Raw genomic sequence first — 204,783 nt, 5'->3', positions numbered from 1 at the left:
TCAAATTTATTTTCATTTTCCAGAGACTACAGTGAAAAAAAAGGGTTTCCTCAGTGGAACAGTTTTAAATGACAAAGCTGTCTGATATGTCGATGAACAGAATTTGTCTTTTTTTTTTTTACTTCATTTTTATCTCTTGTTCTATGATCCAATTTGATATTATCGTAATAACATCTATGTAAAGGTGGAAGACCAAGGAACAATGGAGGCCCAATGCCCTTGCTGCTCAAGGTCATTTGGCACGCCCCCTGTGACCGCAGCAATATAAGTCGCACAACCATTAACAGATTGTTTGACTGAATGTCGGAATATTATGCTGTAAATCAGGCTTGTGTCTCCTACACGATCGAGACAATGCAATGCAACTATCCAATGTGTCATCTTTTCCTGGGTCTGAGAAAAAAAAAAAAAAAAAAAAAAAACTTGGATGGAGGTCAAATGGTTCAATTGTGACGACAACATTTGTATTGTGGCTATGGATCATGAGCCAATTGCATTCAGTGTCAACAAAGTGTGTGTGTGGGGTGGTGGTGTGCGTGTGTGTTTTAAAGGATCTCACTAGCCTGCCCTTCACCAGCCATGTTGACCTCCAAACCTGCACCGTGGCGAGTCTGGCGACCATCGCTTAGACAGCAGAAATCAGCAGGTTTCCCTTTTTTTTTTTTTTTTTTTTTTTTTTTTTTTTTGCCTTCAACACATTCCAATTGATGTGCCAGCCCATTAAAATCCCTCCTAACAACTCAGTTGCTAGAATAGAAAGTAGTACTTGTATGTTGAAAGTGTAGATTTCCTACTGAGTTTTTCCACCACGAAGAATCGAAAAAAATAGCATTGTTTCTCATAGGTCGTCGCATGGATGCATCATAGGCGACGATCATGTGTACATGACGCACGTTTTTGAGTTGCGTCCAAAAGAGGAGTCACTTTGCCCTTGCGGGAGCTCTGCACCATTTCCTGTCTTGCCACATTGTCCAACCCCCTTACTTCTGACTACTTCCTGCTTCCAGCCGCACGACCTTGTCCTCATTGCCCCCACCTGCAATGGTCTTTTGATGGGGGCCGAGGCCCTCAATAACCTCTGCGGCAGACATTGGTCATGTTCCCACAGTAATGCAGCTTCCTCTTTGCAATTACTGTACAGTACATCCTCTCCCTCCCAAAAGAGGAGCTGCAATAAACTCCGCCTCCTCCTCTTCTCTGTGGATCACCTGAGTAGTGAACCAGGAAATAGAGACGCTGCGGCAAGTGCAACGTCCTTCAAGGGAATCTCCTTCAACAGAACTCAAGATTTTTTTTTTTGCAGGCTCATTGTTACAATCTTATGTCCTTAACGCATACACACACACACACACACTTTTGTCTGCACGTCTGGCGAAATGTGTTATCAGTTGCAACAAAATAATTTCACATACAGTGCGAGACAGAATGTACAGAGAGATAGAGAGAGGAAAAAGAAAGTGGGAGAGGGCATAGCGAGTCAGATTTCGGGGAGTTCTTTCTTCGAAAGCAGACTGTGTCCTCCAGATGTCACCAATGACGGAAAAGTGCTGTCCCACCCAAAGGACTTTCTCCTTCAGTTGGGGATTAAACGATTACCTACTTCTTTCAACTTTCCCTCGTCCTCAGAGCTAGAGTCGACATGATTGAAAAAAAATGGACAAAATGTGTCAGTACTGCACGTTCTTTATCTTAGTCTGCCGTACGGTCGCTTTGTAAAGGCAAAGCGGTCTTGGCGTATCTCGTTACATGTGGCTGCAGGAGTGCAGTATCGGTATATTCTTACACAATCGCTTCTTATTTAAAATTAACCAGATTATGGTACCGCAGAACCACTCGGCTAGTCGTCGAGAGCATGGGTAACCCGTGGGCACCAGGTTGCCCACAAGTACCACATGATTTTTTTTACAATGAATTATTATATACTTATACATATAATGAATGGTGTGTGTGTGTGTGTGTGTGTACCAAACTAGTTGTCCTAATCCGGACAATTCATTGACATTGACAGTGTGGGGCTGTTTGATGCGTTAGACATTGTTCTGATACGTTTGAGCACAATAGTAAGGTTAGCACCTCGTAACATGGCAATGGCAAGTCCTTGTGTATGTTTCCAAAACAAGTATATGTACAGTAATGACTGAACATGCCGAGGAGCATCAGAGGGATGAAAATGGAGATAGCGTGTCTGCTACATACCGGACATACAGTAAAGTATAGTGGAAAAACGGTTGGATTTTGCTGCTTAAGTCATATTCCACAAACGCAATATTAATCAGAATGCCTTGTTTCAACTAGTGGGCCTGCTGGGAACATATTTTTGAAAAAAATATGTTTGGGTTGACTTCCACTTTTAGGCTAGAACCGATTAATAGCATTTCAATTCATTTTAATGGGGAAACATCATTTGCGATAGGATACGAGTGTGGTCATGGAACAAATGAATCTAGTTTCTGAAAACATGACTGTATTTAATAGAAATAAACACAAAAATGAATGTTTATTTAATACAGTCTAGAATTTAAATAAATCACTCAGATCAACGAATCGTTTCATGAGATATTTAAAAAAAATGAATCTATGCATTTCATTAAATCATTTAACGGGAAACTAGACCAATTAATCCAACAAATACTACAGGACTCCAGAGATTGGAAATGCTCATTGGGCTGGATTTAAGAATGAAGCAGGGGACCTTGAATAAAATGTTGGTAACGCGGCTGCATTTTCTTCACAACACGCCTGCTACCCTCTTTCTGAGTCAAGTCTGCATATGTCCAATAAGAAAATGGAGTAGTCCATAGCATGAGAAGGGAGAGGGAGCACTCAATACCAACATGATAGATTAAGTATTTTCATGTGCAAGTATACGTGTGAATTAAAACAAAATGAAAAATCAGGAAGGAAGGAAAACTTTATGAAACCTTTTTTTTCTTGAACTCTTATGGCCCCAGGCAGTTTCTTCGGTTTGCCTAATGGTAAGTCGACTGACCCACGTGTGCAAAATAATTATATTTTTCAATAGTTTGTGGCACTTTAAGACTTGAACTCATCAAATTTCAGGGTAAATGAATGACATTTAGGGTATTTTTATTTCTGTCGAATGTCAAAACGGGTCCGATGTGACCAAAAAGTAAACTAATAAGTAAATAGATAGCCTAATTACAGTGTTTAGCCTATTTATATGGCCTTTTTATTGTTTATTGTTTGTTGTTTTGTAAAGTGCTTTGTTCCAGCTCGAGCTGTTATGAAATGCGCTATATAAATACAATTGTATTGTATTGTATTATATTGTATTACAATTACAGCCCGTGCACCGCGTCATCACGACGTCGTCATTCGCCATGTTAGGCGCTACGGTGAATGTGCGTACATTAAAGAATGTGAATTTGTCGATTCAAAAACATGTTAAAATGCAAGAAATTGGCGGGGCTTAACAAGGACAAATTAGACAGTGAAGCCAGAGACTGATGTCTTGCAAAAATAGACATTATAAATGTTTTGGATCTCTACAGAATTCCCAATACTGAGAGGAGCTACGAAACGGACCTACCGTACTTCCTCCTTTGTGTGCGCCGGATATTTTCGCTTACCTTGTGTGTGGTGTGAGTGCTACACACTTCGGAGCAATTTAAAAATGATAAATCTGTAGCCTCTCATGTGCAATTTACAAACGGGTAGGTGCAGGACCTGCAGATAATGAAGGTGGCGAACAATAACAACACCGTCATTTTGACTAAGGTACGTGCTTGTGTGTTTACTTGTGAACCGTCCACTTAAGATGCATAAACGAACGTACTTGTTTCCCTTTTAACTCTTCATGTTGATCATTCCTTCTTTCTTTTTACCTCACTCACTGAGTGGATGCACGTATGTGAGTAAAAGAGAGAAAGCAAGAGGATTCTAAACTTTATTTTTAACTTACCGCCATGAAAATGTACGGAACATGCTCTCGCTCAAGACGGCAGGTAGTTTATGGTAGTCACGTTGCCTCCAGTGCGCTCCCAATATGGCGGCTACCCATATTAGCAACGTCAGCAATGACGCTCCGTGCATGGGCTCTAATCATGGGACAAACTGTGTTCGTACTCCAAACCAATAGGGGGTAGTTACGAGCTCCAAAGTGTTAAATGAGCAACAGTAAAACGACAACGAAGTAGAAAAACAGCTCAGCTGTTGACGTATCAAAAGCCTCATGAGGATTCTCATGCACACATATTTATGATACAAGTTAGTTAACACGTTAAACGTGTGTGTGAAACGGTCATGGATATCGTATTGTACTTGATAGCTGCTGCTATCCTCGCCGTGCTGCTGTTGTTTGCTGTGAAGTTGCGGAATAGGACGCAGCAAGGTAAATTGGAGCTAACCAACGAGCTAACCATTAGCATAACTCAGCACAAGATTTGTTTGACGTTTTGTGCCGCTAAGCCTTCGACACGTTTAAACAGAAGACGCCGGGACATGTGTACTTTTAATCTACAATTTATGTTGTCGTTACGAACATAAGGCAATCGACGTCAGCAGCAAAACAATGTCAACAGCATGTAGACTCACTCACTCACTACATAACCTAAATTACAGGTGCTTGCCTAATATTACACAAAGGGAAAAATATAAGTATTTACCCGACGCATGCACTCAAAAGTAATACATTAGGTACACGACAATAACATTTAAATCTTTTTACTTTTAAATAATGTCACCAGAAAGTGTTGGAATAAAGGAACATAAATGTGTTCAAATTTTGGCGATATGTTTAGAATTAAGGTCATTGGGACATTTTTTAAAAATTCAAAAAGCGGGCAAAAATGTTGTCATGTTTCATATTCAAAACAAGGCAATGGCCTGTGAGCAGTTTTTTAAAAAAATAATTGACTTCACAAAATGAGTAATCATATTTATAGTTAAGTCAACCGCCAAATATCTTAAAAACTATTTATATACATAATATTCTATGCACCCCCACTAGTGTACAGCATTCTGATTAATGTTGCAATCGTAGAATATAACCTAAGCAGAATGAAAATCATCAAATTGAAAGCGAGGCAACAGATGAGAATCCACTGTACATCATACCTACAAATAGAAGCGGAAAACACATCTTTAACAAGCCAGAGCAAATTCTTCCCGACAGGAGCGCAAAACAGACCTGCGCGACGTGATCACACAAAAATGGCGTCACGAAAAATGGCAGAAACGAGTCTCAATTGTCACATACCTAAATAAGTAAATACTACACACCCTTAAATATACTTAAGTAATACCGTAAAAACATGACTGTCAATCATGCAGTACCTGTTTTGATAACTTGGAGCAACTTTTATGCTGTCAAAACACCTTACTTATGTGTTTATTCAGACTACACTACGACACAATTTGCGAAAATCAGTGCTGGCACAAGACGCAACATTTGCCACAAATCTTTTTTTCCCAACGCCATCAAACAATTCTCTTAAGTCATCTTCTACATCTTTATTTATCATCATCATTGTAGTTTAATGTCACAACGCTGCATCAAACTTGTTAACACAGTACAGCATTTTGTTTGACCTATTTGCCTCAAGTCATCTTTATTACTGTAATATGTGATGTAAATCTAATCCATGATGAAAAGGATTAAGAATCGAGGTAACATTTTTTTCTTTTATTCATCGTTATGGGCCAACTCTTATGTACAGCTGACAGAGAGCATGAGCGAGCTGTTGTCCGAGCGGCGGGCGTCCGCCAACGGCCTGCCGTGGAGGAGCGAGGAGCAGGCATGCCGCGTAGGAGGAGAAATCTTGCAGGGGCCATGGCCAACAGAAGAACACAGAGAGAGGCAGCGGATCTTGGTAAACGGATGTTTGAGCCAGTGTAGTTGATGACTCATTTATTCACTGAGGAATCAGGCAACATGTAGAAAAATACCCCAAACCTTGCAATGTTAACAAAAGTGTATAGTGTATTTTTATTATTTTTTTCAAATAAATTCAATTCAGGAGCATATAATGTGTTATCCGTGGTAACTTCCCCACCCCTCTACAAAACTTTTTTTTAAATTCCTTGATCCTGCCGTCCAAAACGAAAACATATGAAAACAAGGAACAAAAACTTTGTTCATTTCAGAAGAAGAGCGAGTGCAGCAGCAGCAGCAGCATGAGGAAGATGATGATGATGATGAGGCAGAAGAGCAGAGCTTCCAGCCAACTGCAAAAATTGGAGCCAAAAAGCAAAGGAAGCTGGAAGAGAAACAGGCCAAGAAAGCCCAGCGAGAGGTGAGAGGCCCAGAATACAAAGGACACCCACCAAATTCACCTGTTAGTGTTCTTTTCTGTGGAACCTCTCCTCATCGGTTTGCTGAAAAAAAAAAAAATCATTATTCTTGGCAGGCTGGGTTTTTCCTGTTCTTTTTGTGATGCCACAAAATGACGGCAAAAGCCATAGCTAATAGGAAAGGAAAGATTGGAAAGTATTGTAATATCTTGTTGATGAAATGGAGATAAAAGGGGTAGGAATATAATAGTATATATATACTGCTTCTTACTTCTTTTCGAACATGTAATGTATGTCTGCCTTTTTTGTATGCACTTAAATGACACTCCTTTTTTTTTTTTAAATTTTTTAAAAATTTATTATTTTCTTATATGTTCGAAATAAAGCAAAAAAAAAAAACTGGATTGCAGCTGTTTTGAAAGCAGAGACCCCCCCATATTGTCAGCCCTTTTAAAACATTTGGATTGATCTTTCAAGATGCACAAAATGTGTTCTGTGTAGGCGAAATGAAGCTTCACGAAGCATCGAAGTATTCCAGCCAATTGGTTCGCTCATGGTTCAAAGCTTCGTGGTGCTTCATTTAGTCTATGGCGCCATCAAGTGGTCAAGAAGACCAAGCAGTCGACAGTGTTGACAGTGTTGTCGCGCTAGTAAGGGGGCACTTGGTTGAAAAAAATATTTCACAGGGGGTACATCAATGAAAAAAGGTTGAGAACCCCTGGCCTAAAATATCCACAATCACATGGCAAACTTGAACGAACAAACAAAGAAACGAACTTAAAGCGGAAGTCAACGCAAACTTTTTTTTCCAAGAATATGTTCTATGCAAGCCCACTAGTTGAAACAACACAAAAATATTGCGTTTGTGGAATGAGTGTTAATCCACTCGTTTTTAGCCATCGCTGGGGGCGGCCATTTTGTCTTCTGTTGACTGAAAATGACATCACAATTGCTCACAGCCAATCACGGCTCAAATTCAGAAAACAGGTCAGCCGTGATTGGTGGTTGTGAGCAGTTGTGATGTCATTTTCAGTCGACAGAAGACAAAATGGCCGCCCCCAGAGATGGCTAAAAAGGAGTGCATTTTGCTGCTGAATTTATATTCCACAAACGAAAAATTAATCAGAATGCCGTGTTTCAACTAGCGGGCCTGCTGGGAACATACTCTTGAAAAAAATGTTTGGGTTGACTTCCGCTTTAAAGTATTAGTTGTCCACTGTTACTACTCTGATGGTTTAAAAACTCTACTTTTCAGGCTGAGCTCGAGGAACGTGAAGAAAGGAAGAAGATGCAGGAGCTCAGAGATGAGGAGAGACGGCAGGAGGAGGAGAAAGAACGCCTACTGGAAAAGCAACAGGTCTCTTTTTATTTTCCCCAATTCCTTTTCCTCCCCCATGCGTGCAGGTGGGCCGACGACTTTTACCCGTTCGTTGCTCTTGCGTCAGGAAGAGGACGAGCGTCGAGCCAAAGAGGAGAAGGAGAAACGGGAGGAGGAGGAGTACCTCCGGCTCAAAGCTTCCTTTGTTGTAGAAGACCAGGGCGAGCAGGAGCAGCTCACTGAAGACCAGGTCGGCTCACTTCTCGTATGACTGCAAACCCAACATCTTTGGCGGCTATTCAAATCTTGAACATTTGCCTTTCAGTCACGTAACCTGCTCCAAGAATTCATCGATTACATAGAGGTGAGGTCACACACTCCCAATTTGTTTTTCTCTCCAGAAAAATCAAGCTGAAGTGCGTTTGTGTTAAACGCTGCATTCTACCCCCCCACCAGAGCTCGAAAGTTGTTCTGCTGGAGGACTTGGGCTCTCATTTTGGAATGAGAACCAAGGATGCTATTGCCAGACTGCAGGACCTGCTAGCGGAAGGCTCCCTTACAGGTTTGTGTCAACCAGGGCTTTGCTAACTTTCACTAACATTATCTATAGCTGTCACTGTCAAATTATTTTTAGAGTTCATTACTCCCATCGATTAATCAAATAATCGGATAATGTTTTTATTTAGCATTTTTCCAAATGACTGTGTATTAGCCAATTATTGTTGTTTATTTGGTATTGTTTAGTGGTTTAAAAAAAAAAGAAGTACAAATAGTTCATTACTGTACTTAAGTAGTTTTTTCTAGTATTTTTTTATTTTTTAGGATACTTTTTACTTTTATCAGTTACATTTTATCGCCATTATCTGTAGTTTTTACGCGATACAATTTTCAAAACAGGGTCGTTACTTTTGTTTTGCATGTCGATTTAAAAAAAGAAATTAGACGAATGTTCGTGGCGCCGCCAATCATATGAAGGGTTACAGCCGGTCCCGGACATCCCAGCTTGTGAGTGGCTCCATCTCAAGCTATGACATGACACCCGAGAAGACGCTCTGCTACCGGCTATAGAAGATAATTTAATTGGAAGGTGAAAAGAAGTCAAACGATCGGCGACGTCGAAACTGTCAACAATATGGGCTCGTCTCAGAACGAGCCAGCGCCAGCAGCTGGCTGACGCCCAGCCATGGCCTTATCTGAGAAAACAGATAAAAATGATTACCCTTTTGTTAGCTTGGCCCTGGTTAATGATGTTAATTTTATACTGTATGAGTGAAACAGCAGTTCATTAATAAAAACTTGATTTCAAGAGGGAGGGGGGGGGTCTATCTGCATGGTGGGTTAAGTGACAACCTTATAAATTTAATAGCCTTCAAATTATGACATGAAGAGGAAACATCCGGTAAAAACACTTTTTAATTTTACTCACAAAGTACATTTCAGAGCCTGTACTTTTTTTTTTTACTTTTACTTGAGTATTTGAATAAGTACTTTTACCAAAGTCAATTTCCAGAGAAGTAATTGCACTTCTACTCAAGTACAGAATGCCTACTTTTCCCATCTCTTGATTCCTTTGAACCTTCCTTCTCCAAAACATAGAAAAGTTTCAGGTGTATTTTTTTTGTTGAGCAGCAATAAGGAGTCAAAGTATTCATACACTCAGACCTGAATGAATATTCATATTTCCAATGAATAATATATTATTCATTGAAATATGAATGAATATATATACAATATATATATATATATGGGCTACAATGAATATTCAACTTTCAATGAAATATTCATTGCAAATCTGAGGGTACGGATACTTCGACTCCTTTTTGCTTCTAAATGAAAAAAAAAAAACAGCTCTGAAAGTTTTATGTTTTAGACAACCTGTGAGAAATTACATTTCCTGAAATTTTGTGAATCAGGTGGGAAACATCTAAAACATGCAGGACAGTGGCCCTCAAAAGCCAGAGTTTGACACCTGTGTCTCTGTGTGCTTGAGACCATTTGAATTCCAAACCTTTGACGGTACTGTTGATTAGAAATCATTATGCACCAAAAGCACTTCTGTTGGGAGTACAAGTACTTACATTTGAGTACTCGTCTATAGCAACTACCGGCACTTGATATTGCCAATACGTCTTGCAATTGTAAAGAAAATGTCTTATTTTAATCAAATATTGTTCCAAAACACCAACTCTCCATGAACAAATTATCACACAAATATAACACACAGTCTTGCCCAACATTTCAACTAAATAACATAAGACAGTTCCTGTTGTCTCAAATGGTCCACGGGCTGGACTTTTTAAAACTCCAGTTTTAGAGGGTTGTCAACTTTTTTGCATCCACTTTCAATAACTAATTGATGTGAAGCCAATTTAAAATGGATTTATTGTGCATATTTAAGCTACAGACAAATGAGCGTAGCTAGTTATCTATATTCATGAAATAATCTTTGTTTTTTAATGTATATTTTTTCCCCAGGGGTCATTGATGACAGGGGCAAGTTTATCTCCATCACTCAAGCAGAAATGGACGCAGTGGCTCAGTTCATCAAACAAAGAGGTCGAGTTTCTATCACAGAGTTGGCCCAGGCCAGTAATTCTCTGATCAATTTGAAACCAGTGAACCGCAACACTGCCTGATGGACATGACGTAACTTGCTGCTGAATAATTGTCCACAAGTCATCCCGCGTCTTCACGCAGGACTTTATTAGACACCGGCCAAACCTCGGATTGTTTCCACTGAATGCAGCCATGGATCTCAACTTTCTAACGATGGACCTTCCAAATCTTCTCCAAGTCATACAAACAAACCCTAAAAAAAAAGGGGGGAGTCCCAACCACTACTGTGAGAGCTCACCAGGTGTGCTATGGGAAATTGTCAGAAAATTATTTGACTACAAATAATGCATCTTTGTTCATCTATCTATGCCAGCGACATATAGTGACCGGTACACCAATTACACTGCTCTACTAAAAAAAAAAAAAAAAAAAAAGACGTAACATCTATTAAAATTATTTCTGTAATCACTTTCATTCATTTATTCAAGAACTGTTTTCTCTATGCTAGGTTTCGCGCTGCCTGTAATTTCCGACGCTCTTTTCGTTAGCTCCCACGTGGAGGCGGCGCCTCGATCCTGCGTAAAACACAAGACCAGAATGTCAGTCTGATGCTTCATGATACAAACGTGTAAAATACTTAATCCTCACTTTTATAAGCACCCCAAGAGGCGCCAGGTTTTTTCTCAGTTTGTCACTTGCTTTAAGGAGCGGGATTCTGTCTGGATAAAGCGCTTCTTGGAGCTTCCCGGGAGTTGCCGACTGACGGGCGAGAGCAAACGCTCTGACATCACTTCGGAATTGAGTCAGCTGCTCGACCACAGCCTGGAGGCTTCCCGACTGGCTCGTTGCCTCCACCTGATGCACACAGAAAAAAAACATTTGCGATCTGGACCGAACCTTTTTATAGAGCAGTTTCTCAGACTTTTGGGTTCCAGGGAACCCTTAGTTCCTCAATCTAGGCGGCTACGTTGTTAGTGGAAGCAGCGCATGTCAGACAGCCATGACGGATAAATACCAGAGCCACGTTTGAGAACCACTGTGTTACAGCAGACAAGACGGCGTATGAATTAATTGCGACTTGCAGGTTCCACACCCATCCTGACCTTGTTATGCAGCGGGTCGATACCAAACATGTCCAAGGTGTCTCTTATATAAGCCATCATGGCACCAAACACTGCTGGACTTCTGCTTGCTCCTGCAGCCTGATCCAACACAATAAGATGATGCGTTGTGATGTCAAAACACTCCGTGGTGAAAAAGGACGATACTGGGGGGGGGAGAATGAAGAGCCTGAGCTTGTTACCGTGGAAACAGGCTGCAGCTGGCAGTTTCCCTGGTAAACCAAATCCATGATGGCGTTCACGGCTCTCGGGGTGTCGAAGTCATCGGCCAGAGCTGCCATCACGTTTGCTTTCGTCCGAGCTAACCTGGAGACGGCGATGGTGTGGTGGCACCCGTTAGCGCTTGGGAAGCTCTTCAACAGGCCGAAAATAACCCAAAGTGGGATCAAACCTCTCCCAGAGCAACGCGTCTTGCACCGGCAAACACTGCAGCTGGCCCTTGACGTAGGCCCGAGCGTCATTGTGGAAGGTCGAGATGCTTGCCAGGGAGACCCGAGCCTCCGACATGCTGCTGTCGCTGTAGTCTATAGCTGCAGACATCACAGACCAGTCACTTAGCTGCACAAATGAAAAGCACGTAAGAGGATGTTGAAGTGCTGCGCCTTGAATTCGAGACAAGCTTTGTGTATCGGGGAGGAACGACATTTAGCCTGGGTTGTTGGTGGAAGTTATGGAGAGTCTTTGCGGTACGTATAATGCGGTACGTGTAAATGTACTATTTAGGAATAAAACTCTTATTTTTGATGAACGCAATAGTTCTGCTACACTACTGCACGTAAGGTCGGTCACGACGCTAGTACTTGGCTAGCCAAGTATTCTTTTGGATGGTACTAAATATCGACAATTTTACATTATCATAGTCTTCTGTTTTCACCTTTCGCCGCACCTCGGCAGGGCTCGATATTTGCAAAAGGATGACTGGGGGGCTTTTCTATAAAGTTGTCACTACCTGATCTGTATTTGGTCAAGAGGCAGAACATACGGAACTCATTGGCAGAGTGAGACTGCAGGAAGTCCTGATGATGAAGAAAAAAAAACAAATGTATGTATTAGGCAGCTTTAGCATTTTGGCATGTGACGGCATCTATCAGCATTTGTCTTGTTTAAAGCGGAAGTCAACACAAACATTTTTTTTTTCAAGAATATGTTTTATGCAAGCCCACTAGTTGAAACAGGGCGTTCTGATAAATATCGCGTTTGTGCAATAAGTGTTAATCCACTCGTTTTTAGCCATCTCCGGGGGCGGCCATTTTGTCTTCTGTCGACTGAAAATGACATCACAACTGCTCACAACGACCAATCACGGCTCGGATTCAGAAAACAGGTCAGCTGTGATTGGTCGTTGTAACGGCTAAACGGTAATGGCTAAAAACAAGTGCATTTTGCTACTAAACTTATATTCCACAAACGCAAAATTAATCAGAATGCTGTGTTTCAACGAGTGGGCCTGCTGGGAACATATTCTTGAAAAAATTATGCTTGGGTTGACTTCCGCTTTAAAGGTGAGCTACCTTAATGGTGATGTAGTTCTTCAGAGATTTGGACATTTTCTCTGCACTGCCTTTGAGGTGTAAATGTCCTAAGGGTGAATATTAGAAAAGGATTGTTGAGACATTTCATTTTTAAACCAGTCATATAACTAGCAGCTAGAAATAATCTCCATCCCTCTATAAATAGCTGGATCCTGACTTTCTGGATTATTATTATGATCCGTTTGGTGCATGGCTTACCTGAGTGCAGGAAGTAATTGGCCCATTGGTCACACTGATGATAGGCTTCGCTCTGCGCCACCTCATTCTCATGGTGAGGGAAGGCCAGATCCACGCCACCCGAGTGGATATCCAGCCGACTCCCAAACACTGAGCTGAACCCACCACAGAGGTGACAACACAGATTACGGAGACAACCAAATGCGGCGCAGAGCCACGGCAACGTTGGAGATGCAAACCTTGCGATCGTGGAACACTCGATATGCCACCCTGGTCTTCCTGGGCCCCAAGGAGATTCCCAGTGGGGTTCTTGAGGTTTTGATCGCTTCCACAGTGCAAAATCCCTCGCATCTTTTTTACTGGCGCTACCTGCAAAACCAAACGCGAGATTCCACTTCCTCTTTCTTCTATTTATTTTTAGACTCGATTTTTTTTTTTCTTATAAAAATTCGGCAGGGTTGTTAGCAGTCATATTTAAAAGCAGAGCTGGGCATTTTACTAAAAATTCACGGTTCGTTAAATCGCCTTCCGCCTACAGCCGGGGTACGCTTCTGCCGTACGTTTATCCGCCATTTTGTCCGGCTGGACTACATAGTAATCGCCTATACGCCGGTCTGACAATCATTTTAAACAGCATTCCGTTTCCGACTAACAAATTTGACAAACTACCACTAGCAATCTAATGTGAACACGTTTTGATAGCATAAAATCCTGAGCCAACGCTATTTAGCTCTTTCTTTCAAAACCATTTTGCCCTTTAGTGACAGCAAGTTTTTGAAGATTTAAGAATGAATATAATTGACTGTAAAAAAAAACAACAACAACAAAACAGTTTTAAAGATGATGTCAAAAATGTGAATATGTTCTATGCGGCCCCATTAATCTAAACACGGCATTCTGAATAATAGTGGAATGTGAAATAAGCAGAAAAATACGGCCATTTTTATCCCTCTCACAGGGTGCGTCCATTTTGAAACTTGCTGTCGACTGCAAATGACATCACAGTTGCTCAGGGCTCAACGCTCATTAGTTACGACCAATCAGGACTCGGCTTGTGAACGTCACATGACCAAACTCAGAAAACAAGTGATCACTGTACATTATCACAACAACACCACACAACAAATTGATGCATAACTAGTTTTGAAATCAGAAGCCAGTAAAAAAAAAAAAAAGGTTTATTCTACTACTTTTCAAATTATTTTAAAAGGGGGTTGGCAATAAAAAAATGGTTGCAATATGACAAAGAAACATGAAATTGACGCACATGCTTTGCCTTGGCGGGCCACATAAAATGATGTGGCGGGCCGGATCTGGCCCCTGAGCCTTAGTTGGATCCGTGACTTAAGGAGGCAAATGAAAATCAGACCTCCCAATAGTCTTCTTTTTTTTTTTTTTCTAACAAGTAATCATACTGCTACTTTTAGAATACAGTACAAGTGCTTCTGACACCTCTGACTGAGACTAAAGAGAGGTACTAATACGAAAATGTTCATTATCCGAGATTTGGTGGCATTTTAGGACTCACTACTTAAATACCACAAATTGAAACTACTACTTCCTACATCTCCTTAGAATCTTACTACGCTCCGGTTTATTATTGTGGTCTTAGATCCAATTGGTGCAGAACCACAGTGCATGAAAGGTGTTGGTAATATTAGCCTTCTCGCGCAGCTAAGTAAGGCAACCAAAACCGTAGATGCAATTGTGCAACTCTTCAAAATGTTACATAATGAAGTGGTTGACGAGTGTAAATGGATATATGGCTTATAGTCACAGTTTTCGTGGGTCTTATTTTTGATTTGAACTTGTTTTTAAATTTTTTTTTTTTTCTTTACATATCCTGTCCAATTCTTACCAACTCCTTCTTGAGAATCTCCAGCTGCCCCAAACTTGCCGTATCTATCCCCGATGGACTGGATATCAAAATACACATCACCTGCAGGTGAAATGAGTTAGTGGATTTTGATGATTTGTTGTGGGATGTTCAAACTACGCCGTGCGGAACAGCCAAAGTGCTCACCTTCTTTTGTGGGATAGGCATTTCTGTTCTCGATGATCCTTTGAATGAAGGCCACAATTTGGGGTACGTTTTCAGTCACTCTTACATACGCTGCTGGAGGAATCACCTAGATTTTTTTAAAGGCACATTTATATTAAAAACATTTGTCAGACATTTTTGATACTATTCAAATTTCTAATGCTAACATTATTCCTCTTGCTTCCGTTTTTTTGTTACTACTGTGTGTTTTTATTAGGACTGTCAAAGTTATAGCATTCACGATGGAAATTAATTTGAAATTTGATAATGCGCTAAAAAAAGAACTCTGTTAACTCAGTTTTATTTACTTCCTGTTGTAGCTGACCTCTGCTCACTGCGCAGCCAAATTTAGAGGAGAGTCACTGTCGCAAAGATGGACTTTTACGTAGTTTTACTTAAAAAAAAGTTGCTCGACGGCTCATTGGAGAAATCCAAATTATTATTATTATATTTTGCACACTTTGCAAAGTCAAATTCAAATACCATATTAATTGTACATTTTTGGTTGCTCAACTGCTGTATTTTACAGGAAAAAAATCGTATTCAAGAATCAAAGAAAGCTATTAGAACAGTCTTTGGATCGAAATATACTTTGTTTTTTTCCCCCACATTAATTCCAAGATTTTACTCAAGTGAATATTGGTTCCAAGCTTCGTAAAAAAATGGAGTTGAAAAATGCGATTAATCGCCATCAATTATGGAAACTTTTGCAATTCGTTAAAAAATGTTAATCGCTTGACAGCACTAGTTTTTATACATTGCCATACTGTACAGTGCGATTTTTTCTTCTTAAAATGATGTTAAAATATTGTTGGAACGGATTACGATAATCAGTCATTTTATAAAATCTTTGGCACTGTCCACATACCGGTGGAACTAGCCAACACGGACGGCCACACACACCTTCAATGACAGCATATCCTTCTTAAATTCCTCTTCATACATTCTGGCTATGATGATGGGCGAGACGTTCTCCTAGGACAAAGAGACAAAACATTTCTTATAATATCATACAGACAACAATGCTCGCAGATACCGTCGTCATAGCAACTGGTGTCTCACCTGCCAACCTCTTTGAATGATTTTGTCGTCAATGTCTGTGATGACCATGGCGTGGATTACCGTGATACCGAATAACCTGGACAAGATTCTCTGCAGCATATCAAACCTGACGTATGAACTTGAAGAGAAAAGATGGTCAAAAGTCTATCGGGCTGAAAGTTGATTCACTTTATTGTGTGCCGTCATTATTACCATGCATGGCCCAAGTGGGCGTGGTCGTACACGGTGGGCCCGCAGCTGTACCTGATGCACAAAAACAAGTATAGTGGGATCATAGTAGCATGTCGCTATAAATACAGGGGGTCCTCGGTTTACCACGGAATACCTTGACATTTGACATCGGAACGTGCCGTCGTCTTTTAATTCTATTCTCAGAAACCACTTTCCTTGGAGAATAAGAGTGAATTTCTAATAAATTGGGATTTTACATTATAGTTTTCATATTACTTTTACGTTGTTTTTAAATTCAGTTTGTTTTAGGCAAGTTTTTAGAGTGGGCTTGTCAGTTTTTTGCAATTTTTTAATGTATTTGTTGAGTGCAACATTTACCAAAAAAACTATGCTACGTATTGTGTAATAAAGTAAATTAAACTACAATTAAGAGTGGTCATTGGGAAATGTGGGGGTTTCCCGAACGGCCGATCGATTGCATGTTGAACGCCGCCGCCAAGGACCCTACCGCCCCACCTCCCGACCCGTCAACAAATATTCCCGGGCCAGATTTTGGTGCCAGTACATACATACCTGACCACAATTCCTGAAAGACTGTTCAACGTACCTTCTTCTGTACAGCCAAACACTATATTGAAATGCATACATTTATAATAAATCCTGTAAGATCCTATATGAAATTAATTGACAGAGACAAAAACGAAGGACATTTTCAATATAATTATAGTTACTTTAATTTAACTGTATAAATAAATTAGCTTGTTTATTTCTAAAAGCACTCCCCTTTTTATTTTATTTTATTTTGTTAACAAAAAGTGTTTTTTAATTTTAGCTTTAATTTTTTTTTTTTTGTTTCCGTTAACTGTAATCACCTTGCGAACAAAATCCTGTTTGAATACTGTCACTTGTTAAGTGTCTTCTTGGTCTCATGATGTCCAAATGTAAACTATTAAGAGAACTGTTTAAATTCCAGTTCTAAATTAACCTATAATGAATCAAACCTGCACAGTGAAGTGGATAGCACGTCTGCCTCACAGTTTTGAGGTTCCAAGTTTGTCTCTGTGTGTACTTTTCATGTTCTCTCCAATGCTTGCGTGGGGTTTCGTCAGGAACTCCGGCTTCCTCCCACATTCCAAAAACATGCATGTTAAGTTCAAATTGACCAAAGGTATGAATGTGAAATAGGTGACTTATGATTGGCTATAAGCCTTTGTCCCCTGTAATTGGCTGGCGACCAGTCCAGTGTGTAAATTGATGGATTTAAATGGGAAAAGCTTAAGAGCAACTTCACTTACACTTAAGGCCACAAATACGAAACAAATCAGTAAGTACGGCGGTAACTGAGCGTACCCTCTCGTGCCGCGTATTCTTCCACTCTCTTTGTAAGGTCAACAGCGCATGTCGGGGCCGTCGTAAAGCGAGGACTCTATCAATTGAACATGTGCAGTACCAAGTGGCTACTCCCTCTCGAGCCAGAATCAGAGGCTCTTTCCGTTTGGCGAGGCTGTTGAAAGTCTTTAAACCGGTGTCAAATCCCGTGGGCAAGACCCACTTCTTCTCGCTTCTGCTGCATGATCCTCGGATTTTTGCTCTTACATTAAGTCCTTTGAATCGCCGTAGAAACAATTTGACTGTGTTTCGCCACATGCTGTGACCTCGCAAAGCCCTGCTATTAGCAGCTAATTTAGCAATCCCGATATGACGCTTAAGGTTCTTTAGGCGATTCGATTTATACGTATACAACAAAAGATTAGAATAAAATGAAATACATGCGTTTTATACTGCAGACACGCCATTAACTAGTAGACTCTGTCAGGCTCATAGACGTTACACTTACATAAATTCCGCCTTGAGCGCCAAACAGTACGTCGACGTAGCCACCATATTGGATGTGGAAAAGTGGAGCATTAAAATAAAAATGTCTAAATAATTTGCTACTTGGAGATGTTCTATACCTAAGTAAAAGTACAGATACTTGTATGGAATAAGACTCATGTGGAAGTACTGATTCAACTCCAGCAATTAAGTTTAAAAAAAAAAAAAAATACAGACAAGGTTCATAAATAGTACAAAAGTCCAAAATGAAAAAGAATATTTCTGGACCTTACATACAATACCAGTTTTGATAACTTTGTACATAAAAAAAACTTCTCTGCACATTTTTTCTCTGTACAATTTTTCCCCTCTATTTTTAAAAAATGTACATAGTGCTACCCTTTGTATGAAAAAAAAAAAAGTAAAATGTAAATGTAAAATGTAAAATTCGTACACTGGCTAATTTGACAGCCAAAATACTACTGTGCACTTTCAGCTTGTTTTGTTTTGATTCCAGACTGGTAGGTAGAAATTTAAAAAATCTTTGACAGAGGCGAAAGCAGGTAGAACGTCCTGTCAATTGAGTATGGTATACATACGCTGCGTAATGAATGTGGTCATCAGATCAACACTATATGCTCAAAAGCTACTACACCAAAAAACAATGCTTAATTAGGGACGCAATGCTTAGTTATGTCGGAAAACACACGCCAAAAGTATTTTTGAGGCAATGAAGAAGTCTAGGACTCAACAAAAACCAAAATACTAACGACTCACCACTTTTAACCAAACGTACAACAGGCAGGACAAAAAGGTTACAAAATTCCCACAAAAACATTTATCCGTGTTGTGCGCATGCGTGCGCAAGCGCACAGGGCATTGGTCGGACGTCTCGACAGGTAGGAAGGAATCAGAACACTGGTTCTGTTGAAAAATGCTGTTGTTAAAAAACGTTTAAAAAAATGTTTGTTATTAATGTTGTGTTGTCATCCATAGAGCTTGCAAACAGCAACGAGTCAATTTTGACAAAGTAGAAAGGGTACTTATGTGATTTCAAAGGTAGGGAGTAAAGTACAGAGTCGTTGGAAAAATAAATACTCAAGTAAAGTACAGTTATCCGAAAAATATGCACGGAACATAGGAAACATTTGCCATTAACTTAACGTATACTGTATTGGTTTCTGAGCAGATCTGACACATCCAATATGCCGGATACGCTGGACAACCAGCTCGTGAACGCTATCATCTCGCGAGACCGTCATGCCCGGAAGTGTTCCGAGTGGTCATGTGATTTACGAATGTTGCTGCTGCACCCTCAGTTCTGAAACTACTATATGTCGAGTTAGCTCCGTGTTTCTCTGTATGCTTCTAGGGAGAATCCCTTTATTTGAGCCCCCAAGATGCAGAACGTCATTAACACGGTAAAAGGAACAGCTCTCGGAGTGGCCGAGTTTCTCACGCCAGTGCTCAAGGTAAACTTAATTGTACTTCACAAGCTACCTCGATGCTTGTTGGCTAGCATGTAATGTTTATATTCACCCGTAAAAAGAGCAATAATTGTTACAAGCATAGTTGCCGTTGTTGTTGTTTTTTCCAAAAATAATGTTAAAGTAGGGACATAGACATTTTTTTCAAAGTGATTAAATTATGGTTTCATCAAATGAGCCACAATTGAACAGATAAAATTATACCTGCATTTATGAAATGTGATCAAGCCAGTCCAGAGATATGCAAATGTGAAATTCACTAAAATCGCCCCACCCACACCGGTTTTTAATGCAATTACCTATGTCAAAGGGAAAATATCGTGATCAAGCTATATGGTCTATTAACTTCATTATGCAATATCTCTGTAACGGCGAAAGATTTTTGTTTCAAATTTTCAGAATACAGCACCAGAGCCACAAGGCATAATGTGCAAATAGTGCTGCCAAAATTTGCCTCAAAGTCACATGATGACACAAAATGCTGCCACAGGAGAATCTGGATGCTGCATTTCATTTGAACTCATTGTATATTACACACTTGATTTGGTTGCACACTAAGACCCAATGGTAGGGGTGCCAAAGTCCGGTCCTCAGCAAGATCTGAGAAGCCTGATAACAAGCCTGATCATTTGAATCAGGCACTGACAATTATGGAAACAAATGGACACTCTTTCTGCATCGACCCAAATATGTTTATGGTTCATTAAAATTGTAAACTGATTTGTTGTTGCTAAATTTCCACAGGAATCAAAATTTAAAGAAACTGGAGTCATCACACCAGAAGAGGTGAGGTTGATCCATACATGCCGACTTTTGTTTTGTCTTTTATCTGCTCGAGTGTTTCCCAACATTTATTGAGCCAAGGCACACATTTTACACTAGGAAAAGCACAATGATAATAATAATCTAATAATAAATCTTAAATAATCATATTTGGACCAGTTAGTTGAAATGTGGTAATTTCCTGTGGCGCAATGGTTGGTACTCACTAAAATAATAAGATCCTACATGTATAATCAATGCTGACTGTTGCATTTTTCTTTTTGTTTGTCAGTTTGCAGCCGCTGGGGATCACTTGGTTCATCACTGCCCCACTTGGAAATGGTCAGTATAATTTCTTCCAAATTAAGGCTGAAACGAATCCTTGAATAATTCGGGTACCTCAATTTATAAAAAAATCTAAAAATTTAAATGAAATTTAAATTCTTCCTCGAGTACCCACTTATTTATGTTCAGACTGCCAAGAAGAAATCTAGCTAACCGCCACAGCTGGGCACTTTACACTATTTTGCTGCTCCGTCCTCCGTCCACGACCTGGGCAGCTTTTCGTCATCATCCCTCCGTCATAAAAATAATCGTCCTCTGGCCATCCTTGTTCTTTTAAAGGACTTACATTTCATCAATTAAAATAATTAATTGCAAAATAACTCAATGTTATTTTGGAAGGAGAATGAGAGATTTTTATGCTCTAGAGATGTCCCAGACAAGGACATACTTCGCATGTAACTGGGTAAGGTATGTACTAAATGTTAATAAAACAAAATTGCTGTCCACCTTTTTCTTACGCCCCATACATTCCTTTTCCCAGATTTCACATGCAAAACAATCTAGCTGTGTTTCAGTCAGTCGTCAGTGAAATGGGCCTATGGCGTAATCCATGGTACATGCGTTCAACCCCTAGAGGGCAGACTATGCCTGTGAGTACAATGTTAATGCAGGGAACCCACATGAAAAAGAAAAAAAAGGCTGCCAACGCGATAATAAGGCCAACTTCAAAATAAATTGTGCCACAAACTGTTGCTACCGACTTAGCTACAGCACTCGGCCGCCCTGAAACAACGTTCGATCCCCAGTTAAGGGCGCTAAAGAAACGTAGTGTAAGGCACCTGTCGCCCGCATTTAGCACGCGGCTCCAGCGCTAGCAAGCGAGCTCTAGCTAGCAAGCGCTCCATGTAGGGTGGCGAAAGCGGTCGGATTACTTTTCAAAGGCAGTAGACTTCAATGACTCTGCACGCTTTGATGTAGAGGGTGACACAGGAGTGGATTTTCGCTCCTGTCGCATCCCACTCCCACAGAAAAAATCCAGTCCCGTCCCAGTCCTGGATCATAGTCAAAATAAAACAAAACAAAAAAATACCCTGTCCCATCCTGCTCCCATTTGAAATGTGTCCCACTCCTTTACTGCTCCCATTTTGGAGGTCAGCTACATTTAAAAATGGCTGCGAATCTGTCCAAGTTTTTTTTTCTTTCTTCCTATTGGATAATCCTGTTCCCATCTGCTCCCGTTAATTTTTTTTTTAACTTGTTCTATCCCAATCCCGTGATTAAAGGTAAAATTGAGCCCCATCCCGTGGGAATCCCACAGGATTCCCCTGATCCGTGGGATTACTGAAAAAAAGTCACCCTCTACTTTAATGCTGACAGTTGCCGTTTTAATTGATCACTTTTTGACAAACCCGGTTCTACTCAAGTGTGTCGTTTTAGCTGGCAAAATCACGACGGTGCTTCTGACGTCACTTCGTCTCATGGACCAAAAATTATGGGGGGAAACTAAAATCTCACAGTTGTTTCTAGAGAGCAAAATGGTGTGCTGCTGTGCACAGTTTAAATTTAAGTATAAAATGTTGATCATATAAAATTGAGCTGGACATTCATTACTAAGTGGATTTTTTTTGTCTTTACTACTACTTTCCAAATGAATTGTGCTTTTAAATATGTGTAAATGAAGTTATTGTGTCTTGCTAGCAGGGTGAATGTATATCCTGTGACTGTAAGAGAAGGAATAAGGCAGTGTTTACCAGCGTGACTCAGGAATGTGCAATACGTTGTGCCGTTCTTGTTAGATTTCACAGAACGGTGCAATTCTCTTCTGGGGAAACCCAATTTGTCGAACTGAAACTATTTTGCTTGGCACTCTTATTTTTTTCATGATTATATGATCTATTTAGACTTATATGACAAATGACAAATAAATTGCCATGTTTGCATAATAGGATTGTGCCTTAGCGCACGAGTTTAATTTGTTCTGTGATGATGCTCATATTGCAAAAAACAAGAGCCAGGGCACTTGACCTTTTTTTGCCGGTCCGTCCTCCGTCCTTATTCCTAAAAATTATCGTCGTCCGTCCTTTTAAAGCGGTACCGTCCTTACGTCTGCCTCGAAGCACCCAAAAAAAAAAAAAAAAGTGTCCGCCGCGGGAGGGATGCTAACGCCAGAGGTTTGTTTAAAGCTCATTAGCTGGCTAATTTACTAATGCGCGCCCACTTCTGGGTTAACGGTTTGACAAACCGCTCGCCATTCCACGTTGTATGTGTGTAATCAGACGAAGTGAGCCAGTCGAGACTTGTAATGTAACTGCTTTATTTGACAGCGGTCACTGTTTACATGTCAATGTTGCCGATTCGCTCGCTGTTTGGAGCGGTGGGACGCGGAGCGAAAGCGCCGGAAACTTTTTTTTTTTTTTTTCCCCCTTCGCCTCGCGGCAGCCAGTCAGTATCGGGGAGTACTGCGTCACACACAGCGTCCTGTACACTTGGCGGGTCTTGTGTGGCGAGCGCAAAATGAAGGAAAACATTATCTTTGTGGTTTGTGGACATAACGAGCTATATGACGCGGCCAGCTACCAGTACCGGGACAAGAAAAAAAAGAGACCAGGCTTGGAGAACCGTGAGCAAGGAGCTTGTTATACCTGGTATATTTTTGCTTTCTTTTGTTTTTTACAGCTGTTGAACTTTACCAAGATGGCAATATTTGTTTGCATTAGCTTTAGCACAACTAAAGCTATGTACTCCTCCAGCAGCGGACAGTCAAGTGACATGCTGGCGTCACTTGCCGGTGTGCTTGGCCGGACTAAAATCCACTTCTGCCCATGCTTAGTCCGTCCCTTTTTTAAAACTCGTCACCCCTGTCCTCCGTCCCAAAAATGGACGTCCGTCTTGGACGGACTGCCCAGCTCTGCAAAAGACTAATATTTCAAACCTACTTTCTCCATTGAAATGAAGGGAAATATCAATCTTCCCCGCCCCCCCCAAAAAACACAAAACTGTTTTTTATAAATAAGTGATCAGTAGGAACGGCAACTTTGTCAGGCTTTCAGCATCAAAGTGTGCACAGTCATTTAGGTCTATTAGCTTGAGTTGAGCTGGCAAGTCGAGGCACAAAATCGAGGGAACGACAGCTCGTTGACGTCAGTTCACATCTCAGCACACCACCGTATGACGTCTGAGAGTGGTAGTCGTAATTCGCCGAGTACGATGAGATGGTTGTATAGTAAAGTGCTGATTTTTGTTTTCATTTTCACTCAGGGCCACTGGGGAGGAAGTGAAAGTAAAGCCATATTTGCCCCCTGATAAACAATTTCTCCTGACACGCAATGGTAAGAGCAATGTCTTCTCAAAATCAATTAGCTCACGGACTACTTAAAAAAAATAAAAAAAATAAATAAATAAATTATCCACACATCCCAAATATTAGGCCTGCTATCCACATCAACAATGTCTTGCAGGTTTGAGCCAAATATTGACAACTTTTTAGTCTAGTTTACTCGCTCATTAATTAAATGTAAATTAGAGAGAGAATCATATAGAGCGGTGATATTTGTGTTATACAAAGAAATACTGCCCGATTACAGTTCAGATGTATTTAAATCTTTACATTTAAGGTTTAGGAACGATCCTTTAAACTTATATTTTCTCTTTTTGACTTGTAACTTGCAATACATTTCAATCATTATTTACCATAAATACATTTTTGTTCCTACATTTAAATAAGCGCATTGTTAGTACAATGTTTCCATCTCCAGCATTACCGTTCAGTAGCTGAATAGGAATGCGGGGTATGCACAACACACAGCACTGGATGTAACATAAAAAAAATTTTTAAAAAATGCCTTTCTGATTGTGGGAATTTTTTTTTTCGGTGTGTTTTTTTTTTTTTTCCAGTTCCCTGTTACAAGCGTTGTAAACAGATGGAGTACTCAGACGAGTTGGAGGCCATCATCGAGGAGGACGATGGAGACGGGGGATGGGTAGACACTTATCATAATGCAGGCATGGCAACATTTCCCAGCACTGGCTTTTATTTATTAAGCAAAGCTATATGATATGCAATGTTAGCTTCAAGGAAAACCAGTATCATATTCACAAATATTTCCTGAAATGTTGTCCATGAAAAAAAAAATCCAAGTTAGCATTTTTTTTTTTTTATTTATTTTTTTTTTATTGAATTGCCTTTAAAGGTGGGTTGCTCAACCGGTACATAGAGCAGGACTGCCATCTCCTCGTGTGTCATCCATTGTGCACTGATGACATACGTCGCTGGCATAGATAGATGGCGAAAGTAGCATCATTTGTAGTAAATGAATAACTTTCGATTAGGGCTTGAAAATTTCAATTGCACGTACCATACAGTGTAAAAATAAAAATTAAAAAAAAGTTGGCGTGATTGCAGCGAACCAGGAGCAAAGAGAGCATAAAAGGGCGAGAATGTCCATAAATTAGGATCACTTTTCACTTAAAACAAATGCCGACATCGAGAACATTCAAATGTGAATCACTGTACTGGAGTGTATGGCATTTGTAACAATGCTCTGATTTTTTTTTTTTTTTTTTTCTAGGTTTATTGGGTGTCACTGATGCTGTTGCTGAAATTTCACTGGACAATAACAAGGTATTTGTTGTTGTTTGGTATTGAGCCATTTGTCAGTTAATATCAGAGCTGGGCATCGCCCAACCGTCACTGAGTTCCCGTCTGCATATTTCAACGACCCACGTGGTCCCAGCCCGTCCCTCGTCAGCGACATCCAGTCGAGAACGTAACCTTCACGTCACATGCGAGGCGCCGCACTTTAAATATGCACACGGGAACTCGTGTCGGTCATACTCACACTCGGCCGTTCAAACCATACTTGGTCCCGCCCGCTGCCGCCCCCCGCTGGCCAGCTTTGGTATTTCACTTTAAGCACTCAGTCTCAAGACGCTGCATCGTATTTACCATGACATATAAATTGCGCGCCGCATCTACCTGTTAAGATCTAAAATACAGAAACAAACTATTTGCGATCGGTGACTTCCCACCACTGCATGACGCTTGTCCGATATGTTGCGCATGCATGACCAATTGCGCCGGACCTGACTCGCACTAAAAAGTCACACCGGCCTTGAGATGTCAAGTGGACCCAAGTGCAGGGCAAAATTGCCCGGTGTGAGTATGTGCTTAGCGTCCTAGTGCTCTAGCCATATTTGAGCTGTGTATTGACTTGATTCAAGGACAAGAATATGAATAGCACATCTGCAGCATGTTGTGACGATGGTGAAGACGAGGAAGATGGCGAGGCAGCAGATATGGAAGGTACTTGAAAGTGCGGCGAGCTCGGTCTCATGGCTGGCTGCACAGTCGTTACACTTGTTTGCTCCTTTCAGAATATGAGGAAAGCGGCTTACTGGAAACGGATGAGGTAAGCTGGCCCATTTCAACGTGTGTGTGTGTATGTGTGTGTGTGAGTGTGAGCTTCCGCTAGCCAAGGTGCACCCGTCTTCTCTCACGGTTTCCTCCCTAGGCAACCCTGGACACCAGTAAAATGGTGCAAGCCAAAGCGAAAGCGGATCCCGGGAACGAAGACGCCATCCTTCAGACAAGAACATATGACCTTTACATCACGTACGATAAATACTACCAGACGCCTCGACTCTGGCTGTTTGGATATGATGAAGTATGTACCCGGCTGCTGTCATCCAACACCTCATTGTAGTGTACAGTATTGCATCATCATCATTTACTTTAAAAGATCCCAGCTCTTATCCATTTATTGCTTAATAGCACTGCATTTCTCAACAGTTTCAATTCCTCTTCGTGTGTGTGAATTGGTTTCTTTGGTGGCTTGTTGCCAAAGTCTTTTGGCCGTGAGAATTGCTATTTTAGCAATGCAAAAAAAAACAGGGACGGAGGCTGCGAATTTGAGAAAACCTGTGTAATTAGCAACCAATGTCAGTAAATACGGTTCAGCACTACGTCCGTAAGTGCAACTTAAAACTCCACTTTGCAAAGCAAAGCCGTTTATCAATGACGTCCAGAAACGCCGCCAGCTTCTCAGGGCCTGAGCTAATCTAAGATGGACTGATGCAAAGTGGAAAAGTGGTCTGACGAGTCCCCGTTTCAAATTGTTTTGGGAAATTGCGGAAGTCGTGTTCTCAGGGCCGAAGAGGAAAAGAACCAAGTCCGTTACGGACACAAAAGTTCAAAAGCCAGCAACTTTGATGGTATGGGGCTGTGTTAGTGCCAGCGGCACGAGTAACTTACACGTCGGCGAAGGCAGCTTTAATGATGAAAAGGTATATACAGGTTTTGGAGAAACGTGCTGCCATCCTAGCAACATTTTTTTCATGGACGCCCCTGCTTATTTTCAGCAAGACAATGCCAGACCACATTCTGCAAGTGTTACAACAGTGTGGCTAGTAAAAAAAAAAAAAAAAAAAACGTCCTCAGTTGCCAAACGTTTATTGGATTGTTGTTAAAAGAAAACATGATGCAACACAGTGGTAATAAACATGACCCTGTCCCAATTTTTTGGAAGGTGTGGCAGACATAAAATTCAAAGTTAATGATTATTTGTTATTTTACTCATTTAGTAACGAGGCTTTTTCAGACCCTCTTTTACCCTACAACGTTTGGGGGAAAAAAAGTAGAAAAAAAGTTCCTGAGATTGAATGGCTGGACTGTGAAAAGACATATACAAATTGGGATTGAATGAGTTAAAAAACAATAAATTTGGTGAGTTTGAACATTAACTTTTCTTTGACATTCAATTAGCTATAGGTTGAACATGGTTTGCAAATCATATTGTATTCTGTTTTTATGTTTAACACAATGTCCCAACTTCATTGCAATTATGTTTGTAAATACATTTCGAAAAAATAACATTACAGCTTTAATTTTTTTTTAAATATGAGCTGGAACACAAGTGTTTTTTTTTTTTTTTTTGTTTTTTTTTTTTAATTCCAATGGCATTAAGGGGTACACGTTAGTTTAATTAGTAACTGTTATGAAATGTTCTCCCCTGGAAGGGGTCCAAAATTGTTTGACAACCACTGATGTACAGTCCAACTTGTCATTCCCGGGAACTTGAGGTTTGTGGTTTGTTCAAGTTGTGGTGACGTCTTCCAGGACAGGCAGCCTCTGACTGTGGAACAAATGTACGAGGACATCAGCCAGGACCACGTGAAGAAGACGGTCACCATTGAGAACCATCCAAACCTTCCTCCGCCCGCCATGTGCTCCGTCCACCCCTGCCGGTGAGCAAAATTGCATACATTATTGTCGCATAATGACACATTGTTTTAAGTTGCGTGTAGTAGCAAGTATTAATTAAAACATAGCACTGTGTGTCCATCCGTGTTGGTGTACTTAAATATATTTCGTGCCACAACTGTTTTTTTTTTTTCTCATGTTGAGAATCAATAACCTGGAAATGAAATACTTTTTTTTTTCGAGGCAATTCATTATGGGATGGATTTGATATTATAGTGAATGTGGTTGTTCACCACTATAAATAATATACATAAATAAATATAATTATAAATCATTTCCACTTAATTAGGTATTTTTCTGTAGGGGATGTCTTCAATGCCTTTCTTTACCCGAGGACATTTATCCTTTTTCTTTTTCTAGACATGCTGAAGTGATGAAAAAGATCATCGAGACTGTGGCTGAAGGTGGTGGTGAACTTGGAGTGCATATGTATCCTTTCTTTTTCTTCATTACACCCAAAAAAAATCAAGTGGTCAAAATTGGATATGTTTTGTGATCCACCCATGAATGCATGTTTGATTTTTTTTTTTTTTTTTCCCCCTTAACTTTGGTTTACAGGTACCTTCTCATTTTTCTCAAGTTTGTCCAGGCTGTCATTCCCACAATAGAATACGACTACACAAGACACTTCACTATGTAGAAATGTGGATTATGGAAAATCGGTTATTCTGCCTCTGTGATTACGTATGATCTGGTTTGGTGACGAGAGGATGTTTGTCTCACTCTGAAACACTTGCACAGGTGTAACCGACAGAAATGTGCATCCTAAATGGGGAATCAGGTTTCAATGAGGTCGGATAAAATCACGGCGTTCTCAAATGTGATGTTTTGCCTCAAGGTGGAAAAGTTGAAGCAGTGCACATAAAGTAAATATAACTTGATCAATATCATAACAGTGCAAAAAGACTTTCAACAGTTATCCAGGAGTCTGTCATAAGTAAGGCTAGGCTAACTAGATCCGTAATGCTTTACGAGAAGTGTTTGTCCTTCCTGACCGCTTACAAATTCACATTCCGTCATGGTGTTGTACCTCTAATTTAAACGTGATCCATACTCTAATACTTTCAATTTAGCGCCGTTCGCCACCAGACTCCTTGGGGAGTGTCTGGCATTCATGCTAAAGGCTCCTCCATTTAGCCTATATGTCAAGTTTACATTAGCACTGAGGCTGAACCAAAAAAGGACCGCAAAACCAGAAGAAATCAAAGCCAATATGATGACAAAATGGTTGGTAACCTTTTGTTAACAAAGAAATAGCTATAATGGTGACTGAAATATCTTGCAACTGATGAAACAATAATACATAAATGAGGAAAAAAAAGTACGAATAATATATTGGCGCTAAAACACGTGGATGGTTTTGCAACAGTATTTTAAATTAAATGTTCCATATTTTTCCCCCCCAAGTTAGTTTTACTGGTTTGTTTTTAAAATATTTCTCCTTTGAACATGAAAATAAAGCAAGGCTGGATTTTTAGGAGTTAATTTTCAGTCCATGATTGTACTTTTACAAGTTTAGTTATTTCAATGACCTTTTTTGGGGATTTAGTTAGACACTGAAGTCTGTTGATGATTTGTCATTTTCATGTGATGCAGCTTGCACTATCCTACTGCTATGGGAATTCAAGTAAGATCAGAGTTGAACTCAAAGCAAGCTGGTCTTATTTCAAATGAGTGACAATACACAACTTTAGACTAACTGAAGGTTTCATAAAGATTTGGACTTGGACAAATCTCTGGCTTTCTGTGCAATTAAGTGGATCACTATCATGCTTCACTGGGGTCGAGCTGATTATACAGTATTTACAGTTATAACGAGAGATGCCCCTAATAATAATAAATTATTATTATTATTATTATAAAAGGCCATTTTGTCTTAATACTCTGAATGTGGCGATGGTCCTTTAGCAGTAGGCCGAAATGTATGTGTGTATTGTTTATATAACATCGTGCATCCTCTCACCCAGCAGCTTGTGTGGTTAACTTGGCAACAAACAAAATCTTTGTGGCACAATGTGTACAATATTAAATAATATATACAGTACCTGGCTCTCCTGAGTTACATTTGTTTAAATGAATGCAATATTCAGTGCTTCAGTGACCTCTCACTGTGCTCACATAATTGTCCTGTATTTTTCAGTGATGGGAAGTAACAAAATACCTCTATACTGTGCTTAAGTAAATTTACTATTATTCAGTTGACAATATTAGCCAACCTATGAGAATTTTTTTGATAACGTTAAAAGTCGAGCTAATGCTAGACAGCTCCTGGTTAAAGCAACATAAAAACATGCGACATTTAACGTGACTTTGTTTTTTTTGTTTGTTTGTCTTTTGCAAGTCGATGGAAGAGGTACATTTGTGTGCAGATAAGTTTTTCCTTTTGTGCCAATCAAAAGAAACAGTAACATAATGCTGCATTCGAGAAAGGTTGAAGTCGGATTTATCCCACTCCGATTGTCCCAGTTCCGACCTCAAAGCGTTTGAAGCGAATGTAAACAACAAAGATGGCTGATTCCGATTAATTGTTTGTTGCTCTGGCTCATCATAACACATTTTGACCAACAGCAAACCTTCATAATTTCCTTAATAAATGACATGTAATTTTTAAGATTGTCAACATATATTGAGCTTTAATTTAGTTATTTTACGTAACTTAACACAACGTGATTTGTACTTACTACGTCAAGATATGCCGTTAAATGAATGAAATGCTTTGAAGATAAGATAGTTCTTTATTTATAGAATTTAAGTAAATTATGAAGAAGGTCTGCTGGAGGTCAAAATATGTTGTGATGAACCAGAGCAAAAAAGGTAGTCAGCCATTTTTATTGTTTAAATTTGCCTCGAACACTTTCAGATAGGAACTGCGACAATCCGAGTGGGATACATCTGATTTAACACTTTCCTCGAATCCTAGATGTCTTTTTTTAAGTGATACTTTCAAACATTTACAAATATAATTGTTGTATAACAAAGTGAAAATATCAATGTAATGCAATATGTACACAAATGCTGCATGTGTCTTCGTGTGGCCCCCGACTTCGCACCTCGGACCTCCCAATTCAGACGGACGTTCTAATGCGCTTTTCGTAGTTGTCGTAGTCGGAAAATCTCGGAAAACCCGAGTTCCCACTTTCCTCGAACGCAGCATTAAGGTGGCGTGATCACTCATAGCATTTGAAGATTTAATGTATGTGTACAGTACGTGTAAAGGGACACCACAGAGCTGGAGGACAATTTGTCCAACATATTTGAAAAACGGACCATGTATTCATATTTGATGTTTTCAAAAACAAGAGGTAATACACCAAAACACATATAATTAATTTTTTCCAACTGAGTTACAAGGAACGTATCAAAATCTTACTAAAAGAAGGCGATTTAATACCTCGGTTATACTGTAATTCATAATTTGTTCTCCGTGCAACTCTATACTTTGACCACCGCGTGGCGGTCGTGTGCTAAAACAAATCGGTAAATGACGAACGAAGAAGTCTCGCAACCGGTGTGTGTGTGTTTGTGGAGTCGAAGTTGATGTGGATGTGGAGGTCAAGTAACTTGAGTACAACATGTCTGTGTTGTACCCAACCCTGTGCCTGTGTGCGTATGGCTTATTTTCCAACCTGAGGCCGTCCGAACCTTTTCTTACCGCTTACTTGATGGGACCAGATAAGAACCTGACCAAGGCGCAGGTGAGCAAGGGTACCCGTGCTAAGGGCTCTGTACAGTAATGCACGGTAGACGGATACCACGCGACGCTACAATTACTGGTATCTAAATAACGTATCGCGATTGCCAGTAGTTTTAGATAATTATCGACCAATGTGTTACTTAATTTCAGAAACGTAGTCAGGAACCATGTTCGGCCGACGCGTGATGTAACATAATGCACAGCGTACTGCGTAATTCTAACTTCCGCCATCAGTCAGTGGTAGGTATAAACTCTTCACTTTTCCCACATTTTCCCTCCATTGTATGGCCATATTCTGAAATGGTTACATTGATTTCTCAACCTCAAAATTCTACACACAAGTAGGGTTGCAAAGGGATAGGGAATTACACTTAAAAGCATGATATTTAAATGTATTTATTTGTAAGTACAGTACAACATGATCAAATTGTAAATATTTTAGTAAACAATCACATATCTCATACGGGTACAAATCATTAATGCCGAGTTAAACATCACTCATGGCCTTGACCCAACCCATTCGAAAATGAATAAAAATGCACACTCTCATCCTAAAATACCAACAATGTCCCATTCAAAGTGTTAAGTGTTAAGATCCCCTCTCCCGCCACTGCAGTCGATTAAAAAAAAACATCTTCCCACAAGTTTCTCAAGCTTCTGCATTTTTACAAAACATTTGAGGCAATGGGCTCTTTACATTCAATACCAGTCAAGCACAGAACTGTGCAATGTTATACTAAGACCCCATATCAAAGACACATTTAAGTTTTTTGGGTGCAAATGTATCACAAAATATAATTTAAAAATGCCCCTCCAAGTCTGAGGGCATGGTCCGGGTGAACATTTATTAAGATAAAATGCACTGCATGCTTCACAGGTGAGTTTAATTTGACCTTCTCTAAACTTTGGAATGGATACTTACAGTATGTCCAACATTGGGTGTTTGTGTGTAGACCGGGCTAATATACAGTATAACAAAAGTTAAAAAAAAAAAAAAAAAAAAGTTAAAAACAACTTAAAATCATCTTTCCTTAACCCCTCTCACAGTAGACAAATTACAATTTTGTTATCTTTTTTGTCCTGGACAAGTTAGTAAACATGGTTTTAGACTATAATCCCGACTGAAAACAAATGCTAAATCCTTTGGAATTCGTGGTTAATCTCAAATTATTTTTTTCCCCACCCATCTTGTTAAAGAAAGCTTTTGTGATGCAGTGCCCGGACAAACAGTCTCACACGGAAAGAATTTACAGACAAGGCAAATGCATAGTACAAGGTGCAAAGAAATAATGATTTAAAACAAGATGACATTTAAAAAAAATGACGCAAGTAGGCTAAATGAAAAAAATAAAACAAAATAGTAAAAAGACAAAACCGATAACAAAGTTAAAATCACAACGGTAGGTAGGTCTGAACGATCTAATTGCGATTATAAAATAAAAGCCTACCGACAGACCGAAATGAAGCATTTTATTTTTTTGTTGGTTAATTGTTCAGCCCTAACTAACTGTAGGTATTTTTCTTCTTTTTTTTTTAATATGAAAATCAGTCAAATGTCATTCTGTCTTTTTGCTTTGTGCAGGTGGTCAGCGATATCTACCCAATCTGGACATATTCCTATCTGGCGCTGCTGTTCCCCGTCTTCCTGGCCACGGACTACCTCTGTTATAAGCCTGTGTTGGTGTTGCAAGCAACGAGCTTTGTGGTCACTTATCTGATGCTGGCCAAAGCGCAGGGCCTTGGCGCCATGCAACTTCTGGAGTTTTTCTTCGGCCTCGCCACAGCCTCGGAGGTGGGCTACTACTCGTACCTCTACAGCGTGGTCGAGCCCGCGCACTACCGGAGGGTGACGGCTTACTGCCGCAGCGTCGCTCTTTTTGGCTCGGCCGCCGGCTCGCTGACCGGCCAGCTCCTCCTCACCGTGGCCAAAGTCCAGTTGGTGCACCTCGTGTGGGCCACGCTCGCGTCGGCCGCCCTAGCCTTCATCCCGCCTTGGTTTCTGCCCATGCCCAAGAGGAGTTTGTTTTTTCACAAGAAAACCGAGGCTGCGGCGGCGGCGGAGGAGAGGCAGTGTGACTACAGCAGTGCCCTAATCGAGAAGGTTGACAACAAGGTGCCTCTGGACCATGAGGACGTCTCAACTGTGAGTCTGATGCTACATTGGCGGGGAAGAGCGATTGAGCCCTGCTGTGAATAGCTAAAAAAAAAAAAAAACACTATAAATGTCCATAACTGCCTATATTAATAATTATAACTATCAATATACCACAAGCCATGATCCCCAAATGCTCTACTATACTGTAACTTCACACTCATCCTAAATAGTTTACAGATTTGAGTTTGGCAAAAGGCACCAGAAGTACACGTGTTGTGTACATGCCACATGGGGAACTATCTGCTGTTATTTGCTAAAAGTCTCAGCAGTTTTTGTTTCTGTGCTTAGGCCAAAGATATGTCGACTATAAAGGTATTGCTTTGGGGCCATCTTGTGGCATTTTGCTGCTATTGAATGTATCCTACTGAAAATTCTATTGAATTTTATATACTGTATATATGCATGTATATATTAGTGCTGTCAAATTTACCGTGTTATCGGGCGGTAATTACATTTTCTAATTGATCGCGTCAAAATATTTGGCGCATTTAACGCATGCGCAGAATGCCACTCAGAAGTGCACAGTGAGCAGCAGAGCGGACGCGTGTCAGCCCGCGGGAGTATAAAGAAGCATTTAGAGAGAAGAGTGCAGCTTTAAATCTCAGAAATGTGAATAAATTGGCTTGCCTCAGCGACTGAGGATGAGTAGAGAAGAGGGCTGTCTTGTTTTGTGTTAATAGAGTCAGTTTAAAGGAGGAACACGCGACATGCTGATACCACCTACAGCACAGCACAGCATAGCATAGCATAGCATAACATACTGTATGAGCCAATCACATTCGTGTGCACTTCAGGGACCACTCGGAAAACAAACTAAGAATATTACAAGGGCCATACATAAATGTGTACATTACACATATATACACACTAGAGATAGACCGATATGCTTTTTTTCAGGGCAGATACCGATACAGATTATTAGTAGTCAAGGAGGCCGATATTAATTTTCAGCGAAAAGGAAAATAGTGCATCTAAATCTAAAGAAAAATGTACTCTTAACTTTGTTGCAACGTCTTTAAGCATGTTTATTGAACAATGTTTCAGGTTTGCATAATGGTGATTTTTCTTTTTAAATCATTATTACAAGACATTTTTGACAGTATACATCTCTGTTATAAAATTCTAACAAAAAGCTCAGGGAGCGCCCAGGACTGTCAGCATGTCTTAAAAAGGAGAAAGGAAAATGTAAACAATAGCTCCATGTAGTTTACTACAGTAAATGAAAATTTCAAAATGACAGACATGTTAAACTTTCACATATCTTGGTTTTGATTGCCACAGTTTTACATTGAGCCAGAGTTTTAAAAAAAGGCAGCTGCCGATAATATCGGTCTATCCCTAAGACACACTCACGCACACTTTTTTTGCACACATTTGTAATACTTCTGTCACTGTTCTGAGGCCCTTTTGCGTGTTTTTGTAGTGAATATAAATACTGTACTACAGAAAGAATGTTAATTTTAATTTAAAAATGTTAATCCCCCCCATCGCCCTCCCCCCCACACGCAATAAATTGGGGTTTCACTGTACTGAACGTCTTCCCGAACACTATACAGCGCAACAATTTGTCCGTTGTGTCCATTAGGACTCCCCGTCATCCGAGGAGACAAACGGAAGCTGCGCTTTATCGGCGGTCTTGAAGATGCTTTTGGCTGACTTGCTGCACTGTTACAGACGAGGCCCCCTGCTAGCGTGGTCACTGTGGTGGGCGCTGGCAACATGTGGTCACTTTCAGGTGGTCAACTATTCCCAAGCGCTGTGGGAGAACATCCGCCCCTCCGGCGAATACGCCATCTACAACGGCTACGTGGAGACCTTCTCCACACTGCTGGGTACTGCGAGATTCTTATCCCTTTTTAATGCAAACGCTGGCAACCATCTCCTCTAAGATGACTGCTTGGGGCGTGTCTTTAGGGGCGATGGCTGCCCTCCTGGTGGGCCACCTGCCTGTGCGCTGGACTGTGTGGGGAGAGCTGACCTTGTGCGCCCTTTCGATGCTCACGGCAGCCTGCGTGCTCGTCATGGCAACGCTGAGGAGCATCTGGCTGTGTTACGGCGCCTATGTCCTTTTCAGAGCGACCTACATGCTGCTCATCACGGTTGCCACGTAAGTACCAAGAGGGGCGGTCACGTCACGCCACGCCACGCCACTCAGTTAGTTGACCATGTGGCTGTGTCAAGTGAAACATGGCTGACGGACGATGGCTGTTGTGCTATCCTGAAATTAGCTTCATGAACAAATCGCGTATTGGCAAGACAACGCGGGGGGGGGGAAGTTGCTGCCATTTTTAAATCATTATTTCAGTGCAAAGAAACTTTGTTGGGTGTCAAGTTCACACCAAGTGAGACATTAGTAAACAATGCACACAAAGAGGGGAGAAGACACTCGACAACAATATTGTCTTTTTACTTGCAAGGAGAGCGCAGGGAAGTGCACGATTACAGTTCCTAAAACCCTCTGCCCGGCTCCCGCGCCTCCTCGCTTTTTATTTTCTTCGGAGTCCCTGATTACAAAGGTGTTCCAGCTCTAAGGGAAAGGGGAGCGAAAGCAGCTGGAACGCTATGAACTTGTTTTGTCTATGTGTGTGCGTGCGCCGTTAGCATCCACATGTGGAAGCGAAGCACATCAAGCAAGTTGGGCGTAGATTTGGAAAAAGCGAATGCTAAACCCACAAGCTAACAAAGCTAACAGGCCTTGTCCACAAGAATCCAACACATGAATAATAAACTACATTATTCTTCTTACATTGGGTGACTTCAACTCTTTTGAATGTCTCCGTTTCTCTGAAGGTTATTGTGGGAATCATTTATAGACAAAACGGAAAATGAATACATTTATGGAAGAGTTTGGAGAAACGCCGTCAGTTGTCTGGACATAAGTGGAGACTTTAGCATTCGTGTTGACAACAACTTGGATACGTATGCCAATACAATTACTTTTGGTGAATAGTCCAACACACACTCAAGGTCACGTTCTTGACCTCGTGATCTCTAAAGATGTTGACATTTGACTAACCCTCATCCAATAGAAGTGAAGGAATATTTACCACTTGCAGCTTTTACGCATTTAACTTTCTTTCCTCTCCCAGATATGAAATAGCTTCCAGTCTTGACATGCAGCGCTACGCCTTGGTGTTTGGCGTCAACACCTTTATGGCTCTGCTGCTGCAGTCTCTGCTCACTCTGGTGGTGGTGGACTCGGCTGGCCTGGGTTTGGACATCTTCACCCAGGTGAAACATTGTGATTTGCTCTCACACTTGCTCAGGCACTCGCACAGCTTTGGGTACACCTTAACCATGTAATGAGTTGTAATTTGCTGTGGTTGCAAAACTGCACTGCAAGTACGGTGAGCTCCCGCATGTCACATTTCGGCATTAGAAAAAAATTCACCTATAGACTGATTTTTTTGTTTTTGTTTTTTGTTTGTTTGTTCAACCTGTCCCGTTACTCACTGAAAAAATCAATTTGCTGTTTTATGTGTAGGCCAGGCTGAAAGCAATAAAATTATTACAGTACTTTGGCAGCATGTTGGCACAAAGTAACTAATCCATGAAGGTGCCTAAGTGACACACTTCAGCCGATGGGAGAATCGGCGCAGCCCAAAAAAGTGCGCAGCAGCATACCTGTTCTGTTTCAAGCACCCTGCAGAATATTCCTTAAGTGAATTGAGGATCTTCATTTTGCCAACATGTACAGAAGAGTGTTCTGCCGCCATCTAATTGGCAAGGGTTCACTAGCCGCCTATCCCCAGGGACATACTGGGCCCGAATATTTTGGTTATGTCTCTTAAACCCTAGATAGACCAAAAAGACGCTGGCCAACAGTGACAGACGCTTACCCCCCCCGTGGCGTCCGGCCGGCTGTCGGCACGTTACGCTGGAGGAATACACCGCAACGACAGACAGCGACGCTGACCATAAAAGTACCTTCTGCACATGTGTGAGATGTAATACCCTTCCATACCATCGGCGGCGGTAGTCAACATTTCTCTCGGTTAGAAAACTCCAACCGGAAAGCTGTTGGCCGGGGGCGGATTATAAAAAACGTAAACAATGCATTCGGCTCTATTCTTCGCTCACGATGAACTCCCACGCGAAGTAAACCATCACGTTGTGAAATACTTACCTTGTCAACGCTCGCTCTTGTACTGGTAAGAAGATGAAGGCAGCGGAGGCGTGCTCACTTTTTTTCCCGCATTTGTCACTTCCCGTTGGCGCTGCGAGCGCTGATTTGCTAGCTAACAGCCAGTCAGAGTGACCAAATGTCACGATTCAACATACGTAACCGCCCCCAAGACGCTTGCAAACGGGTTACGACACTACGACGGTGGCCACTACACTAAACAGACGGCGCATTCACAACGCTTCACGACCTCCGACGTCGGTTTGGTCAATCAGGGCCTTTATACTCTCATTACCAGGGTGTACTTAATGCAGTCTTCATGGATAATGGGGTTAGAAGATTGTATTCACAATGATCCATGCTTATACCGGTTTATATGTCTCCTGACATCAGTTCTACGTGTACGGTGGCTACTTTGCTGTCATCTCTGCTGTGTTCCTCTTCGCCGGGCTTTACAAACTGGCCACCAGGCGGCACTCTGACCAAGAGGTCCTGTCCAGAAGTCCGACAGACACACACAGCACGTAATATTGAAGCGATGATGGGAGAACTCCAAAGTGTCTATTCACAAACACAGGAAACTATCTTATGGAGGTTTTTTTTTTTTTTTTTTTTGGTTGTTTACATCCGACTAAGCACTTCTGCCAATAACGAAACACAATCAGAAGTTTTAGTATTAAACTGACTGCACTGATACATAAAACATGTTGTTTGTAAGTATAATTTTGTTTGAATCAATTTGAGGCCTTAGACTTGAAAGCAATATTGTATGCGTACTTTCTCATGTTCTCCCACACCCTCTTTTTTTAACACGGTAAATGTATATTTGTGTGCCTGAAATCACAAGTCACAGCAAAGATCATATAGAATGTACTACTACTACTATATTTGGTTACTGGTGAACTATTGATTTGTTAGTGAATTGTGAACCAAACAAATGGGTGCAACGATTGTATGGCTACGAGTGGTTGAGAGATTGTGTGTCTGTCTGTGTCACTAGTATGGATTCTGAAAGTTAAGATTGTCACATTTTTTATTGTCACTATTTTCTTACTTGCTTTGGTTACAAATAAATGTAATTTAATTCCACCTCAATACCGCCTTTGTATTTTTGGGTTGTTTCTATAATTAATTCATTCACTGCCATTGACTACTTTGTCTTTTCACAGTCCAGCCATTCAATCCCAAGAATTGAGATTTTTTTTTCCAAATGTTACCATAACAGGGTCTGAAAATGTTGGGCAGTGAATGAGTTAATATGCATTGAATTTCTTCTCTGACATACTACAAAATAACTTAATTACATGCTGTAGTGAATGATGTAGTGAGGTAACGATGCTAAAATATATATTTTTTTACATTTTTACTTTGTATTCAATTTTTGACATGGATGAAAGAACATTGTCAAAAAAAATTGTCAAATTGAATAGTTCATTGAATGGGCATCACTGTAGTTAATGGACGCAAACATCCGACAAAATCATGTCAGGCTCCAGATGACCGTAAACGTTGCCATGGTGCCATTGAGGAGAGCGACACCATAATCCAAGAGGAAATCTCTGTTGGGTTTGTCTCTGGAACTTAAAAGTTAAAAAAAAAAAAAAAAAACAGGACGACACTTAAGTCTGTATATTTACATTTGTTTAAAAATATATGTATACATTTTAAATACCTGCACAGTGTTAGCAGTGTTGGAAGCGGCAGGCCTGGTTTGTAGGAGTTGAGGTAGGTCAGAGTCCATGAGAAGACACAGCAACTGAATCCTGCTAATACCGATAGAACCAGGACGCTCCAGAAACCTACACGCAAAAAGACACATCTTATGAGCAAGGGTGACAAAAATCAACAAAAAATAATAATGTAGTGGGCCCAAGCTTTTACTTCCCCCTCACCACCATAAATCCATGATGGCAAACTTTGTTTTTGAGTGACATTATTGACTTCAAAAGTCAAGGTAAGTGACAGGGTTTCCAATACTCACCCAACATCCTCACTTGTGCCCCATCCTCTTCCTTTACTCTGCCTGCCCGCAACTCTGAAACAATTACACATGAATGGAGTTAAGACTGCAGTTTTACTCGCTCACACGCACATTCATTCTCTCTCGCTCTTTGTTCCCTAATTCTATTCAGACGTTCAATCCAACGCAAAGGCTCGTGTTTACCTTGCAGTATAGGGTCCAGAAGTGCGCAGAAAGCGCCAACGGCAACTACAACTACAGCAGAAATAACTCCACACATCGCCATTACAGTCCACGGTTTAAGGCCGTTACGATGTTTCGCGGAGCTTCCTCCTACCATTGGCCCAGTGTGTGGCATATGCTCCATTTTTAAAGGCACACTTGAGCAATTAGAACATTTTTTTTAACAAGTACAATGTATAATTCACCAGCTTCGCGTTTGTACTTACACTTCCGTAAAGTGCGCCTCCTCCTCCGCCTCTTCTTCTTCTTCTTCATATTTCCGGGCAGACAGCTGGGCCACGATTTGGTACGTTTTTCCCCGTGTGTAAGTGTTATTGACAATAAATTAATCAACATATTAATTAATTCGAGGTATGTCATTTTTTCATCAGATGAATATAAATTGCATACTCTAACTTTGTTTTTTTTTTCGTGAAAAAAAAACGACCTTTCCCTATGAATTCAAAAACTTTACTCTTGAAAAAGAAGAAATTCTTCAAATGTGATTCCATACCAACCACAAAAATATGAACTTATCATAAAGTGATTAAAAAAAATAAGGCCAACGAGTGGTTCTCAATACCACCTGACTGTTCTGAGGCTCCAGCCTTCTTATACCCTTTTTCCTGAAACAAATAAGCTCTTCGAGAAATAGAACTTTACTTTTAAAACAATCCAAAAAATCCAGGAGAAACCCACGCAAACACAGAGAGAACATGCAAACCCCACACAGGAAGGTATTGAGCCTAGATACGAGCCCACAAGCCCTGAATTGAGACATACTGTATGTGCTAACGAGTTGACCAATGCGCCGCTATGTCTAAATTTACAATATTTTAATTCCCTTTTGTTCTACGTGAGGCTGCTCCATGCATTACTGTTTATAAAAACGGATTTAATTTGAGTGCCATTTATGCTAACTTACTGTAGCCCGTTTTACATTACATGTGAGCAGTAAGCTAGAAGGTTCGGTTGAACATTTCGGCATTTAGATATACAATTCTTTTCGGGTTTACATATCAGCAATTCACAGTAAGTCAACTTCAGCCGTGAGGGGAATAAACAGCTTGAAGCAAGCACGCTTCGTTTCTTATTTAGACGATACTTTAAAAAGTGTTTGTGGTGTGTGCGTGTGTGGGGGAGGGGTGAAACTTTTCACCGACAAGGTAATGTTCTCCCGCTATCGCGGTGTTATCCTTTGCGATTGCACAGTACGCCGGAATCAGTTACCCCTGATCTCGAATCCCAGACATGCTAAGATTTTATCCAAGCATCCAGATATTTACCAGCCCAAAGTGGAGCAATAACAAGGGCAGAGTCGCCGGCACCAGTTCTTCTTGCTCGTCCCTTGTGCTGAAGTGCCTAAAGGGCAACCCTGTGAAGCGGGTGCCTCGGTTCTCCGGTGCCTGTCTGGTCCGGGCAGGCTTTGCGTGCGGGTCGAGTCACCGTCTGTGACGCAAGAGACACTCTTTCGGGCCTCGCGTGCGTCTTGCATCCTGAGTAAAGCCGCTTTCACAGCTTGGAGCTTCTCCTCCATTTCTGGCACAATCGTGTGCTCTTCGTGGGGCCCGATTGAAGGAATGCTGGGGACTTGCCTGAGCTTTTTCATCATCCGAACCTCCCGAAGTTGCTGCCTCAGCTGGCAACTGAGGTCCTGAATGGCCCTCTCTGCGGCCGCCGCGTTCTCTTTCTCCTTCCTCTGACTTTGGCGAAGCTGCATTCTCAGGTCGTCGATTACCTTCCAGTTGGCACGCAGCTTGTCGGCGTTGTGCCTCTCCTGGTTTTCGGATGTCTTTATCTTCGATTTCAGCGTGTGAATCTCGATCCACAGCTGAATCTTGCTGTTTTTTGTCCGGTTCCCCTGAAGGTATTCCAGGACAGCGAACTGGCTCTTGATTTTGCATTTGATGTGCGCCCTTTCCGTCGGGTGACATGATAGGAGACGAACTTTGTTGGCATTGAGGTCTTTGGTGACATCAGTCACAAGCTTGTCAATGTAGGACATGACGTTATAGTCCTCGCCCGAAGCGTATGCATCCGCCATGTTGCTTTTTTTCCCGCCCCCCATTTAAAAAAAAAAAAAAAAAAAAAAAAAATACCACTTCTTGATAGAAACCTCCTGCCTTGCGTAAAAATCAAGAATGAATGCCTTTGTGCATCATAAAGTATTTGGTGACATCATAAAAGAATCAGTCTGTCACAGTGTCAGCACTCGGTCGGTGTTTCCCAAACCTTTTCGTGAGCCAAGCTGCCAAGGGCATATGGTTTCAATTTAAAAGTAATATTGGCATACCATCAAACAAAAATGCCACAAAAATCAAACGACATCCCCACCGCCATATTGTGGAAAAACATTGAATTGTTCTGCCTGTCACTATATGTCACTGCCGTAGATAGGTGAAAAAGGATTACTGTACTGTAATGTATTGTGTAATCTGAGTAAACGGTTCTAAATGAATGCATTTATAATGTATTGAGGTCAGGTGGGGAGAGTTTCTAAAGGCGTGGGGCAGAGAGGCTGGAGACTGAAGATGGAGGGAAGGAAGAGGGTCTCATGATGTGGAGGGCAGTAGGCGGGGGACACCCTGAATTGGTTGCCGGCCATTCGCAGGGCACACAGAGACAAACGTCCGCACTCACAATCACACTTAGGGGCAATTTAGAGAGTCCAATCAACTTACGATGCATGTTTTTGGAATGTGGGAGGAAACCGATTGTTCTGTGACAAAATTAAATTGACTGGCATTTTGAGTTCAAAGAAAGAAAAATGAAGTTTAAATAAAAGACATTCAAAATATTTTATTTTTCATCATTTGTATTTTACAAAGAAACCGTTATCGGAAAATCGGGTTTGAGAGAAAATAATCGGGATTTTCTTGTTAGGCAAAATCGAACAGCCCAAATTGTAGTGTAGAAGTTTTTATTCATCCTCAAATACTCAAACTCACCTGTCTCTTCTTTAATGCCCCACATAGCTATTAGGGGTGTAACGGTTCACAAAAGTCACGGTTCAGATCGGTCACGGATTTTGAGTCACGGATCGAATTGTGTTTTGAATCAGAAAAAAAAAATAAAAAATACCGGTTCATTTATTTTTAACTCCTAAATGGCTATATTAGACATTAGTAGTTTTTTTTTTTTTTTAATGGGCAAAAGTGTTTTATAATATATATATATATATATATATATATATATATATATATATATATATATATATATATATATATATACTGTAATATTTCTGAAATATACAGTACATAGGCTACTCAAAGTACAGATACTATACTTGCCACTACTAGTTACCAATAGTGTAGTATTGGCAAGGAATACACAATTAAATTCTGCTAAAAATCACAAGATTTAGGTGTGCTCGTAGCCAAATGGGAAAAAAATGTACAAATACATCATGGTTATCATCTTGAGGTGAGAAAAGAAATCTCTGCAGCACTACAGTGAGATGAGAACACAGTGCTGCTCCGATTGCAGGATTACGATGTGTCCGATGTCATCATGAAGGCCTTCATCATCGAGTATTTGCATGATGTCACCTTTTTACAAAAAAAAAAAAAAAAAAAAAAAATGGATGAGTCATACATAATTGTCAGGATTGGACTGTTGTGGTCAATGATGTCACGCGCCTGCTTTCTTTCAAAGGTGCTGCAAAAACGAATTACATTAGTTCGTCTACAATATGCCCATACATCAAAATTGGAATATAAAACACATAGGATGGACTACTTAGTTAAGGCTTAACATTTCTGATAGCTGACATCAAATTGCCAAAATGGAGCATAAAACCAAATTCCATATTAGCAAGACTAACTCCAAACACAAACACAATTTTAATTCAAAGAAGGGGGAACCAGAAAACTTCGATCGCTACCTTGAACAAAAGAAGGCCCAACGCGATGAAGCCATGACGGTCAAGAGGGCCGAAAATCTGAGGTTGATGGAGGCCATTTCAGCCCAGGAGCAGAGGGTGAAAGGCCTGGAACTGGTCCTTGAGAGACAGAAACTAATCAACGAAAACTTTCGGGAGATGGCGGACAAGAAATTGGCCGAGGAAGGGACGCGCTTTGGAAAAATGAACAGGTACAAACTCATCAAAAACGCGGAAATTAGTAAGATTAACGAGCAAATCTTGGAAATGAAAAAGGAAATACCCGAGATTGAGGACACGCTGAGCAAATACGAGCGCTACAAACGCAGCATTTTCAAACTGGCCGCCTCGAACCAGCAAGACAGTCAGGCTCTACCCGAGCACGAGCAGGTGCTGGAGCGGATGGAAAACCTGAGAGAGCAGAACCAGTTCCTGCTGCCTTACGCCGTTAAGAACAACTACGCGCTCCTCGGGGAGCAGCAAAAATTTGAAAACACCAGGAAAAAGAACGAAGAGAACCTGGAGAATCTGCGAACGGAGATCAGCAGCGTGAAGGCCAAAATTGAGGAGGAGATAAACACGTCCTTAAAAATTTCTCAGATGGTGAAGCTCTACAAAGAAAACCGCAATGCGGAGCTGGAAAAGGAGTTGGACTCGCTGACCGCCAGGGTGACCAAAGTGTATCGCTCTTGTTCATCGTCCAGTCATTTCTTAAACCCATTAAAGAAGATGAAACACGTGGAGGAACAGGTGTTTATGCTCATGGGGAAAATCGAGTCCATCCCCAAGGACCTCTTGAAGAAAATGCAAACCAACTTCTACCGGAAGAGATTGCAGGAAGAAGAGCAGCGGCTTCAGAGGGAACGGGAGGACAAAAGGTTAAGGAGGTCCGAGCAGAGGTCCGAACAGAAAACCAAGGGCAACCAAAAAGACGCCCGTCCCAAGCGTGTCATGGTACGCTATAAAATGGCCGCTCGGCCCAAGGCGGCCAGCAAGAAGGTTCAGGCCGCCGAAAAAAAATGCAAAACATTCGAGGACGAGATCTGGGAAGACGTGGTGCAGGCCGGGGACGGGGCGTGCGTCCTTCTGCCGCGGCTCAACGCAGAAAAGACCAAAACGGCCAAGAAGACCAAGGAGCAAACCGCCCCGGCCGCCGACGTGAAGCCACCGCGCAAAAAGAGCGCCAAGGCCGACCTGGAGCCGACGCACTTGCCGCCCATTTCGGCACGGGAGAAACCTGCGGAAGAACTCGTGCCGCCGCCCTTCCCCATCACGCCACCTGCCTACACCGACCCCCTCGGGCTCCTCCGTGCAGCCAAACGGGACGCGCCCTTGTTCCGTTCTCAGGGCATCAGCAAATCTTTGCTCCTCCAACTGGGACAGAAAAAAACGGGGCCCACTTGGGCGTAAACAGAGACTTCTGAGAAAGGAGCAGGGGCGCAATGGCCATTGGGAGCACTGGGAGTTTTCTGACATGTCCCATGACCCGCACGCTCTAGCGGTCACCCTCTTTTGGGTCTGACGAGTGCAGTAAGTGGGCAATTACTTTTTTGCAACAAATGTACGCCCAAGGCCTTGTTGAATTCTGCTCCCCCTTCAGTTTGCGCGCGCCCATTTTTGGCCGCATGCCGACGTGACAACGACCAATGGTGTCAAACTCAATTTTTGGTCGCTGGCCACATGTGGTTTCCCTTTAGCGGATCGTTATGACAGTGAAAACCATATCAATGTTTCATCACCTCATCCATCACATTATTCCACAAACAGTTTCCACCTGCATTCCAGTGTTTATTAGAGATATTTCCAACAACAAATTCAATTTGAAATCAGAAGTCATGGGACATAGCGGCGAGCAAATTTAGAAAACACTCAAACTTGACATACAAGGTGACTCAACCAGCGTCACAAGATGTTTGGCAGAGAGAATTGGCGAATATCCTTTGAAAGGAGGTCGTCTAACTGTTTGTTGCCACTCTCAGCCGAAGTTTACCGTCAAACTAACATACCTGTCAACTTATACGTTTTCCCCGTATTTTTATACGTTTTTTTGAGCATTTCAAATTGCGTGCGAAGTATAACAATTTTTGTACGGAAAAAAAAAAAAAATGTTAGACCGATCTCGTCTTGCCCATTTCGGCTCTAATCCGGATCATCTCGGTCACTGGTATGAATGGACAGGTACGAACTAACAGACTTTTACAAGTTTTAACTAGTGCAACCACTTCTTCTGCTACCTGAATGCAAACAATGGAAAACTCCATGGGCACAGGGGCTAACAATTAGCATCTAAGTGGCCTTCCTGCTACATTTGAAGCAATGGATATCTGAACACAAACAGTGCCGCAACACATGTAGACAGACCATCTAACTATTCACAAGCATAGATTCTATATCCTGTGCCATTCTGAGTAGCTAAGAGAGGAGAGGAGACTCCAGAGCAGTATGTGCGTATGTCTAGTACTACCCCAGGTGATCAAGACAAGCACACCAGAAAGGACAGCACAATTAAAGTTGAAAGTATGACAAAAAACAGTTCAATTCTTTGTAATTGTATTTAATTGTACTAAAAGTTCTTTTGTCATTTTAATTTTTCTCAAAAAACATTGCATTTTTTGTGTCTTTTTTTTTGGAGGCTGGAACGGATTAATGTCATTTCCATTCATTTTAATAGGGAAAGATGATTTGAGTGTGATGAAGTAATTCAATTTCCAGTTTGCAAATGTCTAGGTTGAAAAACAAACTCAAAAAGTAAGTGCTTATATATCCTCAGTACGATGTGTCAAAAAAAAAAGCTCCAGGACTGGTGTGACATCTTCAAACCCAAGCTAAGAGTCCCCCCCCCCCCCTCTCAAAATGTGGGCCAGATGTTGAATAGCACTTCTATAAAGTGACCCTATAACATTAGCTTGATTCAGTGCGCGAGAAGAGGCGAGAACTGGAGCAGGACAACTCGTGGCCGCTTTACAATGACAATGCTCAAAATGCCCAGAGCATCATACAGTTCCTGACCGAGAAGAACTTCAAGTGTTTTGTATACATAAAATGAATTGCTGTACTAGACATGACAATGTTTGCTTGGCCAGGAACTGTCCGATGCTCCGGGCATAGTGAACGGTGAGTTGTCCTGCCACAACGCTCACCTTTTTCTCGCACTGCTGGATTCCTTTGTAGATGTGCTGGATGAATGGCCATCATTGAAGCGGAATACTAGTCTTTTCTTTAATTTTTTTTTTTTTAAATTTGGGTTTGAAATCTAGCTTTTCAACTCTTTTCAATAACTTGTATGGAAAAAGTTCTGTAGGCTGTTACTTGACCGCTATAAATGTATCCTTCTAAACTGTGTTCCACTCCTGTGTGCACTTGAATGCACCATTGTTGACACTAATAAAAGAAAAAGTAACTTCAAATGTCCACAAAAATGGCAAAGCCTCTTCTTTGTTCAGGTTTCTTTATTATTCCGCCACATAATTACATCATCATCATCATCATCATCATCATACACATCCAAAAGTAAATATCAAAAGGACGAAAAAAAAAAAAAATTGAGAAAATAATCTTGAATATATCAGCCTGGAAAACCAAATCATTTCTCCCAGAGAGAAAACAAACTACTGTCACCAGGACAACGAATTACAGTACAAAGATCACAAGACCATACACAGATGCGATTGGTCGGCAAGTGTGAAACTTCAATGGCACTTGTTTTGAGATTCTCTCCTCCACTCACAGGAACCCTGTTGGTTAAACCGTATATATATATATATATATATATATATATATATATATATATATATACATATATATACACATACATACATACGTATAGTATATATATATATATATGTATATATACACATACATACATACATATAGTGTATATATATATGTATATATATATATAAAATGTCGGCCCCAGGCATATTTTGTGATTTTTATCCTTTTTTACAATGCATTCAGACACACACAAAGTATTTACGTATATAGTATGGTATACACGGTAGCACTCTCTTATAAATGATACAGTATACAGCATGGCAACAATTACACTCAACATTACACCATCGGTAAAGCAAATGTATTTCATTTAATGGGGTCTCAACATTATACGCTTCATGTTAGTGTTTGAAGACTTTAGAACATGAATTTGAAGGTTTATCATTGTGTCTCACGTCGAGGAAGCGCGCTGACTATACGATTGAATGCTAAAAGCTTTGGACAGATTCCCCCCTGAAAGATTGTGTACCAAGGCGGACTTTTTCCAAATTTAATCCTGCAGCTTCACCTATTTATTCTTTTTTTTTTTTTTTTTCCTTCAGGCTTTTGATCCCGGAGGAACAAAAACACCATCACATCTGCACTAACTCCATTAATGGCACACACGCAACTCAACAAAAGGCCAGCACAGGTACAAACAGAATCCACACACATCAACCAACGAATCCAATTAAATGACACGGTTCAGAGGAAGGGAGAGCACACGCGTGCATGAAAGCTCAAAAGCACAGACGTTTGGGGGGTTAAGACAACATACAGCTCATCGTTTGCTTTTTTTTTTTTTTTTAATACAGCGAGATTGTCCACAACATTTGGTACCATTATTCAAAATGAACCTGAGGGTTTTTCACACAAACCACTTCTTCATGGGGATTTTTTTTTTTTGTTTGTTTTGTTTTTTGTTTTTGCATGACAGCTACAGCAGAGACCAACCACGGCGACACGTTGAATAAGTAAACACATTTTTTTTTTCAATTTCAATTCCACTTGACAATAATCGTACGCATGCGGTTGTAGCTGGAATGTCTTTTTCAAGGAAAACCTATTTTGTTGCAAATGTTTTTGTCCGCCGTGCGTTCAATTTCGCACTTGCGCGGGTTGTTCTCTCATGAAAAAGTCTACCAGGAGACACTTTTTGAGCACTAACCGCACTGCTATGGGCCCCGATTAGAATCGCAGGTGACAAAAGACACAACTGAAATCGTCCAGAGATTATTATTATATATCTATTTTTTTTGTTTATTTTTAAATGTGCATTTTTGAACATGGCTGTGTTGGTCCAAGTGCTATTTGATGGCTCACTCACTATCAATGTCGAGTAGCCTCCAGTGGCGAGTCAGACAACAGGGGACCAAATTTAGGCAAAGACCAAGTGCTGCTGGTCCAGCAGGCATCGGGTGAAATTGTTGATTGGTCCAATAGCGCTGAGTGACATGGCGTTGTCCCGCCCCCACAGCAGGTTTGGCCCGAACACCACAGCCAGGTTGCTGTTGGTCATCTTATTGACGTCACTGTTGGCTGTGACCTGCACACAGCAGCACAGCAATTCGTCAAATACTGCATCAACGGTGGACACTTTCACGATTATTACAAATGGATTCAAGGATGTTATTTGGGATAAAATTGTGTGTGGGGGGAAGGGCATGTTTTGAAACTAAAAACTTCAAAAAGGTATGCGATGTTAACTTCACAGTTTAGCTAACCGAAAGCTTGTGAAAAATGGACCAAAGCCTGTTTTTTAAGCCCGATTTTGGCCCCGAATCTCCCCTCCCGACAATCGTAAGGACGCTACGATTACCGTACTGGCTGAAAAAGATCAACTTAACAGACATTCCTGCCGTGTGTGGTGTGTTCCGACTCATCTGGGCCATCGATGTCAAGGAACAGTTGAGAGTTGAGGAGCTTCATTTAGATAAAGGTAGGCCTTAGCTGCTACCTGGTGGCATCTACAGGTCATTACGGTACAGTATCGGTTTTCCTAGGGTTTGACAATTACTCGCCGATTTTTCGTTATTCTCGGCAGGGTTCGGTTACAATCCCTGTGAACAGTGGTGCTAACTCGTGATTTGCTCGACTATGAGTTTAAAACTTGACACTTACACCTTGCACATAGACTCACACAAAAAGTTAAGGATATTTGGACTGGGAGAGTCACAGAAAGGATAGATATCATCCATGGATCAAACGCCGGTTGTAAATTGTTACCATTCAGCTCCTGTTTTAGAGAACAGCAAGTTGTACTGAAAGCACTTACACCGTCGTACGTCCAAAATTTTAGAGAGGCTCAAATAAAGGTTTCATTGAAGAAAAGGTTATCAGTACGATACCTGTGCCAGAAATGTGATTAGGTATCTGAGCGTGGCGTAGTTCTCCTCTGGCAGCGACTCCACCAGCGTCTTCATGACGGTCACCTGACTGTCACTGGGCACGGCTTGACGTAAAAAAAAAAAAAAAGAAAAAGAAAAAAGAAAAAAACAGCGCAGATCGTTAGTGGCAACTCCACGCAGCCACCCGGCGACATTTCGAACGGCGCGCGGCAAACCCACAGGCAAAGTTGACAATGTCATTATAGAGCTGGTAGGTCAGCAGCGGCTCGGGCAGTTCTCTCAGGAACGTCTTCAAGATGACGGCCGCCAAATGGACGTCTTCCATCTCTTGGAAGTTCACCGCTTCGCCTGCAACGACGGCCAACGCATTAAAGGAGCGCTACGGGATAGCAACACACAAGTCCCGCCGCAACACATATAACCCGATTCGTTCCAATATGCTGTTGAACATTCAAAGATTTCTATGCCTAAAAAAGTGTATACAATTTCATAAAGACTTTTTAAAATGTTTTCGTGATAAAAAGAGTTTTTATATAGTTAGTGATAATTGTAACTGTTATTGTATGTATTTTTTTTTTTTTTTTCATCACAAAGAGTGTATATATGTACCGTAATGACAACTTGGCTTTAACTTGAATACTTAGATGTGTCAAGATTTCAGTGTCTTAATAATTGACTAAATTAAGAGATCTTTATTGTTAGTGTATTTTTTATTCTGGTGTAATTTCTTAGAATATCACCCGAATGGTTCGCTTTTATTTATTTTTTCTAAAAAAAAAAAATGGACCATTTACTTGTCATCTTTTCAAAATAAACGTTTAAAAAAAAAAAAAAAAAAAAAAGTTTTTTTTTTTTTTGGACCGAAAATATACCGAACCGAACCGTGATTTAGCGTACCGTTACACCCCTATAAAACACAGTGTACGGCCAAATTCAGAAAATGTCACATGAAGAAAAAAAAAAATGTAATTGTATGTATGTATGTAATTGTATTTCATTTGGATCTTTAAACGTGCACTACAGAAAGAAAAAACAAAGCCGAGTTCCGGAATCTTACATTAGCGCCCCTTGGCAAGCCTTTTCTTGGCTGGTATGAAAACACTCTTGCACACGTCACCGTATTTTGCCCTGATCTTAGAACTGACCTTTTGTTCATTTGTGCTGAGTTTGCACAATGTTTGATCACCACCGCCAGTGTCGAATGGGACTAATCTGGAAATAAAGCCAAGCACGCGTCTGAAAACCGCTCGCCTGTTCACTGAGCTCAGTCTCATCTGGGATGCTACAATATTAGTTTTAAATGTGTATATGCAAAATGCAGTTTTGCCTGTTTGCAAGGATATGCGGATTAGCTCAAGTCATCATGTCACAGTTCAAAATGTCATGCCTCATATAGATGTTATGTCGCTTAATAAATGCCGTTAAGTTACGGACTGGAAGATGCACAGAAAGCTGGCTTCCGAGGTACGAGCAAATGCAAGTGTTGACGGGCAAGAATTTCAATTTGGCTTCCAATCAATAAATAATCCGATGAAGGTTTTTATGTGCATTTGAACTCTCCCATCATGTTCATCCCCACCCCTCATTTTAGTGTTCCCAGTCAAACTTGACTGGTCTTAAATGAGCACAAAAACCATGAATGGTATTTAAAGCGGAAGTCAACCCAAACATATTTTTTTCAAGAATATGTTCCCAGCAGGCCCATTCATTTTGCGTTTGTAAAATAAGTTAAGCAGCAAAATGCACTTTGTTTTTAGCCATCTCCGTGGGCGGCCATTTTGTCTTCTGTCGACAGAAAATGACATCACAACTGCTCACAACGACCAATCACGGCTGACCTGTTTTCTGAATCTGAGCCGTGATTGGTCGTTGCGACCAGTTGTGATTTTCATTTTCAGTCGGCAGAAGACAAAATGGCCGCCCCCCCAGTGATGGCTAAAAACGAGTGGATTAACACTTATTCCACAAACGCAATATTTATGTGTTGTTTCAACTAGTGGGCTTGCATAGAACATATTCTTGAAAAAAAAAAAATTTGCGTTGACTTGCCCTTTAACACTCCTTTAAAATGTGAACCATTTCTAAAGAGTATCTGTTCATGTGAATCCTGGCAAAGAAAATATAAATAGGCAATGAAAACGCATGAAGTCGTGCGTGCGGTGTCTGTGTGGGGATGTTTTCTCATCTGATGGATGAATATAATCTAGGAAAACAAAACAAAAAAACATTGGTTTCATTTGGTGGTCACTTTTGATGGATCATGTCATACGGTCTTGAGGCACCCACATGTAAAAACACAAATTTAGGAGTGCTTGAAGTTGATCAGGTAAGGTACATTGGATGCAAAATGGTCACGCTTCCTACCCGAGTTATATCTGCGTTGAACCTCTTTCACCAAAGTCACATTGGCGGAACGGCGGAAGATTCCCTCAATCTCCAGACCTGACGAAGATCAAATTTAGACCAAAAAAAAAAAAAAATTTTAAAATAGCATTTCAAGCTGCCATTTACTTTCGGGCCGTGTTGAAGTCACCTTGCTCTGACAGGAAGCTTATGGTGTCTCTCATTACCACAGGAACAGCATCTCCATCTGGATTCTTCTTTTTTAACCTGATACACACACACACACCTATTAATTTGAATGCCTTTGACACTCAGAAGTGTAATTAGCCATCAAATGCCAAGAGGTGACTTGCAATTCAAGGGGGACCCCAAAGACCTGGTTGGGGAGAGGGGGACTGCGAGGAGGGGACATAGGAGGCAGGGTGGTTGGCTTCAGGGAGGCTCTCAATTTGTTGTCGTATCTGCACGCACACACGCACGCACGCACGCACCCCAGTCAGCTCGGTGCTAAGGCCATTTGTGGTTCTTAGCTAACATGAGTAACGCAATTTACTCAAGGCCACATATGAATGACGCGCTCTTACTCTTTGACACGGGCCGGAATGATGAGTTGCTCGCACTTGACCACGTCCTCCAGCTCACTCAGATAGCTCACGTAGTTGAGTTTCCTTCCAAATTTAAAACTGCGCCAAAAAGGACCAAGACAAATAAGAATGACGATTCTTATACACACAGCAAATTGTCACGTGGCGGCGCAACAAAGCACCTGATGATGGGTTTGAAGAGGATCAGCAGGGTCTTGATGAACATGGTGGGATGGACAATATACAAGGCTTTGATATTCTTCTTGTACCTGGCGAACGAAAACAGCAGAGCCCCACTCAAAATAAGCAGCTCAGACAAGCAGAACTGGACTCAGTCTGGGGCTGACGTCACCCGTGCAACACATTCAAACTCACTTCCTGTCAAACTCCCTGTAAGCATCCCGCAGCCAGCTGAGCGACGGCTTGTTCTCGCTGGTCAGGCCGTGGTGGAAGTAGATCAGAGTGTAGTCGCTTTCAACATACTGGTCCAATGTTCCTTTCAGGTACCTAAAAGACAAAACCAGACCACGTGAAAACCATTGCTATGGAAAGGAAGGACCGCTGACCAAAAAAAAAAAAAAAAAAAAAAAAAAAAATCGTGAATATTTCTCTTTGACAGGAATACGTAGTCCTTGACCTTTAAATCTAAACAATAACCAGCAATCTGTATTTTCATTCCACATTATTCACATTTAATTTATTTACAGTAACAGCAAAGACGCTAAGCTAATTGTATGATGTTTTTGCGTATCGTAGCTGTCGGACGGAATCCTCGTATTGTCGAAATGACAACTTTTTAGGAATTAAAAACAAAACAACAAAAAAAACAACAACACAGTCTTTCTTCAGTTCCCATGACATTGCTTAATTCAAGTGGTCTTATATTGCTATCATATACCTTTGCACACTCACATCAACACCACAAGGGCCCCAAAATATATTCAATCACTAATTTATTACACCGGCATTGATTAAAACACCAGAAGCACGGGAGCCAGTGGCGGCCGGGCACTTCAAAGTCCACGGGTCTGCCAAGCACCCGCCGTGCAAAAAAACCTTTGAATACATCATAAAGACAAACGCTTGCCGTACATCATCTTCATAAAGCTCATCCTTAAAAGTCTTTAAGCCATGAGCGATGCAATCAATAATACACTGAGTCAACCAACCCCCTTGTATTAAGCGGATATTAATATGCAAAGGAAAACTTGCCTCCATTTTCTCACGGGGGGGTCCTTCTGCGACAAAGCATTACAGCGATCGATTAGAACAAAACAAGCCAACTTAAACGTATCTAACTTTACTATTTTTTTTTTTTTTTTACTGGTATAGTCTAAAAAAACCTCCAGAAATTAAATACAGGCGACAATTACGCCACACAACTTCCACAGATCTAGGGAATAGACAAGAGTTTTGGAACACAGAAGTTGCGTTCAAGTGCGGCAAAATGTATTTGTTTTCAAGATGTTTTCATCACTTGAAATTGGTTAATAGTGTAAAAAGAACAGACAACGTGAGGACAGACCATTAGTATGGATTTGCGGAAAAAATATCAATTTGACCATATTTGGACAAAGGGGCTTTCTGCAGGACATGCATTTATTTACACAACTAGGCGATAAAGCAAAAAAAGTCAAGGATTTTGTCGATTTTGTGGTGGCTAGCAGCCCGGCGGGGTCCCACTAGAATATATGCGCTCCTGCACTGAGCATTCTATTGCCCAAGAAAAAAAAAAAAAAAATCTGTTCTTACTGCGGGATTAACTTGGGCTTTTGGAATTTGCAAAGGAATAAAGCTCATAGGATTTGCCTGACAGCGGCCGTTTCTTCTGCGAGTCTACAGGAAAAGCGAAACTCATCCTCAAGCCGGCCCTTGAGTGGGTTCGGCCTGCCTGATTTTGATCCACATCAGAACAAACGTATGTTATGACATCACATATCGCTGGCATCAGGCCAAAACCTCCTGTCAAAATGTGGTCTATTTCATATTTTTTCACAAATTGATACTATTGGTCAGTCCCACCGTGTGCGTGTTATTTTTACGAATTACAATGGTCAACACATTTTCACCAATTTCTTTTTTTACTCAGGGATGCAAGTTAACTATTCTAGATGTTTTTTTGGGGGCGCGGATTCAGAATCTGCCCTCGTTTTTTTCAGATTTTCACAATAATGAAATTAATATAATAAGTACTATAGCAGCGGGCGATATGACGATATTCGATCGTTAACGGGTTTAGCGTGTTGACGATCTCAGAAAGCCGAAAGATCGTTTGATCGTCAACAGGGCACATTCTATACAGTTCAGCTCTGTGGCGGCTCAAAAGCCGCTGACGCATACCCGCCCAACCAATCACAGCACGCACAGCAAAAAAAAAAAAGACGTTAAAAAAAAAAAATCATGACAAAATCTCGATCGTGATTTTATTTTTAAAAAGTCGTGATATGATATTTTTGCCATATCGCCCACCACTAAAGTGAATTAAGGATTATGTTCAGCAACAGGTAGATTTTTTGGGGGAAACGTCATAACCATAAATTACAATGCATGGTTTACAATCCGCGTTAACTGAACACTCTAAATTGTCCCTAGGTTTGATTGTGAGTGCGAATGTTTGTCTCTGTGTGCCCTGCGATTGGCTGGCAACTACTGCCCGAAGACAGCTGGAATAAGCACGCCCGCGATCCTTGTGAGGAGAAGCGCTTTGGATAATGGATGGATGGTAAAATCCATATTGCGCAAGCTTTTATAGGTCAAAATGAAAATGCTTCAAAAACCTGATGTGCTACAAAACAAGTCTAGACATTTTTGAAATCAATGTCAAAAATATGTTTAGGAATGCATTGAAGCCATCTCAGATTAACAATTGCTGATGACCAGTGTAATTGATCGACCTAAAGTGTTGAAAATGGCTTTCTTTTTTCGCCGATTCAAAGTTAATGACTCAATAAATGAGCCATTTTTTGGGGGGTTTCCTGAAAACCGAGGGTTTGGGAGTTTGGGAGGAAGCCAAATAGTTGTCAACTAATTTTGCAATCCTGGCAGCAAAACTCGTAGCTGGGACTGACTCACATCAGCAGCTTGTGATGGTCCAGTTGGTGCTGGGGGGGCATCCTGCAGGCGTTAAACACGATCACTTTTCTGCCAAAGTTGTCGTCGCCTACAAGATGACGAGAGGAAAAAAAAAAACAAAAAAAAAAAACAAGTGAGGAGGGGCAAGAGGATTAGGTCTGCAAAAGATGGCCGCCAAGCGACCGGATGGCCTACTGACCAGCGACTTCGATGATTTGATGCCTGGCGATGTCATAGAAGGGATGGTCCCAGGGCAGGTGGGGGGAACTGGCATCAAAGTGCTGAGAGACGTCAGTCTCTAATATAAACACACACACACACACACACACAAACACCTTTAACACACTGTTGGCACAGCTGAAAAATGTCAAAAAAAAATTGATGACAATATGTTTTTGGTAAATGCTGATTAAATGGTGATATAATCTTAATATCGTGCTGTATATCTATTCTTTTTTTTTTTTTTAACTGGTTATCCTCACTAGGGTTGTCCGTGTGTTTTCCATACAGGTGGGCTTTTAATGATTCCAGCAATACCAATAAAATGTCACAAAGTAGCAGCATCACTCTGCAAACACCTCCGCTTCCCTCCCCTTTGTCTGTCAGGCATCTTGTTTGTCCAGCTTTGGCTGAACTATTCTCAGTGAAAAGCGTGATGCATGAAGGCAGCAGCCATCAGCAATCCACCCAAGTCGTGCGTCCCTTAACGGGTCAACATAAAACTGCAACTCAAAGTGCTGTAAAATATCCAAAACACAACATAAAAAAAAACAAGACCCGTTTGCCCGGTTTCAACTAGTGGGCTTGCATAGAACATATTCTTGAAAAAAAAAAATTGTTTCGTTGACTTCCCCTTTTAATATTTAATGTAGTAGAAAATTCTTACGTGCAATAACTTTATCAAGCCTGTGCGCCATTGGCATCAAACATTTTCATTCCATCCAGGATTTCGCCTCAGGCAGCTTTTGTTGATGTTTGTTTCAGAGGGTTTGAACACACGAGGTACGTACATTTACGGTAAGTCAAATGACTGCTCGATACCGTTTTAAGTCTGGAGACTGGCTTGGACAGTCTAAGCAGTTGTACACAAAGGTGTTTTATCAAATAAATGAAGACAAAAGTTCTCTTCATCTTTTTTTTGGTTTGTTTTTTTGCTGATCCCAAGAACGATGCGACCCGTCGGACTCAAAAATCCGCGACTGATCTGAACCGTGACTTAGATGATCCGTTGCACCACTACTAACTGGCATAAAAGTAGTCTTCACTGACAAAATGTGAAAAGTGGGCAACAAAACACACCTGTCAGTCACTTATCGCTGAAACATGAAAAACAGTTTACACGCAAATCTTCCCAGTTGTGTATCATAGCCATGAAATAAAAGAAATAAAAGCTGAGCTCTTTTCTCATTCATGTCAAAGGACTTGGCCACACTTAACTGTTCCACCGATACTTAAAAGCGGAAGTCAACCCAAACGTATTTTTTTCAAGAATATGTTCCCAGCAGGCCCACTCGCTGAAACACGGCATTCTGATTAATATACGTTAAGCAGCAAAATGCACTCGTTTTTAGCCATCTCAGGGGGGCGGCCATTTTGTCTTCTGTCGACTGAAAATGACATCACAACTGCTCACAACGACCAATCACGGCTGACCTGTTTTCTGAGTCTGAGCCGTGATGGGTCGTTGTGAGCAGTTGTGATGTCATTTTCAGTCGACAGAAGACAAAATGGTCGCCCCCCCCGCCCCCCCAGGGATGGCTAAAAATGAGTGGATTAACACTTATTCCGTAAATGCAATATTTATCAGAATGCCCTGTTTCAACTAGTGGGCTTGCATAGAACATATTCTTGAAAAAAAAAAAATGTTTGCGTTAACTTCCGCTTTAAGAGAGGGGAGTGTATTGTGTTTTCCTTTGAGAGGAACTATGACTAAAGAAGAGAGCAGATGTGAAAAAAGGTAAAAAACTAAATTAAAAAAAACCTGTTACTAACGTCTTAGAAGTACCTATGCTCTCCATAAAGATGTTTTCTGTGGGCTCAATGCCATTCCCGGGTGAATGTCTGTAAAGTGTTGCATATGAGTATGCCCCACTCACCCAACTTGCTGAGAGTGGATTCATCTGCCGGCCACTGCTGGTCCTCTAAAGTGGCCAGCTTCAGGTGGCCCAGCTGTGCCGTCGTCGGGTCCTCACTCAAATCCACAAGCAGCTCCGAAGACATTGCACACTGCAGGATGGCGCAGCACGCAAGCGCTCAGGCGACAGCACGCGGAAGACGCAAACACGCGCGCGCGCACACACGCACACGCACACACACTAATAGCACATGAAAGAGACAAGTGTTGTTTATAAGGTACATAGGGTCATGAATCAGTACACTTATTACAGGTCAAGTTCATTTTATCTATTCATTTATACTGCTTTTATGTGAGATGTAATCTTGAGCAGTGCAGTTTTACTCCACTGTAAACTACAAGCACAATAACACAGAGGCCATGTTGTTAAAGCAACACTTCTTTGACCTTATCACTATAAACTCGGGCTGAACAACATACAATAGTAAAATGCAATCTTCAAAGTGCAAAGACCTTCATTTTGGTCGGTCTGGATTTGGTAGGTTTTATTTTTTTATATATACACACTGGTATATTTTAGTGTCTAGATAAATTCAGTGCTTAAGCAGTGCAGTCCACATACATACACTGTTAATTAATAGTGAAAAGTTGAGGTGATAAAGCCACAGATCGGTTTAAAACGACAGACGGCCTACAGGCGATTACTATTTGTTCCAGCCAGACAAAAAGGCAGATAAACAAATGGCGGAAGGGTACCCTGGCTGCAGGCGGAAGGCAATAAACGGACGGGGAAATTTGAATAAAATGCCACTTAAAATACAATCCAGTCGATTTGGTATTGTTTAATGTAATAAAGATTCATTTACCGCTGCTAGTGTTTGTTTAAGCGAACCTTGAAAAACAAAATCACATTGAAATCTCACTTGCATACACAATATCGAATGGAAAGATGCAATTACATTTTTTTTCCCCCCTTCAATTGTTCAGCCCTAAGATAAACTGTCCAATATTATCTTTGTAAAGGCAGAATTTTGGATTCAACACTTAAAGGATCTCATTGGAATAATTGGATTGTGCAGGTGTACGCAGTGACGTGGCCGATGGCTCCGAAAAATCTTGTCCACTGCGTCTACTCTTGTCACATAATCAACTTCAAATGACACCCTGTCACCGTACGCATGCACATGACATACATCTTCCCAACCCCCATTAACACACACTGTGCTCCGCCTCCAATGTGCGGCATAATGCTGGTTGACAGAACGTTGCTTTAAATAAATGCTGTTACTAACCAGCAGGCGTAGGCAATGTCACTGGTGTTGACCAACCACGTACGAGCGCATTTGTGCGGCCGGTCACTCACACATCTACACAAGCACACTGACACCCCTACAGCCAAACGCACAATAGTGAGAGATTACTACTGTTAGAGCTCCGACCAATGCAACGGAGGACATTTATATTGTTTGATGCGGTGTAGCAGGTTCCTGTTTTAGCTTCGCGTCTTCCTGGAATCCATTCTACCCGTTTAACTCGTTCAATCAGTACCAGACATTTTCAGACCCACTTTTACACTAACATTTGAAAAAAATATATCAATAAATTCCTGGGATTGAATGGCTGGACTGTGAAAAGACATATGTCTTTGGGATTTGAATGAGTTTTAAAAACATCAGTAGTAACGTGACGTGGCTGCCATCTTGGTGGAATTTTCTAAAAAAAACATGGAATGAGCACTTCTAAAATACTCTATAACAAATAATAAACAAATGGAAAAAAGAAATGTATTATTTAAGTACATGACCTATTCCACTGCCCAAAGTGCTCAAATTTTTTGGGAACATGTGGCGTTTGAAACATGACAGGTATTTTCACCTGTTGACGTCTTGAGAATTTTGGCCTGTAAGCGGAATTGGTGGATATTTTTAACTGAAACCTGTCAGCCAATTGGAGAAGTAGAAGACGAAACGTAGGTGACAACATGCAAAAACATTCCCCCAAAAAGCCATTTTTTCCATAATAAAAAAAATCCATTTCTCCGGAACCCATCACCTGATTTTCAAAATTCAGGGGTTTGTCTTCAGGTGCCATTCCAACTAGACACAGCACTTTGACAGACTGTCATTTTTTGGGGAAATCTTGTCACGTTGTTCGATGAAGGATAGTTATGAAAGCGATCAGATTATGGGGGTAAAATAACAATCAATTGACCATTATTTTTAATGGAATGGTAGGATTCCACTGAGGCCAATTGTATGAGCAGAAAAATACAAAGTTCAAAGACTGGAAGTCATATTGTTCTCCCTTTCGGAAATAATTGAGAGTGAATCAACAGCACCTCTACTTGGTTGCAGTCCAGAAGTGCATTTAGGTTTGACTGAATTGCTTCAAAACATGAATCCCTCCATTTTCTATGCTTCTTCTCCTTAGGGGGATGCAAGTAAGATGAAACCTGTTCCAGGAAGTACACGCTGGACACGTACTTTCAGTGCTTGCGTTTCATATTCCACAAACATGCATGCTAACATCATTGAGGAGGACTCTAAATCGTCTAGAAATGTTCATGTGAGTGTGAATGGTTGTTTGCCTATACGTGCCCTGCGATTGACTGGCGACCAGTTCAAGCGGTAACTCTTCTTTCACCCTATGTCAGCAATAGTCTCCAGCTCACTTGCTACCAAACAAGGACGAGCACTGTATCAATAGAAGGATGGAAAGATACTCTGCGAATCAACATCCTGTGCTAACACTGCATCCTGGTTCCGTCACATTTTTGAAAATGCTTTTTAAAACGACCCAAAATCGGAATCAAGTGTCACGCATCGGTGAAACAGTGTCACACACGAGCCGAATTCATCAAATCAACCAATTTAAATGAGACTGACGTCCACTTTCAACGTAGAGGCTAATGAAGCTAACTTTAGCAGCCCTAGCTTGTAAACACAGAAGCGCAGCTATCATCCTAAAAAACAAAGCACTACGACCCTTCGGTCCAGATAACAGACACGTCTTCATAAAAAAAAAAAAAAACTCGTAACCTCATTCCCTAGTCATGCTTAATGAAGATGAGCTATTATTAAAGCTAAAATTAAATTGTATACTCGTCGCATATAATTGTCATGTAACCATAACAAAGCGCGCAAGCAACAGGGAAACAAACCGCACTGTAATTCGTCACGTTCACATTCAAGCATTTACACACCTAATACTAATCATAATAGGTAATAACGCGGTGTTTTTATTTACCTGAAGAGCTTTGTGATGATTTATCTTCGCAGTACTGTGTACACAAGCACACGTACAAGCGTTACACCTTTTCCGCTTTTGCACTTTCAAAATAAACTTCAGCTGTACATTACTATTGTCTTCCGTATGGACAATTTCAATATAAGAAAGTAAATATAGGTGCGTCCCCTGGAGGTCTGTCTGGGAAATTACACTTTCTTAGTCCAACTCAAAGTGCTAGAAGATAAATATTTGTTTCTATCTATCTATCTATCTATCTATCTATCTATCTATCTATCTATCTATCTATCTATCTATCTATCTATCTATCTATCTATCTATCTATCTATCTATCCATCCATCCATCCATCCATCCATCCATCCATCTATCTATCTATCTATCTGTATTTAATTTGGGTGATTTTAAATTGTAGCCACAATCCAGGTATCCCGTAACATAACATGCACACAAAAAGCTACTAAAATAGCTGTAACATTTGGTCACATTTAGCTTCAAACAATGTTTAAAAAACTCAGGCAGATTTTTAAGAGCTACATTTTTGCACATTTACATTAATATTTGTTAAGTTAGAGATAGATTGCAGTTTTTCTCCGTTGTTTGTCTCATTTCATGAAACAGAAATGACATTCTTAAATCTAAAAGATAATTTGGCCAAACCGGCACTTCTACACAACAATACAGCTCATTAGCATAAGCTCATATCCCTCCCAAAATTGTTCACATGCTTCAAACTAGATCCCTTTCTTATATAAGGAGCCAGTACCACCAAAATTGCAAAGATCCTTCTCAATTACTCTGGCACATTTGCATTCACACAGTTTTGCCAAAAATAAGCATATCATCGATCACCCGCAAAAGCTCATATCTCTCCCAAAACAGTTTACCTATGTGTCAAAACAAGGTTCCTTTCTCAGTGCCCCGAAAATGCATCATCCCTTTGGCGTTGTGAAAGCACTGTGCAAGTCAAAATGCTCAGATGTTTTGTCACTATGGCAGAGGTCTAGCTAACAGAATACAATGATGTATAAAACTGATAGAGAGAAAAAAATGATTTCCCTGGTAAAAACAAACAAAACCAGAATAGACCAGCATGTTTTTGTTGTCTTTTCATGCTGGTCTTGTTGGTGTCACCAGCAATGGAAAAACAGTAATAGCAGCAAAAGCAAAACAACACAGCCAAGATTCAAACAGCCGAACTTTTGGTTGTTTACATATGTTCTACACACTGAGCCACTGTTGCCCAGCAAAAACACAACAAAACCATGCTGATCTTTGCGACTGTTTTCTAACAGCACTCCCAATAAGAGCACCCTCCAAAGTTTGAGGTACTGTACCTCACACTGCACTCATACTAGCAAATAAATTACCACCATTTTTATTCACATACAAAGTAATGTGACATTACTGTAGATTCCATAAAAAGAAAATACATACAGTATTCTGTACATTTAAGAAATAGAAACACAAGCAAAAAAATCAATATATGTCTAGCCTACAGTGCTGTAAAAAAAGTTTTTCCCAAATACAGGAATACTCTCGGCGGTTGCTCTGGTCACACTCCCTCTCCTGGCCACCGTCCTCATCCTCCTGGCCATACACGTGCTGTTCTCAGTTTGGCCAAAGATTTTGGTCCACATCGCAGCGGATACTTTCTGTTGCAAATGTCTCAACTCATCGACTACACGGATCCCTTAGTGATGACGCAGCATCCATGCATGGAGCAGGGCGCCCGATGTTTGTACAACTCTCACTCTCACACTCTCACTCTCACACTCTCAACCAAAGCGGGGGGGGGAAAAACAAAAAATACTCGGAATTAGGAAAGGAGAGTATGGTGGTCGTAGCTCCATTCCATGAACATTTATCAAAAATGTTCCAATTCATGGGTCAGTGCTTCTCAAATGGTGGGGGCGGGCGCCCCCCCCCCCCCCCTGGGGAGGAGGCGGGGTGCGATGCTGAGGGGGGCGCGTGGGACCCTGGGGAACATGCTTTTTTTTCCCGCTGTACTACGATAAAGTGTAATTGCGCATCCACTCCAGGAGTTGGCAGTGGCGCTCTAATTGCCCATTTTGCGCAGCGAGTATTAACTCTACGGTGTAGGTTTGTTTTGCAACGAGCTGGAGATATGTTTCCAAGGATACGATGTTATGCAGAGGTGTACCTATAACGATTTTATAAACAAATTATATTATTTATAATTGCGGCGGTGGGGTGGGGTGCGCGAATTGTTTTCTTCTTGCTGGGGGGGGGCGTGCGTAACAGAAAATAATTGAGAAGCACCTATGTAGGTCATCATGCACAATAGTCTGTTCAATTGTCAAAGTTAGTCAAGAATGAAATACCTCTATAGTTACTGCAATGTTGTTACAAATCAGAGCTGGAGTTTTTGCCCAAGATGCTATGCTATGCTAAGAACAAAATTAGCTACAGTGGCTTGCGAAAGTATTCGACCCCCTTGAACTTTTTGACCCTTTGCCACATTTCAGGCTTCAAACAAAATGTATACTGCAGAATGAAATCATGCTGACATGTTTTGGAGAGAAGATAATTCTGATAATCAGCTAATAATTTTAGATCGGCGAGATGTATTTATTTAGAAAATGTGCTAAACGTGGGCTCATTGTGCTAACCGTAGGCTACTTGTACAGAATAACCATTTGCAAAGATGCACTGAGACACTTGAGGCATATACATTCACCACGTTTGCAATTTGGTGAAATCAATGAGAAATGACATTCTGTTGTGAACGAGTCTATCAATCAATCAATCACATTTTATTTATATAGCACTTTTCATACATAAAAATGCAACTCAAAGTGATTTTGACAGTGCTCATTTTCTCGCTATCCCTGCTCCATGCAATGGATGCTGCGTGCGAGGACATCGCAGGGAATCAGTGTCGGGGATGGGCTGAGACGTTTGCACCATTTCTTCCCTCGCTGTATTGCAACGGAAACGTATCCGCTGCGATGTGGACCCAAATCCATGGCCAAACTGAGAGGAGGGCAGCTATGGCCAGGAGGATGAGGATGACGGCAACAGCAACACAGTGACAATGTTACTGTAGCCGTGGCACTTTATTTACAGCAGTGTAGGCTAAATATACACTATATTTTCCTTTTTCATGATTTATGTTTTATATTTCTGTATTCTACAGTACTGAATGGAAGTTAGTGTGTGTGTGTGTGAATAAAGAAATTGTTACAATTTCCTTGGCAGTATGAGTGCAGTGTGTGTGTGATGTCAAAACTTTACCAGCTGGTCACCAGCTTTCACTGGCAGGACCCCGGCAACATACTGATGGAAATTTGAAAAAGCTTTTATTTATCAGATTCGCATTTCACTTCTTGGGTCTTGTCTTGAGACATTCTAGTACCTGACAGAAATTGAATTGTTGTGTAACAGCTGTGAGGAGTTTTTTATTATTATTATATATATTTTTTAGGAATCTTGTATCGGTGGTTACAACACAGGACAGGTGCATGTTAGGGGGAAAAAGATCTGACATGAGGAAAAGAGAGGGAGGTCACATGAGTGCAATTTCCAATTTTTATGCATTGCTGGAGTCCCAGTGATGCCGCAGGTTTCCTGGTATTGAGCAACTAAAATGGTGGTGACTGGCTAGCTGTTTAAAAAGAAGTGAGAAGAAGAAGAAAAAAAAGAAGCATTTAGAGTAGAAGCAACTGGAAGCAACTTTCCACATTGTGTCTCACCAAGGTAATATAGAGTATGATATAACATTTACATTTCATCAATCTTCTTGAATTGTGCAAGTCTTTGTTTTTGCCCTATGCTTTTCTTTTAACTATTCTATGTAGACCACATCAATGATTTTTCTTTATCAAACTTGTGTTTTAGATCCGTAACTGGCACGTCTGTCACAGTTAAGTCACATATGTGCTTGTAGTAACCCTTGTGTGGTGTTCGCGGGTCTGTGGCACCCATTTAGTTTTTATTTAAAAAAAAAAAAAAAAAAAGACCTAAGACATATCAGAAACCTTCTCCTCATGGTGATAACACACTGCAGTGGGATTTTCTTTTTTGGCTCTCGGGATCACTAAAAGGCCGGCATTTTGTGAGCAAAGGTTCAATGGGTTCCTCCAGTGACTCCGACCGAACAAGGATAGAACAGCAGGGGGCGCGGCCATTCTCCTCATTAACAAGAGACGTTATTCACGGAGTCACTTATTTCCTAACTTCTCCCAAATTTATTCATAAAATAGAAAATGACAGCTCTTTCCATTTTCCTGATCAAAAAATATATCAAATAAACTTGTTCGTGCCAAGACCCAACCAGCCCTTTAACGTGGCTCAGTCGAAACAGTACAGTCAAAAGACGTAGGCTATAATTATGCAAATTAGGTGATGGCATCATTTGGTAGCTTCTAGCAACTTTTAGGACAGCCAATGGCTACTTTCTTTACTGACAAGTTGGCAACACCGATGTCACCACCCTGTTCGCATGCATCCTCACCACTACAGCAGCCGATGCGGTCAGAGAACGACCTTAACAAGATTTCAGTCTACTGGACAGAACTTTGTCCACTCCAGACTCGGTATGCGATTGACTTTAACTTTGCCTGATGCAAAACTCAATGAAACAGATGTTTTTATCAGCAAAAACATGCCATGGCCTCACAGTTCTCCACCATAAGGCTAAATGGAAAAAAGTGGGAACAGACGCTCTGGCTCTGACTCCTTTAGAGGAATTAAGCCCAGCCATTGGTTCAGGTATATGGAGGATGACATATTGGTTAAGATCAAAGCTTGCAAAGTCGATTTTTTTTTTTCTCACCGAAGACAACACTGTAGACAGCAAAATCAATTTCACTTGGGAAGACAAAGAGAATATTGCCATTTTTGGATTATGAAGTGTGGGCAAAGTAGGACAGAAGCCTCAATATTGAGGTGTGCAAACAACCGTCTAAAACAGACCAGTACCTCCTCTTTGATTCACATCAACCACTAGAACACAAATTTGGGTTTGTCAGAACTCTGGGGTAGAGCCATCAACTCATGCCATGGTGGCGGGGGATGCAATTAAACACGATGATGACGTTGAATGATACCACGGCTTCATCTGGAGCAATTCTCACCTTCTGGACATTTTTGGTGAAGTCTGTGAAGTTTCAGATATGGTTTGGGATATTTCTAAGCACTGGTGTTACAATAATAGCTAGCTGTTTGACAATGTTGTTGCTGACCAATGACCCAAACGGAGCTCTTCTGGGTACAGGAAGTATGACATGCAACGATCAGTTCTTTCCTTCCCTTCATGATCAGATCCTGATTTTTAGATTTTTCTATGAGTTGTCTTCAAGTAGAGCAGTGGTATTGAGGATCACCATACATTTTGCCTGCTAGCAGAATTGAGATGTTATGGTCCCTCTTTAGGCTCACTACTTTGTTTTCTTGTTTATGGTTATCAAAAGAGAATATAGTTATCAACTCCAAAGAGAAAAAATAAGACATAACAACAACCAACAAATTCCTTAACTTGATGTCTTCATCTGTCGGAGTCTGTGGCCACCTAGCAACCCGTCCGTTAGCTAAGCTAGGTTCCAGTTACCTTAATGAGAATAAACCGAATAGAAAATGGATGGATGGATCTCTGAGTTGCTTTAAGGATTTAAAAATGCTCTTTTTGCTCATCCAACTAATTCGGTAGACTTGCACACCGGGTGATGCTTTTACTGCGTGCGAACGACCCGAAGCCAAACAGAAACGCTAGTTGACATTTGTGCCGTAGTGGCAGTACTACAGTGTGAGTACTACACACTCCAATAACCGCATGGAGAAAGCAACTTCCTTGTTTTATGAGGTAAACCACATTGACTGGGGCTTCCCCTTCAATAACGGTTACGAGACCCCAGGAAACATCGTGGAAACAACCATGTGGAGCCTGAAGGACCCCACACCAATTGCTGGGATTCCACCAACATTTACAGTATGTGTATTATGTGCGTGGCTTGCACAATGGAAAAGCCACGGCAGACATTGGAACATCCATGTGCAGGAGTTCTGGATATACTGTACGACACAGTTGTCAAACTCAAGGCGTGGGGGGCAGATCTGGGGCGTGACATCATTTTATGTGGCAAATAAAGGCAAATCACGTGCGTCGATGCCATAGTTCATGGAAATTGTCGTAACTTTTAAAAACGCTGAAATATGAGATATTGCAAGAATTTTTTGTTACCAAGCCCTCCTTAGAGGGATGGTTGGGCGGGGATGGCCATGTTTTCACTAACAAGTTCATTTTATATATTTTTTGATCAGGAAAATGAAAAGAGTTGTCATTTTCTATTTTATTCATTCATTTTGGAGAACTTAGGAAATAAGTGACTCCATGAATAATGCCTCTTTTTAATGAGGAGAATAGCTGCGCCCCCTACCATTCTATCCTTGTTCGGTCAGAGTCACTGGAGGAGCCGATTCCAAACCCTCCATTGGAAATCATTGTACTTTCATTGGGGGGGGGGGGGGGGTGCGGCATTGTAGTCCTGATGTCATTTTTACATGCAAACGTATTATATAAGTGCCATTGTTAAGCTCATCCAAGTGTATTAACAAGAGGCGTTATTCATGGAGTCACTTATTTCCTAATTTCTCCCAAATGTATTGATAAAATAGAAAATGACAACTCTTTTCATATTCCTGATCAAAAAATACATAAAATGAACTTGTTAGTGAAAAGATGGCCACCCCGGCCGGCCCAGCCATCGCTTTAATTCAAATGAGTGATCTTCGGAGCTGCTCCCACCGCTGTTGCCGTTGAGGTAGCCACTTGTCAGGCTGGCGCAAATGAAACAAAAACCCTTTTTTTCTTTTCTTGTTAAAAAGGTCACCAGTATTAAAATGCAGATTCCCAATTATAAACAAGATGACTTGTCAAGTCATGTAGTTCAAGTCGAGGTCAAGTTGAATCTCTTGGATACCAAGTCAAAGACAAGTCAAGTCTTTCCAAAGTTTTGGGCGAGCAAGTCACAAGTCCTATAATTATCCGTCCGAATTATAGTGCTGAATATCTGATTCTATGTTTTTGTTATTGCACAATTTGACACACAATTTCAGCCTGCCTTCTAATGAGCAAAAGCATTTTTTAGGATACTGTTCACGTATCTCATTCATTAAGCCCCAAACAAGTGCTGTAAAACTCGTGCGAGTGGAACCCCAGCATGAGTGTGTGGGTTTGGAAAAGCAAAGTGATGTTGCTTCCTCGTAAGCACAGTGGGATGTTCAACAGCTCAAGCGGGCCACATATTATGCCCCTAATCTGCGGAGGATTTCCTCAGATTTTCCAGTGCATCATTTTGCCTCTTGCCTCTGGCTGAGGAAACTGGTGCTACCTTTTTCTTCTCGCGGTTGATATGTTTGCAATTATTAGGTAGGATCCATTAATGAGATATTTGGCAGCTTCCAGTTAACATTACAGATGGGATTCCCTGCAAAATGGCCGCAGAATGTAAAATTGGCTACATTGTAGAGGAAAAAACTTTCACCTGTGTGTTTTAAAACAGTAAATCTACCCAACACATCCTGCTCTTTAACACAACATAATGAGGTGTGATAAGGTTTCCACTGCTCAGCAACACATCTGCTACAGCTGCAAACAACTACTGGAAACATGTCAGAACTTCCACAAAGCATGTAAGACTGAAGTAGTCTCCTTCCATATTTTTTTTTTTCACTCATCTAGACCTTTCCATTTTTTCATGACAGCTTTTCATATTGTACTCTACACACTAAGAAACCATCAGTTGTTTTCCTAACCCAGATGCTGAGTAGCTGTGGATGAGCAGATTGGGTTCATTATTTCAACCCAACAGATCGGGTTGTGCATGTTAATCTCATTTTTTCATCACTTCATTTTACGTTTAAACTGATGTTTTCTTTTGTTCTCGTCAAATTGCACTATACCAGACGACGCATGACGTATGCGTGCTCCCGCAAGGGATGCAGTTTACAGCAGGGGTGCTGTTTTCGGCACAACATCTGTTGACGTATGACGTATACGCGCTCCCCGCGGGGGGGCGGTTTGGGTTTGCAGTTAACGGCAGGGGTGCTCTTTTCGGCGGAAAGTCTTCCCCCATCACTCTCAACCAAAGCATGCCAGGAAGTGCGAAGCGTCACCATTGCTACAATCCACTTCCTAAAGTGGATTCATTTGGTGTGTCGGCGGGCAATTCTCGCTTGCTTCCAGACCCGCAAATGTATTTTCAGCATGTGAGATGGCCTGCGCCCTGCGCGACTCAATGACGTCATCGCTAGACGAGACACGCTTCTTTCATACAGAAAGAGGGGGTGTGGCTTCCCAGACACTAATGGTCAGTGCGCCATCTACTGGGGAAAAGCAGGGATAAAATGAAATCATTGAACGATTCTGATTTCTTTTTTTTAGTTGGACATGTTCGACGAGCCAGATTAAAATACTTTGCCCATGGCTGCTATAGAAGCTACCTGCTGACTTCTGTTGTAGCTCTCAGAGTTACCAAATGACCAGGATGTTAAAAGCGTAATGCTCGGGATGGAGTTATTTGTGAATGGATAATTTCTTGCAGCACACCTGATGCTCTCTCAGGGCACGCCGAGACTGGCAATCATTCGCGTATACAGTAGATAAGAAGTGGAATAAACATTGTTTTTTTGTTTTTCTGGAATACTTTTTCCACATGTTTCTCCTGTCTCTACAGATCACAGATGTCAGTGTCAGACAAGTTTGATAAGCAGTTTCTCAGACAAGCCTAATTAAAAGTAAATGACTTGCGGCATTATTAAGCAAGTCGCAGTTTTTATGGATAATGGGGAAAACTGATTTTTCTGCTAATGAAAATTATAGGAGAGTCTATTACCTTGCGGAAGGAATGAAAACAGTGGCTATTTTAGGAATATAATGGTACTGTTAAAAATGTGTGTGTGATTCACTGAGCGAACAGGTTTGCTCAGATAAAGTCGTGTGAAAAAAAATCTACCATGGTGGTCTCTGGAATCCCAAGAACGTCACGATGCAGGATCCAGATACTGTCATACATAAAGCTGTATTTCGGTCCCCTTAACTAATCTCACAAGGAGCTCAAATATTGAAGATTTAAAGAAAAAAAACCAATTTTACAATAGTTTCTCACTAATGACGGTAACGCTACTGTGGACGGATGGAATTCTGGACGGCTGGGCCATGGCCACCATGTGACGTCAATAGCAGAGCAATATTTTAGGCTGGAATAATGGAGAGTGAAATGGTAGGCCCATTTAGATGTCCCTCTGAAAAACATTTTTACACAAAAAGAAACTGTGGCATCATTATTGTTCAATTGTTCTTGAAGATAATGCATGGTGTCCCAAAGATCGCTGTACGGTATGCTTTTATTTGATTTTTTCCTATTTCTTTGAAGGTATCATACGGACAGACGTGGGGCCGTCATTATTTGACAGTTGACGTGCTGCCGTTTTTCCAAACATAACATTCCGAAGCGCATGGCTCGCCATTTGACATTGGAACAGCGTTACAAAATTGCTGCCTGGCTTTTGAAGCTACGCTGTCTCTGACTGCACGGCTGTCACACGGGCCCGACAATTTACGCTTCAGGTTGAGGAGCGTCATAATCTTCCGCTTGAAGCCTTAGAACCACCTGAAGTCGATGCGTGTAAACCTCCGCTGCATCCGCAGCTTTTTTCGATGCTGGAGTTTTAGTGCGGCTCCCCCATGCAGGTAGACTTTCAACGTCTTTATGAGCCCGTTTTGATCAACTTGCAGCGGGTAGCGTAAATTGTTACGCGTTGCGATGAAGATCTCTATGAGGAAATGAATGAAAAACAACATGCCACGTGAAATCATTTGGAACACAGTGCATCAGGTCCTCAAACTGAAACGGTTCCGCTTAATAGTTTGTAAATGATTTCGCGTACTTGGAATCACCATCCCCTGGTGAATGTTCGCACCTCCTGCGTGAACGGCACTCCTCCCCCAGCTATAAATCTTTGCTCGAACTGCGTTTCTATCAAACGACTCGCTTGCTGCTCTCTCACAAACGGGACAAGAATGCAGGCTGCCACGCCGACGTGCACGCCGCGCAGAGTCGTTCTGCTCGTGCTCCTCTTCGTCTCTGGCGTCTGCAGCAAAAAGCTTCTCCCAGGCTCCAACCGTGATGATGATGATGATGATGACGACGGCAAGGATGGGGCGTCCTGGCTGGAGAGTTTCCCGAGGGCACGATGCATGTCCCGCTGCTTGAGTTTGCACAGCACGGCAACGCCGCAGGTAATCCACTTTTCCAAGTAAAAACTGAATTTCAATTACACTTAAGTCAGCCTTGTTGTTATCCTTTTCGGCTTTTCCCCTCAGGGGTCGCCGCAGCGAATCAAGCGCACGCTCGAATCGCATCATTGATTTGGCAAAGCGTTTTACGCCGGATGCCCTTCCTGACGCAAACCTATTAGCAGGGCACACACACAGAGCGGGAATCGATCCCAGGCTGCCCGCACATTGTACCACTACACTATCAGCGACTCTGCTAACATTACTAGTGTGTGGTCATGTTAAGATTTATTATTAGTGGTCAAATGTGGTAATTTTATTGTCAACTCTTTAAAGTAATGGTGAATGTGTAAATTGCATTTCATTTGATTGACATTTTGTAAATATTCGCTATTTTGCACTTAATACGCCTGCGCTATATTTGGACTACGTCATTGATTCTTGAGGAGGTTGAAAAGAACGCCACAATGATATTGTCACATACTGTATACTACAGGACTTTATAGTTGAACATCTTTGATTATTATTGCTGCATGTGAAGACAAACATGTGTGAAAGTCAGATCAGACTTGTTCAAGCAGTCTTATGACTTTACGGCATCGTTATCAAAGCAAGAACACCATAGATTTTTTTTTTTTAAGACAATTTTTCGAGGTAGACTAAATCATATTTAACGCCGCATATTTAAGTCTTCTTATCACTTTCTGTGATTTAATATTATTATCATTGTTTCAAATCAATGTTGATGCAAACCCGCTGTTGATTTGGAATGACATCCATACCAAGATTGTCGAGGTAGGCTAGGTACATGATCAATTATGTATATCATTCTTTCCACTCATCAACAAGTCACAGTTTTCAACCAATCAGATAATTCTAGAAGGATCGGTATCTCAGTACCAAACAAATGAGGCAGCCAGTGCTCCACAAATTGTGCTTTTAAATCGGTTTTTTTTTTTTTTTTGTGCTAACATTCAGTGAAAATAATCATGTTGAGATGTAATATATTTAGTGATATGTATGTAAACATACTTTTAGGTCCTGTAGTGGTTGGGCATTGACATAGTTTTTATTATTAATTCCTATAACACCACAATGAGCTTGAAACATCCATCCATCCATTCATTATCCAATCCGCTTATCCTCACAAGGGTCGTGGGTGTGCTGGAGTCTATCCCAACAGTCTTCGGGCAGTAGACTGATTGCCAGCCAATCGCAGGGCACACAGAGACAAACAAACATTTGCGCTCACAATCGCACCTAGGGGCAATTTAGAGTGTCCAATTAACCTACCGTGCATGTTTTTGGAATGTGGGAGGAAACCGGAGTACCCGGAGAAAACCCGCGCAGGCGCGGGGAGAACATGCAAACTCCACACAGGGAGGCCGGGGCCCGATTCGAACCCACGACCTCTGCACTGTGAAGCAGACGTGCTAGCAACCAGCTAGCTTGATACGAAACAATTATCACCTTTAGGATGAAGACTTTTAGGAACTGCAGCCACCTTCATTTTCAAGCAAAATCACACATAACTCAAACGAAATTTAGGATCCCACTCGTACCAGAAGCAATAATCTGACAATCAGTTGCTTCCTCAGACATTTTAATTTTATAATAATTTACTCTCACTTCCGCATGTCGCTGGCATAATGGCAGGAGAGGTGCTTGATCACCTGAGGCTCACTTAGATTTGATAAAAGACTCCAAGTACAATAAGTCTCACAATCTGGTAATCACTTTTGCTAAAGGGGATAAAAAAAAATAAAAAAAAAGATTAAACAAAGAAAGCCTGTACCTGTGAATCATCGCTTGCGATTTATAAGAAAACCATAATTTTCTCTCAATTAGAGCTACCATTTACTAGACTTTAGTAGAAGCTGAAGTATCAAATCCAGCGTTTTACTCAAAGGATTGGTACACCGGTACACTGTACAATATTTTAATGTTAGCTCTTGCTGTCTATCAATACACTGATATGTGTCAAAATGTGTTTTGTGTTTGATTTTAAATGTGTGTATCAAGACTTTTAAACTGTAGATGATATTCAAAACGTGCTTATAGAATATTTAAATAGGGTAGTTCTAAAATGCAGATTTTATTTATCGCAGTGTTGATCTTAAAAATCGTGGGGCGTTGTGTTTAATTTTCCCCATCATTACATTTTTATTTAATTAAAAAAAAAAAAAAAATCTTCTCGGATGGCTGCCGCTGCTTCAAAAAGAAGATACTTAAGTGTAATCTGCACTTTGGTAAAGAAAATGATCTCACCAACTGACTCAAATATCTTGCGAATGCATTCTTTTGAGGGAAGAAATTTGCATAGTGTGTATCCGCTCTGTGGCTAGGGCTAACGTACATTTTCCTCTTTGCAATATAAATGAAGACTCTATGCAACTCTGTTCGGTGGACTAATGTCAAGTGGGAGCGGTCCTCGCGCCCAGCCAAAATCTTCCTCCTTTTACTTGTGGGAAAGCGCGAACAAAGCGATTGATTTCATCTGCAAATGGGGCAGAAAAGGAAGCATCGCTGGGATTTGCAAAGCCAGGGACGACACAAGAAGTGGCAATGTCACTCTGTATTAGTGAAGCGACTTCTTTTGGAGGCCCACAAGGGAAGATGAGGGATGACAGGCCAAGCGCCGCGCTGCGTTGTCAAGTGGCCAGCGCTACTAATTGATGTGCACGTAGTCAGCCAACTACAGCTCCAACTGTAATAAAACAAGCCGTGAGGTTTCCTAGACTAGTGCTTCACAAACTTTTTACAACTAAGTACCACCTCAAAAAAAAAAAAAACTTAGCTCTCCAAGAGCCACCATAATGATTAATATTAAATTACAGTAGTGTAGTAGTCCCAAGTATTCATTTAAAGGTGGGTCCATCCATCCATCCATCCATTATCTCCCGCTTATCCGAAGTCGGGTCGCGGAGGCAGCAGCTTCAGCAGGGAAGCCCAGACTTCCCTCTCCCCAGCAACATCCTCCAGCTCTTCCGGAAGGATCCCAAGGCGTTCCCAGGCAAGCCGGGAGACATAGTCTCTCCAGCATGTTCTGGGTCGTCCTCGGGGTCTCCTGCCGGTGGGACATGCCCGGAACACCTCACCAGGGAGGCGTCCAGGAGGCATCCTAATCAGATGCCCGAGCCACCTCAACTGGCTCCTCTCGACGCGGAGGAGCAGCGGCTCGACTCTGAGTCCCTCCCGGATGGCCGAACTTCTCACCCTATCTCTAAGGGAGAGCCCAGACACCCTGCGAAGGAAACCCATTTCGGCCGCTTGTATCCGAGATCTTGTTCTTTCGGTCATGACCCACAGCTCATGACCATAGGTGAGAGTAGGAACGTAGATCGACCGGTAAATTGAGAGCTTCGCCTTTCGGCTAAGCTCCTTCTTCACCACGACAGACCGATACAGGGTCCGCATCACAGCAGACGCTGCACCGATCCGCCTGTCGATCTCCCGTTCCATCTTACCCTCACTCGTGAACAAGACCCCAAGATACTTGAACTCCTCCACTTGGGGCAGAATCTCATCCCCGACCTGGAGAGGGCACGCCACCCTTTTCCGACTGAGGACCATGGTCTCAGATTTGGAGGTGCTGATCTTCATTCCGACCGTTTCACACTCGGCTGCGAACCGCTCCAGCGAGAGTTGGAGATCGCGGCTTGAAGAAGCCAACAGTACTACATCATCTGCAAAAAGCAGACATGCAATACTGAGGCCACCAAACCGGACCCCCTCGACACCTCGGCTGCGCCTAGAAATTCTGTCCATAAAGGTTATGAACAGAATCGGTGACAAAGGGCAGCCTTGGCGGAGTCCAACGCCCACAGGAAACGAATCCGACTTACTGCCGGCAATTCGGACCAAACTCTGGCATCGGTGGTACAGGGACCGGACAGCCCTTATCAGGGGGCTCGGTACCCCGTACTCCCGAAGCACCCCCCACAGAACTCCCCGAGGGACACGGTCGAACGCCTTCTCCAAGTCCACAAAACACATGTAGACCGGTTGGGCAAACTCCCATGCACCCTCGAGGACCCTGCTGAGGGTGTAGAGCTGGTCCACTGTTCCACGGCCAGGACGAAAACCACATTGCTCCTCCTGAATCCGGGATTCGACCTTCCGACGGACCCTCCTCTCCAGCACCCCTGAATAGACCTTGCCGGGGAGGCTGAGGAGTGTGATCCCTCTGTAATTGGAGCACACCCTCCGGTCCCCCTTCTTAAAAAGGGGGACCACCACCCCGGTCTGCCAATCCAGAGGCACTGTCCCCGATGTCCACGCGATGTTGAAGAGACGTGTCAACCATGACAGCCCCTCAACATCCAGAGCCTTTATGAACTCCGGGCGGATCTCATCCACCCCCGGGGCTCTGCCACCGAGGAGCTTTTTGACTACCTCGGTGACTTCAACCCCAGAGATAGGAGAGCCCACCTCAGAGTCTCCAGGCTCTGCTTCCTCAGTGGAAGGCGTGTCGGTGGAATTGAGGAGGTCTTCGAAGTACTCTCCCCACCGACCCACAACGTCCCGAGTTGAGGTCAGCAGCACCCCATCTCCACTATAAACAGTGTTAATGGTGCACTGCTTCCCCCTCCTGAGACGCCGGATGGTGGACCAGAATTTCCTCGAAGCCGTCCGGAAGTCATTTTCCATGGCCTCCCCGAACTCCTCCCACACCCGGGTTTTTGCCTTAGCAACCGCCAGAGCCGCATTCCGCTTGGCCTGCCGGTACCCGTCAGCTGCCTCCGGGGTCCCGCAGGCCAAAAAGGCCCGATAGGACTCCTTCTTCAGCTGGACAGCATCCCTTACCGCTGGTGTCCACCAGCGGGTTCGGGGATTGCCGTCACGACAGGCACCGACCACCTTGCGGCCGCAGCTCCGATCGGCCGCCTCAACAATGGAGGCACGAAACATGGTCCACTCAGACTCGATGTCCCCCGCCTCCCCCGGGACGTGGGAAAAGTTCTGCCGGAGGTGGGAGTTGAAACTCCTTCTGACAGGGGATTCTGCCAGACGTTCCCAGCAAACCCTCACAATACGTTTGGGTCTGCCAGGTCGGACCGGCATCTTCCCCCACCATCGGAGCCAACTCACCACCAGATGGTGATCAGTTGACAGCTCCGCCCCTCTCTTCACCCGAGTGTCCAAAACATGCGGCCGCAAGTCCGATGATACGACTACAAAGTCGATCATCGAACTGCGGCCTAGGGTATCCTGGTGCCAAGTGCACATATGGACACCCTTATGCTTGAACATGGTGTTCGTTATGGACAATCCGTGATGAGCACAGAAGTCCAGTAACCGAACACCGCTCGGGTTCAGATCGGGGGGGCCGTTCCTCCCAATCACACCTCTCCAGGTCTCACTGTCATTGCCCACGTGAGCATTGAAGTCCCCCAGCAGAACGATGGAGTCCCCAGGTGGAGCGCCCTCCAGCACACCCTCCAAGGACTCCAAAAAGGGTGGGTACTCTGCGCTGCCGTTTGGTGCATAAGCACAAACAACAGTCAGGACCCGTCCCCCCACCCTCAGGCGGAGGGAGGCTACCCTCTCGTCCACCGGGGTAAACCCCAATGTACAGGCGCCAAGCCGGGGGGCAATAAGTATGCCCACACCTGCTCGGCGCCTCTCACCCTGGGCAACTCCAGAGTGGAAGAGCGTCCAACCCCTCTCGAGAGGACTGGGACCAGAACCCAAGCTGTGCGTGGAGGTGAGCCCGACTATATCTAATCGGAACCTCTCAGCCTCACACACCAGCTCAGGCTCCTTCCCTGCCAGAGAGGTGACATTCCATGTCCCAAGAGCTAGTTTTTGCTGCCGGGGATCGGACCGCCAAGGTCCCCGTCTTCCGCCGCCGCCCAGCTCACACGGCACCCGACCCCTTTGGCCCCTCCCACCAGTGGTGAGCCCATGGGAAGGGGGACCCACGTATCCTTTTCGGGCTGAGCCCGGCCGGGCCCCATGGGTGCAGGCCCGGCCACCAGGCGCTCGCCGTCGAGCCCCACCTCCAGGCCTGGCTCCAGAAGGGGGCCCCGGTGACCCGCGTCCGGGCGAGGGAAAACGTGGTCCATTAATTTTTCTCATCATAAGGGGTCATTTTAAAGGTGGGTTTTATTTGTAAATAGTTGAATAACAGTAAAATTGCGCACAGTTTGAACATTACTGCGCTTAAATGTAGAATAATAACAACCATGCTCGAAAGATTTGTTTAAAATGTCTTACTCTAAAATTAAATCAAAATTGTACCTAACTAAATGTTTGAAAACAGACAGAAAAGATTAAATATAAACAAATTGTACTTAAAGAGATTAGCACCAGTAAAAAAAAAAAAAATCCTGTTTTGTGTATAATGATGAATTTGATGAATTCAATATTTTTCATGTACATTTAATAACTTTATGAACGGGTTTGAAATGATAGAGCGGGCCTCCGTGTTCATTAAAGACGTCACTAGATAACCGTCACTTACGTCAACTTTGGACTGGACGATGATACACACACACACGGCTACGCCAAATGGAATGCGTGTATAACGTTAATCATGAAAGAATGAAGCCATATCGTTTCCAGCCAATACTGTGAAATAAGTCTACCGAGTAAAAGGATGCCATCCATGGGGTTGAGATTATAATGCTTTCAGTACTGGATATTTTACTCAGATGATACAACAATACTCATAGGCATATATGCCTAAATCATATATATATATATATATATATATATATATATATGCTTTATTCTCTGCAAAGAATAATTATATTATTGCGGCTTATTGACGAGCTGAGACTCAAGGTACAATACAATACAATTTTATTTATATAGCGCATTTCATAACAGCTCGGGCTGTAACAAAGCACTTTACAATACAATGAATAAAACAAAGACAATAAAAGTCTGTGGTACATGTATGTATAGCGACATGTTTATGAGACTGCCCCCAGGTGGCCAAGGTGCGCACTGCAGATGGAGAAGCACAATGAAGTGAAGCAAAGTACGTTAAATCAATCCAAAAAAACGAATACATGCATTTCCCCCCCCCCCCCCCCATCTCTTCAACAGTGCCTAGATCCCTGTAAAGATTCCTGGCCCACGAAAAGGAAGAGCGACTGCAAAGAATTCTGTGAGGTAAATAGATTACAATATAGTCTCTCCGTAAGGTGCACTTTGCACAAAAGTGGTGAAATGGTGGATGATGTAGTGCTTGTACCCCATCCCCTTATGTATTCAAGAAATTGCTTCCTGTGAACCGCTGGGAATGTGTGGCCAGCTGTGAGTTCCTTCAGACACTGCTGAAGGTGAAGCAAGGCGGCTGTCCGCCTCCGAACAGGGCCAGTGGCTTTGCGGCCGCCTGTGTCGACAGCTGTGATCACGACGCAGAATGCCCAGCTCGGAAGAAGTGCTGCTCCAACGACTGCGGTCACACATGCCAGTCCCCACGAGACCTTTACAAGCGTGAGTGTGACAAGCCTGAATGGACCGTCAGTGAGGAACCCAAAAAAAAAAAATCATTTTTCGACTAAGGGCTCAATGTATATGCACCGCCTTGAGTGGGCTGGTCAGTTGCTATGATATGTTGGTGCACCCGCCATATTGGATTTGGAAGATCGAACCCATAAACGAATCCAAGTAAATGGACTGTACTTCATAAAACAACAACTTCATATACTAAGGTTAATGCCTCTCGATCACCACAGTGAAACACAAACAAATATTTTGGGAAAAAACAGATCCCTCATGACACTCAGTACATAAAAGAAGGCCGACCCACGGACGACCCACGGCCTTCTAAGTATTCAAAGTTCCATAATTCAGTGCCGGTAGCACTTGAAAAGATTCTGACAGTTGAGGAGAAAAATTCAAAGTGTTATCTTCAAAAAGAGACCAAAACTATGCCGATACTCCAAATTGCTCAAGGACAGCATTAAATTGACTTTGGTGGAGTCTAATGAAGTCCATTACAAGAGCAATATCAAAAACTCTTGCCTCACGAAGAGAATATTGCACAATTGACTATGTCAGTTGGTATTCATTTTAAAATAAAATCATTGTGGTTGTAATCCCTATCTCAAAGAATCAATTAACTACTTAAAATTCCCACTCACTTGTGATAAGGGTTTGACGCCCCCGTTCATCCAAAAACCTTGGCTGAACTCTGTGACTTCTAGAGAACTTTGTATTTTCCACTGTGCTTTTATTGCTGCTTGATGGGTCCCACAAATCTCCCAGGGGCTCCTCTGAAACCGAGAAAGGAACTGAAGTTTGAGGAGTCTCCCCCTGGCCACCTGGAGGTGCACTGGTCCTCCAGGTTCAATGTCTCCGCTGAGCCTGTAGTCTACATCCTACAGACAAGGTGGAACTTCGGCATTCAGCCCAGCGATGAGTCTGCCGTTTCCTGGCATGTGGTTGCACAGGTTAGTTGGGCCACTTACCAATATGAGGCTTCATGTCATGTCCAAGTACATGTTGTTTTTTTTAAACCCAACACCGCACTTGATACTTGGTAGACCACAGAGCAGAAAGCCCGACTGTACGACATCCGACCAGGCCGCTGGTACCAATTCAGAGTTGCAGCTGTCAATATTCACGGAACCCGAGGTTTCACCACTCCTAGTCGACACATTCATTCCAGCAGAGGTCAGCAGCCTTTGGAATATTTGTAAGCTCTATTGTGCAGAAATACAATGTTAAAGTCCCTGTAAACAAAAAAAATGTCATCTAAATTTAAACCCTGCAGAATTTGAATGAGCTTGCTAACTAACAGCTAGCTAGCTATCAGATGTGCTGCTAGCTAGCTAGCTGTTCTGATATAGTTTTCAGCAATTATCTTTCAACATTTATAATGTGGTGCGGTGTGCAGCAGTGATGTCGGTACAGTGTTGCCAACTTTTAGCAACTTCACGGCGGGATAGATGTGATTTTTTTTTTGTCTGAATAAATAACTGTAAATAACTATAATTTAAAGATACTCACCTCGTCCAGACAGTTCAGTGTGTTTGCATTTCTCTGTGATACAAGCTAAACCTCTAACGTTAGCTCTCTAGCTTAACATGGCTCAGTCTAAACTGTACAGTCAAAAGTACAATTATGCAAATTGGGTGATGGCGTCATTTAGTGACTTTTAGGACAGCCGCTAGCCTTACTGAGGAGTTGGCAACACTGTAGGTAACACGCTACTCAAAATTGTGCACATTTTTGATTAACGACTGATATAATACATTACTTATTTCAGTTAAGTAATCAGACTACAGTTACTCTTTGAATATCACAAGATGTTTATACACAACAACTAGAAAGTGACGTCAGTATTTCAAAGATTGGAACCTTTCCCCATCAAAAGCAGTTCTATTACACTGCCTCCAGATGGCAGCAGAATTGACAAGACTTAAACGGGACAATTCTCAGCTACGGTGGTCACACACATATTGTGTATGAAACAAAACGAATAGTTAATGAATAATGAAATAAAGGTGGACGCAATTCCTCACATCATAGTACTCTCTAAAAGCACTCACCAAATAACTACACATTATGGAACACGTAATAAAGGGAAATTGTGGTATTTAAAATTTGAACGTAGAGAGGCAAACCAACTAAAACAAGTAGCCGTTAAGTGAAACCAGCAAAGGCTCTTTTTTAAAAAATAAAAGTAATTATGGTAAGTCAAAAGGTTGTCTATATTTTATTTTGAATAAAATCAAACTTTATTCTTATGTTAAAAAAAAATGCACTTCCAATTAAGTGATGAAACCGGATGTGATTTTTATGTTAGGCAGGGTTGTCAGTATCTGCTGAATATAACGATTTAAAGTAACTCGTAATCTAATTTAGTTACTTTTAAAATCAAAATAATCAGTAAAGTAAGTAAGTTACTTACTTTAAACTGCGGGGAAGTGTGGCAACACTGGTAATCGGAAACAAACGAGTAGCTGTAATTCACTTTACAGGGTCTTTAAAACCAACTTCGGAGGTATTCTTTGCAACACTAGATTATTTTCCTGTCGTGTAATTTCACCTCTCCGTCCTCAGAGCCCTCACGCCCTCCCGCACCAACTGATCTGAGAGCGACCAACATATCGTTTGCCTCGGGCCGCTCGGTGCGGGTCCAACTACAGTGGGGCATGCTTGAAGACCTCGATGTCCCCGTTCACCACTACAAGGTTAGCTGGACTTGGACTGCTATTGGTCACCCCGCTGCTTCCGTCTTGACTAAGAGGAGGACGCTCGTAAGTGAGGTAAGTGCTGCTGGGACCACTTTGGTTCTGGAAATGGACAAATAACGTCACGGGGTCACCGGTACTCTTCTGTACAGAGGCAGGTGGTGCTCGACGACATGCGCTCGGACCGGATGTATAGTGTGGAAGTCCAGGCTGTGTCCTTTTGGAGACAAACTCAGCTGAAAGGGCCGCGGGCCATCGTACACTTCAGCACTCAGCTCAGTATGCACAATGTATCTCGTGTTTGTCGGAATTGTTGTGATTCGTGCTCATGCATCGCCTTCAAAGGATATTTTACGTTTTATCTGTATTGAAGATGCCAGCGCAACACCGGTTAAACCCTCGGCGACTGACGTCCTGCATGCGGGGACGCCGTTTTATCATAATGGACAGCTTCAGGTTCACATTTACTGGCAAAGAAGCACAGGTGTGTATGAGTGCGTGCTTATCATTTTACTGGTGAAAATGTGCGAAGCTTTATTAATAAGACTGCTACATACATTGAAATATACTCACTCATTTCATGAAAAAAAAAAAAAAAAAAAAACAAATGTCAAAATGAATCATAGTGAGAGTTTTACATTTTTATGATCATAAATTAATAACATTTTATGATTCACTCACAAGTACCGCTATGCTTAGTATTATTTACATTTAGAATCTGGGAGCTATGTTGATAGCAGTTTATAGAATGAAACGAAAATATTACTTTTACTCAAATATCTACCTATGAAATGTAAAATCAGTGAAATAGATTATTGCAGCGATCTCTAAATTTTCTCAGGAGCTTGTACAGTAACCCCCCCCCCACTATATTACAGAGTTCTGTTAAACACATAAAACATTTTTTTGTGTGTTAAATGTTTACAAAGCATTTAAAAAGGGTGTTTAAACAAGTTTCAATGCGGCTTTGGTGTGTGAGAGTGGTATTCAAATGTTAAACTATAAAAGCAATTTTTTTTATGGTGATGCATTTTCTTTACATTTTACACTTGCAAATGTGATTGTATGTTCAAATAAATGTACAATATTTTTTAGAAAGGGTGTTTTACTGAATTATGTGTTTAAAGCATGTGTCTTTGGCATATTTTAAGCCTAATGCAGATGAGTGTGGAATGTAACTGAAAGGAGGATTCCTGTATATTCAAATGTTGTATTTAGGAAATGTTTCTCTTTCCTCTTTGTCCTGATTTAAAACCCCATTTATTTCCGATGGTATGCTTTGTGTAGACCCTTCAGTCGAATACTACAGAATCCAGTGGGTACCAGAGTATTGCGAGCACAAACAAAATGCAGTGAGAGAGAAGACCAGCACACAGGTTGCATATCGTTTTTCCGAAAAGTTTATGTCGAATAAAATGATTTGTTTTCTAGTTTGGCATTTTTAAATGTGGCTGGCCGGTCATGGTTGAGCATCATAATGGAAAATGGAACATTGAGCCCGGTTGGATTAGGAAATGCATAGCCGATAGCAGTAACTGAATGTTGTACGTTGGCTTAATCCCAGGAGACCTTCACCAGCCTGCAGGGTTTGCTCTTCTCCTGTAAGTACAAAGTCTTACTGCAGCCTGTCAGCAGGACCGGTCGGCCGCCGGCCAAGAGCATCTGCTTCATTACGCCTTCCTGTTCTGCCATCCAAGCCAAGAGTCCAAAACCCATAGCCTGTAATGGAGAAACGCGTAAGGGAACTTTCTGTACGAAGCGTATTCAAGCATCAGGTCGGTTATCGTCTCAGCAGCCGTCCAAGGAGCAAAATCACAAAGCATTTTGCTTTGGCTACCTTCAACATGTGTTATTTATATTAGTGCAGGCTCTCCAGGGATCCCTAACAGGTGTGACCATGTTCCAAGGACCCCCCCCAATAATCCATACACCAATTAAACATTACGACCTGTAGCCATCGAATATTTTTAGAACGGAGCGTTCTACTGATTATCTCATCAATTAATCGGCTAAAATAGAATACCTTTAAAATGCTTTTCGTTTATTTCACGTGCATTAGATTCAATAAAGTGATTGAGAGTGTACGGGCAGTTGTGGCTATCAATGACCTTTTGCCATACGTCCTCGGTGGTAGGCTATGCTAAATTAGCTAACGATGTTTGCGTTCTGTGTTCTGCTTTGCAGTAGACAGATTGCGCATTTTTCTCTTTTTTTATTATTATTTTTTTTTCAACATATGAAATAATCCACAATGTTGGACAATCTCTGTCTTTCACAGACTGTTTCATCCTGGTTTGCCGCCATTGCGCCCACTAATTTCTACACGGACTGTTGCGTGTCCGATGATTCGTATGCAACTTTGAGGCGGTGAATTTTGCGTTGATCATTTTTTGTAATTAAATTAATTGAGTCATTCGCTTCACCGTTTCAGCGCTACTCTCAAGTGTAAATGCCAAACAAATTAAAAATCTGCCCGTTTTAGAGAAAAATGAGTAACGTTTCGATATCAGATTTGATTTTGTCGGGATGAATAATCTTACTCAAGAATAAAGATGCATTCCTCCAAGGAAAAGTTGTAATGTTATTAGAATCAAACTTTAAACTTTTTTTTACATACATAAGACGAGTATTTATTGCTAATTATTTTGCAGACCCCCAAGCTACCGTTGGTGGACCCGCAGTCTGAGAACCCCCGTGGTGTGCTAGTAGCCCGTTGTCAGTACTGCACACTCCCTGTGGTCTGTGCACAGAGCACTTCAGTGCTTCCTGCTGTGCAAACATAATGCTGTATTGTACATGCCTAACCACTACGTTGAATGAATTGTGCATTCAGAGTTGATGACAACATGAATATATTCTCGCAGGGACTCCTCAGAAGGCTTTAATCAAGCCAACCAACCTGACAGTTTCCTTCAAGGTGCGTGGCGGCAACCTGACCGCCGTCTTTAACTGGGATGTGCCTGCTGGACCTTCTCGGCGTCACCTAACTGGCTACCGGGTGACCCTGGAGGAGGTGACCTCAACCAGCCCACTCAGAGATGACAACACCTCCCAATCCCAGATCTTAACCCCGGTTAGTACTTGACCACAAGCACATGGGTTATTCCAGAATTGTCCTTTTTATGCATCATCAAAATCCCATCTGCACCTCGGGTTGCCAACTGTCCCGTATTATCCGGGACGTCCCGTATTTTGGGCTAATTTTTTTTGTCCCATACTGAACTTTATATGCCCCGTATATTGACGATCAACTTTTGCAAATACAGAAAACTGCAATCTACCGATCCTATAATACAAGATGCTTTTAGTAAAGCTTTGGATGGCGATCGATTGTCAATAACGACGGACACAGACGGGCTGGCAGCTCAATGTCTTTTACGTGTGTACTTGCTCGAACATACATTGCTGGTTCTTAAACAGTGATAGCACATTACAGCGCTCCTAATGGAGACTCTCGGTACTACGCATGACAGATCCTAGATCAGATAAAGCGTCAATCTCAGAACAAGCGGCAATCACTCCAGCTGTCATGTAAGGACTTCTCTCTGGCTGCGCAAAATCACAGAAGGCTGCTTGAGTCAGTCAAAAGCAGCCAGAAATATCCATAGATAAAATAAATTAGGTGAGTCATACTCCTCTTTTACATTTCAAATTTCTTACACCCGTTTTTTGATGAAAAGAGCCAAATTGTCGTTTCATATGAGGTGACATATTGTCGCTGAAAAAAACACTGCCCATTTTTTCGACTTTTTTTCTTATTTTTACGTGAATGTGGTTTCAGCATTAACGTGAAAATTAGAAAAAGAATAAAAAATTCACACATCATGCTCACACCACCGTGGCATCGTGCACCTGTCCCTTATTTAGGAGTGAGAAAGTTGGCAACCCTATCTGCACCCCTGCCCCCACCCGCTTCTTTTTCCTAAAATGTCCTAAAACTTGTTCTATTTTTCATATTTTCAGTGTTTTAAGATGTAATGTATTGTGTCACTCAAACCAACACAACCTTGTTACTCATGCGATCAGAAAGATTGTATCAAAGTTTTTCTTTTTTTTTATTGTAGCCAAGTTTGTTCTTGACCAGATAGCATAGCGGCTAACACAGCTAGTATGTACTTTTAAGCAAAACATTTTAACATCAATATTACCATTGATTTATAACCTTGTTTATATAGAGTAATATTAAAATGATTTTAGTATTCCAATAAAAATCACATGTTATTGAATTGATTGTAATGGTAAATGGTCTTTGACTTGTAGCGTGTTAATTCAGCAATAGGTTTTAATTACACAGCTATATTTGTTTTTGATAAATTAGCTTAGCAGCTAAAACAGGTAGCATGTATTCTTGAGCAAAAACTTGGAACATTAGCATTGATTTAAAACCCTGTTAACGTAATAGGAGTTATGGAATATGAAAATACATTAGTATTGAAATACAACTGTATTTTATTGACCTGGAAAATATTTATTTTACCATATTTTTAAATATGTTTTTCAAGTGGCCGAGTGCCTATCTATAATAGCGTCATGTCAAACACAGCAAAAATGATGACAAATCTCATAAAAATTGTACTGTTGATGAGTGGGCAGGATTATGTGATGGTTTGTTACCTGTTTTTCCTGAAAATGTAAGAAAAAAAAAGAAAATGGTCGGTTTTTGAATAAAGTTGGCGCCCAAGTTGTCCTCCAATTCTGGAATGACCCATATGCAAAATTTTGCTTTGCTTTACACATACTCTTACACGCTTACTGTGTTTCCCATCACAGGACATTAACGCTCTGGCAGTTTCTGACCTACTACCCGCCAGCGTCTACAGGTTGGATGTCCGGGCCATCACTGCAGACGGTGAAGGTCCAACCATCAGCAGAACCTTCCAGACTCCAGGATTCCAACATGTGTTAAGGCATAGGAAATATGATTAATAATCAAGCAAGTCGAGGAATATCACTACAATTCGCCAGTCACTCAGAGGCACTGACCTGACCCGGCCGTTTGGAAAGCTGCTGACAAGTCACACAAAAGAGGAAAGCAACTCCATACGCAGAAATGCGACGATTAATCAAATAACTTCTTCCTTTCTTGTTCCAACTTTAAAAACGTATTCATTTTCCTGCTGGAAACCCACGTGTTATTGACCTTCATTGTCATTGAGCGTCACCTTAGAGTGTACTTACAAAAAGACATGATAGTTATTTCCAAGTAGTGTAAATTATGTATATAATGTCTATAGTGGTTGTGTTATATTTTCTGTCGAGATGTGTCTACTCAACCTTGAGAGAACTATTGTGCAAAGATTTAGAATTGAACAAAATAAATCCTACAGTGATGTGTGGTTCATACGTTCTTGGATTTGCCATTTTTCCTTGTTATTTTGCCCAAAGGATTGTTCTGCCCGTGTGCTTTGTGCGCACCAACTCAACGCTCTGAAATGATTGCGACAGGCTTCATTGACTTGCATGGGCACACCACTGCACCGCACAACTTTTGGGCACCATTGACTCTATTGCATCAGCTCGTTCTTCTGTGTGATGCAGAAAATGAATTGTGGCAGTGGTCCTCCCAAGTCACTTAGAACCAGTCTTGTTCCAGATAAATCAAAAATAATACTTTCCCCCGGTCCAGCTATAAGAATAAGATGTATGTGTTTTTTTCGTGACAACCACAAGCTTCTCATCATTTGGGTAGTTTGCTCATCAACTTGGAAAAAGCATCTTAGGCCCTGTCTACACGTAGCCGGGGTTTTTGAAAACGCCGGATATGCGGTTAGCCCTATCATCCGCACGTCCCCGGAGTTTTTTCAGTGAAAACGCAAAACTCCGGCCGCAGTGGGGATTTGCGGATATCTTCGGATATTTCCGGATTAGCGTTTTGCTGTAGACGGTTACACCCGGAGATTTACGTCGTCACCGTGCGACAACAACGCTTTGACGTCATTGAGCGACAACATGGATTCCCGCGGCGCTGCGTTTTTTGCTTACTTATTAGTCCGGTCCGCAACCTACCACTGCTTCTCGTTGAAAAGGTTTAAAAGCAATTCTGACCTCTTGTGGGTTCTCCCGAACGAGTTTGGCGCCGTGTTTTTGGTTTCGTAGAAGTGACGTCAAAGGACGGAAGTTCTTCCGAATGGACAGTATTTGGCGAACTACTGCCACCCAGAGGCTTGGCATGCGTTTGAAAATGCACTTCCGCGGTTTCGTGTGGATGCGTTTTTTTTTTATGTGTATTCCAACGCAGAAGGGGTTGTTAAAAAACCCCGGCTACGTGTAGAGTTTTCGGCAGTCCAATCCTGGCAGGACAGTCAGTCAGGAAAAATCGAAGTCTGATTGCAGGCTGGGCAGTAATGTGCTTCTTGTCCTTCCTCCGTACTCTCCTTACCTCCAACTGAAGAATCCTCCTCCAGCTGGTGCATGTCATCCACGACACGGGTGACACGCACGCATGCATGGCATACCTTGAGTTTGTCCGGTCTTGCTCAACTTGTGCACGACGGCAGCATCTTTGGCAATGCGCCTGTCGATCTCTGAATAGAGAGACAAATTGCTAGTCGCCGTAGGGCCAAAGTAGGCAAAGTGGTCAGTGACCTCGAGTGCCTCGTTGTTTATGCTGATTGATGGAGGAGCTTGGTTTGTCAACCTCCACTGACTGTTGACAACAAACTTAATGGCTCATTAGCGCCACCAGCTGATAGCGGGCCTCATTCACTAACTGTGGATATGCACAACTTTGTGCTTAAATCGTGTGCATGCACAGTGAATGAAAAAAAAAAAAAAAAAAAAAGCGACAGTTTTTTATCAAAACCTTGCAAGTCATGGCACTCTTATCTTAAAGCGGAAGTCAACCCAAACATATATTTTTTAAGAATATGTTCTATGTAGGCCCACTAGGTGAAACACAGCATTCTGACTCATATTATGTATATTGTGTCCCCTTTAGATGTTAATCATATTCCTAGCAGTCCACATGGCTATAGGGAAGGCTCTTGCTTTAAGTCCTTTCTATGCCACGCCAGCAGGATTAAATTTCACAAATGTTGCAGAGAGGGGGGGGGTCTTGAGAATAACCTGTAAAATATTCATGTTTCCTCATCTTTATATCAATTATGCATTCATCTGAATGACACAACTGCGGCATATACAGTAGGTGGAGGGAATTTATGACGGTGTCCCCCTTGTTGATGTGAAACCAAATACGGATTGTTTGGTCTTGTTGGAGGTCTGTGGATATATTTTTTCCCCAAAGTATCAATAAACTAGAGACTGTGGTTGGTAGTAACGGGATTTCCAGCCTCAAGGCTGCACCTTGTAAAGTATCAGTGTAAGTGGAAGATGTTTGGCACTGTAAGAGGCAGTAAAGAATTTAAATAGCAGCATCCCCAGAAACTATATGTGCAAGAGTTAATTAATAAATAAATAGACATGTATTAGAGTCTATTGCTATTAAAGGGCCCTGTGGAATAATAATAGAAACGAAATGTTTCATGCGCTTAAGCATTTCTAATCCCTTTAAAAATAACAATGAAAACACTTTATATATTTTATGTCCATCTCGGCATTAAACTTGTGAGATGAGCAATAATAATAAAAGAACACGAGTATAAAGATTTCTGCAAAAGGAAAAAAAAAAACGTTTTTCTGCGCAAAAGATTGTCCCTCACAATGTAAAAATGATGAGAAAAAAATTATGGTACATTATTTTGACACCCTAATATTAAATTTTTTTTTAAAAAACACACACAAATGCGTGTGCAAATTTGTCCCGTTCTCTCCCAGGGTGCCTGTTCTCGGCATACTTGAGGAGCAGCCAGTTAATGTTAAGGGGATGTCGTGTGACAGCGTTTTTTTAATTTTACTATTCGTTATCATGATTTCTTATACCGCTAACTAGGGCTGCTCGATTAAGCGATTTTGAACTGAAACAGAATTTTCTGGATAAAACGATGTTAAAAACGTTCAAATCGGCACGTTTGATTTTTTTTTTTTTTTTGGTGTATCTAAGCCACCGTAGTTTCCTCTGAATTTCGCGATTCTGCTATTTGCTCAGGCAAGTGAGCGTTCAGTTAATAAATCGGGCAAAATTAGATCTGTAGTGTAGTTCGTGCCCCACATGTACAATGCAACCAGTGAGCAAGTAACTCAATGTCTGAAAGGCGTCACTTTTTTTCTCCTCTACAATGGACCTCTGGTCATGACTATGCATCCGTACGCATTGTATTATTGAGTGACCGTTTTGCACTAATCATTGATTTATGTTTAAGTAAAACCAGGGAGAAATGTGAAAGGCTAGTCACTTGCTGGTTGGCAAAATGACTTGCTGACAGACTGTTTGGTTTACAGACATGACCGTCTACCTTCTCTCATGTTGATGATTTCGTGTCAGATGGTATATGCACTTTCTTCTTTCATTATTGGTTTAATTAAGAACAGATCTGAAATCTATTGTGTAAGTAAAATGCTGCTAATCCCAATGGATTGTTCTGTGTGTATTAAGTTAAACTGACTGGCATGTTGAGTTCAAAGAAAGAAAAATTAAGATGAAATAAAAGACATTCAAAATACTTCATTTTTCATTATTTTTTATTTTACAAAGAAATCGTAATGGTAAAATCGGAAGACAAATATTAAATGCACTGTAATATTCTTTGAGTTTGTTTTCCGAGTGGTCCCTTAAGAGCACACGAATGTGATTGGCTCATATTACGGGTGAGTGATATGTTCTGTTGTTTAATGTGAGATGCAGTAGTTGATATAGAGAAGTTTAATAAAGCAATATAGTTGGCAGCACGTCGTGTGTTACATTGGCTGACTTTATTAACATAAAACAAGACGTGCACATGCTAGCACCTCCGTCGCGTAACGCTAACGTTGCTAATATCGCTAGCAAATGAGTAAAACAAGCAGACGTATTGGGGATCAGTCGCAAACCCAACGCCCCCCAAAATTACTTTAAAAATATATATAATGAAAGCAGTTCGTTACTTCACTCCTTCGCCACATTTACTTGTATGTTTCAGGTGTTTAGACACTTTTGGGGATTCCAAGTCTTTGGGACCCGTAACAAACTGATTACTTTGCGGATAACACAGTACTTTATTTTGAGGGCATGGGTACGAGCAATTTCAGGGGTATTATGGTTGAGTGTGTATTTTTATAACTGAACGTGCGTGTTTTACTAACGTAAACTATAGTAGCTCGTATTGTGCCAGTTTAGATATTCTTAATGCCTTTGCTTCTTTTCTCCATGTTCTGGTGTCATCATTCTAACCAGCAAACTGTGACACCATTTGATGTCCCGAGGCAAACGGTGTATTTATTTATTTAGCTTCCATCCACATTACACTACAGACATCTGACTAAATCGATGGTGCCATTATCATGTTTCGACAGAATATTAAATACTTACGATATTAAATCTAGTCAAGTGAAGCTTCAACATGAAAACGCAATTAATGCCCTTGTCACCTACCTGCCAGAAAATATTCCCTGCTGGGTTTTTGAGTGACACATTATGGCGGAGGTAGCTTGGGTTAAATTACAAAAACACACCAACAGTGTGTTTCCTTTTCAGGGCTATGCCAGTCGCAATCGTTAATGTATATGCTTCAAATCTTTAGGGATTATTCTATTTCAAAGTGAGGTTAAATTATATCTAATCGAAGACAGACAAGGCGCCTGAGGTGAAGATATGCTCATTTTCAACACTCCACCTCATTTACCTTTATCCCCAAAACATTGAGTCATTGTTGTTACAGTTATCGTACATTTTTTTTAATGACATCTTATTCAATTTGCTTGAGCTAGCTGGTGTGGATGGTAAATGTGTTTAGGAGGAGACCAGCCCACATTATGTTTAGATTTTGAAGACAGTATAAATGTGAGGGCTTCATGTGAGACCGTGCCCCTTTTCTGCCCTCGCCCATCTGAGAGCATTGACGAGGATGGAAAAGCTGCCCGGATCTGATCATTACATGATTCTTGAACTTCAGAGATGGAAAAGAAAACAGACGAGAAAATTCAATCGACTCTTGTGAGTCTTTATTTACACTGGATACCTTCTTGAAAGATAAAACGAACACGCATTAAGTAGTTGTTTTGTGAACTGCTAATTGGGCTTAAGACCTCGAGACCTGCAAAACATTACAACAATATCACGCTCACAAAAGGTACTTGTGAAAAAAAACAAAAAAAAAAAAACAAGAGACTGTTAAAAGTACTGATTCAACACTTACTTAAAAAAATACTGATTTGACTTCTTTACTTGAGTGAATAGTCACATAATACCCATGAAAATCACATAAAATGTATGTAAAGGGATTATAAACTAAAGGGTAATTTATACCGACACTACTAATTTTATATCAGTAACAAGTGTTACCTAGAAAATTTAGGAAAATATTCCTACACTTAAAAAAACAAAAAACGATTGAATCTACTCATTAAATGTACACTGTAAAAAACATATATAAACTGTATATCTATTTACATATACATATATAAACTGTATATCTATTTACATATATATATCTATTTACATATATATATATATATATATATATATATATATATATATATATATAGCTCAGTTTGTCCCTGTTGTTACATACGTTCTGAAGTTTCGAAACCAAGTGAAATTGGATTAATTAAAAACTGAAGGAAGCGCAAAGAGTGTGGGAAGGCATTTAAGGGGATATCTATCACAATAACATGAGATGAGTAGGGCCCCAGCAAGGATACCTAAGGGACAATAAGATCGATAAGTAGCCTGCCAAACCACCAGACAAACTGCAGATCATTAAGTGCCTGTGTCCTTATGATCAATATCCATTTATCTGGGTGCAACAACAACTATGTTGACTTTACCTTTGAGTGGAAAAAAGTACACATTTAAGACCCAAATTCAAGCATTCACTTGAGTGTTCAGTCGTTTTAACATGAAAACTCACAACTACAAAAAAAAATTGTACACATGTGCCCAAAACAAACACATGCTTGGAACACTGCTGAGTGTGATGGCGAATGAAGTATCTTTCTCTTTCGCATTGATAAATTACATACACAAAGACCTTGAGATTTAATTCATTCCGTCACCACCCTCGTAACACAAAACAATTGTACATCAGATCTTACAGCATGTTATAAGAATAAATTATATCATTAATATTGTACTGTACTTTTTTGCTTCAATTCAGTTCACATTGTGCTGCTACTTCTAATATGCACCTGGGCCTCTTGTGGGCAGTACAAAGCAGCCAAATGGATATATGGAGATGTTTCAGCTCTCATTAAGTTACAGTAATATTGGGCATTCTTCACAGAAGATAAAGAATGTATGCATTGAGTATTGTTGTTATCTTTCTACATGTGTTACTCTACCTTTAGAGTTCAAATATTCATTGCTTAAATGGTTATACCCAGAGCTGGACATTTTACTAAAAATTTGTGCTGCATTTATTGCCTTCAGCCGGGGTACCCTTGCACCGTCCGTTTATCCGCCATTTTGTCCAGCCAGACCAATTTGTAATCGTCTATAGGCCGGTCCAACTGTCATTTTAAACAGGTTTCCATTACCGTTTCCGAATAAAAACTTCGGGGCGGTAAAAAAAAAAAAAAAAAAAGGATCCCGGCACGAGTTCAACAAATGAGAGCATGGGTGGATTTATCATCAATACATCATCGCAGCCTCACCCAGAATTTCGTTTGTATCTCACCAATCTCGTCCACGATAATAAGTGAATGGCATTCTTGAGCAACGTTCTGTTCGGAAACTCATAATGTGATTCAAATGTGCCATTCAGTTATAGTCGAGCCGGACAGCAGATATTAAACAGCTGTGTTCACAAGTTGTGAGCAGAGCATGCTCAGCCACCCGACAAGCACGACGCAGCACGACGCAGCACGACGCATTCGGCACAAGGACGACGAAACATCGGCAAATAAAATGTTAAAGTGTTTGTTCATTTTTGTCTTAAAACAGCTTACCTTAACTAGAAACCCGTGTTGCTTTTTATCCAACGGTCCTTGTTGATGTTGAAATTGAAAGTTAACTTGCCATGATTACTTCCAGTGATAGAGCTTCTTCTTCTTCGTCGTCTTAAAAAAAAGAGAAGACGACAAAAACGAAGAAGCCGCCGCAGCAGCAGCAAGAGCAGAAGTATTGACACACTTTTGATTCGCACAACAAGAGTTTAAAAGTGCATTCATCCACTAAGATTGTACCATTGGCTAAAATGCACTGTAGGATTATAGTTAAGGTAAGCCAATTTTAGGATAAAAATTCATTCTTTCATCGCTGGGCGATATTTGGAACAAAACCGTCACAGCCTCACCGGGGACTAAATGCGTCTCCTTTCAGCACCTTCCAGAGATGACACACGATTTTCAAGTCACCGAACCGTTTAAGATAGCGACGTAATTCCAACGGATTCTGAAAGCAGAGAAGTGGAGCTTTCTGTTGATACCATTAAACATTATGGTGGCCGAAATGTTTTGGGTGTGCGGGCCCTGTGGGGGTGATGGGGAAGCCGTGCATCATAGTGGAAAGACACAAAGATGACGTTCATATCACCGTAGCATGAACTGTTTGTGCTAACAATGCAATTCCAACGGATTCTGAAAGCAGAGAAGTGGAGCTTTCCATCGATAATAGACAAAAATAGACCATTACATAGATGGTGAAAAAATGGGCTTCCGGCTATGCTTAGTCCGTCTATTTTAACAACATTTCCCGTCTATCGTTTATCGCCTACAAAATGGGCGTCCATCATAGGCGGGTAGGTCTGTCACATAAGGTGGAATGCCCAGCTCTGGATATAACACTGTGACACTTGTCATGTTTCCGGGATGGAGGACCCAAATGCAAGGAGGCGGGAGAAGCAGGGGGCACTGAAGAAAATATTTATTAACAAAAACGAGCACAAACTAATCTTGAAAAGTCCAAAATCACAGTAGCAAAGAAACACTAGAGAACCAAAACACAACTCCTGAAGAAACAAAACAACATGACAGACACAATGATCCGACAAGGACAGAACAAAAACTAGGAACTTAAATACAAGCGTACTGACAAGACAACGAGAAACACCTGGACGAGACACACAAGGTAGGAGGGAGCTGATTGGCTAACACAAGGAGGTGGAATGCAAACAGGTGGACACAATCATTGACGAGACAGGCACAGAAGTACAGAGAAAACAAAACTAAAAAAGCCCAAACACAACAACACTAATGCTATTTATTTATCTATAGCGTTTCCCATTATGTGTTAGCATTAAGCTAGCAAACTTTAATGCAAACTTACGTGGTTGATTTAAATGCACAACGTGTAATTGTCTATGTTGTATGTTAAGTTTTGAGAGTAAACTCAAAAGTGGCATTAAAGAGCTTGAAGCCTCTTTTTCAGAGAATTGCTCCCTATCTGCAAAAGGGCAGGTGTAAATACACATACATACACACATAAGTATAGAGACAAACACTGAACAGTTGATTTTCATTTATGGAATAAACATCTCGTGAGCTAGCAAAACTAACTACCTGGGTATAATTATGACATAAGCACTGTCACCAATAATGAATTTCCAGGGGTGAGTACTGCATTGCGAAGTCAGCTTCTCAAGAGGGCCTTCCTGTTTGCAGATCCCTTTAACTGCTTCATTCGTGGAAGTAAATTTTGCAGCACAATGGGATGAACTGTTACATGTGAGGTGAGGAATAGTTTGCCTCAGATATAAAGTCTTAATTTAACCCATTAAGGACGGGAGCGCTGTTGCGTGTTTCTCCCTTTAAAGTCAGAGAGCGTATACGTCATTTTTTTTTTAAAATCGGAATCTCGGTCTCTTAGCCAATGAAATGCATCAGAATATACATGTGACAATGTTGGAGCATATCCAGAGAAATTTCAAGGAGAAATGGCGGACGACGTCGATCGCGGGAGCTCTGCTATAAGTCACGGCAGTGATATAGACGACACGCTCGCCGACTTTAAAGCCGTGAAACCATCCAAACGTGATGTATGGTTAAGATATATGTTCGTAGACAATGACGATTTCAACGTCTTTGTAAGAGAATGCAGCATGGTAATTACCGCTCGATTTTTTAAATTAAAAATAGTGCTTCACTTGCATCTTTCAAACAGTAAAGATGAATAAACTCGTGCCTGGGTCAAAGCCACATCTCTAAGCTCTCAAATTCTTCTGCTACAGGGCCTGCGATATTACTTATTTTGTAGGTGGCCAAAATGTGAGGTTTTCAAGGGTGACTCCTAAGACGACCGTAGGTTTTAGAGAGATGTCTCACGAGGGGCTTCGGGCTTTAATGGGTTAAGAGAAGTCCTAATTAAGTCTCATTCTCAGAAGCAGCTGGTAAGCTTTACGTAAATGGAAAAGACACGTATTCTAACCATCACTGCAAATCAAGATCTTACAAAAATAAATATTGACGCCACAAAATCGAATGCGCTGTAGGATTTCTCGCTGAAATAAGGCAACAAATTCTGAGAACGGATCCCTGCCGGTTTCACAGATCAATGCCTCATTCGTTTGCGTTTGAAATATATCAGAATGTGTGGACTAAGGAAATCACACACTACCCTGAGGGTAAGTTGTTGCTTTCACTTACCGCACCAGAAACCAATGCAGAACCTGCTTATGGTCTCGAACCCACACAGTTCTTTTACAGTGAAATTCACACCATTTGTTTCGGGCTCCCAGCAGCCCTCTAGCTCATCCAACCCTCCGTCGTCAGAAACCTCATGGCGTCATCAAAACCCTCCTGACAGAGGGACTGCATTCTGTTGGTAGGTGGCGGGAATAAAGCCTGGTTCAGTCGCTTGATGTTTTCCATAGAGAACTGTGGAGACCACAACATCGCCCAAATTGAAAACAATGCGCCAGCAACCTCTACAGTCTTTTAAATTAGTGCATTAATTGCGATCAATTAATTACAGTCACAGTTAAAGCTTTTTTTTTTTTTTTTTTTTTTTTAATCGCGTTAATCTAATTTTTAATTTCTAACTTTACGGTGTCTCTATGATGGTGAGATCCATTTTGATGCGTGGGGCTTGTGCTTGAGTTGTTGGGGGCGTAAAAAAAAAAAAAAGGTCAGTGTCACACCCTCAAGTGGACGCTGATTGGCCGTCATTGTGTTTGGCATAACTTGATAGGCTCCTATTGTAGGTGGGAGGGCAAGCTCAGGGGCAGAGAGAAGGCGTGAAAATGGAGGAGCATGTGAGAGTTGTTGGTCTGATGAATGGTAAATTAACAAAACGCCCTGACGGCAATATTTGCGAAGGCAGAGTGATATGCCTTCTTTGTTAGAAAGATTTCGCTTACCAAAGAAGCAGTTCAAGCCTACCACATAAATGCAACGTAACCAGCCACGACTAAAGCCGCAGCTAATGATAGCAACGAAGGCGCTAATGTCGCGACCGACGGGCTGACAATTGTTCTTGCAAAGAGAATAAAGATGAACTGCAGGCCGATTAACATAGTTGAAGGCAAAGGATTAATTGAGTTGTCGTAAACAGCATCCAATGAGCCATCATACAAACCACCGCGCACAACTGCAACGATGACTAAAATCAGCAAGATGTATGACGGTGAAAAGAAAAGCAACCTTGACGTTTAGGTGGAGGATTCGGACAAATGTATTGCTATAACCGCACATCACTGGACCTCTACTCGCAACCACCGTTATTTTGGGGTGACTGGACACTTAATTGATGGTGAGTGGAACTTCAACTCATTTTGCACTGATCGTCATGAAAACAGAAATGAGGGACTTGGGCTCAAGTTGAAACGAGGCATTCTGATTAATATTGCGTTTGTGCGATATGAGTTAAGCAGCAAAATCCACCTGTTTTTAGCCATCTGACCGGGCAGCCATTTTGTCACTTCTGTCGACTGAAAATGACATCACAGTTGCTCAAGGCTCAGATAACGACCAATCACTGCTCAGCTTCAGAAAACAGGTCAGCCGTGATTGGTCGTTACCGGAGCCTTGAGCAACTGTGATGTCATTTTCAGTCGACCGAAGTGACGAAATGGCCGCCCCCAGAGATGGCTAAAAACGGGTGGATTAACTCTTATTGCACAAACGCAATATTCATCAGAAAGCCTTGTTTCAACTAGTGGGCTTGCATAGAACATATTCTTGAAAAAAATATGTTTGGGTTGACTTCCGCTTTAAGTGAGATTAAAAATAGATTAATTACAGATCATAATTAATTCATCTCAATTTTTTTAAATCTCTTGACAGCAGTGAATATGTGGATCCCCAAACGAGCATATTTTTTGTTACATTAATTACACACCGATCCAATCCACACACATGCACAAATGATTGCGGGGGCATCCCACAATTGTTTCCTTCTTCCTCTTAACCTTTATTGCGGTGAATAACTTGTGAAATACAAGCACTCATCTCAACCATTTGTTCATCTATTTGTGTCCGGTAACAGACTCGCGGCGCTTCCTAATTGACTATCCTTCCTTTTCAAGTCCTAATCACGGCGCATACGACTTTTCCGTTCATTCTGTTCTGTCTTCTAACTATACAGAATGGGCGGTTAGTACGTATGCTCACTTGAACTTTATCGAATTGACTATTTATTGAATGACAAATTAGGAAAATTAGGAAGACCTACAGCCAACATACATTATTACACTGCCACGAGCTATAAATGCCCCAGAGAGTTGCAGTAAAAAGTAGTTGCAGTGTAAAGTACACTTAGACATGTCTCGAAAGACCTTGAGGCCTGCCTGTATTTGCCGCCACCTGTTAATTTTAGATCGCATTCTAATTTTGTGTTTGTAACACTACTTGAGATCTCAACATGACGTTCTTTCTTCAACTTTGACAATGAAGTCTTCAACAGCTGTTGAGAATCCAAAAATGAAACACTGCACTCAATGCAGTTGAGTGCTGTTTTTTTTTTTTTTTTTTTTTTTTATACAAAAGGTTTGACACGCAACTTCATTGCCAAAACAACAAAAGCATTTAATACATTGCCATGACTATTCCAGGCTCATCAAAATACTCCTATGTACATACAGAGACAATTTTGTGCACCATTTTATATAGTGTGCACTGTAGGGTTTTTTTTTTGTCGTTATGCTGATAACACACATATTTAGATTCCCCAAAATTGCCATACATACCACGATGTTCATGTTGGCCAGCCTGAGTTGGGGGTTGAACGCACGGCCCTTGTGCAACGGACTCACGTCCAGCCGCCCTGCGAATGGGGACACTGTGATGGTTCGGCCCACAGGCAGGATTGGCAGGCTGTCAGTGAAGCCTCCATCAATCCATTTCTACTGACAAACACAAATGGTTTACAAACAGCTATAGTGAAAAATCAATCAATCAATCAATCAACCTCATGGTTCAGCTGTGTCAAGGCCAAATACCTCTCCTTGGAACTTCACCGGTTGGAGCCCAGCATAGACTGGCACAAAGCTGCTGGCCAGGAGTGCCTTAGGGGAGCAACAAAAAAAATAAATAAAAAGATCCACGTACATGGGTCAGGATCTAAAACAAATTAATTGTTGAATATTTGAACTTAACCGGTTGAAATAGTGTCAGTAATATCGCGTGCGAGTTTCAGTTAACTGGGTCATTGCGTTTTTGATAACATTCAAAGTCTACCTAGCTGTGATGCGTTTTATTTTTCTCGTTTTGTGTTTATGTTTTAATTGGACTGAAGGCAGTGGTAGTGGTTATATTTTGGACTGAAATGAAGATAATTAAGAATTCTGATGGCCCAGGGTGTATACATTGTGCCTGCAAAGTTCGCTTTCATCACTTTGATCCTCTTCGCATTTGTGCTTTGCTTTGATGTTATGTGCTATTGTGACGCCCACAGTAGCGCTGGTAGGCAGCTAACAGCGGTGACAAATGGGTAAGAACAAAAAAGCTGTGTCTGTGCTCAGGTTTGCTACCAGTATACCGTTAAATTCACACGACGGTGATACAGTAATCTCACGCATATTTGTGGTTTACACAATACAATACGATACAATTTTATTTATACAGCGCATTTCGCAACAGCTGCAGCTGTAACAAAGCACTTTACATGCAACAACAAAGATAGCCATAATACAAGTGAAATCAATAAATTAACACAAAACACTCTATACAATGGACACCGGAAAACAGCCGAAAATCTGTCAGTCTCAGGTCGGATGGAAAGCCAATGTGTCTTCAACCGGGTTTTAAAAATGGCAAAAGGGTGGGATGTAGAAGAGACGCTTATGTTTCACAAATTCTCAATTGTCCCTGTGGAACCTATTCCCAGCAATTCTTCTGCGGTGTGGAGTGTGTTAGGAGTGATTTTTCCTCCCTGATCTGGGCAATAAATATCTACCTGCTCAGGTTGATAGCCTGATTGAATACATACAGTACAGGAACAGAGTAACAGGTTGATTTGATGGAAAATCTGATCAATGATTAGCTATTACATGAACGGTCAGTTTTCAATTGTTACCCAAAAGTCTTCACGTGTAAGAACGCAAGGGAGACGTTATTCACACAATGGATCGGCTGATACAGTCAGATCTCTCGTATTGTCACGTGAAAGTGTCTTAAAATGATTATGTCATTTCGGTCTTCTTTACCCGTTGAGCGTTTGAGTAACTCATGATTGATTAGTCATGCCTACAGAGGAGAGAAGAACAGCGGGGAACTCTCAGACAATGCTTAATTCTGCCGAGGCTACCTGAGAGGAGGCATTGCGTTGAGCGTGCTCAATAAAATGTATTCTTTTCAGGGTGTTCATATTGGCTGCACTTTACACGCTCAAAGGTGCGGCGGGAAAAAAATAACCGGAATTCAATATTGTGTCCAAATTGGAGAGAACAAAATTATCTCAGTGCTGTAAACTCAAATGCACACCATTACGAGTGTGTGTTTGTGTGCGCGCACCTGTATGAGCTCCGCTCTAGAGTTAAACCGGGACACAATGAGGTTCTTCCCACTTCTGGAGTGTGTCAATGAGACATGGAGGCGCTCAGATGCCAGAATGTGGGCATCAACAGGCAGAATCTCCTCAATCCCTTCCCTGCAAAGTGGCAGATTCTTGAGTCAGATGTTCTGTTTCTTTAAATTTCCCCTGCTTCAGTTGCTTCCACCCAATGTCTGTTGTGAGGTTACCGTAGTTTGGACATCAGATTATATCCAGGTGTGAGTGATCCAAATCGTTGTTGTCTTACATTCTCAGCAAAATTGTATGTAAATTCTTTGCAGTGCTGAAAGAGAAACGACAAGAGCTGCAATATGTTAACAAAATATTAAATAATAAACCACTTACATTTTTGCAAGGGGCTTTTACTTCAATAAACGGTGACAAATAGAAATGCACAGTGGTAAAATTTAAAGATGAGCTGGGAAAATAACATTTATTTTCTCATTTCAGTGTCTCGAATGTTAGAGAAGTTGTTGGAAATTGTGACGGACAGTCGACAAGGAACATTTATTGAATTAACCTTTTAGTTCAACTGCATGGGACAATTGTGATCATTCAACAGACTACTCGACTCAACTACTCCACAGTGACATTTAAAAGTGCCGTCTGCTTGAACAAGCTCGTTACACAATATGACAGTAACAAAGTGAAAGAAAATGGGAGATTGTTCGACTACGCACAAAGAGGTGTCCATGACTATTTGCAAATGCCACAAATTCTCACCATGAAGAACCCGCTGTTGTTGTGGTCCAAAGTTATTTGTTCAAATTTGGCCAATTTGCGCAAAGCTGCAAACACGCCAGGCGAGAGGATTTTGTTTCTATGGCTGCGTGCACTGACAAAAATGAGGAGGTGACTCAATTCCTCTAGATTATTTTCTATCCGCACGGTTCTGCAGGATAGTACACCCCCCCCCCCCCCAAAAAAAAAAATAACAACAACAACCCTCTAAACCTTCCAGGCAATATGTGACCGCACAATCAAAACACAACAACTTCCACTTTTTGTCATGGTTTTCAATTCAAAAGCACTCGCTTTTAGTACCCTGGCACATACTATTTAAAAACGTTACGAAAAGGTCTAAAGAGAAAACTATGTACCTCGACTTTATCAGGAGCTGTGAGCATGACGGCAGCGACAAGGGCCCCAGCTGAGGACCCTGCACAGGAGTTGAGCGAGGCAAGCAGCTTGTCCCCATGACGGAGAAAAGCTCCCACAGCTCCCAAGTGGTAGATGCCCAAAAAACCACAAGCGGCGAAGGACAGATTCACCACAGTCATTCCTGAACGAACGAATACATATCAGTCAGTTATCCTATTCCACTAAAGGATCGACGTTACGATGTAATTGTGCGAGCGCAATTAGAATTAAAGGTAATGGCTGCGAAAGTTTAGCTAACCCACATTAGGGTTACTCTTCTATGAGACGCGATTTGAAAACTGGTTTTGTTCAACGCCGACAAATTAAAATTCAATATGTTCAGATGCAGGTACGTACGGCACGAGAGACTCATGTTAGGGGAAAAAAAAAGCAACAGGAAACAGTTTTAATTCCGGGTGATATTTTCAAAATACATTTTTAGTCGCCACTTGTCACATGGCAAAAAAAATAAAAATAAAATAAATATACTGATTATGGCTACGTCAGCGATGGCCATTCCTCTAGTAAGTACAGTACAGTACCTGATACTTTGGTAAAATGCAAATATCTAAACAGAAAATAACTTTGGTAGGAGTAAAAGTCCCCTTAGCATGGTGCTTGAGTACAATTTTTAAAGTTAAATATGATGTACTTATATATAGAGTAGGACTGTATTATTCAAATCAATATACTTAAGTCGTGGAAGTTAAGGTCAATATTGTTTACTTAAGTGGTATAGAGTGGATGTTGGCTAATGAGCAAATATAACTAGCACATTAGTCTGGCGTCACATTAACCCAGTGCTTCTCAATTATTTTCTGTTACGCTCCCTATAGGAAGATGGTAGCTCTCCACTGCGACTATAGAGAGTATCATTTGTATATAAAATTGTTATAAATTCACCTCTGCTTAACATTGTATCCTTATTAACATTAAAAAAACAAACAACAAAAATGAATCTAGATCAAATTACAACAAAGAACAACATATTAGCATTGTTTTTTTAAAATATTTTTCTATGGTTGCCTCTTTAGGTTGGGTCACTGCACGTCATATCTTGCTCTGTGCTGTGTGTGAAAAAACAAACAAACTAAGCTACACTTAATGAGCTAATACTCCTTGTTTATTTAATTCCTATTCAAGACGTTATAATATAACGTCATTCTTCAATGTTAAAAAAATGCTTATATAAACAATATAACACTTATATTGTTAAAATAAGCTTCCCCCCCCCCCCCCACAATTTCAGCTGCTGGTGTGCGATGGGATTTTTTAAATGAATGGATGAAAAAAAAAAGAAGAAAATTACGTACATGCTCTCCAGGCTTTAAGGGTAGAAAGACGGTTATGCACTCCCATCCTTAATGGGTTAACCCACCTTGATGTGTTTCTTCAGGTTGGGAGTATGTAAATGCTAACCAATATTTCTGTCACTTAAGGTAGGTATCAAAGGCACTTCACCACGGCGGTGGTGAAGCCCCTTCTGAAGAAGAGCGGTTCTGACCCGAGCGTTTTTAATAATTACAGACCCGTATCCAACTTACCGTTTTTAAGTAAGATTTTAGAAAAACTGGTTTTCATCCAGTTGAATCATTTTTTAAATACAAATAATATTTTGGAGAAGTATCAATCTGGTTTTAGGATGAACCACAGTACGGAGACTGCTCTTTTAAGGATTTTAAATGATATTAGGTGCACTGCAGACGTGAGAAAACTCACAGTCTTGGTGCTACTGGATCTAAGCGCTGCTTTTGATACAGTAGATCACCAAATTTTATTAAATAGACTTAAAAATCTAGTGGGCATCTCTGGTACTGTTTTTGACTGGTTCTATTCCTATCTCACAGACCGATATTTCTTTGTAAGTATGGATACTTGTTCCTCTAAAACTCATGAAATTAAATGTGGGGTTCTTCAAGGTTCGATTTTAGGCCCCCTACTTTTTAATCTTTATATGCTTCCCCTCTGGGATGTCATCAGGGGACACGGCATCAGCTTTCACAGCTATGCTGATGACACGCAGCTGTATATTGCCGTGTCTCCTGATGACACAGGACCCATTGATACCCTTTTAAATTGCATTTTAGATATCAAGTCATGGATGGCAGATAATTTCCTACAGCTCAATCAGGACAAGACTGAGGTTTTAGTTATCGGTCCCGAAGGTCAGAGAGAGAAGCTTTTACCAAAACTACACATTTTTAATCCCTCACACTGTGTGAAGAACCTTGGCGTCATTTTTGACTCTGAGCTCAGTTTTATTCCTCATATTAAAAATGTAACCAAGATTGGTTTTTATCACCTTAAGAATATCGCCAGAGTCCGCCCGTTTCTCTCTCAGGCTAACACGGAAGTGCTGATGCATGCCTTTATTTCCTGTCGTTTAGATTACTGTAATGCCCTGCTCTCTGGCCTCCCGAAAAAGAGCATTTCACCACTGCAACTACTGCAGAATTCAGCCGCTCGGGTGCTGACGAGAACCCGAGGGCGGGAGCACATTACGCCAGTTTTGAAATTGCTGCATTGGCTCCCTGTGTGTTTCAGGATCGATTTTAAAGTACTTTTGTTAGTTTATAAATGTGTTAATGGTCTTGGGCCATCTTATTTATCTGATTTGCTTTTATCATACCAGCCCTCGCGGATCCTGAGGTCCTCTGGCGCCGGCCTTTTATTTGTTCCAAGGGTGAGGACCAAAATGCATGGCGAGGCTGCATTCAGCCGTTTTGGTCCTCACCTTTGGAATAGCCTGCCAGAGGATGTCAGGTCTGCAGAGACTGTTGATATTTTTAAGAGGAAGCTCAAGACACACCTTTTTAGTTTGGCTTTCAACAACTTTTAAATAATTTATCTTTTCTTTTGATTGAAGATAATTCTATGTTTTGCTTTGAATGTTTTAAAGCACTTTGAGTTGCATTTTTATGTATGAAAAGTGCTATATAAATAAAATGTGATTGATTGATTGATTCACTGTATGAAAATCAATGTGCTTGCCATTTGTTCAATGCGCAGGTAAAAAGCAGTTTGCATAAAATTCTGGGAAGTATGTAGAGAGAGGACTTTTGACTTCAGCTATCTCAGTAGCAATATAGTCCTGCTAAGTTAAAGCAGGTAACGGCACACATAAATGTACTTTAAAAAAAAAAAAAAAATTAATACATTGTCCAAGCATGAATTGCTTGAAAATGACCTTAGCCTGTACTTTACTTTACCAGTACTGTATTTCAACTCATTAAAGTTTCCCAGGCTAAATCATGAAAAATGTAGCTGTGATTGTCATAACCAGCCACTTTGTGTCACAAAGAAATTAATTTATTTTTTCGAATCTTAAGAAAATGATAAATATAGCTTCTGAAGTCATCTGAACAGTTTAACAGAGGTCAAACTTCTGCTGCTGTGATTTAATTACTCTCGAGATAAAAAGAGGAGTGGTTATTCACTGGAAGAAAAGGAAAGGGAGCGGGGGTGACACCCACGCCAAAGACGTCCATGAAATTCATGGATAAAAGAAATGAAGAAGTCCAATTTCAGATATCAGACCAATTATACAAAGCAGGCTTCCAATTAAGTTTGGGGGGACCAAAAGTAAAATAGGGAACATCATTCAACCACATACGCTGCTTAGAAGCTCTGTTTGTGTGGAAATGTTGCTTACCTACACACAAGCACACGCTTTGAAAGTCATCACAAAGTCATACAGAGTGAAAATATAAAGCCACCGAAATACGTTTTAAGGCACCACTGTATTTGTATTGTATTGTTCCTCATATTTTTTATGTAGATGTAGGTTGGTGTGTATATACATGTGTATATACACATGTTACTGCGTATATCTACATAGGTTTGATCCTAAATGTTTGCCGTCAATGTTATACATTAATGGCCACATTATGCCGCCGCCCCTGTGTGACCTATATCTTTGCTACTGTAACAATGAAAATTTCCCCACTGTGGGATCAATAAAGGCATTCTTATCTTATCTTATTGAACTCATACCCTTTTCCTAGTTTGAACAACTAATAGGAGTCTCAGTTTTTTAATGGATTTATTTGTGTTGTTTGAGCGGATGCGGGTGTAGATCGACCAGTGTATAGATGTATCTATATTAGGGATGTTCCGATCAGGTTTTATGACACCGATACCGATCATGTATGAGTGAGATCGGCCGATACAGATTTAGATCACATGGAATACCTGTATATTTTTCCATTTATTTATGGTGACTGTGTGACTGCTATTATGCAATACAATCTGGGAAAAAAACAGCCATATTATTGCTGTAATTTTGACAAAAATCTATATATATTTTCAAAAGCATGAAGAAAAAAAAACCCGTTACTGGCACAATACAACAATTACACAGTCACAAAGATAACTGAAAAACTTAAATTTACCAGCTTTTAGTAACACAGTTTTTACCTGATCAAAATAATCAGCAGTCTCAAAAGACTTAATTGTGCAAAAAGTCAAATAAATAAAATGTCACCTAAACATTGCATGGTTCAAAATTATGAATTATAAAATGATATAGTGGGCCTGTTGCCCACAAGTGACCTACAATGCGTCTCCCTGCATGTGGCAATAATGCCCCTTATACTGCGCTGTGCCCGCCTTTACTTTATTCAATGCAGTGAGCTTCGTAAACTCACCAGTCTCCTTGTTCTTCAAATGTCGGATTAAGTTGGTTGTGTTGAAACTTTTGGCCATGCTCCCCGCGCGAGGTACCTTTTCATGGCATATACAGTATTTACAAGACGCAAACTCCACACACACAGCATGCTATGTTCACACCAACTGCGGTGGTCGGAATATTCGATCAAAGCCTTTTATTGCCGATCAAATCGTCCGATCACCCGCAGCTCATGCAGCCTACAGCCGTGTTGCGTCCCTCCCCCTCTGCTCGGCTCGCAGCGGAGTCGCAGCGACGTTAGTGACCCTTTCTGGCGGCGCGTTTCAATTCATGTCAATGTAGCTCGCGCGGGCGGGCGCGTTTGCTTTCAGGGCGGCGCGAGTGATGATTTTGGACGGAGGGACGTCGTCGCGTCTTAATCAAATCAACTTTTTTGCCATTTCGTCTTGCGGCAGCCAAGCATGAGCTGCGCGTGATCGGATGTTTTGATCGGCAATAAAAGCCTTTTATCGAATAGTCCGATCATGTAATTTTTGACGAAAATCGACCGATCATGATCGGTGCCCGATCGATCGGAGCATCCCTACTTTCTTTACAATATTTTTGAGGGAAGAGCAGATCTGTGGTCGCCATGGCAATGCTAAAATTGCAATTATCCTTCTTACTCCACAAGTGTACAATTAAAATGATTTGCAAGGTTCAATTTTAATCATTTTACTGTGGATGGTTGTTTTGAAAAGATCATTCTTGAAGCGGCTGAACTTCAGGCTTTGTATTCAACTGGGATAGATTCCTCTCCAACATAAAAAAAAAAGTTGTCAAGAATAATTGCTTGTTATCAAATACTGGAACTGGTGGACTAATTCTGTTTTTTTTAGATCTTGATTAAATATTAATATTTTGTTCTAAAAGTGAGTCAAAAAAGTCCTTTTTTGATCTGGGGGGAAAAAAAAGACTGCTTGATTTGTTTTTGTCTCAATAGCCCAGTAACATCTCATCGTGACTAACTGTAGTTCTTCTAAAGTACACCCTAAAGGCTCTTTTTGAAAACCCAAGAAAAAGAATGTCAAAACTAAGTGAACAATTACTGGCACAAGGCAGGTTACCCTAGGTAAGGTCTTAATTTCTCTCATAGGGCTCTAAATTCATAGACTGCATAACTGCATTCAAGTGTAAAAAACGGCATAATTTAATTTTTCGTGCCAGTGCAAGCCTCCTTTTGCCAGTTTGGCAATTTCACAGACCACTCTGGGGCATGGTGGCCATTCTGGCTTACTGAGCGCCCAGCGCTCCTGACAATTTGGTGGCTGAAAGTCATCCAAACTTCACGCATGCTGGATCCCCGTCTAACTATTGGTGCATATAGTTGAAAGTGATTTTGGTGAATTTGATCGGTATTTAATTCATAAATATGACAACGGTGTACATCGAACCATCTGTGTTATTGTAGAAATCTATTCATTGAGTGAATTATTATTATCATCAACTTTGTTATATTTTCACCCACGTGGTTGTGGCAGCTCCCTTGGCCGGTGTGGGGTTGCCACTTAATCACCAACTTCATAGAACTCAGATGAATGAATCACTATAGAGTGACAAAAGCATGCGCTCTTTTTCCCCGCAAAACCTTCAGGGGTTGGTCTTTTATGTCAGATTAATTAAGGTTTGGAAAGCGTTTTCTTTCCCCCTACTTGAACTCAACCTACTTTGATCTTCTTTGAACATTAGACCCACATTAAACCAAGAACTATTATGATTTGGCAAACCATTCAAGAAATAGACTTGCAGCTGGCAGAAGCCAAGGTCAAATTGGTGCACCTTCATAGATGCATTGTTCCCTGAAAAAAACAAAAAACAAACAGAAAGACGAAACCGATAAGAGGTAAGCCCTATTTTGATCAAATATTAGATCAACCAAATCTACCATCATGACTTTAAACAGATGACCAGAGCCGGGCATTCCGCCTAGCCGCTGGACCGGTCTATCCGCCTATGACGGGCGCCCTTTTTGCAGACGATCAACGGGACACTTAAAAAAAAGACGGACTTAGCATAAGTGGGAGTGGATTTTCACCTGTCTATGTAATCGTCTATAACCTGACAGTGATGATTATTACTACCTTTAATGCAGGTACGTTTGCTGCTTGATTCGTGTATTTTACATCAGGCATATTTTTGGTCAGCTAATGGGTCCTAATAGCGTGCCGCGCCAGTGCTATTTTTAGCTGACGTCAGACCATGCGTAAAAGCACCAACATAGACGATAAATACACGCTCTCAGACGACTCATGTTAGTGCTGCTTGTTTTCTACCCGTTTATCTGAAAAAGAAACACGCCGAGTAAACACTGCTGCTATGGAACTTGCAGAAACAACTCCAGACACTTTGACCGTCCACATATGAAGGATGTGTTCTTTATTTGTTCCCCGAAGCCAAAAACTCAGACGGCTAAATGTAAATGATGCCATTTTGTCACTTCCGTCGACTAAAAATGACATCACAGCTGCTCAGGGTTCAGGAAACAACCAATCATGGATGACCCGTTTTCCAAAGCGGAGCGGTGATTGGTCGTTACCTGAGCCCTGATCAGTTGTCATTTCCAGTCGACAGAAGTGACAAAATGGCCGCCCCCTGAGATGGCTAAAAACAGGTGGATTTTGCTGCTTAACTCTTATTCCACAAACGCAATATGAATCAGAGTGCCGCGTTTCAACTAGTGGGCCTGTTGGGAACGTATTCTTGAAAAAAATGTGTTTCTATTGATTTCAACTTTAAAGTTCACTAACTGGCCGTGATGACGTCACGTCTCTATCCAGATTTTCTTTTGTCCGGCTTTGCCCCGGCCTGTTTGCCAGGCAGTCGCAGAGCACAAACTGTATACTCACCAACTACAGTCCGCTACAGGGCCCCTATCCCGCATGTTTTGGATGTTTCTCTCCTCCAACACACCTGGTTCAAATGATCAGATTCAGAATTGCTATCAGGCTTCTGCAAAGCTTGCTGATGAGCTGATCATTTGGTGACAGTTGGTGACCCCTGCTGTAGACACACAAGCATTCACACTCACATTCACATCTTTGGACAAGTTGGTCATCAATTAATCTACACGCATGTTTTTAGAAGCCGGAATACCAATACAAGCACAGAAAAGCCTGAGGCAAAATTCAAACCCCAAATCTCTCAAAGGTTATGCATCTCTAGTAATCACATTTTCACCAGGCTGCCCCATTATATTAAAATCACTTGAAAATTGTATAATATTGACGCTTGACCCAAAAAGAAAAACAAACAACAATTATTTTCCTAATGAGCATTCCAATTCTTCTATTTACAACATGCGGTCAGATGTACTGTGTTTCCAGTGTGCTGCACACAAAAGCCCCTAAAGAGACAAACGTCACGTCCTTTACTAATTTGAACAACATACGGCAGGGTTATAAACAGACGTGCCCTCGGCACTCTCCGTTTTCAATTCTAGTGTTCAATCACCGTGTGGGAGCATGTAGCCAGTCCCTGCACGTAAGGAATGATCAATAGCACGAGACACGTCCGCGGGCACGTGAACCACTCCAGCGTCTTGTTTGGGCCCCCGGTCAGAGTAAGATGTTCTCCTCTGCTAATTCCATTGATCACAGCCGACCCGGAAATGCTGAGCTGGGAGGCATGAATAATTAGCTGCAGCATTCATTAAGAGTGGTCTTAAAGCCAAAGTGCAAATGCAGTACAGTAACACATCATATAGCTTAGAGAGCTCATTGAAATGTTGATGCTGTGCAGCGAACACATCACTTACCGCTGCCACACTCACCGTTTATGTATGCTTGTTTTCTCAAATGCCTCCGGGTAATCTGTTCGTTCATTTCAAGGTCATTTACTGCAGCATTTCGCATATATTTCATTCAATTTAGTATAATAGATGCTAAAGTAAAGATGCTAAACCATATCCTTTTTTGGGAAGACAGTGTGCATTCTTGAACAGTTATTACTTCACGGTGCACCGTCTGCAAGACTCTTATGACACAGGTAATTTGTCGTTTTAACGACCTTTTTCCACAGGCCTCATTTTCATCGAGACACTAAAAAGCAAATATTCTATAGATAAATAGCTGAACAGGAGCACAGTATGCACAATATGCAGAAACGATTAGAACATAATACAAGGTGTCCCCAAAATGTCTACATCATTTAAAAAATTAATATCTAAGATGAGCTGGGCATTCCGTCTATGTGACGGACCGGTCCGTCTATCCGTCATTGACGGACGCCCGTTTTGCTGACGGTTGACGAGAAAAAAATTTAAAATAGACGGATTAAGGGTAGACGGAAGCCCCTTTATTTAGTCCGCCATCCGTCTTCAGTCCGCCATTATTCTATTTTTCGCGTCGAGGCTTCAATGGCCGCGGAGAGCGCGGGGAGGAAAACAGTGAGTTGTTGTTGCTTGGGGGACAGATTTGAGTGAGGGACCGGGCAGTCAAAGCAAGCAGGCTTCCAAAGCACAGTGAGTCACTATTTCTGTTCAAATATCATTCAGCGGGATGGGGGGGGTGGTTCGGGTGAAAGTTTAGTCGGACTCGCCGACGGACGGGAGTTTAAAATTACAGGCAGACCGGCCTAGACGGGTACCATTGTTTTTACCCCCGGAAAAAAAGGCGAATGACGGACGACGGAAGGGTACCCACGCTGCAGACGGATTATGAATAACGGACACTCAATTTTTGTCATTGTCTACGTACATATATCTTAACCATACATCACGTTTGGATGGTTTCACGGCTTTAAAGTCCGCGAGCGTGTCATCTATATCACTGCCGTGACTCCTGCCATCGACTGTGCGGCCATTACTCCTCGAAAAAAATCCCGGATATCCTCGGACAACCCGCGTCACCGTCACATGTATATTCTGATGCATTTCATTGGCTAAGAGACCGAGAATCGGACTAAAAAAAGAAAAAGATGTATCCGCTCTCCCGGCTTTAAAGGTAGAAACACGGTTATGCGCTCCCGTCCTTAATGGGTTAACTTTTTTTCACTATTAGTGCCATGTTTGGACTACTAGTAACCTGCAATTCAGAGCTCAATTAGAATGACTGAGGTACTAGTAATATAAAAAAAAAATAAGTACTGTGAAAACAGTTGTTCTACTGAATTGTTTCACTAGCTCTATCAAAGACCATGGACCTTAATAAGGCGCATATCGTCGCTGTCCTGTGAAAAACACTTATGTCCATTTTTTTTCAATGATCCTATTTTTTCGTGCCTGGTGTTTCCGCATTACAAACATCGCATCAATGTGAAAATTAAATTTTTTTCCAAAATTGGACATAAGTGTTTTTCACAGGACAGCGATGATATAAGGGATCTCGAATGAATGCTCAAAAGGCTTTCCATATGGAGGTGAGAGAGGTGCAGTGCCGTTAGCTGTCATACAGAGTCGCAACTGCCCCTGCTGCTGCTCTGCAGTCACCTGCTTGATATTCAGCAGCGCTCTGACACAATCCTGCTCTGTCATAGATGTGCTTTATTCCCATCAACCGCTGTACTGTAATACAATCACTTACCTAAAGAGATGTTACTGATATCCATCTACATTATGCTCTTGATTTTTTTTCTCTTTTTCACATTGAAAGACCCCTGTTTGTTTAATAATCCTCCCAATTTTAATTTCGGAATTATGAATTTATTTTGAACATGTAAAAAAAAATCGGGTTTAATAAATAAATAAATAAATAAATGTAACTCGCTTGTGAAGACAAAAAAAAAAAGAAACAAAGCATCAGCGAAAGCAACACAAGAGAAAGTTACACAGTAGTCAAGAGGTCACTAGAAAATAAATATCCATTAAATATACATGTTCGAAAAGGAGTAGGTAAGTATGAATTTATCTAGTCCTACCCCTTTAATCTCCCTTACATGATCAAAATATCAATCGTTTGTGAATATGCTACAGTAATTCTGTATCATATAATAATACTGCAATATTGAGGATTATAATATACAGGGCGTCCTCACTTTACGAACGAGTTCCGTTCCTACACTGGCGATGTAACACAAATTTCCGCGCATGTCAGATTTCACCGTTAAAGTCGAAAATTTACGTCAAAATACATTGTATTAAAAAAAAACGAAAATATATTAAAATAAAGGATGGCACGGTGGGGGCTGGTTAGCACGTCCGCCTCACAGTTCAGAGGTCGCGGGTTCGATTCCGGCCCCGGCCTCCCTGTGTGGAGTTTGCATGTTCTCCGGGCTTTTCTCCGGGCACTCCGGTTTCCTCCCTCATTCCAAAAACATGCATGGTATGTTAATTGGAAACTCTAAATTGCCCCTAGGTATGATTGTGAGTGCGGTTGTTTGTTTGTTTGTGTGTGCCCTGCGATTGGCTGGCAACCAGTTCAGGGTGTACTCCACCTACTGCCCGATGACAGCTGAGATAGGCTCCAGCACGCCCCGCGACCCTTGTGAAGAGAAGTATCGATAATGGATGGATGGACATTAAAATAAAAAGCATAAGATGCTGTACTTGGCATTACTGCTGAGAAGAGGATGGAGAAAGAGGAGAGGAGGGCGAAAAAGGCAAAGACAGTGCCGGTGCGCGGACCCGATCGAGACACTTTGAGAATGCTCATTGCTCAACTGCCGGAAATGCTGCTCTTTGTAGCACAGGAAGTGCTTGTATGCGGAAGTGCGTTGTTTGGCGCGAAACCCATCGCAAATACACAAGCAGAGGTAAACAAGCTCAGAGACGCAGCACAAAAGCACACAAAAATATCAAGTTTTTTATTGACAGTGGAAAGTAACAAGCGGAAATGACGTCCATTTGAGTCATGACGCCATGTGTCGCCATACTCAGGGGCTTATTCAAATGCCGGAGCAACTCTGTCCGCTCAATCATGTAAACGCGATATTCCGAATATTTCAGAACTCGGAATTTTGACTTTAACCCGAATATCGACTGCATGTAAACGTAGTCACGGCGGTGCTGGGGACAAAATGGAGGAGGAGGAGGCACGGGCGTCGTAAAGTCGAAACGTCGTCGTAATTCGAGGACTGCCTGTATCATAGTCATTGTTACAACTCATTATTAAGATCTTCCTCTTTCCTATACTTCTCAAAAATGTTGATTAAACATTTCTTTTTGAACTGGTGTATGTTTGGACATTGTTGTCGGTCATTAAGTCTGTTGCAGATTTTCACTCCCGATACAGATATGCAAAAGCTTTTCATTGTTGTCCTTGACTAATTAACTTTAAGTTATATATTCCCCTCAAGCCATAGCCACCCTCTCTCTCTCCGAAAACATATCTTGGATCCTGCCCGGAAGCAAGTTATTTCTCGCTTTATATAATAACAGTGCAGTTTTAAATTCCACTAGATGAAACAATTGAACTTGTAAGCCAAATGTGCTCACGCCGCCTGAACATAAGAGTCAGGGTGGATGATGGTGCAGGGGTAGTTGTCTGGCTGCTGAGCGGGGGGAGGGGTGTCGATGGCTTGGTGAGGCGGTTGCTCGGTAAAACTATTGTTGCGTAGCTCTCTAACCCGCTAAAACAACAGAATTTATACATCACAGTTTTACTTACCATGGCAGCTTCAAAATAAGATGCCAAGTCGGATGCTCTTCTCCGAGCGAGGCGGTAAGAAAAGCATTTCTGGAGTGACCTCGAGTTCACCTCCCTTATTGGCTTACAGTACTGGCGGACAAACACGGACCGCCTCTCCTGTTGTGTCAGCACTAACGTTGGAACTAAAGCATCAATATGTATAATTGCTCCTCTGCCATTGTTACAGCAATCCCCGGACCACCTTCTTTTTGTGGTCTACCATAAAGTGAAACCTCAGAGGTCAAACACTTCCGCTCCGAGATGCTGGTTGGCCGCTCGTTTGTTTGGATTTAGAATCAGCTGGAAATATTGAATGTTCTTTTGTTGTTATTGTGAAACCATTGTCGACTTCGTTTTATTGTGGTGAGAGGCTTGGGTGGAGATGCGTTGCCTGTGTCCCCATGTTAACGTGAATTCCAATTGGAGTCGATGCTCCCGTTTTCCCGATTACCTTGCCATCCCTGGTAGCCTTCTATGGTAGGTTTACTGAAGTTCAACTGTAAAGTAAACCCCCGCTACAGTCGCAGGGATGGGGACGGAGCCCTGTGAAAAACCGCGAGCAATTAACGGCTTCCCCTAAAATGTTTAGAATTGTCTACATTAATAGTGTATACTGTATATCTACACCAGAAACCCAAAACACTTCCACATCATTTCAAACTTATCTTATAACATTACCATTATCTTATAACTAACTGTCTTATGAATCCTTGAGCTTTTTAGTAGACACTCAGCAGAGCGAAAACATAAACATGCAGAGAAGACTCCCCTTAACAACCCTGGCTGAACTGAAATCCTCCCCAATATGCAAAGATGTTAGTCCCTTAGTTGAGATTGATCCGTTGAACATACTTCCTTGATGCCAATTACTCGTTTCCTTAGATCTGAGATCTTAGGGTATGACAGGAGAAGCACACAAAATGCAAATACCGGTAGATGAGTTATTCCATGAAAGGTTCCACAGAAAGAAAGAAAAACAAATGTAAAAGAGGCGAATTTGTGCGTAGCGAACCCCAAGTAGCCCGTACGGGTTCACTGTATTGATGAACATTTTGTATTTTTAGCACTGGCTTGGCCGTGAACATTCTCCAGTTATCCGGGCCATTTCATTCTCGGGCCATTGAATCGATTGCAAGTGGACTGTGGCACTAGCTTCTTTGTTGCCACTTTTGGCTTGTCCCGTCAGGGGTTGCCAGAGGGAATCACTAGCATGATTACTTTGGATTTGATCGAACATCACTTCCTTCCTGACACAAATCAGACATTTCTTTCATTCGGGCTTGGATTAAAAAACAAAGAAACAAACAAAGAAAGGAAGGAAGGAAGGAAGAAAGAAAGAAAGAAAAAAGGGCACTGACCAGAAACTGAACCTGTACCATTTGTGAAAGGTTGTGAGCAGCATGTACCAATAACATAATGTACTAATGTTACTTTTCTTACTCGTGAGCAGTACAAACTTTGCTTTTTGGTACAACGATTGGGCAATGTCGCTTTGAAAACATGATGTTAAAACCCGGATGCGTTCTGTTTTCATCCTTCCTTTTCTTCCAAACTGATGGAACCACTCATTGCATGGGGATTATACAGCAACCTGCTCCATTATTCATGACTCAGCAAGTAATAACGCTTCCTCCAAGGCCAAACCTTCTTTTTGAGGAGTTTCTACTCTCAGAGGTCTCCATTAGGAGAAAGGAGCTGTCATGTAGTGTAAAGTGTAAAGGTAAAAGCGGGGTTGGGGCCGAAATGCTGTGCTAAAGTGTGAATCCTAGTCATTTGTTGCCGCATGCACACACCGTGGCGTGTAATCAATTCAGGCGCACAAATCAACGCAGTCCAGAGTGCCTATTTATCGTCCACTGAAGCTTTTAAAACTTCAGGAGTGAGGCAAGCCCCCGTTTGAACAACTATTACTGAAGACTTATTACAGAAACAGTTTTTAACATCACAATTTTCAGCTATTTAAGATGGTTGAGGGAGCCTATCTATTTTGATATGAAAAGTGTTGGGAAAAAGGTCAGCTCACGAAATGTTCATGGATACCTCTCCAGCAGCCGCTATTCATCAGCCATTACTACTTTCTTTTTTTTGCATTAGCAGTTGATTCATGTGACTGTTTGTAACAGATTTGTGACAAAATCTGAAAAAACGTTTTGTTTTCAGGTGATCAAGAAAATGATAAAAAGAAATGGAAATGCTTCAATTAGGTCCCCTTTTATGGAGTGAATCGATCAGGGCTACAAAATTAGATGCATGTAAAACCGAGTGACTTGCTTTTATTTTTGTCTGAGGTTTTATATCATGCCCAACGGTACAGATCAAGCATCATGGTTCGGGACGGGCACGATCCGCAGAGTGCTTGGTAAAAAAAAAAAATGTGCGCGTTCACATCAAGGTAACAACATTAGTATGCATTCACTGTAATAGCTGATGATGGTTTACGTAAGTCGCATCTATGGGAGCGTTTTGCAAACATACTCAACGAACACAACACCTCCGCCAAGGTTCACTTCAAAATGAAGCTTAGCAAATAATACATTGAGTGATGCCAACGCAATAGACTTATTATACTTTTATTTTGAAGTTGACCCGCATGGCCCTAACCTAACCCTAACGATAACTTGACTTCTGCTTTCGACGTTATGGCTTCCACCTACATTAACACGACACCATCCTGAAATCATATTCACTTTAGGCCTTTTTCTACTCCTTTGCGAACGACAACTGTCGCATTACATCATCACGTGACCGACGCATTGTGCTACGAGACATGTTGGCGAAACGTCTGCAACACATGCCACGCCCACATCAGGAATTGTTGCTGCTCTCGTGATCGGTCCGTTATGTCACATGTTGCGATGGCGTACAGTTTCCCCCTGCGCGGCGGAGAGGATCCACCACGCCGCTCGTTGCTGCCGCGAAGCAAACTAGTTTGGCAGCGGCATGGCTGTTATGTCACGTATGTGTGTGTAAAGAAGCTACTCACGCACGTAGCACGTTCGCCGCCACCTTCCAGATCGTTTTCGCGATACAATTAAATGCATCGTCTAGCAGGCACCAGATCCATTGTTGTCGCTGTCTTTTTGAAGCGATGCCCCCGACTTGCAATGCAACTGTAACACATTTTCAAAACAACACGTGTGGGTTTTGTCCGCGAGTATAAAGTCAAACTGCCCGCAGCGCTGCAGCAGTGGCACGTTCGCAGATGTCTTCATCGAAGTTTAGAACAACCTCGCTCTAATTCACCTCTGTCTCTCTTTGTGATCAGGTGTTCAGATTCTGCCGGGTCCTTCGCGCCTGCTGATGACATCACGCTTTATAATATAGTTCTGTAATATATTTATTTGCCTCTGTTTGACCCCCCCCACCTGTTGTGTTTGAATGTTCAGAGTTACTAAATAAAAAAGAAGAGAAAATAACGAACATTACTGCTACTTTTACGAGGATCGTCCAGATATTGTGCGGTTTCGGTGTTGCTGGCAGCAGGCGTGTCAGCAGGCAGCCAAGCATGCCGGCTGTTTCCTGTGCTGTCAAATGTCTCTGAGGATGGCAAATGCCGATCACCAAAATTTCACAAGGTCTGAAGAAAGGAGTTAAAAACTGACTTACTAAGAAGACATGATGCACGTTTCTGAGACAAATAACAGGACACTAGACCACTGCAGCTGTCCACCAAAACCGGTCCTATTCAAATCTGATGTTGCATTTCAAAATAAAAGACCCCTGAAATATGTATACAGGCAGTCCTCGAATTACTCCTACGACGTTTCAACTTTACGACGCACGTGCCTCCTCCTCCATTTTGTCCCCAGCATCATAGTGACTACGTTTACATGCAGTCAATATTCGGATTAATTACCAATTACCACTAGCGTCCCCTTGTGGTCTGAACGTGTAGCTACAGAGTCACACAAGTCTCCAGACACGCATTTGCCCCATTTGTGACTTCAGTTACGCATTTGTAAATTCTCGTTACACATTTGTGACTTCAATTACGCATTTGTAGATTCTCAATACGCATTCGTAGATTCTCAATACGCATTTGTGATTGTGGTTATGGATACGGATTCTTTTTACATATTTGTGGATTTAAATCCGCATTTGTAAATGCTTTTGCCACAATAATGAACCCACGGGAATGTTCCCTTCAGTGCATTCACAGGTAAAGCGACGTTACGGACTCTTTTTTCATCCCCAGCGCAAGTCTGAGTAAAACTGCAATTGTAGTTTACTATACAGTACAGCAATAAAAATAATTGTGATGTGTTGTGACTCACTACAGTGATTTTTAAAGTACAGTAGTAGTAGTAGTGGCAACTTGGATGTTAAAAGAAATTTACTAGTGCATTAAAAAAAAAGTAAAAGGAAAAAATGAGATGGGGCAAAATAGAAAAGGCCTCCTTCTTTTTGTTGTTCCTATGCAATATATGCATGCCTGTCAACCCGGGGGTTGACGGGAATTACTGAGTTATTTACTTAAAGTTGCGTGCGTAGGGCTAGCATGCTTGCTCTTAGCGCTCCTCCATGATAACAAGCAGTCCAGAAGATTTTGACAGTTCATGTTTCTTTGTAAATCTTATTGTAAATGAATAAGTCCTACAGTGAATACGATCCAAAACAGACACGATCCACTCCCTTCGAGTCACTTTTGAAACTGTGTGCGCTAAAATTAACACGTATCCAGCCAGCTCTGACCTGTCTCAGTCATTTAATTGTTGGCCAACAAAACCCATACTGGGATGACCATTGGGATTATTGTGACCAGTATCAAATTCCACTTACCGATAGCTCTGATGCTACGTTCACACAAATTCCGTTAATAGCGTTTCTGGCGGCGCGTTCGAATTGGAGTCAATGTAGTTCGCGCGGGCGGGCACGGTTGCGTGCGGGGCGGCGCGACTGATGCGTTTGTTGCGGTGGGTTGCGGAGCGACGAACCGAAAATACTCCCATTCGCCGTGTATAAAACAAATGAACTATTTTGTCACTCGCGGCAGCCAATAAGCATATGGCATACTACGTCACACACAAAATAGGCGGGTTTTGTGACCACTGATCAGATTTGAGAGGACAAACAAGATGGAGGAAAAACTTATCGTTTCGATTTGCGGACACCCCGAACTCTACGATACGGCCATCTATCAATACCGTGACAAGAGAAAACGTGAGCTGGCTTGGCGATTTGTGAGCAAGGAGGTTGGCATACCTGGTATGTATTTTATTGTTATCATTGTCATATTTTCTTTTATTTTACAGCTGTCGCACTCTAGCATTGAATTAGCCAAAGTTGGCACACTGTCGGCCACTTGGTTGCTATGTTGAAACTTTTTTTTTTCTGTCAGAGAATTATTGCCGTAAAAAATGGAAGGGACTGAGGGACACATATATGAAGGAAAAAAGAAGGGAACACCAAGAAAAGAGGAGCGGAGCGGCGGCCGTAGTCCCGGTCAAAAAATGGAAGTACTCTGCGGTTCTGTCTTTTCTCGATCCCTTCGTGTCCCCGAGGGAGATACGTGGGAATATGGAGCGAGGGGTCGAGGAAGACAGAACCGCGGAGTACAGCGGCGCATCTGCTGTGACGGACGAGGGTCCCGAGTCCGCGTCCGAGATGCCAGCACCATCATCGCCGGCATCCTCGCACGTCGAGAGGGGAGGTTGGTCATTGTGCCTCGCACACAATCATACTTTATTTCTTACCACACCGGTACACTCTTTGTATTTCTATTTATATTTACAGATGAACCACATCTGGGGGGAAGTGACACTCTGGGGGAACAGGAGGCTGGAGCTGCTGCCTGTGCCGCTGCCCCAGAAACACTGCCAGGTGGTATGTACATAAAGAAGACTTGGCACTGGGGGGAGGTTGGGGGGTGGAAGTTAATTTTACCTTGCACAAGATGCAAACGTGTGAAACGGGCATATTTTTCTACTCTTTTACTCAAAATATTTGTTGTATGTTTGTTTAATGCATTTTAATTACACAATCACCCACGTACGTCTCACTAAGTGAAGCCAAACTATAAAAAATATAATGAACTTTTTGCACATACACTAAATGCAATTATGGTATGCTTTTCACCCTGACTTCTACTGAATTGAATACTTTTGTGATTCTTTTTGTGATATATATTGCAATAAATATAAACTTTACAATCTGCTTTGTGACCAATATGTTGCTCGCATGTCATACAGGAAAAAGGAGGTTTAAGCGGTGCGCTGGAGGGAAGGAGAAGGAGATAGAAGACAGCATGCTCCAATACATAAGGCACCGCATCAACTCTCCTCCAGCCCCACCTCCACCCCCATGCGATGATGAGGATGAATTGTTCATGAGAAGCCTGGTTCCTGTCTTAAAAAGATTGCCGCCCGACCAGAAAGATTTAGTGAAATTTCAATTCCACAAAATTCTATTGGCTGCAAAAACTGGAAGATTAAATGTAGAAGATGTACTGTATTTCAATAACTAGTGTCTGGGTGACAATCTTTTCAGGGCAGGGATCATCATAATCTTGTTCATTTAACGTATTCTCTCTATTCTACTTTATAATTTCTTGCACAACGTTTGCAGGGACGGTGTTCTTTTTTATTTTTATTTCTTTTTCGTATTTGACACACCTGCTAGAAAATAAATCAGCTTTATTTCCTTACTTGTTCTTTGTTTTTTTACATATAACATTTTTGGTAATACATATTCCATGTAATCTTCATTGATATTCTAGTCATGTCAAAAGGGGGCGGTCACAATTTCAGAGTTTATCCACAGTGTATAAACAAATGTGTTTACCTGCTAAATGCATTATTACCTCACAATGTCATACAATTTACGTATATATGTATATATAAAATACATGTATAAAATTCATTATGATATGGCATAATAATTGACAATGTGTTTTCCATCCAGTGCTCCACAGCAGTGAGGAAAATCCCACCCTTCCTCAAAACTCTCTGCAATTGACCTCCACTCCTCTGTGGTGGGAACAGACTTGAAGTCATCCACAAGGCAGTCCCAGATTGCCGTTGCCACATCAGGGACAATTATGGACACAGCGGCGACCCCAAGACGGAAATTGTTCGCTATGGTCCTGATTCAGGACTCCTGAATGAGTCACCTGTGGCAAGGTATCTGCAATAAATAAAACATTAAACATATTTTTTTTCGAGAATATGTTCCCATCAGGCCCACTAGTTGAAAGACGGCATTCTGATTAATATTGCGTTTGTGGAATATGACTTAAGCAGCAAAATACACCCCTTTTTAACTATCTCTGGGGGCTGACCTGTTTTCTGAAGCTGAGCCGTGATTGATCGTCACCTGAGCCCTGAGCAGTTGTGATGTCATTTCCAGTTGACAGAAGTGACAAAATGGCCATCCCCAGAGGTGGCTAAAAATGGGTGGATTAACTCTTATTCCACAAAGGCAATATTTATCAGAATGCCTTGTTTCAATTAGTGGGCTTGCATAGAACATATTCTTGAAAAAAAAAATATGTTTGGGTTGACTTCAACTTTAATGCTAATAAATATTTTTAGGCTCTACACACTGCAAAGGTAGTGGCACAAAAGCGTCTAACATAATTTACTGTCTATCGCTGATGCGGCTGTATCACCAATCATACAAAAGCAAGCAGGTCAAGTAGTGCCCGGTGCTTCCATATTAGAGGGGAGAGTAGGGGCATTCAATCAGTGCCTCAACTAAAACTGATTTCAGAGTAGTTTCAAAATTTCAGGGATGGAGATGAATCAACTTTTGGAGGATTGCGCGCGGCGCACAACAGAAGTAAAGGTCTAGAGAAAACATCTCGACCTCCCTCCTCTGCCGCCCTTTGCGCATGACGTAAATACTGTCCATCGCTGCATCGATCAAAGCAAGCAGTCATGGTGTCAAACAGAGCTGGGCATTTTACAAAAAATGGGGTACCCTTCTGTCGTCCGTCATTCGCCTTAATTTCGAGGGGGGGAAAATAATGGGGGCCGCCCATCTGATTTTAAATTGGCTTCCGTCAGCGAGTGATTTAAGTGCTAGCTCTAGAACGGCTGCAACTACATTGAATTATTATTATTTTTTACTAACATATTTACATGGGCTTGTGGGAACATGATCATTTCTAAATAATGAGTATTAACTGCGTCAGCCGAATGGAGTATTCAGAAATTATGATCTGTGTTGATTTAATATTGACTTATGTTTGCATTCATAAATCAAATCCACTTTCAGTTTAAAAGATTAAACTGCTAAACATTTCTCAGTACGAAAAGGGAAGACTTCATTCTTTTGTTCAAACAAACAATTGAGCACCAAACCTTTTGACAACCATCTCACCTCACTGTGAAAGAACATCCAGACATGGTCGGCTTGCAACAAAAAACAACAGCAGACTGGCTTTTGTGACATCACTGGACTCATCGAATTGCAAATATATAGTGCTTGTGTTTAGTCCGATGATCTCAGGCATGGCACAGGCAGTTCCACAGCAGTAGGTAGAACCAGCTCCTCTGTTATGGCGAACGCTATGTGGTAGCTGGCTTCCAAAGTACTTATTAGGCTATGCTCACACTGCGGCTTAATTATGATTTTTTTTTTGCCCATAAGTAACACGTATCTGTTTTTTTTTTTCATGCAGTATGAACAGTACAATTCCGATTTTTTCAAATCCGACCGGGGCCTCTTTGTTATTTGGATATAAATCGGATATGTATCCGATGTGTGAGCAGTATGAACGCTCATCCGCACACGTCCGACCTACACGTCATCAAAAGCCCAACATTTCCTTCGCGCGGGTGGGGGAGAGAATTTTCGCTAGACTACTGACGTCATTCGTGAATCCGCAAAGTTGTTTTGAGTAACAGTTCTTGTCTTTAATCAATTTAATTCCACTTGAAGCATGAAGTATAAGGTGGACATTTGCGATGATAGTAGTAATTCAGCCACAAAGACGCTTCATTTATTATGCGCGGCCGATGGCGTGATGTGATCTTTAGAGGGCGTCCCCATTCAATGAGGAGATCGAGGAGCGTTGCCTCATTTCCCCAAATGACACGTAGCTCCTCCCGCCTTGCAACTCTGGTGATATGAGATGATAAAATGAGCCTCTATACACTGGATCATATTGCTGTGCTGTACAACAAAGCAAGAACCACTTTTGATTTTGAAGCTGCTATAAACCCTCACCGGTTAATGATGACTGAATTTGGCCAATTCAAGTGGACCGAATAAAGCTAAAGCAGTCATGATTTCAAGCTCTTCCGCTGCTAGTATCCAACGTCGGGATTTTTGTTGTTCATGGTTTTGTTTCCCCATCTCAAAGTGTCATATTCATCAGGGTGCGGTGTTCGTTCGCATTGTTCGCTGTCCGCAGTCCTCCTCTCCTAAGAGCTGTGATGGCTCGTGTCAAAACAAGCTAGTTATAAATAGATTTATCTTAAGTGCATGCTACACAAAAACCTGCTTTGTGCTAAATTATTCCTGATGGGATAAGCGCTGTTATCACAGTGCTTTCGGCACTCGCTCCGGTGGGCATCGCTCTAAGCTTTTATGCATTCCAATTTCTTCACATTGCATTAATATTGTCCTCCAGGTCTCCCATGGCGACGATAGAAATTATACAATTTTACGACGCGATCAGAGGCAAGCCAGAAGAAAATGCAGCATTATGCGGCCTTGAATGCTCACTCCCAGCATGATTAAAAGTTAATACACTGAAAAAAAAAGTCCTTTGATTTCACTTAATCTGATCATGTACATCAGTTGCAAAACTGATGTTTTGTTTCGTTTTTTAATTACAGCAGTTTACCACATTTTATTCATGTGCAATTGATGTTTGTGGTCAGATTAGGTCAATTCAAAGGATTGCTTTTTCAGTGCAGGGTGCATCTCATAAAATGCGATGAGATTTTGCTCCTTACTTTTACTAGACAAATCTTTGATTCCCAGATTATGACATCTCTTTCGGTGTTTCTTTGATCGTCTGGCACCAGAATCAAACCCATACTTTTATGTCATCGACTGCACGCCAGCTACACTACGTGAATTGCTGTTCACTATTAGCGTCACATAGTCTGCAAGGGCGCATTTTTTCAGCATCTTTTATGTTACAGTCTCACTGTAAAGTAGCAGCTCCAATATGATGTTGATGCTACTTGTAATACGGAATTACAGTTGACACCACATACTCACGGTTCGGCATCCGTGGATTCACCTTTTTCCAGATTTTTAAAAATATATATTTTTTCAGTACATATATGTTTTTTTTGGGGGGGCGGGGTGGTTTTACAGAGCCATCCCGCATTTTTTTCACGGAAAATACTCATTTGAGGTGTACGGAATGTGCGGAATAGATATTTATAATGATCGTCAATACTGCAACGCGTTACATCAATATATTCCGTTTAGGCGTAGTATAATGTTTTACTCGTTCCATTTTCTTAATATTATCACAGTGACTGAGTCCGGTAACTGTCTTACAATCCCAGCTCTCACCAGTAATGCTGGGTTACTCTAAAAGTCAATATTTAAACATTGATAAACACATTATTTATGTCAGTGAAATAATCCAAGTTCAGCTTCTTCATAAATTCACAACTTGTTATTGAAATGCCCTGCAAGACATTTCTTTCTTTTGATCAATACTTTTCCAAGAATGACTCACTCAATTAAGTCTATTATAGACAACATGAAAGCAAACATAAGGAGACCCAAACGTGAATCTACAATGTTGGTGTTATTCCACAAAACAAAACACCTTTGAGGTTAGACTAACGATGAGTTTTGAACGCAAACAACAAGATAATGACTTGGTCTTTTCTATTTATTAAACAAATGGTTGTACCAAAACAATAAAAAATCTTTACCTGTTTCTTTGTTTGGTCAAAAAACGGTGTCCCCTCTATCACTAAAATTGACCTCATCTGTCTAGTGTCCAGCTCACCCCCACTTAAAGCGAAGTGAACCCAAACATATTTTTTTCAAGAATGTGATCCATGCAGGCCCACTTGTTGAAACAAGGCATTCTGATAAATATTGCGTTTGTGGAATAAGAGTTAATCCACCCGTTTATAGCCCTCTCTGGAGGCGGCCATTTTGTCACTTCTGTCGAATGGAAATGACATCACAGTTGCTCAGGGCTCAGGTAGCGACCAATCACAGCTCACCTGCTTTCTGAAGCTGAGCTGATCAGTCGACGGCGGGAGCTCTGCTATAAGTCACGGCAGTGATATAGACGACACGCTCGCGGACTCTTAAAGCCGTGAAACCGTTCAAACGTGATGTATGGTTACGATATATGTTCGTAGACAATGACGATTTCAACGTCTTTGTAAGAGAATACAGCATGGTAATTACCACTCGTTTAAAAAAAAAAAAAAAGAAAAGGAAATAGTGCTTCACTTGCATCTTTGATTGAAACAATAAAGATACTAAACTCAAGCCTGTGTGAAAGCCACATGTCTAAGATCTCAATTTTGGGGGAAATTATGTTTCTATCTACTACAGGGGCCGAGATATTATTTTGTTGTGTAAAAAATGTTAGGTTTTCAAGGGTGACTCCTAAAACGACCGTAGGTTTTAGAGAGATGTCTCACGAGGAGCTTCAGGCTTTAATGGGTTAATGTAGATGGCTAACCTCTGAGTCGGAACCTCTTCTTCAATCCTTGCCCCATATGTCTGCATTTGGGTCTTCCCGCCTCTGCTGTTGACCATGACACCAAACCCTGACACAGCAGGGACTTTTAGGTGATACAGTTTTGACCGCTCTGTCTATCCGTCTATGACGAACGCCCGTTTTGCTTACGTTAGACTATAGACGTATAGACGGGAAACTTAAAAAAAAAAGACAAACTAAGCATAGAAGGAAGTGGATTTTCGTTCTTCTGTGTTATCGTAACTAACCTGGTCAAGTCCTGATCGGACCTCACAGTCCATTATTGACGGACGTGCGCTTTACTGGCGAGAGACCGAAACGCGACCCAGACTGCATTGGCTGTATATGTACAGCAAGTGGGGGTATGCAGAGAGAAGAGAATCATTAATTCCTCAGGCTGACTAAGTACCGTAGTAAATTGCTTTGAACTGCACCGTGAAGCGGACTAACCAGTCGACCACCGTGCCGCATATATATATATATATATATATATATATATATATATATATATATATATATATATACACATGTGTATATATATATATATATATATACATGTATATATACATGTATATATACATGTATATATTAGTCTTTCTAAAGCTCGTGAAAAATAATACAAAAAATATAAAAATAAATATTCTGGTGAAAAGCAACCCAATGAGTAATTCATGGTTAAATTCACAAACAGTAAAAGGTTTATGAAATTAAAGAACTCTGAAGTTAATGTGATTTGTCCCCCCCCCAAAAATCCTTTTTTTTGGTTAAGAATTGGAATCGAGAATCGTTAGAAAGCGTAATCGAACCAAAGAACCGTAATCTTAACTGGAATTGTCCAAGTTCAAACGATGCCCAAGCAGAAAGAACAACACGATGCATTGTAGACAGCGATGTTGACAATGTTTTGATTCTCGTCTTATTTTTGTTACCGCTTTATCTGTGTGTAATTCATAATCCTTAGTAGAGCATAAAGTCTTTGCTATTGGGCGGAAAGTGGAAACCTTGTATGTTCATTTTGAACTAAAACGGACTAAAACTAGACGAAAACGTTTTTGTGTATTTGTTGACTAAAACTTTTCTAAAACCTTTTCGAGTTTTCGTTGACTAGAACTCGACTAAAACTATCACGAATAGGAATGACTAAAATGTGACTAAAACTAATAAGCATTTTCGGGCCAAAACACTAAGACAAAATCTAAAATGCCTGCCAAAAAAAACACACTGCTGCAGAGTACTCTGTAAACATAAATTGGTTTTGGGCAGCATCTCCAGTCTGAGCTGTACACTAAAAGATTATTAGTCTGAGTATAAACCAAGGGTAACAGAGGCAACTCACAACCACCTGCTCCTTCAGGAAGTGGACTCCTGAGGTTTAAGAGGCGCCGAGAGGCGGCTTCAACTTCACCGACTATTGAGTCATACTGTGAGAACACAGGAAAGCAACGTGGGGCCCCTGTGACAATTTGAACTTCTGCAAGAACAATGTTCTTCGCATTAAAACGGTTTGCCGCTACCAGAATAACAAGCCTTGGATTACCAATGACATCAATGATGCCTTTAATGGGGAAAAAAACAGAGGTAGCGTATCAGTATTGATTTTGCTCAAGGACACAACAGCCATGGGACCGAGGAAAGTTGTAAGGGGGGATGGTCCATTGCTGCATCTTCTCGCTCGCTCCACGCTGGCAAAGCAGATATTTTTTTTGCCAACACTCTTCTGCTAGGATCTCTAACATTGCCAGGGGAAATTCTAACGAATTGGCCACAGCTGTGTAAGGTTCAGTAATTAGTAAGAATTTATAACTTTATTTTTATTTTTTTAAAGAAATTGCAGCATTAGCAGATAAGTCAATTCAAAGTTAATTCACATGTTTTTATGTTAATTTCCTTATATATACAAATTATATTGCGTTAGGAGACATGAGACGAACTCTTCTTCCGTGTCGTATTCACATGACCAGCAGAGCTGAACCTGATTGGCTGGACGTTGGATGACTTGACACGGGGATCGATTGCTCCTCTTTAAATACCCGTATGTAGTTTCTGAAGTGTTTAAATCAGATTTTTTTGCAGCTGAATTTTTTGCACTTGAATTTTTTTTGGCAGGGGAATTTCTTGCAGCTGATTTTTTTGCAGGCAAATTTTTCTACATGTTGAATTTCGATGCTGAAAAAAAAATCAATGTTAGGAAATTTGATGGTAAAAAATTCAGTGTTTGAAATTCAAATTCAAATTCTGATGTCACAGATTTACTTCCATAGCTGTAGCCTACAAAATAAAGGTGGAACATAAATATGACATTTTCCGCTTGTGTCTATGCTCTGATCACATTTCAATACAACCACCAAGCATTTTGCACTCACGTAATGGTCACCGGTGAAAAATGACAGGCTTTACTAATGCTCCCATGTCATCTGTCATACTTGGAATGAAGTATCCTGAGGACGACTGGCTTGGATCTTAAAAGTGAAATTGATCAATTCAAAACTGCAAGCAACAAAGCTCTTAAAGACAGGTTACCATTATTATTATTATTATTATTATTATTATTTTAGAACAGATGAACAAGTGACTCCATCCACTGTCCACTTGCGTTCAGTCTTTGTATTCAGTGGACCCACAAGGAAGGAGCCAAATAGACAACCCTACTCTAAAAACCTTTCCACAGTGTTCATTTTCAACAAACTTTGGAATTCATTAAAAGACCTGAAGCTGTTGACATTTCGGACCATAAACCTGACAACACTTTTTCCACACAACCATAAAGCAATAAATAAATAAATAAATAAAATGAAATCATTTGAAAGCAGTGGAGAAGGATGAGGATTTTTAGGACTTTGTACACACATATAAATATTTTATTGGCCTAAGCGGGGGTCATTGCACATCGCCTCCAGTGACTGGCACATAAATCAAGTGCCATATCAAGCAGGAAGATGCTCCTGAAGTGCAGCAGACTGTTAATGAAAGAGAAAATGTGCTCCTCTATGCTGGCGACACAAAAACTCAAAAGAATTGCATTTGCATGGCCTCAACATTTGATATGCGTTTTTTTTTTGTTTTTTTCTCTCCATAAAACAACCAGAGGTCTGGACTTGAATGTATTTTGCTTCTGATTCAGACTCACAGAATATAATTCAGTTGTTTCAAAATATTACAAAATGCTGCAGCAAGGTTCTTGACTAGTACTAGAGAGTTTGATCATATTCCCTCTATGCAGTGGGTGCACCTGAGCTCTGATTTCAACGTTTTGTTACTTAAACATAAAATATTTTACTGCTTTCCTCTTTCCTATTTTGTTGACTGAATGGTACCTTATGTTTCAAGCCAAACTTTACACCCGGAACATGCATTGTCAATTTGTGCTCCAGTACTCTGAAAAGACCTACCAGTGGAAATTAGAGCAGACATTTCTGTAGAAATGTTTAAATCTCAATTTAAGACTTATTTCTACACTCTCTCATTTGAATAAATCAGATGCAACTACGGTGATCGCTTAGCACGCCTCACCGCCCGATATCCAGGATTCCTCCTGTTTGACTGCCACTTCTTCACCCGTCCGCCGTCCCTCCTGTTTGGAGAGGAGGAGGTAGCTATGATCGAAGTGATGTTGCTGCTGTAAGGGTTCTTCATTGAACTTGCAGACAGGATCCGAATGGGACCACTTGCCCAGTGGCATTACTGTGGAAGATTATGCATCGACTGACCAGGATAGGTCCCGAGGATTAGCACTTCCCCGGAGGTGTCTACTTGCGGTGCGTTATTTCAATAAATGGACACTCACGCTATTTCAAGTTACATTCTTTAGCATCATATTTTGTGAGAAATGTTGCCCACGCAGCAGCCAAGGGGATTGGACCCAAGGGGCGGACAATCCATCTGTGAGCCCTTCTCAAGGTTTATTCATTTAAAAAAAAAATATTTCCTTGTCCGGATGGAGTGGCTGGACCAGGGGATGTTGAATTTGGTAAACTGTTGGCCCTTTGAGACTTTTTGTCATTAAGGGCTATATAAATAAACGTGAACTGACCTGCCATTGAAGATGCCATTGTTCAGCTTAAATATTTTTTGCTGGTTGAATTGACTTTGTTGTTTTGCACTTTTTTTTTTTCTCGATATTCCCCAACATCCAATCAATATGCATGCACACCATCCATTACCCTGCTGACAAGGTCAAGGAGAAGAACTCGTTTTTGAATTGTATAAGGCAGGTTTCATACCATCACAATGTCTCCATTGCACAATACATCATTTTTATATTGCTGAATCTCAACCCCTTCAAGTAAACGCTCTTTCCCACTAATCAACCTTCTAATTGAAAATGGAGATGTTACTGAATGAGAGCCATAATTACCACAGCTATCTGTGAGGGTGAACTACTTCATAAAGCACTTGAGCGTCAAATCACAGCCTCCCTCTGAGTAATATGGCCCACCCCATGAACTAGGAAGACGCTGTTCTTAATCAGAATACGGGTACATTGCAAAATAAGACGATCACCATCATCTTCATCCTCATCAGCATCATCCCCATTGTACTGTTTACCAATTTGCTCTGGTTTATTAAGATGTAATCCTACATACCCCAATATAACAAATTCGTGATTACAGTCTAATTACCACCAAATCATAGCCTCAATCATCTTGAGCATAATTTTCTATATCAGTCTGAGAAAAGCATGTCATTAGTTGCTGTGTCTGTAACGCAGAACCCTTTGGGGAGAGCAGGAAGCGGTGGAGGTAGAAAGTGTGTGCAGCATACAGATCGTGATGCGGCAGCCTGCTTCCAGCAGAAGGAATAATACACCTGTAAACACAGACAGAATTGAAGTTGTGATTGCTATGATGCTCTGTTGTGGGACCAAGATATGAACATTTTTTACACTCAAGTTTACAAACCTTTCCGACCATAAAAATCACTAGAACCGTAGCTCTGACCTACTTTGTGAGTCGGTATTTTGAAGAACCCTTACCCCACGCCATTCCTGTGACTATTAAAAAAAAAAAAAATAGTCCTTGCAAACAAAAATTCTACATGAGAAGTTTTATATTGAAAATACATGTTTTTTTGTTTTTCTTTTACACTGATTTCATTTAATTTTGTTAACTTTAAAAACAGCTGTTAAGGTTGCGTAATTCCAGAACTGGGCATACCGCCTATGTGACGGAGCGGTCCGCCTATGACGGACGGCCATTTTTGTAGGCGATAAACAATTGCTTTAAAAATAGTCGGACTAAGCATAGTTGGAAGCCCAGTTTTTCCCGTCTATGTAATCGTCTATTTTCTACCTTAAACGGTTCATGAGTCAAGGTGATTTGAAAAACATGTCATCTCCTGTCTGCGACGACAGGTTCGCATTTAGAGGGATTTATATAATTAGCTTGCTCCCAATTCCAAGACTGCTGCTCATTTGTCATGATTGTTTCACATTGTTTGTTTTTATCTCACCACAAGTGCGTGTGTGTTTTTTTAATTTTTTTTATTTGGCTTCATGTGTATGTTTATGCATGCATATTGTGGTGTAAACGAAATAATACCATGCACACTGACATTGAATTATCTTGTTGGTAACTGACGATCTTTGCTCACGGACCTGAGTGAGGCTCTGTACATGCGCTGTTGGCATTCGAGCAGGAGTGAAAAATAAAGCTATCGACAAGCTCGCAGTTGTCCCACATTTTTATCTGTTCAATTAAAGAACACGACGTGCGTGTCAAGAAGAGGAAGGAGAACGGAGAGGGAGGAGTCGAACGCAGGAGAACTCGACAACATCGTCGAGCATCTTAAACTGTGAAAAGAGGGGATCCTGTCAAAGGTTAGCCATTTCAAACAAACGTTTGGGCATTTTAAGTTTGTAAATAAAATAAGTGCATGTGAGACTCTGTAAAGCTCTTTGGGCAGAATGATGTAGATACACAAAATACCCGCATAATAATGCACAATCTGTTCGAACATGACGTTTTGTTTGGGGGGGGGGGTAGACAGATAGACGGATTAAAATTTAGCGGTAGTTGGTCGCAGTTTGTAGTCGGAAACGCTAATGGAAGCCCGTTTAAAAAACATAGGCAGATAGACGTTTACTATTTTTTTCCGGCCGACCAAAATGGCGGATAAACGGAAGGCGGAAGGGTACTGCGACTGTAGGCGGAAATATATTTGTTTTGCTAGAGAAGGCTCCTTCTATTGTTTGGCACATGCGACAGCAGAATTGAGCTCCCTTTTACGAGTGAAAGACATACTGAGGTTTAAAAAAAAGAAAGGTGCGTTTCAACAATAACTGTATAAATTGCACTTGAACCCATTTTCAAAAGACCACACTTACATAATATTGGTTGAAATCACAATATGAGTGTTGCAATGAGTGACTATTACTATGTCTGGCACATGGAACTCCACATCCAAAGCAGCTTTCGTTTCAGAGTTTGCTGTCATGTCTTTGGTTCAGGGCTCAAGGACAGCACCGGCACTGTGTACTATGAGCTCTTTTTTACGTGATTCCTACTGGGGAACAGTATTGATCTTAGTTGCTGAATTAGCATTTCATATCAGTGTTCCTCATTTAAAATGGTGATTGCTGATATCTCACCCAGGACAAATGGTCGACTGGGGGATTGGAGCTGAGGGCGATACCAATCAGCGGCAGAGAGTTAACGAGCTTATCATCACAATGTAAACAGCGGCCTGTTTGTGTGTGTGTGTGTTTTCTGTGTGTGTCACTTTAGGGCCTATCTTGCCTGGGGAAGTGTCACGGTTATTTTTCAAAGGATCATCTTGAAGGGAATTACAAATGGCCGTATCATCTCTTGATGTCAGAGTGTCTGCATTAAAGCATGATCATCTGTCTGTCAGACTGGAAAAACACAGAATCGCCACAAGGAAAGCACTTATTGATCAAGAGAAAAGCTAAATACATTTGTTTCAGAGATCCGCTGGTCATTTGGTTTAACTGAGAGGAACATAATACATAGCTATAACGAGAAAAGCCAATTTAATAGCGGCTTTTAAAAGGTTAACACTTTTGTAAATAAATTGTCAATAATTTGAACAAATCTACATTACCTGCATCATGTGGTTCTGCAGCATGTAAATAAAATTATTTAAATAGCATCCATATTGTTTCCCTCACATTTTATCATGGTTGTTCTATTAGTTGTATGTGGAAAATTCCATTTATAATCGCATTTAGTCCACATGTTATTATTGAATTCAGCATGATATATGTGCAAAAATATTAAAACATTATTATTCGACTTTCTTTGGCATCAAACATTACCTTACTCATGCACTCTTTGATGTGTTGTTCTTCATTTTTATTTTGGCAAGCAGTCACAGAATCTTGGGGTAATGGAGATGATGAAGGGTAGGGGTCACCAACCATTTGGAAACTGAGAGCTCGATGTACTTTCTGGATACCGATGAATCCAACAGGCTACCAGTTCATTTTACCCACAACAAATGAGGCTGTCACTGCTGTTTTATTTTATTCATTAAATGATTAATGTATGGATTTACATGTTCATATTGCCCTTCAATGTGAAATAAAGCAAGATTAGAAACATAAAAAAATGATTATTTGAAACGTTACTAAATCATGGAATCATTTTATTTTGAGATACCATTTAAAATGAAACTATCATAAAAGTAGAACTACAACTAATCCGGTTTATCAACACTTAAGTCAAAACAGACGCACAGTGGTACATCATTTTTCACCTGCATAATGCTTTTTTATCTTAGGTGCTCAAAGCACTTTAACACTGTTACCTTATTCACCTAATGATGACGCAGCATCAGGAGCAACTGGAGGGGGGTATCAGTGTCTTGCTCAAGGACACTTTGACATGGTCACATTGGCCGGGGATCGAGCTCCCAAACTCTGGGTTGAGCGATGACCAATCTACCACTGAGCGTCAGCCTCCGCTCTTCCGTACGCCTTTTGATGGATGCTGCCCTCACCAAGTTCCTGGCGGTCCAAATCCATTGCCACCAACGCTTCTCACTCCGGCAGACACCAGCAGTGTCTACAATCCTCACAGGGTCGTCGCGATAGGGCGTCTGCATTGTCATGTTTATGCCTGGGATTTCAAAGTTGTGATCCGGCAAGGTCTCCATCCGGTGGGACATCCGGCCCTCAGGTTCCTAGAAATTGAGAAGCCAGGTGAGGGATGCAAGATCCGTGCGCAGAACAAAAGTCTAAAGTCTAAAAGCAAGTACTACAGCCTGTGGTTCTCAAACCAAACATACAAAATACAATGAATGGATATATGAAAACTACAATGTACTTGATTTGATGAATGCAAGAGACAACTCATCAGTATCTTTTTATTAGTTATTAGCAGAGATGGGCACTTTACCGTTTTTTGCTGGTCCGTCCTCCATCCACGACCTGGGCACCCTTCTGTTATCATCCCTCTGGCCTTATTCATAAAAATAATCATCTTCCGACCCCGTCCGTCCTCGTCCTTTTAAAGCGCTTCTGTACTTAGTCCGTCCCCCTCACCGCCCCCCCCAAAAAAATAATTCCATGCATGACGCCGGTCCACAGAGGCTAACGGCAGATGTTTCATAATTCATCAAAATTATTTAAAGCTCATTAATTGGCTAATTTCCTAATCACATCCATTTAGCGGCTGGAAGTATTCTGAGTAGATTGAATTGTTTACAACTGTGTAAGTGTCACCCAAGAGAGCATTTAGCCAAGGGACATCATGAGAATATTTAAGATTGCATTCTAACGCCATATGTTGTATTGCAAACTTTTGTGTTATAATACAATCATCTTTCTGTTTTTATTGCGTTATTTCGCAATAAAATAATTATTGCAAAAATAACACAATGTTATTTTAGGAGGAGAACGAAAGACTTCCACTTCCGTGTCATAGCTGTAAGTGGGCGTCTTGTGGCGAAATCCAAGGTATTAACATGCGTTGAACCACAAGAGGGCAAACCACGCCTGAGAGAACAGTGGTCTTTCTTTTTAAAAGAACCCAACACAACACCTACTTGACTCTTTACTGGACCCGGTTAAGCACGACTACAGGAACTGACGAAAACCCACTTCCATCCTTGCTTAGTCTGTCCTCCTTAAAAGAAACTTCGTCCTCCATTCCCAAATGGGAACGGACGGACCGTTCCGTCCCTAGGACGGAATGCCCATCACTGGTTATTAGGATTACGTAAACATTCATTATGGTGCTAATGCAAATTTGGAAATTGCACTTTTTTTAAAAAATAATTATCTTTTTTTTTTTTTTTTTTAGACATTATACGAAGCATCAAAAGTCCAGTCGCTTATAATCATCTCAAGTCAGTCCAAAAAACTTCAACTGTGTTGAAATACACTGAAATAATAAAAATAATCCATGAAGTCATTAAAGCTACCGTAGAGCTATGTGGCGTGTCTATAAGGGGATTATGGCACACATGAATTTGCTTATAGAGCAGTTTGAGCCCAGCTCATTAGTCGACACAACAGGGAATGAAAAGTCCTGCACTGTTCAAATGGCCTAGTGTTAGTATGCCCTTTGTCTGACTTTGGTAGTGTTTCATTCCAGAGGAAGATATGAAAACGAACAGTGTTTGAGTCAATGATATCACACCATCACTATTTATATCTACAGACTTTCTGTCAGACATTGTCGCTGTGGGCCACATGTAGATATCTGTCGCTATCGCGTCACTAACTGTCATCTTTGTGTTATTTTGTATCGTGCCATCTTTGCATTATGCTGATTTTGTGTGGTTTGCGAAGGAAAAAGGAGGGGGTAAAAAAAAAAAATCAAGCAATTGTAGGGTTTCCTTGGATTCCATCAGAAAGTGCAAGCTTTGTGTACCTACTTTATTTTTCTATACTCACAGTCAGTCCAAATGCTGCAATTCCCTGCTCATTTGCGCTTGAAGTACCCTCCCTATTTCCATCTCACTACATTTTAATTAGACCTGGAATCCTTCATTTTTGAGACGCGAGAGGACTCGGAATTCTAAATGAAAGAGAATATTGTATCTATGGGCATACAGTAGTATTAGCCAGCTATGGGTTCCCTGAGCACCTCTGTCTCTCAGGCGGTTGTGTGCATACAGTAAACCAACAAACAGATGTGCCATTTGCCAACCGAATGTTGTTCGTAACCAGTCCGCAAAGTAAGTTGTTAAATTGCTAACTAAAACAACCCTACGCTAAAGCAGAGGTGCCCGGACTCAAGTTGGAGGTGTTGAGGTGTCGCCGTTCATGGAGAAGTAGACTGGGAGTCGACGATTGCCGGGGGAAATCATAGGACCAAACAAGGACACGCTTGAGGCTTCCAGTGGTCAGCTTGAGCGAGCTGACGTTTGGAAACACCCCTGGAGAACACAAGCAGATGCTCAAAAAGATAAAGGCCCTGCGGCAAATGGTCCAGGGGAAATTAGGGGTTCACTCTAGTGGCTACGGCAAGAGTGATACAACAGTGCCAGACTCGTCCCATTTATGCCGCTTTCATTCTTGTAATCTTTGGAGACGGTTAGCACCTTTTGTTTACTCTGTTACGTTCCTCTTCTTTGTTGAATTTATTGGTGGCTTGCACTGCGTCATGCTGGAATGATTTGAAAGCTATTTTGGTAACTGATGCAACTACCGTATCTCCATCCCGCCTACACACCGCACAGTGGAAACGCAAGCATGATAAAGGTTTACTGCTCTCAAATGCAGTGGTGTTTTTATGTGGAAAAAAATGGTGGGCACTCCTCAAACAAGGAAAACTGTAGTCAGTTTTTCTTTGGTGTGATTATTATTATGTTTTATAAATAGCACAGAGACCAAAGGTCATTTGTGAAATCATTATTTCAGGTACCAGCTGATTCCTTGGTACAAGCAGCTTTGCCCCCTTTATGCCCAGTCTATATAAATATATATATATTTTTTTACATGTAATTGTGTGTGAAGTACTGTCTTTAGATTTTCAAAGGTAAAATGTGATGTAACTCAGCCAAAAATGTGTTCAGATAAAACTACTTTAGGAATCAATAAAGTTATATGCCTTTGACTTAGTGACTGTGTGAATGAGAAAGGGAAGGGCAGTATAAGCTGCACAACGGGTCATAAGTGCCAGAAAAGGTCAAGCTAATCACTAATCAGGAAGTTGGAACCGCAAATATATTGCCCATCTAATTTACACTTTTACAACCATTATTAAATTCATTTTTAACAAGTCAGTACACGCATTTGAGCTGCTCCTGAACGAGCTGGTCTAATATACAATTTACAGGCCATGTAAGTTGAGTCCGAACTGCTATACTTTGATAACGTGAAGAGTTTATGACAAATAATCAGTACGCGATCCGGGTACCCTTCCGTCCTCATCCCTCTGTCCTTATTCATAAAAATGATCGTCCTCCGAACCCGTCCATCCTCGTCCTTTTAAAGCGCTTCCGTCCTTACATTCCATTGGTCCGCGTCCCACAACCACCCGCCGCCCCGCAAAAATAAATTCATGAATAAAAAAATCGTCCGTGCATGACGTTATTTCCAGCTGGCTAATTTCCTATGCACATCCACTCACCGGCTGGAAATATCGTGAGTTGATTGAATTGTTTGCAACTGTTTAACAAAGATAGCTTTTCGCTAGCCGCAACCACCGTCGTGATGCGATGATGAATACGACTACGGATACCTTTATTGTCATTGTGCTCAGAGTACAACGAGATTGGGTTGCTTCCCCTCTTCAGTGCTACAGATAAACAATAAAAAAAAATAAAAATAACACTGTGCAAATGTGCAGTAGATAGAATAAGAGCTATGTATAAGATATCATAGTGAGTTCACAGTAGTTGGTGGTAGAGGCAGTTATGTGCGAGAGTTCAGCATGCTGATGGCGCTCGGGTAGAAGCTGTTTTTTAGTCTGTTTGTCCGTGCTTTGATGCACCTGAAGCGCCTGCCTGAGGGCAACAGGTCGAAGAGCTGAGAATCAGGGTGTGTGCTGTCCTTGATGATGTTCCGGGTTCTGCTCAGGCACCAGGTGGTGTAAATGTCCGACAGGGAGGGGAGAGGGCAGCCAATAATGCTCTGCGCTGCTTTGACTGTCCTCTGAAGACTCACCCTGTCTGCTTCGGTGCAACTGCTGTACCAGGTGGAGAGACAGTATGTGAGCAGGCTTTCGATGGACGAGTGCTAGAAGGCCAGCAGCAGCTTCTTGTCCAAGTTGTATTTCCTGAGGACCCTTAGGAAATGCAGACGTTGCTGAGCCTTCTTTGTCACTGCTGCGATGTTGTGGGTCCAGGAGAGGTCATCCGAGATCTGGACTCCCAAGAACCGGAATGTGTGGACCCTCTCTACGCACACGCCATCAATGTAGAGGGTGGATGGTTCGGTCTTGTTCCTCCTGAAATCGATGAGGATCTCCTATGTTTTTGCAGCGTTAAGTTCCAGGTTGTTGTCCTTACTCCAGGTTGTTAGTCTCTGGACCTCCTTTCTGCAAGACGTCTTGTCACCGTTTGAGATGAGGCCGACCACCGTGGTATCGTCCGCGAATTTGACGATAGTGTTATTTCCATGGGCTGGACTGCAGTCGTAGGTGTAGGGACAGTAAAGAAGGGGGCTCAGCACGCAGCCCTGGGGTGATCCAGCGCTCAGTGTTCGGGCGGAGGAGGAGTGGGGGCCGAGTTTCACAGCCTAGGGCCTGTTGGTCAAAAAGTCCCTGATCCAGGCGCATGTGATGGGGGGGAGGCCCAGGGTGACCAGTTTGGGAATGAGGATGTCCGGGATGATAGTATTGAATGCTGAGCTGTAATCCACGAAGAGCATCCTGGCGTAGGTCTGATGTCTGTCCAGTGTTGATGGCATCCTCAGTTGATCTGTTTGACCGGTATGCAAACTGGTGGGGGTCTACTGGTGGGGGGAGAAACCCCTTGATGTGCTGGAGAACCAATTTCTCCAAGCACTTCACGATTATGGGTGTGAGGGCAATAGGGCGGTAGCGATTGAGCGCGGATTTTGGTGTCCTTTTGGGGACTGGGATGATGGTGGAGGATTTCAGACCCGCGCGGATGACTGCTTGAGCCAGTGAGAGGTTGAAGATCCTGCAGAATACGTGTGACAGCTGGTGGGTACACACTTTGAGGACCTTGCCTGGTACTCCATTAGGACCAGCAGTCTTTCTGGGGTCCACTGCCAGTAGCACACGCCTCACCTCGTGTTCCTTGACAGTCAGACACCTCAGCCTTGAGGTGAATCAAAGTGGGCAAAGAAGCAGTTTAGTTCCTCTGCCAGCGACAGAATCAGGTCCCCTGGTGTTACATCAGAGCCTCTAGTTGGTGATGCTCTGTAGGCTCTGCCACATCTCCCATGGTCTACTGCTGGCAAAGTGCGACTCCATCCTACTATATAACCCAAGTATTTGCATTGTTTTGACCCAATTTCTTGTGTTCATTTAACCCTTCATTTTGGGTCAAAATGGAATAACCCAATTTGTTGTGTTCATTTAACCTTAAACGTTGGGTCAAAACTGAATAACCTAATTTTTTTCTTCAAATTGACCCAGGTCTGGGTCAAGAGGGCCGGCTCTGTCCTGGGCTGCTCCCTGGCCTCTGTGGACTCGGTGGGGGACAGGAGGATGTTGGCCAAGCTGTCATCAATGCTGGGCAACCCGGACCACCCCCTCCAGGGCACCCTAACAGCACTCCACAGCACCTTCAGTGACAGACTGTTACACCCTCGCTGTGCAAAGGAGAGATTCCGCCGTTCCTTCTTGCCTGCTGCTGTCAGACTCTTTAACAAGAACATTGTGTAGTCTCTACAAACTGGCGGTCATTAGTGCAATTGTGCAGTCCTGCACCTGAGCTCGTATCGTGCAATACCCAATATTCCCCACTACTGTAATACCGTGCAATACTCAACATTCCCCACTACTGTTAGTCTAGTTTTATTTTTATCCAATGCTGTTCCTTACATTTCACTACAGCACTGCAGCACTGTCACTTAGAGTATTTTTTCCTCTGTACTATGTACAGGCCGAAATGAGTGTTCCTCATATTTTTTTATGTAGATGTAGGTTGGTGTGTATACACATGTGTATATAGACATGTTACTGCGTATATCTACATAGGTTTGATTCTAAATGTTTGCCGTCAATGTTATACATTAATGGCCACATTATGCCGCCGCCCCTGTGTGACCTATATCTTTGCTACTGTAACAATGAAAATTTCCCCACTGTGGGATCAATAAAGGCATTCTTATTCTTATTCTTAGTCCTTTTTTAACACTACAGTTGGGTCAAATTTAACCCAAAAATAGTTATTTTTGACCCGACTGTTTTTAGAGTGTAGATCCAGATGATGATGATGATGACGATGCGGACCGGAGCAAGCCAGGGGACTTCAACAGAATATTTCAGATTGTGTAATAACACAATCCTATTGGGTTTTGTTGCACATTGGCACTTTTTATTGTGTTATTTCGCAATTAAAATAATTAATGCAAAATAAGGCAATGTTATTTTAGGAGGAGAATGAATGTCTTTCACTTCCGGATCATAGCTTTCAGTGTTTTTATTTCCCTCCTCAGTGAAATGGGCGTCCACTAGAGGGCTGATTATGCCTGTGAGAACAATACTTCAAGGAGGGAACGCACAAAAAGAGCACTCCAGTTTTTCGCAGGCTGAGTAGGCAGTCTTTCTTTTTAAAAGAACCCAACACAACACATCAGCTGGTACTTGACCCAGTTATGGTCTTCTCAGACTACACGACTTTTTTGTCATTAATGATGGTCGCGCTGTCAGACTAGCATATAATATCGTTCTGTGTCTTGGACCGGGCAAGACGTCACACTACAAGTCCATCACCGACTCGACTCTGCCCAATCGTTGCGTACTTCTGTCAAGATTCGGTCCAACGGGGGGGCGGGCCAAGCAGCTGTGTTGTCATGTCGATGGAGGCATTATGTGTATGTATGTTTGTTCTCTGCTCTGAAAAGGGGGAAAAAAAGGAGAGAGACTATGGACTTGCTCTGGATGACGGGGAGAGGGCAGTAAGAACGAGCAAACGACCCATCGCTGAGTATGTCACACTACACGAGCTACGATGCGTCAAGACAACTCAAAATCGGCTACGAGACACTACGTTTGTCTGCGAAACGTCTGTCGGCCAAAAAACGGGCTACATTCGTGTATTTGGCATCGGCATTCGGGACGATTAGAGGGATGGTCGAAAACCTCCCTTCGTCCTTGCTTAGTCTGTCCTTTTTAAAAGAGTTCTCGCCATCCATCCGACTGTCCACAGAATTAAGAGCATTTTGAGACTCTAAGTGTCATAAAACCAATTTGGAGCCCTAAACTCAGCTGCTACTTGCTAGCTATTAATGAAAAATAAATAAACACAACACTTTCCATTATTTTGTGCTCCAGAATTTGCGCTCCAAAAATGCTTTGCAGGTACAATAGGCCTATGTATGGAATGCGGTTATGAAAAATGAAAATTATTGGTCTCATCTGCTGATCAGAGTTGTGATTTAAGGTTCAGATCATTTGTTTGCTTTCACAGAGAACTAAGGGAATCAGAAAGCATTCACATTTGACAGAAAAGAAGATTTGAAAACTTTCAAATTATATACAGTTCGAAACCTTTTTTTCCTTTACATAGAGTGCTATGAATACATTGCTGGGATTTATTTTCCCGTGATTGTACAACCAAAGGTGCTTAACTGAAGTGTCTCACTTCACTTTGTACTAAAACAATGTAACCGCAAAGTATTTGAGGGCAGAGAAGCAGGGTTTTGCTGTGGATGGAGAAAATGATGCTGACCACCTTCTCCTATCAGCATTTTCTCATTTTTTTGGTTCATTTTAAAGAAAAGAATAACAGCTCCGTGAGAACAGATCCACGAACATCTATGGAGCTCCAGGCATGACATGGGATTTTTATGTATTTATTTATTTAAAAATGTATTTTTTTATGGGCACATTATACACATAACATGGACACAAAATGCTAATAGATATAATGGGTGCACAAAATACTAATTTGTGGCTTAACTTCACATGTACAATCTGGGTAAGGTTGAAATCTGGGTAGCTAGGCCTATAAGTAAATGGCTCACAACAAGTGCTGGAGATGCCAGTGCCTGGTGTCCTCAAAGACAATTGGCTTTCATTAGTCTGTTGTTAACAATAACCTGAAATGACAACTTTTTCAAGATGTCTTTGTAGTTTATTACCAGTCGAAAAGAAAATGCAGTCTTACTGCTGTATCCCTGTCCAGGACATTGTCTTTAATCCTCTTCCTCTATTTTACCACTTCCATAAAAGAAATTCTAAATTTGCTTACCCAACTATCCAGAGGGGATCACAAATTAGCAATTATTTTGTTTTACATTTAAAAAACAATGACCAAAATCACGTCAAGTGCCCCCTTTTGAACTTGGAGCTCCTGCCCTCCAGTTTGGAATTTAATAGATTTGACATTTCTCCTTTTTAAAAAAATGTATTACTGCATAAAGTATGTACATTTGAGGTTTAAAAAATTCTATGGTAAATTTCACTTTTGTTTAACTGTGGAAACAAACGTGTGTCCGTCATGGATCTTTAACGCTGCTCGTGTTTTGGCGCTTCCGACTCGCCGTATTTCTGCCTACGATTATCCCTCACTCCAACACGGAAGTAAAAGTTCTAAACATGTCGGTGACAGGCAACGTCTACAAACCTGTGAGCCATGTCATATTCGACATGGATGGATTGTTATTAGGTACCCTGCAAAACTCGTTCTCACACACACGAAGTATCTAATATTCATGTATTTTAGAAACTACACGAAAGCAATGATAATACAGAAATACACTGTCAGTGTTGTAGGAGTCATTTATTTGGAAGCATGTTCACGTCAACCCCACGGAGTGACAATATTTGGTAACTTAATACAAATGATGTTTTTACTTTAGTTGGAAAGCCAAAGGTTCCATAATTTGTTAGGATTCGATCCAGCCAAATTATACTTTATTTAATTTCTGTGCGTATTCACTAGCTGTTACGTGACGTATGTATCGTACCTCAGTTCTTAGTATCTCTTACTGTGCTCTAGCACTTAAATCTGCGGTCATTTGTTTGTACAGTGTGGTATAATTATCATTATCGTTTACATCTAGCTTGTGTTTTTGTTTAAATTGTTTTTATTTTTATTTTACTCAAACAAAATCTATTTACAAATCTACTCTATTGGTCGGCGTGGGTGTTATTATTATTATTGTTATGATTTATTTATTTATCTATTTTTACTAATTATTGACCAATCTAAAGTGCTTAGAATATCTTGCCCTCTACGACGATACAATGTTAATGATTGAACAAGCATGCCATTTTTGGGGGTCTACTGGAAAGTGAGGATTTTGTAGATAAACTACTACTACGAAAAACTACTTGTTTCATTGTATTAGTTTTCATGTATTTAGTTCAAAGTATATGATTTTCTTTCATGTGTTCTCTTTTCAGACACCGAGCTACTGTACTCTGTGTCCTTCCAGGAAGTGTGTGACCGTTTTGGAAAGAAATACACATGGGGAGTTAAATCCAAAGTGATGGGTGCAAAGGCTTTGGATGCAGCTCAAACAATCCGAGACACTCTGGAGCTTCCTATTACAGCAGAGGAACTCCTTACTGAAACCAGAAAAATACAGGAGAGGATATTCCCGTCGGCTAAACTCATGCCAGGTCTGCATAGTCTTTTTCCCCCCCTCAATTTTTCCCATTGGTTTTCTGATTGTGTTTGCTCACCTGACACTTCAGTAGGCAAAACTTTACGATATAATGTAAAGTTGCAAGGACTAAGTGACAACTAATAAATTGTCAAATTAATCAATTAGTGTTTTTTTTAATAATCAATGAATTGTTTAGAGACCTAAAATAAAAAAAAAACCCCAAAAAACCATCTGAACTTTCTTTGGAAAACAATGATCAACATTTTTGCCTTTTTTCTCACTTTACAGACCAAACCATCATAACCAAATCATTACAAATTTGTTAGTGCATTTTCTGCATTGTCAATTAAAAAAAAAAAAGTCCTCTTTTTGAATAAAGGGATGGAAAATAAAATGTATTTTAAAATCGGATTCATCAATTAATCGACAAAGTAACCGATAGATGAATTGATTATCAAAATAAATCGTTCGTTGCAGCCCTAATATATTTTAATAATAACAAATAAATAATGGTATCTGAGTAATTGGAAAGACTGTGTACTGTTTGAACTCCCACCTGTGTCTGATGTACAGTATTTCAGTAATTCATCACAGTCATCACACACATCTCGTGACTAGATTTCAATACATTTGTACAACTATTAACTTATTAATGTTTTTTTTTTACATTTTGTGGTGTGTGTATTACAAATAAAAAACGAATTTAGTTGAATTCTAAACTTTGACAAAGTTTGAACCGTTTTTTATGAATTAGTTGTTTTCGGGAGACACCTTTATAATGCATCTATTCTTAAAAGTAAATTTATTTCTTTAGCATGATGAAAGGGGAAAAAAAGAAACCCTTACAAACATGAGACTTCTCCACTGTTATACTAGTTATTTTGATAGCAGTAAAAAAATGCATCTTGGGATTTTTTTCCCAGACAAGTCTTCACAAATCACCAACCAGTTACATCCTTGGTTTAAACTAGTAGATAAGAACAAAATCTGTCTGGGTATTGCGTGTGTTGTTGTTTTAGGCGTATTTTCAATTGGAACAGGACCCAGGCCGCGAGTGTTGATATTTCACAAGATAACAAGGACGCAAGAACGCACATTGAGAAACTGCTATTATGTAAATTCCAACAGAAAGTTTTGCGTCATTGTTTGTACAGTGAATCCCATCTATTTGCGAGAGATAGGGATTGAGCCCTGCTGCGTATAGAGAAAATTTGTGCCACCACGTGGGCACCGACACAAAAGGTGCTCTGTCCTGAGTTGTTTAACACATCTAGATGTACAGTAAATACCATGAAATAAAAAGGTGGACTTTTGAACTAGTCATTTTTGGATTTGAAACACAAATGTATTCAGTATACCACAAAAACAAAGAAATTGACCTTGCCATTCCAATGCTTTTGGAGGGGACTATAAGTAAACGTATTGACATTGACTATTTAAGACAAACTATAAAATAAAGTATTTATTGTGTACTGTTTCTTGGAAAGGATGATTACAAGTCCGCTAAAACAGCTGTAGGCATTGTCTTAAAACTTGCACTAGTAACTCTCCGCCATTATGTGTATTTGCAATTAATGGATGGGAGACTCTCTTTTAGATGGGCGTCAACTTTTATTTGATGCAAATGACCCCCTCCTTTGTTTGCCAAGGAGTGCCTTCCATTTTGCCTCCTTTGTTCAAAAGTGTTTGTTTTTCCAAACGCTTGGATTAACAACATTTCACAAAAGATGTTTTTGAATTCTGGGAAGAAGCTTCAGTACCTGGAGAGAACATAACAGAGAACACAAACACCATTTGTGAGACTCTAAAGCAGAGGTTTCTTGTTGTGAGGCAACAGTACTTGTTTTAATTTCTTCATTCAATGGTCATTGTAAGAACATTAGTTTTTATACTCCAGGAATAGTTTAGTATCGTCCTCAATTTTCAGAAATGTTAAAAGTCTCAATTTATGAACAATGGAGTTTTGTGTTCATGTTTTTCCGATGACCTTCTTTTGAGTTATTAATTATCTTCTGTAACTTTGTAGGATGTGTTACCCCAAATTTCAGAAGAGTAATTTAACTATGGTCGAATTTTTGAGCACGTCTTGATCAAGACAGTTTCTTGTGTGATACATCAAACCTATAGTTTTGGAAAGTTTGGAGCGGACATGTGCAATATGTTGTACTTCCCTGTTAAATTGATCATCAATAAGTAGTCTTAAAAATCTACACGTCACGCTAACAGCAAACCAATCACAACGTTACTTAAATAACTTCTAATCTAATCATTGTCTTGTCCTCTAATTCCACAATGCTCCAATATTTGTAAGATTTTTCAACATCAATAAATATTCCAACTTTAATCAATCCTTTTTTGGGTTTTATTAGTTATTTCTTCTGTTAACTCAAAAACTGCACTTGAGCTTGAGCGTTTTTTTCTGAAAACCAAATTGGCTGGCACATATAATATTGTATTCAGAAATGAATCTAAGCACGCCATGAAACATTTCTCAAGAGGTTTTGAACATTGGGGTATTGATGAGATGGGGTGTAATGTTAATTATTATAACTTGACTTTTCTCCATGTTTAAAAATAGGGATTACTTTTGACAGTCTCATACCATCTGGAGCTATAGCCTGCTGTAATGATTTATTGTAAATGTCTGAAAACAGTCCCACCAACTGTTTGATAAAATCCATATGAAATCCGTCCTTGTCTTTCAAATTTTTATTTGGTAGGGTACAGATGATGCTATGTTTTGTTTTTTTTTGCTTGGTTAATCTGATTTGCAAGATTAGGGCCTACTTTGGTTTAGAAGAAAAAAAAAAAAAAAAAAAGGAATAATTTGCAGCATCTTACTTTTTTCAGTTGGCATATTATGATACTCATTTCCCCTTTTACGCTGCTTTTTAATTTGTTATTTTATGACTCCAGGTTTCTTTGATGTTGCATTTAGCATTTCATAGTAATTGATTGGAATATTGTCTTTTGCTAAGTAAGTACTAAAGTTAATAACATTTTTGGAGACTTTACATCTCATTTCATCAATGTCACAGATGCATTCCTTCTCTAGGGAAGTATTACTGCTTGCAATGATAAGGTTGAGTAAGATCTTTTTTTTTTTTTTTAAAGGTGTGGAAAGGCTGGTGAACCATTTAAAGAAGCATGGTATCCCTATTGCCGTAGCGACCAGCTCAGCAGGCGCGACATTCAAATTGAAGACAAGCCAGCACAAAGATTTCTTTGCTTTGTTCAACCACATTGTCCTGGGAGACGATCCTGAGGTGAAGAATTCCAAACCCCGGCCTGACTCCTTCCTGGTCTGTGCCAGCAGATTCAACCCCCCAGCTTCACCAGACACTGTGAGTATTTATTTTCCAATATTGATTAACCAAGGGGTGCTCCAATCGATCGATCGATCGATCGATCACTGATCGTGTTCAGCCGATTTTCGTTGGAAAGTATGTAATCGGTGATCTCCAATCATCGAAGTGTTTTATGGCCTATCGATCACCCTAAGTGGCCAATTGTTCTTAACCAATATGTACTCGACCATTTACTGCAGTTGCAAACGATTAACAATGATGTTATATTTTTGACAGACAAATCTACACCGTAACTATTAATTTTAGATAACATGACTCAGTCGGTCATGCAACATATATCTGCTTCTACGATTTGAGAAATGCTCATAGCACAGCAGATTGAAACGAGGAATTGGTCTGCATATCGCGATTGTATACACAACCTAATGTCACAACAAAAACAAACAAAAAAGTGTGACATAAATGTGAGCGTTACATATGACACATTCAACTACTGGTAACACAAACGCTCAAACGAGGGTCCTTCAATAAGTTTTGAGACTTTTTTTTTTTGTAGGTAGACTTTTTTTTCCTCGGACAAGCTCTAAACTCTAGTCCCCTTCAAAGCACTCCAGTCCAGCTGCAATGCACTTGTTATATCATTCCAACAACCCCCCTGGAATTCCTCCGATGCGAACGTATCCACGGCCCTCATCACAGCATCTTTCATCTTCTCAATGGTCTCAAAACGATTGCCTCGGAGGTTTTCCTTTAGCTTGGTGAGCAAACAAAAGTCACAGAGAGCAAGGTTTGAACTGTAGGGAGGGCGGGGAATTGTCCTGATACCCATCTCAGTCAAATACTTGGAAGCGCCACAGTGCATTGTCCCCGTGGAAATGCCACGGACACGATTTGAAGAGCGCTGGCCGTTTGCCTTGGGACAAGCTTAGTGCACATTTTCTGCGTGTCCAATTCATCTTGAATAATTGTGTGCACTGTTCCCACATTGACTTCAGACCGTACACTTGTTGTCTCTATTGACACTCGACAGTCCTCCTCTTCACGCACACTATTTATCAATTGATTTATTTATTTATTCATTCATTCATGTATTTATTTTAATATGCGTCGTTCTCGTGACACTGACGGAGCTGGAATTAAGACAAGCAAGCCACAAACAATTCAAACTTTGGATCTATAATTCTAAAATCTATAATTTTCCTATGTACATCCACTTATCAGCTGATCGTGAGTGGATTGAACTGTTTACAACTGTTTAACCAAGATAGCATTTAGATGCTAACACAAAATCGTCATGATAATGATGATGATGATGATGCGGATGCGGTTTGGAGCAAACCAGGGGACATCACAAGAATATTTAAGATTGCGTACTAAAGCAATACTGTTGCGTTTTATTGCAAAAAGACATTTTTAGTTTTTACAGCATTTTGCCCAACAAGTAATTATTCCAATAGAAATAATTCTTGCAAAATAGCGGAATGTTATTTTAGGAGGAGAACGAACGTCTTCCACTTCCGGGTTATAGCTTTCAGTGTACGGTGGAGCTGGCATGACCGGTCAGGTTTGGATAGATTTTTACAGTCTAGAGAGGTCCCAGACAAGGACATACTTCACACGCGAAGGACTAAGATTTGTACTCAATGATAACAGTTAGTTAACAGTGAAATGGGCGCCCACTAGAGGGCCGACTATGCCTGTGAGAACAGTACTGCAGGGAGGGAACACACACGAAAAAGAGCACTGTACAGTGTTGTGCAGGCTTAGTCATGGCTGCTCTGTGGTATCCCGGAGGAGAACGGTGGTCTTTCTTTTTAAAAGAGCCCAACACAGCACATCAGCTGGTACTTGTTGCGGTTCGGGACGAACAGAGGGACAGATGAAAACCCACTTCTGTCCTTGCTTAGTCCGTCCTTTTTAAAAGACTTCTCAGCCTCTGTCCGTCCGTCCACAAAGTCCACCCTTAACAGTCGCAAGGTCGCATGACCGCTGGTACAGTCTTCCTGGCTGTAGTTGGGGACTGTTTATACAATATTTCAGTCACAAACTGTTTCCACCAACATCAACAAAATGTCATCTTGAAATCATATTCAATTGATGTAAGGAAGCTAAAAAACCTGTTGCCGGCGTTAGCGGTAGTGGCTAGCAGCTAGCCGCTAGGTGCGTGCCCAATACAGTTTGGCAAGGATTACTTTTTCAAAGGCAGTTTTATAGGCAAAAATGACAGTCTGACACAGTTGCAGTTCCTACTGATCAATTTTTAAGAAACCAGGCCTACATAAATACTGTTAGTACTGCTTTAGCCGACAAAATAGCTGTTGTGTTTCTAATGTCACTTTGCCGTGTAGCCCAAAATGAAATGAGTGAAAAATGAAAACAAGTTGATAGTCCATTATTCAGTGAAATGTGTTATTTTCTCTTGTGTAGTCGTAATTGTTCTTTAACCAAGTGTCAGGTTCACACCAAGTGAGACATTAGCAAACAATGCACACTATGAGGAGAGAAGACACTCGACAACAATATTGTCTTTTTTACTTGCAAGGAGAGCGCAGGGAAGTGCACCATTACAGTTCCTAAAACCCTGTGCCCGGCTCCCGCGCCTCCTCTCTTTTTATTTTCTTCGGAGTCCCTGATTACAAAGGTGTTCCAGCTCTAAGGGGAAGGGGAGCGAAAGCAGCTGGAACACTATAAACTTGTTTTGTCTATGTGTGTGTGTGCGTGTGTGTGTTTGTGTGAGTCATTAGCATACATATGTGGAAGCAAAACACATCAAGCAAGTTGGGCGTAGATTTGGCTAAACCCACAAGCTAATAAAGCTAACAGGCCTTGTCCACAAGAATCCAACACATGAATAATAAAATACATTATTATTCATACACCAAGTAAAAATACATCTTTTTTTTTTTTCTTTTTAATTTAAATTGTTTTTTCCGAATAGTATGCTCACAAAGACTGAATTAATCAGTGGCCAGCAGTGCCCCCTTGTCTCTACTGTTAGTGCTTGTGCTGTAAAACACCTGAATCAGCTCTACTGGTCACTAGAAGATGCACGATTTGAGTTCATGGTCTGGTTAAGCTATATTTTCAGAAACTAACTTCAGAAAAACGGAAGGGAAGGGAAGGGGGGGGGCGTCCACTTGACTTCCAGTGATGTCCCTTTAGGCATCAGATACTATTGAATACTTTACAACATGGAAAGATTGACATTGTTTATATTTGATTGATCGCAAGGAGAAAAGGACATCATAGACTCGTGTGAAGGAAAAGATTATGGCATTATTCATATCATCCTGACATTTGTGGTCTAATTGAACAGGTAAATTTGAGGCATTTGGCAGCTCTACTCTCACAGCCCATCCTTCGTTCACTGTAAAGGATTTCTTCCGACGAATACGTCTGCCTGTGGCAATGCACACCTGGTTCTTTTTTATCCGCAGACAGCCGTGGTTTGGGCTGGCATTTTTCTTGATGAGATATGAAACCGCAGTTCAGAGGAGGAATTGACAGAGTGTTCAGTGGAATAATAAATGATGATGCGTCACTCCTGGCTCAGACTATCTGACAAAACTAAGTGTGTGTGTGTGTTGGGGGGGGGGGGGCACACGTGCGAGAGAGTGTGAGAGAGCAAAGGTAGGGAGGGCAACCTTATTGGATTTTGCAAAAACTAATACGTTGTCAGTGAAAGGAAGCATATGGTCACTAATTGGTACAAACTAGGGGTAAAACTGATAAATTTACATCTCTGCATCGTATGTACGGGCGACGTTTTTATTTTTGTAACAAATACAAAGTAGGAGCGTGTGTTGATTCATGTGGTTATTGTTGCAGTAAAAAAAATGCTCCAACAGAATACTTGTGCCCACTTTTACAACAATTTTCCAATAGTCAATAGTAAATGGTAAAGCCTTCACTGACCGCATGTTTGATGTTAATGGGCATTCTTGTCTAAATCAAGCAAAAAGAAATTAATATTGCCAGATTTGAAGGATTAATAATAAAAATAAATAAATAAATCTGCAATTAAAAAACAAAAATGATCACACTTTTGCTCCCACTTAAGGGTGTGTGTGGGTGTGTCCGCTGAATGTACTGAAAGCCCACTCAACTCGACTCAACTCTCAATTCTCAATCAAATAAACTAGTGTTTTTCAAACTGTGTGTTATTGTCAGGTGTGCCGTGGGGAATTATCTAATTTGTATGCCTGTGTGGTCTAGCGCCTGGCAGCGTAATCATGTCTTTACTACATTGTAGTACTCTTCCATACCAGCAGGTGGCAGCAGCAGGTAGCCAATTGTCTTTGTTTAGAGACGAGCGAATTAGTGACGCATGTTTATCCAAACAGGCCCATGTTTCACACAAAGTATCAATTTGAAACATGATAAAATACATTTTTCTTTGTGTTTATTTAATTCCTAATCAAGACGTTATAATATAACGTCATTCTTCAATGTTAAAAAAATGCTTATATAAACAATATAATACTTATCTTGTTAAAATAAGCTTTTTTTTTCTTCACAATTTCAGCTGCTGGTGTGCCGCGGGATTTTTTCAATGAAATAAATGTCCCTTGACTCAAAACAGTTTGAAAAACTCTGATATAGACTACACACATGTATAGACTGCATGTTTGAGCTATGAAAATATATTTGTTTAAACATCTGGTGGCTGGAATATATCCCAAAGTGTCTTCACTGGGTTTTCCATGTCACAACGACAGGCACTAGCCATTAGCCCGTTTTTGAGCTAATCGGGGGTCCTCTCGGCCAATGGACGGACAGCGAGCTTGTCTGCGATGACACTTCCTCGTAGAGGTGTGCGATATGGAGTAAAGTGTATATCCCGATTGCCAATAAAGATACATATCCTGATATAGTTCTCCTTAAAATTACATGAAAGTACTGGCAATTTTCTGTGATTTGTTTTCAGTTTATGTATAAAATAGATATTTTATATAGACTAAAGAGTACAAAAAAACAAAAAAACAAAAAAAACCCCACAAATATCCAGTGGCCAAAAATATACCACTGGAAATATCTGGTAGCATAGCCGCCTTATTTTCATGGAAAATATTTATTTGTGGTTTATTCACGTTTTTTCAAGAATTATTATTATTAGGGATGGGCGAGTACCGATACCAGCTCTCAGTACAGGCCTTATTTCAAGGTGTCGTGAATGCTGCAAATACCAGTCAGCGATACCAGTGGCTGGCGCCCTCTAGTGGCCGTACTACTAGCAGGAAGTAAATGGTATGGATAGCTGACGGAACGTTTTTCTAAGTGAACCTCAGAAATACCCATCAAGATGCTATTTCTGTAAGTATATACAGTATATCGTCGCTGTCCTGTGAAAAACATGTATGTCCAATTTTGTAATTTTAGAAAAAAATGTCATGTTAATGGGCTGTCTGTAATGCGGAAACCCCATTCACGTAAAATAAAAAAATATATATATATACACAAGTGTTTTTCACAGGGCAGGGACGATATGTTAATAAGGTTTATATTCATGCTTAGAGTGCATTATTGGGGTGTTGCTAACAAAGTGTATACATTTTTGCTAACTCAATTCCTGCTTGGCTGATAGAGTGTTTTTTCTCTTTTGAATTCCGTCCATGTACATCCACTCATATTCCCATTAAGATGCAACATAAGCAGGGGTGCACATAATTTTATTCATGCAGTACTCACATGAGTACCAGGAGATTGCCTTTGGTACTCACTAGTGGTCCAACGGATCACATAAGTCACGGATCGGATCGTTTTTTTGTATGAGCAAAAAAAAAATAAAAATAAAAAAAAGCTAAATAGAACTTTGTCTTCATTTATTTTATAAAAAACAAATATTTAAAAAATCAACTCCTAATGTATAATATGGCCATTTAGGATTTAAGAACACAATTTAACACAATTTTCTTAGTGGTACAGTGTATACATTTCTAGGTATCCTGCCAGACATTTTGAGCTGAATGTTTTATTACAGTTATTAGGCAAACGTGTTGTTATAAATTAAATGAGGACAACGTTTTATATTTATTTTTATTTTTTTCATGATGAAAAAGACGAAGTGCAAGAAGAAGTGCAATTTGGGGCACCTTTCTTAAAACATGCACAGCACATTACAAAGTTATCTGGGTCCACAATATAGAAAAAGAAAAAAAAAAAAAAGTAAGCCAAGAGGCAGCTGCTGTACCACCCGCTAAAGATAACAGCTGCTAGCCACTAACTCTGGAGACTTCTGCCGTATCATACAATGACAGCGTAATTAACCAGCGGTTTGTTCGTGTCCTAAATTAGCGGCTGAATATGAGACAGCGTTGTGTTAGTGTTGGTAGCAAGCGTTAAAACTGCCGAATGCCGATACGTCGAAAACGCAAGTCAAGTTAGCCGTTACGCCACCACACGGGCCAACTTCAAAGTAAAGGTTCACTAAGGTTATTGCATATGCATTAATGACTCAATGTATTATTTGGTAAGCTTTATTTTGAAGTTAGTCTTTGTGGAGGCGGTGTGTTTGGTGTTTGCAAAACGCTCTTGTACATGCAACTTAAGTGGGTATTCAACAAATCAATAAATCTTTCTTGTTCAACAATATGCTACACGAAAAAAAGTACGTTTGTATTTATATTAATGCTTCTTTGTTATACGATTTATAAGATATTGGATATTATGTAATATATATTTACTTTTGTGTATATATATATATATATATATATATATATATATATATATATATATATATATATATATATATATATATAAAATAGGAGAGGTGGGCACGTCAGTAAATTTACTCACACGAACAAACACAGCGAGACACGTGGCGCATGTTTCTGTCAGTCATCAGCTAAACAGGAGTCCGTCAGTGACGGACTGAGAAGGTCCGTCGGTACCGAGCCGGTTAGTGACGATTCATGGCGATGGACGAAAACCCGCTTCCGTCCGTGCTTAGTTTGTCTGTTTTTTAAATTTCCCTTCATTCGCCAGCAAAATGGGTGTCTGTGAAGTGACAGATTGAAAGACCTTCCGTCAGTACTGAAATGAATGTACTGACGGTATGTACTGTACAGTACTGAAAACCACTCAACAAATTCTGCGAGTTAGGATTTTTCAAATGTGTGCTCAAGCCGAAGTCTCAATAGAAATAAGTGAAGTTCCCGCAAGTCAAGTTCAAGTTCTCTTCCGGTTCAGGTTTATTCCCGGTTCACGCAACTTGTGGCAGATAAAAACATCCAAATTACATAAAACGTCCAAATCGCCTGTTATCTTTTTTTTTTTCATTTTCCATTCATGCACACGATCAGAAATTGGAAAACAAATCATTATGCATTTTTTTCATTTTGGTTTTTCGAACCAATATCGAGATAAGTCGGTATTTAGATTTTTTTTTTTTTTCTGTATTGTTTTCAAAAGCAAATGATACACAGATTCAAGTGTGTTAATCCAATTGTGTGTGTTTAAATGCACTTTATATCTTGTTTCTGTGGATGAAGTTAAAATAGAATGGCACTGACCTAAAAGTACAACATGAGTAGCTGTCCTACTAAGTAATCAGCTCCTACATTGGGAGTTGTAATTTAGAAACAAATACATTCAGTATTCCTCGCAGCAAAGCTAATGTCACAAAGTGTGATTTCATGCATGAAAAAGCGGGCAGGTGCGGCGCAGAGAACCTCGCCCAACCCCCAAGCCACATCTCTCATTGAGTGCTGCACCTCAGTGGCCTCACAGAAGCACTACTATCTCAGTGAGAGAATAGAAAGACAGAGAAAAAAAATGCACTCTCTTCCCCTGAGAACAAGAGAGACGTCTCTCAAAACTCAAAGGCACCGTTGACGATGAGACAGGAGATTTTTGCCATTGGTGCACTTGGACGTCTGAGTAAGATTGATGAAACATAATAGCAAGTTCATGCTTACTCCGACACAGAATGGAGCAAACTAGTTCTGCTCCTGTCATTTATCAAAATGATATTACCACTGGGAACACTGTTATAATCTAGCTGTTCAAATCAGGTACAATTAGGACAAGAACTTTTCTTTCTAAAAGACAAATTGGCCCATTATTGCTAGACAAATCTCCCCGCATTCATCTGACATCTGCAGCCAATATACACGTGCACTGGGGTTACATAAGCAGTTCGGACGCTATGTACAAATCAGAGTTGGACATTACGTCACCGACGGACGCCCGTTTTGTTGACGGTTGACGAATGACGGGAACATTTTTAAAATAGACGGACTAAACATAGACGGAAACTTTTTTATTTTGTCCGCCATTCGTCTGCAGTTCGTCATTAGTCTATTTTTCGCAGCGAGGCTTCAATGGCTGTGGCAAGCACGGGGGAGGAAAATAGTGCGTTGTTGTTGCTTGGTGGTCAGATTTGAGTGAGCGACCAGGCTGTGAACAGGCTTCCAAAGAGCAGTTGGTCACTATTTCTGTTCTAATATCTTTGGGCGGGGGTGCGCAAGTGAAAGTTTAGTCGGATTCGCCGACGGCCGGCCGTTTAAAATTAGCGGCGGACCGGTTTATAGGCGGGTACAAATTCCCCCCCAGGAAAAAAAAGGTGAATGATGGATGACGGAAGGGTATCCACTCTGCAGACGGATGACGAATAACGGACGTTCAATTTTTAGTAAAATGCCCAGCTCTGGTTAAAACCTAAGCCAAATCCATCCATTTTTAAAGGGGAACTAAATCCCAAACTTTAAAGCAAGAATTTTCAACCTTGTTTAACTAAACATACTTCATAGTTAGAAAATGGAATGGATATAGTTCATTTATTTTAAAGAGATCGTTGAAACATTTATCCATAAATAAAATAGCATGATAAATGGACATCGCTCATTTTGGACCCCTCAAACAGTTAAGTGATGTGGTTATTACAGGTCCTTCTACTTGAATGAATTTTGGAATTTTATCAACAATAAAAGAGGAACTTGATTGTGTGGCTGTTCAGGGATAAAGCCTTTTTCCAACACATTGTCCATATTGTTTTCATTTCATCAATCAACATTCTGTGTGTGGGGGTGTGTCTGTGTGTGTGTGTGTGTCTGTCTGTTTTTGGGGGGCATGCTTGTGCATGTGACGCAATTACGTTGTCTTGCAACTGGGAAATTTAGACCTGCAGTATGAACCCAGCCTTAAAAGGCTGCCATGTTGTTTTGAAAAGCTTCCTAAGGAATGATCAAAAGGGCCTGACTAGTCAGATTTTTTTCTTGCAACTCTCTAAAATATTCAAGAATGGTATGCCTTTGAAATAAGCTCAGACAAAATATTATATGTGAATGGCAAAGTGAAATCCTGGCATTCCCCTCATCTGGTGCAAGTCATGAATTGCACCAGTGAGATCGCTGTGTTCCACTATTTTTAATTAAGAGGTATGAGAAGCTGAATGCAAGTAAGCCATAATATACAAACTAAGTTGGGCCCTAGCGGTGAGGGGAGGGAGAAGAGAAGCCAAGACAAAATTCAGATGTTTGGCGTTGAGGGAAGGCAAGGGAATAGTTGAGAATATTTTAAGAATAACAAAATGCTAGAGAGTAGAAATTGGTCTTAAATTGAGATTTTAACATTTTTACAGAGGTAGATGCTCTAAATTCCATGTGTAGTGCATTCAGAGGACTGGATGGTAAACCATGTAATATTTTATGGTTAACAAAACCTTAAGAAGTCAACCCAAACATTTTTTTTTTCTGAAATATGTTCTATGCAGGCTCACTAGTTGAAGCAAGGCATTCTGATAAATATTGCGTTTGTGGAATAAGAGTTAATCCACCCGTTTTTAGCCATCGCAGGGGGCGGCCATTTAGTCACTTCTGTCGACTAATAATGACATCACAGTTGCTCAGGTTTCTGAAGCGGAGCCATGATTGGTCGTTACCTGAACCCTGAGCAACTGTGAAGGCATGTTCAGTCGACAGAAGTGACAAAATGGCCGCCCCCTGGATTTAGCCGTTTAACTCATATTCCACAAACACAATATTCATCAGAAGGCCTTGTTTCAACTGGTGAGCCAGCATAGAACATCTGTTTGGGGTGACTTCCCGTTTAAAGTCACATCTCAGGTTGACCAGGTGCCATTCGTTGGGTAGTAAATGTCTTTTCTTAGTAAGTGTTTTGCTGCAGCATTTTGTATTAACTACATGCTTTTAATACTAGCGATGGGAAGACCGGAAACGAGCACGATATAGTAGTCAAGGCAACGTGGAGCAAATGACTCTGGTCCCTGCGTCACTCATGGACAGAATGGGCTATATTTTAGGGATATTGGAAATAGGAAAAAAATATATATTAAGATATCATATATTTTAATATGCAGTTGAAGAGAGTGAGTTGAGTGAAATATGACAGCAACATTTTTGGCTGTGTCACTTGCTTGATTTTTTTTTTTGCCACAATAACTTGGGACTTGCTTGAAACTTGGAAGGTTAAGACTTGAGCCATACTCATGACTCGTGCATAATGACTTACTCCCACCTGTGGTATAAATTGTTTGCTCCCTCTTTATTGAGCCTATCATTAACACTGGCTATTATTTGTGGTCTCTGCAACAGAGTACAGCGATGGTGAAATGTTACCCACTCCTTGCGTGAGCCTATCCCCTTGGCTTCAAGATCATTTAAGAAATGTTGCAGACAATCTGTCACTGCCACTTACTCACCCGCCGCTGCTCGCGCTGTACACGCTCGATGCACGTAGTGTTTTCTTCAGTCTCAAACAGAATGACAGAGTGGTGATTTATGTGCGTTAATACAGATGTAGTCGTCGGCTTGTTAACGTTTCAGTTTTTTTCACCCGTGCAATCTTGGGGTCGATAACAGCAATATTTTCTGCACCAATGAGCATGGCCGTTTTAGGCACACTTTGTGTTGATTATATGGACAGCGATACAACATAATGTATGCAATCCATCCATTTTAACTCACTTCCAACTGAGAGGTGTTCTCAAAATGTGCTTACCTACATTAAAGGGGACATTCTGAGTATATTATTGCTTCTATGAATATATTTGGGTCGCTGAAGTACCTGCGTATCCTTCAGCACATGGTTACACAGCTATTAGCTATTTAGAATTTTGCCAGATTGTGACATCACAGTCTTATATAGAGTGGCATTTGTGTTGCATTATTCTTGTGGTTGTAAAGTGATTAAATATGGAAAAGTTGAGGCAGTTTGAATGCTTTTGCAAGCCTCTGTAAAGAACATTGCCCCCATACAGAGTTGCTCTGTCCATAATTGGCATCTCCGTGTGAAGATCTCTTTTTGCCAAATGTGGACTCCGCAAATGTCAAAGACAAAATCAAAGAGTTGCGGCGTTGTTGGATGTACAGTACAGATCCAAGAACCAGATCCTCATCACGACAACACTTCCAAGCCACAGATGACATCAGAGCAAATTGGATTATTGTTACTGGATGATGGAAACATTCCGGCTTCCCTCTGCAAAAGCGCCGTCGTCTGTGCCAGCCATTTCATGTGTTACTGCTTTAGCAATCCGGGTCAAGACAACATTGGACTGGCAATAAGACTTTTGGCAAACGATGGATCAATTCAAATGATCAGTGGCAAAGCTCCATAAGATGGAACTGTAAGTATTAAAAAATAATTTTGGCTGTTTCTTGACATTTAGCACAAGCTAACGCTAATAATAGTTCATGGCTGGAATTTCAAGCAACACTGTTAGTTCTCCAGAAAATACCTTTCAGATTTCAGATGCATTACATACTACAGTAGCATATTTTTCAAGATATGTGGGTACACAAGAGTAATAATGCTCGGAATGTATAAATGTGCTTCATATGTGTCTTTCTGTGACCAGAACCGTTTGGGAAATGAAGAACTGAATATATTTCAGTATGATAAGTTTCAACCACACGCCTGGATTTACATAGATCCTGCGATCGTACACAAATGGAAGACTGTGCAGGATGGCATGTTTGAACACTAGTAAAGATATTGACAAAAGAATCTAATCTTAGGTGGTGCATTTATTGTTTTTTTTTTGTGTAGGGAGGGCTAAAATTACAAAGGAAAGCTACCTGAAGCTTTTGTCTACTAACTACTAAATATGCTTGCCATTAAGAAGTTGACAAAGTGGAGATTGTGCCATTAATTGTGTGAAGGCGAAGGCCTTCACACAATGAACATATTGTTACACATACAGGTATGTTATTCGGATTCTTTATCGTTATTATTCCGCCTTATTCCTCCCACTTTTCTGGCGTGCATCTTCTTCCACATTTTTCACCCGATTCACTTCATTCAAGTTTCAAAACATTCACAATATTCATGCCTTCTGGGGAAATATATATTTTTTTGTTTCACAAATTTTTCTCAATTTCACGTTTTTCACCCCAAAAAAACCCATTCATTTCCATTGGCACATTTCACATTCACACCATTCCAATTTGAAATTCACAAGATTCAACTATTTCAACTCACATTGGTGAAGCTTTTCAACACACCCACAGTTCCTACTTCCCAAAAATTCAACTTATTCACTCTCAAAAAAGCCACAAAAAAAACTATTCACCATTCATTTCCATTGGTACATTCACCTTCACATTTACAACATTCCAATTTGAAATTCACAACATTCAGCTCATTCCACTCACATTAAGCTTTTCAACACACCCACATTTCTTTCTTCCCACACATTCAACTCATTCAACCTTAAAAAATCCACACATATTCCACTATTCACCATTCATTTCCATTGGCACATTCAACTTTTCACATTTACACCATTCCAATTTCCACAAATTCACGTCATTCAACTAATTCAACTCACATTCAGCTTTTCAACACCCCAAAAATTTCTACTTCCCTCACATTCAACTCATTCACCCTTAAAAAAGCCACACAATTTCACCATTCATTTCCAGTGGACCGGTGTTATTGCCCCTTGGTCTCCCCATATGCGGCGGCCATCTTGGGCAGGGACATTAGCTAGACTGGGGATACTCACCCCAAGATCTCCCCACTGCGGCGGCCATCTTGGGCAGGGACATTGGCTGTCTTGGTTCCTTGCTTCCTCCCTTCATTTGATTCCCTCATACTTTGTTTTCCTTCTTTTTTTCCCTGACTTCCTTCTTTCATTCTTTCCTTACTTCCCCTTTTCTTGCCTCCCTTCTGATTTTTTTAATTGAGGTCATTCAACTTCATTCAACTTTATTCCATTTTATTCAACTTCATTCAATATCATTCAACTTTATTCCACTTGATTCAACTTCATTCAACTTTATTCCACTTGATTCAACTTCATTCAACTTCATTCCAACGCATTCCAAAGTTTTCATACAGCTTACATTGCCTTCACACGCAATTTCTCCAGAAATTGCATTCTCTAGTTCAAAGTGATTCAGCGTTAAATTTGGATGAACTTACAGTTATACAAATTGTATTCTGCTATTTACCGGTAAATTGTTGTCCAAAATCTTTTTTCTTATTTATTAGGTGTTTGTTAAGGAAGATGATGAAGAAAATTGAAATTCCCTGGAATTGGAATGCTCAGAGATGTTGCTGAGCCAAATAATACATTAGGGCTAAAATTGGATAACACATAAAGTAGACCTACGGTATATTATTAATATCAATATTATTATTCACAATCTCAAGGGACCATGCAACTATGTCTCCTAGTGGCTGTTAGCAATTGAACACCCGTAGTGGGTGGGTAAAGTGCTCGCTGTTCTGATGAGTTTGAAAATTTGCTCATGTCCAAAGAAATGAACAGTCTCTGTATTTAGTGTTGATTATGGTAATAGATCATAAGTAAATATCAGTCAAACATGCTTAAAAAGAAACACTATAAAATTTGCAACCCCTGTGTATTTCATCAAGTGAAATATTTGATACACAAGCTAATGTAATTTTGCACTCGGTGGTGAAACCATTGTTGGCAAGCACATTGCTGTGACATTTCTTGTAGTTGGTCACCAGGTTTGCACAAAGCTCAGGAGAGCTTTTGGCCCACTCCCCCTTGCCGAAATCTCTAAATCCCTCAAGTTTCTCATGCCACTTGGAAGCTTCAGCTCCCTTCCCAAGTTGTCTATTGGCTTGTGTTCTGGAGACCAAGTCCAGATGGTACTTGCTTCTTCTTGAACCATGACTTTGTTGCCCTGGCAGTATGTTATTGGGCATTCTCATGCTGAAAATCGCATCCACTACCCACTGCTCCATTCATTGGCTCCTCAATGCAGTGATGTCACTCCCTTTGTACACTTTTCAGCAAAACAGCCCCAAAACATAATGTTTCCAGTCGTCCACGCTTGATCATGGGCATGGTGTTCTTTGGGTCATACTCATTTTTATTCATCCTCCGAACTGAAACTTTTGTTTCATCTAATGACAGCATTTTCCCCCCAAACCTTCTGAGTCATTTTAATGTTGACTGGCCAACCTCAGACAAGGCCTTTCCAATGGACAGTTTGGAATCGGTTCCTCCAGTGACTCCGACCGAACAAGTATAGAACGGTAGAGGGCGCGGCCATTGTCCTCATTAACAAGAGGCGTTATTCATGGAGTCACTTATTTCCTCATTTCTCCCAAATTTTTTGATAAAACAGAAAATGACAACTCTTTTCCTTTTCCCGATTAAAAGATATATAAAATGAACTTGTTGGTGAAAACATGGCCATCCCGGCCCAACCATCCCTTTAATCCCTCCAATTTAATAATAAAAAAAAAAAAATTGCATCTACTACTGCACCTGCATCCAGACTTCTGTTTTGGTGCCCTTGAGCAAGAAACTGAATGCATCATCGCTGCAGTTTGCATGGCGCCATCCTGCAGACATCTCACATTTGGTCTACACAATAGAGTGTAAAGTGAAATTCCTTCATTATAATACATGAAACATTTTCACTTTTAATTTCGCCTAATCAAGTGGTTATCAGATACCCACACACGCGCATACAGCATTCCTCCTTGTAGCAGCTGTCTTCAGCACCAAAGTCAACAAATCAATTTTATTTTTCTTTAATGTACATTCACACCAAAAGTTATCTAAGGTGCTATCCATATGGAGCAGAGCCAAGACCACCGTCGTCACACACAACGCTTGAAAAAATGAGGGATTGGGTGAGGTGAGGGATGATAACAACAGTGAGAGAGAGAGAGAGAGCAAACGAGCACAAAAAAGCACATCAGCAGCATAAACGTGAATAGTGAGCACCGTTCTCATCATCTGTAGGTGGCAGTGAAAGGCATTAAGATGTAACGATCAAACAAAATAGGGAGGAAAAGGCACATTTTCCACATAAAAAAATTCTTGGATCAAGGAGCCTTTATCCAGTTTGGTACCAAAATGTCTTGCACACTTTCTTTCTCCCACTAAAGACTAGACTGACCCAACTAGAAAGTAAACTACACTAGTGGACAATTTAATCTATCTGAAAGACATTCTTTGGTCCTTGGGGGAGCACGAGCACCTGGAGGAAACTCACACAGACTTGGGTTGCATAAAGCCACATAGTTTTTTTCAGGAGGGTGGCAGCTACAGTATGTGTATGAAATGTGCCGCGATTCTGTTAGGCTAAAAGTGACAAAATGGCCGAAAGATGAAATAAGCAGAGCTGGGTATTGCCTAACTGTCACCGTCTGCATATTTAGCCAACCCACGTGGTCGTAGTCCGTCCCTCGTCAGCGACAGCCAGTCGGCGTCAAGAACTTAATGTACACATCACACGCAGGCGCCGCAAAAATATCTAATAAAAACAACAGACACACACACACTGCGTAGCGTGGCGATCGGTGAAATAAAACCAATAAGGCGGCACGTGTTATTGCGTCTGTGGGACCGAACGGTATACAACACTGTTTTATTTTTTATTTGGCTGCGTTGTCAGGCGTGCGGCACATGCATGTGACATGGTACCGGTGAAGTCCATTCTCGCCTGGGACCACGTGGGTTGGCTAAATATGCAGACGTTAACTTTGTGACGGTTAGGCGATACCCAGCTCTGGAAATAGGTATGTTCTGTCTGTCTATGATCAGATGCATGATTGTACTGACCAGAAATGACAATAACTCCTAAAGTGAGAGAGTGACCGGGTTTCTGGAGAAGGTGCATTCAGAGCCCCCAACCCAGCAAAAAAATAAATAAAAATGACGTAATTTCTGTGCTATGACCTTGACCATAGGTTTAGCGAACGTAGATCAACGAGTAAATCAGAGGTTTCACCACTTGGCTCAGCTCTCACTACCCTGCAGTTTGATACAGCAACCACATTATTGTGAACGTCAAACTGTCACACTTTGCATGCACCCTCCCTTTTCTTGAGGGAAACCATGTTGGCTATTAATAAGCATGCACTTTTTGGCTGCCTTTCCCCTTGCAGCAACCCCAGTGCAAAGTCCAACGCCTTTTCGACCGAGCTTTTGTTCCAGAGCCGCACTGTGTGTTGAGGTGATGCAGATTACGCTATATCTTTCCACCTCTGCTCTAACAGGGTCAAAACAAGGAAAAAAAAAAAAAGAGTTTGGTAGAGAATTGTGATGCGTGTTTGACAACACGGCGGTTGCAGACACGGTGCCGTTTGCAACGGTAGCTTCCAATAAAGCAGTGCTAATGCAAGATGCATGAAGCGCGCAGATGTGTCAAGCAGTAGCTGAAAGTTAACAATTTGAGGTTAACCCAGATCGCGGATAACCTTACTAGATTCAGTTGGGCAGTGAGGAACGAGTTTCATCGCCAGATTATTATGGTGAATGGGCTGTCACTTATATAGCGCTTTTCTACCTTGGGTACTTAAAGCGCTTTACACTGTACCTCATCTACCGACTGATGACGCAGCATCAGGAGCAACTGGGGGTTCAGTATCTTGCTCAAGGATACTTTGACGTGGTCACAATGACAGGGGATCGAACCCACAACCTATAGGTTGGGGTCGTTTCCCACTCTACCAGTGAGCCGTGCCGCCCCATTATTGTGTCCAATAATGCACAGACAACAACTGTCTGCTAGCAAAAACTTAAATTCGTCATACAATAACAATCGCCCTGACACTTCACGGCACCTGTGTCGTAATGCTTGTTGGAATACGCGTGCGTGTGTGCGCGTGTGTGTGTTTGCATGCATTGTCGGAATGTCAGTCTTAAGTAATGTAGTAAGGTTAGTACACAATCATATCCATGAATGAAAAAGTATTTGCCCCCTTCTGCAATTCTTGTTTTCCTTACTTTAGTGTTTGAAATTATCAAGCAAATTTAAAAGTAAGACAAAGATTTAGAATTTTTTTTTAATTTATTTACAAAAATGATATTTAAAGCTACTTGACCCTGTGTAAGAAAGTACTGTGGCTATTCACATTTTTCACTTCATGTTCACTTCAAGGACCACCTTGATTACCTCCAGACTTGTTTAGTCCAGAATTCACTGTCCTGTATCACCACAACGATCGAAGACACCATTCAACTTCCGAATGTTTTCCTAAAAGGACGGTTGTAGAGCGACCTTGTCAAAGTCCAGTCTCGAATCTGACTGAAATGCTTTGACGTAACGTTGGAAAGGCCGTTCATGCTCGAAAACCCTCCACTTTTGCTGAATTGAAGCAATTCTGCAAGTAAGAGTGGGATGTGAAAGACTCATTGACAGTTATAGAATGCTTGATTTCGATTGTTGCCGTTGAGCGTAGCCCAACCACTTATTTGGTGTGGGGGGCAATCACTTTTTGTAGGTTTGGATCTTTGATCTCACTTCATAACTAAAGACGTTCATTTCTATGTATGAAAAGTGCTATATAAATAAATAAAATGTAAATAAATAAATAAATGTCAAAACTGCATTTTGTATTTACTTGTATATCTATTATATATATACCTATATACATATATTATATATGTACTTGACTCAATTTGTTTGATGAAGGGAAACATGCAAAGAAACATTTTTTTAATAAGAAATGAACCAGAATGTGGCACTTCTTTATCAGAAAAAAAAAGATGTCCTTCAGGAATTGTACAATATGCTAACTGCGCTGCACTAAAAAGCACACATTTAAAAGTTACATTGAAATGCATCGGATAGTTATGGATGCACCAACCGTTTTAACGTCTGAGTCATGGCTCTTGAAGTGCCCACAATGACTCCGATGAGTTTTCGTGCAGTGTATAAAAATGTAAACAAAGACAATGGAGTAGGGCTGGTGGGGGCACCTTCCTTCAAATTGCAGTTTTAATGGGTAGATCGCCTCCCCTAGGTCAACTGCACTCCTGCGAGAAATGTCAAGCTCATCAGATTGAAAATGGAAACGGTGCCTCTGTGTCCCATTTCCCTGCATTTGTTTTCGCACTCAGCTCTGCCGTCTGCCTAGTAGGCTTATGGAATCGTATCATTTTGTTGTCCTCCATCTTGTCCCCCCCCCCCCCACAGTGCTTGGTATTCGAGGATGCTCCCAATGGTGTGAGGGCGGCCTTGGCTGCGGGGATGCAGGTGGTGATGGTTCCAGATGAGAACTTGGACCCGGCTCTGACTCAGGAGTCTACGCTGAGGCTGGGGAGCATGGAGGAATTTCAACCGGAGCTCTTTGGCCTACCAGCGTTCGGATGAACCTCGGGAAGGACCCCCCCCCCCCAACCCCCCCCCCCCAACCCCCCCCCGATTGTCTCGTCATGCCAACTGTAAATCTTGGCAAAATCTCTAATTTTAAGTAAACTCTTCAAAGCTTAGACTAGGTGTCATATTTGACTCTCAATGACATTACCCCCCAAAACGTCAGACTCAAGGTCATCAAGTGTTTACGCAGCCTAGCTAATCCATACCCAAAGAGGGATAACCTTCTTTTGCCATAAATACATTACACATAACTAATCCAATCCACAGGCCTGTTATAGTCAACTGGCCCGCACAACAATGTCACCAGGCCCTTCTGGTACCAAAGCCAGACATTATTGAAAGTTACCTCTTTTTATTTTTCGTTGCTCGTATACAACTAGTTGGGACTCTGGAGTGTCCGCCCACCTACGAAATGCCAAATTAAACAAACCAAGTGAACCTTTTGTGCAGCTGCCTCTTAATGAAAATGTGTCTGTGAACAAGCCGTTCTGAATTTTGCTAATCTGATGCAACAGCGTTGCTGATTTACATAATTCCGCCCACACTGACTTACTCTGCCCATGACATGGCAGCCAGGCTGGACTTACAAGCATTCATTCATAGTGACTACGACACTAAAGCCAAAAGGTAAGCAGAGCTGCATTGAATTTTGCTGGATGCACACATTTGCTAAGAGTTAGCTTCCGATGAGCAGCGCATACAGTACTTGGTTGCGCCATGAAGTTGTTGGTGCCAAGGGGAAGGGATCAGGGCTATTTGTGTTTGGTGATTTGGCCAATGCATGCTTACACTAATTGGAGTGGTGTAAATTGGCGGTTTTGTCATAAAGTGCTTCCTCCACGAGGGAAAATGTGATCTGTGTTAGTAGGTGCCCGTGCCTGTGCGTGTGCCACATTTCAGCTGCTTGTTTTGTTTCGGAGCCCAAAATGTTATATCGCTGCTGTAGAAAAGGACCTCGGCCGTGGTTATAAATGTCCATTCAGAACACCCAGCCAATAGCGGGGACATTGCCTTGAATGTGAGAGGCTACCACGAAATGTCTCTTTGTATGTCTCTGTCAGTTTTGCACATCTTCATTTCATAATCATTTTTGGCTCAATGACAGCATCCCTTAGCATTCGTTCGCAATACCTAAGGCAAGAGCAATTTCTTGTTTTATTCTGCCACCATCTGAAAAACTTTTTTGTTCACTTCAAACTTATTTGCATGACAACTCTTGACCTTGGCTGAGGTCTGCAGTTTGAGCCCGGGCTTGTGATTCAGTCTGCCTCGCTCTTCGACACCGACTTGAAGTGGCCTTATTGAAATGCCAAAAACACAACTCCCGTCTTCAGTGTAATCCAGTAAAGAGACTGCAATTTGTCCTCAGCCTTTCATCTCTGCTTGTCTGGCCAGCCCCACGCCAAGCAGGCTTTTATAGTTCTGCCCGCTCCAGGAGCTTCCAGGGGCCACAGTGCCCTTCAGGCTGCTCTAATAGAATTTTGCTGCGCTTCCATCTCTTTTCAACCTTTAATCTCCAAGGAGGGCTAATCGCCTCTGATGCTTTTTCACCTGATTCCCTGCTCACAAACACACACCAATCCATATTACTCTGGATTTTTTACTATTATGTATCGTTTCCTGCTAGCATCACGTATGTGTGAGCGATTTCAGAGTTAAAAGGCATCGCATTTTGGAAGCTTTTAGTAAAGACATGACCTCATTGCATCTCTATTGCATTTATTTCCGTGATCTGGCTTTTGATCTTCCGGCGTAAAAACAAAATCCAAGATACTGTAGAACCAATAAGTGGATGAGAACAAGGTACTGAAATAGTGTTTGAATACTTGTTTCTCACCCTACACACACATTTTTGTTTTACAGAAAACGTAAATAATAAAAATGTGTTAAAAGTGACATTGCAGTGAAGCAAAAGCCATTATGTAATGGTAAAGTTTCCCTTAGTACATAATAGACATAGCAAGAATACATTTCAGGGTGATATCTGGATCCCAATAAGATGGGCAAATTCCTCCCTCTCGATGTTTACCTTCCGTGGCTGCTTGTTTGCGGGTCTTTTGTAGCCTTCAGTACTGCGTAACATTTTGAGTATGCAAGTTGCATTTGCGCTATTGTTTCGTATCGGGCTGAATTTGATCAAAGATTATATTACGTCTGTTAGCTGTCACTTCATCAATAAACACAAGTGACCCTGTTCTATTATACCATGTATACCAACAACCTCAACAACTGTTGGCACATGCTATTCTCGGGATAATGTGCTGTTAATCTTCTCTATAATTTTCGCTGTAATTCTGATGCGAGTTGACCTTGTCTTCTCTGTCAAAACAATCTGATTGTTTTTTTTTTTTTGACTGATTGTTTTTTGAGAACGTGCCATGTATTTTCAATCATTGAGAACAAGCAAATGCGCGTTAGAGGTTCATCTCACGATGCGTCTGTCTTTCTTGATTTTGAATGTTAGGATTTTGCGTGTCCCTGTATGAAAAGAAAAAGAAAAAGCTTTATAGTAACCACTAAACCAAAACACAAATTTCTGTCGTAAAAGAAAGTAGAACCTCAAATGGCCATTTAACGGCAGTGAGTTGGAGGAGGACAATTTTAATTACTATTGATGCTTGCCTGGGTATATGGTATAATGGTTTCCAGCTGAGGGCACACGCTTTGCTTTGTGTCAGCTCTTTTGAAAGTGGCCACAAGTGCATGCCCCCGCAGCACCACGGCTTGAAGCTACATGCTAAAAGTGCCGCTCCTTTTTCTAAACAAAATTGGCATTCTGGGCCAACCGTTCCACTCTTTTATCCCCAACTTCATTCTGCCTGACTGCAGGAAGGGCAGCTGAGGGTTGTGGTGTGGCAGAGATAGCACCCTGACATGTTTCCCAGGCCCTTGTCCTTGCCTGTGCTTAGGACTGATAGCCAGGATTGGTTGTGGGACACATTCATCTTCAACGTCAAGTTTTTATATCCGCTTTTTTTTTATCAGCACTCAGACACTCTTCTTACAGGCAAAGTCGGTAAAAAGCCTGGTCACCCCAAGACACTGTGTGCATGACCTCTTTTACAGATAGCAATGCTTTTTAGTTGGTGGCGGGGGGCTAAGGGTCTACCAAACTAGCCCCCCTGAATATAAATGAATTGGACAAGATAAGATCAGATAACACAGACAGGTCTCTTTCTTTACATTCCCAAAAGTTGTGTCTTTTGTGTCTCCTGAAGACACAGTTTCTTTATGAAAGGGGATGTCTCCTTTTGTATGCCCCCCACTTCTGTACGGACGGGGAAACTCAGAGGGAGGTTATCTCCTTACAGACGCAAATGAGGGATTAAGTATTCATCCTCTTTATTATAGCCGGGGACTCGACTGAAGCAATTGGTGACAAAAGTAATTTAACTGTGTTTGCATCGCAGTCGGTTCTTATTTGAATGACTTGAGAAAACTCGCAGAGATATCGCTCTTCTTAACACGAGAAGAAAGGCTGAAGTTTTGCATATCACAAACAGGCTTTTGTGGAGTTGACAAACTTTCTGTAAGAAGTTGCAGCGGATGCTTTTTATATACTAGATAAGGTACTTAAAACAGGAAGGGATTTTATGGAGATAACGATGTCCACGCCATATTTTGAGATAAGACGCGGCTGTGCTTTTTTGCATATCCTGCAAACATTCTCCTGTGATACAAATGGAACTTGTGTTTGTATTCCACTTATGAGGGAGTGCTGTTTCCCAAAATTGGGTGATGAGTAAAATTCAGGGGAAGCAAGCCAACTAATGAGCAATCAGATCCAAACTTGTTTTTTTTTTTTTGCAGTAATTATTTGTGGCGATACGTATTTTCTGTTTTATTTATTTATGTTTATATGTTTTCCACTTTTTTTTTTTTGTATTGAGATTTACCAAGTATTTTTCTACCCGGCTCCCGACAGATGTGAGGTGAAATTGATTTAAGGCAGTGTGGCAAAGAATACAAAATGCCCTTACATGACGCCCTGCGTGATTCTTTTACAAACAAAACTAGGCTGTGGTAAAAATGTTTTTTGGGACAAGACATGACAAGACATGGTGAGGGACTAACCCTATCAAAATGTAAACTGCAACGTTGGTTATGTCAGCATGCAACAAATGACCAGAGCTGGGCACTTGACCCTTTTTTGCCCGTCCGGCCGGCCGCGACCCTCCACCCTTGACCTGGGCGACCGCGTGTAAAAAAAAATGAGCCGATCTGAACCGTGCTTGAATTACAACCATCACCATAAATGTCCATCTTATGCTTCACGTTTCAAATGGGATTAGAGTCAAATATAAAGTCAATACTGTTACTCAAAACAACTTTGCAGATTCGATCTCCCGGCTGACAGCATTCTCCCTCTGCCCACGAGGAGCGCATTTAGCCCTCCGGATGATGTCATGTCGGATATATGTGACCTGGCGGTTCAAACTGCGGTCCTATTGCAAAAAATCGGATACGCATCCGATGTAGGACTTGACTTAATAAGAAGACATAATAGATGTTTTTGAGAGAAATAAAATACGCTTCAAGCGGACTACTTATCATTTATTTTCCCAAGCCACGAGAGACGCAACATAAGGATGAAAGAGCCACATGCGGCTCTGGAGTCGCGGGTTGCCGACCCCTGATCTAGAAGATCAACAGCTTGCTACAGAGCATCCCGTGACATTCTAGGGTTATAATGTCACGAGAGGCTACTGGTTAGAAGGTCTATGGTATTTCCTTTTTATAGTATGCGAAAGCGTTGATCTAGTTGACTTAAAAGTAAAATTATGTTGTTTTTAAATATACGTGTAATTCTCTTTGTATCATTTTTAAGTTTACTGTCACTAAGCCTCAACTGGTAGCGCCAATAAACAGCTTGAGGCTTCTTTTTTTTGGGGGGGGGGGGGAAGAATTTTTCCACTATCTGCCAAACTGCTGCTTGTTGATGAGTGAGATGAGTTGAGTTCACTGCCACCATACAGTCCTTGTATCTGAAGTGTTTGCTCACAAGCGAACAAAAATCGCCCGAAAGATAGCTTGTATTTCGAAAAAACTCTTAAGTTGGGTCTCTGATAAGTATCTCAAGGCACCACTTTATCTGTGTAGTTCATATCCAGTGCATCAATGTCAGAGTGTGGAGCCGTGATGGTGTGCACAACAGCTTCCCCAAGGGCGTTTTTCACAGCGCCTGTGACTCTCCTGGCACAGTTTCCGTATTGTCAGTCACAGTACTTTTCCAACGCACAACCATTGGAGCTAAAGAAATGAGCTACTGTGTGCTAAAATTACCCCACCAAACATTAATAATGCAGTGTGCTTTTTAATTTTAGCCTGTACAGGTCTGTTGAATTTGTAATGTTAGGCATTGACTCCCAACTTCATTTTTTTTTATGTGTATATATGACTTTTATCTTACCTTCCACTCATGACACTATTAGCTTTGTGCAACTGCGTTCATATCACGGGGGTAGTTGCGAAGATGCGTTCACAGAGGGGGGAGTGAAAACAGCAACATACGAATAGGAAATATACCGTTGCAGTTTCAGCAGTACTTCACTATCATTTATTGAATCGCTTTGGACTGTGCTACAATGAGAAGAAAGAATGTTTTCATGGTTAGTTTGTGGTGTTATTTTTGCTTCGTGAACAGCATCAAATGAGGGATTATCTTGGAATGTAAGTGGGGTGATCATCAGTTCAAACGTGGTAAGCTATTCAAGCATTTAAAAGCACATACTTCAACATTGTTCTTCAAGAGATGAATCTAATAACGGAAAGAATTATGCCAATTGAAATATGAATGGGTTGAAGAGATACTGTATTATTCAAAAAAATAAACAGTCATACATACAATAGGGCTGTCGGATCATAGTCCAATTGAGACTGACTTCACATTCAAACTCTTATAAGTATGTTCGGGACAATGGACGGTAAACACGTTGCTGCTTTAAGATGCAAAATGAAGACGCAAATTAAATTTTACATTCATACATTTTTTTTTTTAAATGAATAAAGACTCCATCAATGGTATCTCTCTGATATGGGAAACCTTGAAATGTTGTCTCAGAGGGAGATTAATTAAATTTGGCATCTTCAAGAATCAAATAAGGCAGAAAGAGGAAAACAAATGAACAGAAATGAAGGGATTACAAATTTCACTATTAATTGAATGCAAAGATGAAACATGGATGAAATTATGCGAGAGGACAGGAAATCTGCTTGCCTCGAGACTTAAAAAACATGTTATTGCGTATAATTGACTTCCAAATAATGCAATATCTTCTGATGAGTTTATAAAACTCTTTTCACTTGAACCCAGTATGAAAATGATGATTCTATTAGTTAAGGCGAAAAGAAACTATTCAAATCTTCCTAGCCCTGTATGAAACCGTACTTGACCCTTCAACCTAATAACTGGCTGGGCCACCCGCTGCTGCAAAAACTGAAATCAAGAATTTTCTATAACTAGCAATGAGTCGTTCACTTCACTGGAATGTTTTTGACCGTTTAAAAGGTCACGCTACAACACTCAAATTCAATCCATACTTTGACAAGGCCACTCCAACCCTTCACTTATTTTTTTTTTTTTTAAGTATTCAAACACTATTTCAAGTCAAGTCAGGAGTTGACTTGCTGCTGTGTTTTTGATCATTGTCGTGCAGCAGAACCCAATTGTGCTTCATCTTAAGGCAACAAACTGATGGCCAAATATTGTCTTTTAGGATTTTCTGGAGAGCAGAATTCGGGTATCCATCAGCCACAGCAATTCATCCAGATCTTATAGTAGTTAAGCAGCCCCGGACCATCGCACTACCACAACGATGTTTGACCATAAATACGATGTTTGTGCCAGATGTAACAAGACACACACCTTCCGAAAGGTTCGGCTTTTGTCTCGCCATTTTAGGTTTACTTGGGTATTTTTGTCATTTGTCTGATGATCTTAAATATTAAAATGAGAAAGCTGTGCAAAATATAAGTATTTGAGAAAGGTGAATATACTTCTTCACTGCATCATTTGGATTAAAAAGTGTCGGTCATAACACTGACCCCAGGGGGACGCCACGCATTATATCCAAACACTTTGACTCATACTCTCCCAACTTCAAAAATTGTGGACCGTTCTTAAATTCATTCTCGATGCAATTCAGCACTTCCTCACAAAATCCCGCATTTCTTGTTAAAATATCATGGGTAATGGTATCATAATAAGTTGAATTAAAAAAAATATATATTTGTGTTCCTCTATGAATTAGTAATATCTTCTGTGAATTCAATTATGGCTAATAACATTGACCGGTTTGTTCTGAACCCATACTGACAGTCAGTAAGGAGATTGTAATTTCTAGGAACTCGCATAATCTCCCATCGAATAATTTCCCGAGAATTTTTGTCACCTGCTCCCCCAAAAATATGTATTCATAAAAACAAAACAAGTCAAGGAATTGTCAAAAACGCTAAATTAACTAAGTCCATTTAAAGATTAAAAGTAACAAAGAAACTCACTGAATGAACTCAAAACTACTGTCTTGTTTTTTCTGTCCTTACAGATCAATTCATATTCTGTCCATTCCTTTCCCTTTTCATTGTTGATCCAGGTTTATGACAGCAATAATAAAGAAAAACAGAATTAATTGACTGAGATAGTGTTTGATAATATGGAAGTTACCTGGCGTACAGGCTTCTGCTGCTAAATTGTATTATCGATATTTTATTTTCAGACTATATGGTGTAATTAAACTGTTCATCAGTGTCTTGCGTATGATTATCATTGTATTCGAAAGTGATTCGTTTGATGTCACATCATATTCAGAAGACCTTTGTGTAAAAGTAATCTGTTCAGATATTGTGGGTATTGCATTTACTGTCATTCAAAATTTGCTTTAAAGAATTGATCTGGAATTTATGAGTCTCTTGTTTTGGCACGCTAGTGCGAAAATGGAAGATCAGTATGGCCTCTCTCTCTTCCTCTCTCTCGCATTTCTCATTAGGTCTTTTCCTCCTCACAGTTTGTGTGAAGTCCTCATATACGTAGTAGACCTCAGGAGATTAACAATGATGGGCCTGCGTCTTCCTTCTCCAAGTTTCCTTGTACGATGGGCCCTCTCCATCTCGATCACCCGTTTCAGATGTAGCTTCTCAGCTCGGAATTTCTCTACTTTTTCCTCTAGCCAAGCCCAGGTTTCACCCCTTTTCGTGGCATTCTGGGGTCTCGTCCCGCTTTCTCGCAGCGTCCTGCTGATGAACGCCACTCGCTAGCTACTGTGACTTGTCAGCTTGCTAGCACGCTAGCTCTCGCTGCATGGGAAGAAGAAAAAAGGGCAGTTCTGCTGAAGCTGAGCCAACAGCAGGCTTTGTCTGTCAAACGTCTCAAAGGATGACGGAGTCTGGGCTTGGGCGTGTGGTGTGCTGCTGTGCACTTGAACAAGCAATGTTGCTTCCAATTCGAACAATGCTCTTCAGGCTGTTTTTGTTTGTTCACCAATTCCATCTCTTGCGAGCTTGTAGAGTGATAGGAAATTGGGAATTTTGACCTAGATACTATTGCCATCTTAAGTCATATCTTATTTAAAATGTAAAGGGCACTTGCTCTGGCAAAGAGAATCACGTCTTTAACATTCGTAGAAGACGAGTACAAAAGCGTCAGACCGCAAGAGAGCTGACGAGAAAGATAAACTGATTTGACTTTTGACATCTGCTGTACTGACCATCCTTGTGTCCGGTATCCTTCAAAAATGAAAACGGCTCGCGCTCCGACAAAGAGATATCCTTCCTGACACAATGACAGGACACACACTTCCACCTCCCAAAGAGTCACTTATCCTTGCTTTTAACTGGCCCTATCAGCTTTTTGTCGAGCACTCTAAAAAAAGGCCCCATGGAGCTCTCTATCAGTCTGACCACACTCCGAGTAGCACATCTGTGCTAGAGGGGCCTGCCTGGTCGATAGGAGTGTTCAAGTTGATCTGCCAGAATGTCAATAGCAATCAAACCATAGCCAGAGCCAGACTTTGTCGTAGTTAGTTCCGTAGCAGTCCACATTAACAATGCTAGTCTTAAATTTGCCATCTTGTATCTCAGTGTGTCCATGGGTGAAAAGAGTTTATTCACTGCAGTTTGTACTGTTGCAAAGAACACTCAGTGGCCATCAATTCTGCACAATGGCAGGCCATTTTAAATTATAAATGTTTTGCTTTCCTTTGGTTCCAAAACAGAATTATTGTTAAAAGACTAAACTTTACATTTGCGCTAGCTCCCAAATAGCTGGAAAATTTTTTATTTATTTTTTTTCTTATGAAGCACTTTCCATTATTCTAGTTTTAGTGGAAACAAAAGTATCGAAAAAAAGAGTAATCCTTGGTTTGATTTGAATGGGAGATTTCCCTGGGACAGTCAAAAAGCCACAAAACGGCAAAACTTAATCAAAAATACTGAATGCAAACGCATCCACAATGAATACTGTTGCGATACACTCAGTGGGGAAAAAATGAAGTGATTTGCGGCATAATTCAATCTATCCGTGTCACATATCGCAAGAGACTTCAGCAAACTTGAAGCGCCCCCTTTTTTTGTGTAGTCTAGTCGAATCCGCGTCGGTTTTGCATCGTCTATGGGCTTTTTGCCACATGCTTGAAAAGAAAAAGATGGACCAGCCATCATTAAGGCTGTTAAAGAAGTGTGTGAAAAGAGAAACACACACTGGCAGTTAGGTGTAAAGTGACTGCATGTAAGAAGACTCCAGTTTCACTTTTGCTTGTTTTTACATTTGACTGTGAACACGGATGAACTTATGTATACACCCGTTTGACAATAACAATATTTTAAAAATGCGTCACTGTGTAGTATCTGACGTTGTCTGACTCCTTGCCGTCTCATTCACCTTCATCTCTTAAATTCGGATGTGGTTTATACCCCAAACATCTTTCTTAATTGTCCTTAGATGTGAATGCTCGTGTGAATGCCCGTGCAAACAAAGTATGTGTGAACGTGCGATTGGGGGTACGTATGTGAATGAGCGCTTTAGAAAATAGATTGATGGATGTTTTTCACCAATAGTAGTAACTAGAACTGGAAGAAGCTACGCACACACACGCAGCGAACCCTCGATCCCGTACTGTATTTTAGCGGCATACGATATCGGTTGAAACTTTCCATTTCGTGTCAACGCGCTTGTTGCTGTTAAGATTTTTGTGCCGTTCTTATACAAACGTGGCCACATGTCAAAATGATCAAACAGTGATTTCACTGGTATAGCGCACTGTTCCCTCATTTTACCTGCTGATGACGCAGCATCGGAACAACTGGCCATTGAGTATCTTGCCCAAGGATACTTCGACGTGGTCAAAATGGCCGGGGATGGACAAGCGCCCGCCCGCTCCGACATGCCGCCCCAATTTTGAAGACATGTTGTCAAAACACAGACGAATTTGAACATGGCTTCTCACGTCTAGACAGAAGACATTTCTAATTCATCCTTTTGGACGGCGCCTTGCGATGTGAAGTCTCATGAACGTCTGGTCTGGGAGGGGAGCACCGTGCGGGCGCGCATTTTTCCTTACAGCTTCTTAGACATGCGCTCGGTGCTCCATTCGATCAACTGTTTACTCCATGCAGACCGAGGAATGCGGCATCTGTTTGCTGAGCCAGCTGTCATGATAACTGGCCTCAGCGAACAACCTGACAATTCACTTGCAATCTTATTGATCACATAATCACTGCATCTACTTCTCCCTGACCTCACTTCTATACTGGCAGAATCTGGGATGCCATGTTCCCACGGGCGAAATTAGAAGAGATCTAATATTTTTATATCGACTCGTAAGTTTAAACCCAACGTAGCCAACGACCCTCTACCCACGCACCAACCATCCCTCTGCCAGACCTTTATTTACCCGAGTAGGCCTGTTGAATTTTGATAAGAGCCTCTGTCTAGAAGAATTAATGCAATGCCTACCCAAGGAGAGAGTTTCAATTAGGGAATGACTTAGAATGGGGTAAATCCAAGCAAAATGCATCTCCACGCTTTTGGATGCCTTCTGTATGTTTCTGCTTTAGTGACAAGTTGTCCTTTTTTTCCCCCACAAACTGCATCTAATTTCAACGCGGAGGATTCTTCCTCCTTTGTCTTGGTGTGTCAGCGAGTGTGGCGACTTCAGCGCTTTCCATGAAACATTAGCTGCCGTTTGACACGGGCAACGTAGCATGCAGCCATGGGTGCTCTGTCAGAGATGTCTGCCTTCAGTAGATTGAATGCTTGTGTTAGCCCAAATGACAGCTTTTCCCCGTGAATTTCATCTCCAGGCTAATTGATTTGGAAAGACCTGACCTCAGAATAAGAGCTTCAATTTACTGGAGAGTGACATCTCTGTCATTGGCACTGCGACAGTAGGGCCCCTCTTTTGGTAGATTGGCACCCGTGCGCTTGGTGTAAAAACGGGCGTTATTTGTGCCCTAACCTAAACACTCCAGTCTATCGTGTTTGGGGGCATGTTGTGACTCTCTGGGCGGTTGGTGCCTCGCCCCCGACTCATCTGACAATTTGGCAACAGAAAGTAGCCAGCGTAAAAAACAGGCGAATCGTCATTTTTATGGCGTGTTTGTGAATTTCTGTGGATGCGTTACACCTCACCAGAGGTGGGTAGAGTAGTCAAAAATTGTACTCAAGTAAAAGTACTGTTGCTTCAGAATAATATGACTCAAGTAGAAGTAAAAAGTGGTCATCCACATAAGTACTTAAGTAAAAAAGTACTTGGTGAAAAAACTACTCAAGTACTGAGTAACTGTTGCAACGTCTCATTTAAAAAAAATTTTTTTTTTTAAAACAACCATTCAATCAGACGAAAATACAAAATCATCTTCAGGCAAATTAAAGTCCATCCAATCAATAAAATGAATTACATTTAATCAAAGAATAACTTAAAATAATCTTGAGGTAAATTCAATTACTTTAATAAACAATAACATAATAATAGTATAACTTAACATAATAATAGTATAACTTAAGCACAAGTAGCACAAAATTTCAGCCCCTGTACTTTTTTTTTTTTTTTTAAACAGGCTCTGCAGGCAGAACAAAGTAGCCTATGAACTCGTATAAACTGTGTGCGTGTGCGCGTGCGTCTGTGTGTTTCAGTCTGTGTCTGAATCTCCTCTTCTATGTCTGCATAGTCAGCATTTCTGCGTGACATTTTCGATCCGTTTCATCCGAAAACAACTCTTTCCCGCAGCTGAAGTTGAATACGATCACCTGACGAGACCTCGGGGCTATACGGCCACGTTTGATTGGTGAAACACAGTCACATGGTAGAGCCTGGCGCAGGTCTCTGACAAAATAAATGAGCCTTTCTCTGAGAGAGAAAGGGAGAAAGAGAGAGAGAGAGAGAGAGAGAGAGATAGACGCATATGTACGCGGAGGGCATTTAAGTAACGGGTTCAATGTAGCCTAATGTAGCGGAGTAAGAGTACAGTTTATTCTTCGCAAATCTACTCAAGTAAAAGTAGAAAGTATAGTGATTTAAAACGACTCCTAGAAGTACAAAATGTAATAATAAATAAATGTAACGGAGTATATGTAACTCGTTACTACCCACCTCTTTACCTCACTAGGCATTACTGAGACATCTGCAAATTTGGTTAGAAAAAGTAGACTTAGTAGATTTCGACTCGGTCAAAGCAGGTCTAACTCTAGCGCGGGTGTCGTAACACGATTTTGGTGTATTTGATTGAGGAGCAAGCAGACAAATTCAGCGCTTCGCAGACATGTGTGTAGTGGGTGTCGTCAGATTTCAGTCATAAATATGACACCAGCTTGGGACATTCCCTCTGAATCATCATAGAAATTAGCGTTGTTCCGATACCACTTTTCGGCCCCGATACCGATCCCGCTACCTGGCTGTGCAGTATCGGCCGATGCCGATACTGTACCGATACCTCACCGTTTGGAAAAAAATCCAAAATAAGTGAAATTTTTTGGGGGTAATTCTAAAGAATTGCATTCACTTAGATGTCAAATTATTCATATTTAAATCATCACTTGCGAAGTATCTGTTGTAACATATCCACACAAAATACATATGTTGAATAAACAGCCTATTTTCATCGCTCTTTGTGCTTGTGAGAGGGAGACATGGGATACATGCTGTATTCGCATGAATGTACATTTGTAATAGGCATTGCATTTGTACTTCTAAAATATATTCAGTGATTCCAACCGACCCCCCCAATGCGTGAAGTCACATTTGTATGCTGCCAGGGGGGCAGGCGGTCGAGTGAGTGAGATAACAGAGGTCCGTTATGTGTTTCTAAAAATATCATACCAAAATATCAAAAGAAAGAAAACTCCACCCATGCGCACAGCTAGACTGCGCTTTGCACTATACTTGCGCTGGGAACAAAAATAGGACCCTAGATCATTTCTTTTTTTTTTTGTGGCCTGTGATATTGATGGATCAGCGTGGATCTACAGTACATGGATGTAATGTCATTTCGACATGGCGGCTTTGTGGTGGCAGTGAACTCAACACAAGAGAGCAGAATTTTCGAAGGTATTGGACAATTCTTCCAAAAAAAGGCTTCAAGCTGTTTAATTAATGCCAATCAGAGTTTAAGTGTACGATTAAACTAAATATAAATTAATCAGGATTACACGTTGTCTGTGCAAAAAACAAAAAACACATAGCTTTGCTTTAGATAACTCAATTTAGCTTAATTATTACAATGTAAAACTCCGTAGACAAGCTAACGACTAGCATCAGAATTGTGGAGTTATAATTTTAAGCAACTGATATTTGAAAACAAACAGTGGAGCAAAACACGTAAACAGATAATGTAATGATACTAATAGGCATATATTCTTCATCCTCTGTGAAGAATGGCTAATATTAGTGCTTTTTTTTTTTTTACTGAGGAGCTGAAGAATATCTCCATGTACCGTATATCCGTATATCCCACTGTGGGATCAATAAAGGCATTCTTATCTTATCTTATCTTATCTTATGTCTTGTACTCTCCTGCCCCTAGATGGCCAAGGTTCACGCACGAGAAGAAGCAGCACAATGTCCATTAAATGGAACCCCGCCCCCCCAAAAAATGTGTGAAAAGCTGTTTAATTTCTTTACATTCTATCTAATGACATCATTACTGTATATTTTTATGAAGCACATTACTACAGTGCTATTTGACTAATTGTTTTTGGGGATGTTGGAACAGCTTAATAACATTTTCCATTCATTTCAGAAGTAGTTGCTGCAGTGGACGATCACGGGAAACGTAGTCCTCCATTCCTATTACCCCAACATCTCAGCATCGCCAGACTCCTTGAAGCGGAGTCGAATCATTCTAATTAAACCCCAACGATGCGTGATGCTGTTAAAGATCTTTCCTGACTAATACATGAAGGCTCATTTCTACCCATTGTGACGGAGCCGTCCGTGTGAGTTGCTCCCCCCTGCATCGATTAAACCGACATGGTTTCAGCATTAACTTGGAACATACACTTGTCATAGGCACACAGAAAACAGCCGCTGATCGCCGCAAGGAGACATTTAAGTCATTCCGATTTTCATATTTCTCCTTACCTTTGAGGAATTTCACATCCTCCAACACTACCCCACCCCCAACTGGGCTTATTAGAAGGACAAACCTTGAAAACGTATAACTAAATAGGTTTACACATTTGTATTGACAGGAAATAAGCCGCCCTATATCCCAAATTATATGAAATATTTGCATCTCATATACATGTTAAAGCTGTTGCTGACAAGCTTTTTAGGTCACATTGTCACTAAGGTTCAGGGACTTGTCTGGTGGTAGTGGGAAGCAAGAGAATATTCCACACTTCTTTAACTGGGTCAATTTTCAGTCGAAGTCAACCAGCGACCAAACTAGGCCGCTGGGAAACCAGAAAAGAAGTGATCACACTACAGCTAAGTGTGATGTATATTTCCCTATATTGCATGTGATTCCCACTCATGGTTCTTTCCTGCACAGAATACAATTGCGAAATATAAAAAGTGAATTACCTGTTTCGAAGGAAATGTCGGGTCCTGTGGGCGTGATGTTGTAACAGAAAGCTTTTTATTAAGATTTAGCAACAGATAACAAACATTCACCAGCTAACTCTCTTTGTGGCCACAATTTAAAGGTTCTCCAGTCTTGTAATAACGTCTGTGAGATGCTTGCGAAAAAATACACCGAGACTTATACATCTACGGTGCATCTTTATGTAGAGCAGGGGTAGGGAACTCCGGTTCCTCGAGAGCCATATTTCGGATCACTCCCTGCTACAACGCACCTGATTCAAATGATGAGCTCATCAGCATGCTCGGTAGAAGCCCGAAACCGTCCTGATCATTAGAGTCAGGTGTGTTGTAGTAGGGAGAGACTCAAAACAGGAAGGCTATTTTTACAGATCCTCAGAGAGCTTGCACTTGATACTGGAGAAGGAAAATGGCTTATTGGGCCAAGTTTGGAAATTTTCACTTTGTCGTGTTAAGCGGTGTCTTATGATATGAGTTGAATTGGTTCCTCAAATCGCGAGCTGGGCGTCGCCTAACCGTCACCGAATTGCCATCTGCATATTTAAACGACCCACGTTGTCCCAGTCCGTCCCTGGTCGGCAATCGGCGTCGAGGTCGCAGTCTTCACGTCACATGCGGGCGCCGTACGAGCAGACGCCGCCAAACAATGAAATCAAACAAAAACAACTGACGCACGCACGGGCGTGGTGATCGGTGAAATAAAAACAAAATGGGGCACCTGTCATTGCATCTGTGGGACCGCAAGGTACACAACACTGTTTTATTTTTTGTTTTTTCCATACTCGGCTGCGTGTCAGGAGTGCAGCACCTGCGTGTGACATGTTACCGGTTAAGTCCGTTCTCGATGCCGTTCGGCTGACTCAGATCGACTGGGACCGCGTGGGTCGATTAAATATGCAGACGGGAACTCGGTGGCGGTTCGGCTCATGAACGACCAATCACGGCTCAGCTCATGAAAACAGGTCAGCCGTGATTGGTCGTTACCTAAGCCCTGAGCAAATGTGATGTCGTTTTCAGTCGAGAGAAGTGACAAAATGGCCGCCCCCGGAGATGGCTAAAAACGAGTGGATTAACTCTAATTCCACAAACACAATTTTTACCAGAATGCCTTGTTTCAACTTAGTGGTCTTGCATAGAACATATTCTTGAAAAAAATATGTTTGGGCTGATTTCCCTCTTTAACTAGTCGAGCTTCAAAATCCACCCATTTTTAGCCATAACTGGGGGCGGCCATTTTGCCACTTTCTGTCGACTGGACATGACAGCACAGTTGCTCAGGGCTCAGGTAACAGCCAATCATGGGTCAGCTTCAGAAAACGGGCAAGGGAAGTCTAAGCCCATTTGATTGTAAGGTGTTATTAGCCATAGTTTTTCTGGTCCCTCACCTAGAAACTGTTTGCCTTGTGTGACCTTACAACAACAGAGATTTGAAGATCATTAGGACACACAAACCCCTCCGCCATAAGAAGCCGATGGCTCACAGGGGGATTAATATTAAGTGCAAGTTTTATTTGTTGTGTTATGTTAAATAAATCAGGAAACAACTTTCGATGCTTGGTTTCCTGTGACATTCACATAAAACCTCTTACTTTAACAACCCTGTTTACAGAGGACAATGATAGTGGTTCAATTAGCTCTTACTTTGTACCCTTTGTAAAAACAGGCTATAAAATGATGTATATGTTATTAAAAAACGCAAGTGTGATATTTCTGATAAACATCTGATCTGAAATGAGTTAGGACATAGCATGGGGTGGCCGCCAAATTAATTTTCCCTCGCTGGCATGAGATCAATAGTCGTGTCATTGTTAATTCACATGGCAAGATAAGATATTTGGAATGTAAGCTGCCAAAGGACAGTGGAATTGGAAATGGTAGACTTCATCCACGAGATTCACTGGAAGTGTTAACCCCCCAACAAGGTTACCGGTCCAATTTTCCTTACACTCACCACCCATTTAGAATGTGTGATGTAAATTTCCTTTTTAAAAAATTAAAATAAATGAATGAGGAACCAGTTCCTCCAAAATTTCCAAGTATATCACTGACACTCACACACTCTACATCACAGGTGTCAAACTCAAGGCCCGGGGGCCAGATCTGGCCCGCCACATCATTTTATGTGCTCCGCAAAAGCAAATCAAGCATGTCATAATGCTTGCTAAAATCCGTACCTTAATTTCAAATTGTCATATGTGATCACTAATGCACTGAGATATTGCTTGCATATTATTGTTACCAAACCCCTTATTGCAGTAACTTAAACAATAGGTAGAATGTCCCTTGTTAAGGGTGGGAGAAAATATGAACACTTAAGTAGATACGAGACAGGACAAGCACTTAATAAGACACCTACTACCTACTGCAGGATCTGGCTGGATATTAGCCAACAGGTTAACCAAAAACCAATATGACAATTACACATTTACGGACATCGCTTAATCAGTTAAAAGTGTTAGAGTCAGCGTGCCCTGATCTGAGCAAGCTGGAGAGGATCAGGCCTACAGACAGGGCCAGCCAGGGAGGGGACCAGCCCACATTGTGTTTACATTTTGACGACAGTATAAATGTGTGGGCTGCATGTTAGACCGTGCCCCTTTTCTGCCCTCTTCCGTCTGAGAGCACTTGGGAGGGTGGAAAAGCTGCCCAGATCTGATCATTGTATGATTCCTGAACTTCAGAGATGGAAAAGAAAACAGACGAGAAAATTCAATCGACTTGTGTGAGACTTTATTTACATAGCATACCTTCTTGAAAGATACAAAGATACAACACTACAACCAAGATGGCTGCTGCTAACAAGTGTCTGGCTATCTCTTCTCAACCCATTAAGGCTGGGAGTGGAGGGTAATTCCATAGACGACCTTAGGTTTTGGGGAGCTGTTGAGCCAGGCGCTTTAGGCCTTAATGGGTTAAGCCAGGTCATATACAGTATGCACACATGAACAGGCGACTGCCTCGAGCAACTGGCGACCTCCCACCAGATCTTGCTTTGCCTCAAAGTGACGTAATCATACAATATCAGGGATGGGGACCGTGACGAGGTCTACTTTCTTATCCTAGCTCTAAAACAAACAAAAAGAATATTCATGGAGTTTCAATTATGAGACCATGGCATGACTTGACATGGCATATGTTATGATGACATTCACTGAAACTGAGTACATTTTTGGTTTTACAGATTAGTAGACTAAAGAATGAAATTCTCTTTGAATAAAGCCAAAGGTGTAATGCTGCTGCTGAGTGTACAGCCAGTCAAGAGACCCTACAATTATATGTCAGGTGTTGTCTTGTATGCACATCTATTCAAGAAATCCAAGACTGTTATACAATATACAAGGAAGCAATGTTGCAGGTAATACTGTCCACATGTAAACAAATTAATAATTAACATTAGAATGACTGCAAATATTGACTGACATCCATCCCCCTACACTGAAAGAATGGTGTTGAATTTACTCACTTTTATTTCATCAAGTGGTTGCCCAAAATAATATCATCTGGACCCATATACATTTATTTAGTAGATGTATAGTCTACTTAAAAAAATGTATCTTAATCCAGATGATGATACTGTATTTCGTGCAACCACTTGAAGAATTAAAATTGAGTATATTCAACAGAAACGTTTTCTCAGTGATACTGTGCCTAATGGACTTTTCATATACTGGCTCTGATTTTTTTTTTTTGATGACAGACGGCAGAACTACGCTATACGACAACTGCGCGAACTGAAGGAATGAGGAAATGAAAAGGAGTGTGTGGCTCAGAAAGAGGGCAGAGACAGAGAGAAACTTGAGGTTCATTGAGATAAACCTGTTATTAGGTTCAGAGAGTCTGTTACTGCGGTAACTGACCAAGAGCTTACGTTACCTCTATCTCTGGTTTGCGTTGCCTCCCTTTTTCAAACTGAAAACTCAGAGTTTCCCTTATTTCAGGTTTAGCATACTCTGAGTTTTCACTAAACCTGCTTTGTGAAACGGACCCCAAGTGTCCTCCCAGGATTTGTTCGTGAAGGGAGAGGACAAGAGGTTAGCATCGGCAAAGTGGAGGGTGTGTGTACATTGAATTAAAGAAAACTCGTAGACTCTGGGCTCCGCTCATGCTGTCTTTTCATAGTTGTGGTGCACGCGCTTAACTCCAGGTGAAGTTATTCAGAGGTAAACTGATTCAAATCAGATGTTCTGGAACTGGAAACTCGGAGTTTCCTCGATCAGAGTGGATCCACTCAAGACTTCAGCATTAGACTTAAAGTTTGTTGAACCTGCTTTGTGAAACGGATCCCTGGACTAATCACTTTTCAATCCCAGGATTGATGCATATGACACATAGCTATTTTTACCTTGATTTGCCCAAATGTACTGGGTTGTACTTTTCTAAGTTTCATGCCAGACTACCACAGTGTAATTTTAGTGGAGTGAATAAAAAAAAAAAAAAAAAAGAAAGAAATCCTTGGCTGTCATCATTGAGCATTATGAAATGAATCATTATGTCTCTGTTTGATAGTTAGCAAACTCTAGTTATGGACACAGACGTTTACGATGAAATAATTCTTGCTCTGTGGACTGGTACGATTATGTTTTTTGGCTCATGCCTGTTTGTCATTTTAAGATAATGTATTTTAAGGTAACGTCTTGAACTCTGACACTTCAAGCTATAGACCGACAGCCAGGGACATTGGAAAATGAAGGGGAGTGTGAAAGAGGCAGGCAACGTTGTCAGGTGCCTGTTACACACTGTAATTACTATTCATGGAAAAAACAAAGAATCTGACTACTTTTACTCGTTTCTTTTACTCCAAAAAGCTTTTCTATTTTCCACCTGACCCTCCACCTCCACATCGAGCTGACGGGCACATAAAGTAATAGACTGAGGACACATTTCCAAAAACAACAATTATAAACAAGTGAAAGCAGTTCTTGCAAAAAAAAAAAAAAAATGAATACATCTGTTTTCTTCCAATACATGAATGAGGCCAACGCACATTCTAATTAGGATTCTGATGAAATTCTGCCCTGTCAAGTCGCATCTGCTCATTGGCAGCAAAAGCTTACATCATTGTTCACTTTGTGTTTGGTTGGTTTTCGCTTGGAATTGTTTTGACTTACTGTCTCACTTGTAATTATTCATCGATTTAATTCCAGTCATGGGCTAATGTAGGACCTGCAAATGTGCCGTGAAAGCCCTGCACCATCGCGCCACTGCTAAGATCCGCCTGACATTGCCTCCCACCGCCATCCACAGAAATCTCTGCCAAATATTTATTTGGATGTTTTTGAAACAGCTCATTATGTATTTTGCTTGTTTCTAAATGATCAGGTTCGGTGCTGGCGGAACTACGTAAAAGTAAAATCGTACAGCAGGGTATCACAGTACGTAATATTAGCAGGGCACAATAATAAATTAAACATCAGGATTATCGAGGGGGAAATTATGTAGATGGGATTGAATGTGGTGAATAAGTAGAGCAGAAATAGAGGTGTCATGAAAAGTATCTTCCACCATGTGTTTTGGAGGATGAAATGGCTTCACAGGTTGTTACGTCGGGAGATAGCTCCGCCTACGCCACTATGTTCAGTCAACTCAGTTTTGTTTTGTAACGCGTTAACAATTCATTTCTTTCTTACGCATTTTAGCCAGGTAACGTAGCTCAGGACATTACATGGACGTCACACACCGGTGCGTTGGATTGCCGAAGCTTGTTTTAGTGACGATGATGAATGCCTCTTAAATTGCCCTTGGCCGCCATTTCTTTTATCTCATATGTATCCTGGAAAAGTCCAGAAGGATGGCGTCTGCCTGAGGCTGATTGGATACCTCGTGATTTAACCTCCCGCTCTTCTGTCTTAAATGATAGATCAGCCAAACAATGCCATTAACTTGATTTAAATTTTAAGAGCAACAGACTCACTCACATCACATGTGGAGTTGGTTGGTTTAAAGTGTCCAGAAGATAATTCATCAAATCCTCTACTAATTACTGATTATTCAAATGTAATGGAATTCTAATGAATGGTCCTTACACTTTACACCATTTTAATTTGTTGGACAGTATCATAAAGTAATATTTTTTATCTTCACTGCATTTGTCAACACTTCAGTTCTGGTCTTGCAGTAGGGCTGTAAGCATGGGGAAGGGTTTCATAACTAAGCGAGGGTAGCCGTTATTACCACTGAGACATGCACATTTTCAGAGTTAAAAACGTAACTCTCGGCTACAGCGACTGGCCAAAGGAGGGCATGTTGGAAAAAGTCAACGTTCAGGACAATCCTATATCACTTATCAAAGTTTATGAGTAATACTCCATTGCCACTGCACTATTCAAACAACTAATACTGTGCGGAATTCTCCTGGTAGGCCAGGTTAACATTATTCAAATCCCCGAAAAGTGAAAATAAATAACAGTATGACTTCTACTGAATTCAGTTAGAGTCATGTAGCATTATATTGATCACTCAAGTACCGTTGTAAATAACGTGCTCATTGATCAGTTACGGTTAAAAAAAATGAAAAAATTCCACAAGACAACAAAAATAAACTCCTGTCAAAGCTGTAAAGATTTGCACAACCCACAAATTGTGCATTCTGACAAATGGCCCAATTCTTGTGAAAGTGTGTCAGCTAGAATTGCCCTAAAAACATGCTTGAATCCCACAACAATTTAATGGCATTGTTGAACATATAGTAAAGAAAAACACGCTGTATTTTGTTTTTTTTCCATCATCTCAAACCGTTTGATTGGGGCATCAGCAATGTCTCACGCAAATACATGTGCTATGCCGCTCTATCTAGTGACTTTTCCGACTCTCAAAAAAAAATACAAATAAAAATGTAATACATTTTTGCGGCGGTATTTGACCCTTCTGGAGATTCCGAGACTCCCTTCACAGCGAGAGACGTTCACCCCTTTGATCCAGTCTTCAAATGAATTGTGCCTGCGTGAACTAGCTACCATTGGCTACTTCAAGCAAATACCCCATCCATAATACGTCTATACTTTTTATCCTGCAGTCATATAATATGTATGTATTCGAAAAGATTAAATAGAGTTCTTTTGTGGAACACTTCTTTCATGCCTGCAGTACAAAGGAAGATGAGGAAGCCAGACATTCTTCTAAATAGGTGGTTTTGCTTAGCATTGTCCACATACTTATTCCTCTAAGAGTCTATTTATCACCCGACTGTAATCTCCTCATTGGAGCGGAAGATACAACATCATAAAATACTTACCTTTAAGCTTGAGATGCTGTATGGTTAGTGTGCCTCCGCTTGCTTTTACGACTTTTGCCGGCATCTACCTTTGATTGCTTATCGCCCCTTGCTTCCTGTGCCTCAGCTATAATGTTTTCATATCTTGACACCTAACTTGCTTGTTCGAGACAAATTATGAAAGACTCTCTTCTATCTCAGGCTATATGAGGATGGTGTTTAGAATGCTGCCGCTGCATTATTACGCGGCCTGCGCCCTCCGTATGTTGGAATACAATTTTCAAATGCTGGATTACATTTTTTAGAAAGACAAACCTACTTTTCTCAACTGATTTGGATAAATTGACACCACGTGGATCATTTCTTCACCCCTGAGCTCAAGTAAATGATGACGCAGGGGAGATATTGCATCGGATAGCAAATGATGGGTGTATTGATCGCAGCCCCAAACTCATCTAGCCATTCCAAGAAAATGTCCAATGGATCCAATAACCAGTTGACGAGGCAGGCCCGTATAATTCCTTGGGTGGCTAATGACAAATCTACTGCTATATACTGTCTAGCCATAAGGCAGGTGATAGCATTTGCCACCAGGGCAATTTTTTTTACCTGACTAAGATGCTCATGCCTTTCATCTGAGGCCCATATGGCTCCAAAGTGCCTGTGCAGAAAAATGTCGGGACATATTAAGAGTCAGATACGCGTTGGGTGACCATAAAGGCTTTTCTCAGTGCAAAGCATATTCTTTTTTTTTCTTGCTCAATATATCAAGTGCAATGACTTTCAGATTTTAAAGTGCATTTAAACATCATATATATATATATATATATATATATATATATCTGTTTGATATTTATACATATATGTTGATATTTATATAAAGATGCGGCTATTCTGTGGATTTTTTTTCCACCACTAGGGGCGCACTGATCGTAATTAGAATCAAAATAAAGAAAAAAAAAAGAAGAAGATTACGCTACTTTTTCTTTAGCATTTAGAACACAGATGACAAATCACAGGACGTCAAATCACAAACAGTTAATTATTTTCAAATCCTCGCCCTCATGGAACCCACACGAAGAAGTTCGTATGACGCAAGTCTTAAGTTGAAGGCCATCAGTTTTGCTATCCAGGAACGAAACCGCGCTGCTGTCTGCCCTAGAGTCAATTGACACTCAAACACAATTTGGTTACAGAACAACAGAAAAAAACGTATCCCCAACCCAATTCGAACGCGTGGCGTAGAAATGCTCACTGGCCAAAGGCCAACGCGGGTCCACAACTATTGAGGACAAGGTCACAGCACGACACTAAAGCTCCTAACAAGAGCAGTTCATGTAAATACTCTTGCTAATTCTGTCTGTCAGCGTGAGCGACAGACAATGTCAATATTCAACCTAGCTGCAGTTGAACAACTAAGGCAGCCGTAGAGACAAAAAAAAAGGTGCGGCGACTGACTGCTCACATGAAATGCCAGCCAGCCAGCCGGCACGAAAGGCCAGACTACAGCAGGTTCAATCAGGTCCAATCATCCATCTGGCCATCTTCCTTAGGACTGATTGGTGGGTCAATTTGGGGATGAGGGTCACCAATGAGGGAGGAGCAGTCGGAGGTGGCAGCACATCCCAGCCAAGCACCAGCACACTCCGATTAGCACACATAAACACTTTGGCAAAGCCGAGTGACAGGCAGAAAATACTATGAGGCATAACACTCCCACTTTGAGGCCATCTGGGCAATGTCTCAATGTCTGTGTCACTCTTTAAGGCAAGAATCTGAGAATAAGGCATCCGGAGCATCATAATCTTCCGCTTTAAGCCTTTGGACAACCTGAACAAGCTTTTAGCGCTCTCTGAAGCATCCGCTGAATCGAAATTTTGTTGATGCCGATTGCCATGGATAGCATATATTGTACTACTTTAAGCAGTGTGAACGCCCCCGAAAAAAAAAAAAAAATCTTGCCGTAAAACGTACTCGCAGGTGACAATTTGACGCTATAGTCAACTGGCCAACCACGGGCAAGTGAATGATATGCTTACAGGAACTGAAAAGCGTAAATTGTCAAATGCTTTTGACCTCACCTCTATCGGAATGATACCTGAAATGAAATAGAAAAAAAAAAAAAGTGTATAGAGACTTTTGGCGTATTGTGTAACACCGCTATGTTGCTACCAGCAATTCAGAGGTGTGAATGTGAGTCGGAATGATTTCTGTCTCACTGTGTCAGGCCTGCTGTGATTGACCGGCAATCAGTCCAGTACCCTGCGACTCAAGCTAAATATTCTGGGATACAGTCCAATATTAATGCCAAAGCATTGTCTTTTCCTCTTATTTACTGCTATACTCTGTCAAAATGACTGCTGTGTAAAAGGTTCATTAAAACAACATTTGGCCGAGACAATCAATAGTAGCAACGATTCAAGAACGATTTAGGAACCAGTGTTGGAAAGATTTTTTTTTTTGTCGTACTTTTGTGACGCTGTTTCAATGCTATGATGATTACAATTGGTTTCGTGTTACAAGTGTGGTCACAGAACGAATTAAGCTTGTATCTCAAGGCACCGCTGTAAGTAGAAATACGCTGGGGAAAGGGCCCGACCACCGCAAGCCACTGTAGAAATTCCACCTAGGTATCCTCAAATAAGTTCTTTATTTCCCCTCATGTTTTTTTTTTTTTTTAATTTGACACCGATGACAGCAGTCGTAACTTTGTGGACACAATGATCTTCACGTCATTTCATAGTGTCTTTCTATTGGTAGTTTGGCTTCCAGCAACCATAGCATCTGCGAAAGCAGATCTGTGAGATGATTTTCGCCACCGCTGAAATGTGTCGTGGCCTGATTTCACGCCATTGTGTTCATTTCAAACCGAGACGGCCAAAATCGCGCAATGTAGAACAGGCTTTACTTGGGCTCTTTTAGCCGTACATCGACGCTTGGTCCACAAACGTAATGTCTGTCGAAAATGTTCAAAAGTTTTTCCATTAAAACCTTCTTTAGCTCCCCGTTACATTTCACCATGTCAAACACTGTCGGATGCGTCATGCTCCATGTGGCCAGCCTCCTCTCCCCTTGCCCTCCCCTTGTTTCATAAGAGGCTTTCTGTGTCAGTGAATTCCGTGAGCTTCCAGTCCACACACTAATCCCAGGAGTGCAGCCTTGTTTTATGCATGTCCTCTCCCAGTCACAATGCCCATAAATGGTCTCTCGGCGAGGGGAATTGGGCCAGGCTGCTGCTTGTCACTCACACGGGAAGCGCCGGGCAGCTGAATGGAACTGATGGTCTGCTACGGGCTTCACCAAATGTGCCTTATTATTCTCTCTTGAACCTGTTGGAAATGAAATAAATGGGACAATAAATGTTTGAAAATATGACGTGCCGTTAGTTTACAATCCCGTTGAGGAGTCAACACCCGTCACCCTTGCAATTAGCAATTCTCAACGCAATCTGCTAAAATCAATAGAAGCATTCATAATAAATGGGAACACATTTCTATTTTCTATGGTCTACAGGTTACAGGTAACCTCTGAATATTTGTGGTTCAATATTCGCTTATGTTCATACCTGTAGATTTCCTTTTTTTTTTTTTTTTTTTTTTTTTGAAAGCCTATCCTTCTATTTGCCATTTTCTGTGCTCAGGCCAAAGCATTGTTTAATATAGAAATATTGCTCCGGCCACTTAATGGCATCCAGGTACCAAGCAACTATGTTGAACCAAGAGGTGGAGCTTCCTTTAGTCAGGCCACAACCTTATCTAATAGAAAAAGAAAAAAAAAGAAAAAGGGTTTCGCAATGGACTTGTAGCATCTGTGAGCTAGCAATTATAAACATTTGTGGTTGGGTGTAAGTTACTTGCGGATGTTCACTATTGGCGGCTAGGGGTGTCCCGATACAACTTTATCACTTGCGTTACGATACTGATATTGCAGCCTAGAGTTCTGTCCTATATCGATCCCATACGATATCAGCAGGAATGATACATTGCTTTTTGAAATCGATACTATTCAAACAATCAACAACAGTCAGCAACAGTAGGTATGAAAAAATATGAACCATTTATTTCAAACATTAGGGATACATAAATTCAACCTCAAACATGAGCGTGTGCTGCACTTGAATACAATAAATACAAAATAAACGAAAGCACCCTGATAGTGTTGCACGTCCACAATATGGTCCCGGACGGACGGACCGTTGTGACCCTGGGACGGAATGCCCAGCTCTGAGAAGAGCCTTTAAGCGGCACGCCTCCTTCTGCTTGTGGAAAGGACGATGGCCTCAAAAGCAGTGAGTGAAGCGCCCCCCTAACCACCCCCCTCCCCCCACCGCCCGCTGCCCCTTCGCTCCTCGTTTAAAACGAACGACGCGCTGTCATAAGGAACGTTTTTGCTTACATGGCCGGGAGCCACGGCAAGCCGACCAACGTGACAAAGCGCATCTGTAAGGTTTGTTTTCAACCTAACCGTGGCTCGAGGTGGGAACAAGTCCAATCTGGCCAAGCACCTCGCTATCCGGCACCCAGAGTTATACCACCAGTTTTAAGGGCTACAGGTTCTGATGCATTTCTAACACTTCCCTCAAAAAGATGTAGAGTGTGAATTATTTTCTTCACAATTTGCATAATTTGACGAGACATTCAACTAGCTGGGAGCGGACTAGAAAAGAGTAGACGCACATGCATGCACGCACACAGGGCCGCACTTACCAATGGGCTGACCTGAATAACAATTTTTTTTTTTAATTTGAAGTTCTTTTGTCAGTTTTAATTTTGCAGCTTTTGCTGATTTTAGATTTTTGTCAAGTCACCATTTCGGTACCGGTATTGAGATATTTTATGCAGGTATAGTATCGAAGTCAAAATTTTGATATCATGACAGAAGTAGATCCTAAAGAAATAACCCTAATAAGGTAAATGAGAACAAATTGTACCCTTATAATATTTCAAATTTACTTCAGTACATTAAGAATCTTTTTTTTTTTTTTACATTCATGCTGCAGATAAAATCTGATACAGTTTTCTTTGGCTGATATCAGACCGATATCCGATGTCAGATTGGGACACTCCTATTGGCGATCCCTACTGGGCTCAATTCCGATCCCTCAACAGGTTTCATTATACTGTGTATATTATAACTTCTATCTGTTGTTTGTTTCTTTCTTCTTTTTTTTTCCCCACCATTACTCCTATAAGGCTTACTATCTTACTCCTCTGTGTCAGGCAATAAAGTCCATGTCTTTTCATTTGTTTTCAACCGAGCTGTGTCTCATCTGTGTAGCCGAAACATGTCGTGCGACTTTACTTTCGGACTGATCTTCTGTTGATGTTGGTCTTTTTGCCCCGCTTGACCAATGAGCTCCTCGTAAAAAATATATACAGGTAATCTTGCTATTTGCCAAATATATCAGTATCCTACACAATCTTGTGCCACACACTTGATCATCTTGAGGGCTATTTTCCCTATTGAGCAAATTGCTCACTTTTGTGGCACTCATGAGAGGAAGACCGGCTGTGTTCTGAATCATTCCCCATCCACTAAAACGTGCCCCATAGAGTGAGTTCCCCATTAGCTAATGCTGTTCGAATGTGTCATAAGCACACGTCGTCCCAGTGGTTCTCAACATTTTGATACCAGGTACCCCCCCCCCAAAAAAAAGAATCGGCTCTCCGTGTACCGCTATAACGACCGATATTAGAATGCATTAGTGTAGTAGGCACAAATATTTATCAAGCACAAGACAAAGGTTGTATTCTTCAAGTTGGAAATGAATTGTACTGTAAGCTTAACTCATTCACTGCCATTGATGAATTGACTTGCCTTTTCACAGTCCAGCCATTCAATCCCAGGAATTTATTCCTATTTTTTTTTCTATTTTTTTCAAACGTTAGGGGAAAAAGAGGGGTCTGAAAATGTCTGGCAATGAGTTAATGGGATCTTCAAAGTTGTTTTTGGGGTAGAGGCCAAATCTCCATTTTTGCCCTATTTCTTCTTTTGAGATGTCTAACTTCCTCAGATTTCAAAAGGTTAAAATCTCAGATGATGTCCTTACATGCTATTGGAATTTACTTCTGAGTGGTCTTCAAACGTTTCCTGAAAGTTTGGGGTCAATATCCTTTCCCTTGGTTGCTATGGACCTTTGAAAGATGTACGTGCCAAAACTTTAAATACATTTTTTTCTCAAAACTGGGGATCACAACCTGCCGACTTTGTCATTTTTTTGAGGTGCTTCCATGTATGATACATCATTTTAAAGTGAATTCAGTGTAGAATTAGAATACATGAATATGTCAATTTTCATTTTTGGAGAGATAAGCCTGATTTTGTGAACACACATCACATTAGAGAGTAGGGAATGAGTTAATATCAAAAAGACTCTTTCTCCAAATGTGGCCTTCCTAACTTGTAACACACTCAATGAGCCATTTCATTTACTTTTATTGTACCTTTACTCATCCAGACAAGACAATTGAGAACAGATTTGCAATGCCAACCTGGCACATTCTTTTTTGAGAAAGATGCAAAAGGGACCCAAAAGCACAATTCGCAGTTTAAAAAAACAACAACTAATAATTGAAAATCTCATCAAGGATCTCAAAATACAAAGCACAAACAAAAGCACTGCTACAGAAGAAACAACAGTCAATAGCAGAACCCCCCCCCCCCCCCCCACACACACACACAAAAAAAAAAATCACAGCAAAGGTGGAAAATAGTCAAGTAAAAAAGTAACATCTCCGATTTCAGTGAAGCTGGTAAAAACAACAAACGGAGGTATAGTGACGAAAACTCAATCCCGGCAAAGCTGGAAACTAAATTATAAACAAAGGAAACAGAAGCGTGGACTCTAGTGACATAAAATGATAATTCTTACGACGATGACTTTGTTCAGGACATGACAGAAGACAAGACAATCTGACAAAGCTCAAGTGTATGTGCGGACTATTTACACATGACTAAATGGGACATTGTGAGGATGATCATGGGGACCGGGAGTAAAGCTTCTGGAGCAAGGGTTTCAAAACAATTGCAAAAAAATGAAAGTAGACATGACGACCGGGGATTAAAAACTGCATGAGAACCTTTTCGCTTCTTCTACCCAGATTTAAGGTATCTACGCATGGTATGATGCTTTTGTTGTGTGAATTAATTTGTGAAAGTAATTCTGTTCAATCTCCAGTGAAGGAAAATGCGTTTTTGTTGTGAATGTGGCACTGGAAAGGTCACAGTATTGGTTTAATCAGTGGTGGGAATTTACTGTATACGCTCAGTGGACAAAAATATTGTGACACCTGACTCCACCTACAGCAACCAAAATAATGGAGTTCATCCCCCGAATTACATTTTCGCATCAAGTTATGGAGTGTGTCAGTCCGACGTTACTGTTTGGGGATCTGAGGGAGGGCCTCGGCAACTGTTTCTAATTTGACGCCATACTCGCTCAGTATTCGCCTTTTTACTCGGGAACAGAATACTGTTCCCACAAATTTGAAAGAATGGCGTAGGTTTCTCTTGCCTCCATCCGCAGTCACAATATAATGGAATCCAAGTTGCAGAAAGGAGTGAAAACAAGAAGAAGAACAATCTGGCCTTGTTTACTCACGTCAATAAAGAGCGTAGCTTATGAAATGGCCCCCCGTCTCAGTGATTTGCTAACCGCGCAGGATAGGTCATACCGTAAAGCTGCTCTGCGCTATGACTCGGGTCATCTCGGATGAAAAGATGTGCACCGGTTGAATAAATCTGGCACCGTAGCTCCGAAATGGTGGCGGTGCATCTCACAGCGAGATAGGATCAGAGATGGGAGATGCGCTGTATGTTGTGCGACTATCAATGAGCGACAGAATATCAAGCGGTGTCAGAAATTTCGACACGTTTGCCTCTCGATGATGCTCCAAAAAATGCTGACCGTGAACCGACCAATAAAAAGACCCCATGAAATGATGGGAGTCGAACCTCATCCAATCCTAAATCCTCCTAAATCCTAATCCGCTATCATCGGCGCCAAATACGAAGGAGATGGAAGAGGAATGAAGTCAGAACATTTCCCATGTAAACTTTTATTAATAAGCTGATTCGCCTCCAATTCGTTTTGGTGCACCGACACGCCAAGTTGCCCCTTTTTCCCCAGCCATGAATAAGATCACACGTTTATATTCATCCCTTTATTCCTTCTCTTTTCACTTTTCACCCGCAACATTCATGTCAAACGCCAGAGGTTGAACGTGCGTGTTTGAAATGAACTCCGTCAGACCCAAGATTTGATGCACTGTATGTTCTGACACAGCGTGAACATTCAGTAAAAGTTGATGATCTAGCTAGCCGTTTCACTCATTTTATAAAACCGATGCTAACATCAGACAGCATCGAACAGGCTTCGGGAGAGGGTGAGCATCGGCAACAGCCGATATCTCGATCATAGCCCTCAATGGCATTTTGTCGGCTGGGTCAGTTTGTGAGTAGTACCCTTTTTAGCTGGGCGAGCATCTGCACCACGTTTACTATATGAACCTACCCAGCTATGGAAATACAGGTAATCAATTGAAATCATTGCATTGCTTGATCAAATTGCAAAAAAAAAAAAAAAAGAAGACGGTGCTAGTTGGGCAGCTGGGCAGGGAAGGTTACTGCAGGGCAGCTGGCAGGGCGCAGTTGTGACAGCCGGTGCTCCTTCCAGCTGGTGGTGACCCAAAGCAAACAAGAGCAGTCATCACAATTGTCAATTGGAATGTAAAAAAAAAAACAACAAAAAAAAAAACAACAACAAGCCTAGTGGTTCATAAAAAAAAATACAAGGGTTTTATTTGTTTTTTACTGAAAGCACTAATGAAAAGCATGTAATTGTTTTACCTTGTACAGGGTGACCCAAAATGATTTCAAACCACATAAGTGCCTGTAATTTCTACAACCGAGGATGGAATTGCTCTGTTTGTTACACAATTTAATTTGATAACAATTCACTCCTGAAAATTGTAGCTCTTTCGTCCATGTGGTCTAAATTTGATTGACTTGCCAATATGTGCTCTAAATGTCTACGGCGGCACCTGAATCACTCCCGGGTGCGTCCAATTGTCAATAACACGAATAGGGTTGTTCGATTTTGCTGAACAAGAAAAATCCCGATTATTTTCTCTCAAACCCGATTTTACGATTACGATTTCTTTGTAAAATAAAAAAAATAATGAAAAATGAAGTATTTTGAATGTCTTTTATTTAAACGTTTTTCTTTGAACTCAAAATACCAGATAATTTAACTTAATACACACAGAACAATCCATTGGGATTAACAGCATTTTACTTACACAATAGATTTCAGATCTGTTCTTAATTAAACCAAAAATAAAAGATGAAAGTGCATATACCATCTGAAACGAAATCATCAACATGAGAGAAGGTAGACAGTCAAGTCTGTTAACCAAACAGTCTGTCAGCAAGTCATTTTGCCAACCAGCCAGTGACTAGCCTTTCACATTTCTCCCTGGTCTTACTTAAACATAAATTAATGATTAGTGCAAAACTGTCACTCAATAATACAATGCACTGTCAAGCTTAAAAGTACGTATGTACCGGCTGGCCAGAGGTCCATTGTAGAGGAGAAAAAAAAGTGACGCCTTTCAGACATTGAGTTACTTGCTCGCGGGGTGTATTGCACATGCGGGGCACACACTACACAACAGATCTATTTTTGCCCGATTTATTAACTAAACGCTCACTTGCCTGTAGCAGAATCGCCGGTAGCCATGGATGGTGTTGTAGTTTTTCCGCTATGCGCGCTCGGGGGAGGAAGCGGAAATGCAGAGGAAACTACGGTGGCTTAGATACACCAAAAACGAAAAAAAACGAACGTGCCGATTTGAACGTTTTTAACATCGTTTGATCCAGAAAATTCGGTTTGGGTTCAAAATCGCTTCATCGAACAGCCCTAAACCTGAAACGCTCCTCCCTCGAAATGGCCCTGATCTTGGCTGCAATTTCTGTCTTCAAGTCTCTGGCGTTTGTTCTCATAGTCAAACATCAAAGCCACCTTCCGTTTGTTACACTGGATCTTCACCTTGAAAGTATCCCTCACCGCTGGTGTCAACCGAAAGGGATCGGCAGCTAGCGACGAGTCCTGTCCATCTTTCGACCACAAAACAGAACATGACCCACTCCTCTTATTATTAAGATGCGGTCGTAGTTTAAATACCGGAGCAGGTATTACAACCGTCTCCATTAGAACCTGACAACACTTTTTGCGTTCCTATCGATCACTTGTCACTTCCCACCGGGACGACCGCAGAATGGAGTGAGGGCTGCTTGTGGAGCCTAAAAAAAAAATGCGTTGAAGGAAATCCTCTTGAATATGCCTCGCTCCAGGTGTCACCGTCACGGTTGTAGAATTGTACCGGAATATCGAGTTTGTGAGAGAAAATCGACAGTTACGACGAGATCGTGCTTAAAAGTTGATTTCTTTGATTGGTCTCGGCCTTCCCAGCTGAATTCCTCGACAGAGTTGCATATTCTACTTCCTACCTTGTAAAGTCATTGCCGATGGTGAGAAATCAAGAACACGGTTGGTGTCTCTGAACATCATGAATTGTTCATTCTAACTTCGCTAATTTCAGCACATTTATCGACACCGAATACTGTATACGTTTTTACAACCACGTTTGAGCTAGGTCAGTGGGCATGTCTGCTAAGTCGGAAATGAATCAAGCACGCTGGTGTGTTAACCGTTGCAGAAAAGCAAAAACAATCCTGGCGTGTATCAGCGCGTTCGTTTCGAGATGCCATTGCGTAAACCTGACATAAAATTGTGGTGTAATAATTTTTTTTTAAGAACTGTATATTTTGGGGGGGGGGGGGGGGACATTTTGGCATAGTTCAGCTGCGAGGGTAGTTGTGCTTTTATTGACTCTGGTAATATTCTTGGGCTGTTAACAACCACCCTGCCTAGTTGGCTTAGAAGTACTGGCCTGTGCAGCAAACGAGAAGCATTTCACCTTGTTTTCAAAGTAAACGATCCTGCAAACTGTGAAGGTTGAAATCATTTCTGCCCTCAGTGTGTAATAAATGCACGAGAGAGTTTGTCCCAACTGTTTTTAACTGCAAGCCCAAATTCACACCATCATTTCATTTCCAAACGGTGAATGTAGAAATAAAGCACCGCGTGCACGTGTTTCTTTATATTTTGGAGCGATTAAAGAAAAACATTTTTTGAAAATTCATTCCTCGAGTTATCTGCCTAAACTTTGTTGATTCAGTTCACCAACGGCTCAGTGATTCAATTTGCTGTCAGTTTGAACGCAGGGCCCTGTGCTTTATTTTGAAAGTCAACCAACTTGTTTGGGTTTCCTTCTTCTGATGTCTCTTTCACTCAACTTGCTTTGCACATATTTGATGTGCCATCTGCCAAAAATAGACCGGCCTCTTATCTTTAACTGAGCACAGCAGAGAGTTACTCCTGGATACCCTCAGACAATCTTGTGTGTCACAACACCGCGCAATAATGTGTGCGCCGCATGTGTGTACGGTTGCGTGTGTTTGAAAATTCGAGTGATTTCTTTCACTTGCATCATTGATGCCTATAAATCAAATTCAACGGCAAACTTAATGAAAAGTGACTCAGCGGTTTATGTATTTGTGAAGTCATCATCAATGTTAAAGTGAATCGATTTTGGTTGCCGCCGGGATCCACATTGGAGGGAAACGTAAACAACAAAATGTAAACAAAATTCCATCATCTATTCGCAAACAAAACTCTTGACACTTAGGCCATCATCTTGTTGAGCGTGACCATGGCAACGCTATCGTTCTTTCTGGTGTCCATGCACGCAGCATGTTTTGCGATACTGTAGGCTTTGGTGAAGTCTTTGATGCATTAAATCCACACAATCTTCTCCACCTTTCCATCTGGCGCAAAAAAAAAAAAAAAAAAATTAATCCATCCAGCCGGCCAATCAATTTGCTTTCATCTTCAATCAAGTCATTCGTCTAACGAATCGTCAATAAAGTATCTTCTGTATCGGTGTTATTAGTGTGACAGGAATTTGGGCACTGAGAAAAGCTTTGAGTAGTCCGGAGTACAGAAACAGAAAATATTTTGCTGGTTGGCGTATTGCCGGGACAAATTTGGGGTACAGAGGGGGCTCTAGTCTGGATGCCTCCCGGGGCCCCCCGTGTTATCGTCATCATCATGTTTTATTCCATTTTTAAGGTAGCTTTTACTCACGTTGAAGTCATCTTTCTGAAATATCATACGTGACATTTGACTTCACAACTTGCGTTGTCCATTAGAACGGACCCCTTTCCTGCGAGGCTATTGTTGCGAAAGCAATATATTTCCTTCTGCCCTTCTCAACACTGGCATTTGTACTACGTTCGTATAACTTATTCTTGTCAGTAAAACATTAACGAGGCTTGCGGTTTTACATCAAAGTGAAAAAAAAAAAAAAAAAAAAAAAAAAATACGTTTGTGGTTGGCGGACAGCGAGAGATAGGCAAGGTCAAAGGTCATGTTAAGGCCTTCTCAGACTCCTCGACGTTCAGAAAAGGTAAAAAAAAAAGAAAAAAAAAAAAGAAAAAGAGACTATGGACCCGTTCCTGGATGGTGGGGTAAGGGCAGCACGGACTGTCTATTCTCCAAAAAGTCCTTGAGGTAACGAATTTGTTTAATGACGCCACACTCGTTTGTTTGTGGGCGTCGCATCCGGTCACTCAGAAGTAGGAGGGCACCGTCTTCCTATTGGTCAATGCCGAAAAACCAATAGAAGGATGACGTAGGATACTATGCGGCAAGACGTACACATTTCTGACACGCCAGACGTCCAAGATGCCAAACGACAAATCGTAGAGTATGTCCCATGGTATTCGTCGTTTTTTTTTTTCTTTTTCAGTGGGAGGGTGAAATGCTTTAACCGATCTTTTACAAACTTTCGAAGATTATTCAACCCTATGGATGTCATGTAGCGTCACATGATACACACAATACCGCCTGTGGCACTTTAGGTTAGAACTCTATCCATTGGGTATAATTAGCAAGATTCGGTTTTTTTTTTCTGCCAACTACTGATACTTAAGGCTATTCAATATTCTAATCAGAGCGGATGCCCAACTGATTTTGCCGCGAGCTGACTCAGATACATTAGCTTGGGCAAAGTGCACTCCATTGGTTGAATCTATCATTTTATTTACTAGGCTACTGATTAACCAAAATGAAATAAATAGTTGACATTTCATTTTAACGGAGGAAAAAAACCGACAACTTAACATCAGTCATTGCAATATCAAATGTTGGCTCGCGTTTGCCGTCTTCTCGTGAGAAAGAAAGGCATGGAGCTAGTTTTCCTCTGAGGGGAAAAACAACGCCCAGCTGTCGAAATACTTTGACTTTCAGGCTAAAATGAAGCAAATGCTTTCAATTTTGCATAACAACCGGAGCGCAATAAAGCCAAGGATTTGAAGATAATTGCCCATATTTTGGTGATTGTTGCAAGATTCCTACCTATCTTTAGCGTGACAGAAGATTACCCCTCAGACAAACAACAACTAATCCATCTTAATCCGGCGCGGCAGCTGTGCGACTGCGGCCTCCCACCTTGCCGTTTTGCCCATCCAGCAGATCGAGCTCTAATGCTGCTCTAATGAACATTAGACATAGTTTGTTTCCTCACTCTGCTGACTCACACGGCCGGGAGACATGCGTGATTACATAGACTAACGCAGCTTATGATTTTATGTGATTAAACGGAATTCCTAAAACCAGCCGGCGAGAAGTGTGGCGCTTGTCACAGCCTGCCAGCTGCTAATGGGCTCTCAGTGACCATCGCCAGCGAGCTGAACGTTAACGTTCCTGACTGCCATTTTGCATGTCAAGGTCATAGACTCTGGTGTTTGATTTCTCTATAAACTGTCCCAACTGTGAGTGAGGGATATTATGAAGGCCACGTTGTGCAGATAAAAGCTAGTCATTTATGTTGGGTTTTTTTTTTTTTTTTTAAATAGGTCTAACTGATCCATCCGACGGCAGCACGGCGGTCGACTGGTTAGCACGTCCGCCTCACAGTTCAGAGGTCGCGGGTTCCATCCCGGCCCCGGCCTCCCTGTGTGGAGTTTGTATGTTCTCCCCGTGCCTGCCTGGGTTTTCTCCGGGTACTCCGGTTGCCTCCCACATTCCAAAAACATGCTTGGTAGGTTAATTGGACGCTCTGAATTGCCCCTAGGTGTGATTGTGAGTGCGGATGTTTGTTTGTCTCTGTGCGCCCTGCGATTGGCTGGCAACCAATTCAGGGTGTCCCCCGCCTAATGCCCGAAGACAGCTGGGATAGGCTCCAGCACGCCCCGCGACCCTCGTGAGGATGAGCGGTATCGATAATGGATGGATGGATGATCCTATCCGACAAGACCATCTGTAGAAAGTTGCTATTTCAATGAGCACAAAAGACACGAATGGGTGTGAGAAAACGAGCCTTCACTCAGCCGTTTTTTTTTGTTTTTGTTTTGACTTGCGCAAAATGGCGAGCGCTGCAAGGTGGCACTGAACTCAATTCAACTTACTTCACAACAAGCAGCAGTTTGGCAGATAGAGAAAACATCTTCAAAAAAAAGAGGCTTCAATCTTTTTAATGCCACTCCAGGCTGGTTGAAGTTTACTGTCAAAGTACACATCAAACAAAGAGAGAATGACATGTTTATATTTAAACAACCACATTACTCTGAGAGCTTCTTGCTTGCTAGCACATAAAAAGACACATAGGCATCTCCATGAATTGCATGCGGTGTTGTTATAACACTTTAAGTAATGGATATTTAAATGCAAATGGTGCAGCATCACATGTAGACAGACACTCTAACAATAAGCCACTTACAGATCTCATTTGCGTATGCATGAGAATCAAGTGTTAAAAAAAAACAAAAACAAAACCAGAAGCTACCAAACAAGTATTTTTTTTTTTAGGATAGTACATAGGTGTATGCCTAACTATACACCTTAAATCTTAAATGTATTGACTAAAAGGCTGTAAACCTTAAGGTGGAAGTCAACCCAAACATATTTTTTCAAGAATATGTTCTATGCAGGCCCACTAGTTGAAACAAGGCATTCTGATAAATATTGCGTTTGTAGAGTAAGAATTAATACACTCTTATTTTTTTTTGCAGAAGGCAGAAGTGACAAAATGGCCGCTCCCCGGCGATGGCTAAAAACGGTGGGATTAACTCTTATTCCACAACCGCGATATTTATCAGAATGCCTTGTTTCAACTAATGGGACTGCTTAGAACATATTCTTGAAAAAAGATGTTTCGGTTCAACGAGTAAAAGAGCATTAAAAATTCATTTTAACGGTCGTGTCCCAGCAGAGGGACTTCTATCTAAGGGGTATCAACACGGTTTAAACTAGATTAAATAAAACGCATTGAAATGGTCAAAAATCATCATCACCGGCTTTTTACACTGACCCCCATTCAAAGTTGGAACCGGAAGAAATTCCCTTACCCATAATGCATCGTGTGACCCGAAGATCTGCAGGTGTTCTATACTCACAGGCACTGTTTAATTCTCTACTATTCATGGTATTACTATATGTTTTATAAAGTAAAATCTGAGAGAGGGTTATTTTCTTTTTTTTAGGGAGGCTGGAATTGATTAATGGAATTTCCATTCATTTAAAGGAGCCAGACCATGGATGTGAGTCTTACACAGTAAATGTGCATAATGAATATTTTAGGTGCAGTCTGGAGCTCACGCCTTGAGTTTTTGTATGCAGTGAAATAGAACCATGCAAATTACCGCCATAAGTAGTGTGAAAATAATCGGTCATCATTTTTCCGACAAAAAATTTGGCAACCTGAGAGAGGGCTTACATTGTTGACTGCTGTAGGAAGGGGCCTCGTGTGTGTACTTCAGTCAGGCCATCATGGAGTGGATGGTGGACATTTTCCAAGATGGTGTTGGGCAGAGTCCGGGCCTCGCACACAGATGGCATTGACTTCACTTGAACTCCTAATCAATTATTATGAATCAGGATCAATGCGATTCTGTTGACGTCCCCTGCTGATAATCGACTCCCCAGGACACCAAAGTCTGTCAGACGTCGAAGGATCTTCAACCTTCTCCTGAAGTCGAGACAACAAAGTGTATTTTTAACAGTGACATTTAAGGACGGAGGTTTCTTTTTGTCCAAAATAAAATAGACAATCTTTTTGACTTAACACTTTTTTTTTTTTATTTTCTGGATTTGACTGAGCAGAAAGGAGCGACTTGCAACATTAGCAGTGGCCCGGTGGCGCAGGGCCACTACGTGACTGTGTTTGGCCACCTGAATGCTGGTCTTCGTAGTACAGGAAGTGCTTGTATGCGGAAGTGCGTTGTTTGGCGCCAAACCCATCGCAAATACACAAGAAGAGGTAAACAAGCTCAGAGCATAAAAGCACACTTTTGGAGCGAGGAGGAAAGCGGTCGCTTCGTTCCTGCGATGAGTGACATGAATATCAAGTCTTTTATTGACAGTTGAAAGTAACAAGCGGAAATGACGTCCATTTAAGTCATGACGCCGTGTGTCGCCATACTCAGTGTGTTATTCGAATGCCGGAGCAACTCTGTCCGCTCAATCATGTATAAAGGATATTCAGAATGTTGCAGAAATCTGAATTTTGACTTTAACCTGAATATTGACTGCATGTAAACATAGTCACTACGGCGCTGGGGATAAAATGGAGGAGGAGGCACGGGTGTCGTAAAGTCGAAACGTAGTAGGTCGCATACGTCGCAATACGAGGACTGCCTGTATTTTATTTATTTTTTTTACCTAGGGTTATTGAAGCAAGATAACACTCTGTCATCAGCAGAGTATTCAACAAATCCTAATATTTGTGTTTTCAACTGACACAAACTCAAAATCGTGACTGTATTTCTAGCTTGTAAAATGTGAATTGCTCGTCTTCCTCCATTGCTGTTTATGTGGTACGGTATGGACACGTTTTGTCAACTCGCTGAAAACATGAAACGATGCATGTGACGTCACTCTCTCAAGACGGCATGTGAATTTAAGTTCCCATAATGCCTCACTATGTTCAAACTGTAAATGCTAGTTTCCCTTCCTTACGTGTTCCACAATGTACTATTTGTTCAGTACCTTTAGTGAGCACTAGGGTGGTTAGAATCTGGTGTCCGCTTTGTCAATTCATACTGACTGCTTGCTGCAACCTGGAGTTAATTGTAACTGCCTTTGGTGCTCCAAGGTACTACTCTTTGAAATCCAAACATCACTTTCAAGTTGAAGTAAATACTATATATACTGCATAGTAACGTTGAGTGACTTTGATGAGTAATTGTAGCGTGCGCATTTTGAAGTAACAACGCACGTTACCGGCATTACTG

General features: G+C 41.1%; 11 protein-coding genes and 1 long non-coding RNA gene across 24 annotated transcripts; 8 read left to right on the top strand and 4 right to left on the bottom strand.

Annotated features, from left to right (window-relative positions):
* Nucleotides 1–4,142: 4,142 nt before the first annotated feature.
* Nucleotides 4,143–10,594, top strand: ddrgk1 (DDRGK domain containing 1). Of its 2 annotated transcripts, none has more exons than XM_086036938.1 (8): nt 4,143–4,351; nt 5,679–5,831; nt 6,109–6,254; nt 7,508–7,609; nt 7,698–7,820; nt 7,896–7,934; nt 8,027–8,132; nt 10,046–10,594. In XM_086036938.1, the coding sequence occupies exons 1-8, from the start codon at nt 4,264–4,266 to the stop codon at nt 10,204–10,206; spliced, it is 918 nt and encodes a 305-aa protein (XP_085893064.1). In that variant the 5' UTR covers nt 4,143–4,263; the 3' UTR covers nt 10,207–10,594. The 2 variants fall into 2 exon arrangements, with proteins under 2 accessions (XP_085893064.1, XP_085893063.1); XM_086036937.1 differs by having other exon boundaries at nt 4,145–4,351; nt 6,106–6,254.
* Nucleotides 10,397–18,943, bottom strand: cars2 (cysteinyl-tRNA synthetase 2, mitochondrial). Of its 4 annotated transcripts, none has more exons than XM_086036931.1 (15): nt 18,823–18,943; nt 16,252–16,302; nt 16,060–16,177; nt 15,901–15,972; nt 14,980–15,085; nt 14,815–14,895; nt 13,196–13,325; nt 12,978–13,111; nt 12,759–12,826; nt 12,197–12,263; nt 11,639–11,777; nt 11,430–11,553; nt 11,230–11,328; nt 10,775–10,981; nt 10,397–10,701 (listed from the first exon to the last, which is right to left on the bottom strand). In XM_086036931.1, the coding sequence occupies exons 3-15, from the start codon at nt 16,156–16,158 to the stop codon at nt 10,606–10,608; spliced, it is 1,422 nt and encodes a 473-aa protein (XP_085893057.1). In that variant the 5' UTR covers nt 16,159–16,177; nt 16,252–16,302; nt 18,823–18,943; the 3' UTR covers nt 10,397–10,605. The 4 variants fall into 4 exon arrangements, with proteins under 4 accessions (XP_085893057.1, XP_085893056.1, XP_085893055.1 ...); XM_086036930.1 differs by lacking the exon at nt 18,823–18,943 and adding an exon at nt 18,068–18,150; XM_086036929.1 differs by lacking the exon at nt 18,823–18,943 and adding an exon at nt 17,681–18,053.
* On the top strand, nt 17,448–29,881 carry atg3 (autophagy related 3). 2 transcript variants are annotated; one of them, XM_086036936.1, is made up of 13 exons: nt 17,448–17,554; nt 19,418–19,517; nt 20,277–20,318; nt 20,587–20,636; nt 23,838–23,908; nt 24,474–24,581; nt 25,148–25,200; nt 25,800–25,881; nt 25,953–25,987; nt 26,090–26,242; nt 27,694–27,821; nt 28,198–28,266; nt 28,396–29,881. In XM_086036936.1, the coding sequence occupies exons 2-13, from the start codon at nt 19,446–19,448 to the stop codon at nt 28,475–28,477; spliced, it is 945 nt and encodes a 314-aa protein (XP_085893062.1). In that variant the 5' UTR covers nt 17,448–17,554; nt 19,418–19,445; the 3' UTR covers nt 28,478–29,881. The 2 variants fall into 2 exon arrangements, with proteins under 2 accessions (XP_085893062.1, XP_085893060.1); XM_086036934.1 differs by lacking the exon at nt 17,448–17,554 and having other exon boundaries at nt 19,296–19,517.
* Nucleotides 29,882–31,251: 1,370 nt separating this feature from the next.
* On the top strand, nt 31,252–38,904 carry slc19a2 (solute carrier family 19 member 2). The gene is made up of 6 exons (XM_086036933.1): nt 31,252–31,532; nt 33,114–33,674; nt 35,272–35,518; nt 35,601–35,793; nt 36,776–36,917; nt 38,203–38,904. The coding sequence occupies exons 1-6, from the start codon at nt 31,410–31,412 to the stop codon at nt 38,335–38,337; spliced, it is 1,401 nt and encodes a 466-aa protein (XP_085893059.1). The 5' UTR covers nt 31,252–31,409; the 3' UTR covers nt 38,338–38,904.
* Nucleotides 38,825–42,063, bottom strand: arl6ip6 (ADP-ribosylation factor-like 6 interacting protein 6). 2 transcript variants are annotated; one of them, XM_086036940.1, is made up of 4 exons: nt 39,974–40,212; nt 39,791–39,844; nt 39,482–39,608; nt 38,825–39,389 (listed from the first exon to the last, which is right to left on the bottom strand). In XM_086036940.1, the coding sequence occupies exons 1-4, from the start codon at nt 40,134–40,136 to the stop codon at nt 39,290–39,292; spliced, it is 444 nt and encodes a 147-aa protein (XP_085893066.1). In that variant the 5' UTR covers nt 40,137–40,212; the 3' UTR covers nt 38,825–39,289. The 2 variants fall into 2 exon arrangements, with proteins under 2 accessions (XP_085893066.1, XP_085893065.1); XM_086036939.1 differs by lacking the exons at nt 38,825–39,389; nt 39,482–39,608; nt 39,974–40,212 and adding an exon at nt 41,278–42,063 and having other exon boundaries at nt 39,789–39,844.
* Nucleotides 42,064–43,775: 1,712 nt separating this feature from the next.
* On the top strand, nt 43,776–45,281 carry LOC147153870 (uncharacterized). The gene has a single exon (XM_086045743.1). It carries the CDS (start codon nt 43,776–43,778, stop codon nt 45,279–45,281), a length of 1,506 nt encoding a protein of 501 aa, XP_085901869.1.
* A 3,129-nt stretch (nt 45,282–48,410) lies between these two features.
* Nucleotides 48,411–61,394, bottom strand: arhgap1 (Rho GTPase activating protein 1). 2 transcript variants are annotated; one of them, XM_086036927.1, is made up of 13 exons: nt 61,292–61,394; nt 58,068–58,286; nt 56,171–56,269; nt 55,972–56,059; nt 53,275–53,406; nt 53,082–53,168; nt 52,900–52,998; nt 52,669–52,776; nt 52,506–52,582; nt 52,337–52,414; nt 50,192–50,320; nt 49,973–50,076; nt 48,411–49,170 (listed from the first exon to the last, which is right to left on the bottom strand). In XM_086036927.1, the coding sequence occupies exons 2-13, from the start codon at nt 58,189–58,191 to the stop codon at nt 49,003–49,005; spliced, it is 1,293 nt and encodes a 430-aa protein (XP_085893053.1). In that variant the 5' UTR covers nt 58,192–58,286; nt 61,292–61,394; the 3' UTR covers nt 48,411–49,002. The 2 variants fall into 2 exon arrangements, with proteins under 2 accessions (XP_085893053.1, XP_085893054.1); XM_086036928.1 differs by having other exon boundaries at nt 58,068–58,197; nt 61,292–61,310.
* A 9,260-nt stretch (nt 61,395–70,654) lies between these two features.
* Nucleotides 70,655–87,048, top strand: anos1a (anosmin 1a). Its single transcript, XM_086036887.1, has 12 exons — nt 70,655–71,550; nt 78,604–78,669; nt 78,774–78,996; nt 79,771–79,955; nt 80,049–80,178; nt 81,571–81,776; nt 81,854–81,980; nt 82,075–82,185; nt 82,989–83,077; nt 83,266–83,437; nt 84,566–84,774; nt 86,472–87,048. The coding sequence occupies exons 1-12, from the start codon at nt 71,185–71,187 to the stop codon at nt 86,625–86,627; spliced, it is 2,040 nt and encodes a 679-aa protein (XP_085893013.1). The 5' UTR covers nt 70,655–71,184; the 3' UTR covers nt 86,628–87,048.
* pnpla4 (patatin-like phospholipase domain containing 4) lies at nt 83,086–117,085 on the bottom strand. Of its 6 annotated transcripts, XR_015087594.1 has the most exons (9): nt 110,235–111,135; nt 101,760–101,941; nt 100,848–100,942; nt 100,620–100,755; nt 99,107–99,172; nt 98,855–99,010; nt 88,082–88,225; nt 86,499–86,595; nt 83,086–83,420 (listed from the first exon to the last, which is right to left on the bottom strand). XR_015087594.1 is itself a non-coding variant. In XM_086036924.1 (7 exons), the coding sequence occupies exons 2-7, from the start codon at nt 101,937–101,939 to the stop codon at nt 96,414–96,416; spliced, it is 765 nt and encodes a 254-aa protein (XP_085893050.1). In that variant the 5' UTR covers nt 101,940–101,941; nt 117,015–117,085; the 3' UTR covers nt 94,580–96,413. The 6 variants fall into 6 exon arrangements, 4 of the variants coding, with proteins under 4 accessions (XP_085893050.1, XP_085893024.1, XP_085893044.1 ...); XR_015087591.1 differs by having other exon boundaries at nt 86,499–88,225; XM_086036924.1 differs by lacking the exons at nt 83,086–83,420; nt 86,499–86,595; nt 88,082–88,225; nt 110,235–111,135 and adding exons at nt 94,580–96,545; nt 117,015–117,085.
* A 1,805-nt stretch (nt 117,086–118,890) lies between these two features.
* On the top strand, nt 118,891–120,670 carry LOC147153866 (uncharacterized). The gene is made up of 4 exons (XM_086036925.1): nt 118,891–119,232; nt 119,366–119,677; nt 119,761–119,850; nt 120,216–120,670. Exons 1-4 carry the CDS (start codon nt 119,103–119,105, stop codon nt 120,488–120,490), a joined length of 807 nt encoding a protein of 268 aa, XP_085893051.1. The 5' UTR covers nt 118,891–119,102; the 3' UTR covers nt 120,491–120,670.
* A 10,461-nt stretch (nt 120,671–131,131) lies between these two features.
* Nucleotides 131,132–132,771, top strand: LOC147153865 (uncharacterized). The gene is made up of 2 exons (XR_015087583.1): nt 131,132–131,477; nt 132,385–132,771. It is a non-coding gene; the product is annotated as an uncharacterized LOC147153865 (long non-coding RNA).
* A 9,494-nt stretch (nt 132,772–142,265) lies between these two features.
* Nucleotides 142,266–165,624, top strand: pudp (pseudouridine 5'-phosphatase). The gene is made up of 4 exons (XM_086036867.1): nt 142,266–142,375; nt 143,116–143,334; nt 146,436–146,665; nt 165,004–165,624. The coding sequence occupies exons 1-4, from the start codon at nt 142,306–142,308 to the stop codon at nt 165,178–165,180; spliced, it is 696 nt and encodes a 231-aa protein (XP_085892993.1). The 5' UTR covers nt 142,266–142,305; the 3' UTR covers nt 165,181–165,624.
* The last annotated feature ends 39,159 nt before the right edge of the window (nt 165,625–204,783 follow it).

The sequence above is a fragment of the Filicampus tigris genome, chromosome 1, assembly GCF_054856515.1.
Source record: "Filicampus tigris isolate MCC_2025a chromosome 1, RoL_Ftig_1.0, whole genome shotgun sequence".
NCBI classification, from domain to species: domain Eukaryota; kingdom Metazoa; phylum Chordata; class Actinopteri; order Syngnathiformes; family Syngnathidae; genus Filicampus; species Filicampus tigris.
The sequence above is the reverse complement of the archived record's forward strand: the minus strand, read 5'-3'. Positions and strand labels throughout refer to the sequence as shown.

Bases quoted from the DNA above. Each gene is read 5' to 3' on its own strand.
- ddrgk1 (XM_086036937.1), top strand. From the start codon at position 4,264: ATGGATATCGTATTGTACTTGATAGCTGCTGCTATCCTCGCCGTGCTG. The intron at 7,935-8,026 runs GTGAGGTCACAC...CCCCCCCACCAG, and splicing joins AATTCATCGATTACATAGAG to AGCTCGAAAGTTGTTCTGCT. The intron at 8,133-10,045 runs GTTTGTGTCAAC...TTTTTTCCCCAG, and splicing joins AGCGGAAGGCTCCCTTACAG to GGGTCATTGATGACAGGGGC.
- cars2 (XM_086036929.1), bottom strand. From the start codon at position 17,877: ATGTGGCGAAACACAGTCAAATTGTTTCTACGGCGATTCAAAGGACTT. The intron at 14,896-14,979 runs GTGAGCACTTTG...TTTCACCTGCAG, and splicing joins TGCCTATCCCACAAAAGAAG to GTGATGTGTATTTTGATATC. The intron at 13,112-13,195 runs GTTTGCATCTCC...TGGTGGGTTCAG, and splicing joins GAGTGTTCCACGATCGCAAG to CTCAGTGTTTGGGAGTCGGC.
- atg3 (XM_086036936.1), top strand. From the start codon at position 19,446: ATGCAGAACGTCATTAACACGGTAAAAGGAACAGCTCTCGGAGTGGCC. The intron at 25,201-25,799 runs GTATTTGTTGTT...ACTTGATTCAAG, and splicing joins TTTCACTGGACAATAACAAG to GACAAGAATATGAATAGCAC. The intron at 25,988-26,089 runs GTAAGCTGGCCC...TTTCCTCCCTAG, and splicing joins GCTTACTGGAAACGGATGAG to GCAACCCTGGACACCAGTAA.
- slc19a2 (XM_086036933.1), top strand. From the start codon at position 31,410: ATGTCTGTGTTGTACCCAACCCTGTGCCTGTGTGCGTATGGCTTATTT. The intron at 33,675-35,271 runs GTGAGTCTGATG...TGTGTCCATTAG, and splicing joins ACCATGAGGACGTCTCAACT to GACTCCCCGTCATCCGAGGA. The intron at 35,519-35,600 runs GTACTGCGAGAT...GCGTGTCTTTAG, and splicing joins GACCTTCTCCACACTGCTGG to GGGCGATGGCTGCCCTCCTG.
- arl6ip6 (XM_086036939.1), bottom strand. From the start codon at position 42,059: ATGGGGGGCGGGAAAAAAAGCAACATGGCGGATGCATACGCTTCGGGC.
- LOC147153870 (XM_086045743.1), top strand. From the start codon at position 43,776: ATGGAGCATAAAACCAAATTCCATATTAGCAAGACTAACTCCAAACAC.
- arhgap1 (XM_086036927.1), bottom strand. From the start codon at position 58,191: ATGTCTTCGGAGCTGCTTGTGGATTTGAGTGAGGACCCGACGACGGCA. The intron at 52,583-52,668 runs GCAAGTCACCTC...TGTGTGTATCAG, and splicing joins TTTGGGGTCCCCCTTGAATT to GTTAAAAAAGAAGAATCCAG. The intron at 49,171-49,972 runs GTATCGTACTGA...TGCTGTGTGCAG, and splicing joins TAATCACATTTCTGGCACAG to GTCACAGCCAACAGTGACGT.
- anos1a (XM_086036887.1), top strand. From the start codon at position 71,185: ATGATTTCGCGTACTTGGAATCACCATCCCCTGGTGAATGTTCGCACC. The intron at 78,670-78,773 runs GTAAATAGATTA...TATGTATTCAAG, and splicing joins ACTGCAAAGAATTCTGTGAG to AAATTGCTTCCTGTGAACCG. The intron at 84,775-86,471 runs GTTAGTACTTGA...TTCCCATCACAG, and splicing joins AATCCCAGATCTTAACCCCG to GACATTAACGCTCTGGCAGT.
- pnpla4 (XM_086036898.1), bottom strand. From the start codon at position 110,325: ATGAAATATATGCGAAATGCTGCAGTAAATGACCTTGAAATGAACGAA. The intron at 100,756-100,847 runs GTAACCTCACAA...GCCACTTTGCAG, and splicing joins AATCTGATGTCCAAACTACG to GGAAGGGATTGAGGAGATTC. The intron at 99,173-100,619 runs GTGCGCGCACAC...TGCTCCCCTAAG, and splicing joins CTAGAGCGGAGCTCATACAG to GCACTCCTGGCCAGCAGCTT.
- LOC147153866 (XM_086036925.1), top strand. From the start codon at position 119,103: ATGGAGGAAAAACTTATCGTTTCGATTTGCGGACACCCCGAACTCTAC. The intron at 119,233-119,365 runs GTATGTATTTTA...TTTTTCTGTCAG, and splicing joins CAAGGAGGTTGGCATACCTG to AGAATTATTGCCGTAAAAAA. The intron at 119,678-119,760 runs GTTGGTCATTGT...TTATATTTACAG, and splicing joins CTCGCACGTCGAGAGGGGAG to ATGAACCACATCTGGGGGGA.
- pudp (XM_086036867.1), top strand. From the start codon at position 142,306: ATGTCGGTGACAGGCAACGTCTACAAACCTGTGAGCCATGTCATATTC. The intron at 143,335-146,435 runs GTCTGCATAGTC...TTTTTTTTAAAG, and splicing joins GTCGGCTAAACTCATGCCAG to GTGTGGAAAGGCTGGTGAAC. The intron at 146,666-165,003 runs GTGAGTATTTAT...CCCCCCCCACAG, and splicing joins CCCCAGCTTCACCAGACACT to TGCTTGGTATTCGAGGATGC.